The 244,100-nt window shown below is 44.6% G+C and overlaps 21 protein-coding genes and 1 long non-coding RNA gene across 28 annotated transcripts; 11 read left to right on the plus strand and 11 right to left on the minus strand.

Moving 5' to 3' along the window:
* The first annotated feature begins 4,594 nt into the window (after positions 1–4,594).
* iyd (iodotyrosine deiodinase) lies at positions 4,595–8,258 on the plus strand. The gene is made up of 5 exons (XM_026998614.2): positions 4,595–4,824; positions 5,596–5,790; positions 6,145–6,304; positions 6,591–6,747; positions 6,907–8,258. Exons 1-5 carry the CDS (start codon positions 4,644–4,646, stop codon positions 7,087–7,089), a joined length of 876 nt encoding a protein of 291 aa, XP_026854415.1. The 5' UTR covers positions 4,595–4,643; the 3' UTR covers positions 7,090–8,258.
* A 64-nt stretch (positions 8,259–8,322) lies between these two features.
* selenoi (selenoprotein I) lies at positions 8,323–16,922 on the plus strand. The gene is made up of 10 exons (XM_026998613.2): positions 8,323–8,516; positions 9,879–9,947; positions 10,374–10,482; positions 10,859–10,933; positions 11,924–12,186; positions 12,493–12,601; positions 13,091–13,139; positions 13,442–13,622; positions 13,963–14,145; positions 14,451–16,922. Exons 1-10 carry the CDS (start codon positions 8,460–8,462, stop codon positions 14,556–14,558), a joined length of 1,203 nt encoding a protein of 400 aa, XP_026854414.2. The 5' UTR covers positions 8,323–8,459; the 3' UTR covers positions 14,559–16,922.
* A 521-nt stretch (positions 16,923–17,443) lies between these two features.
* Positions 17,444–25,253, plus strand: dnajc16 (DnaJ (Hsp40) homolog, subfamily C, member 16). Of its 2 annotated transcripts, none has more exons than XM_026998609.2 (15): positions 17,444–17,852; positions 18,125–18,297; positions 18,410–18,476; positions 18,599–18,929; positions 19,242–19,426; positions 19,682–19,786; positions 19,871–20,029; positions 20,121–20,251; positions 20,603–20,780; positions 21,274–21,456; positions 21,786–21,862; positions 21,952–22,032; positions 22,127–22,216; positions 22,297–22,467; positions 22,855–25,253. In XM_026998609.2, the coding sequence occupies exons 2-15, from the start codon at positions 18,134–18,136 to the stop codon at positions 23,303–23,305; spliced, it is 2,373 nt and encodes a 790-aa protein (XP_026854410.2). In that variant the 5' UTR covers positions 17,444–17,852; positions 18,125–18,133; the 3' UTR covers positions 23,306–25,253. The 2 variants fall into 2 exon arrangements, with proteins under 2 accessions (XP_026854410.2, XP_026854411.2); XM_026998610.2 differs by having other exon boundaries at positions 17,444–17,583.
* A 1,364-nt stretch (positions 25,254–26,617) lies between these two features.
* Positions 26,618–29,547, minus strand: agmat (agmatine ureohydrolase (agmatinase)). The gene is made up of 7 exons (XM_026998608.2): positions 29,134–29,547; positions 28,699–28,901; positions 28,318–28,366; positions 27,785–27,980; positions 27,404–27,583; positions 27,084–27,168; positions 26,618–26,792 (listed from the first exon to the last, which is right to left on the minus strand). Exons 1-7 carry the CDS (start codon positions 29,298–29,300, stop codon positions 26,716–26,718), a joined length of 957 nt encoding a protein of 318 aa, XP_026854409.2. The 5' UTR covers positions 29,301–29,547; the 3' UTR covers positions 26,618–26,715.
* A 553-nt stretch (positions 29,548–30,100) lies between these two features.
* On the minus strand, positions 30,101–34,536 carry pink1 (PTEN induced kinase 1). The gene is made up of 8 exons (XM_026998688.2): positions 34,090–34,536; positions 33,536–33,808; positions 33,248–33,351; positions 32,964–33,146; positions 32,678–32,841; positions 32,281–32,408; positions 31,042–31,272; positions 30,101–30,694 (listed from the first exon to the last, which is right to left on the minus strand). The coding sequence occupies exons 1-8, from the start codon at positions 34,444–34,446 to the stop codon at positions 30,419–30,421; spliced, it is 1,716 nt and encodes a 571-aa protein (XP_026854489.2). The 5' UTR covers positions 34,447–34,536; the 3' UTR covers positions 30,101–30,418.
* Positions 34,537–34,575: 39 nt separating this feature from the next.
* cdaa (cytidine deaminase a) lies at positions 34,576–37,047 on the minus strand. Its single transcript, XM_026998689.2, has 4 exons — positions 36,855–37,047; positions 35,945–36,056; positions 35,799–35,856; positions 34,576–35,094 (listed from the first exon to the last, which is right to left on the minus strand). The coding sequence occupies exons 1-4, from the start codon at positions 36,985–36,987 to the stop codon at positions 34,957–34,959; spliced, it is 441 nt and encodes a 146-aa protein (XP_026854490.1). The 5' UTR covers positions 36,988–37,047; the 3' UTR covers positions 34,576–34,956.
* A 190-nt stretch (positions 37,048–37,237) lies between these two features.
* On the minus strand, positions 37,238–40,634 carry LOC113570338 (trypsin I-P1). The gene is made up of 6 exons (XM_026998687.2): positions 40,441–40,634; positions 40,038–40,108; positions 39,506–39,656; positions 38,921–39,062; positions 38,200–38,457; positions 37,238–37,814 (listed from the first exon to the last, which is right to left on the minus strand). The coding sequence occupies exons 2-6, from the start codon at positions 40,087–40,089 to the stop codon at positions 37,659–37,661; spliced, it is 759 nt and encodes a 252-aa protein (XP_026854488.2). The 5' UTR covers positions 40,090–40,108; positions 40,441–40,634; the 3' UTR covers positions 37,238–37,658.
* Positions 40,635–42,415: 1,781 nt separating this feature from the next.
* On the plus strand, positions 42,416–49,883 carry LOC113570342 (trypsin-3). Its single transcript, XM_026998693.2, has 5 exons — positions 42,416–42,470; positions 45,065–45,218; positions 46,069–46,210; positions 47,465–47,728; positions 49,719–49,883. Exons 1-5 carry the CDS (start codon positions 42,416–42,418, stop codon positions 49,881–49,883), a joined length of 780 nt encoding a protein of 259 aa, XP_026854494.1.
* LOC113570343 lies at positions 47,581–55,525 on the minus strand. 2 transcript variants are annotated; one of them, XR_004775530.1, is made up of 3 exons: positions 55,417–55,525; positions 54,950–55,000; positions 47,581–47,658 (listed from the first exon to the last, which is right to left on the minus strand). It is a non-coding gene; the product is annotated as an uncharacterized LOC113570343 (long non-coding RNA). The 2 variants fall into 2 exon arrangements; XR_003409893.2 differs by having other exon boundaries at positions 54,950–55,044.
* A 20,079-nt stretch (positions 55,526–75,604) lies between these two features.
* fam43b (family with sequence similarity 43 member B) lies at positions 75,605–77,855 on the minus strand. Of its 2 annotated transcripts, XM_026998685.2 has the most exons (2): positions 76,691–77,855; positions 75,605–76,581 (listed from the first exon to the last, which is right to left on the minus strand). In XM_026998685.2, the coding sequence occupies exons 1-2, from the start codon at positions 77,639–77,641 to the stop codon at positions 76,447–76,449; spliced, it is 1,086 nt and encodes a 361-aa protein (XP_026854486.1). In that variant the 5' UTR covers positions 77,642–77,855; the 3' UTR covers positions 75,605–76,446. The 2 variants fall into 2 exon arrangements, with proteins under 2 accessions (XP_026854486.1, XP_026854487.1); XM_026998686.2 differs by having other exon boundaries at positions 76,488–77,855.
* Positions 77,856–86,059: 8,204 nt separating this feature from the next.
* On the plus strand, positions 86,060–88,297 carry mul1b (mitochondrial E3 ubiquitin protein ligase 1b). The gene is made up of 4 exons (XM_026998768.2): positions 86,060–86,612; positions 86,704–86,791; positions 87,000–87,120; positions 87,386–88,297. Exons 1-4 carry the CDS (start codon positions 86,493–86,495, stop codon positions 88,113–88,115), a joined length of 1,059 nt encoding a protein of 352 aa, XP_026854569.2. The 5' UTR covers positions 86,060–86,492; the 3' UTR covers positions 88,116–88,297.
* Positions 88,298–90,461: 2,164 nt separating this feature from the next.
* Positions 90,462–93,048, plus strand: camk2n1b (calcium/calmodulin-dependent protein kinase II inhibitor 1b). Its single transcript, XM_026998769.2, has 2 exons — positions 90,462–91,386; positions 91,885–93,048. The coding sequence occupies exons 1-2, from the start codon at positions 91,221–91,223 to the stop codon at positions 91,953–91,955; spliced, it is 237 nt and encodes a 78-aa protein (XP_026854570.1). The 5' UTR covers positions 90,462–91,220; the 3' UTR covers positions 91,956–93,048.
* A 14,485-nt stretch (positions 93,049–107,533) lies between these two features.
* On the minus strand, positions 107,534–134,599 carry vwa5b1 (von Willebrand factor A domain containing 5B1). Its single transcript, XM_035521212.1, has 22 exons — positions 134,383–134,599; positions 132,102–132,292; positions 130,603–130,764; positions 130,062–130,278; positions 129,689–129,843; positions 129,104–129,235; positions 124,354–124,478; positions 123,068–123,244; positions 121,654–121,764; positions 120,995–121,197; positions 119,828–119,939; positions 119,332–119,517; positions 118,615–118,816; positions 117,974–118,173; positions 116,429–116,627; positions 115,684–115,977; positions 115,125–115,262; positions 114,790–114,942; positions 112,157–112,228; positions 111,687–111,756; positions 110,744–110,867; positions 107,534–109,841 (listed from the first exon to the last, which is right to left on the minus strand). The coding sequence occupies exons 2-22, from the start codon at positions 132,238–132,240 to the stop codon at positions 109,167–109,169; spliced, it is 3,846 nt and encodes a 1,281-aa protein (XP_035377105.1). The 5' UTR covers positions 132,241–132,292; positions 134,383–134,599; the 3' UTR covers positions 107,534–109,166.
* A 1,971-nt stretch (positions 134,600–136,570) lies between these two features.
* zgc:193690 (ATP-dependent RNA helicase DDX19A) lies at positions 136,571–141,797 on the plus strand. 2 transcript variants are annotated; one of them, XM_026998785.2, is made up of 12 exons: positions 136,571–136,736; positions 137,271–137,325; positions 137,429–137,479; positions 137,834–137,969; positions 138,215–138,307; positions 138,531–138,633; positions 139,018–139,132; positions 139,264–139,441; positions 139,643–139,880; positions 140,017–140,179; positions 140,421–140,612; positions 140,735–141,797. In XM_026998785.2, the coding sequence occupies exons 1-12, from the start codon at positions 136,680–136,682 to the stop codon at positions 140,794–140,796; spliced, it is 1,443 nt and encodes a 480-aa protein (XP_026854586.2). In that variant the 5' UTR covers positions 136,571–136,679; the 3' UTR covers positions 140,797–141,797. The 2 variants fall into 2 exon arrangements, with proteins under 2 accessions (XP_026854586.2, XP_026854587.2); XM_026998786.2 differs by lacking the exon at positions 136,571–136,736 and adding an exon at positions 136,751–137,019.
* Positions 141,798–141,875: 78 nt separating this feature from the next.
* On the minus strand, positions 141,876–143,776 carry ubxn10 (UBX domain protein 10). 2 transcript variants are annotated; one of them, XM_026998787.2, is made up of 2 exons: positions 143,679–143,776; positions 141,876–143,351 (listed from the first exon to the last, which is right to left on the minus strand). In XM_026998787.2, exons 1-2 carry the CDS (start codon positions 143,683–143,685, stop codon positions 142,561–142,563), a joined length of 798 nt encoding a protein of 265 aa, XP_026854588.2. In that variant the 5' UTR covers positions 143,686–143,776; the 3' UTR covers positions 141,876–142,560. The 2 variants fall into 2 exon arrangements, with proteins under 2 accessions (XP_026854588.2, XP_026854589.2); XM_026998788.2 differs by lacking the exon at positions 143,679–143,776 and adding an exon at positions 143,472–143,661.
* Positions 143,777–143,960: 184 nt separating this feature from the next.
* cptp (ceramide-1-phosphate transfer protein) lies at positions 143,961–145,624 on the minus strand. Its single transcript, XM_026998694.2, has 2 exons — positions 145,324–145,624; positions 143,961–145,086 (listed from the first exon to the last, which is right to left on the minus strand). The coding sequence occupies exons 1-2, from the start codon at positions 145,434–145,436 to the stop codon at positions 144,564–144,566; spliced, it is 636 nt and encodes a 211-aa protein (XP_026854495.2). The 5' UTR covers positions 145,437–145,624; the 3' UTR covers positions 143,961–144,563.
* Positions 145,625–145,760: 136 nt separating this feature from the next.
* Positions 145,761–153,876, plus strand: ints11 (integrator complex subunit 11). Its single transcript, XM_026998733.2, has 17 exons — positions 145,761–146,102; positions 146,184–146,281; positions 146,498–146,571; positions 146,666–146,894; positions 147,094–147,192; positions 147,331–147,365; positions 147,467–147,605; positions 147,691–147,755; positions 148,062–148,251; positions 148,681–148,764; positions 149,065–149,154; positions 149,426–149,588; positions 149,950–150,060; positions 151,483–151,544; positions 151,771–151,913; positions 153,089–153,218; positions 153,734–153,876. Exons 1-17 carry the CDS (start codon positions 146,075–146,077, stop codon positions 153,794–153,796), a joined length of 1,803 nt encoding a protein of 600 aa, XP_026854534.2. The 5' UTR covers positions 145,761–146,074; the 3' UTR covers positions 153,797–153,876.
* Positions 153,877–154,014: 138 nt separating this feature from the next.
* On the minus strand, positions 154,015–156,056 carry LOC113570362 (P2Y purinoceptor 2). The gene is made up of 2 exons (XM_026998734.2): positions 155,784–156,056; positions 154,015–155,413 (listed from the first exon to the last, which is right to left on the minus strand). The coding sequence occupies exon 2, from the start codon at positions 155,365–155,367 to the stop codon at positions 154,411–154,413; it is 957 nt and encodes a 318-aa protein (XP_026854535.2). The 5' UTR covers positions 155,368–155,413; positions 155,784–156,056; the 3' UTR covers positions 154,015–154,410.
* A 7,422-nt stretch (positions 156,057–163,478) lies between these two features.
* Positions 163,479–212,281, plus strand: acap3a (ArfGAP with coiled-coil, ankyrin repeat and PH domains 3a). 2 transcript variants are annotated; one of them, XM_026998653.2, is made up of 26 exons: positions 163,479–163,641; positions 183,229–183,286; positions 186,544–186,663; positions 187,454–187,507; positions 191,844–191,902; positions 192,259–192,442; positions 193,515–193,559; positions 193,673–193,768; positions 194,048–194,122; positions 195,903–195,914; positions 201,332–201,444; positions 201,927–201,978; positions 202,562–202,662; positions 202,862–202,973; positions 203,134–203,342; positions 204,347–204,416; positions 204,675–204,769; positions 205,017–205,234; positions 205,323–205,424; positions 206,226–206,327; positions 206,521–206,741; positions 207,356–207,465; positions 207,571–207,681; positions 207,853–207,914; positions 211,963–212,065; positions 212,161–212,281. In XM_026998653.2, the coding sequence occupies exons 1-26, from the start codon at positions 163,595–163,597 to the stop codon at positions 212,165–212,167; spliced, it is 2,538 nt and encodes an 845-aa protein (XP_026854454.2). In that variant the 5' UTR covers positions 163,479–163,594; the 3' UTR covers positions 212,168–212,281. The 2 variants fall into 2 exon arrangements, with proteins under 2 accessions (XP_026854454.2, XP_026854455.2); XM_026998654.2 differs by having other exon boundaries at positions 206,235–206,327.
* Positions 212,282–213,633: 1,352 nt separating this feature from the next.
* Positions 213,634–217,722, plus strand: ube2j2 (ubiquitin-conjugating enzyme E2, J2 (UBC6 homolog, yeast)). The gene is given in 7 exon segments (XM_035521656.1): positions 213,634–213,798; positions 214,424–214,577; positions 214,692–214,745; positions 214,834–214,936; positions 215,140–215,278; positions 215,460–215,540; positions 215,705–217,722. Coding segments are annotated over 7 exon segments (924 nt in total). The 5' UTR covers positions 213,634–213,690; the 3' UTR covers positions 215,990–217,722.
* Positions 217,723–219,395: 1,673 nt separating this feature from the next.
* On the plus strand, positions 219,396–228,840 carry hipk1a (homeodomain interacting protein kinase 1a). The gene is given in 20 exon segments (XM_035521532.1): positions 219,396–219,653; positions 220,307–221,040; positions 221,318–221,691; positions 222,079–222,202; positions 222,893–223,012; positions 223,124–223,210; positions 223,495–223,676; positions 223,877–224,039; positions 224,158–224,362; positions 224,723–224,841; positions 226,017–226,174; positions 226,435–226,590; positions 226,842–226,982; positions 227,096–227,283; positions 227,370–227,500; positions 228,342–228,419; positions 228,421–228,450; positions 228,452–228,589; positions 228,592–228,659; positions 228,661–228,840. Coding segments are annotated over 19 exon segments (3,297 nt in total). The 5' UTR covers positions 219,396–219,653; positions 220,307–220,308; the 3' UTR covers positions 228,764–228,840.
* Positions 228,841–231,907: 3,067 nt separating this feature from the next.
* On the minus strand, positions 231,908–241,120 carry march9 (membrane-associated ring finger (C3HC4) 9). Its single transcript, XM_026998659.2, is given in 5 exon segments — positions 231,908–233,024; positions 233,671–233,725; positions 233,727–233,864; positions 234,452–234,607; positions 239,463–241,120. Coding segments are annotated over 5 exon segments (1,023 nt in total). The 5' UTR covers positions 239,802–241,120; the 3' UTR covers positions 231,908–232,689.
* Positions 241,121–244,100: the final 2,980 nt, after the last annotated feature.

Consider the following 244,100-nt stretch of genomic DNA (forward strand, 5'->3'; position numbering starts at 1 on the left):
TAAAAAGTAATTGATGAAATCATCAGCTTTTAAACTAGGGGTGAGAACTTTAAGTTTCAGTGGATAATTTTGTATTCTAAAAAAAAAACTACTGAATCTGCCACTCGATGGACATTTTTTTACTATACGTTTCCTTTTTGATGTGAATGTTTTCGTCACAGTACTAATAAGTATTAAATAAAAATCATTGAAGATAGCAATGTTCAAAGAAAAATCAAAGAATATGATTTCAGAATAATCTCAGTGAATATCAGTGAGAAAGTTTCTCTTCTCTTTTTCCAACTCTATCATTCTATCTCTCATAGTCAAACACACACACACACACACACACACACACACACACACACACACACAGAAAGAGATATAGATTAAATCTTTCTCTGGTACTTTGTTATTGAGATTGGAGGGCATGAAATTGTACGCTGGAATGCTTAGATGTGACATGTGATGCTGAAATGCATGCAGGCAGAAATTCGTCTCCCTCTTCAAATAGGATTAGGTATTGTAATAAATATCTTTAGCCACTGAGACTGCAATGTAATTACCATTAATGAGGGACTGAAATCTGTTGATAGCAAACACACTCATAGCCAAGTTCAAGATTTATTGAGAAACTGTTCGGAAAATTGAAGAAAGACGAGAATCTCACACTCATGCTTAATTAATAATTATAGTAATATAGAGATAAACTGAATGCTGTCATACATAAAGATACATTTTCCAGCATTGTATCTATCTATTATTGCATTATTAATGCAGCATTATAAAGCCTACACAGACCTTCACTGACCCTCATTTCTGGACACTATTAACTATTATTCAGTTTAACTTATGATCCACACATATTATTTCCATTTGAAATCAGTAAAACAAATAAGAAAATCACACCTGAACCTACACATCTGGGCTCTGCTAAAACAGCTTTTTTTTCTTATTTTTTCTTTGCTTTATGATTAATGGTCTATCTAATAATTAGGTAAGTGTCAGTCATAATCGTTATCCCTCAATTATGACACTGTCATAGTTGTTATACTGTATATTATATAGTTGTTATACTGTATATTATAGGCTTATACATAAATCAGTAATTAGACTAATTCCATAATGTCGCTCTGTTTACAGCAGGGAATTTCTAGTCTACCTGTTGTGCTGGGGCACACACAGAATTAAGAGGGTACAGCCCGTCCCACCTGTTCCGCCAGTCAGTCACAGGGGCAGGATTGTGCATGTGCTTTGTTAATAAGACCCACTCCGCCCGGTTCTGCTGCTCCTTTCACACTTTCTCTGTTTTTCACTCCTTTTCCCTGCTCATTTTCAGAGTACTGTCTCACTTCTGCCATGAGAAAATGTTTTTTTTCAATGTTTTAATCATTTATTTATTTTTCCTTTTATTTACATTTTTAAAATTAATGTAAAATTTCATTTGAATGTTGTCCCCCATGTACATCTGAAATAATTCATTTGAGACACAAAACTACATGTGAACTATGTGATTTTGTTTCTGCATCATCAGTTAATGCTAGCTAGATAACACAAACTTGCAAAAAGTTCACTGGGTATATTTTTCATTTCGCAAGCTTGTGCTATCTAGTTAGCAGTGTGCTAGCATAAACAATGCCTTTGCTAACTTAAGTAGCAAATGCATTTGCTTTAGTGTTTTTGGTAGGTTAAATGTGGTTAGCCTTAAAAATGTATGCATTATCATTACCTTGTGATCCTGTTGTATCAAACTTCCATTTTTATCAAACTAAAGAAGGCCATGGCCAAACAGCTGTTGTGTTGGAGAGGTGCAATATCTATGGTAAGTTTCAGTCCTAGCACTATACTGTTATACTCAAGGCCACACAATTTGGAATATCAGACCTAACATTAGACTGAATCACATTTTATCTTACTGTTTCTATTGGAGACTTTATGGCTGATTCCTCTCCATTATCTTGTGGTGTCTTGCAGGGTCCATTCCTGGGGCCCCTGTAATTCTCCTTAAATTTTCTGCTCTTGGGACAGATTATAAACATTTATATTTAAATTCAACATTGCATATTACTTTACTTCTCATTCAAATCTAGGGCACTCTAGAGGTCATCTAGGCTCCTTGTCTGTCTTAATGCTATTAGCAACTGGATGGCAGAACATTTCTTACAGCTTAATTCTGATAAGACGGAGGTGCTAACTGCTGTTCCAGATAAGGTTGCTCCCATAATTAAACAAAATACTTTTCTCTGCCTCCCACTACAATTTGCATAATTTAGGGGTTTTATTTCAACAGTCCATTTCATTTGACAGCCATGTTACGTAGCTGAGCCAATCTTGTTTTTTTCGGTTTAAGAAATATTAATACATTGAGATCTGAAGTTTCACAGGAAGAACACGTGATGCTTATGCATGCCTTTATCCCATCTCATATTGACTACTTTAATGAACTTTTCTCCTCAGTTAGTATGTCTTAGTAAATACATTCTACTTTACTATGAGTTCCCTGAAATTAAAGTCTCATAATGGCCCAAACCTTCATTGGTCAGGACTTGAAGAACTTCAGTCACTACTTCAGTCATTGAAAAATAACACCTTTCTGGGCATGAGCTAATGCAGAGGCAGAAAGAAAACTCCAAAGAAGACCAACACATCCTCATATGCAGTAGGGAAACTATGGAAACAGTCACTATATAGTTTACTCCAAAGATACAGGGCTATGCCCCACGGCACTGCTCGACACTTGCTGAATTACTTTGTGGAGTTTGACACCATTCTCCTCACTGTGATTATCTCACCAAGCCACACGACACTTCAGTAACGCCGAGCTAAAACAAAGCAGCAAACGAGCGATAAAGCGGATCAGAATAACAGAACAAAGCATCTTATCCAGAAATCCAGAGATAGGATCCCCTGAAGTTACCCAAGAGGAAGGAAACCTACAAAGCCATTCAACATTGAGCCCTATATGGTGCAGAACACCCAAGGCTCCATGGTGCAGCTGCTCAACCAGGGAAGTCCATTACGTGAAGTCCACGAATGCTGTGAGAATAGTACATTAAAGGTGTCTCCGGAGAAATATATGTGCGCTGTCAGTGCATATTCTCCGAGACTGCTTCAAGAGAGAGAACATTACCATCACAAGAAACAAACTGTCTCTTGTTACCAGAAAGAGGAAAAGAGAAAAAATTCTCAAACTCAGATTTAACATTTTATGTGACAATGTCACGAAGGTTCGGCCTCTCCGCAGGGGAACCAAGCCCGCTCACAGTGAAACACAAGGGAAACGCCTGCCTCATTCCCAATCACTTGCCTACTAACCCTGTTCTTTGTCTCTCCGCTCACCTACTTCAACCCGCAGGTCGGCAGGGAGGACGCTGCGCATTAATAGCTTACCGTGAGAGGAGTTACCAAGCCAGACCAAGCCAAGCAAAGCATTCGTCTTTCTTGAGTTTCATTTTCGTTGCCAGACTTTTGTGCATTCACCCATGGAGAATAAAGAGCACTTTCTGGAACCTCACCTCTTGCGCCCTCTGTGCCGCCACAGTCACAGACAAAATGTCTTGTATAGCGTTTTATATTTATATTTGTAAGTGTTAGGTTTCTTTCTTTGTGTTGTTATGTTTTGTCTTAAGCAGACAATGCATTTTTTAACACTTAAAGGATGAGCTTAGAAAGATCTTAAAAATCTTTAGCACGATTAGCATAATTTCTCTATTAGATTTAGTTCTCTATTAGATTCTCATTTAGTTGTGAGAAATCTACTACTTTATGCCAGGCTTTCTATAGTTTAATAAATAAAGTTTAGATAACGTTTGTCTTTTTAATACATTTATTCTGCATTTCTGCCAATCTGTTCTATTCACCACTTCTGCAAAAAGATGTAAAAATGTATTACCGTTATTCAGAGCACATTATAAATAAGTGTAAAATACACAAAAGATATGTGAGTGTACAGAATTAGGCCAAATAATCATGACTTAGAGCCTGATCTCACCACAACAGAGGACATGCTAAAACAGGAACTGGATGAAATAGTATCTGTATCCAGAGATATAAATAACTAGTTATACTCAGCGGTGACTTATACAAAATGGTTTGATGTTTATGTGCAGTGACTGACTTATGTACCTAGAGAGGGTGTGGATCTAGGATTTTGCAGATTCGGGGCTCAAACGTCCATTTTCAATACAGAAAGGCTAAGTGTGTGTTGTACATTCGTGCGTAATTCATTGTTCATTGGGACATATTTTACCAGTCATGCCTTGGTTTCTGATGTATTTGCAGCCTTATGGAAGAAGCAGGAGACATATAATTGGATATACTTTATAAATTGTTCACTAAAGCACTTTACGTTCAAGCAAAAATGTCTAGACTAGTAAATAAGCAGACATAACACACAGAGCTGAATTAATTTCACTTTTACTGTCCATATGCCTACCACTGGAATTAGGGGCCAAATTCTGACAATACATTACTACAATTAGCCTGACTAAGTACGACTAAGCTGTGCAACCTGTGTGAGAGTTTAAATATTAACAACAAAAAAAGGGTCCACCAATGTAACCGGATCTTTCGACAAGGTCCAATAAACCTCACTGCTTTTGACATTCCAGACTACGTGGTAAAGTCCTGCACAAGCACTTGAAGTTCAGTTACTTTACGCCGTCATGGCGCTGATTTCGTCCTTTACTCCTTTGCTCATAGCGATTCTGTGCGTGGTTATCGCTTTTCTTTTCAAAAGATACAAAACTACGGAGTCAAATAAGGCCACCAAACCAAGAGGAGAATCCAGACCGTGGGTGGACGAGGACCTCCAGGATGACACAGAAATGAACAGTAAAGACAACGGTACACACCGCCCCCGCAGCCATACTAACAATTCAGTTCATATTTATAACCTTTTTATAAACCCCGTGATGTCTGCTCATTTTCTTCGTCGTTTTATTACCCGCCAGAACCAAGAGAGAACATTGTGTTGCTTTGGCCTAGTCGCTATGGGTAGGCGCGTTGATTGTTAACAGTGTTATCGATATCAGTTAATAGGTGGCGTTTATGGTATCAATAGCAAGTGGGAACACATGTCTATGCCATATCTGCGCAAATTACTCCCCTGTGCCACGACCCACTGCGTCTAGAGAGGTTAGCGACGCTGGCGTGATCGTACTTAAGTCATCATATGCAACTGCAGGACAGAATATACAGCACAGGAAAATCATTCAGTTTCTAGTACGAAAGTAATTTTGATTCCATGAAAATGGTCTTACATCGTAAAGCGTTTATTCATGCTAATTTTCAGATGTCACAGCGACTGCTCAACTAATATCTTGGCGTTTTATATGTGATGGAAGCATGAGATGTTTGTGCAAATTTTAAGGGTTGTGCGTTCATGTGTATGTGATTGTATGAGCTTTACAGTAGAGAGACTTCATTTCTGCATATTGTGGGAGAGAACATATTCAGTTCTGATCGTTATTGTGTTAGTTAGTTGTAATACCCGTGGTAAATTAATAGCACTTATGAACCTCTGCCGTAACTGTCCATGATGGTAGTTTGCATCTTTGCAACGTATTCCTAATTCACGGTCATGATTGGCTAAATTCTGTCTCTTCTTTATTGCAGAGAGTGATGACTGGGTAGTTGAAGGGACAGAGAACCTAACCCACGTTCCCTACACACCTCGCCGTTTCACTGAGGAAGAGATGCTGCAACGCTCTCAAGAGTTCTTCACCCTCCTAAACCAGCGGCGATCCGTCCGCTTCATCAGCCGGGAACCCGTCCCCAGAGAGGTGATCAACGACGTCATACGCACAGCAGGTAGGGGACTTCAGAGCACTCAGTCATAGGAGACTGATTTTCTGCTGACGTCAGGCAAGTTTGACTAATGTTATTAGCGTAGTTTTGATTAGGACTTGGTGATGTAAAGGTGATTTAGTAACTTTAAGGTAACCTTAAAGATCCAGTTTAAAGCATTGCTTGATGTCTTTTCGGTCAGTGCCAAATCGTACTGAAGACACTGAATTTCAGTATGTCCCTGACAAAGTCAGTTTGTTGATGTAAAATTCTTTGTGTACATAATATGTAGCTGGTCTGTGCATTTATGTGTGTGTGTGTGTGTGTGTGTGTGTGTGTGTGTGTGTGTGTGTGTGTGTGTGTGTGTGTGTGTGTGAGGTACGGCACCAAGTGGTGCTCACACTGAACCCTGGACGTTCGTGGTGGTGTCTGATGAGGAGACCAAACACAACATCCGAAACATTGTGGAGGAAGAGGAAGAGATCAACTACAAACAGAGGATGGGAGACAAATGGGTCCAAGACCTAAAGAAACTCCGGTGAGAGCTGTGTTTGTGTGCGTGTGTGTATTGGTGTGTGTGTGTGTGTGTGTATTTTGTCTGTGTTTTTGTGTTTCTGTGGAGGTGGGTGTATATCAGTACCAAGCTACATACTAAGCGTGCATAACAGTAGCACCCTCTTGTGATTAAATTTTGTCATTTCCAGCACTGGCTTAACACCAGTACCATATGAACATTACTTTGGACATAAAATGTTGATTGAAAAAATTCAAACCTCAGACGAGGTCTTAAAAATGAGCTTATTTGATGTCTTTGTCTTGTATAGGACAAACTGGGTGAAGGAGTATCTGGACATGGCCCCGTATCTGATTCTCATCTTCAAGCAAACATATGGAATTCTGCCAAACGGAAAGAAGAAGACGCATTACTACAACGAGATTAGTGTGTCTATTTCATGTGGACTCCTTCTTGCTGCTCTGCAGGTGTGGATAGTGGATAATTAACCTCATACATTGGTGTACTAACTGACCCACACCTGTTGTATATATAGCTGAAAACTTTCAGCTATATGTGTGTGCAGTGATTGCCTTTTGTGCAGTGTCGTGATTCTGTGACACTTTTCTTACCTAATTCTTTGCCAGAACGTGGGACTGGTTACTGTCACATCCACACCTCTGAACTGTGGCCCACAGCTCAGACTCCTCCTCCGTCGGCCAACCAATGAGAAGCTGCTCATGCTGCTTCCTGTTGGCTACCCAGCGCCTGATGCCACAGTACCCGATCTCACACGCAAGGAACTTGATGACATCATGGTGTTTGTCTGACATCATTCAGTTCATAAATGACACCTGTATGTTGTCCTACCAAATAAAAACCTCCTATTTACCCTACCTTATTCCACAACAGGAGTAAAGTCACAGTAGTAAAAGGCTTCTCAAAACACAAGACAGTGGGTGAGTTTGCAAATTTCTGAATGAGATGGCATAATGGCATTCTTTGACAAGGCCCGTTTAAGTACAGCGGGACAGGCAGTCAGAATGCTTTAAATTTCCTGAAATTTTGCATAATCCATTTCATGTTCTTTTCATCTTTCTTATATGCTGTAACTTTTTTGTCAATTTGGTATGAATGTTGTGTGGTACAGTTATGGAATAGGGCTACAGTATTGTACAGTTTAGTGTTTCATATCCTGTGTATGTCGTCAAGCCATGTGTGAGAGACAATGCAGCACATTGATAACAAACATGAGAATCATTTTTAACCACATCAACGCATCATGCAGTGCCACATTTGTTCTGCACCTCATTTGTCCCCAGAGTATAATAATTTGTCACCAGAGAATAATCAGTGAATAAATACTGTATGGTGTACAGAAGGATAAAGCACAAAGCAGGTAACGTGATTTACACTGTCTCCTGGTTGCAAGAAGGACACTGTGATAATAAATATGCAGTGTTGATTTTGGTTTTATGGGAAAATAACAGGCACGCTAACTGTTTGGTAAATTGCTGGTTCATTGGGAGAAGGGTCTGGAATGGATGTGACTGGTCTGGGCTGCTAGTTTATTGGGGCAACAGCAGTGGAGGGTAGTGTTCAGGCTGGAAACAAAAGTCCTGGAAGAATATTTAACTTTATCTCCAGACCACGTATAGGGGAAAGAGATAGATCTTAAATAAGGTGTTGGGTACTTTTGGTTCAGCTTTAAGATAATTTCCAAGTTATGGCAACAAGTGTGGAGGACAGGATAGGTTAGTGATGATCCATTATCTATGGGTTCCAATAGCAGACTCAGAAAATTATTTGTATAAATTATTAGTTTTATAAAGTTTCACAGCATCAAAAACCAGGGAAAAAATCTCTTTTATTCTGACATAAGCCTTGGTCACCATTTTCTGCAGTGGTTACAAAAACTCATTCAGAAATAGATTTTTGTGTCACTTTTGCTTACTTACTTTTGCATTAAAATATATCCTTGTTATTTTGTATACTTTAATTTGTAGCTTCTTTGACTTATTGATTGATGACTCTTATAGCCTAGTCTGACGCTTTTATTTTGAAAAGGTCTTTCTTGCCCGCTTCATGACTGGATACCGGATCCACATCGCTGCTTATGCGAGACACTGCGGATCCTCAGGTCCGACGCGGGTGAATATATAGTTAGGACTGAACCTGAACGTACGGTACTGTGGTCAAAATGGTTCTGTACTGCTATGTCACCCACGACCAGCTTTCGGGGTTTGATAAATATAAGGTGAGACAACACTTGTAAATCCAACGCACAAATCCTGAACCTAGTCATTGCTGACTATGTGCTAATCATGGGTCCTCACTGACAGGGAGAAGGATAGCTGCCTTTGTTCATTTTCAAAAATCAACTTTGCTAATTTAGTGTTATCACATTTTCATCTTTCTCGTTACTGTGTACTGTGAGTCGGCTTGACGCGTGGTTTTAACGTCTTTTGGCCAAGCAAGCTGAAAGCAAATAGGATAGAAAAGGTTACTGTGCCTCTGAATAAGCAGCTAGCTGATAGCAATACCGGGTGGTAAAGCTGACTAGCTCTCCCTAGCAAGGCTACCAATATTGATGAGATTTTTTTATTTGAATTCGATTAAAACTGAGAGCTCGTATTTGAGGTTAAGTTTCGACCTAATCGCAGTCATGTTCATGCAAGAATTTAATTTAATTTAATTTTCCAATTGCAAGTCGGAAAGGTTATAGTTTCTAGCTAGGTGGCTAGCTACCGCTAGCGGTACTTCACACCCACACAGCTAATATATCAGCACTAGAAAATGTCCTAAGTGTCTGGCAGCACGCCTTGGGGTTTTTTTTTTTTCGATATATCTTCTGCCGACATGATTTGCACAAATGCGTCTCCTGTCATTCAAAGCGGAGTTAAAAACACCGCAACATATTAGTACTGCTGATGGGCAGAGGATGACGGATAGCGTTTCCTCAGCTGAGCATGTGGAGCCTGAAACTTGTGACCGGATAACCAAAGTCATGGTTTCGTTGCTTTAGTAATTTGTTTTAATACAGACGGTGGATCTGTTACGTGCGTTCATCTAATTAGGGTCCTGTTCTGACTGTTTGTATTTCCCCATTAAATGTATTGACAACCTGACTCACTGGGCAAATAAATACACATTTGGCAGAATTTATGAGCACTGCAGCGGGAGAGCTCCGATTTGTTTGTAACTTTTTTTTTTTGTTTTGTTTTTTTTAATTTAGCGGACAAAAGCTGTCATGTGAATCCCAAACAGATTAGAGTGATGGCTTACTATACAATAAAATAAAAACGTATCTTTGCCGGCTAATGGTATTGTCTTAATACTAGTGTCTTACCACTCTTGACATTTTGTCTAATATTCTTTCTTGCTCATGTACACATCATATGGAGTCCCCTAGGAATGTGCCCTTAACAAAACCTTGCTGATAAGTTAGTGGAAAAATATATTTATAGAGAAAGTTTATAAAGCATGCAGGTTATATAAAGGTCATGTGTTTGGAGTGTGACTTACACATTCCTGCTCTCTCTCTCTCTCTCTCTCTCTCTCTCTCTCTCTCTCTCTCTCTCTCTCTCTCTCTCTCTCTCTCTCTCTCTTATGATTACAGTACAGTGCAGTGGACACCAATCCCCTCTCTGTCTATATAATGCACCCCTTCTGGAATTCAATGGTGAAGGTGAGAAAGACATTGGTAATATCATATTAACCTATAATCACAGGTCTGGGACCAGTTTTAAAATGTTTCAACTATGTTTGGGTTGATGTGTGGGACAGGGGGATGCTGTCCTGTGTCTGTGAAGATATAAGTAATAGAAAAGTAATAGACTAAATGCAGGCTTCACGTTTTTCATCAATATGTGCGTCCAGAAGTTATGTGCAAGCACACAGGTGAATACATCCCTATATTAAAGATCTTGTTCAGAGTTTACATCTAAACATGCATCATTAAAGAGTTTCCATTTAGATCCTCTTACTTAAAAGACCTCAGCTCATACACTGCTCACAATCGCTCTCTCTCGCTCTCTCTCTCTCTCTCTCTCTCTCTCTCTCTCTCTCTCTCTCTCTCTCTCTCTCTCTCTCTCCTTCTCTCTCTTTTTATCAGATCTTACCCACTTGGTTGGCTCCTAACCTCATAACCTTTACCGGGTTCATGTTCCTGGTTCTCAATTTTGCCATCTTATCCTTCTATGATTACGACTTCTACGCTGCAGGTAAGGCGGATAAATGTGTGTGTGTGACGGAGGTGGTTACAGACTACTGGTTATCCTGGCCGTCTGTGTTTATACAGTGAATGTTCAGACTGGCGAGAAGGGTAAAGTCCTTGTCGTATCTGTCTTTCTAACTCCGGCTGGCTTATGGCTCTGTCTTGTCACTTTCGTTTTCTCTTTTTTGACATTCTCGTTGAGGCAGTGAGGCATGTTCATAATACCTAATATTCCTTTCCACCTTATTAACACTCGCGCACACAGTCTTTGAAATCCAGTTTTAGAGCACAACCTGTTCAGTCACCCCTTTTTCACATGCTTGTGTAAGATTTCAATAGTTAACTCTTACTACATTTTGAGCCTGTGTGTGTGTTCGTCCTAGCTGAGGGACATGCTCACGTGCCCAGTTTGGTTTGGATAGCGGCCGGCCTCTTCAACTTTCTGGCATACACATTAGGTAAGTGCGTGCGTGCACACGCGCACATATGAGAAGGCACATTGTTCTTTTTTAAAATGTCACTGAAAAATAACCCAGTAGATGGCTGGTTCAGTCATGCATTGTACTTTCCTTGTGTCTCTGTGTACTACTGCACTTGTAAAGACTACAGGTACTCAAAAGTGTATTAACTGAAGAAGAAAAAATGATTTTTTTTTAAGTTGGTTTGAGTGCATATGTGTAGGTTATACATATAGCGTGTTCCTCAAAAACCTAAACATCCAAGAAACATTAGAAGTATTAAAATGTTTGTATACTAAACTAGAGAGTTTAACAACGTGTCAATAGATAAACATGGAAAAACCAGTCACCATCATGCTGTTGCCCTCGGCTCATCCGTCCTAACTGAGAATGGTTTCGGCGCGGTCCTAATATGAGCGTTCTCGATTGACAGCCTGCTGCAACGCTCAAGAAGAGCTGAAAATCTTAAGTAACACAATGATACATGTGCAGACCTGCTGATGGGGATATAGTAATGCTGTGAGTTTGGCCAAGGCTTTTGCTTGCTATAGAGTTTTCACCCACTAGGATGTTTGCTCAGACACAAAGCGGCTGGTGGGAGCGCAGTGTGTGGTAAGGCCGTCAGACTGAGGAGAGTAAAGCCTATGCAAACTATTCGACGTAAGGGCCGCCCGTTTTGTATCAGAAGTGCTGAAAATCGTGTGAAATAAATTTGCAGGATCAGCTTTGTAGCTTTACTTTGTATATTGTGGGTCCCTGAAGAGCAAGAATAACCCTAATTAAAAGAAAACAGATTTAAGCATATATACTCTCAGGAGGTTTATTTTCTTACACTATTGCTGGAGCCAGTAGAGGGATACATACGTATATTGCTAAATATGATATTAAGGCATGGTGTTCTTTTGCCCACAATGGTCATTACGTATTAGTGTATGCATTATATTGAAAACTGCTCAGGGTTGGTCACTTTCCTCTCCTGTGCGCGTGCAGATGGCGTGGATGGCAAGCAGGCGCGGCGCACGCACTCCAGCACACCACTCGGCGAGCTCTTCGACCACGGGCTGGACAGCTGGGCGTGCGTCTTCTTCGTCTGCTCTATGTACTCGGTGTTTGGGCGGGGCGCCAGCGGCGTGGGCGTGCTCACGCTCTACTGGCTGCTCTGGGTCGTCCTCTTCTCCTTCATCCTCTCGCACTGGGAGAAATACAACACTGGCGTGCTGTTCCTGCCCTGGGGCTACGACCTCAGCCAAGTGGTGAGGTCACAGTCCGGGGCTCCCGGTGCACACGTGGAAACGTGCTGGGTTGTGAAATGGCGGGGGTGTGGCTGGGATGATTCAGTAATAGTGGGTTTAAGGATTACTAACTCATGGGAGTCATAGGCGAAGAATTTTGGTCTTTCATGTCTACTCAAATTAGTATTTATTTTATTTTATTTTTATTTTTTTTAATTTTCACCCTGTGTCTGTCTGTCTGTGTGTGTGTGTGTGTGTGTGTGTGTGTGTGTGTGTGTGTGTGTGTGTGTGTGCGCGCGTGCGCGCGCATGTGCATTTCTCTCTCAGACTATTTCTATTGTGTATATAATAACAGCTGTGGTTGGTGTGGAGACGTGGTATGAGCCAGTGATATGGAACATTCACTACAGAGACATCTTTATCGTTATGATCTTGGGTGAGGAAGCTGCACACTCATTTACATGCTGCATTCTCATTGGTGCTTAGCAAGTCTCCTCATGGCTGTGGAGTCCTGTCATCTCCTGGAGATGTAGCATCAGTTCTGTAACAATTCGGCCATTAGCATTCACGTCTTTCTGTATTTCTTCAGCACAGTAAAAATGAGCATCGTAAAAGGGAGAGGGTATGTCTCTTCCTTACGTTTCTTTGGGAACTGATTTGCAACAACATTTTTGAATCTGGAGTTCGTTTAGTTACACCAGAGTTAAATTACCCTTTCTGTGCCACACTGAGGAATGTAGCTGTCATTCTTGAGCTGCCTGTTTAAGTTTGTTAACTGACTGGTTTGAAGATTTGAGAACTTGCAATATGCACTTTATCTGATCCTAACTCCCAATATAAACTTCAATGTCACAGCTTGCCTGGGAAACGACTGTATGTGCAGACTAGTGACTGACTGTGCGTGTTTCTTCTGCTTGTCTTGTAGGCTGTTTATTCACTGTAACATTACCAATGAGCCTCTACAACATCGTCAAGTAAGTTTAGTCATGCTTTCCTACTTTGCACGCAGCAGTGCACTGAAATGTGGACCTGACAGATTAGTCTTATACTTCGATCATGATCTTCTACTTCACTGGCTGTGTGTTTTCAGCAAGCAAGGAGATCGGTCGTCAAACCAAATGAAAAATGTATGCTTCTAGTTGTTTGTTGTTGGGTTTTTTTTTTTCCCCACTTTATGTACTGGAAATTGACTGGTCAGTTTCTACATAGCTACGGTGGGGTGGGGTGGGGGGGTGGGGGGTGGATGTACAGCGGGTGACGGTGTCGTCTGTGGCAGGGCGTACCGCGCGGGCTCCTTGAAGCACAGCTCCATGTACGAGGCCCTGCTGCCTTTCTTCTCGCCCGTGCTACTCTTTGTCCTGGCCACACTGTGGGCCTGCCTCTCTCCCGGCGATGTCCTGGGGCGCCAGCCGCGCCTCTTCTACCTGATGGTTGGCACAGCCTTCGCCAACGTCACGGTGAGTGCACGCGCCGCCCATGCGTTGCGCCGTCACAGTATCACCTTGCTGCGGCAGACCGCCCCGTATTGCAGCACAACGCCGGACTGCGTGAAACGGCCTGAGATGTTCGCTGCGATTCGTTTCACGGATCATTTGCATGTTGTAACCTTTTGTGATGTTGGCGCACTGTGATGATGAGTTAACAAGGGCTGCATTGTTCAGCCCCAGCACACAAACATACATGTTTACACACGCACCGTTGTCCTCTGGTAACGGCTGAAGTCATTACACACACAAAATGGTTCTGTCGCATTGTGAATTGTGAAATGACTGACACTCTCTCTCTCTCTCTCACCAGTGTAAGCTAATCGTGTGTCAGATGAGTAACACGCGTTGCCAGGCGCTGAGCTGGCTTCTGTTGCCCATGGCAGCGGTTGTGCTGCTCGTGTGCTCCGGGGTGGCACAGCAGAGCGAGACCCTGGTGCTGTACGCGTGGACGGCCGTCGTCGTCCTCTCACATGTCCACTATGGCGTCTCCGTGGTAAGTGCTCGAGCGCAGGGCCGGCGGTTCCTCTCCTCGGGAGCCTCTTCACGCTGCGGCCAGCACTCTGCTTTCAATAAGGCCGTAGATTAAGATTAAGCTGTAGATTAAAATCGTGCTCGAAAGAGACGTGATTGTGGCGTGCTCCCAGAAATGTGGCGCGATGAGTCGAACTGCTGGCTTGGCACAACTTCTCAGAGCCCAGATGTCAGGTATTCGTGCAGCGAGACTCGTTTGAGACTCGCTTGTGGAGCCCCGGCTGTCAACCGCATCTCGATCGTTCTCTCGCTCTCCCCTGTGCGCAGGTGAAGCAGCTGAGCGACCACTTCAACATCTACGCCTTCTCCCTGACGAAGCCGCGCTCAGAATGACAGGGCGAGGAGAAGATCGCCCTGGCGGCTGCGGAGGTCTAAGACGCCTCGGCGCCCTCCGCAACGAGCTGACACGGAAACCCATCACCACGGAGACGCATCTCATACCAGGAAAAAGAGACCCACTGAGCGAATTAACCTTCCAAGTCTGAGCACAGACATGCGGCGGAACGGCAGAAGCCTGCGAACTGAGCCAGCTGCTGCCGCTGGGGGTCTGGTCCTGCTTCTCACCTGTGCAGCTGTGTAACAGGGGCTGATTGGCTGCAGGCTGTTTTGGCTGTCTGCCGTCCGAAGCTGAGGAGATTCGCTTGTTTCCTACGGAAATGTGCTTTCAGTGGAGATACGGGGAGCTTTGAATTATTAACACACTCACTTACTTACTTACCCTTATACACACACACGCATAACACGCATAGGTATGCTCAGTGACATGTAGCAAACCACATTTCAAATACACATTCACACATTTACTAGGAATACAACACAGATTAATGAATGTCTAGTGCATTGTTTGCCTCGAGCAGTTGCAGTTTTATTTGGGTTATTTCTTGCTTCATTTATTCAGTTTGGAAAAAGTTTAAGGAAAAAACAAACATGTTTTTATATCCAGTGAAATTTGTGGCATTACTGAATGAAAACGCTTATAAGTTGTGACGGTGGACTTGAGACGTACAGCTTAAATGATGGATTTTATTTTCTTGAAATCTGGGTTTGATTCTGTTTTTATGGGAACTGTCCTCCACTGCTTTGCCTACAGCTCTACAAACCTCTGTAAAAAACAAAACAAAAAAAACCAATCGGAACTCACTTGAAATTTTCAGAACCCTGCCAGGAACTGTAATGAAGGAGTTGTGAACCTCGCGCAAGGCCTAAGCCATGATCCTGAATGCCTGACAGAAGGTTGTGGGTTTTATGTGTCCTGGTATTACCACTGTAATCCTCAAGGCTCATCTCCTTATTCATTTAATTTCTGTTTTACCTGGGTGATGGTGTCAGCCTGCCGATTTTGGTACCATTTTTTTTTTTTTTTTGTTCGTTCGTGTCCTTTCTCTTTCGTTTCACAAGTGAGCTTTTATTGAGTTTATTTGCTCTCGAATGAAGAGTGCGCTTCAAAGCCTGACCAGGAGAGGGCGCACTTGGAGTGAGCGAGTGTCACCTCGCTCCGTTCGCTAAACACGATAAAAGCGCTAGTCTCTGGATACTGCCTGCTCGGAGCCCTCCCGCATCATTCTTCTTGGATTTTTTTGTATTTAATATTGTGTGTGTTTTGGGGGGGGAGGGGTTCCCTCCAATTTGGTGGTAAGTGGTTACGTTACAAAAGTGGAATGTTTAATTAGAACTATCAGTGTGTGTGTGTGTGTGTGTGTGTGTGTGTGTGTGTGTGTGTGTGTGTGTGTGTGTGTGTGTGTGTGTGTGTGTGTGTGTGTGTGAGAGTGAGAGAGAGTGAGTGAGTGAGTGAGTGCGCCTATACATGCCTGAGGCTGCCATGGGTTCAAGAGCAGTTTTAAATCCATTGGTTTATAGGCAAGTGTGTCATTTTTTGAGGTCATGTATTATACATGGTAGTGAATTCAAATGAAGCAGAGACTCTTGAGAACCTCCAGTGGAAGATAAACATAGGATATCGCTGCTCACTGGCCTGAAATATGCACATACAAAAAGGCTGGTAATCTCTTCCCCCTTATAACATGCACTCTGATTCAAGCTCAGTAGTTCATGGTTAAAGTAACATTTCTGTTGTGTAATGTGTAAACAGTCAGGTAATAAAAATATTTTCTCACAACCTCTGTGTGAGGTCAGTATCTAGTATTTATTGTAATATACATTTTCTTAAAACCATTGTCACTGTTTTTGATTGACTGAAGTGGTGCTGAAATGTCAAGAGTAGCAATGCAATGGCTACTCACTCAAGGGCCCTGCTCCTTTTTGAGGTGAGCTTTGCGAATAACCAGATAGAGCTCGATTATACTGTAGTACTCAAGTTATCCATAAGGTATGGTTATTGTATACCTTGATGTAGGACGGTGATGCTTTGAGCGCTGCTTCTTGTAACTGATCATCTCTGATTTGAGCTGTACAGTTCCACCTCTGCATGGGGACCAGGTGGCGATTGTATGGTTGTCTTGGGTTTCTGGATAGTCCCTTATAAATGTGACCTTTCGTTAACTGAAATGGGGAATATGAAGACCAACCTCTTTTTTTTTTAAAGCTATTAAAAGGACTAAGTAATGGGATACCTTTGTCAATGTATTTGTGTAATGCATTAGTAGACTATGAAATTGTTTTTTTGTTTGTTTGTTTGTGTTTGTTTGTTTGTTTTGTGAAATTGACTACGAACCACTAACTAATCTGATAATGCTGATGTTCTGTACTATACTCAATATTAAACAGTCCTGTTAAACTGTATCCAGAAACATAGTTGTTATTATACAAATGTTTTTCCATATTAGGGTAGAAATGGACAACTGTAGAATACTTTGTCCAAATTTTTTTCTGAAGAGGATAAATTATTTTTGTTGAACAATCTTCTCATTATCAAGAGAAAATGACAGTGGGTGTAGTGTTAATACATTTACATGCGTTTTGGCACTTTATTCTTAAACGTTTTTTTTATTATTTAAATGTGTTATTTTTGGAACATCTAATAGTGTAACTAAGGGAAATAATGCTGAAGATCAGATACTGCACTTGATATCTAAATATATAAAATATATATGAAGAGGGATGACCACTCTTATGGCGAATAGTTTTATTATAACTAAGATAGTGTAGAGCTACATTTTTAAAATATACGTCATTTCAACCGTATAAACTTTTTCCACCGACGGCTGCCGAAGCTCTTATTTTGAAATCCCGATGCGCTCACTATCTTGCTGTGTCGCTGTCTCACAGACGCTCGCGACGGCGTCTCACTGGGGAGGGCGGCGCGAAGACGCGAACGCGTCTCGAGCACCTCTCGCGCATCTCTCGCGCAAGCAGGCTCGGCGAATAACACCAGTGACCAAGTGCGAAAGGCTTTGACAGCGTCGCTATAACAGACGGTTGATTTAAAATTGTCCACTGTCGGGTGCGTTTTAAACGAGTGGATTACTTTGCGCCTCTGTCGTAGATATAACGGTGTGAATCTGCAGTAGTTAACCTAGCCGTCATAGCTGAGTCGTTAGCTAGCTGGCTAACCTAGCTAGCGAGCTGCCTCGTATCGTTCCAGGAGCTGCACACACTGATGTTTGCTTGACCCTAGGAAGCGATATAGTCTTTTATGTAATTAACAAACAAGGTCACATATTAAACTCGGACGATGGAAGTTCGGTTTTTGTTCCGGTGAGATTGACTAACGTGAGTGGGTATTCAACAAATTCTTCCTGCTGTTGTCCAGTTAAGATTACCTGGCGTTTCATAGGGAACCACTTGGCTGGCTAACCCACTGATCTGTGTTCCCTAACTGCAGACACGCGTTTGTCGCTGTTCATGTTTGGAAACGTTCTGTGATTTAATCTGTATTTTTAGTGGTGGTGCATAAATGACACAATTCAATTTTTCATTATTGTTATTATTAATCCGGAATAATGCAGCTCCGTCTAATTGTGGTAGCTTCTGTCTTCTTCCAGCCAAGAGTCATGGCTAAAACGACGGTGCTTTACTCTGTGGTGATCCTGTGCGTACTTCTTGCTGGAGCGCTGAGCAGCACTGCAGAATTTGACCCCTATACGATTCTTGGCATCACTAGAAGTGCAAATCAGGCTGAAATCAAAAAAGCATATAAACGTCTTGCCAAAGAATGGTAAGAGAGCCTTTTGCTTTTTTTTTCTCTCTCTCTCTCAGCAACAAAAGGGTGTCCATTACTCCTCTGTCTGTGATTGCGTTCAGTCACTGTTCCCTGTCCTTGCTACCAGGCATCCAGACAAAAACAAGAAACCCGAAGCAGAAGACATGTTTATCAGGATTACCGAGTCATATGAGGTAATGCCAACGAATGTACTTGCCTTGGGTGCACTTCCTTGCACACAAACTCTCACATGGTCCCTCACGGTGTGAGGCGGAGCAGTCAAAGAAGTGCTGACCCATCCTGCCCCTTTGCACAGATATTGTCGAGCGAGGAGAAGAGGGCAAACTACGACCGCTACAGGCAGATGGACAGTGCGCAGCCTTACGACCGTGGCCCGCACGCCTTTCGCCGCTTCCACGACGGCTTCTACTTCGACGAGTCCTTCTTCAGCTTCCCCTTTGGCGGCAAGGGCACCCGCGACGCTGCTGATGGCAGGCACGTGCTGCACTTCAGCCAGTACGTCAACGACATCACACCCGACAGCTTCCGCAAGCCCTACTTGATCAAGATCACATCTGACTGGTGCTTCAGCTGTGTCCACGTCGACCCCGTGTGGCGAGAGGCCGTGCAGGAGCTGGAGCCACTGGGTGAGGGTCAGCTGCGTCGGGTCGCGTTACGTAAAAGACCAGGGTTAAGCGGAAGGTCAGCTGATCGGCAGTGACCACCGTAGTCCAGATCATTCGACAGATCGAGTCTGTAATGGAGACCCCCCCCCCCACTCCCCGGTCCTGCCTTGCAGAAGTACACGCTAGACCCATGACTGGGAACGTTACTGTTACGTGTTAACTATCTGTTATGTGGAACGTTAAAAGCTTCCCACTTCGTGGGATTTTCAACCACACACCTCCCCGTCCAATTTGCACACCGATATTCTTTCTCCTTGTCCTTGTCGTGCGTAGGTGTGGGAATTGGGGTGGTGGATGTCAGTTATGAGAGACGCCTAGCCAATCACCTTGGCGCACACCGCACTCCCTCAATACTGGGGGTCGTCAATGGGAAAGTGACTTTCTTCCACTATGCTGTGGCAAAGGAGCACCTTGTGCAGTTTGTGGAGGACCTACTCCCCCAGAGGCTGGTTGAGAAGGTGACCGCAAGACTGCTTCCCTGGTGATCTCTGTATCTCCATTTTCTTGTGATGTTTGTTTTGCTGAATACATCTATAGTCATAATCAAAAATAGTCAAACGATTTGTTCCACCTTATGCGTCTGCCTAACATATAACATCTGCAGTCATTAATAAAATTATTATGTTTAATTGCAGTGAGTCTGTGACGAGTTTGATCTTGTTTACGAGCTGTGTTTCAACCTGGGCACTAAGGAGTTTGGTTTGCCTTCTCAGGTCACTGACCGGAACGACCGCGACTTCCTAAACAGCTGGCACCAGGTCAACAAGCCACACGTCCTGCTGTTCGACCAAGTGCCGGCGGTCCCTCTCCTCTACAAGGTACGCGTGACCTCCGCGGCTGACACTCCATTCGCGTGATATCTAGTCTAAGCCTAAAAGAACCTCCGCGCTGTTCCTCCGTAGCTCACGGCGTTTGCCTATAAGGACTATGTACAGTTTGGCTACGTGGACCAGGGCCTTTCCGAGACCGCCGACTTGCTCAGGCGGTACAACATCAACACATATGCGCCGACCATGCTCGTCTTCAAAGAGGACGTGGTCAAACCGGCCGACATCATACAGGTAGGCACGCAGCGCCCCTGCCTACAGGGAGACGTGCCTTGGAACGTCGCGTTCCTCTTTGTTGGACTTTTTTTTTGGTCTCCCCAAACAGTCTAAAGGGATGAAAAAGCAGATCATTGATGAGTTCATCTCCAACAACAAGTTCCTCCTCGCTCCTCGCCTGGTGAATCAGAAGGTCTTCGACGAGCTCTGTCCTGTCAAACAGTTCCATCGACGCAGAAAGTAAGGCACCTGGAGACGTGTGGTCAGTTCCCACGTGTCTTGCATGCGTTGGTTCCTGCCTCTGACGCTGTGCACGTTTCTACACATACAGTAACATTTCTTTGAGTACCAAAATAAGCTTTGAGGTCTGTGCTGACCGTGAATGACTGAATGTCTCTTAAGGCAGTGAAAAACAAACTTGGGCAAAAAAAAAGGGTTTGTGTATTGTTCAGCTTCATTTAAGGGGGCTTTTTAATCTTGGGGTGTTCTGAGGGAAATTCTCTTGAGAAGGAGGACGGTTATATCTTCAGGAGTTCGTATGTGCGTGGGTTTGTCGTCCTCTGGCCTACAGCGCAAGCGTCTTCTTCACAGATACTGCGTCCTTCTCATCACGGGCGAAGAGGACGCCTTTGTCCCGGGAAACGAAGCCTTCCTGTCCCTAGCCGCCGGCAACACCAGAGAGGTCGTGCGCTTCACCTACGTATATCAGAGGCAGCAGCCACCCCTGTGCGCCGCCCTGCTGGTGGGCAGGGACGGTGCACCGCCGCAGGTACACCAACCACGTCCCGAGTAGGAAAATCGGAGGGAAAACGGGGTAGTCTACCTTTGTGAACAGACATGGTCCTGAGAAAAGAATACGCTTTTAATGAAAATGACCTTTACAAAAACTAGAATTTAAGTCATATATAAAAGAATTTAATGTTTGGGCTTCTATGACTCAAAGTTATTTTATATAGTGCTTTTTGCAACAGATGTTGTCACAAAGCAGCTTTACAAATGTTAGAGGCTAAGACCCCAGTGTGTGCGTGTGTGTGTGCGTGTGTGTGTGCGTGTGTGTGTGCGTGTGTGTGTGCGTGTGTGTGTGCGTGTGTGTGTGCGTGTGTGTGTGCGTGTGCGTGTGTGTGTGCGTGTGCGTGTGCGTGTGCGTGTGCGTGTGCGTGTGCGTGTGCGTGTGTGTGTGCGTGTGTGTGTGCGTGTGTGTGTGCGTGTGTGTGTGCGTGTGCGTGTGTGTGTGCGTGTGTGTATGCGTGTGTGTATGGTAGGTGGTGATTCTGGAGCGTCGCAGCGAGGCTGGTAAGGTGGTATTCAAACCCGTGCCAGGCGGCTGGAACGGCAGCGAGGAGGACAAACACCGGCTGCTGGAGGAGCTGGAGCGTCTGCAAAAGGACCCGTCCATCCTCACGCACGACGCCACGCTGCCGGAGCTCAACAACGAGTTCGCCTCCGTCAGTCCCATCCGCCTGCCCCCACTCTCTGCCCCCCGCAGGAACCCCTCGCTAACGAGCTTGCTTGAAATGGCAAATTAGTCCTGGCCCATTTCACATTCCCCCAGGACAACTGTGCTATTAGCAGCGCTTCCATGAGAGGGTTTCTCTGGAATGGGTTGCGATTATCGTTCTTTGTGACATCCATTACGCAGAGTATCAGTGAAACAGCTCTGCTGAAAACAGTCTACCATGATTAATGTAATTGTGTTGATTGTATATATGACAGGCAAATTATGGTTGGTTTGTATTAAATCTTTAACTCGAAATGTGCCCTTTTGTCTTTCTAGATGTTTTTAATTAGATGGATTCATACAGCGTATGACTACCTGTCCGAAATAGTCGATGATCTTCTTCATAATAATTGGCAAGTGAACAAATGTGTGTTTTCTGTTTGCTTAAGGAAAGAAAGCCGGATTTGTTCTTGATGGAGATGTTGACTGTTCGTGTTTGCAGGCGTGAAATGATGCCCCTCCTGTCTCTGATTTTCTCCGCCCTCTTCATCCTCTTCGGCACGGTGGTCATTCAGGCCTTCAGGTGCAGCGTTCTGTCCACTTTAAACTCCCCATCTGACCTTTGAGCCAGCCACTCAGACATTTCCAGAACATGCCTGTTTTCCGTCTGGTTTCAGTGACTCCGGAGAGGAGAAGCAAGCAAAGCCGAAGGCGAAAGAGCCGTCAAAGGCGGAGAACGGGGCCCCGGGCGCCCCCAGCACCTCCAGGTAGCACCGAAATGCTCAGGTGCTCCCCGGTAAGCTGTCTCGAGACATCTAGCCCCATAACCCGTGTTGTTTCTGAGCAGCCGCCTGCCGAAGAAGAATTTTGTGGAGGTGACGGAGCTGACGGACATCACCTACACGAGTAACCTGGTGAAGCTCAGGCCAGGCCACATCAACGTGGTGCTGGTGCTTACTGACGCCACCAAAAATGTTCTGCTCAGCAAGTTCGCCAAGGAGGTCTACTCCTTCACCGGGTCAGTCTACCTAGAGTTTGCCGCACGTCCGCAACGGGTGTGTGAAAGAGCAAGGGAGTGCGAGTGTTGGTGTCTCATCAGTGCGACGCAGTGTCATGAACGTCTTCAATGAAGCACGAGGGAGACTTTTGTCACCTTAGGGCTTTCACTCTGGTGATATCAAACTTGTGAACACACTTACAAAAACCTGACTCACAGGCCTGAGTTTCCCAAAAATGTTGAATTTCAGAGTGGTCATTTTCCAGCCCTTCACAGGTTTTGTGGTAAATGATTGGGAGTGAGAGTCCACCCCCCACCCCCTGGCTGCGTCTCATCCACAGCCACCTGCCTTTGCTATGAATCGGCTTTTCCTGGTTCTGACATGGCACTTTTGTGTCCCCTCTCCAGGAGCCTGACTCTGCACTTTTCGTTCCTGAACGCGGCCAAGCACGGCGAGTGGATGTCCGCGCTGCTGGAGCACGCACAGGACGCCATGCGCATCGACGCAGAGGAGGAGGAGGGCGGGGCCGGGGCCGGGCGCAAGGCGGACTACACGGGCTATGTGCTGGCGCTCAATGGCCACAAGAAGTACCTGTGCCTCTTCAAGCCCGTCTACACGGGCGATGACACGGATGGCAAGCCGGAGGAGGACGCCGCCGGCGCCACAAGGCCCAGGTCGGCCTCCAGAGACGAGCACCAGCACAGGAGGGTCGCGGCCCGCTCGCGCTCCACCATCCTCCAGGTGCACCACAAGCTGGACCGGCTGGGCCTGTGGATGGAGAGGTTGATGGAGGGCACCCTGCCCCGCTACTACGTCCCGGCCTGGCCCGGTCTGGACAAGATCACGGTCAACAAGTAGGGACGCCGAGATGCTAACGCGCTACCGCTGACATTGCTGCCGGAGGGGGGACGTGGCGTCGGGGGGGTCGCGGAGGAAGCGTGCCGTCGTGATGGACACCGTTTGGTCCTACAGCGACAACACTTCCTCGACACTCCCAATGTGCTAGCTTCAGCCACCAGACTTTTGAGTGGCGTGGCCGGATGGCCAATGGGGCGACCTCAGAGAGTCCGGAGTACTTGGTTCAGCGCCGATGCTGTAAGCAAGCCAAGCGAAACAGCAGTTTCATACGCATACTGTGCTCCAGCTACTGTGTGCTGCACGTCCCTGCTTTTCCCAATCTAGATCTTTTAAAGGTACATTAAGTAGAGTGGGGCATTAATAGACAAAATATTATGTTAAATAAATATTAGACAGTAGTTGTTGGTGTGGATTGTTGTATGGTTATTAGAAGTAATGGTTCACTGTGGTAAGAAAAAGCATTTCTTTACTGTAGCTGTCCAAGGCACTGGAGAATGCACTTATTCCATTGTTGTTATGAGCTGGAAAGTCCGTCATTGGCGACTTACCGGCTAAATGCGACAATATTACTTGGTGTACCTTTAACAGCTTGTGTCAGCTAGGCTCCGCGGTGAAAGTGAGCACTTCAATCAGACTAACGCATCTCTCTGCTTAATGGGATCCCTTGCACGCACCCTACAATCATAGTTTGCTGTTGAAACAATGAACGTGTAAAATGTAGCATGAACCCGAAACACTAAGCATAGTAGGAACTGCGTCCACGGTGTACACTTAAAGGTCATAAATGTCATTTAGTATTTTTTAATATTTATACTGATGTTAAATACGTCTGCAGTACACATTCTGTCCTGGGATTCACAAGGCGTCGTCTTGCCTGTGCAATAATACAGCTTCGCCTTTTTTACAGTTTCACTTTTGTTGCTCTTTCTAAAAAAGTTTTGTAACATTTCAACAACTTTTTTTTTTTTTTTTTTTGAAAGTACCGCGATCCCAGCTGTCGCTGCCACTCGCGGCCAGCAGAGCCGAAATCTGATTGGGTCAAAAAATTCAGCTTGGAATCAAACAGATGTAGACTAAAAGCAGAACTGAATATAGCATCACCCTGCCATGTCTGACCAGTGATTCTGGCTCCCCCTTTGCGTTCATGTAACTCACTAAAATGCATATCAGCAGAAAGGGCTCGTCACTTGGTCTACCTTTACTCACTGTACCTTTACTCATTCGTCATATTCAGATTTCCATCCATTCAACAGCCATAAACCCGGTCGGCAGAAAAAGCTGATTTTTTTTTTTTAACAGATTTCAGAATAGCAGTTGAAAAGTGAACAGCTGCAAACTCCTTCAGGTTTTTCCACTTTCTTTTTAGGGTGCAAGTAGGAATCGGTTATTTTATTTCATGGTCCACACATCAGGTGAAGGGCCTCGTACTTAATACTTGACAGGCGGTTTAAGCGCAGTTTTGAAGACGTAACTGTTCCGAGTGAATGCATTTAGGGTTTTGCTTAATAGGATGAGATGGCTCAAGTTCAGTCAGTCTTCCACCACGGATACATTTTTCCAGTGCCGGATCCAAACAGGCTACCAGATGTCAGCAGAGAAGTTCAGAATCTTTATCATGATGTTCAGTGACACATTACTAATGTGTTATTAATATGATAAACTACGGTTTCCGTGCTGCTGTATTGTAATTAAAGCAATTTATGTTGTGATTTATCGTGTATTTAAAGAACGTTTCACTTAAACATTGTACATTGCAACATAGGTTTAGAAAAAAACCTAACAAATATGTATGGTCCATGTATATGTCTGCTTGATATTAATATATTTAACACTATATCATAATTATGTGGCCAGTTTTATTTATTGCACTTTGTCAATAAATGACAAATTTCTGAACTGAAACATGTCTATTACAATATAATTAAATGGTTTATTTCCATATCTTTGATACTGTTGAAAGTGTCTTTCCTTCCATATTAAAAATGACTATTATGAAAATTGCAATTTCCCATGAAGAACAAAATTTTTTGTTGGTTTTCATTAGTAGCTTTGTGCCCATAATAAGACTCCCTGAATATGTGTTAAACTCATACGGCATGATGACAATGTGGTGTCAAATCCGCCCGCAACAGATTAGCAAAAATATTTATACAAATGTTTTCTTAGCAATGTAGCTACTACCAAAGGGCTTACTAACAAGTCTTACCACTTGGGAGTACTCTTTGCCCTGTTCCTGGGGCAGTTATTTCCGATCGTACGAGACCTGTCTCCCATCTACGTGAATGGAGATAGCCAAGTAATATTTTTAAACACATGGATGAAATCCATGTTAAAATCTAAATAAAACAGCATGCAGAATATGCAGTCTTTGATTCAAGTAAGACCCCAAAAAGGTATTTTAAAGTTGTTTCATCTACAGTTGTGACCAAAAGGTTTGTGACTGTCAAATTTTGGTTTTTACAAAGTTTACTGTTTTTATATCCTTTGTCAGATATTTATATGGTATAGTGATGTACAATTAGAAGCATTTTATAAGGTTTTTTATTTTACTTTTTATTGACAAATACATCCAGTTTAAGCATAATTTTGTCTAAGAACACTGCCATGAATAACAATGGTATCATATCCTCCAAGAGCAACTTCTCCCAATGATCCAGGAGCAATTTGGTGATGAACAATGTTTTTTTCCAGCATGACAGAGCACTGTGACACAAGGCGAAAGTCATAACCAATTGGCTCGGTGAACAAAACATTGAAATTTTGGGTTTATGGCCAGGAAACTCCCCAGATATCAAGCCTATTGAGAATCTGGTCAATCCTCAAAAAGAGGGTGGACAAACAAAAATAGAAACTGTTATCCAGCATGCCAAGGCGAATTGCAGATGTCTTATAAAATAAGGGTCAAAACTGTAAATATTAAGTCTTTGCCTAAACTGGATGTATTTGTCAATAAAATGTTTTTAAAAATTATGAAATGCTTATAATTCACTATACCATATAAACATCTGACAAAAATAGCAATAAACCTTTTCTGTGTGAAAACCAAAATTTGTGTCAATCTCAAAACTTTTAGCCACGATTCTACTACGCATGCGAAAATATCAACAACAAAGCGCAAAAGTTTGACTATGCCTAACACGTCTGCGTGGACAGTGTGACAGAGACCGTCACTTGGGAGTGTGCCAGGAAACTGGCTCTTTGGTCTGGTGGTCAGAGCGTGTGCAGCTATGTTCGAGGCCGTTTCACATTGCTCTGACGTATACTTTCACAGCACCTCATTTCTTAAAAGCAAAAACCACTCAAACACTTGGATTTTTCTTCCATTTTTGTTTTGTGGCTGTATTTCACTCTCCTATAACATCAGAGATGAAACCAAGGTTTGATCCTTAACACAAACATCTTACATTAGTTCAGTTATAGTATTTTATCTTCGGAAGGACACACAGCATTTCAAATAGGAGATTTGCTGCAAGCAGAGCGGTGTTGCCTGAAAAACAGTAAAAAGGATCAATAAAGTAACAAGTCATCCAAAACAAAAGCTCTGGCGTACATTTATATGCGAAATTAGTGTTTGATTTAATTCTTCTATGATTTATAAGTCAGTTTTGATTTCTGAGAAGAGGCTTACAAGCGTGAAAGTGTCATAATTACACATTTCTTACCATTTGTATGTGAAAAATTGCTTTTTGGTTGAATTGTTACATTTCTAAAAAACACCGATTTTTAAAAAAGGTACTTTTGTCAGCATATGTTTGGGTTTGTATCAAATCTGAATTACCCGTAGCATCATAAGGTGGGGAAACTTCCACCAGGTCACAGCCCACGATATTTAGACCTCTGCAACCGCGGATGATCTCCACGCCCTGCGCAAAGGTTAAGCTACCGTCCATAAAGCACTTCCACATCTAATATCTGCAACATTATGTCTGTGTGTGCAAAAGCAGAGTCTTCCCTATACTGATGATCAACCTTGTGGCAGAGCGTTGTCTACCCTCAGTGAACTTATTACGTGCTTTGCATTGTTTTACTACTTAGGTGAGTAGTAAAGTAGGCAAGTAACACAAGAACTGTCAAAGCGGTCATAAAGCGCGATCCCACCTGAATGGTTGTGAGGCCCGCAATCTCGGGCGTGCCCGTCCCTGGGGCGAACGCAGGATCCAGGGCATCTATGTCGAAGCTGAGGTACACGGGTCCCGCGCCAAGCTGTTCGCGCACCTCAGCCATGAGGGGGACCAGGGACTTGTGCCAACACTCGTCCGCCTGCACCACACGGAAGCCCTGCATGCAGCACACCACGCCAACCACTGCTCATACCACACCATGCCGCCTTCCAGACATGAACTCCTCAAATTGGACGTGAAATGCACCTGATCCTTGCCTACAAGTGGGCCAAAACTAAAGCGCTTCGCTGTCCACTGAAGCGCCGAACATGAATTCGGGGCCTGGCTACTCAAAAAACTTCGGTTTCAGAGGGGAGACCTGAGCTCTGCTCCATGCGTAGGCATCAGGAGAGTAGCTGCTGCCTCGTAGGCCGATCTGGACCACCCTGCTGCAGTCGAGCAGGCCTTCCTCCACACAGCGACGGAATGGCGTCCCATGGCCGATCTTCTCCCCCAAGATCACATCGCCCGTGTCCGAATGGGCGTCCACGTGGACCAGACCCACGGGACCGTGTCTGCGGCGGATCATGCACGTTTTTTAACACCTCGAGAAAGCGTAGTCTAATTTTCACTCTGATTCTGATACTAAGAGGCAGGATAAGAAAGCTTATTGAATTACAAAACGTCTTTTAATTAAGCTATTAATTAAGGCTCTGTCCTCTTTAATGTTTTAATGTTTTGAAAAACCTAATGAAAAAAAAAATCATTTACATTCTATTTCCTCACATGGCAGCTGATATGCATAAAACAAAAACAGAAAAAAACACTGCATATTCATAAGCATGTTGTTTCATATGCATGCTACATTTTTTACTGAGCATGGAGGAGAGTCCTTGTGGCTGGAGTCCTTACCTTTCTGCGACTGCCTGTAGAATTGGGTATGCAATTGTGTGATCACCCCCTATCAATGGCAAAGGTGTTTTTCAGACAAAGTCCAGTAAACCATATAGTCATTTCAAAGGCAATCATTTATTGTAGTTATTCATTGCAAGAGAACACGTGTAAGGGCCATGTAAGTTCAGTCAGACTTTGACTGACATGGCTGTGATTTGTTTAGTATGTAAATTCTCTGCAGAAAGTTTGGATGCCTGTATGTCTTCTAGGCTCACAAGGTCAATAACCCTTGAGGCAGCTTTATTAGAGTTTTAAATAGAACAAATGTTTTACAGTATGTGATGTGTGAAAGAATATTGGATCTTATTCTGCTTATCTGCTCAAGTTCGTTTGACTCACCCATCGTTAGAGGTATACAGCCAGTTTTCAGGATTTTGCGGTATGCCTCCCGGATCCTTTTGCAAGTGTCTTTGAGGTCGTACAAATTAACGTTGACATCACCGATGTCGGCAACCATGAGGGACTCGTAGGGGGCTGCTCTGGTACCGCCGTTGTAGGGTCTCAGCATAGCCGATTCGGCCCGGATCTGCCGAGGACCAAATCTGGCACCCGAGGTTGAATTATTACCGTAGTTTCACGAACATTTTTTTTTTTTTTGAAGTTAAGCAGTATATCACTATTTAACGATTCCATCGCAATCAATGAATACGTTGAAATATTCCAAGTAATTTATTTCAAGATGCATACGTGTGTTGCATGACAGATTTGCTTATTATTGAACTTTGTGCAGACTCATCCATGTTGGCTAAGTGAATGTGGCATGCATTTGCAAACCTTGCCCCAGGACGATTAGAAGTGCCCGTGTCAATAGGAACTCCAATAAACGCGGCATCCAGACCCTCGGCTGTTTCTTGAAAAGGAAGCTTGGCCATGGTCGCGATTCCAGACACTCGTGCGACAAACTCCGCACTTGGCGGTACGTTATAACTTTTCCCGGACATTTTTTTCCAGCTAATTATTTCCAGCTAATTATTTCGATTTTCTATCCGTATCTGCAACGCGAATCGTCACGCACACTAAGTCAAATGACGAAATCCCCTGAAAACTCGCAATCACGCCTTGCTGTGCTGCGGAACGTTTCGCAGCCCTTAATAACCCGTCCAGTCTTGCGAAATATTTCCCCCCACCCTCCCAAGCTGATTTACTTGAACTACTTGACTTCAGCAGCTGCTCAGCAAGAGAAGTTGGTCACGCCTCGGCCTGCAGACTTTGGCGTGACATGCCCCCTAGCATGGTCCGCCCCTGCCATGACACGCCCCCTACCACGCCCCGCCCCTTGTCCAATCGCTGTCCCGAGGCCATGATTCGCCCCCTCTCAGGTGACGTCTACCGTCATACCTTGCCTATATGTGAAATAACATTCGCCGCGCATTAGTATTCTATGTAATTATCGAGCTTGGCTATTTTCAAAGTAATCTTCATTGGGGCTAATCCTGGTAGTGTAAAATAATACAGTTAGCAAGACTTCTAGATTAAAGGCTAATGAGGAACTTTAAACTATACCTGAAGTTTGAATGGTGAGGTTTGTTCAACACTTACGCAAGCATAAATACCAGTGGTGATTGTCAACGGTCAGCCATTATATACACAGCTGATTTTGATTATAAATATATTGATAAGCATGACACTTGAGGACACTATATTACACTATCCACAGTGTATATTACATCGCAGACAAATAAGCCTCCATTGATCTCTGTCCAGATAAATCAGGTCCAGATAAAACAGCCAGACAACACTGCAACTTCAAAAGGGAAGCATTTATTGCCTACACCATATAAAGAGCAAGAACACAGTTTTAACACTGTTAGTATATATTTAGGTGTATCTTTACAATTAATTAGATACAGCTTTATTTTAAAGAGGAGAAGGGAAAAAGGATAAAGTGCTTTTACTTCAATACAGTCAAGAAAAACAAACACCAGCTCTACTGCTTCTGCAGTGCATGCTAGAAAAACTAGTTTCTATACTACTTATATCTTATTTCTAAAAAATATATCTCTTGTAGGTATGAAGAACAGATAAAACAGCCTGAGGATTCTCACAGGAAAGTGCGCTCTTACACAATAGTGCTCTGCAATAGCTCTCGCCCATATATTAGGTAGTTCACAGCCACACGGAGCTCCTCCAGGTCCAGGTTGGCGAGGAACCCTCTCTGGAGTTCAGCCTCCATGAAGCTGCCTGTGGGCCCACAGCCCTTCAGCAACGCCACGGCAGACTGGCACAGCAGCCAGTCAGCCATCCTGCCCGTGTTGAAGGGGTCGAGGTCAGCCAGGGCCTTTCCACCCCACAAGCCGAGATGCAGGATGTTGGCAGTCACACGGGCACTGGGCCTCTACAGGGAACCAGAGCGGAGAAGAATCGCTGAATTAAAGACTTAGTTAAAAGACTTAATTAAAGAATCGCTGAATTAAAGAAGGCAAGCGAGTAAACACCAGGTCCTGTACACCATGTTCCCAGTATTTGGCACAGTCTCTTATGCAGAGTAACTTCTCAACTGGGAAGGCATATACATTTTAATCAGCATGCATGCTCCATGGGAACCGAAGCCACAACCTTGGTGTTATTAACAACATGCTCTACCAGGGGAGTGATGCACTTGCCCAAAATGTACTACAGGATGTCGGGTGTGCGTACCACAACAAAGGAGGCATAAGGACCGTAATGAGGAAGCGTGCGTACCTTCTCGGGGTTCCTGCGTAGGAGCAGCCTCACCACGAGCCGTGTGTGGTCGGGGATGCTGGCAGGAAGCCTGGGGAGCTGCCACTCCTGGTAGCTACAGCTCTCCAGCCTGGCAGGGCCATAGAAGGGGTTGGTCTGGCCGAAGATCTCGTAGGCCACAGCCCCAACGGCCCACGCGTCGGCCCTGCTGTAGTCAATCTCCACACCGGGGCCCGACGTGGCTGTGGCTACCTGCATACATTTCCATTTGCTATAGTGTGTAGGTTACTCGACAGCCCATGTACTAGACAAATATTATGAAACATGCACAAGATGATGATACTGTAACAAAATGTCAGATACAGATCACAAATGCGATGATGATCTAAAGCACAAGCTGAAAGCAATGCCCTTATAGCTAAATTCCATCTAAGGAAAGCATTGTGAAGGACCCCACCCATCCCAACAATAGACTCTTCTCTCTGTTGAGGTCAGGGAGGCGCTTTCGCTCCCTGAAGACCAAGACAGAGAGACTGAAGAGGAGCTTCTTCCCACAGGCCACCACCACCACCATGTAACATAACTGTATAACTGTATAACTGTATAACTGTGTGTGTGTGTGTGTGTATATATATATATATATATATATATATATATATATATATATATATATATATATATATATATATATATATATTCAATTACCTTGTAACACAACTGTAAATATGTTATGTTATTCTACAAAATGGATCTGTACATTCTGTACATATATACACAACCATATACATTGTACATTGCGTATATAATCATAATATACATATATTGTACATGCATTGTTAATATATTTTGTACATACATAGAATATATATATATATATTTTTGCATATTATTGCATATTGCAGTTATACTGTGTATGACTATGTATGTGACAAATAAACCAAACTTGAAACTTGAAACTTGCATTACTTCTCTTGGATCACTGTTACATCCACGATTTAAATTAGATGGTAAAAAACGTGGCCATTTTAAATGTTTTTTTTAAAAATCAAATTGCGTCCACCATGAGAAAAACTTTTAAAATCTGTAATAAAAGATTGTTTATAAGGCTGGATTTTGGGACACAGAATAAACCTGGTGTTTCACAAACATGTCACTAACAATGATTAAATACTCAGTAGTCTCAATAGTCTAGGAGTAGACTAAATATCTGTAGAAAACCGCTGAGGTATGTGGCTTTAAAAGCGGAACGGGGTGCGTTACCTCTGGTGCCATAAGGCAGGTGTTTCCCCCCTTGTTCACATATTCGTTGGTGAAGGGCAGTGTCAGGCCTAAGTTCTCCTCAGCCAGGCAGCAGCCAAAGTCTGTGAGGACAAGCCTGGGGCACCCGGCTTAAGACCAAGAACGACAGACCCAGAAATGATTAGGATGTGCTGTGTTCATAAAGCACTTCTGAGCGATGGTGCTAATCTAGGACAAGATTCCTCCCAAGTGTGTGTCGCTTATGGCCACAAAGAAAACCGTTTCATACGTCAACAATTCTGAGATGCAGGTCGATGTAAAATTTCTACTGCAGAAACACAAGCAAGGTTCACCAGTGTTAAACACATCGCATGTCCACATGAGACGAAGTGTGCGTGCGAGTCCTGTTGCGCTCAACCTGATTCGAACTCCAGGAGGACGTTGTCTGATTTGAGGTCTCTGTGTGCGACGCCCTGTCTGCACAGGTGGTCCACAGCCTCCAGCAGCTGTAGGAGCATCATGGAAGCCTGCCTGTGGTCCGGAGCACACATTCCCAGGTACTGGCGTAGGGTGCATGGGTATCTGCAGCACAACACACACGCCTCAGCCACAAGAACATAGAAGCCCTGGGCGTCTACCACCTCCAACACTTTTCGCGGCCATGTCGGCCTTGTGTGTGGAGAACTGCCACGTCAGTTCCTTACTTCTTCATAACCAGGAAGAGGGTGCGGTTGTTGCCCATGCCGGCGGGGCTGTGCCTAGGCGGCAGGACAGCCGGGTAGTCCTCCTCGGCGCCGGGGAGCAGAGGCACGTTGGCCGTAAAAGCCCGGTATACTCGGATCACGTTGGGGTGAGCCGTCACTCGCTTGGTCACGCGCCCAAAACAACTGCAAAGAGAGCACAGATTGCTAAGCCCTTCAAGAGCACGGCCTTCGACCGGTCCATAACGAGACCAGCGAGCTGGGACGGAAGGCTTAAATGGACTCACCCGCTCAGGACAACCTCTCCCTTTTCCTTCTGCAAGGCCCGAGGGTCTGCAGGCACCAGCTCATGGCACATGGCTTTAAGGATGGCCTCACTAGACGAACCTGCCTGAAATGCAGATGCAGTAAAGGGTTGAGCAACAGACTGGTGTTATTCTGAGACCCAATAGCACCACACCGGCTGCAGATAATCCTGATTTCTCAGTCACACGTGACAAAACCTTGACCCAAAAGACAACACAATTCTCTCTTGCATTAGAGTTACCAATATTCATAGAGCCTTTGCAACCCACCCCGATATTCCACATCATTTTCAACGCCAGCGGGTAGCAAGCTGTGCTGGAGAGGCTTCGCAGTGCTGAGACATTCTTCTCTTCTCCGTTTTGTTTCAGATCCACCAGCGAACATCGGCTGCTCTCCCTGAGAGGTGTGAAACGGACTGCAGCCTCATACACCGCAGCATTGCAGCCTTTTCCCAGCATGGCCCCAATCACATAGTCCTCCAGTTTATAACCTGAGGCGAATTGTTTTAAAGGGCTCTGAAACGTCTTCTTCCTGAACAGCGCCTTCATGGACAGATGTCCGAGGAAACAGTAATGAGCAAATGAAATAATGAATTTAACGAACTACACAAATCAAAGAAGTTATAGGTGTAAAATTATCACTACCAGTGTCAGCCATTTTCCTTTAACTTAGATATTTCTTCATATAACATATATAGCGTTATAGAATGTAGTAGCGATAAAAACAATTAACTAGGCTTACTGTTAACAGTTACAAATAATTTGTGCAAAGGAGAAATGCTTTGCAAATACTCCACTAAGTTAGTGAACTAACCTAACTTTACCTGAATTTCCTGGCACGTTGCTGCATTCCTTCGATCGTCGTCTAGCTGTTGTTCGATCAAACCTAAACCAACACCGAAGGCCAAAAAAAAGGCCCTGTTTCTCGGCGAAGCACCTCCGAGAATTCTCCTGAAACTACCTGACTGAAGCTGGGCAGCGAGATCGCGGACAGACGTCCGATAATATCGGTACCGAGCAGGCAGGAAGGTCTGAGGCCAAACGCCGCGGCTCGGTTGGCCGACCCATAGTCGCTCGCCTCGGAACTTCGCTGCTACTCGGCTGGCCGGTTTTAGGACACCCAGCTTAAAAAGAGACCTACCCAACTCCAGACCCCGGCTGAGAGCATGCTTAACTGACATTGTTTACCGAGCTGTAAAATGTCCTGTTATAAAACGACGCTCACTCGCACTAAACCCAGACAGCCGCAACCCAAGGACAATGTTTATGTAACTCCGATTGGCTGCCGCAGGACACATCACGTGACACCCGTGCTTACGATGTGCTTTGTTTTTATACATTTCATATTAAAAGTGCCACAACACCGGATTAAACAATAAAGCAGGAGGCAGAGCAAATATTAAAAAAAATAAAAGTTAATGTCAATAAACAAAGACTCGTTCTATAATAATAGTTTCTTCATTTGCTAGTAGGTCCAACACTTAGTTTTACAGTTTTTACCTGAGCACATCAAAACATCCCAGCCAACATATAGAACTATAACTATGTGATATATGTTATATGACTATGTTATGTCCAACTATTCCTCGTAATGCATGACAGAATATGAAAGTCATTTTTAATTCTCACCGCATTTGTACAAAACAATAAACCATTGTTTTTCCTTTCTTCATATCTGTGTTTACCGGACTTTAATTTCTATTCTTAACAGGAATCACTCCTTCTTTCAGGTTCTGAGGACCAAAGGACTCTGGAAGCAGATCCTCCACCATCCTCTTCACGAATGACCCTTCCAGCTTCGTCATATAAACTTCCCAGTCCAAGCCAAACTGCAACAGAAAGACCCCGTAAGAGTCACAAAGTGATCAGTGTTTCCAACTTTCTAACTGTTACTGTTCAGCTGAGCAAAACCTCTTGGCCCATTTATAATTTTAGTGTTTGGCATGTGCCTTATACAATTTGCATATCAGTCAGCATGACAATATCCTCCTTGGGCACTGAATCCATGACTGCATTATTAGCATTACTGCATTACATGTGCTACCAGGTAAGCTAGAGGAGCATTTCTGTTTGGTATTAATACATGCCAGCGGTGGCAGAGATGGTGTCAACAGTACATTTAATTAATGGCGATGTGCATGCTGTTCTTGAGGACAGTATGGACCCTGATATCCATTGAAAAAAAGTCTGAAGGGCACAGTTTATCTGAACATCTTTGGTGTCCAGTTCAAGGTCATCAGGTTCATGGCTACAGTGCATTCACACTCAGAGTCAGTAGTCTTCACAGTCCACTGAGCTCAACCCGAGTGAGCATGTTTAGCATAGAGTGGAAGGGATTATTCACCTGTGCAGCTGTCAAGTTTGAAGCAATTGCACATTTAGTCATTTCCACATGGTGCAACATTTCGACACGCAAGCAGCATCTTGCACATACATGTTCTTACATGTTGTCGCACACACAGTCACACAGACGCGCGCGCGCACACACACACACACACACGCACACACGTTTATTAAAATAAAATGAACTAACCTCTCTCATGAATTGTCTGCAGCCTCCACATGGTGAGATATATTGATACTCCATGTCACTATAAGAAAAGAGGTCTACACATGAATACAGGGTATTACTAGTGATTACCAATCACTTATTTATTGATAAATTGAATGAGTTAAAACCTGGCTATAGCAATGGCCTTGAATTTTCTGTGGCCCTCTGACACAGCTTTGGAGATAGCATTCCTTTCAGCACAGATGCCAAGATTATAGCAGGCATTATCCACATTACATCCTGTATAAAACACAAGCTTAAACAATCACAAAGAAAACCACAGTTACACAAACTGTATTGTTCTATTGTATTTTATCTTTTGTTTTTCTTCAGAGATATGAGAACATCGTATTTTAAAGTTGTGATCTTTGGTATGTTAACATGTAACACAGGAGTTTAAAAATACCACCGGTACCCTGTCTATTGCATAACATATTTGATTGCAGAATTTTTAAGGGTGAATTTAAGAGCACTTTGTAACCCATATCACTAGCAGTGTATTGTCTTGTAAGTTTTTGTCTGTTTGGCTTGGCAGTTCATCCCTTAAAAGGTGTTCTTCAAAACTGAAGTACAATAAAATATCTGAGTTTAAAAATGTTATCCAGTGAGACATTCTTATATGTGCCTGTATCCGAATTGCCACAGAATCTCACTAATAGCCAGCAACATTTGTTTTATTCGACCCTTTTGACTGTGCCTGGTTGTGTTTTCTCAGCTGTACTCCCACACCCAGTGTATGTCCTACTCACTTGAAAAAGCATTTCAGAGAATTAATTAAGAAAGTGCTGTTAGATATTAACAACAAATCATATAAACCGGAACTGAATGTTCAAATATTCCCTTCAAAAAACACAAAATGTTACCAATTAACAAGTTCTTCTGAAAATGTTAAATCTTCGTGGAGGTATTGCTTCAGAACCGAAACTTTGTTGTGTTAAATTTGCCCCACACTGTAGAGTTTTCATCATGGCTGCCTGAGCCTGTATTCGTGGAGATCATCCACGGTGAATGAGTCTCCCGAGCTGAAAGTCTCCTTACCAGTAAAGACAGTTCCATCACTTGTAAGTAGAGCTGCTCCTACTCTGAAATTGCTGTATGGACTGTAGGCAAATGTTTTAGCTTCCATAGCTCTTGAAATTAGATCTTCTACATTGAAGCTGGGTTCAGCCATTACAATGATGTCCAGAAAACGTCCCACACACTCCAGGCACGGTCTAAAGTCGCAAGTGTCTGTGATGTGTGTCTGAGTGTGTGTGTGTCTGTAAGCAAGAGTGTGAGGGGTGTGGCTGCCTGACTAACGTAATGATTACAGGAATTTCTTAGAATATATTTCAACATGGCTTGTGTACCATTATACATTGGGATTAGGTTAAAAACATTGCTTTAAAAAAAAAACAACTTCAGCATACCGCACAGAAATTATTTGTTTATTTTTTTTTAATGAGAAATTACACCATACAAACTAAAAACAATTTTACACTCAAAAGTGGTAAAAGTAGTGAAAGTGGAAATAGGTCCTTTTCACCGTTGCAAGCATCTTCTCGAAAACCAAAACGGATTGCATACAGCGGAGAAGAATGGAGCAAAAACAGATTGGAAGTATTAGGAAGTACTGTGACAGCAGCTGTAACAAGCTAATCATACAAACACACACCAGACGTTTGGACTCACTAAGTATATTTGTTGCACTGAGATCATTCTAAGCGTCTTCTAAAATGTTGTTGGGACCCACTGCAGTGACCAAGAGTCAAACGAAGTGTGGGTTTATCGTTTGTGTCGGTTCCACCCTGCTTCTCTGCAGAACCGATGCTCCCTACCTTCACCCGGGGGGCTTTCTGAGGATTAGGGGTCGTTGGCGCTAATAATACTGTTGATCCACCTCACGTAGTTCCTCACTTTGGTGTAGACACCAGGGTAGTAGGGGTTGGCACAGCCTATTCCCCAGGACACGATGCCCTCCACCGTGCTGTTGCACACGAGCGGTCCGCCTGAGTCACCCTGCAATAACAAGCGGCACGAAGGACAGATTGAGGCAATTAAAAAATGTTTTTCTAGATGCAAATTATGACAATGGACCACACATCCAATGCAGATTAGGAAATGTGCCTCGAAGTTTTGCATATTGCCTTTAGAAAATCTGCACTGTCCTCAAGTGTTGTTTGACCCAGTTTGTAATAGTGCTGCTCTTCCAAAGCTAGCGTGCTGATCATTTCAAGTACAGACTTGCTATGTTTCAAATACTGTGCCGTACACCCTGCTATTTGGAAGAACCAGAAGGTTGTAGCTCTGCCCCTGTTGTGCATATTGCATATTACAGGCATATATGTCTTTATGTCTTTGCTGAAATGAAGGAGGCTGGAATCTGGACTGTGGCGGCCATCACCTGGCAGGAGTCTTTGCCACCGTAGCGTGAGCCGGCACACATCATGTTGTCGTTGACCCTGGAGCCGTAGTATTGCCAGCAGTTGGCGATGTAGTCCACGTCTACGGCACGCAGCACAGGCGACAGGTAGAAGGTGTAGATGGTGGTGACGCCCCAGCCGCTCACGGTGCAGACGGCGCTACCGCTCAGCGGGGGCACGTCCACGTCTTGGAGAGGAGCAGGCTGGACATATGCGTTCAGCACGGCCATCCGGCTGAGCTGTGAGACACAACCACAGGCCACATAAAGTCTACGGACATGAGGAAACATCAGCACAGGCAGGGGTGCAGGAGGAGAGTAGGACTCCAAAAGAATACGCTTGTTAGTTTTTTTTAAACAGGAAGAAGTTCTAGGCCAGATGGAATGCCTTTAATGGTCGTTTCTACATGTATCCGTGTACGGAACAACGAAAAGTTTCCCTTTGCATAGGCCCCAGGTTTGTGAGCTGGGGTCAGAGTACAGGGGCAGCCATTGTACGGCGTCCCTTTTGTGATAAAGGTCACAAAAGAGGCTGCATGGCAGAGCCGTGATTCCAGACCACAACCTTGTGATGGATAGCACAACGTCCCAGCCGCTATTCTACCTCCGGCCCAGTTCTGTACTTTTGAAAATTGGGGATTTGGAAGAACCCCTGTGAGAAACTATTATGATTATGAGTGAATTTGCTCTTTTGGTGCCTTACCTTGAGGAGCATGATGTCATTGTTGTATGTTTTGGGGTTGTAGGTTGGGTAGTATATAATTTTTGAAACGTTGAACACTTGCTCAGAGCCGTCCGAAGAGACCAAGTTATGTGCGCTCAAAACCACCTGAATGACACTGCTCCTGTACAGCGGAGAGTGTATCAAGTTGCAATGGTCAATGAAAAAAAACAACATCTTTCTTTTCTTTTTAAAAAACATTGTTTTATTCAACGTTTTCTCACTGATTATCAAGGAATTAAAATAAATTTGACTTATTATCAAGTAAATTTCCACTGGTTTTGATTCCTTTTTGCACTTATGTGCAGTTCCCAGTGTAACTGTTGACCTCTTGCATGTGATCTCTGTGTACAACTTTCAGGAGGGTAACATGACACCTTCTTTCAGAAAACTCAGTGTTTTGATGACCACTTTGTTGCCCTAAAATCTCAATAAATTAACAGACAAGCAGTAAACATTACCTGTGGAATGTATAGAAACATATGTTTTGGTATCTCGCAAATTTCATATCAAGTATATATTGCCTTGTCAATTAAGTGTGTATTGCTCCATTGGTGCTGTACTTACGGTCTCCAGCAGTGGGCAGCAGACATCACCCATTGCTGGTGAATGAGTGTGCCTCCACAATAATGCATTCTGTCATACTGTAGGGAGGCCTGATACTTGATGGAGTGAGGCATGACCTCCTGGCCTCCAATGATCCTTTCTGGCACTGTATCTAAGCATCATATAGAGACTTGACGATACAGAGTGTGATATAATTCATATAATATTCTTTACTACGAAGCACTCACAACAAAAGCTATGTTCACAAAGCTGAAAATCTTAACCGCATGCCATAATGTAAATAGAAGCACTTATTTTGCACTTTAGTACCCAGCAAAGGTGTGCCAGTTGCAGTGTGTGACACATTTGGTAGGCATGCTTCATCTGAAAGGCTTTAGAAGTATACATTGCGATGCTTTAGAAGCATATATTATTCTGATAAAAGGATTCCTGCCACCTTGGTCCCAGATGGAGTTTACACTGGAAAAAAAAAAAAAAGCAGAGAGGCTGGGTGTGTGTGGCTGGACTGTTTGGCTTCATGCGAATCACATACCTGGAAGCATGACCATAAGGAGGAGAAGCACTGAGCCCCAGACCTGAGCCATACCGTCTCAGCACCTACCACTGGAGACATGAGCGCAATAAAAGCCAAAACTCATAAGACAAGGGAGACCGTCTCCACAAGATTTACCAAGGCAGTCACATAATGGTCCATCTGCATCTCGCATGTTCCAGCGACACTTAACGATTTATCGTGTGTGCCGTTTATCTGAAAGGTTCCGTCGTGCCCAGTACAGCCCAATTACTGCGAGTGACGTAGGATATAAAATCTCAAATCTACCATGTGTCCCCTCATGTCCAAACCTAATGTCTTTTTCTGGCTCGAGCAACGCGATCTATGAAACTCGGAAGTCGCAAAACACTTTGAAAGATTTAACTTGTGCACAATGACTCACCATAGATGGGCACGTATCGAGGTGTTGAGATGAGCGCGGTTCAGAATAAGGGTGTCTCTCTGAGGGCTTTTATAACGCGGCCGCACCCAGTTATGAAATACCTTTGTTGCCATGTCGGTTCGTCTGGGACTGGAGCAGGGTCCCAGCACGTAGACTGACCCAGTATGAGACAAAGCCAAGCGGTCCCTCTGAGCTTTGGGCTCTCCCACACTGCTACCTGTGGGCTGAGGATCTGCAGGTGTTGAGTTACGGCATTAAAACAATCGGTCTCAGGGGCAGGAAGTAAAGTTGTTAAGATATTGCAAAAAAGCAGTATGTCCTTTGCGCCCTGTATTTACTTTTTGAATCCAATCTTCTTTTTTTAGATTCAAGAGTCTGTTTTAGAATGTAGTTTTTTTGCCTGTTTGTATCTTCTGGGTAACCTTCCACAGCTTAATATTCTTTGTCTAATATACCAACTCAATTCTTCAGTTAACCTGTGCATTATCTCAGTCAGATCTGTTGTAAACACATTTAAATAGTGTACAGAGGCCTTTTTTTTTTATAGCTAAAGCTCAGCTCTTGCCTTGTGGATCCAGACCAGGGCCTATGTGTGGTGATCCAGGGCTTAATATTAAGCCTTATTAACAATACAGATATGCGGCATCCCTGGAGCTGACAGACATCCTTCTCAGGGCTAATCTGCATTTTATCATTAGCCAGGATTTTCGATGGCTTCTGAAAACTACACAGTAAAATGACCACATAAAGCGTTACATCGTCTACAACAAAGTGGAATACTATTACAATAAGACCAATAACTCATTGCATTTTGGTGTTACATGATATAGTGCATGCTTTCTTATAGATATGTACTTATTTACATGGATTCAATTGTATTTCTCACAAGATTAGAGGTTATGTCTCATTAAAAATAATATCTTCTAACAGACTAACAGCAGTTTAGTTTAGCAGTGATTGATGATAATCATTACCATAGACTGAATGGTATCTCTGTCATGGAAAAAAAGAATAACTGCGCAGTGCATGAACGTCTCAACACTACTCAGTGCTTTAGGAAACAGCCCGTTGACTCGTGTGCCAAATGTAAGAGTACCAGCAGTTCGACTTCACTTCTCTTATAAGAATTTGCTCTGTTAAAAATGTTCCGCACGATCACTGGCCTTGCGTGCACAGTCACCGTGAACCCTGCTCCCTCATCTTGGAAAGTGCAGGCCGCTGGTCAGGGCTTTGGAGGGGAGGCACCTCAGAGAGTGTGCTTAGCAAGCCACAGGGTTCAGCATGCAGATGAGAGGAGGTGCTGATTCAATGCCTGTACAGGAGCTCACGAGCAACGTGACAGGTCAGCTGGAAAAAAAAAGAAAAGAAAAAAAGCTTGCAGTCAGCACCCAGGGGAATGCACTGCGGTCAGGAGAGCTGGGGGGGGTTTTCTGTGGTGAGAAAGGATCGCTTGCTAGAAAAGAAGGGAGGCCAATGTGTCAGAGTAAAATGGGAGACTGAGCTGCCCCTGGACATCGGGGCTTGGGACAAATTGTCCTTGAAAGCGAGGAAGTTAAGCATTAGCTGAGAGCAGCTCCAATTTAATGGCAGCCAGAGCTAGAACGCACCTGATGTAAAGTCATCTATTCACATCTCATTTTTAAAAAATGGTCTAAGGTCTATGAAAATATGATCTTATGTAGTCTATGAAGAAGGCAGAGTCAGCCTATATCTGGTAATCACACCACATCCCAAGCGATGAAGAAGAAGGGTGTGATGATTGGTCTGAATCAGAAGTCCACAGGCGGTCTTAAGCATGCTCTATTTCAATTATATATTGTTCCTATCCTCAGTCGTCATGGTGGCCATGGGAACGGAAATCGGAACTGGGAAACCCGAGAGTACTGGAGACAGCCTTCCCTTATGTCAGAGTATGGTGTGGCAAAGTGCTTCTCACTACAACCTGTTGTGGAGCTCTCTGTCTCTCTGCCCAAGCATGGATATTCTTGCACTCATCCTGTGTGTGATCCTGGAACTCCTCGCTGTCACCTGTAAGTAAAGCAGTGGAGCACTGAACTTCACTTTTTAAAGATTCTTCAGTGTGAAGTTATAATTTCGGCATGGCTTGCACTTTTGTAATGTACTTAGACTCATCTGAGGCTGAATGAAAGGAAAAAGACTGATGAGTGCAGTCTCTACCTGAACTGGGGTCCGGGGACTGCTAGGACTCTTCAAAGCAGCTACAGAAATTTCCCTGTAAAATTACATTTTACATGATGGATAAAAGAATTCAGACAAAGCTATGCTTTTTCTGGTTTATTGACCACTGAGTGTAATAATGTAATACCCCATTGATTTTTAAAAGATGAATGGTTTCACCCAAGCACCTATACGTTTAATTCCAAATATGCAAATGAATACCAAATATGGTGAGGAGATTTGCAAGTGAACAAACAAACAGAGGTTTGAGGGATTGACATCCTTGCCTGGCTGTTTGGTTCAAATCTGGGAATAGTTGTTTTTTTTGTTGTTTTTTTTTGTCACTGTGAGATAAACACTGACCGAATCAGTTCCTTTTGATCTGCAGGAACAGGTATTAAAACACATACTCCATGCACCTCCAGTGATGTAAAAGTAGAGAGCTGGATCCAATAAAGAAGAAACAGAGCCAGATTTTGAGCGAGAGGTTGTATGACAGGGGTATTACTGGTGTCTTTCTTCCTTTCTCCGCATATCTTATCCCTTGCTTGTTTCTGAGTTTCTGTGAAGTTTCTTTAAAGCACAGGGTGACATTTTGTCAGGCATGCTGATGCTAAAACGTATTATGCAAAAGAATGAGCTGGAATTGAATTAGCTGTAACTGAATTAGACTTTCCACTGACAAATGGAGCTTTTCAGTGGCCATGGATAAATACACAAGTGCATCAAGGTCATTTTCAATAAAAAGGACCATCTCCTTAGAGACCAAAAATAAAACTAAGGAAACGCAGTCAGTGGGGACTCAGTCAGGGCAACCCATGAAATGATCCATTATTTATCAGGGCGTTAACTGTACATTTGCATGCAACATTATGTAAACATTATAGAATAAATGCAAATAATAATTAGTACAATATCAATGTTTACTACAAAGCTATTCATATCGTGTGACATGGTTAGAGGAACACAGATTTGGATTCCAAATCTGTCCTTGCTGTTTGACTCCCGGAAAACTTTTTAACATGTTTCAGTGTGATAAGGAATTCATAATACATAGAAACACTTCAAAATGGAGCACTCTGGGCAGACACTGGGCTGAATCATAACTGGATGTTCCCCAACATCCTCACTATCACTGAACCTTTGTAGCACCACTGGGACAGCTAGGGCAGATAAACCAGCAAAAAGCAGCCAAAACGTCTTTTAACCTGCATAGTACTGGACAATTAATTTACAAAATGTATAGCCTAACCTTATTTTACCACCAGTGGCATACTTACCAGAGTCTAATTTACAAGTCTGAGAAGAAACACAGAATCTCCTACCAGCTATATATTTCTGGCTCTGTATCATATTAGCCCTTCTGTTCTTGTGTTATTCTGTAGCTCACACGTAAACGTTAAGAGATTCAGTAGGAAGACAGGAAGGACATGGATATCACAGCACTGAACATCAAAGATGCCAGTGTTGAACTGTCTCTTAAAACATCCATTCATGTCCAAGTGGACTAAAATAAACATAAAATAATGGTTTACTTCAACACCAGAGACCATACGCTCTCTTTGAGACGTGACTTTTAGTATTAAACACACACACACACCACACACGATTGGCAGATCATGAATCTCGTGATAAATTGTATCACATAAGGGGCATCAATCTGGCTCGCGCATTTTCCACACGGCAAGCATAGCACACGCGACATCACAGCCAGATATCGTTCAGATTCCCATAACCGGAGCACGCTCAGAGCGCATAGTTACCCAACACCTCCAGGGCAGGGAAGGTAAGGCAGCACCGAAGTCTTAATAGTCACGGCACAGCTTCATGTATCGTTTTCTTTCCTAACGGGATTCCTATTCACCGCGCGCACAGTTCAAGCAGGGCCACGTCTCTGTGGAGGTGACAAGGTGGGAAAATCACACCGCACACTCCGGGCGCATTGTTTGACACCAAGACCCGATTGGTGTTGGGTTTGCCCTACTGGCAAAGTTAGCCACCAGGACAGAACATGAGACCGTTCTATTACACCACCACTCCCTTTCAGGCTCACTGGGGTATTATGCATGAGTAATACATGCTATTATATGCACCCCCCCCCACAAACACACACACGCACTAGAAAACGTGAGGAAGGTGAAATGAAATCCAAACAGCTAAAGCGGGATGCCAGACCACAAATGGAACTGTTCGCCTACTCCAAATGATAAAAGTGATAGTGTATATCTTTTGGGTTTTGTATATATATATATATATATATATATATATATATATATATATATATATATATATCTATATATATATATATATCTTTTGGGTTTTGTGTATGTATATATATATATATATATATATATATATATATATATATATATATATATATATATATATATATATAGCTTTGATGATGGCAGCTGAACACGGCAGATCATGTTCTCCAACCTCCCAGGTCAGCAGCAGGGGCGCATTATAGGTGGCTACAGTCCTGCGCCATACTCCATCACGTACCTGGTGTCCATCCAGACCACAGTGGGACAGCACTTTTGCGGAGGCACTTTGATTAGCAAGTCCTGGGTGCTGACCGCAGCACACTGCAATATAGGGTAAGGCCTTTTGCAGGTCTGATTTAGGCTTGCTTATATCAATTTGCCAGCTAACCATTCTATAGTTGTTTTGTTGTTATGAAGTATGGTGCTTCTATTCATGTATGCAACTATTTCAGACAGTAGTTGTTATCTGCAGAAGGTGTATATGCAGATATGGCACAATTTGTTTAAATCACTAAGTCCAAACCTATACACACACACACACACACACACACACACACACACACACACACACACACACACACACACTCAAACAAGATAAACAGTGACAAAGGAATGCTGTAAAGTCAAAGGTCAATACTGACAAACAAGTGCTCATGCTGGGATATTTTACAAAGGGTGTCAAGGTTAAAACATCAAGCGTCTTGGAACAAAAGTGTCTTGGAACAAAAGTGTCTTGGAACAAAAAATGGAATGTGATCTTGGTCAGCCATAGGAATCACCCAGTGGGAAGTGTTGTGTCTTGAGAGTTATGCTGAAACTAGAAGGTTAACACAAGTTAACAGGTAAAGGAGGGTAATGACAACCTGTTAGCATCATGCAGTCCCCACCAAATATCTACTCAAATCTCACCCCTGAAACAGCAGAAAACTGCACCTGTGCACTACTGTTTGATTGACCTAGGAACCTTACATTTCAGATTTACCTAGGAACTTTACAGTGGCACTTAAAATGCATTACAGATAATATTACCTGTTTCTTTGTACTATAATTGCATCAAAAGGTTCTAAGCTTCTACATAAGATCTATTAACACTTTTTATTTAATATCTACAACCACTCAGTGGCCATGTATAGAACGTTGTCCTTCCCTGGATGATTGTGTTCATCCCGTGTGCTGTGTCTAGGACTGGAAATATGAGGATCGTAGCTGGAGACTACTCCGTGGGCATATACGAAGGGACAGAACAGTACCGCATGCCACGGCTATTAATAACTTACCCCCAGTACAACCGAACCACCAACAACGCTGACATCATGCTCATTAAGGCAAGTGGAAATGCACTGTCATCTTTGTTAAGGTAAACGAAGGTTGGTTAAGGTCTGTTGCGTTGATTAAGTAAGCGACAGTTGCTAATGTGCCCAAGTTCAGTACCGATTTGGGCTGTGTTCTGTTGTGGGATAATTCATGTAATCATTAGTGGCAATTAGCTGTCATTGAACCTTTTACAAATTGTGCATACAAAACACATGCAAATAGTTCTGTCAAACCGCTTGACATCAATGGCTTTTTGTGAAGGAGTCCCAGGACAACCTAACAAAGAATGTCCTCTAATCTCTCATTATGTTTATGGCATTGTTAAAAAACATTAAAGTGCTGCAGTTCAAAAAGGCACTGCTTTGAAACAGCGGATTTCAGTGAATAATAATTAAAAAGCACTCAAAAGCAGAAAATGCAATTCCATAAGCTAAAGTGGGAAATGCAAACGTTGTTATGACAGGATTTTGGTAAACTGAACAGCTATGAAGGAACCACTCTCATCACTCCAGAGTCTGTTCTGGTTTCTGAAAGCCAGCGCTGTATTGACTTTGAGGTTCAAAAGATTGAAACCCTTTCGAGCATTTAAGCTGGAGGTTTTTCAGTTCACACAATATTAGCACAATGACATCTCAGCAAGTCATTGATTTTGTAAGAAAATACACCTGTCCAAATAAAATTAATTAAATGGAAAAACAAGAACAATCCCACTTGATTTTGGAGGAAATGATAATCTTTTTTCACCGTGAAATCATTAGCCTGACTATGTGCTGATGGAGGCCCAGCTCTTTAGAATTTCCCTTGTTACTCACTCCTGCCTTGCAATTCAGGCTGGGATTTTTTTTTGACAAATTAGCATCAATCTATGAACTGTTTGGAACACCTGGTTGCAGTTACCCTCACTTCACATAGCCTACAGTGACCTTTTGTTTCCCCTCAACAAAGGTATGGTAGTGAGTGTGTATTGTCTAGAAAATACAACACAACCTCTGATGTGTGTCTTTATTGTTATTATTTAGATGAAGATTAGAACACCTTTTAGAAACCATTCATGTAGAAATAAGGATAATTCTGTTTCACAAACATTTCGCTCATAACTATATGTGACTTATTTACTGGAAACTACTGGCAACCCAAAAGAAGCGGACCCATTGGTGGAAGCTGTCAGGCTTCTGGGCCTTTAAAGTTTCTCTTTAGACTAGTTGGGTTATACTTATACCAAACGAACCGTTTGTTCAGTGCTGCTGGTTCTGTCTCCTGTGCAGCTCCAAGCCCCGGTGATTCTGAACAGCTACGTGTCCATCGCTCCTCTGCCCCTGCAGGGGGCAGACACAACAGAGGGCCACGTGTGTAGGGTATCTGGCTGGGGCTTCACCACTCCCTCCGGGGGGATCCCTTCGACACTCCTCACAGTCACGCTGCCCATCGTCTCCAGTACCGCGTGCAACAGCACGAGCTCCTACAACGGCAACATCACAGACAGTATGATCTGTGCCGGCTACGCCGCCGGAGGGAAGGATGCATGCAGTGTAAGCTATACGTTTCTGTAATATTTTCCCGGTCCTGATTATGGTTGACAATTTAAAACACGTGCAAGTTTGGTTTCTGAAATTCCAGAATCGCTTTGATCATTTCAGAACATACTGTGGGGGAAAAAATACTTTGAAAGGTTTAGTGGTTCCAAAACCTGCTCCTGAAAAGCCCTCACAGGATTACACATTAGTAACAATGTGTATGATGTAGTATGTGCAGTGGTGCATGAGTGTAGCCATATTAGGTTTGGTCTTTTAACCGCCTGCCAGTTGAAACTCATTCTTAAGCATCAGAACACGAGAGGGAGTGTGTTAATACGAAACACCAACCATAATGTTATTTGAAAAGGGTCCGGACGCAGATCTAATCTGTGAGTCCTTTCTCTGCCGTGGAAACTACCTGGGTGTGAGAGAGGATTTGGCGTCGTTATCATTATTGCCATCCACTGTTTTGAGGTGGCAGTGAGAATTCACTGAATGCTATCAGCACTGCGATTTTGTGCACGCCACATTAAGCTGGACTTAAAGCTGCAGTTTCAGGGATCTTATCAGACTGCTACATGTCAGACTGCACAAGATGATGCCGGTAAAATCTTGGCAGAATTCTATATTTGACTATGCGATATTGTGTGATTTTAAAGTCAGACTGTGTGATGAAGATTCTTTAAGTAATATGTGTGCGATTAAAGGAAATCAACCGGCATACTCCAGACACCAGCAGAACATGGGGTCACGAAAACAAATGCAAGCCCTCGACATACTGGCAGTGTTATGCCTTGAGAATCTCCCTTAATCAGAGGAAAGCATTTCTGAGAAAAAAAAAATTACACTACATAGTTAAGACAATAAAGTGTGAAGGTCTTGTATTTCAGTGCAATTTGAATGCCACTATGCTTTCTGTACTCTTGAAAAATCCTCACCGAGTAAATCATAAACTTTTAAAGAAATCTAACATGTCCAGCTTTGATCTTGATCTCTGCTTATTCCCACTATTGCCAACTGTTTACCACAGATGGAGACAAAAAGGTTCTCCATCCAGGCCACAGGGAGCTCCAGCAAACCTGTGCAGCTTATAGTTCTGTTCAACGTCCAGCACAATTGATCTGGAAGATCACATCTCCTTATTGCCTGGCTCAGGTGTGGAAGAAGCGAGAACAAATATGTGGACTGGATAGGACCGGACTAAAGAAATGTGGAACAGACAGCACCAGGTGTTTGCATGCTCTGAGTATGTGCTAATTCAGAAAGGGCTTGCATATAAAGGCTGACATTCCTAGTAAAAGACACAGGAATTAAGCCTAGTGTTGTACCAAATTGCATGGCCTGTGGTGTATACTAGAAGAACCTTTTAGTCTTGGTTTAGGCTAAATCTGGTTTTGGGAAGCAGACAATCAAATCTGAGGCATTACAGCATGATAATATGAACACAGCCTGAGGGTTTGCCGAAACCTTGGCTTTATTAAAGGGGATTGCCTTAAGAGCAACCAATACATCTATGCACCTTGTGGTCTCTGATGTAACCTTTCAAACACATAAAAGCAAAAACTCGAGGCAGTAGTGTAACGACTTTCAAGTGCTCTGCCCAGCTGCGCTCCGGATGCTGCTTTGGTCCTTCTTTCCAGCAGGAAGCATGAGCCTTCTGCAGCATAGGCCGTTTCTTTGGAATGGCACACTGGCATGGCTAGGGCAAATCATTGTGGTATTATTTTACGCTCTTGTTGGAAACCTCTGTGGCAATGATAAATGTATAAACTTCTTATGGAAGTGTCTAGAGAAGAATCTTTCCTAGATGTCAAACCGATATTGTTCTCCTTTCTCCACAAACAGCTGCACTAACTCAATACAAGTCTTTAGGGAAACTAAATAGTGTTTAATCCTGTGTGGATCAAATCTAAGGTAACTGTTTAATAACTGATTATTATTGTGCCGTAATATCATTGCTTCAGTTTATTGTGCAGGAATTTTAATAGTCTATTCTGCTGTGCAGGGTGACTCAGGGGGACCACTGGTGTGTGATGGCCGTGTCTATGGTATTGTCTCCTGGGGCACTAGCTGTGCGGATCCTCGGTATCCCGGAGTTTACACTGCTGTGTCAAAGTTCCGCAGCTGGATAGATAGCAGTATATCTGGCTTCTATGGAAACTGCCTCTAGAATTAAACTGCAGTGTTACTTCAACCCAGCCTTGAACTTGAAGCCATGTTGAGACACTTCAACACATGCCAAATTCAATATGGTTGTTGTGTTACATTAAAAATGTTAAATGTAACTTGCACTGTGTTTGGGTAGAAGCTGGAAGTTTTAGATGGCTGATTATGATTCATTTTCTTTCTGAGTGTTAATTGGTTCATATGGCTTTTTTGTATGTTCATTCAAAAATAGGTGCCATATTACTGTATCTCTTTTAAAGTTTCACTGTGACACAGTAAATAAATTTAATGTGTTTGCGCTGTATCATGGGACCTAGATCATCACCTAGATCATCACAACTCTAGTTCCGAAGGTTGCAATAATCTTTAACAATTCAGTAGCAATTCTATTCTACAAATCATCTCAGAGAGAATGAAAATGGCAAATTTCAAGTGAATACATTCTGTAGAGTGATTTTGGGTCTAAAGTTCATTTTCAAAGCAATGGTGTAGGAGTTATTCACAAGACCACAGCTGAGCAGACCAATTGTACATCTTGTTTTGTTTAATAAACTGCTATACCTCTAAATACTGTGACAATTTATTTCTCTTCTTTTAAACTATAATGTCAAGTTCCATGTGTTTGTGGAAATCAAATATTCACTCAAGATACAGTCACATAGATATTAAAATTAAAAAGTGCTGGAATAATCATTTAAGGGAAAAAAGTAAAAAAAAAAATGAAGTTGTTATTGGACTACAAAGCTGGTACCTTTGGACCTTTACAGAGGTATTCTGGGTACGGCTTCTTGACAGTCACAACACCGTTAGAGTGACTCCACAAAGGAGTGCCAGTCGAAATCTAAACAGCCTCGGGCACACCCGATAGGACTGCTTCAGGTGTATCAGCATGACTGAGATTAAAGATGGCCTAGATCAGGAACTATCACTTTACACAACCGGGGACTATTGTGTTCTTCAGCTTAGAGGTGTGTCCCCATCACAATGGATGTGACGGTCTTACCGCTACGGGTTGAACGTTTGCATAAAGAGCCATTTTCATCATCAGTCAGCACCATACATTACAAGAAGAATAAAAAGGCATTTTGTATAGCATATTAATCTCTGTTGCATAGCTGAACTCTCAATTAAGTAGTTTAGTAGGTTTTATCATGCTGGCTCTTGCATAGTATTGATTCGGTGAAGCTAAGTATTCACCATGCCAGCAGTTCCAGGAGATCGGACTGTCACTAGAAAGACAAAGCCTGCCATATAGCACTGGGGTGAAACTGGGCTGCCATCTGAATCTAGGCCAGCTTGATCCATCGCTCCATCTATTTTTGAGCCTAGACTTGTTTACGTAGAACAACCTGGAAACCTGCAGAACATCACAGTGGCCCTGAGTACCTATTAAAAGGCTTTGTAACTTAAATGTGTCACCAAATGCTTGGTTTTATGGTTTTATGCATTTTATGCGTGTGTTCTGGCATGGCAGACTGGATTATATGACAGCATATGATAGAGAATGTGGTGTAAATTAAGTGCAATATAGAGCATCTGTGCACACTCCTATTATGCTGCTCTCTGTATAGTCTACATTTCCATGTGGAAATTCATCTAAAGTCACAAGGGGGCATTTTACCCATCAGGCCAATGAGATTTGGCACGTGCCGCGAGTGGCTATATTCAGATGCTTTCTAACATCAGCAGGGCTACAACACTGCAGGCACCAAACAATACAATACATATATTTTTAAAAACCTTCCAGGAAATTCAGTGTGTGCCCCAGGGTCTCTGCAGTCACTCCCTTGGAAAAGTCAACTGGCATGTCTGTATTCTCTTATAAATGCCTCTTCACAGCAGCTCCCCGACAGGTCGGCATTTCGGGAAGACCTTCAGTGAAAAAAAGGAAAAAAAACCAAAACAAAACAAAACAGGCTCTTTTGTTATTTCCCTTTTGAGCATGGCAGCAATTATTGGGACGTGGCCCGCTATCTCCACTTCACGTCTGTCGGGCCTGTGGCGCGTCTCCACGAGACCATGATGAGTCAGGCATGGGTGAGCAGCAGGTAGAGGGTGCACTGACCCTGGTGATGCTGTGAGCAGCTGCCTGTTCCATGGCTGAGAGCCATTGGCTACAGGCAGCTGAGACTAGGGCACTATCCAAAGTGACCCACCTATTTTTCACCACCACCATCCTAGTGTTGTTTACTGTGCACTACTGGTGCCAATGGGCTTTTACACCTTACACAGTACATTGCAAAGAGGGAGCCAGTTGGGACCCAGCCCTCAAGGCTGTGCTCTTCTATAGAATCTTGCTAGTGTAATGTAATCTCTTTCAGGTCTGTTTTCAGCTTTATTCACTGTGCCAGCTCATTGGTGCACATTTTTAGTCTTTCATTTTCCTTTTATTACAAGTTGTTTTAAGTGCAAATACTTGTGGAACAGACGAGCAGAATGTTTTGTTCCAGAGTCAAAGGTTGCCAAAATAGCGCAATACACAAAACAGGTTAATAACCTGGCATTAATAACCTGCTGTTCACTGGCAATACTGAGACACAACTGCCAGGCCATGAACAACGCACAGTGAATGGTCCCACCATAATACATTCAGGTGGCACCAACCACACAAAGCAAGTTGTCCTAATTCTGCACCCACCACTTAATGACTCACTGGCACCCCATATCACCACAGCTCATTTATGGCTCTAGAATCCTTCATCAATAATCCTTCATCAGTATTGGTGTCATCAATTGTCACATATGCCCCAACAGAGGGCAATGATGACTTGAAGAGACAGCTTTTATGATGAGCTGACTGATATCATCCAGTCAGTGTCAAAGCATGAGTTGCTTGTTCTTGGTGATATTGACGCCAGTCCAGGGCCATGGGTAGCTAGTGTTAAAGCCATCATCTGCCCATTTGGTGTAAGCACAACAAATGACAATTCGGACCATCAGCTCTTGGTTTTTTCTGTCAAAGTTCTTGATGGCAACTGGATCGTGGTTCCGGACCACGATGCCTCGGATGCCCTAAATGTAAGACTTACTATCTGTCACTTGCTATCAAGGTGAAAGAAGGGAAAGAGCAGTAAAATCTGAATGCAGGTTTGGCCAAAGCCCAAAGCCACACAACCGGCCCAGATGGTTTTCCACCAGAAATCAACCTTTCAGTGTGACATCATTAGCTCTTCCTCGTGGTTACATGTTGCTTGCGAGACTCCAGTCAGTGCTGGTAGACAAGCGGCAAACTCAGCAACAAGGATTTCTGGAAGGCGGGATGACCTGTGCTGGATGCTATTCTTGCCCTTCAGCTCCTGTCCACCATGAGCTTGGCAGGTTGCTACAAGTCACTTATACTGTAAGAAGGCAGCATTTCCACGATCAAGCACTATGGCTGGCACTGCGCAGTAGTGCTTGTGTTCTAACATAACTATTGACCTTCATTAAGGAATAGTGTCACACTAATACAGTGTTACGTATACCACCAAGATTACACCAATGATGTTGCATTGGTGGGTACTTCAGAAGCGAACTTGGCAGTATCCTTTAAGTTCGAGGTGCCTTAACTGGGCCTGAACATGTCATGGCCAGAAAACAAGTTGCAGAACTTGGGTACCGATGCAATTACAGAGGCATAGCTGTGCGAGGAAAACAGACGGAACCTGAGCAGCATACAGAGCTCAGATGGCAGATACACACCTAGCGTTACACACGGAATTGGTTTGGCTGCCTCTGACATGCGATTACTCCAAATGCTTTGGTGTTAGCAGCAGGTTAGGCCCAGCACAAAGTGGCGTGTGTCATGCACAAGGCCTATCCTGCTCTATGGCGCTGATATATCAACACTGCCACTATTGGACACTCAAAGTGCTTGCAAGCTTTCCACATGTATTGTTGGCTCCAAAGTTTGTGTGCTTGCTGGATTCGTATACAACTGCTGAAGCCCCAGCTGGACCGTCTATGGTGCTGGACTTCGGCACCCCTCCCACCGCAGCGTGCTTTGATCATGTGCCTTGCCTTGATAGTAACACTCCAGCGCATGAAGATCTGGCCTGCACTGTCGCAAGTTGTAATAAAAGGCATGGCTCCATCAGTTGGAAGAGGCTACATGGGAGGTCATGGTTCAACATCAGCCATTCTTCGCGAGCGCAATCTTGATACGAGTCGTCGTCATAGCACGCGCTTTATGAAAAAGGTGCGGCGGACCTCTGTTGCCCAGGTGATTTGATGGATGGATGGATAACAGAGTGATGCCCTAGCGAACCAGATGCTACCATTAATGTGTTACATCAGTCAAGACTCTAAGTTAAAAAGAACAAGGTCCGCGCTTCAAATGGAGTACTCCGTGCTCCCGATGACGGCTTCAAATGTGCGCAGCCAGTCAGCTTTTGAAAGGCATTAGCTGTGAGACACAGGTCATTTATCTTTCATCCTCATTGAGAGAAGCAGCCATGTTTGGCTAAATTGAGATGGATAGCACTCGGGCCGCGGCTTGGCGGTTTAAACGCTCTACCTGCACAAGCTCAGACTTACATTAAAAACCCACTGACATTTCTAAGAATTCTAAAACACTGAAGGGTAAGAAAAAAATAAATGATGGCACGCTCTCTGTGAGAAGGCATACCGGACTGCAGATAATCTAAAGCCTTGTCCTTCTCTGTAATTACATCTGCTCGTAGAAAATTCATGCACTCCATCTCTTTTGTTTGGTTTAGCTCAAGGGGGCAATATACTGTTAGAGTATTACTGGAGTGCACGCTATAAAGCACATTCATTTTGGTTAAGCAATAGAATTTTTTTTCGTCATGTTTTTGTTATCTGTTTTCCCCCCTTTTATCCTGTGTTTAATGTTTTGTCAAACCAAAAGTGAAAGCTGGTATTATTTAGTAGGCTTACAGTGCAACATTTCACATTCTTCTTAATTAGCGCAGATATTATTTAAAGTCGCTTGGATTATTTTAACCATGTCATGCTCATGGTTATGTCAGTTTATGTACTTTTGCCAGTTAAAACACAAAAACATACATCATATCAAATAAAAACATCAAATTTGAAATCTATAAGGTTTACATATTTTAAATGTCTTACCTTTATAGAACTTCTTTGCATACGCACCGGATTGAAGTAGGCTAGATCAGGCTTTGAGAACAGAAGGACACCAGAACGTTACATAAAGCAGAGGGCTGCGATTTTCAGCGTGAGGGAGAAATGAAAAGGTAATTACTCTCCCTGCTCGTTATTCACTCCCTCTTATAACAGCTATATTTTACTTTTCAACTTCCAGCATACAACGAGGAACAACTCATCAACAGCAGACCTTTCAAAAAGGCTACCGTAGCAGAAGTGCCGAGGCCTGGTTTGGGGCTCGAATAATCTATATTTAATAGTAGCCATTAGGCTGGAAGCCTGTAAGTGCAAAGACAAACCCTAATGAGATATTATTTATTCCAACATGGAGTTTCCTTCACCCCATCCTGTCTCTCTGTGCTCCTGTGTTTGTTCTTTTTGGAGCAAAGTCAGTTCACCTTTGAGAGACGTTTACCTTTCAAGCTTACCTTCAGAGAAGTGGCGTTGTGTTCGGGTCTCCTAACGGTATGCATCTTTGCTTAGTGTGTTGTTAACTAAAGGCTGTTTAAGAGCTGTCAGAGCTGGATGTGTGACATAACTTCCTCTGCTTCTGTCCCCTGTTCGATGAATGCTGCTGCAGACAGGCACAGTCATAAATACGCCTACGTGTTTGTCCACGAGAACAACGAGAACATTTACATGGGCAAAGTATTCAGTTCTCTGATGTCCTCATTACAGCAAAGCTCAGAAACTGCACACTGCAGTTATAATGGGTGAATTTGGAGGACATACAAATTACCTTTTTTCCACAGGGGACTATTGGACCAAGTCATTATTTAGGTATAGCCTCCCATATCAACAGTATTAGCATAATCTAGCTCTACAATGCTGGTGTCATATTGCGTTTTTACAAAATGCAATGATTTGCACCTTTCTAAAGCACTGCAATATTTTTTAAAATATAACTTAAAGGTGAATTGCTAAGTGTATCTTGGTTTCATATTTATATGATGGTCTACCTGATGATGTCAGCGTCCCTACAATATCACAGGTCAGACAGAGTTCCTGATGGGGAGGATGGTGTTAAGAGTGGTTTCTGGCTGTTTGCACACTGTAGTATTTACAGCACTTCATTGTTATCTATCCAGGTGCTGTGCTAAGCAATCTCTCTGCTCTAGCGACCCCAGCATTCGCATCATTCATCACGGTGAAGGAGGGATACACATTGTGATAAACGCATGCACGACAGGTCGTGCACAATCAAAAATGGGAATGGCAAGCTTTTCACGTTGCATTAAGAGACGGTCTCATCCCGATTCAGAATATAGAACAGGAGCACATCCATCAGCTGTCGGCTGATTAAATAAAGCCACCGAATGGAGGAGTGCGTGGGGATTCGAGTCTGAGCACCGGGTGGGTGGCGTCTCTTGCCTTTAGCTTCTCTCTGCATGGATGAGTCAGTCTGTCTGCACCTCAAACAGGCACGGCGCACATTTTAAACATGCCTCCATGAGGAACATTAGCTCCACACACTCCTCAGATGTTAAGGCAGACGCATTAAAATTCAATACCTGCAAAAGAAAATCTTTGAGGGTATACATGCTTTTCTTGGAGAGGGAAGGGGGCTTGTTTGCTCGCTGTGTTTACCACAGTGCAAAGCCCAAACATGCACTGAAGTAACACTTTCTGCTGGATAATGGAATTATTCTGCTTTTCTCTTCAATTCATCCCTTTAAACGTTCATTGTGTTTTTGCTTGGTCTCCCTTTCTCCAGTAACACCGTGGACTTGTGGATGGACATTAAAGGTCACGTTGGCACAGCCCACTGAGGCCAGAGACCCATCTTTGCTGTACACTGCCACTTCTGCATTACGATGGTTCCGCTTCTGTAGATATCCAGGAACCCATGTGACTGCCTCACTGTCCCACGAAAAGACGTGAGGTTCCAGGGCGCTGTGGAGGGAGAGCCATGCAGAATGCTGCCATCATACTGACTCCCAGCCAGTGATTAACTCTGAACGTGGAGTAGGACAAGCTTAGGTTTGGATCGATAAGCAGGAAGCGTGATGTAGTACTGCAAGACACAGGGCTAATAGGGATAGAAGAAAATCTCCCGGTCATTCCTAAAGGGTGATGTGAGCTTCAGGCCAGAGGTGAACACCTGGGGAATAATTCTGCCTGTCTGCTTTGCTTGCTGGAATGGCTGGAACAGATTTAGCATTGCAATCTTTCTTCAACGCCACCTGCATCCTCAGATGTAGTCAGGGGTCACAGCATTATGTTTTGTGCATAATGTGAATATTTGAGTATATGATGCAATGTTGTTGCAACACTCCATTTCTAATAAATGAAATTATTGAACTGAAATGAGTTCAACTGAGTAAATCATAAATGCAGTCATGCCAGAAAAACGACAAAGGGAGAATTTGAGTATATATAATTTTTTTCCTTCATTTTCTGTCCTTTTTATAGCACTAATGACCTTGGTACTATGCTGAATGGATGCCAGTGTTTGGTGATTTTGCACATCCCACCGCACTGGTTTAATGGAGGAATTCCAAGAATGGTCTGAGCCCAAGGCTGAAGTAGACAGGTGTGAAACAGGCTGATTGCATATTTCAACCTCACTGCATAAGGCTGAATACACTGAAAATACGAAGCTAAGTAGGATACGAAAAGCAGTCAGAACTGAGCCATGCGCAAAGTTTAATGGTTTTTAATTGCGAATCAATGCCTTGTCTTTTATTCATTAAAACTATCACATTAACTTGCCATGTAGGAGTATAATTGTAATCAAGCACAAAAAACAACAAGTAATCTTCAGCTCTCATTACCTGTATGAATTACTTACATAGACAGGCCTAATTCCAGGGCAGCTAATCTAATCTAATTGTTTATGCATTAATCTTTGTGGATTCCATTTGCCCAGTGAGTGGAGTTTAGGATTACTTCAGCTAACAGACTTGCTCACGTGTGACTTACATTTTTACATATGAATGCATAATTTTTTTGGTCTTATTGCATTACTTTTTATTATTCATCAAGTGATCCTGCCACAATTTTTTGAATTGGAAATTTCTTGCGCAGCACTCACAACATGTGAATGGACGTGTATAGCTGCAGACGTTATATGTCAGACCAATTGTAAATTGTTAGAAATTCATTTGAGTAAGGTGTGGGTCATAAGAATCTCCCACTACTGTCTTACATGTATTGGTCATGCTGCCTTTTGCATGCAGGCCTTTTTTAAGTTTAAACAGCTGTTGTAATGTGCAATTTATCAGACCCACATTCCTGATTACAGCCAGTATTGGTGAATCATCTCAGAGAGAAGAATGGAAACGGTATCAAAGAGAACAGATATTGTTAGATCAACTCATTTCCCGGCTCCCCGGTGCCGTGCATGTCAGTCAGTACCAGAGCCTAATGAACAGAAGCAAGCTCCCATGTGTTTTCTCACCCACTCCTGCTCCAGGCTAACTTTGTTCAAAAGTGCTAGAGAGACCCATTGAGCTTATGTGTGTGGGTAATGTCCAGGAGGTTGAAAAGGGCTTAGTTCAAGTTGCCTCAAAACTAAAACTAAAAGCTGTTGTACATGAAGAACTTCTTGATCTGAATTCCAGGTGCTCTGTGTGCCAGTCAAGATCAGTGTGGTTGCCATCATTTCTGACTGAGGACACTGTCCTCAATGAGTAGATGGGAAGAAAATATAACTAATCTAATAGAAGTATAAATATTAGGGTTGGTAAGATGTTTGTAACCAGTTCTAAAGTCACTGTTCTGAGGCATTTCTCTAAAGTCTTGTAACTGTTCTTAACCAGGCCATAAAAATGAAACAGTAGGTTCTGCAGCTCTGTCCACTGGAAATTACAACCTCCCAGCCAAACAAAAAGTGCTTCATCCAGCTCAGCTAGTGACAAGCTTATTTATCTGCCGCCCTGGCAACCAAGCAAACATTTTTTTTAATCTGGAGAACTGTGGGTGGGCCTGACTAGGGCTGTGTGGATGGCATACTGTCTGCCGACAAATACAAACTTAAATGGGGTGTACTGGTTTGGAGTTTGAGAAGCATTGGCTAGAAATATTTGGTGAAGTACTTTAATTGATTACAATTCAATTGATTCTCTCTGCTCAAAGTAAAATATCTTTGCAAACCGTGTATTTATTTTGCAGTATTGTGTACCTTCATAGCCAGAATATACTGCACTTGGACTCTGAGACATCATAAACATGCTATCTGACATATTGAAATTGCTTTTCTTTAGATGATTACTTCCATCAGGAAACATGTCTAAATACATTGATCTGGCAACCTGAGGTTTTAGGAAGAGTCTAGCAGCCTACTGCAAGAAAATGCACTTGTGCGATACATCTCGGTGTACCCTGATAATGGCATACTTCTGACTACCGTCAAGCTTTTCCTTCAGGGTTTTCCCTTTGGACTGTGATGGCCTATGCTTTCACCTCACCCCCCTTTCTTTAGGATGGCTTTCAATTTCGAGTTAAATTGCCTTGCTGAAGATAAAGCCACATCTCGGTCTGTTCCCTGCACCTGCCTGCCATTGCAGTTACCATTTATCAACCAGCCCTGAAACTACATTCACGACCCACCGCAGAAAGGCCGGGTCTGGACGTGACAGCCTTTTCTCCAACTGCTCCCCTCGCACAGTTGTACAGAGAGTGGTCTTCATTCTACTCGAGGGGCCACTCTGATGCTTTTGCTATGCTTTCAGTGACAGCAATATGACAAAATGTCACTTCCCCAGTTACAAAAAGAGGTTAGGAATTGTTCAATTTGCTGAAGCTCCTGTTTTGGGACTATAAAAATCTTCCGGCCGGAGTACACAAACGGTGACACTGGACCTGTTTAATTGACGCAACAGCGATTTGTAATTGAAACAACGTGGATCTAAAGAACATATTGTCAGCTGGATGAAATCCACCTTTTTAAAGTCCCGGTTAGATCCTGCATTCAGATTGCTCATTTTCTTCCTGTGGGTTTCTAATGAGTAATGGCAGGTGGTGAAGCACCACATAATGAAACTGTATTTCATTGCCACAGTGATGAAGTGGGAAATTTAAGGTTGCATGGGTTAAGAACAATTTGATTGGAGGAATTACACAAAAGACTGAAAGATTAGTATCACAAGATGGCTAGCATAAGATCGCAATTTTGAATGGCTCGTGACTACAAGGTCTTGTTACACAAGCATACATTTGTTTAAGCTTTGAAATATTTGCTATGACAACCCACAGTTTATCCTCTATCAGTAAACAAAAAAAAATTGAAGTTCTTGAAGGCTTGTAGTGCTTTTCACAACCCCTTTAAAAGTAGATGCGGGGTGAGGTGTACTTCTCAGTAGGACTCTATTCTAAAGCTCAGTGTGTTGGACACCTCAGAGAGAAGGTCCTCTATTTCTAAAGATCCTTCAAAGTTATCGTGGTTTTTGAAAGTTACATGGCAGTATGAACGTCTTTGTCTGAGTACATGACACTAGTTTGCCCCCATCTCCCTGGAATCTAATAGGCTTTGCTCTCGTGCTTACCACCCGAAGCTTTGCAGTAAATCTATAATTAACTTCAACCTAGTGGAGTGAGAATGTACAAACCCTAAATTGCTCATTGCCAAGTTGTAATATAAATTTGCTGTCTTAAGCGTTCACTTAAGCACTGTTTGGAGACTGCGCTGCACATAGCTGGTCTAGAGATGTGCGACTTAGAAATGTTCTCATTATATCCTACCTCTAACGAATGCATGCCTAGCTAAAACACCTAACAGGCTTGATATGAATTAAATTTTCAATATTTATGAGGTCACTGGGCATACCACTGCAAAATAAACGGTCAGATATTAGTTGCTAAATTTGTAATATTTGGTGTCTTAAATCATTAATGTGAAAGAGAAAATGAAACAGTTATTTATCACAGATATAATTGCTAAGCAGGATGTTTCAAGCATGGTGTGTTCCTTACTCAAGCGATATTTGAATACTTAATGCCATTAAGTATTATTCTGTGCTTTCATCTGCATCTTGAACCAGCATATTTTATCAGCATAAACTATTTTCAATAAAGGTGGCACCTTTTCCTTTTCTTGTATGTCTCGCTTTATTATTTTATTATTTATTAGTTTTATTATTTACTCCGGCCTACACCTATTGAAGGACCTTCCTGAGCCACACTCAGTGGTACATCACTGGTAGAAAGTGGAAGTAGTTCTCCATATTTGGGCAACAGTATTTTTCAAAATAGTTTTTTTTTTTTTTATCTGCAAACAGTCTATTTATTTTATCAAGGTTCACATGCATCTTTAATTCTTATTCCATCAAATTTCCATCTAATTCCATCACATTTTAATGCTTCACTTAAAGGGCCCATATTCTACATTTTTCTTTTTTTCCCCTTGGTGTCCACTTACAGCATTTGTGTGGCTTTATGTTCCAAAGGCATCCATAATTCATTTTTTTACAGGACCATTTTACAATGTCTCTTTATCCCTTAGAAATAAACCGGTTGTTTATGTTACTGGGCCTTTAAGAGAAACAAGAAAAATAAGCTCTGTTCTGATTGGCTGTCGTGCATTATTCACACCTGAAAGCTGCATTGTAAGTGGGCATGGCTAAAGCTCTGTAGGCTGAATAGGCGGAGACATGTAAATGAATTTGTTCTTGTACCATCAGAGAAAGTGATTTCAAAATTGATTTCATTTTTAATTTCATATATGGACTGTTCTTTGGGAGTGAACGGTGTGTTTTGAACCTAACGACATTTCCATATTATTTCAAAACTCTTTATTTCAATAATGCGAGAGAAGCTCATTTTTCCATGGTAGGGGGCCACTATCCACTTTTTTATACCTAGAAACATAATCGTGGTCGAGGATGAGGGTGTTATTCATATTAGAATGCATACCAAGCGAGCAACCCATTATCGTGTATGATATCCATCGTACACCCAGGATTCTAAGTTAGGCTTCTTGCTGCTACATCTAATCATTATTCGAAGTCAGACGCAGTAACTTAGACAGATGGCTAAACCCCCCTGTGCCCATGCCTTACACAAGCTCGGCTATGATAACACAGAGTAATAAACAACCTCTGTCCATCTCTCGCCATCCGAGTGCACGAGCCCATATGAATTCCGCTTAGTCACAACTGCCTTGCTTTGTTTTTATTTTCGGTTAACAGTTTGGGAGAGCTAAGTTGGTCGCCGAAGCCACATATGTGATTTAAATAATGCAGTGAAAGAGTTTCCGATAGTGCCTCTATTTCTGGTTGTTGAGAAAATGACAGACAGCATGTGAAATGGTGAGGAATTGAGCTATCCTATATTAAGTACTAGGATTTGTTTCTATTTCATTTATCTGTTACATTATGTTTGGCAATTAAGAATGATTGTAATTTTGAATGCATTCTGCAGATGTCCAAAATGCTGTAAACGTGCCTCCTCACCCCCTTCAGTGGGCAATACATTGTGTATTCAACATGGCAGCTAGTCACCATCTCTAGGGCAAGATGGAAAAACAAGGTCAGACAGTTAAAGGCTGTGTGAACAACATGATTAGTGCTTATACTAAATTCACATGGGAAATGGGTTATTTCATGGACATGGTTCCTCAAAATTACAAATTTCATAGATTTTAGAAGACAAATACTACATTTCATGGCATATTTGAAATAATACTTAACTGTCTAAGCTAGCTGGCTACTTAGCTAAGAGTAACTCGGCAGAATAGTTTTCCATACTAAGCTAATATCCTAACTTAATGTAGTATGCACTGAGCACCAAGAGATGGTGTCAGGCTTCATTCTCATTCTGTCATTGTTTTTATATTGCGTGTATAAAAGCCTCATTTGGGGGGGGGTGCTAATTTTTTACAATCTAGGGCCACAAAGGCATCTTTAGTGTCGAACCCATGGAAAAGTGGTAGAATATTATCTGTACCTTCAAATGACACGTTTACTTAAAAATGTAAGCAGCACTCAGATTTTGCTGTCTCTGGATGTAAATCTGGCAGTCTATCAGACGCATGCAGCCTGCTGTCTCACGAGTCGTGAACAGAGTGTGGGCGTAATGGAGGTATGATTCTTTGTCTGCGTGGTGCACCCTTATTCCCCTCATGCTGCCGTCTTGTTAGGGCCACACGGTTGTTATTGGCCTCTCCCACCGAGACGCTCCGATATCCACCAAACTAAATCAGCACAACAAACGAACACATTTTCTTTCTTTTCTTTTGAGTTTTCTTTTGAAAGTCATTACAAATGATTCGGCTCAAATTTAAGCACAATCAAATTTCTGAAATATAATCAACACTTTTATTGATTTGATTTATTTACATTTCTGTTTATTTATATCACATTAAGCCTTAAATCTACTGCACAATTTTTAAAAATAAATTTAAAGGTGGCTTTAGGCATGGCATCATTTAAATATCATCACCTCTATATGCAGATCAGTTAATGCAGCATTTCCCCATGCAGTCCTGCTGTGGCTGCCAGACCCCACACATTTTCCCTCTAACTAAGCTCCGAGTGCACCTGTACCAGGTATTCAGTGCTTTTAATGGCTTGGTTCAGCTGTGCTGGGAACTGTAGGGCACTTGGCTGCTGTCTGTGTCACGCAGACAGCAGCCACAGGGCGTAGCACTTTAAAGCACTCCCCTTCATATGTCACGTCGTCTGCCACTTCCAACTGTTCCCACTGGGCTCACTAACATTGGGCCTGCCATGCTGGCGACACAGGCTGGCGACACAGACTGGCGACACAGGCTGCCGTTACAGGCTGGCGACACAGGCTGCCGTTACAGGCTGGCGACACAGGCTGGCGACACAGGCTGCCGACACAGGCTGCCGTTACAGGCTGGCGACACAGGCTGGCGACACAGGCTGGCGACACAGGCTGCCGTTACAGGCTGGCGACACAGGCTGCCGTTACAGGCTGGCGACACAGGCTGGCGACACAGACTGCCGTTACAGGCTGGCGACACAGGCTGCCGACACAGGCTGCCGTTACAGGCTGGCGACACAGGCTGCCGTTACAGGCTGGCGACACAGGCTGCCGTTACAGGCTGGCGACACAGGCTGGCGACACCACAATTTGCGGCAGAGAGGCAGAGAAGGACTGGAAGATTGCTGTGTGGCACATGGGCTTGTGTAAGTGAAGCAGTGCTGATGAGAGATGAGAGATGATTGTGATGCAGCTAGAATGAAAAATTGTGGATGAGGGAACGGTGTTTGTAAGAGAATTCTCTTTGGTGCACTGTAAATTCTGTCCGTGCACACACACACACACACACACACACACACACACACACACACACACACACACACACACACACACACATATACACACGGTGAGCTGAGCTCAGTCTCCAAAGTATCTTAGGAATTTAATTATTGACAGTGATTGAATTAAGTAACTGCACTGTAATAATCATACAATCAGATAAGTGTCAGACCACGAACACCAGTAATCCCATGGTCCTCAAGAAGACAAATTTTTGCATGAAGTTAACAGGTATTGCTTTGCTCTGCTTTTTGTAGGGTATCTGATATTTAGTCTTTTTTAGTCTATGAAAATATAGCCATGCATAAAAAGATAGATAGATATACTTTACTGATTCCCAAGGGGAAATTTGATTGTAGCTATAGTAACCATTGAACAAAGGGATACAAATATAACAGACCAACTACTAGTTCATCTTGACGTAGTGCAAAGAGGATATCATGCCAATGCAAAAATGAACACACAAATCATGGTACTTGGGATAAATTATGGTGGTAATATCAGATAAAGCACTATGAATTAAGCGGGTGTGTGTATAAGTTGTAGCCAAGGGGAAAAAGTAGACAGAGCAAAATGTCAAAAAATAAAAAATGTAATGGTCTCTTTTTTTTCTTGATGTGTAGATGATGTCAGTAAATTTAGTCCTCTTAAACATTAAGCTTTCTGAAAGGCCATGCATATTATGGAGGCATTGTGGAGCCATTGGCAGCCAACAGATGTAGAAAAGTGCTTCCTACAACAGCATGGTGGAAAATGCCATTTGCTAAAGGGTGCTGCAATGTCATGGATGGGATCGGGAGAATTATTCAGACAGATCTCCAGTTCAGCTAGAATTCCCTGCTGTCCTTGTCTAGTGAGTCCTTGATCGATCTAATCTTCTTAAGATGCTTATTTATGTGTTTACCCTCCCCTGGTACCCCTGGTCCCCCAGTAGGCTACGGTATAGGGTAGAATACTGGTCACTATAGTCTGATATAATGAACCCATCAGCCTGCTGCATTGATGACTATGGCCTCTACTGTTCAGGGAGTCGGTCTGAAGATACATCCCGAGGTCCTCAGAGGACTGCACCATCTTCATATCCTCTCACATTCTCTCTGAGACAGACCTCAAAGGCTTCCTAAATCTACCATCAGTTCCTCCATCATGATGATGTTACACCGCAGGTGATTTCTTACACTACACAGTCCTCCAAAAGTGTCTTCTCTTCTGCCGTAATTTATATCCACTGTCAGTGGTCCACTGCCACTGTCTATTACCAGCTGGCACTGTACTGGAAGTCTAATGTTTAGAGGGTGTAAAGAAAAAGTGACAGAGCAGATCTCTGAGGTGCCCTGGTATTGCACACTGCTGTCTCCGGCACGCAATTCTGAAGACCCACAAGCTGTGGCCTGTTGGTCAGACAGTTCATGATACAGGAAAAAGCAGGGCTGTAAAGGGACATTGTATTGAGCTGATTCTCCAATTGTAGAGGCAGGATGGAGTCACTGTAAAAATAAAGGCACATAATCCTGTCAATGACACCGAATTTGTCCAGGTTAGGCAGGCTCTGTGGAACATGTAGATCTAGGTGCGCGTGGTAGGCAAACTGCAGGCGGTCCAGATGGTCAGGACCAGTCCCACTAGGAAGTCTTTCAGTACTGGGGCACTTTGTGCAGCCCCAGGGAGAACAGATACTGTAGAACGCCACAGAGCTGGCAGGACTTCAGTGCCCTGGGATGATTCCATCAGCCCCACTGCTGTCACAGCCTAATTTGATCTGTAAAGCAACCTTAAAAAAAAATTATTGTTGCATGTGTATAGTTTACCTAATTCTTTATGTCATAAAAGTTTCAGGGGGACGTATTTCGGGGATTTGAATTGATTTAAAACATTAGCCCTGTCCAAATTCCCCTCTGTGCTGGGTTTGCAGAATGTTTCAAGCATGGCATATAGTTAATAATTTCAAGATTATTCAAAACTGTTCAAAACAGTTACATTTCAGTTCAAAACCCAACAGAATTCTGATCACCGTGGATGTAAATATGCTGCATTTTGACGGACAAATGAAAATATACTGTCATAGAGCACCCCCACCCCCACGAGTCACGTGGTATGGCCTGCCGCATGGGGTCACATTTGTTTGTAGCCACACCCTCCGTGATGGCACACACCTGCACGGGGTTTTGATGTTAAGTGTTTGTCTTGCATTCAGGCAAACATTACATATACACTTGAAATATGTAGGACAGATTATTCTGATTTTATTATTCTGATTATTCTGAAGTTTGCTCAGTTTTTTTTGTTTGCTGCCTTGTAACCATCGATACAAAAGTGGTCAAACTTGCATTGAAATGTGTATGTATATAGCGAAAGTATAGATGTAGTTGTCACGGAAGAGATTTTCCCATTACTGCAGTACATGTCCTGCTGAAATTCCTGGCTGTCATTCATCGGTGTGGTGTTGATGAAAATCTGTTGCCAAATGCAGTGGACAGGATGCATGGACCAGACCAGCAGTAGCCTTCCGTAGACACCCCCTGAAGGATATTGCAGCTTTTGTGGCTTGTCTCTTTGTCATATATAATTTTACATTATACAGTAAACATGGTTATTCCGAGTCTCCGATACAGTAAAAAAAAAATTACTCATTTACGTTCATTTATTGTAAATTTAACAGACGCACTCATGACCTATTATGAGATGTAAGCCAACAGATCAAAGTTTCTTTAGCCAGCTAGAAATATTTGTGGATGCAAAAATAGAGGAAAATGAAATCACAGAGTATATCTATTTTGCAATGTTACCAGTCGTTTGTACTTTGAAGTTCATTGTACATGGAGTGACAAAGCAGTCTTTTGGGATGAGCTGTGGCATCACGAGCCGCTTTGAAAAATGGTGTTTCGCTGGTTGAAGTGCATTTTGTAGCAAAGGTTAACTGATGTGCTGAGGTGCGTGTCTCAAAAGCATGCTGCATGCAGCGTTTTGAAGAAGTGAGACAAGCGTGAAACCGACTGCAAAAAACTGCAATAAGATTCTCACAATGATAGAGTGCTGCTTCCCAAATAATAAACCACACAGAGAATAACAGATGTATTCACCATACTGAGAGCAAGAAGCAGGCAAGTCCCAAACGGAGGGTAATGCCAAATCCCAGTAACGTTGCAACTCTGTGTGATCACGTCTGGCCTCTTTTGCATAACCGCAGCAGATTTTTGGAGGCTTTTCAAGCTTCATTCTCAGAGATTGATGGGGAAAAGATTTTAATCGTGCAACTTAGCACTTCACTCACAGAGCTACAGGCTTGCCCACTCGTCTCCAGAGATGGGTAATAATGCATTCCATTTACTACATTACTTTTACTAAAGTAAGTTTTTCAACAAATTTCACTTTTAGGGCTGTTTTAAAAGAGGGTTTGGCTACTTTAGATTTTTCATGTTCTTATGGGTTTATGTTTTTATTGTTTTGTTGTATGTATTCACCTAGTTGCCCAACCAGGTACTTGGGGCTTTTATTTTGAATTCAGACATGCTTCAGGACATCCAGGGGCCTCTCTGGCCATCATGAGGTTTTGTCCATTCATGTCTGCAGCTGGATGCTACTGACCAAAGCCATCTCCAGGTTCCATCTGATTCAGAAATATCAGGATCTTATTTCCTTATGCCAATCCAGAGCAATCATCAAAGAAGCCATAACAATGTGTCATAATCAAATAAAATAGCTTCAAATGTTATTTACATGATTAAAAGTACCTTTGATGAGGACATAGTGCATCATTTGAAGTCGGCAACAATGTGTTTTATCACAAATAATTTGAAGAGAAGTTTCATAGTTACAGATTTGGCGTTTCTATGGGTTGTCTATATCGGGCTGTTTTGATTACACTGGATTTTGTTCCATGCAAAATATAAATTTGAAACATTTTGTTAGATTTGTTACATTTATAGATTTGAAAGATTTTGTTCCATGCAAAATAAACCTGTTTCTTATGTAGTTTTGCATGCTGAATCCAAATATGTTTTCAGAATGTCTGTAACCTGTAGATTTTTTTGTTCCAATAATTAGCATCCAGCAGACTATCCAGTGCAACCTGTCATATGCCCAGCAAATGGTCAGTTACACTGAGCAATTACACTTACATATCACTATGTACAAGGTGGGAAAGCAATTCTGAGTAAAGTGGAGCCCCTCTATATTGCTGGACACTAAAGAGGGATGTTCCTGAGGCCAAATATATGCAAAAATCATACACATTTTAATACTAAGTTTGCAAATATTGTAAGCATAATAACAGCCTTATTTATGAATAAGTAACATGTACTTATTGTAAAATGTAATTGCTCTGTCACTTAAAAACCATACCTGAGTGTAAACATTTGCATTCTGCATAAAAGATACTATAAGATCCACCTATTTTGTTGTCCAGTGTTATTAACAGATCTAATAAAGTAACTAGGTTACTTTCAGTAATCTTTTTACTAGACCTTTCTTACTTTTATTTAAGTAAGAATTTAAATGACTACGTTTACTTCTACTTGAGTAATTATTATTTTAATGTGACAATGCATTTAGTTGAGTAGCTCTTGGCTACTCTACCCACCTTGTATCTCTCAAAAATGTTCTCAATAATGTTCTCAGTAATATCTTGGCTTCAGGCTTACGGCCAGATTTCTGTTGAGCATTAAAAAATAACAGAAAATGACAGAAAGCTGTGTGGTATGTTTCTTATTCACGCAATACCCAGTCTGGACCAAATACAGACCAAATACTAATAATGTACTAATGCTTATTTAATTTTAGATACAGTATGAAATAACACCTTTGCAACTGGATGGACAGACGTAACTTAGGATACACTGAAGTTTCTTTCTCTGTTTCCAACAATTCCAATATCATGTTATAAAGGTAATAAAGTTATCTGTTAAAAAAATGGAATAGCTACATTTATGGGTCAGAGGACAGATGACTTAGCATGGCGCTATTCATTTTAAACCTGTCTGCACCATTCACTGATCTATGTTGAAAACTTGTTCTACACTCTCTTCTAAGAAGGCTTGCTCAAATGAAGACTGTCCAGTTTCATTATGATGTCCTTGCGGATCCTGAATAAACGCAGTCCTCCCTTGCTCGGGTGAGCTGAAGTGTTCTGATGTGCAACTGAGTTGCCAATCACTGTGGTCTTGGACTGTGACCAAGCAGAATGCCATCCCTTAAGCTCAGGAGAATTCACATGCATCAAGCAGGGGGAAATATGCCAAGACTAGCGAACAAAAGATTACTTATGACTGCAGAAAGGTTCATACTGTCCTTCTGAGATATAACTTAACATGTACTTAAAATTGGATAGGTGTACTGGGGAAAAATATTTGAAAAGAGGAAAAGATGAAACATTTTTTAAACTGTCAACAAGCATTAAAAATCTGCATGTCTGAGGTGTGCAAACGTGCACACATACACAAATGCTAGTGATACTTGCGGTATATTAAATAGACTAAAAAGGAGAACGTTTTTTGCCATGCATTTAGTCTCTATGGTGTGTTTTTTTGTTTTAAGTCCTTCATGTGTGTGTGTGTGTGTGAATTGAACAAAAGGTGATTAGTTTCAGGACATTTCATTGTTCCTACTGCAATAAGGACCACCAACCAAACAGATAGAGGAGTGATTGCCTCTGCCTTCCTAAGACAATACATCCACAGAGGTTTCTGGGAGCAACATTTCACACTCAGACAGGTCGTGTTTCTCCACTACAAAAGGTAGCGTGCACACTAAAATTACTCACAAAGAAAATTGTTTCAAGGCAGTGCACAAAGAGGGGAATTAAAACGCAACCACAACAGTTAGCAAATGGAGAATGAGAGAGAGAGAGAGAGAGAGAGAGAGAGAGAGAGAGAGAGAGAAGCCCAGGATGACCTTAGAAGAGTATCTTTTTTTCAATTGCATCTCCTCTCACTTGCAGTGCCAAACGGTGCCCACAGGAGGACAAACACATTGTGAGCCTTAATCCAGTATATTTCTGTGTAATACAGTAATAAGGAGTAGTAAGCGGTAGTAAGTTTAGAAAGGTCAGAGCTTATTGGCAAGTTTTCTTCCACTGTTGTTTGTTTATTTAGCCCCTCCCCAGGTTTAGTTGTAATTGGTGTACAGTTTCTCCCATTTCGTACAACAGCGCCACCAATATGGGAGGGTGATCAGATGAAGGGAAAAGGCTGTGGACCTGATGGAGTCATCCCCGGAGCACTGGAGTCCCGAGTCCAGCCGGGTCTACGGCCTTTTACTGGGTCTTTTCTCTCCTCCCCTTTCTCACCATTTCTGTTTCTGTGCCTATTTGAGGTCCAACCCATCCAGCACTGCTCAACATTGCACTGTTGCACTGAGTGCTCATAGAGTGTTACGTTTCAGCAGGAACAGGCAAGAGGCAGAATGCAAATGCAGGTGGTTTAATAAGTGAGGGTAACAAAATACGGTGGGTAAAATAAACCGAGACAAGGGGAAACACTGAGACTAGAATAATACACAAACGGAAACGCGAGGGCGACGACAATAACGGCGCACGTAACCGAGACACAACAGAACAACCTAACTTGCCAAAATAACGGACAACCTAGGGAACAAAACACAGGGCTTAAATAACCAGAACAATCAGGTAATGAACAGATACAGGTGAACATGGGAACAGCTAAAACTAAAACAAGGAGTGGAATAGAGGAACAGACAGGGAGAAAACAAAATCAAGGAACGGAACGGGGAAGTAAAGGAAAACAGACATGACCGGGAAACCACAGAAACAGTGACGCCAGGAGGGTGTCCATTCGTGACATAGAGATGTCTGCCCAGGTGGTGTATCACATGGGAATGGCATAAATACTTCTGTCCTGTTCTTTTTGCATCTTTGTACAGATGAGTCACAAATCTGCTACACCAACTAGGCGTTTTTTTTTTGTGTGTGTTTTTTTTTTACAGCAATTATGCTACCTTAGAATTCTCTAATTACATTTTTTTTTCTCATGTAATGAAAATGCCTCATATAATGATTGTTTTTTAAAGCACTGGAACCCAGACCCTTTGGCTTTATTCGTTTGGCTTTACCTCAGAACCACCGAGAAACGACTACCCGCTCTTATCGTTTATGATTTCTGATGTCGCAATACGACAGCACATACACAAAAAAAGAATGCTAGAACAGATAGAAGATAAGAGGATGGGATTTTGGATTGGATTTTGGATTCGCAATGCTTAGTGTTTCTATTTATATTGAGATGATTTATAGAAAATAGCACTAATGCATAGATTTATGTCTGTCCAGGTCTAGATTTAGGCGTATGATGCTGCATAATTCCTTGTTGAGTGCGCTGACATTTAGATGACATCACCGTCGGGGTCAGTAAATGAGAGGCAAAGTTTGGCGCATTTAGAACTCGCGGTTTCACACAGTTCCGGTTTATAGGCGGTGTTGTAACGATGAGAATTGCGTCAGCGGAATGGCGGTCCAGCTGGACGTGCACGGGTGGGAAAGGGTTGCAGATACAAAATTGTTACGGCGCCGTATACTGTGACAGACTCTGATCATTCTGTTAGCATTTGATGAGCCACGCTTCAGATTTGATTTTATTGCGGTGCCGTGATGTGTTTCGCCGGTCATAATAGCCCGGTAGGTCATTCGAAAATCAAATTGCCACTTTTAAATTGGACACTAAATAAAAACGGATCACGGCCGCTGCTGCAGCAGAAGGCAAGCGGCACTGACGCACCTTGCACTCTCGACACGTAACGACAGAGGTATTAGCACTGGCAAGATACACAGTTCACTTATTGACCTTAGTGAACCGGTTTTGTCATTCACTTGTTATGGACATGCACCAATGGGAATTAAGTGGGATGGATATTTGACTAACAACAAACAACACGCAGGTCTCTTATGCAAGCTGTAAAGTCACTGAAAGAAAAACAAACAAAAAAAAACACCAAACGTTTCATGTCCCGGGTACTTTAGGGCGACATTTTCCAGTAAGTTCAGTAATCGTCCTGATCATTCGAAAGCACTGAAGGCGTCAACCGATGAGACCGTCTGAGGGCGCACCAATACGCGCCAACACGGAGCCTGAGTGCGTCTGTGTGGGCATTCCTGCAGAAAGGTCTTGAAATACCCAGTATCTTAAAGCAGCTTCGACTCAGAGGTGAGACTCAAACGCGGTCCCTGTGGGTGGCCTGCTTTTGCAAAATAACGCTGTGTAGTGCTACTCACAGCGGTGGCTCTGTGAGCAGAGACGCGCTGAAATCACAAGGGAGACGAATGATGGCGCGATTTATGATGGCGTTGCATAATTGCAGAAACGCACATCTGTTCAGCGGTAACTGTTCAGCGGGGACTACAGTTTTTACAGATTTATTCAGTTATATTATTTCCATAAATATTGCATTTATTTCAAAGGTACTGTACCTACAATCGTGGATAGAATCAGATAAAACGGTATAGATTAATCCTAAATATAAAACAATAAAAACCAAACTAGCTCTGATGGATTGATTCTAAATGCTGTTTGATCAGAATAAGGGTTGAAAGTATGCTTGAGGATGTTATATATGTTTTATATGGTTATGTCATAGTTATCTATATTGTTATTTTAACAACTTGTATTGTTATTACACGATATGTTGTTTAAAAAAGAAATAGAGATTTTCATGAAAATACATATTTTATAGTAAAAAGATCTCGATCCTGTTGTTTTCTTGAACATAGTGTTGTAACTGTTGCTGCCAAGAAAAACAGAACAGCATCCATGTTTTTTAATTTCGAGACATTTTGTGCTAAAAACAATTTTCGTTTTTATTATGGAACTTTTATTGGCGTGAAACCTCTCCTGTTACTACAAGTGAGACACACTGTAAATTATACGTACTGTGGTTTGTGTTTACAAAATTGCATTTCACTTCCCAACATGTCCTTCTCGATGACCTCTAACCTCAACTCAACTCATTATGTGTTTATTAAGATGGCAAAGGCCAGCATATTGAACAAACTCACCAGGAAGGCTGGACAGGTCATTGGGAGCTGTAGTACAGGAGAGGGTGGCTCTGTTGCTGTTAATCATGGATTCTTCCCCTCATTTCCTTCAGGGCTCACAGTTCCAACCGTGGAACATCTTCAGCTACAGGCTGGTCCGGGCGCACTGCAGCAGGGAGTTGTAGAGGTGGTTATCCATCGGCGCCGCTATCAGACCCTTTAGATCATCCAGCTTGTGTCAGAGACGTTTCTAGCACAATTCTTGGAACGTTGTATAGCCACATGAAACACTTCTAAATTCAGACTGTTATTTGTTTGGTACTTCAGGCTACTTTTGTGGCCTTGTAGGGTTTAGTGTCCTCTGTCCTTGATGGGACATCTATGCTGCTGTGACAAATTCATTTGCCTGTGGATCATTTAAAAACTCTATTTAAGACTAGTTTTTATTGTCAACTAAGGGGTGGAATATATTATATACACTGTAGCAAATCACCTTTTTTTACGAATTGTATTGTGGCGGCACTGAGCAGCTATTACCCTTTCAGTGAAGGAAACACACCAAAAGCGAGGTTCTGAAAAGCAGCATATTTCAGATCAATGTACTGTGCTACAGGCCTGCAGTATCGTTTTTAGGAATGTGGTCTCAGGAGCAGTTTCTCTTACTTGGTGTCAAGCACAATACCCTGACCTTTCAGTAGTCTACAGAATAGAACATCGAATGATCATCTTTACTGTACTAGTCTGTGAAGCCACTGAGATATAATATTTTAATAATGAGAGTCAACATTGTCTGACCCTCTTTGGGTACCTAGAACAGCATGTTGGTCGTGGAAATCGTGCTGTATTCACCAGAATAGTGCAAGAACACCATTGAATGGTACTGTGGAATACAAATGGAAGCCTCTCCCACATCCAGCACATACCAAACACAAACACATGAAAGTGGCTGGAGTCTTGCCCCACGCCTGAGCTCCATGTGCTCAGACTCATTGATCAGCCGTGGCCAGCCTGCAGCACACTCTGTTCCCATCTTGGCTTTCAGTAGAGCTCATTAACACTTTCCCCAAACCCTTCGAGTGCTGCTTCACCTCTCTGCACCCTGTTATCCTGGTCCTCACAGAGCAGGTGACAGAAGCACACACACACACACACACACACACACACACACACACACACACACACACACACACACACACTCACACACACACACACACACACACACACATACACACACACACTCCCACTCACTCACACTGACACACACACACGCACAAACACATACACGCTCACACTTCTCTGAACTGATGAGGACATTCTTACACCCTCCCCTGCCTGTCTCTGGCACGTACAGAATTCTGTCCTTCTCTGAGAAATTACCCCCCCCACACACAAACACCCCCTCGGTATCTTGCAGGAAACATCCGCGCTCCTGTTACTCGTGTATGCCGTACACCCCGGCAGGATGCTTGCCTGACGTGTGCCAAATGATTCGATTCACGTGGTGTTCATGGAGTCCCTGCAGGACTCTGCATCAAACACTTCTTGGCTCAGGCCACTGTGATGAAAAGCGCCTTTTCCCTTCCGCGGTGGACCTTGTCTCTGCCGTCTGGACCTCGTTCATTTGGAGATGTGTACAGCAGGCTACTTTTTGGTTTGTCTGATGTGGTTAGCCAGCTAACTGCTCATGTTCACATGAGTCAGCGTGCTCCATGCAGAGCAACTGTAGACATGAATTCAGCTCATAAATAAATCCTGCAGCTAAAGATGTTCTTGTCTTGTTGAAAAAGTTGATTATTACTAATTTAAATGCAAGGCTAGTTAATGTTGTACTTTTTTTATTTTTTATTTTTTTACCATGCATAGGTCTCTGAGGTTGCACCAGCCTCGGTGTTCAGAGCTGCAGTTTTCTCAAGGTGATTATTTGACATGTATATTGACAGACCTGCTGGTTCTCCCCAAAGACCAATTCGTCTAGATCTCAACTATGACATCGTGGAGTTGTAAATAAGGCTTCTAGTGATGCGAGGGCCGTACAACACTGGGCTCAGTGAGGCTACAAAGACTGACACAGCAGCCTCGAGCCTGCAGGCTCGGCAAAGGTTTATGGCCACTTCCTGTACATTTCAATCAGCTGATTTACTGCTGAGGATGGGGACAGCACCAACCAGGGAGAAGCCGAGGGCCACCACCCACAAACCGTATCAACCCGCGCTGGCATTTGTGCAAGGACTGTTCGTCTTTTAAGATGGTGCGCAAAAGAAAGCAGCAGCTGCTTCTAGAGAAATCTAGCTGCTTCTAGAGAGTTTATTATTTATTTTCTTCAGAGATGTACGCATATGCACACACATGCGCGCGCACACATACACAGTCACTTTTTATTTACTGAGATTTAAAAAAATGCAAAATAAGCCTTTAATGAGAAAAGTACAATATTTATTTTCATATAATAATGCACCATTTAATGCTGTTGGCATATCAGAGTTCCCGTTATGCCAACAGCATACTGACACGTGACACTGCTGGAAACTGCAGATGTGCAGAACATTAGCACAAAGCAACTGTTTGATCAGTAAAAACATGTAAACTGTAGGCTATGAGTCATATCACTGTTTTTATGTGGCGTTTGAAAATACAAGAAATGCATCACCTATAAACACAGTAAAGCTCATTTACCTTTTATCACAGCCCAGATTTTTTTTTCATACAGAAATGTATATCATGTCGAAATACAGACTACACCCATGTTTTCCTTATATTGGTCCCAGTCGTGTCAGAAGTGCAAACCAGAGACTGCAGAACTGGAAAGCTTTTAACAACCCCGTACAATAAGTGGCCCAGGCAGTGTCTCCACTATTCAGATGGGCTGTAACGAGGGGCAGCTGTAAACCCGTCGCGTTGATGGCTGATATCCTAAATCATGGGTTAATTCATTAGTGCCGCTGCAGGCCCCTCCTGCTGCCGGCAAGCCCATCGGAGCCCCACCATGCAGGCAGAGTGCAGTCACACAGCATAGTCACATATGCCAGGGAGTGTGGGAAGGTAGAAAATCACACGTACTACACAAATGCTCTCTTTCCTAATCATCCAGTCCAATCAAATTTGGGATGGTCTGGTTTTACGTATTTGCGGTGAGACAATACAACGGGTCAAAGGTCTTCATTTCTTCAATTAACTTTGAAGTCAGAGCAGAGTTTGGAAAGAATACGAGAAAAAACTTTGGCACCGTCCACCCTGGCTGCCAGCAGGTCGCTCGTTAGCGCAGGGCATCTTCCTGTGCTGTGGCTGAGGCATGTCCTGGAAGCGCTCTTCGACCGGCAGAATCTGAACCGGCAGACAGGGATCCCACTCCTGAACCTGACACACGGGGATAGCTCCGGAGGGACGGCTCCTGTTGAGCAGATGGAGAGGTTGGAGTGAAGAGAGAGAAGAGGAGCACAAGACATACGCCATCCAGTGTTAGTACAGGCTCAGACTAGTGTGCTGACTGTCATGTGCACCTCATCTCGGATGGTGATGGAGAACTCGTCCAGGCCGTGAACTATGCACCTCAGCTCTGGCTCGGCGGGCCTCTCAGGAACGGGATCTGGTGCTTCTGCACTGATCTGTTTTTCCTCCTTTTTGCCTTCCTCCTCTCCTCCCTCCTCCTCCTCTTCTTCCTCCTCCTCTTCCTCGTCTTCCTCGGTGATGGAGGAGAGGTGGGCGGCGTTGCTGAGCCCGTCGGCGAGGGGCTGGTAGTGGCAGTGGCCTTTGAGCAGCCTGCGCAGGGGGACGAGCGGCACGACGTCGTCGCCCAGCAGCTGCTGCTGCCGATGGCGAAAGTCGCTCTGCCGCTTGAGCCTCTTGAACTCGCTGAAGGCAGACGCTGAGTTCTGGCGCAGGCTGAGGGCGATGGTGCGCACCTTCTCTGCCTTGGCCAGCAGCGCAGCGTGGCAGCGCAGGACCACGGCTTTGTGCTTGACCTGGTGCCGATACACCCAGGCCAGGATCTTCGGCCGGGAAGGGTCTGCCGCGCAGTACGTGATGCGGCTGATTGTGTAGAGGTGGGCGGGGCGCCTGCGCCCGCCCTCTCCTGACCCCGCCCCCATACGGATGCCGTGGGGCCCCACGGTCAGCCTCATCTTGGCGCTGTGCTCCCCATAGTTGCTGGACGCCCAGAGCTTGGCCACAGCCTCCAGTGTGCAGCCCTCGCCCTTGGCCACAACGGTCACCACGCTGCCCAGGTAGCGCACGCTGTGGGCAGGCTCCTCGCGGTTCAGCTCCACCTTGCATCGCCTGCTCTGGAAGACGGCGGCCAGGCATCGGAGGGGCCTCTCAGGGAGCAGGTCGGGGCACGAGCGCAGCAGTGAAGACAGCAATGAGTGGCAGGCAAGGCCCGGCCCCAGGCTCTTGGCCCTGTTCTTGGACTCATCCCCAGCCAACACAAACTTTCTCCTCTTCCAGGGCAGCATGGTACGACCAAAGAGCGGGGGGTGCCCCCTCCGCCCTTGAGGTGCGAGCGAGAGCTGGGGTGGTCTGGGTGGGGGTCCTTCCAGAGCAGGCGTGTGTGCGTATGTGTTCTCATTCGAGGTTGAGCGAAGTTGCTTGGTCACACGCTGGAGAGAGACTGAGAGTACTGAGGCTCAGCTGCTCTGCTCCAAAGCCTTGCTCTCTCTCCATCGCTCCTCCTCCTTCTCCTCCCCCTCTCCTTCTGTCTGCATCACAGAGAAAGAGGAGAGAGAGAGCGAGAGAGAGAGAGAGAGAGTGTTGATCAGGACTGGGCTTCCAGCCCGATCTCTCGGCATCGTTCTCTTAATTCTCTTACTGCCCCTCCTCCACTGCTCCACTGCCGCCCCCCCCAAACACAAATAACACCACACAGCCCACCACCCTCGGATGGCGGTGCATCTCTTTAACCCTGAGGTGCTGATGAAAGAACAGGTAATCATGCTCTTACACTGGGAAGGAGTCTGACAAGTGGGGTGTAAAGTCAACAGGAACAGTTCTGAGTCACAGAAAGCAGCAGCTCATGGTTTCATTTTTTATATCGAACACAATAGATCAAATGTGATGAACGAATAAGGTTATATTTAGGAGAAGTAAAAACGTCTCATTTGTTCCTTTGTTCAGTTTAAATCACTTGCAGGTATTCTACCATAGTTTGTTTATTCAGATTACATAGACATGGAAATGGATACAGCTGATTGTCCTACAGAATGTCCAACTGTAAATCCACATACACGACACCCTGTATAACAACTGAAGCACTAGCCAGAACGTGTTCTGTGTAACTCGGGAACTCCTTTTCCCGACTCTTCCCGGACTGGTGAGCCTGATACAACAGCGGACGGGGACACTTCCGGAACGGAGCGACGCTTCCGTCAGCTGTGGCGATTGAGCTGGAGGACAGAGGCAGTAGACATGTGGTCTCCATCTGATGGAGTGTTTCCCATTTCCCGCTAGTGATTACATATCAGTTATAGGGTGGAAAGAGCTCTCGCAGGTATTGATAGTAGTGATTGCTGACACATAGATGTATTTACACGATGGGAATCAGATTAAACTGTTAATGTTTTTGTGGCATATAGATTGAAGTAGGTAAGCTGTTTATAGAGTATAGCTTAACAGACACAGGTAAATGATCCATGAAAGGATAAAGGCAACCACCTACATTTGTTATGATTTAAATCATGCAAATTATTTTTTAAAAGCTAGAAGTTAGCTTCTTCTAAGAGAAGCTAACTTCGTGCTTTTATATAGCGGTTCTTTGGCTATATTCATCAGGTCAGTTCAAGTACGGCCGGGAAGGTCTGCAGCTTTCAGTGACGACCATCACATCCAGTGCCTTAAACAGTGGGGAACGTTTCTATCCAGCTTTAAAGAGCCACACCACATCTTCGGAAGTGACCCTGGAGGTAGTCGAAATGGCTTATTAGGTGGGGCTGCACTGTAGGGGATCCAAAATAAATGTTTGTTTAGTGGTTATAGTGGCATGGCTGCTGTCCATCCATGTTTTGGACACGGGAATAGGGAACCTGAGTGTTCCTCATCCAGCATTACTGAGCAGAGCCGTGACTCGGATCCAGGGAAGATTAACAGCGAGAGTGCACGAGGGCAAGACTGGCTGGCCTTTACGAAGACGGATCAATGTGGCTCGTATCGACTCCGCCGCCTCCGAGGTTAACAGCGCCAAGCGGGGATTGGCGAATGGAAGAAGGAAATTAGGAAACGTCCGCGGAAATATCGACCTCGGGCCACGTTAGCTCTCCGCATACGGCCGCGTCGGTGCCCGAGGAGTGGCGCAGTGTGGTGGCGCGCAGCGTGTCGGAGCGAGTAGCGCCACGGCGTGCGATCTGTTCGGTGACGCAGAAAAACGGATCAGCCAGTTTTGATGCATTATTAAAACGGGCTGCGTGGCTTTTCGTCTGCGTATGAAAGCCTCGGGTGTAAGGGAATTGATTAACTGGGACTTTTTACTAATGAGGACGGAAGAAAGCGAGATAGAGTTAGCTGAGCTGTTTTCTCTAACTGAAGCAGCACAGAGGCCTTTAGCGCTGACAATCAGCCTGTGTAAATAATGAGATGTTCCGTAGCCTTTGAGGGCCCGTTTTAAATAAGGCGAACATGGTTATGAAGATCACAGTGTCTGAGTTGGAAATGTAACGGGGACGGGGTGGGGTGGAGTAGTGTTATACGAGATCTCACCGCATAGTGAAGAAAGTCCCTGTATCGGTTGTAAGTATAAGCACAGCTTCAGCAATCTGTCACACTTTATTTCGTTGGAGACTTGGAACTGTTTGTGCCTCCCCGAGTAATTAAAAGTGTCCCTGCGGCATGATAAAAAACAGCCGCTACACAGCACAGTGCAATGGCGTGTGTTTCTCCTGCTCATTAGACGAGTGGAACAGAACGGGCAATCGCACATATACAGCTAAGCTCTGGGAGCCGAACGGAGCGGTGAATGCTCCCTGTTGTTACTGCCCCGACCCCCCGCTCCGCACTCTTTTGGGAACTTGCAAGGGTGCCAGCAAATGTTGTTCTTTTTTGGCCTTTTTTTTTTTTTGCCTGATCCCATTTGGCACCTTTTGCATAAGAAGGCCATGGCATAGAACTTTATGGAGTAAAACCAGTTGGTTTTTTTTAATCTAAACCTCTGAAAAGGAGTTATAATAAAGGACTGGAACAGGCGCTGACGTGGGGGGGTCGCTAAGGGTGATTTACAGGTAATAAAGCCTAGTCTCCGCTCGCTTGAAAGAAGTGTCTTGACCAATGAAAGCGGACGTCCTGCTTCTTTCGCTGCTGAGCAGCAAGTCTATGTCAACTACGGTTACCTGCGCGCTGCGGCTAAGCAAACACGTCGTGAATAGCAAGCAGCCGTTCAGCTAGGCTTTCTCTGTCCTCTATTTATCATGAAAAGCAAGACAGCTTTTTCGCTAATGTAAGTACGTGCGCGCTTCTTTGTTTTGTGACCCATTTCATTCAAACAGTGCCCTCGCTGTCGTAAAGGAACTGTTCCTTGTTCATTTTTCCTCGCATTCATTCGTTTGTCAGATGATATATTGCACAATTATTGCACAATTACTACTTATGTAACTAACTCTTAAGCTTTCTCTGCGATCAGCAGTCCTCTCCGACGGACGGCCAAAACACGCAGGCACCGTCTTCCTAATAAGTCCTGCTTTATGTACAGCCCTGGCTTAGATATAAGTGATTCGCCCTTATTTGCATATGCATCGTGTCGTGTCCTATATGCAAATATGGTTTGCCACTAAAGTTTCTGAAGAGCGGAAATGAGAATCAGCACGATGCAAGCCGTTGCCAGGTAACTCCCGTTCATTTTTGTCTGGTAATCCTCGGAGACACCACTCCAGATGCAATAGGACCCTCAGTAGATGGCATTTTAATATCCTTAAGTACTAGGGACGGCTTTTAATAAATGCGTCCATTTCTATCTGGAAATGTATAGGGTGATTTTAAAAATCGAAGGTCTTGAAACGTGCATGAGGGTTTTTCAGACAACGTAAGGAATTACATAAGAAAGCACGTAGAGCATTAAACATCACATTGTGTCCTAAACTACCATTCGTGCATTTTACCTAATTCTGGCCTTAATGCTTAAAGGAGCAATAAGACATGTGAGCTGCATTTTATAGAAAAGTGTAAAACAATAAATATAAATAACTTTCATAAATATTGTTTGCTATTTTTTGGTGGTAAAAATGAAATTACCTCTTTAACTGAAGTAACTGAAGTTCACGCAAATATTTTCTCTGATTAGACATGATGCAACCACAATCCAGACACAGTAAGTGAACATTGTGCTTGCCAGGCAAATACCCTGGTCAAAGTCATTGCACAATATGGATCACATCTAACTGATCATTTTACCACATCAGCTTCCAAGAGAGTTCCAACCAATGGAAATATGAGTTCAGAAACTAGCTACGTAATCGCACTTTATAAGCAGCCTGTTCTAGCATGTCTTGTACATACACTTCATGCTATGTTGTTGTGCCTCACGCTGTGGGTGTTGTGATCCAACGTTTGTTGAATTTACGAAGACGCGCTTACGAATAAGAGTCCTAATGCACTTGCCAGTAAACCTGAAGATGAATTCTGACCTTTCCTTCCCGATCTGCTTGGTATTTGAATACACATTCAAAGTATGACTTGGACTTATGGACCAAGCCTTAATATTGTACTACGATGAAGGACAGGAGAATGCCTGTGTGTCTGAAAAGTCAGTACTTTTCTTTTGGAGAGTCATGCTAGATTTGCTGAAAATATGAAGATCCATTTTGTGCATGGCAGAGGTTTAGGCAAACACAGAAATCTTCTTGCAGGGATAAAAGCATGCTTGGCTACAAATGGAGGGGGGTTCGGATGATTAAGTTGATGACGTTAATCGCTCTCCTTAAAATAATTTTTAACAGCACTCTGTCAGGACCATCTGCATAATAGCACCATTAAACCTAAATGGGGAAAAGGCAAACAGAGGGCCACATCATTTTGAACTGAGTTATGATGTCTGACACGCTGCCATATTATACAAACATCCAAGCCCACCCAAATCTGTTTATGCATCCGCAGGTAAACATGCTCCATCTGGAAAATATTGGGAGAAACATTTGTGTGTGTGTGTTTATTGAGGCTTCAAGATGTGCTCCGTCCACTGCTGATGGGCACGTTCACACATGGAGGCTGAGGTCAGCCTTCTGTTGTTTTCCAAAACCCTTTCCATGTCCTTATTAATCTGATGCCACTGGAAAGCCCAAACCATCAATCATGTTGCTAAACGTCAGAGCCTGATTCATTGCTCTTACTGTATATTTCTGGAGGAAAACACATTTATGACCTGCTCTTAGTTCTGATAGGCTGGTGAAAACCTGATTACAGTAACAAGTTCCAGCGTAAATGCATAAGTCCAGCATATTTTATGTATGATTAACGATTCTCTATAATTAGTAATAAAACCATGTTTTATATGTGTGAATAAAACGCACTTAGATGAACAGCTGTCTTTTTTCCTTGGCACGCAAGTATGCATACGTTGTATTTAACAACCGATATGTCACATATTAATGTTACATGTTTTTACCATTCAGTCAGTGTTGCATAGAGAAGGTGCTGTGAATTAGCATATTCTTCTAGCAGCAATTGTTATGTCTAGATGGCACATAAATAAAGCTACCTGCTCTGCATACCTCAGCAGTCTACCTCCCCAGCTTAGCTTCCTTAACCCTCATCAGTCATCTTTCCTGTTTTGACATCACTGTGGAATAGCATCAGAAATAAATCTGCATATTAAAAACATTTGACTGATTCATCGCTCCTATTACATCGCAACCTGCCATAAAACTGACCAGGTAAAGGGGCATCCTTCTAATCCCCTTCAGTTATTAAAAAAACAAAACCTCTGGTTTCCGACAAGTCTGCAAACGGAGTCCCGCTGTGCTGCAGTGCCTCGCTCACACGTGGATCATCTGCGAAAGACACCCTGTGCTGCAGTATGCCCTCGGGGCCTTCTATACAACCCAAGGCCGACCCGCGCTGCTTATATGAGAGTGTCTGGCAAGCAAGCAGGGGTCACACAGAGTGCCCGTCTGCTGCTGTGCTACAGCGTGCCTGCTGAGTGAGGATTTATTGGCCCTTCATCTCACTGCTTGAGTCTGTTACCTGCAGCATGCAGTGTTGCTGTGAAGCTGCACATGACCTGTGGACAAGCAAGCCATCGCAGGCCGTGAACTTGCAAACTGGCCGTCAGGTGCGATTCTTCATATAGTAGCCGGCTGTTTTAACCAGCAGGGTTTTATGGGCTGCATCTGAGGCCATGTGCCTCAGAAGGTTTGTGGCAGTGTGGAAATGTGACTCAAGACTACCATCTGGAGTAGACATAGGATTTCTGCGCACAGAAATGATAAGCCTTTAATAAGGCTCAGTAAGGACACGAGATCAGAAGAAGACACATGGCTTATTATACCTAAACAAAGAGGGAGCTTAAGGTAGGTGAGATGGCTTATCATAAAGGAGATTACTTAAAACCCTACATACAGGAAAATAACACTTCTGTAAATGATTTTATCTTCCCCATTACATTCTTCAGTCTTTCTTTAAAACAAAAAGACTTAATTGGTGGACTCACACTGAAGTGGAGTTAAAGCCACGTCTCCAAGTATGAGAAACCAGAGCAAAACGGCCAACCTGGAACTAGCACCAGCTGGACCTGGGTAACTATTCCTCAAAGAGAAAACCAAAAGTCCAAAAGCAAGGTTAGAACCACTGCTCTTGGGGTGAGCAAGCTGATGCATTGCTGGAGCAACAGAGTAGCCACAAGGAACACTACAGTTGACCAAAATTGGCTTTCCCAACTGAAGCCACCCCCCTCCTTAGGTGGTTAGGGAAAGAAGACAGGAAAGACAGAAGAATCCTAAGCGCTGGATATGACTTCCTCAAGGAAACAGGAAGACGTCATTTCATGGTAGCATCTTCATTTACTGGTGGTTTATTCATTTTAGCAGTGCATCATTCATTAATCTCAACACCGTCACCACTGTTCAACATTTCGCCACTGCTGAACTGCATTAAGTCAATAAAATGTACAGTACAAATTGAAGGTTTCATATTTCGCAAACACATTACATACACATTAACACAATAGAAAATAAAACACTATCAAATTAAGCAAACATAACAAACATGCATGCAGCCAAAGGGGGAATGAGTTTTGTGTTGATATATGTGAGTACTGCCATTTTTGAGTTGAAATGCAGCATCTAAACGTGTCTCTCAGGAACCCAATCTTCAGTTCCCATGTACATAACAAAAATAAAATAAAATTGAAAAATCACAAATTATAAAAATATATCATATTATGTTCTGGATCTTTGTCACTGACCACTCCTATCCTAACAGCTTTGTTGGGTAGCTATTATTTCCAAACAAATTTTGGACCAGTGCACCAATTTGAAGCAATAGCTGGTTAGGCCTCTCATGCGTTATCATCAGGATTAAGATCGAGAGGTGAGAGAGAAAAAGACAGCCAAGTGGCAGCTCTTGAGGTCTCTACCTAAAATACCAGCCTCGGCTTTCACCAGAACACTAAACATAGACCAAACACCAGGAATCCTGCAAGCTGCTGTTAAGTAGAGAGAACAAATGTGGCTAATTGTTCCTGATTTCCGAGGTGTCTCCCTCTGGTGGCCAAAGATGAATTAGCAGAATGCCCTAAGCACTGCGCTGCACACTTACAAAAAGATCACCTTTAGTAGACTTTCATTGAGCGTCAAACATTAATAAAAGCAGTGGAGAGAAACATAGTACAAGAGCTACTTTTAAGTACCGTTTTGAGTTTTAATTAGTTTTTGGAGAACTTTAGCTCCACTACAATTTGAAAGCATGGAATTGAATTTTTTTTTTTTTTTTAAACAGTGGGGTTCATTGCAATGTTAAATGGCAATAGAAGGAAATGACATAGTATGTCACAAGTTAAACTTTTAATATAGAAGTATTTTGTGTTTTTGTTTACTTGTAATTCTAATTTATTTTGTATTTACTTCATAGTTATGTAATATTAATGGCTACAAGACCTTACCAGTTAATTCTGTGCTGTTGGAGTATGTTTTATCAGAATCATTATATTCTGTAGATCTGGGGGGAACAAAAGGTGTATATTTGGTACTCCTATTTGAGGAAAGTGAGGTTGCGGCAGGATTTAGCCTTGAGGAATCCAATGAGGTTTGACAGGATTGACAGGATGCATGGAAAGCTGTCAGTGATCTGCATGATGAAGTTCCAGACACATATATGTTATACTGCTGTAAGTTCAAGCTCAAATGACACCCATCATTTTGCACAAGCTGCAAAATGTCAGAAAAGTAAAAAATAAAAGCTTTTTAATTGGTTAATTAAAGCTCTTCACTTCATTATTAGCTCCTTTGTTGCCTTTAGGCTAAACATACATTATGGAAGGCTAAAATGAGGAAAATGGGTTTGCTACTCTGAGGGCAACATCGTGTAATAGAGGATTAATCCTTTAGACTGTATCTACATATAAGGCAGATGTTTACTTTGACATTTTAGTAAATGTTAGTATGAGTGGAATACGTTATGAATTTAACTCATGTCTTAATGTTTGGCTTCCACTAACATCACTGTTATTTCTACTTATACTACTTCAGCGAAGGATTTGCGTACGTCTTCTCTCAACCGTGTATAATAGGCTAACAATAAATTCATGAGTAACTATAGCAAGTCTACACGGTACATGATATTAGCTAAACGACAATACACCAAAGATTCATCCCTGAGCAGTGACTGCGAGAAACCTGCCAATTCCCCTACGCTAGGTGGCGGCATGCGTACATGTTACTTAGTTTGCAACTAACTGAAATCCCACAGAATAAATAGTTTGGTGGAAATGGAGTTGCTTACTTTCTCCCATTTACGTTAGTGTTTGTTAACTGGCTGCCTATATTGGTTTAAAAATAGAGAAACAGGTGTCGCATTGCTTAGTATTTTTCTTCTGTAGACGTCGAGTTTCTGTTGAAGGAAACTATATTTTGAAAACATCACCAAGATGCTAGCTAGCGCTTAGCTACGTTATCGTTAGTTCCTAAAACAACTCCAGATAGGGTTAGCTAAGCAAGCAAAAACCAAAAGGGTGTTATCTATGCTTTGTATTCATTAGAGTAATGTTAGCACAGTACATGTTGTAAAAAAACAAACAAACAAACAAACTACCGTCATCCTACCAACTACCGTGTACTCAGTTATACCAACGTTTGTTAAGGAGATTCCGCTTTTTAGATAAACCGAAACTGAAGAATGGACGCGAGTGGGAAACCGTCCACCGGACAGATACTGCTGCTGGCGACGAGCTCGGCCCTTACAGCTGTCTTCTATTCCATGTACAGAAGGAAGGCAGGCCATGTTGCCAGACTGAAAGTAAGTAAAGATCGCTTTGCACCTTATTTGAACCAACTGCCCACATTTTTATTAAAAAAAAAAACCGCTTTCTTTAAAAAATAATAAACAGGAAGCCAAGAAAATATCATTAGATCAAGATCTGAAAAACATCCTTGCTGATGCTCCAGGGAAATGTATTCCATATGCTGTTATTGAAGGTATGACACAAGGTTTGCTATACGTGCAAGAATTGTTTGTGCTAGAAATGCTAGAATTACTAGCATGTTGTGCTCAAATATTTTTACTCAAATTACTCAAATATCTTTTTACTCTCCAATGTTCATCTGCTTGGACAAACGCAGTGTAAGGATAAACTGTTAATCATTTATTGTTGGAAATAATTTTCAAGATATGAATGTTCTGTAGGAGTTGTGCGATCTGTGAAAGAAACTTTGAACAGTCAGTTTGTGGACAACTGCAAAGGAGTCATTGAGAGACTGACACTAAAAGAAAAGAAAATGGTCTGGAATCGGACAACTCATCTATGGTATACTTTTTTATATATATATATATTTATACTTTATAGATAATATACTTTTATAAATATTTATTTATTTACTTTTCTGTGCTTAGGATGTAGTGTTTATCGTATAATTATTTAGAGTTTGTCCATGATTTTAAATGTAATGACACCAGCATGAAACAGACTGTTATGAAAAAAATGAAACAACTATGATGGCCAAGGATCCACTTGAACCTTCTTTTGCAATGTTTCTCTTGGGATACCGAATAAATATTTGGAACTGCTTCAGGAATGACTGTGAAAAGGTCATCCATCAACGCACCAACACCGTGCCCTTTGACCTGGCCCCGCATGACGACAACATCAGTGCGACGGTGCGTGTTGTCCGCCCCCTGGACGCGGCCGAGCTAGACCTGGAAACAACCTATGAGAACTTTCACCCCAGCACAAACTCCCTGGGCAATGTAATTAGCCACTTCATAAGCGGCGAGCGGCTGCGAGGCGTCCAGGAGACGGAGGAAATGCTGCGTCTGGGTGCCAGCCTGACGGGTGTGGGCGAGCTCGTGCTCGATAACAGCCTGGTGCGCCTGCAGCCGCCCAAGCAGGGCCTGCGCTACTTCCTGAGCCGCGTGGACTACAACACGCTGCTGGCGAGGCAAGAGAGCAGCCTTCATGTGTGGCGCGCCCTCACGTTGCTGCTGGGTCTGGCCACGTGTGCCACACTCCTCTATGCGCTGTGGAGGCACTGGGCCTGGCGCCGACGCCAGCGTAAGGAGCGCGACGAGCTGAAGGAGTTCGCCGAGCGACTGCGGAGGCGCGCGCGGGAGCTTAGCCTGGATGAGGCAGCTGTGCCAGCCAGCGCGTGCGCCATCTGTCTGACACGTGAGCGCGCCTGCGTGTTCCTCGAGTGCGGCCATGTGTGCACATGTGAGCGGTGCTATCATACGCTTCCCCAGCCAAAGAAATGCCCCATATGCAGGGCGAGTATAGACAGGGTGGTGCCTCTTTACAACAGCTAACCACATGTAGGCTTTTAATCCTTTTAGATGTTTTCATGTCTTTGCGAGCTTTGAAGACATTCTGAAGAATTTTAAGCAGTGAAAATACAAAAATGTTTATCTAGCCTGTTGGCTAAGCAGGGAAAACAAATAGTTCTGGTTTGTGGCTGATTGTCATCATCAGTAAAGCTTACCAAAATGCAGTTTACGTGAGCTTCTGGGTTTGTGATTTCATAATTAACCTCATGGGGCAATTTTATAGTCCCCTTAAAATATTAAATAGAATTGAGCATATTTATGTATTACAGATTACAAATGAATGTATCCCATGTGGTGAAGCTCTTCCTACATCTCCTACATAAAAGCTTTAAATTCATACTTCTATGCAGTTCTTAAATAAAAACACCTTGCAGATATTTATTTTTCACAAATTAATTTCTTCCCCTAAATTAGCCATTATTTAGATCTTTGCTGCATTCTGAACAACAGAAAATGTTTTCTAAAATGTTTTCTAATCAAAAAATGTAAAAATATATATATTGAATCAGTTTGTTTGTGTATGCCTTCATTCATACAAAACTGTTCAGGTTCTAAAATAGTAAACTTTCAACATATTTACAGCATACAACAAAATAATTGGGGTGGTTAAGCTGGATAGCCTAACTATGGAGCAATTGTCATGGTTATAGTGTTTTCTGTTTATTATTATTATTATTATTATTATTATTATTATTAATAAGTAGTTTTCCAAAATCAGAATTGTGCAAAGAAGAGCACAGTACAGTCTTTGAGTCAACATCATCTTAAATTTTCTCTGCTTTTGTGAAAAGCAGAGAAAGTGACTAAATGACTTTGAAATTGCTTAATTATAACTTGTTGCTTCTTGATAGTAGTGTGATTGGGTCACAAGCCATAACAGCAGAAACCAGCCTTGGCTGGATTTATAGTAACCAGTAGAGGGAGCTCTCCACCTACTTATTTTTTAGGTTTTTTTAATCTTCTATGGATATGGATTTTACCTTAACCACAACAAGTGTAGGATTAGCTATGAGCATGAAGCCCCAAAATTTAGAGAGCCAGGGGCCAAAGTGCATGCACAAACACAATCTGCACAATGCACACACCGAATGCTTCACCAGCCAGCTAACCCCTGCCAGGGGCCAAATTGGGCTAGCAGAGACTAGGCAAACATGGGCCACTAAAGAAAATAACAGTAGTATTAAGCACTGTAGAGGGATTGTAGTGGGGTGTGCGATCATTCAGAATGCCTTTTCTCTGTGGTGCTGCCGTCGCCGTGAACATCATCTTGACGTCATCTCGACATCGCGGCCAGCTGAAATGCAGGGTCAGGTCTTTGCTGCACTGAAGTGACCCACTCTGGCCAGACCTCTCTTGCAGACTCCCCGATACAAGCAGCTGTTGACATTGCCTGAGACAGTCCCCTTTTCCACCATCGACGCAGCAGCCTCTCATTTCCTTCCTTCCCAAAAGCCGGTCCATTTGGGAGCGGGAAGCCTTAAGTGGCAGACCCGTGCAAAAAATTGCACCGGCGTGTCCGGCCTCGGCTCCTACTGGAGTCCAGAGTCTCCCCAGTTCCGAGCTTCTCCCTTGGTCTCTCCGTCGAGCCCTGCGACGCTCCCGCCACCCCTGGCCATCTCTGCTGCCGCGCACCTCTCCGTCCACCGTCGTCCAGCCTCTAACAACTTCCAGCGGTCTCCGCTCGTCTCTTTTCTCGAACCTCTGGCAGCTCCGCCTCCACCGCTCTGGTGCCGCCTCGCTGTCAGCCTGCTCGTGTGCCCCACGTCTTGCGTTAGCACGCCACGGTCTCTCCGGTAGACCGATCACCTGCCCGGCTTTCTCGTCGCACCGTCACCTTCAGTGTCTCGGTGAATGTTGAAGAGAGGGTTGTTTCCTCCAGCACAGGGGCTGGCTCACAGCAGAGACCCCGTCACTGCACTGCCGGCACGTCATCGCCACTTTGCCTTCTCTCGCTGCGTGTTTCTTCCTCCCGCTTGCTGTTCTCGGTTTTGCTGGCACAGCAGGGGCAGCAGTCGGTGTGGTGGGACGGTTGCGTGGAGGACGGCGCAAGCTTGCTTGGCTTCTCTTGGAGTCAGTTTCTCCCCTTTAACCAATAGCGACTGGAGAGCAGGCACAAAGGAGCTGCAGTGTCAGGCCTCAGGTTCTTGCTGATAAAGTTCTCTTAGCATCTATGTAACGTCTTCCAGCTCATGCTGGACCCCGCTTCTGACAACAGTGCACCTACCTGGCAAAGAACCGTGCACTGAGGCAGAAGACATAATTTGGAGATTTATCAGTAAGTGCATAAACTGAATATTGACCACAATAACTGCCCATTTGGCACGGGCCTCTGTGAGACACAGCCACACCCTCTCCCCTTAGGGCCGAGGCCCAGAATGTTCCCAGAGGCACGGAGCGCAGAGAATGTACATTCCCAGCCTATACAAATGCACATATTCCGCACTCCCGGATTATAACTAAAGACGCTTACGAGTTTCCACATTTACACAGTAATACAAGACTTAGCATATTTATGTCTGAGTAGGCTAACTAGAATTTAATTGTAGTTTTGCGATTAATAAGAATTGAGGTTCTTCCTTTAAGATACGGTGATTAAACGTTTCACTTAAACTCAAGTTCCAGGGTACTTAAGTGTTTTGTCTTGTATCTCGTAAAATGCTAGAAACACAAGATCAATGTCAGCAATAATATTTATGTAACGTGGGACGCCCCTGGAAAGCAGGGAATAAAATATGCATTGCAAAGTGAAACGGGGAGAGCTGCCGGGTGCACCAGGAAAACTCTGCGCGCGTGACGTGTTCCCGTTCGCCGAGGGATTTGTGCTTTGCGCCACTCTTCTGTTTTGCAGTTTCGCACTAGGCTACATCAGCTTTTTCGTATGCCTTTCGAATTGTCCGAAACTACGTCGTCGGCTGTGCCGCCGTTGTATAAGCCTCTCTGCAGGAGACGTCTTTAAGTTGGCTTGCAGGCTAAGTAAAATTCTGTTGGTCCGTTTGATATTTTCGGATCCTTAAAGCAGCGCCGTGCTGATTCACGTCGTCCATCTGCCTTCGTTAGTTATAGATTTATTATAGGCGAAGAGATATCATGTCGCAAGTGTTGCCTTACGACGAAAACATAACGCATTACGGTAATGATGGCGACAAGGAACAATTATCGCTCACCTGCAGACTTCATAATACCAATAACTTCTTTGGTACTACACAAACCAAAAGGGCACCAAAACTTGGACAGATCGGAAGAAGCAAACGAGGTGAGAGGACTCTAATCATTTTTAAAATTCTGATTATATATTGAAGTATATATGGAAATGTATTTGTTGTTTACAGTCATGGTTTCGGTGTTTACCTGTGAAACAAATGCCTTCAAAATGCAGGTGCGAGCCTGTCATGTGGTGATGTAACGCCAAATGCGCGTTGCGCTTTTTTGTGTCTCTCTACTGGTACGCCTCGTACTTTTTCCAAACACGTTTGTTCGTCTGCCGGTGTGTATGTTGTCATGTCGTGGCATAGGTTTGATTAATTGTACAACGCAAGCGCACATGGATATTCAAGCGGTATCGTGGGTCGGTAATGATGGGTTTGTAGTGGGCTAACTGTCAGTAACAGGGCGCAGGTTGTCCGTAGGCCTGTGTGAGCAGCCAGGTGTGTCCTCTGTACTGCCCAAGCACGACCACACCTGGGTGACCTCGCCGGCTGTCAGGAGGAGTTCAGTCCGCGCTCTGATCCATGTCTTCTCTCCCTTTTTCCAGTTGTCATAGAAGATGACAGAATTGACGAAGTGCTCCAAAACACAGCAGAAAAGTCGCCGACGAAAGTGTAAAAGTCAAGGACGTTGTTTTTTGTTTTTTTTTAGGCAGAGGCGAGGTGTTGAAATACTAACATCTGCAAAAAAAAGGCACTTTGCAGTGCCTCTCGGTATGGGTTGAATTTCGTAGAACGGTACACAAGGAGCGCACTGTTTCAGGCTCCCGGATGGGAGAGCCGAGATCTGCGTTTTCCCTTGAGGGCATGTTTTTTTGATAACTTTTTTTTTTTTCCTTCTAATGAGCTGCGATCAGTTCTATATTGTTATTCTTGTGTTTTGATCTTTAGTAGTAAAGGTACTGTTGTATTGTGAGGAATGCATTGATATTACAAGCACAACGCACCGTTTACTGGTACCCGTCATCTTTCACTTTTTCCCTCAGACAAGACACGATGTTTCTCTGTATCTTGCAACACTGCATTTTTTTTTGTGCACAATGGAACTGTGAATGTGTTTTTCTTGTGAAAGAAATATGATTGATCTTCTCGAGTACTTATTTTGCAGCAATGAGAGACTGAGAAAATGTTTTTATAGACTGACAAACAAAAGCCTACCTTTTTTAAAATAACAAACCTGCTTTTTGTTAATGTTGCTTATTGGCATTTTTGTTGCTACAAACTGCCTGCTCTGCCTAAGGTAAATAGCTTATTTTTGTATGAAGAAGCCCCCCCACCCCCACCCCCCCAAAAAAACAAAACAAAACAAAAAAAACTGTTTGGCTGGGCCGTCACTGTACTCCTAGCACTTTTTTTAAATGTGGCTTTTATTTTCTGCTGTAAGGATATGATCACGTTTGTGCCAAATATCAGAAAAGAATGCCAGTCAGGCCATGCCGCTGTCCTGGCTGTGCTGTGGAAAGCCTGGCACTTCTGGCTGTCTTCAGGGCTTTTCTAACTGCTTTTGCATGCGACAGGCTAAAGTGCCTCGCTGCGTGGCTACAGAACTGGTGTATTTACTGTGTTCCCATTGTTTGCAATTTTTTGGAATGACAGACCTCAAACTATCTTGGATATTACATATATGTTGCACTTCTTTTCACTGTTAAACAGGGCTATATTGATAAAGTATGACCATTAAAATGTGAATATATAAATATATATATCAAAAATGTATTAGCATTGTTCATTTCACAACTGCTGTGGCATGAGAACAGAGATTTATAGCTGGACATCATTTCTCTTTTTCTCTTCACAGGCATGTCATGCACCTTTTTAACAGACTCTCCTTTGGTCTCTGTAACTGATTTCACCTCATCGCCAAGCCGTTTGTTATCAGTAATGCAGCTGATTCCCACCGGATCAGTTTCACCCACGTAAAACGTTCTGAATTAACACTCTCAAATGTGCCCGTATCTCTGCAAGATTCTGAAGCAAATATCATTTTGTAAACTAAGTGTTAAATGATATTAATTTAATATTTTGAAAATTCCGTTGATGAATTATGGCTAGACTACAGTTAGGCAAAGGTACAGGATCCTGATGTTCTGAGGTTCAGAACTGAGTGTCCCATTATGGACATGGGCTTATGTTTACCCTGCTGCAACACACCTGTCGGAGCATTTTCAGGACTAGAGGATTAATTTAAATTGATTCATATATGCTAAAGCAGTCAACTAACAGGATTGTCATATAGTCCTCAGGGCTGAGATTGCGAATGAATGGTGTGATGCTAAGCAGTCGTTAGCTACCAGTCATTACAAATAACACTATCTCAGGGGAGGGAGTGCTGTTTGGTGAAATGGGGTCATGAACTTCTCATAATTCCTTACATGTGAGTTAGGAAGTACCAGTCAGGACTGTACCTGTACCCTGTGAGGGTTTCATATATTGTGAACCTTCTGTGCAGTTCAGCACAGTCATGTGGAATTCAACACAATCCTGTGGTGTTAGCGCACTCTTGTGACGTTCAGCACACTCCTGTGAGTTTTCAGGCTGTTAAGCAGCAGGTAGAAGTTGTGGAAGTATTTAGAGTTTCCTATGAACAATATCATTCATAGTGCCTGCACTGAACCCAAGAAGTGCCTTCTGGTGATCCAGACAGATATCTCACTGATCTTGATACTTGATCAGGAGGTTTCTTTCTTTCTTTGGGTAAATTGACTGGAGCTAGTGGTTGAACTTATAACTTACTTGGATGAACTTTCTATAAACTCATCAGAAAGTGCCTCAGACAATTCCAGGCTCGTTCGGATAAAAAGCAGTGGAAAAGTTGGGAGAAAGTTTCTCTGAAATAGTAGCGAGATTTCATAAGTATATGCTGAACTATTCACTCAGTGCAAGCTCATGAGACCATGGTGCATTCCGCCTCACCCACACATTTCTGCCTTATTCAATCGAATTATTTTTTCTTTTTTTGCTTGTTCAGCTCTGTTGACTTTGATGTTTTGCTATACATGAATACTGGGTTTTAGAAACTGCTGCTGAGACAATTTGGAGTTTTCAAGCTCACATGCATCTTCAGAAGGATGTCCACCATTGTGAATCTTGTAGTGTTAACCTTTTGTCAAATGGTACAGCAGCAGATCCGTTTTGCTGCTGAAACAATTTACAGTATCTTCTGCAGCATGTATACAAATTAGTGTCTAAGATATAATTTTTTTAAAAACTATTAGATTTCAGGTTTTAGTCACATATTGGAGTTAGTAAACCATATGCAGAATTCTATGTACCGTCCACAGTTTTTTTGTTTGTTTGGTTGTTTTTGTTTTTTTTAAGTACTAAACAGCATATTTTGCCGGCGTCTGCTAGAAACAGACGAAGCTAGGATGCCCGGATCGGTGGGCCGGCGAGCATGGTTGTGTGTGTGTGTGTGTGTGTGTGTGTGTGTGTGTGTGTCTGCATCCACTTGCTGCTAATTCCCTCCGCTCACTTGAAAGTGAGCGGCGCTGGAGTTCACTGCCATGGCAACAGATGCGCTACGCTTGGAAGCGCGCCAGCTCCGCGTAGCGCCCCTCACCTTGCGAACCGCACACGGGCTTAGCATCAAAGCACCGCACTCAATTATTCAGCACTTAACGCGGCAGCCTTTCCGACGGGTGTTACAACTCCGTGATTGTGCTCTTAAGAAGGTTGTCAAGGTTTTGCGCCGGTAAAGGGCTCGGGTGAAATGACTGTTTGCGTCTTGTGTTGCGCCATGTGTTTGTGTTGGAGCGCCATAAATGTTTCTCCACCTGTAGGCATAAAAGCACAGAGGAGTCACTCATACACTTTCAGATTTATTCTGGAGGTTAGTTTAGTAGCCTATAAAACTTATATTATTAGCTGTAAACTTGCTTCTACGTAGCTTCATCGCACGCAGACTCATTTGTGCAGTTTGTGTGTGTGTTTACGCTTTGCAACACGCCCTTGTTTAATTGTAACGGACGAAATTTCAGCCTTGTTTGCCCACACAAAACACCGTGTGCGAAACTGCAAAAGAGAACACTTTATTTATCTTCAGGAGAGTGTTCATCTGAAATAAAAGTCTGACGGTGGTTGCTATGGAAACATCTGTACCGTGAAGGGAAGTTGTCCTAGTTCTCCCGCCGATGGTGCGGGCTGCAGGTCTCCGTAGGAGGCACTTCAACATCCCACTTCCAGTCATTAATTCGTCGTGATATCGTTCCAACAACATTATAATTTCTAGTGCGCGATAACTGAAGAGCCGACAATATCACTTTCTCCATTTCGGATCTGTTGGTGTGCTGTTGAATGCACGCCGCCCACGTCGTGGTTCCGAGCAGGCGCTTCCGCGGGTTCCCTTTGCGAGTGCTGTACAGCTATATTACCGGTGAAACAAAGCCCTTCTGAAGTGCGCACTCATGTCATGAAATGTCCCATTGCATCAGCGCTCAAATATGAAATCCTTACACAAAAGTGACTAATGAAGAGTGTAATTGAGTGATACAGCCACGGTCATGTGAACAGTTTTTTTTTTTTCTTAAGCAGAAAACAGTCCAAATCTCTACTGATCGATCAGAGACATCAACCAAGTCATCCAATCAATTCTCAGCTCACCAAATAAAATAATGAGTATTGCCAACTCCAGACACCCCCCCCCCCCCCCCCAACCTCCAATGACCATAATAAATAGTAAACTGTCCTGAATGGTAACTTTCTACATGCTGTTTCCACACTCAGCCAGAATCTCCAGCCATGGTGGTGTCTTCAGCTGGCCGGCCGAGCCTTGGATGTATCACTATTTACTGTACATACAAAAAGATGTGAAGGACTCGTACTGCTCTAAAGTATACTTGAGCTCACAAAAAAGTGAAGGAATTATGATCAACGGGGGCGATATTTGTTCCTGTGAGCGAGGTCAAAGCAAAAGCTTTGACACCTAAATATAGACTACTGGTGTGTGAGTTGCTTTGGAAACTGGTATGGGTTCATCATGAACATATCAAATCATGACCACTTCAGTACACATTTGTGTGTGTGTGTTCTCTACACAGAGAGAGCCAAAAAAAAAACAAAAAAAACCACACAGAATCAAATACAGACCAACAAATATTTTCTCATACATAAACATAAGGCTTAGTTACAATGATCCAGGTGTTTGCAATAGTTCTCTCTGTGAGTTTGGCTGCATTGAGAAGGACCTGATGGTAACCTTTGGTCTGAAACCATCTCCTATGGGTGAAGGAAGGAAAGAAAAAGCCTCACAGAGGTCTTTGAATAATGAATACCTAAAGACTAGAGTCATTTACCAGGATGGGTTTTTTAATTAGGCACCATCAGAGAGAAAGTTATCATTTAGCTTCACACTCTCTTTTTATCTGTATTTTATAAAAATTAATTACACAGAAGCCACATTGACTTCAAGCTGCAAGATTTTTTTTTTCTCCAAAGAATATGATAATACACAGAGAGCAGTAAAAGGGGCAGAAGAGATTGACTTTAGTCCAGCTTGATATTATTCATGCCTGCGGTATGTAACTGCTTCTGTCTCAAATAACTTGGATTAGTTTTTCAATTATTCAAGAATGCTAATAAATCCAGTTAATGAGCCTGTTAGAATATTCAAATGTAATTATAGAAAACTGTTGTCATGAATGCATTTAAATCTGCCATGCTGAGAATTTCAAAAGACGTTTATTCACTTGTATCAATAGTAATGAATTCCATATATAATAAGCAAATGCATTTTGCATGTATGTAGACTGCACATTTGCGCTGGTGGGACTCGGGAGCCAGAATTGACCTGAGCAGAATTCATCTGCGGCTGTAACACGTGCTTCGTGCACGAGTCTTCCTGCACGAGCAGTATAAGATGTAGCGGGCCTTTTGGACGCAGCAGGCTATTGTTAGTCCTGTCATCCTGTCTCCACCAGCCCTTGCCTCTGCGCGACTCTGTTTGCACGTGTCCGTCGTTGCGAGAGACGCGAGTAATCCCGCAGAACTGAACGGAACGTGGATTGGCCAGAACTGGACTCATTGTCGCTCTCTGCTGCGGAGCGTCGGTCTTTCAGAGGGGTTGCACCTTACGGCAAACAGCTGAGCACAGTCGAGGTCAAAAAGCAGAGATTAGTGGCACAGAAAATGTCTGGAAGCAATTGCAAATATGCAGTGCAGAGGCAGATCTGATGTACAAATAACTATTTGTTTACTGCAGAGATTCTGTATATTTAATCCATACATTTTTTACATCTTTTTTTTTACCTTAATTGAAAGCAAAAATCATGGAAAGTTATAAAGAATAAAATTTACATTAATTACTGTTGAAAGAAAGTTTCCAATCACTGTGACAACATTTGAAAGAGAGCAAACAAATTTAATTCATTAACCTGATTAAGGTTTTTAAGATGTCTTGAGTTGATATCTTTCATTCATTTGGCAAATGCTTAGTGGGTAAGAGAGGCAAAACTGTCAGCCAGGGTAATAGGATGTTTTTGTGATGAGAAAAATGAATCACGGTGTCGTGTGAAATACGTCTCATTCCAAAAGAGTCCAAGTGAGAGGCTTCTTCTCCCTGTGCTACCTGTCGCAGCTAGTTGGAGATGACAGATGACAGACATGGGCGTGTGAATGTTTGTAGTGTGAACTGACAGTCCCAGACAAAGCTGGGATGGCACATGGCAACACACTCTTGGCATGATAACTGTGTGCTAGGGCAGCAGTAATCGACCTGCCAGGACTGTTGCCATGGAAACCTCCCAGCTGCCCTCACTCATGTAGGATCCACCACCAAGGTGAAGAAGAGTATTTCACAGAGGAGTACAATGAGACTCCACATCCTACACAGATCCCGTTATGAGTGAAAGAGCATGTGTCCGGAAATACAGGGTAAAGAGATTATATAGTTGCTGTGGGTAACTGCAATCAATGTGCTATACTTTTCTAATCTCTTTCTGGATTATGGTTGTATGCCCTGTAGGACGCATGAAATCAGGGCCATCTAACCTTCAGCCATCTCTTCAAATAACTACTACTGATGCAAAGTAATTACCGAGTTTCACTCATATGAATATATTATTTAATGGCCTTATGAATGCCAGGAGTATGTACAACAGAGACAATCACAGAGGCCAGAAATTATTTTAAATGAAAAATAAGAGTGTCAGAAGATTCATTTCAAGGATTCATTTAATTAACTGGAGGCATGAATTGGAATTCACTCTTTACAGGAGAGTCTATCATGATTGATGTAAAGCATTTTACGCTTGAAAAGGTTTAAGAGTTGTGGTGTAGATGAACTATGGAGCAGCTGTTCCTATCTGCCCATATGGATCAGGACTCAATTGCTAATGTTACATCATTTTAACTACGCAGACAGAGAAGATATGGAACAGAGTAAATACTCTACATGCCTTTTGTTAACCTTATCCCTATTCTACAAAGGATATTCAGTGCAGAATAGCAATTGAGGGGATGGTTTAGTGAGAGATGTTAGGTGTATAGACCAAGCTAAGTGTCTAAGCATATAGAGGTTACCTGGTGAAATGCACAGTTATGCTATGGGTTAGTAGATGCTGGGTTTGAGCCCATATGAAATGTACTTTAATGGCAAAACAGGTCACTTTTAGGAGAACTGAAAAAAAGTAAAATAAAATAAAATGCCAGGATTGAGTGTTTCATTTTGGTCCTCTTTGTTATTTGGTCCTCTTTGTTATTTATTTTGGTCCTCAGTGAAGGGAATAGAAATTTCAAAGGGGTATCAAGGGTTGGCAGGTCAGGTAAATCTGGTACACATGCTATTGCTTTCTTCACATCCTCTAACCCGCACATTCGTGTGGGGATTCTTCTGACCACTGCTTTTATACTAATTTTTACTGCACACCACAAACAAAATCTGAATGTCTACTAGCCAGTTTTATACTTGGCACCACAAAAGGAATGTTAGTGATGTTAAAATGTCTTAAAATGAAGAAATATACATCCCAGTTGTTTCAGAAAAGGTCAGATGTGGGTGGATATTGAATTTGCATGGATGGAGTTTTCATCATATTCCTCACTGGGTATTTTGGTATTATGAATTTTAGTTAGATCAATCCATACACTCCTATTCTGCTTTTTATATCTGAAAATAATGCTGGTTCAGAGTTGAGGAACTAGCTGAATTAAGACACTGTTGGAGTGAATGTTTTAAAAAACAGAATGAGACATATTTGGCATGGCTTTGTATTTCCTGCTCTACTGAATCCATGATCTGTAACAGTGAACCTGGTGACCAGTGACCACCAGTGAACCTGGTGGCCAGTAACCAGTGGAATGGCCCTGTGGAGGAGCTCTATAAGAAGATTAATTTACCACCAGCAAGGCCAATCATAAACGTAATCTGATAACATCCAAAGATCCGTCCCAGTGCTGTTATATGTTAAAAAGTATTAGCAACACAATATTTCTTCATAATAAACTACTTCTCTCTAATCTGCAGCCTGAATGCTTGTCATTGTATCATTTTCCTGTTCTATATATCATGCACGCTGCTACAACAATACAATTGTACTGCTGAATTAGTTATAGTCTCTCAAATGACACGGAATCCATGGCTTCTTCAATATCATCCCGACGTGCTGCCAGGACAGCTCCGCCCACACGTCACCAAGCAGCGGCGATACTCGATCCTCCTGCCATAGCAGCAGCAAAGCCCGGCGCGCTCATCTGCGCGTCCGTCATGATTAATTTACGGCCGCTCGCTACTGGCGGGCAGCGCCCAGTTCACCCGGTGCTTTGTCTTTAATTCAAGGGAACAGCTCCGTGGCAGCACCAGGGGGACGAGGGGACCGCAGCCCACTCCCATCGAAAGTGCACGAACAACGCTTTGTTCGGCTGAACCGGGATTTGAAACTGGGGGGCGGGGATCTTATATTGGTGTATATGGCAGATCTGTAGTGTCAACAGTTTCACAGTTTTAACCAAAAGGGGAGAGACAGCTGAAGTTGTACTGACTGGAGTGCAGAACAGGCCATCACCTCTTTCGGTGTACAGCCCACAGACGCATTTTGAAGATCCCCACAGGAATTAACCTGCGCTCATAATCAATAGTCTGGGATCGGTCCAACTCAGTCTCTCAATCCGAGTAAACCACACAGATCTGCGACCTGACCAATACAGTAAAGTGACCTAACATAACAAGCACTTCCATCTTCTATTTCATCTTCATTCCTCTAGAAATAATGAACAGAAGATGATACATTTTTTACTTTAAAGATCTGAAGATTGTTTACTGTAAAAAATGGGGTTTTTTAAATTTTTTTTAAAAAGCTCGGTCATATGCAAAAGTACTTGAAAACACTGTGAGGATTCTAAATAAAGAACTGTGAGAAACAGAATCAGTAACCAGAAACTTCCAAAGAAAAGACTATTGAACTTCAGAGAACTAACACACAAGATGGTTACCTAGAAACGCAATCAAAATTTCAGTGGCATGGACTTCTGTTTGGTTGATGGAGGAGCAAGACACATAGTTGTTAGGACTTCGGGGAAGTGACTTTTTTTAGTATCTACAATCCACATTCGTTTGTTTCATGATTATTGTTTTATTTTACTGAAAGATTATTGCTATTGCACCCTTCCAGATAGCTGTACCGGGGCTTAAATATGCTGTCTACTCAACAGTCTGAGCTAAACCAAGACAGTTAACCCAAAGGCCTGTCTAATGGACCCATAGATGCTGCAACTATTGCACAGGTTAATATCACCATCTAAATCAACCCAGGAGTATTACATCAAGATGGGCATAGAAAAACATAAACACAACAATCCACCATTTCATTGCGTGTTCCACCATTTCACTGCGTGTTGTACTGTGTATGACTATGTATGTGACAAATAAACCAAACTTGAACTATAAACCCACCAAATGCTCACTTCTCTAAAAGAAAAGTAAGAAAAAAATGATAGCACTTCTCCACCAATTCCCTAACAAACTAGAAACTGGAGAGAAAGGTAAATGAAAATAAAATATACTTTTAAAACACACTAAACATAAATGACAATAAATGGGACCAGTATTCTTCATAGCTGTCTTTAAGGAGATATGAAATAACAGCTATCAGTAATACTCATGGCTCCAGTTAAGAACTAAGAACAAACTACTATCATAAGGTCATAATGAAGAACCTACAACAAACAGTTTTAAGTAAAAACTTCATGTGGCCCTATGAAAGAACCTACGAAGATGCATCTAGCATGAACACACGAAGACTGGCACACATGAACTACAATATAATGAAGAGCCAATCACATCATCTGCACTGGGGGACGAGCTCATAAAGGTGTGAAATTGGTCAAAAGAAAAGCAACATATCGCTCCTCTCACAGGAAGTAACCAGCAAAACAAAACCAGCAAAGCAGAAACACTGTTTATATGAAAAAGTCTGTGTTTAGGTATGCTCATCGATCACTATATCCACGACCTAAGCCTGGACATAACCCTTGTCTATTCACAAGGCTTTGTTATTACCAGGATAAAGTCTTTGAAGCTAGGACAAAGGAGAAAATTGAGACATTTTTGCCAAATTCACTGCTGAAATCTCTAAAAAAAAACAAAAACAAGATGAAGTTGCATCTTTTATGGTATTTTTGCATTTTTAATTTTTTTGGATGCTTTACCTTAATCCTCAGCCTGCTTTTACATCATCATCTTTGTCAGTGCTAGTACTAGTACTAACTAGTACTAACTATTCAAAAAATCTATTTTGTGTGGCACACATGATATGGCGACTAAGTAATCTGCCTTGATATGTAACCCGTAGTTAATCGAAATTTGCCACTGGGATGTGGGACAATCACCAGCTGGGGCATAAACAATTTAAATTCTATAGTGAGACATAACACACATGGTCAGCTATGTGATCTGAACATCGAGGTTGCTTTTTCTCAATAAGTTGAACTGTTGGTCACAGTAGACTGAGGAGGATCTTTAAATCTTGAAGGACTAAAATGTTGGTACATAAGGCAATAATGTTTAGATACAGTAAAGTTGTGTCTGGCACTCTTGGCTGATACTATATTATCACAGAAATCTCACCAGATATTATAAAATATTAATAGCAAGTTTTAGCAATATGCTCTCAGATGGGATTATGGCGGTTTCCTATTTCAAATTCACCTGACCTGGAATCACATAAATTGATAATTAGGGGTGATTTCAGTGATTGTCCTAATCCAGTAATTGACCATTCATATGCAGTAAAAAGAGCAACAGCAACTAAAGTTCCCAAAATTGTAATAAAAAATATGGCTTGCTAGTTATTCTTGTGTTATTTTCATCATTTATGTCCGTGGGGGAAGGTAATGTCTCTTCTACAGCCGACCTCTGACAGACGTCTCTGGGTAACGTTAGGTTTAAGTCGTGTGCCATGACATCAGAGGGTCCTAGATGCATGGGTAAAAAAAAACCCAACATTTGTCTTTGCTTTGTCTTAATTGGGCCATCTGTAGTCGTGTCATCAAGATGCCATTCAAGTGTGTTACGAGTATATAATTAGGGGTGCCAGGCACAAAATACGTGGCTTTTTTTCAATTCCCAAAGACTGCATCCTCTGCTGTTGGTTGACTTTTTATGTTATGAGGAGGAGAATGTGACCTCAACCAGCAAGATATGTATAGCGCATTTTACGGAGGAATCATTTGAGAATCACTTCCTTTTTAGAAGGGATTTGCCAAACCCTCTTGCTCAAACCTAAAACTGTCCCCTCCATATTTTCAAATGATTTGTTGGCTTTTGGCCTGGTAAACAAATTAAGTGAGAAGGGAGGTGGGGCTAAAAGGCCATTGGTGTCGCACTTTAAAGTTCCCTCCAAAGTTTCGGTTACATCGGATTAGATTATTTATTAAAAGATAACATCTGACCCATGAATCGCAAATACGTATTGTTTGTCATATATACTGAATGGCCACTTTGTGAGAGACACCTGTCCTTTCATGCCTGGAGTTTCCCTGTATGGAAATTAGACATGTGACACCAAAGTGCACCATAAAATCAGGTAAGTTTTCCAAGGTTCAGTGTCCGTGTGAATCCACAAGTCTGTGTGAGTCCGTTAGAATGGGAAAGTCACATGAGCTGAGCATCTCTGAACGGGGCATGGTCATCAGTGCTAGACCAGCCGGGGCCAGTATTTTAAAAACCGCCAAACTTGTGGTGGTTTTCTCATGCAATGATGTTGAGAGAATGGTGTGATCGAGACAGGGGATCCTGTGAACATAAACAATTGGTCAACGAAAGGGTCAACTAAAGGGGTCAGGGGAGGACGTCGGGACACAGTCAAACAAACTGCAGCCAAATGAACATGTTCAAACACACAACTCATCATTCCTTAGCATGGACTGGCTATAACAGCACATGACCGGTTTGAGTGCCACTGCTGTCTAAGAGAAACAGAAAGGCAAGACTCCACTGAGTAGAAACTGGATCTGCCACTTTTTTCAATGTGGTGTTTAAGTAGCTTCGCATTCTAAGAATTAGATCACTCTTTATTGATTTGTCCACAGTGTTTAACACAATCCAGCCATGTGTTTTAGTAAAGAAACTCAAGGATAATTTTAAGTTTAAACTTTTTAACAGGTAGAACCTAAAGGGTAAGGGTAAATAGCCATTTTTCAGAACTAGGTCATCCATCAGCTCAACACAGGGCTACAGATTCTCTCCTCTGTTGTATATTCTTAATATAGATGACTGTCGCAGTAGCTCAGTAAATAGACATGGTGAAGTTTGCAGATGACACCATCATTGTAGGTCTCCTAACCAAGGATGAAAAGGGAATTGATTCTGTCATAGACGATCTTATCAAACATTTTTAACACATCAATTTAGCCAAAACTAAGGACATGTTTATGGATTTCAGACTAAAACCCAATGCTCAGGGCAAAACTGTTATCAAAGAAATTCGAGATTGAGTGGGTTAATGAATATAAATATCTAGGTACAATAACTGACAATAAAATTGCCATCTGAACACCAGCCTGATTCTTTGTATTAAAAAGGCCCCCAGCGTTTGTTTTAATTCAACATTGACAAGACTTTTATAAAGCCCTCTTTTTAGTGATTTTCTGATTTTATGCTGGTTTCAGTGGTCTATTTTCAATGAACAGCAAAAAACCTTTTTTCCTTAGAACACCTGTGGCATTTAACGGTTAAGCAGGACACGGGACGGAAAGCTATTAGTGAAGATCAGTCTTGTTGTTGCTTTGGAAAGCCGAACTACAAAGCCAGAACATTCTAAAGACCACCAAGAAATTCATACATATGCTATTAAAAACAGATTCTCAAGCATGAAAGAAGAGCCTTCCTCCGCTTTAATTGTAAAAAAAACCCAAAAAACAAGGATCGTGATGTCACCGCATTGCCATGGTGACTTAGTCTTTCAGGCAATCCTTAAGGATCTTTTGGGTTCAAATAAAAAAAGAGTCTGAAGGAGGCAGCAGGGCAGCCGCCCAATTATGCCACACTACGGCTGTCATCGCCAGGTGTGCGGAGGTGGGTGGGGGCTTTATTTGACACATTCCTGCGAGGCTACGTGTGTAATCAGACCTTTCTCTCCTTATTCTAATTAGGTTAAGCAAGGTCAGTCATCTTTATCACACCTCTCTAGAGCTTATGCACACTGTCTGAGTTCCAAATGGCTGCCTTTAAGAAATATGCCTGTTAGAAGCCGCTATGCGATGCTTGGGGCAATGGTTGCAGTACTGTGTGGGTTTAGTGTTTTGCCTGTTCCACACTTGATTCAACTCCTCAGTTAATTATACCCATGTGTCCACATCAGAGGTGTCAGAGTCTGGTCCTGTAGGACCACAGCGCTACAGCATTTTTACCCATTCTAACCCTCCCAATAGGCTGATCATTTGTGAGCTGGTTCAAGAGTGTCAGAACAGAGATGCTGCTTTATTGTAGCCATCTAGAACTGGAGTTCACAGTCCTTGCACACTACATGTTGTTTAGTAGTGAGCCATTCTAGACACTAGTACCTCTGCAATTGATATTCAGCCACAGTTCACAGTTCAGTGAGGGATTGAAGCGAACTACACACACCAGAAACCTGATCCTCTATGTGCCGATGTTTATGGTAACAGCTTAAGCTAAATGCATTAAGAATCAACTGAAATGCCTTTTCCACATCTTTTTCTTTCTTTCTATCTTTCTGTCCACATGTTCTTTATTACAGTCTGTTACAGTTCATTACAGTCAAAATCACATCCCCGACCATGACGGGGAAATCCAGACGGCTGCGCGTTATGGGTGGTTAAAGGCAATTAGTCACAGCTCGCTGTCAGACGAGCCTTGAAGGAGACTCCGCCGGCTCCTCCAGAGCCTCTTCAGAATAAACACCAGTTATCTGTATCGTTTATCCATATCATCTTTAACACTCTGTTTAAAAGATGCCCCTCCAAGTCTCTTCTGTATTAGTTCCCTGTAGGCACTTTGTGAGAGGTGTTCTTCACAACGTTGCCAGTTACCATAGAAACAAAAGTTCTTACTTTGTTCTAACCATAGCACATAATTTTTTAAAGTAACCATAGCACAAGTTGTTTAGCCCCATAATCACCATCATAAACATTGGTTTTAAGTTATATGTTTAGACTAGATGTTGCCAGACAGTTAAACTTCTCATCAGATTAATATACCAGTTAATATAGACGCGGCACACCTCTTTATGAAGTGCAAAAGCTCTTGATTGATTTAACAATGTGAGGTATTTCCAGATACTTGAAACACTTGCACTTACACAACAAAAGTGTATTTATGATGTGAAAATGCTGAAATATTTTCTTTAATAACTTTGTTACTTTTATGTGCGATCCAGTGTTACGGGCTAACATACATAACACAATCTAAACTCAAAGCAGAATAGGATGTAACACTATTCCACCATTAATGACACTTGCCATGGTACATTCACTCATCTACAAAAACCTGTATTATCTATTATCTAGCCACTGTATTATCTATTTTATTTCAGATGCACTGTTGACTGGAATATTCACACAGTATCATGAAATACAATTTAACTAGTACAGTGACCAGTCTAAATTTGTTAATGCTGTTTGCAGATATGCATTATACTACTGCTGGTGTATTGCCTCATCCAGTCTCCTGAGAATGCTCTTATCCTAGAAGCTTCTCCGAGGAGCTGTTGAGAACGAACACTTTGGAAGTGCTTTGTGGTGCAGGATCTTGCAAACCAGTTCTGGTGCAGGAATGCTGTTGTAGCTTCTCTTGATTCCTCAGTCAGGAACACACACACACTTACTGTCTCATCATGCACCATCAAATCTTGTCATCCTAACCAGCGTTTTAAGTCTCACTTTTTGCCCAAGGACACACCCCCTCACCTACAATAATGGAGAGTTTTAAGCGATGCGGTTGCTGTGATCAGTGCTTAAAACGGTGACCTATATGCAGATGAGTCACTATATGGATCTTTTCCATGGCTGCACTGAGACATAAGCAAAGCCTTGCCAGCAAATCAGGTTATCTGCATGCCTGACAGGATACTACTGGGCCACAAAGGCTTATCCACGGCTCGTGGACCTGCCGCTCATGACATCACTGCACACCACGTGTGCCACTGACTTTCTTTCCAGAGGAGGGGTTACCAGGGGCAGCTGGGAAGGTAAGCAGTAAACCCTTCACCGAATGCAGGACATCACCTGGGACATCACCTGGTCCACTTGTACTGCCAAAAAAAAAAAAAGAAAGACAAAAAACACCCAGACTCCCATCATCTTGCGATTTCCAATGTGTGGTGCAGCATCTGCTGGTTACAAAAAGTATTGCTTTTGGTCCCCATTTTAATACTAAGTGAGGCAGGGTGTGGAGGCTGTCTGCCAGCAAAATAACACATGGTAAACGAAACATGTTTGTCAGTGCACAATATGCATTTTGATGATTGAGGTCCTGAACACTGACACTGTTCAGTACTGTTAACATGTCCTAGTAACCCCATGCAGTACTGTTCTACATGTCCTCAGATGCAGGATAACCTTCAAAGCCCCAGGTATCCACCCACTGATAATTATATTCTAGTAATTCCATTAACCATTTACTGTGTTAATATTTACAGAGTTCCAGTGAACTATTTTTCTTTCTTGTAAACTTGCTGAAGCTGCTTCCCTTCTCTGCCCACAGCGACAGAGCAGCACTCCGAGAAATTAACACAGACACACACACACTAGTCAGCAGCAAGACTTTATTACATGCAGTTACACACTCCATCATTGCACTAGCAGCGCTACAGAGAGCCGATGGGTGTTCAACGGCCACTTTAGAAAGACAACTGACCTCAAAATGGATTCCACTTTCCACACGAAGAGTCGACATCTACACTTACAAGCATGTATTTTACACGTCGGCGGTAGTCTCGCGAGCCAGGCACTCTGGTCCTCGCGGGCAGAGCACGCGGGGTTGGGCACGCAGCAGGAATAGCTCCTGCAGCCCTGCTCCTTGCAAGCAGACCCAGCGATAAATCCAAGCTACACAGCAGCAGTACCTGAGTGATAGATACGGTTACAATCTCATACAGAAAAAGAAACCACAGTTGTTCAAAAAGTAATTTATGCAGATCGACAGCTTAGCGGAGAAACAAACAAACAAACCAAAAAAAACAACAACCTAGTTCCATTTTTTAGCTTGATTTTTTTAGGACTTGCCAACCTTTGCTTAGATTTGAGAATGAATAGAACTACGAGAAAGTTCCAGAACAACAGATTCACCGATATCAAACACACTGCCAAAAAAGCAACAACAAATAAAAGAACTAAACCTTACGTGGCGTTAAAACCGTAACGGTTCAGTGACGTTCAACTGGGTCAGGCACTTAAGACAAGAGAGCACTTTGACCAAAAGAAAGTGTCATCTCAGCAATAATCTGACATCTTGTTAAATTTCACACAGACAAGCAAATGAAGAATGCAAAGTAAATTTGGCGCTTCTTCTTAGGACAGTGACCATATCAGTCCAGTCGTTTGATCTTCCAGCACTAAGAAGATCAAGAAATACAATACAATGGATCCACATAAAGTGGACCACTATTGACAAACAGAGACATGTAGAGGCTTACTTCAGCGGATGAAATTCGCCTCTCTCACCACAGCAGCCACGCAGTTCACAAAATAATCACCTTGGAGACAAACACGGACGTTTTGACAATTGTTCCAGCTCACTTCTGCCCGCAACACAAGAGCACATTAACACATGTAAACATGCTTCAGCATCTATGACCCCAGCTGTGCCGTCATAAATAGGAAATCGCCTTTTTTTGGTTTTTGTTTTTGTTTTTTCCACGTCGGAGAAGGTGTCATCGACTTGTTTGCATATAACCTTCGCTATGAATAATTTACTGTCAAATTGTCACCTGATTTTTGTGTTGCAGGGCATCAGGTTAAACCTGAAGTGCAATCAGTGTCTGGTGACAGAGCTCAATGAGACTGCAGAGCCATTCAAAGAAGACAGCACAGCTTCGTAAGCCTTTTGGAAATAATGAGCTACTGATAGGAAAATAAATATTTGTGGTTTATGGAACCATAAACAAAGAAGCCAAAAGAAAAGTGAGAAATGCAATAACACTATGATCTGAGCAGCTGTAGAATTCGTCGAAGTTTTTATCAACTCCATTCAGCCTTTCAGAGACGAAAGGCGAACAAAAGGTTTGCATGGGGGAGCCTTAATGCACGTGAAAATCAAATATGTGATATTTTTACGCTCTGCAGCTGCGCAGCATATCGACCCAAGTACATGAAAATTGCGGCAGAAGGATGTCATCCATCAGCATGGCGTACCGGCCTGTTGCGCGTGGGGCCTTCATAGTCAGACACTACTGGGATTGTAACACAACATATTGAGTTGCAGGTTCTCATCCCAGTGTCTGAGGATAATGAAGAGCTGGTTTGCTGCTGCCTTTACTGCCGCCAGGTCTCGGCCCTCTGGGATCACCTGCCGGTCGAGCCACAGGCTCGCCTTGGCCGCTATCAGCTCCCACTCGATGAAGTAGCTGGCTGAGTTGTTCTCCAGCCAGGCCAGGGCCACGGCTGTAGCCCACACCATGCCCTCGGGCTCCTGGACAGCCCTCTGCGCACCCCCAGGCGAGGCCGATGGGGGCGTGTCCAACTCGGAGCCCCGACCGCTGTCGTACGGGCCGCTGCCGAGCGAGACAGGCACCTCGCACGATGCGGAGGCGAGGGCCCCCGAAAGAGAAGAGGTGCTCTCGGTTCGGGGGCTTTGGGACGGGTGGGTGGAGCTCGGGCTGCAGGGCCACGCCTCCTCCGACTCGAAGCTGAGGTCGGGGTCTCTGGGCGGAGGAGAAGTGCTGTGGTGCACCTCCAGGCTATCGCTCCTCCTGCTGCTGGTGTGGGAGATGTGGGTGAGGCTCACTCTGTGACTGGAGAAAGGGGACGTCCATTTCAGCTTGTCCATGGGGACGTTTATTGCCTCGCACAAAGCGGCGTCCAGCGTGAACGCGCCGCAGGACAGCTGGAGGGACACCTGCAACACACCCATGAGCACGAGCTAGTTTTCACCAAGTTACCAAGTCACCAATCCCACACGCAATCAATTAAATATCCATGGTTCAAGGAGTTAAATCCAGAAACACAAGTCAATTTTTATGATTACTTCATTCTCTAAAACAGTACAAAATGATGTGGAAACAGAACTACAGCTCTAAGTGCAATTAAGAATGTAAACAGTATTATCACTTTGAACCCAATGGATGTATGTACACAACCTAGTAACTTCAGTGACCTTCTCTTACAGGTATAGCAGACCTATTGATTTTGCTATTCCTCACTATCAGTAACACAGGAGAATATCCTTAAATGAACTGCACTGGACTGTTCCTGACATCAATAGATCCTCTCATTTAATTAGCTTTATGACCCGTGGGATGTCAACCGTAGCCTGTTTAATGTCATGAGCTTTATTATTTTTGAGTAGGTTCAGGCTGAATATTGACTGGCTATTTATAAGGTATGAATCAGCTGGAATTACTGCACCTCACTCTGTAATGTTTTTATTCACATGTAGCCGAAGATAAGCATTTATGGGTCATATAACAGTCAAATCCACTAAGACAATGGCACTTTTTAAAATCAAACCTCTCAGAGGAAGAATGCTGATCTGGGAACAGTATTCGCCTGTTATACCAAGATGAAAACAATTTTAGGACAGGACAGACCAGATCAGCATTACCAGATAAGTTACCCAAACAGTTGGCAAAACTATTCCGAGATAAGTGAATAATTCACTGATCTAATTTCTACCTATTGTTATTACTGATCAATGAAACACAGTGCTGGAACCAGACAAAACGCAGCAACCTATTGGATGTCATTAGGAAATGTACTACGCCAACATGACGTGGGAGCAGGAGGAAGCATGCTACAAACCAGAGGGATGTAGTCCCTGCTGTCATTATCGCCGTCTCCCAGGGAGTCCCCACTTCTGCCGGGAGTACGGCACATGAAACCTCGCGCGGCCTTGGTAAGCAGACGCGTCCTGGTGAGGCTCAACCTGGAGCAGGAGAGAGACAAATGTCCTAGAGCTGGCCACGGCTGCGCACCCGCAGTTTTACATACAAGGGCCAGCGGGGTGGGACGTGCCTGGTAACGTCATATTTTTTCTGAAGGTTACATAAATATATAGCATGCTTCCTGATTACCTTCCTCACCAGCTAAAGAAGAGGCTTGCTGCTCAAACTGAGAGCATCTTATACACTTAAGGGCAGAAGCCATTAAGAAAGCCAGTATCGAAAATAAGTGACCAATGGATGTGGGACTCTCAAGTAGCTATAGACAGTGTGCATGGTCAGAACAATCCATAAGCACCCTGACCATTAGATCTGGCTGCACCCCCAACCTGCTGTGCCATGAGCAAACAAGCCAAAATGCAAATGCACCTGATCCAAACACCAAACAGTACAACGCAAGCGCATTGTGGAAGAAATGATCTGAATTCAGTAGATGGCAGTGTCTCTCTGGTAACAACGGTTGTCATGTTATTTTCGCCTGCATCCCTGGTCATTTTGCATATCTTATGAAAAACACAAGGCAACCAATGAGACAACAACCAAATTACTGCAAAATTTGAAAGTAGTAGTAGTTGTAATAGTAGTAGTAACTGTATACTACGGCAGCTCATTCTTGAGGGTTTTTCTAGTACACTTGCATTTCGTTTGTTTGACAAATGAGTGAGAAATGCAGCTGGGTAGAGAAGAGGAGATGTCTCTACAGCTCCCTCTGCTTCTCTTCCACTCTGGCTTGCTCCATCTAGGTTTTTCCATTTTAGCGCTTCTCTTTTTATGATCTTCGTCTTTCTCTCTCTCATTCCCACCTGGCAGAGAAGAGGCCTTCCACTGATCTCTGTGATTGGTCTGAGGTCGCCGATGGACTCCTCTGAGACACTGAAAGAGACAGCAAATACACCTGGTTAGCCTTCCACTTTTCCCACATCTTTAACTCTCTCTCTGACACACGCGCGCACACACACACACACACACACACACACACACACACACACACAATATGTAGGGCAAAGGACATGTCACTCACTACTTACCGTTATTCAAGGACACTGCAGCCTTAGCAAAAAGGATTTTAAGCAGCTAAGATAAGCAAAACTCTGCATTGGGGCTGTGTGAGTGTGTTTGTGTGTGTGTGTGTGTGTGTGTGTGTGTGTGTGTACAAGTGCAAAATGGAGTTTGCAAGAATACTATACGTGGTGTGGCTGGAATTCTTTCTCGAGGAAAGTGAATTCACAAGGTGAAAAGCAGGGCCAGATCACTTAATCGTCTAGTCATTCACCTTCTGGGAAGCTGAATCTTTCCCATGCAGCTGGAGAAGCATCTGTGTTGCAGTGGGAAGTGTCGTCTTCATCTGGTCAAAAGAACACAGATTGGGCCTCTTTGAATGTTTAATATCACTCATTATAGGGCCAAATATTGATAGCTTTTCAAACATAAGCTTGACAAAGAAGAAATGCATAATCACAGATTTTTGAGAAGTGGTACAAAACATGATGAAATATTGAAAAAAAAAAAAACTATGCTCATGACAAATCACACAGTATGTATATATTCAACAAATACTAAGCTATAGCGACATGTTTTGATATCAAAATGTACCTATTAGCTTGCTGTTACTATTTTTTAACACCATCAAACACCAAAGATTTCACCTGTGTCTGTTATAATACAGGATAAAGGATACAGTCTATGAGTAAATGACTTTTGTTAGTCATTCTGGAGAGTACTGTATTCTACAATATTCTAGTTCAATGGTATGATGGACTCTAACCTACTGTATATATTCTATGAGTAAATGACAAAGCACTTTCGTAAGTCGCTCTGGATAAGAACATCTGCTAAATGCCGTAAATGTAAATGCGTTTGTGTAACGCCCGACTTCCTCGACAGGGACGAACATTTAACAACATAAACGACAGCGGCACTCATGTATTACAAACGATAAACATGAACAAGAAACGATGTTAAACAAACACGTTACATTTAGACATTACGTCTACAACGACCAACCACGCCGCGCACCCTGACGCGAGTTTAAATACACACAGACGAAACGAGGCGCAGGCGTGCGCAGGCGTGGCCACAAACGAAGGTCCTCCTACTGCACGTGGCTGGCCGAACCACGTGCCTCGCGGGAGGCGAGCGTTCCCTGACAGTTTCCCACATGCAGTAAATGAAAAAGTAAATTGGAATTGACACGTCTGATCCTGGTGGCAAAAGACTGGACTCGTAATTATTTAAAACTTTGAATTATCCAGTTAAAACAAAAATAAGTGATGTTATTTTTATAACCATTTTATTCAAGATTGATATTAATGTTTTACCAAGATCTATTGTTACTCTTCCCAAAGGTCAACATGGAGCCATCAGCTGTTAGAGGGAATTTGGCTGACAGTTTTTCTTGCTGGGTAATTGGATTTGGTTTTTCGTTGAAGCTGATGGGTTATTTAGATGTGGGGGTAACTGTAGAACTACCACCTATCAGGCTGATGGTGGTAGTTGTTGATTTGGCTGCAGGGGCTAGTTTTGGTTGAGGGGTAATAAGCTGTGAAGTAGATGTGTTGAGAGGTATTTGGCTGTGAGGGGGTAATTCTTTTTTTTGGGGGGGGGGGGCAATTTGCTGTGGGGTAGTTGAGGGTAAGGGGTTATTTATCCATTAGGGTAATTGAAAGCTGTTAGGCAGATAAGAGGTGCTTGGCTGATTGGAATCATTTTGGTTGAGGGGTGTTTAGCTTTGGGGTATCTGAGGGATATTTGCCTGTTGGGGTAGATCACTTGGCTGTTCATGGATATTTTCATTAAGGGGCAGTTAGCTGTGGGGTAGTTGAACTTGAAGGGTTCTTTAGCTGTCAGCATAGTTGTGGTTGAGGGCTATTGGGCTGATGGAGATAGTCGCTGATAAAGGGCATCTGGACATGGATGGGTATTTTGTTTTAGGGGTAATTGTGGGGTAGTTGTGGTTCTGAAAGTTTATTTAGATGTGGGGTAGTTATAGTTCAGTTTTATCGCTATGCTTCCTTTGGTACTGTCTGTTCCACTTCTCTGATCCTCCACTGAGAGAACCTAGCCATGCTGCACTGAAACACACAACAGCACTAGTGTATCTTACAAATCTACACAATGCACTAAAAACTAAGAAGAACAGAGTTCTGCTTAGATGTTTTCAGTGTCTGTGCTTGAATATCTTATCATAATAGTCTGTACTATTAGTCTGCACTATTAGTCTGTGCTGTACTAGTCTGTACTATTCTACAGGGAAGCTGGTCTGTGTTCCCTTAGCCTTGTGTTCCTTCATCTCTATCAACAGTGTTGATATATGATGGTTGTGACACAGGAAATATTAACATTAAGATTTAAAATATTCAAAAACTATAAAACAGACCAGAGCCAGACTGACACTGCAAAAGTGAAATATGGCACGGGGGCCTTCACAGTGAGAGCTGTCCTTGATATTGCCTAATTGTATTACATTTTAATGAATGTCTTACAGTGTTGACAAAACGTTGATAAACTCATTAAGTGCCAGGAAGTTGATATAATAATGACTATAATTGAGGAGGATAATTGCATTAAATACATTATATTATTTACCCTTCATAACACTTAAAATTAAAAATACGTAAATGAATAAACCTGATAGCAGTTACAATTGCTGGACATGTTTTGCCCTATGTCTCAAGAATCAGTAGAATACTAGCTACATTAGTAATAGGTTAACAAACATACTGAATTAATAGATATATCAAATGTATCTGTTTGTTTTGGTTTTTTTGAAGATTTACAGTGGATGCTAACATGGTAAAATCCTGTAGCGATCAGTCAACATTAAGGATCATTCCCTGCTTTGGATGAGACGTCTTGACAGAGGAATGTCCTTTGCCATCACAGCTTATCCTCATTCCGTATCGTTACCGTAACACTGCGTGGTCTTCCGAGGTGGGTGTGTTTCCACATCTCCCTCGGCCATGCAGCCAGACTGCGAGCGGCCCAGACCCACGGAATAGCCGCGGGTCTTCCTGCTTCCTGAGCGTGAACTCGAATGAGAGCCTCTCTTCAGCTCTTCCCCTAAGAATGAACCCAGGAATGCTATTAGCATCGGATTCTATTATCTCCACAAGTCACGGTTCACATCCGGCTGGTAATGTGGGAGGCAGTTGCTACTCTTGCCAATGGCCGCTTTCTTTGACGTGAGAAAGCATATTGGCGGTAAGTGCAATGCTGGCAGTCAAAACAGAGGAGTGACTCACCAGTGTGGAGATACTCGATGGAGGTGGGTAAATATTCGTTGCTGTCCAGATCAATGGGCACAAAGGCTGTGTATTTGCTCAGAATGTTGCAGGCTTTGCTGGTTTGAATGGCATACAGCTGATACCGCCTGCCAGAACCTAAGAAAAATAACCATGGCACAGATTCTCAGATGTAAAGGGACAAATTGGCCAGACACGGATAATGACTAATCTTACAAGTCTGTGATGTGCAGACACGCTGAAATTTGCACTTGAGCTGAGTTTACTCATTCACCTACGAATCATTAATTCACTCCCGCCACGATACGGCAGGCTCAGTGCAACACTCTCTACCATGTCAGTGTCGCTGCTCTTTGGAGAAAGGTCATCAAATAACATCCAGTGGGCCTGAGGTCAGAAACTGACCAATGATGAACAGGGTGGAAGGTGGCTGATGAGTTCTCCATGGTAACAGATGAGCTACACTTCATAACTGCACACCTATAAAATGCCAGTGTGCGTTCCAGGTGTTTAACAAACTACGTGTTGAGAATGTAGAGAGCAAAGGCCCATCACCTACCATGCTCAATCTCACACTCCTTGCCAGCCATCTGCTCAAAGTCACGAATGATCGACCTCGCGGCCAGGTGATGGAAGGTCTCATTCCACAGGTCCTCGTGGACCTTCTCCTCCCGCTCACGGCCCTTCTGGTAGGGCTCGATGTCAAAGGTCACCTCCCACTTCACAGGCTTGCCGCCTAGCAGGCCTGTCACCACCACCTTGCAGGCCCTCTCCTCACAACTGGTCGCCCTGCCGCCCAGCTCTCGCGACTCCTGTGGTGCCTCCGCCTCACAGAGCTGGTGGCCGTAGCCTTCTGCTGGTAGAAGCGACCGCGGTGTGAGCATGTGTTCAGGATGCCGGCGGCACGTGGAACAACTGCGGGGTGGCATGCAATTTTCTCCTGACCATCAGCGTCACTATATGTTATGTAACCCATCAATGCGAGTGACTGTTAGCTGGATAGCTGATGTGAGCGCCACCTTCTGATATGTCCTCTTTTAAATAATATAATTATTTTAAATAGTAAATTTTCTAATAATCATTGATTGCAACTTCTATATAACTACTGATTTCCCTTGGAATATCCAATAATCATTCCTGTCCATGATTAAGTGATTACATCAGCGAATTAATAAAACTGAATTCACCAGCTAATATCTTTGCACAAATCCACTGCTGCATCCACTGACCCACACAGCTCCTTTATTGTGAAGTATATACACATCCATATATGACTGAACCGAGGCTATGGGCAGTTGACTCACCTGCTTCTCCCATGCTGCCCAAGGAATGGCTGTCGGTGGATGACCTGGACCCGTCCTCTGCGCTGGGGCCATAGACGGGGCCGACAGGTGGGGCTGGATCCGATTTGGTCTCCCCGTGGGACCCATCCTGCTGTGGGGGCCTGGGTCCTATCAAACCCCGCCCCCTGGAGGACGCAGCACACAGATTGGCCAGCTGGGGCTGTGAGAGGCACAGAGGTGATACTGCAGTGGTTTTCCTCTGGTGTATGTGGAGTATGACGCCTCCGTTTTGAGTGCGAGGTGCAGTGCAGTATACGATGGTCATTCAGGGGTTCGAGGTCGTCTGTCTGCGTTTGTTTGATTGCATTTAGGCGCCGTTTCGATTCATTTGACGTCTTAAGTGCACCATTAAAGTCATTATTTTCTTGTAGAAATCAAAGCCTGCTGTTCTCCTTCGTTTAACGTCACCATAAATTATATAGCAAGCCATAAGAACCCCATATTCTAGGATGAATATTACCACGGTGAATGTAATTCTTTTGATTATTCTACATGTACTGAATTTCACTCTTCGTGGGGTGTTATATACATTGCACTAAAAGCTCAAATGCAAACTATGAGGGAACATGTCCTGAATATTCGAGTCCATTTCTGAAATGTGGTTAGTGCAGACACTGCCTGAAACACACTCTGGGTCATTAGGAGACACGCACATGCAGCCATGCATGCACACACACACACACACCTAATTTTTCTGGAGAAATCTCCTAGGACATTGCCACAATTTCCATGCATTGCATGAGCGTGGGCCCTCATTAGGGAGGCGGCAGAGAAGAAAGATAGCATCCCTCCTTGTGTTTATTGTTGCATTCTGATTCCACTTTTGGGTCAGGCATATGTTTTGTCACCTCATTATCTTTTCTCTGCTACAGCAATTTCGACATTGGTGCGTCTTTCTGTGACAACCAATAACATTTTTTTTCCCTGTCAGTGGAACCAGAGGAGACTTTGGATTACTGAGAATATGCCCATGCATTGCAGAATGCCATTAACAGAGTCTTTCTGGAACTCTGTATGTGTTTGGGAAGTAAATTACTTTGGGGAATTTCGTTTTTCTTACAGAACTGATCAGGGAATTGGATATTAAGTAAATGGACAACTCTGTGTTTATATGTGACAGAATGGAGAATCAATGAAAAAAGAAAATGAGATCAAACAGCTGTAATTAAACTGTCAAATACATTTTGCTATTATTATAACAGATGGTTTTGGCTAAATTGTCCCGAGAAAAGTTTTCATGAATAACCTTTTAAACAGAAATCTGAAGCAGTGGGTTAGCTCACACAGGCACTTAGAAACACTGGACAGGATCTTATTTGTTGGTTTTTTTTGGTTGTTGTTTTTAGGTTATAAAATTAAATGGAAATTGATTACAAGCTTAAGCACCCACTTGCTACCCCTCTGTCACATTGCTGATTTTTATAAGTTATTTGTTACCCCAAAATACAGCCCGCAATATAACCCAAGCCACCTATTTCTACATGTTTTGAAGTCCGGCTTACTAACCTGGTAGTTCACTTTCCACTGGACACCATGGTCAGAGTTTGTGTGTGTGATGAGTTCCTGCACCTTGGCTCTTCTGAGGGGGTTTTTCCCCAGCGCTGAGCTCGGGTCACTGGGTGTGTAAACCTTCCTCTGGGGATTATAGTCTTCAATCTGATTGGTGCTGTATGCACGTCGTCTGGGAGAAGTGCTCATATCTCCCCCTGTGAAAATATTCCATTATCAACCACTGTGCCATAAATGAATGCAATTCAGGGGGAACTTCTCTCTCTCTCTCTCTCTCTCTCTCTCTCTCTCTCTCTCTCTCTCTCTCCTCTCTCTCTCTCTCTCTCTCTCTCTCTCTCTCTCTCTCTCTCTCTCTCTCTCCACCCAGTACACCATTCTAAAACAAATTTGATAAGAATCAGCCTTTTGTTTTAAAGAAGACACTCAGTTTTCACCTTGAGGACCAACAGCCAGTACCATTTTTAAAGATACTCAAGCACTCAACTGAGATAACAGAATGCTTCAGAACACTTAAGATCTGGTTTCTCCTTGAGCCAAATAATATAAAAATGATCAAACTATTCAGGTATCCATGAGGCCTCGATTGGGAAGTGCTCTTCTGAGTGTTCCTGAAGTTATAGGTCGTTATGGATTGTTACCAATGCTGTCGTGCTCCACTGCAGCAGGGCTGCCCTCAGACATGGCGTTCGGGTAAGTATCAAACGCTGCGGTAGCAGGCGTGTCCCTGGGCGGGGCCTGCCCTTCACAGCCACTCCTCCCAAGCTCCTCCTCCTGAGAGTGGTAGAACACAGAGCTGGAGGACTCGTTCGAGCGCATCATACTGTAACGGCGCCGCTTGTCCTGGTAAGTCAGATGAGAGAGGGAAAAAAGGGTAGCTTATTGTTCCTGTTTGTTAAATAAAGTACAACAAGAATGCTCCCAAGAGAAGGGAAAATTCGAAACAGAGAGGCTGCTTGATAATACAAATAAATGCTTTCTAGAAGCAGAAGTTTCAATCCAAGTCCTGGGGTTTCAGCTCATGTTGTTAGCTTTAAAACAGAATTAATTTTGTCAGAGTTGGGGAAACACTGTGGGGTTTGGTCTCCCCTATTCATTATGAAAGCATATGTTTGTTGTTTTGTTGGGTTGTTTTTGGGTTAGAGCATGGATAATGTTTTAGAACCATTCTTTGACTGTTCCTTCTGAAATCAATATGAAATATAAAACTAAAAAGTCTGAAATGTTCCTTCTGGAGCTTTATTTTAGGAAATCCAAAAAGAACCCTTTTGTTATTCTGTTATTCTCATTCTGCAGCATGAAAGCACAAGCACAGGATCAAGATGTGCTTTTATTGTACCCTGATAGGGTGTACTCACGGATTTAGGATTGGGATGGTAGCGAGTCGTGTCACAGACAACACTGTACCCCATCAGCCGGTCACCAGGAAACAGATACGTTGTTCCCACTGGAGACAGCAACACCTCTTTCGTCTCAGGATAAAACCATTCGATGGAGATGTCACTCAGAACAGGGGCCATGGACTTCCTCAAGCACTTAATCATCTGTGAAATTCCCCAAAAGAAACATTGTCTCCAGATGTTTTTGCAAGGCATTTCTACTACGCTCACACATTACTAGTGTAATAATTTGTTAAAAAATCAAACATAGTCTCTGCGAAACCCAGGGAAGAAAAATCAGCATAGTCTGGTTTGACCAATCATTCTAATTTACATTTTAACTCGACCAAAATGATCATTTACTAATACTTGCGGGCAGCCCACACTTTACATGTAGGCTGTAATTACACGGCCGTGACATTCAGAAAAGCTGGCTGTTACAGCGGAGGGCAAACACGTCGGCGTGAACGAAAACCTTGGGCTGCAATCTCTCTCCGTCTGCCAGGAACTCAGCACAGCCCCTGGAAACGGCGGCCAGGCTGCTGCCAAGACGCCTGCACGCCTGGCCCATGCCGAACACGTAGCACCTGGAGAGCATGCAAACACAGGTGTGAGTGTACACACATATGTACAAAAACACACAACACACACACAAACATTTTATATCAAGGTGAACGCCAGGGCAATGGCAAACATGAAAAAAAAAAAATCACCACGCGACATCACAATATTCATTTCAACGTTTTCACCTTTCCGAGTTTGACAGCCGGAGCACTTTCGTGATGTCAGAAAGATAATTACTTTTTTTTTTCCTGTTTTTCAAGACCAAGATAAAACAGTTCTGCTCTTTTTTATAATTGGCAATCTCATTAGACTTGGTTAAAATTTTGAGGTTCAGGGCCGTCTCTGCGTTCTCCGCTTGGTCTTAGCCATGAGCGTCTGTGGGGCAGGAGTGCAGATTCCATGCCAGTGTTGCCTGAGGACCGTCCAACACACTGGAGGTCTGGGCAGACTCCATGTGGGCCTAATGAGATCACTGACTGGCAAGCACCCTTTAAAAGGACAAATTTCCCAAATCATCTTGATTCATCTTGCTAACAAACGTGTGCAAACGGACAGATTCACCACCGGTTCCCGTCTAAAAAAAACAGTCTAAAGTCTCTTTGATTTTGACTTTGAAAACCTGTACTGTATTGAATTCTTTAGACACAAGCAATAATGTGTAACAACTTTGAGAGGATTCGGAAGATAAACGAAAGCGCCAGTAACGAGTGGCTCTGTGGGCGAGAGATCAATTCCACCATTAGGTGGAGAAGTCTTAGAGTGTGCTCTGCCCAACATCACATCACCACCTAAACGCGCAAGAGGCGTGCCTTGTAGCTCCACTTGAAATGAGACACCCACCCTTTTGGGTTTACAGGTGATCATTTGCAACGTCTTTATTCCAATTGCTTTTTTCTCCGAGATAACTGACATTCTCCGACGGTCAAAAAGGTGGTGACATCATCACGGAACACTGACAGCCCCCCCCCCCCCATGCACAGCTGAGATGAACAAAATATTAAATATTAATAATCCACTACAAGAGGTACTAGTGTTTATGGGCAAGTAACAATGCCCAACTAGAGAGCCGCCCCCATACCTGGTGAACGGGGCGTGACTGCGGACCAGAGCGATGACCTTCCCCGTGTTGCTGACCGCTCCGTCAGTGAGGAGGAAGAGTTGGCGAGGGTGGCCGCGCTGCCCAGGCTGCCTCAGCACCCAGTCCAGCGGGGCCAGGATGTTGGTGCCACCCATGTCTGCTCGGATCGTCTTCACATGGTTGCACGCGGTTGCAAGACTTTCCTGTGTCACAGGGAACGCCACAGGGAACACGTTTCAGTGGCGGGAGTCGGCAGGGTTCAGATCCGTCGGTTCAGGATCAGCTCAGGGGAAAAATGTCACCGTGAGGTGAATGAAATAATTCTATGTTAATAGACGCTGCTCAGAAGGCCATATCAAATGAATGTCACTAATGTGCTTAATTTTATGTTGATTCAATGAATCAAAAGTAATTGACTTTAGCCTTGAAATTAAATGCAAAACCTCTCTATTGCCTCTGCAACTGAAAGCATTTTCAGTAACAGAAAGACATCTTCTGCATGAATAAACGGCATGTTCTCTTGACAAAAAGTAACAGGCCCTTATTGTGGTCAAAGTGAAAATACAGAAATCACATGGACGTAAGTGGTGAGCGATATTACGACTAATTAAATTACAACTAATTACGACTAATTAAAAGGGTACATGGTTGCAATTCACCTCGTTGTAGTTCTGACTGGTAGGGAACAGCGGTTTGAAAGTCGTGCCAAAGCCAACGATGTTGAACATGCAGGCAGGGAAAAGGCTTTTCAGGATCACCAACATGGCATCCTGGCAACACAAACGTGCACTGATTGGTCATCGGGCACGAAAGGAGCCAGGAAGTGGACAGAGAAGTGCCCGAGAAAAGGCGAGGGGGCGGTGCCAGCCCAACACTAGGCCCAACACTAGGCCCAGACAGGAGCCTCTCTTCATTCCATGACACATCAGAAATATTACAGAATATTTCATATATTTAAGTGGGTAGCCTGAGCAAAAGCCACAGAACGAAGGTAGGCCTATAACAGTGTGCAGCTACTCCAGTACATGATGAGTTTTTAATCACTGGATTGTAGCAATATACAAATAATAGGTATAGTATGTGGAACTGTATTTAAATAATGACAAATTGTAGGTATGCCCACAATGCACAAACAGAAGTTCTAAATTATTAAAAATTATCCTTTAAACTTATTCCTCTCTTTCCCTTTCTACCTATCTGAAGAGATAAACTGGGATGACAGCCGATTCTTCGGGGATGGAGTCATCTTCAAAGCCACACGTGCTCGGGGAGGGATGTCATCCTTGGGGTGACCTGCACCTTTAAGTCTGGCACAAGACGCAGTGGCAAAGGAACGTCCTCGGTCAAATCCAGGATGAGTCATCACCGCCTCGTGCGTCACACATGCCGATCTCGCGCAAGTGGCTCGTGCTCCGCATTTAACATTTGCTCCAGGTTCACGCCACAGCCGTGCCGTGCGCTACCACAGGATCACTCGCGCAGCGTGCAGGGTGCAGAGACCGAGGGCATCCAATATTTCACAGAGTGGCTTTTCACGGCAGACCACTTTAATGGCCTGGTTGCGGCGCGCGCCCGGTGCATTGAAGCAAAATGACAATCAGAATGAAAGGACCCAGATTCCTATCGCCGATATATCAGTTCCGTAGACACAAGGAAATTCAACAGACCTTCATCCTGGTGGCTATTGTTGTTGGGTCAATAGCGCAAAGTCTGGTGAATCTTGAATATGAAGCAGGGTTGAAAGCATCACCTGTATTTCCACATGAAGCAACCTTTTGCTTGCTCTTTGGTTGAGAACATAACCCCCGCCCTGTTGTCTGCTTTCTACTTCTGTCTTTCTCGCTTACTTTTTAATACAGCTCTTACATCTCATCCTTTTCAGAACACGTTTTAACATGTTTTCACAAGTAATCGTCATGTTTCCCAGGTGTCTGCGATCCAACAGCCATGTTTTTATAACGAGACCTGCTGTTAGCTCATTTCTCTGTTTATCATTGTTCTTTTTTTTTAGTAATGTCCATCCCTTCTCAACATTTCCAGGACCCCTGGGATCCACGCACATGTCTGCCTCACCTTAACGCGACTGATGTTGACCCCGCTCATGCTCCCGCTGCGGTCGATGAGGAAGACGAACTCTCCCTGGACCTTCGTCAGGTCAGAGGTCATGGACTGCAGGTCGGGGCAGAAGTTCAGCATGACCACGGGGTTGTGGAGGATGTCCTTGTGGAGCCTCTTGTGGATAATGTCCACCTGCACAGGACGAGCAAGAGAGAGTGACGGACCATCCTCACCCCCTCTGAGCCTGAAACGTTAGCTTGGCAATGTCATGGTATCCATTTCTTGGTTTTTGTCTCTCTTTAGAGGCTCTCCTAATATTGGTCAACGCTCTTAATGTGAAAGAATGCTGTGAGATTCTCATCGGGACTAACCTATTTGATAATTCAATTCTTCCAAGAGAATAAGTGGCAGTTACCCTTTCAAGAGATTACATTCTTTATCCGTATGTTGCATTTACATGCTTATGTATTGTAACACTGCCGGAACCAGCATGGCTAATGCAGTAATGAAATTGGACTCAGTGAACATGGGCATTCAACAGTCTCCATTATTAAAGGGTCCTGAATCCCTGCAAATTCATCTCCACAACTTCAGATCTTTTGTGCGTATCCTTTTTTCACTGTTTGCTGTCTCTCCTTGAGTACTTAACAATCTTAAATCGGAGAAGGTGCTCAACACTCCATTCTACCGCCCCATTGGCAGACAACATCGGCGAAGTCCTCAGGAGGTTTCCATAGAAACCCCTTTATTGCCAACCTTTTTTTTTTGGACAGCTGAACGTGCGCAGCTTCCTGTTACTTAAGGATCTAATTGCACCTGCTTTTGTGCCAGTCTGGTGTGGACTTCCACGTGCTGCCTTGCCAGCCACAGGAAGTGTGCCCTAAATGCCAAACTGCACCAAAAGAAGAGTGCCTTCCTCATATTCCCTTCCTTTGTTTATGCGGCAGAAATGGTTCGAGGTGAAACTTTCTTCAAAAGTCTAAGAGGGTAATGAATGCATCAAATAAAACAAACAACCGGCATCCCATTATCGGCTTACTGCGTCAAATAATCATTGGCTCATTTCAGAAGTTTTTCTACTTTGCACTTTCTTGTTACACTACTGGTCAGTGGTCGCAGGTGCCAACTGTACGTGCGACTGGTTCAGACCAACTATGTCATTGCATTTTATGGAGCAGCTGTTTGGTAAACTGTCTCTCCATCTGTTTGTCTCTTCATCAGCTCTCCTTCTCTGGTCATCACTACTCTACCCTCATCTCTCTCTCCCCGCTGCCCCTATCTGTGCGCTCTGTGTCTCTTACTTTCTTTTCATTGCTGGAGTCCTTTTTGGTGGCCCTGATGTAGTCGCTCCTCCCCATCAGGTGTTCGTCGTACTCTTCCCGCGTCATGTCTCCGTCCTCGATCAGCACGTGGGGCAGATGGAGCTCTGGAGACGGAAAACAGGAGACCGGCATTAAAAGCAGGATTCTCCACAAACCATTTAGTGACTTGTTCTGAGATTTTTAAAAAACACACCAGAAAGTGTTCTGATACTAGAGGCAAATGCTTCTTCAACAAAACTCTATGGTATTTGGCAGATGCTCTTATACGGAGTGACAAATATTTATGGAAATCAAACCTACGACCTTGGTGTAGTCAGCAATTTTGCTCTACCTGCTCTGACAAAATCTGATATAAACAAACTGATTACATTAGGATATGTGTAATTTGTAATTCAATTACAGTAATTCAGTTGCTGCAGGTACGGGACTGAGGAAGACCTTCTGGAGGCCCTCAGGAATTTTTGTCCAAACCGATGTCATCACACTGCTTCTTCCTACCATGTAATTCTGATCATATTCACAAAGTAGACTGGTGTTTCGAACATAGCACTACAAATTGGCTGAATCAAAAGGCTGCTGTTGTTACAGGCTGCAGGAGCTGCATTTCTTACGATGATAAAGGTGTTCGGGTATAAAAGAGAAGATGATGTGGTTACAGTGTCCACGTGCTCTAAAGAAATCAGTTCAAATGAGTCCTAGAGTGTTCAGTGAAAGCTAGTGTCATGGAAGTGCAGTTAGGACACAACATTAGATCCTTACACTTGATCTCCCTAAAGGTACAGTGAATACAGCTCTATAGCACCTCATCGTGTCTAGTGCCAAACATTTGAAATTTGATGATAGAAAATTAACTTTCTATAGGCTATAATCACAGAAATGTCTAATTTTAAGAAAACTAGATTATAAAGTATTTTTAGCATTTCAAATACCGATTCCAAACCTATCTTGACACAAATTATATCCATTTTTACTCTAATCCAGTACATATTACATAAGTTTTTTCAAAATACAGCTTATCAAAATACTGGCTATCTCTGGATTCGTTACATAAAGGCTAAGGTCACGCTAAGCCTGTGGTTCCTGGTCCTGGCCCTGGGTGAACCTGATGCATTAAATGATGGTTTTTCCTTTTCTACCACACGTGACTGCACCCTTGTACTTTCATCCAGGCCTTTGTGAGATGGTTTTGTTGAGGTAGAGTGGTGCATGTCGGAGGTCGTGGCACTCAGACATTTTGTTGCTCTTTATTTGCCTCATGGCTTTCTTGGTGCGAGCTCATAAATAGCCTGTGGCTGTATACCCCTCCTCCCTTTGTAGAAAAGAGATTCATTTGTTAGCTCAAAACTGCCATGCATCTTTATTTCAAATATCATTCTCAAGGTGCAATTGTATTGAGTACGATGGTGCTGAACTCTCTTTGATAGTTAAGAGAACCTTAAAGATTTCGTGAAACTCTTTAACAGTTCTATTTGATCTTCATATCGCCATAAGGTTTGAAAGCTAACACTCATGCGGTGCTTTATGGGGAGCAGTAACGCTCCTCGCACATGTGGAGGCGTGGGGAGCAGTAACGCTCCTCACACGTGTGGTTGTGCGGGGAGCAGTAATGCTCCTCACACGTGTGGTTGTGCGGGGAGCAGTAACGCTCCTCGCACATGTGGAGGCGTGGGGAGCAGTAATGCTCCTCACATGTGTGGTTGTGCGGGGAGCAGTAACGCACCTCACACGTGTGGATGTGTGGGGAGCAGTAACGCACCTCACACGTGTGGATGTGCGGGGAGCAGTAACGCTCCTCGTATGTGTGGATGTGCTGGGAGCTGTAACGCTTCTTGCACTTGTGGATGTGTGGGGAGCAGTAACGCACCTCACACGTGTGGATGTGTGGGGAGCAGTAACGCACCTCACACGTGTGGATGTGTGGGGAGCAGTAACGCACCTCACACGTGTGGTTGTGCGGGGAGCAGTAACGCTCCTCGTATGTGTGGATGTGCTGGGAGCTGTAACGCTCCTCACACGTGTGGATGTGTGGGGAGCAGTAACGCACCTCACACGTGTGGATGTGTGGGGAGCAGTAACGCACCTCACACGTGTGGTTGTGCGGGGAGCAGTAACGCTCCTCGTATGTGTGGATGTGCTGGGAGCTGTAACGCTCCTTACACGTGTGAATGTGCGGGGAGCAGTAACGCTCCTTACACGTGTGAATGTGTGGGGAGCAGTAACGCTCCTCACACGTGTGGATGTGTGGGGAGCAGTAACGCACCTCACACGTGTGGATGTGTGGGGAGCAGTAATGCACCTCACACGTGTGGATGTGTGGGGAGCAGTAACGCACCTCACACGTGTGGTTGTGTGGGGAGCAGTAACGCTCCTCGTATGTGTGAATGTGCGGGGAGCAGTAACGCTCCTTACACGTGTGAATGTGTGGGGAGCAGTAACGCTCCTTACACGTGTGGATGTGTGGGGAGCAGTAACACTCCTCACACGTGTGGATGTGTGGGGAGCAGTAACGCACCTCACACGTGTGGATGTGTGGGGAGCAGTAACGCACCTCACACGTGTGGTTGTGTGGGGAGCAGTAACGCTCCTCGTATGTGTGGATGTGCTGGGAGCTGTAACGCTCCTTACACGTGTGAATGTGCGGGGAGCAGTAACGCTCCTCGTATGTGTGGATGTGCTGGGAGCTGTAACGCTCCTTACACGTGTGGATGTGTGGGGAGCAGTAACGCACCTCACACGTGTGGATGTGTGGGGAGCAGTAACGCTCCTCATATGTGTGGATGTGCTGGGAGCTGTAACGCTTCTCGCACGTGTGGATGTGCTGGGAGCTGTAACGCTCCTTACACGTGTGGATGTGTGGGGAGCAGTAACACTCCTCGCACATGTGGATGTGCGGGGAGCAATAAGCAGATTGCTTTCGGCTGCCCCCTGCATGCCGCAGGCAAGCAAACTCATTAAGCAGCGGTAGACTCAGTTTGGATTGTTTCATGCTTGGTCTAGAAAAGAATGGCTAATTGGAGAATCTGCAACAGACTTCTTTTTCAGCAGTCTTCCCTGCATCTGTATTTTTATAATTTTACAATTAAAATCCATCCAATCTGCTGTTGCACAGGTTGGATTTTATTTTGAAAAATGCCCCAAAATGGTAGAAATTGTGGAGATAAAAACAAAAATTTTATTTGATCATTTGTTACCAGTCGGTTAGAATTGTGCAAATTGCTCAAAGAAGCATACATTTTAATCATATAATAAATAATCTATTTCCGGAATGTCACTGGTGTGAAATCAATAGAAGAGGCCTGGATGTCAGTGGCCCGACAGCCCCGTGCAGCACAGCCTTTCCCCCGGTAGGTGATCACGTTGAGACCGCCATGTCATTTTTCCAATTCAGCCATCTTATAGTGGAGGCTGGTCAGCTGGTGGTAGGTTTGTGGGGCGTGTGTGTGTGTGTGTGGGGGGGGGGGGGGTTGCTCCAGATAGGTGCCTTAATGAGCGAGTGATTCAGCTTCCCCTCACGGAAAGAAATGACGAACAGTTAGCACTGGGGGAGGAGAATGCAGTAGAGAGAAGAGGAACGTGAGCAAACCTCCCCAAAAATGCCAACACGGCAGCCTCCAGCAGGGAGGTGGTGGAGGAGCACTGGAGCAGGGAATATGGTGTTTTAATAGATTCTGATCTAATGAACAGACCATACTCAGCAGGGCTGTAAAAATGCTAATCGAAGGTGAAGCCTTTAGGCTCTAAGTAGTTGGAGTTTGTGTGTGTGTGTGTATGGAGTGATGCCACACAGATGTTCAGTAACTTCAGAGCGTGAGGAGATGCACTAGGCAGAAAGCAGCCCAGTAGCAAATTGATTCACGCTGACATAAAACTGGCCTGTGAACACTCATGTGCAATGTGCACGTGAGCGTGAGCGTGAGCGCACCACCGCATCAGCCCAGGGAGTTCACCAGTGTCTTCATTCCTGAAGTATCTCCAAATACATGCAGGGCCTCCCAACTGGAGACTGTATTAAGGAGCAAGAACAGAGTACCAAGGGGGGTTTTAGCAAGCTGAAGAGGTGTGAGTTCTAAAGAAGAGTGAGTTCTTAAGAAGAGTGAGTTCTAAAGAGGAGTGAGTTTTAAAGAAGTGTGAGTAATAAGAAGAGTGTGTTCTAAAGAGGAGTGAGTTCTAAAGAGGAGTTCTAAAATCAACACCTGCTCTCGGTACAGCCAGATTTCAAATTTAAGCTCCTTAACTTCACTCTGCTGTTATAGTGAAATTTTTTTTTTTAAAAGTACAGCAAGTGTCTCATAAAATTAAGCAAGTACCATGGATAGAGCCGCAAAACACACACAGGAGTATTAAAACAGTCCTTCACTACTGATTACATAATTAGGCTACTGCAATATCAGACACACTGTAAAATGCAAGGGTAATTGTATCCAGGCAATATGAAGGCATGCATAAAAACCCAGCAGAAATGTGCAGTCCTTCACATGCACTCATAGATTACTTCACTTAGGAGTGTGTCACAAGTGGGTGCTGAAGTTTGGTATATGGACAACAGCGTGTGTCTCTCCTTTTCAGAGCCCTGACTAAACTACACGTGCTTGGCCCGGGATGCCCACAACGTAGCTCTCAATCAGTCTGCACAATCCCGTCACCAACTGCAAGTCAAATTCAAATATGATCCACACTTGTGTGTGCGTGTGTGTGATGCATGCGTATGGTGCATGTGTGTGGTACACACCACTGGGGTAGATAAGGATTTCCACAGGGCAGTCATAGGTGTACTTGTCTGCCAGGGTGACCAGGATGCTGGTGGCGGAGCAGGCTGATGGGTCCGCGTCGGCCCGGATGGCGTGGGAGGGGCTCTCCACACCTGCACGCAAGTGCACACACAGTACTCTGTATTGGCTGCAGCAGGGCCCACAACTGCAGCACCAGCCATACCAATTCACAGAGTTTAAAGATCAACTCTTTACCATGAAGGCTGAATCTCTGAGTGGACAATCAATAGCGTAATTACTTGGCTCGAGTTCTGAGCATCAGATTGGGATATTTCCAGAGTACAGCCACATCTCAGAAACCATAAAAGCCTTATTGATTGAAAGCAGTTGACACACTTTAAAATATTCCATTGTTCATTCGAAAATACGCATTTCGCAGCCATGCCACATAATCAATAAGTAGGACAAGGCAACAGTGTTGCCTTTTGACATTGAATTATATTCCACATAGTGTGATCCACTCTTTCTAGTGAGTTTCTGTGTGTGTGTGTGTGTCTCTGTCTACCATAAGACTCATCTCATGACTCTGACTTTGGCGCACTGACCAGCCAGTAGATACGGCCCTCTGATCTCCAGCTGGAAGTTGAACTCATAGTCGATGGAGTTGATGGACTCCTCCTCCAGAAGCCTGGCCAGACACAGCTGGCTGGTGGAGAGAGTCTGCTCGTGTGAGCCTGGAGCACAATGGTGTCTGTCTCTACTGATCCAATTAAAAAAAAAGCAAAAAAAAAAGCACACATCTCATCTCATACAGCCTCTGCTCCTGACTATAATGTAACTACTGCATGCGTTAATACCATTGAAAAGGATCTATTGATATCATATTGATAGTATATTGATAATATATTAACAGCTAAGAACTGATGGATGCACAAATGTTGCTAAAATGTCTAGTGACAAAATCCTTAGGAGTCCTACCTCCTGCTTGTAGGGGAGAAGGCCTGCTCCTCTTTGACGGAGCACTGGACCCTGGGTGTGCAAACGGGCGGCGTGGTGACCCGGATGCCACCGTTTGAGAGGGTGGACAGCTCGGAGGAGGTGCTGACCAACACGTTCACGGTCTCCAGAGGGGGGATGAGCCCCAGGTTCACCACCAGGACCACGCACTCCAAGTCCTCGTCAAGCAACACGAGACCTGTGGTGCAATCACAGAGCTGTCCAGTGGAGACGAGGGGCTACGGCACACAGATCATAAAGCATCACCTCGTCCTTATCCCTACAACGGTCTTCATTAGGTCAAAAGAATCAGCTCATCCCTGTCCCTAGTATGGCATGCATTGGGTCACTAAGGCAAAACCTCATTCGCAATTCCTGCTCTGAGCAATCCAGGCTGCAGAGGCTTTGTCATTTTGTCTCTGTTTGTTTTTTTTTCTTTTAACCGTGCTGGGGGAAACATTCTGGAGGAGGTCGAAACACGGGGTCTGAAGGGGACAGATGTAAGGGAAACATGGTGGCTCACCGCCGCCACCCTGCTGGTCTCCGTTGGCCGCTGCGTCACTGTCAACGTAGCAGTCATCAATTTTCGCCTTGTCTTTGATCTGCACGGTGATTATCTGGCTGGAGATCATCGCCTCGAAGCCCACCACAACAGAGCCCTCCTCCAGAGGGTAAATAAAGATACCTCCAGAAAAGGAAACAGAATGAACAGACATGTGAAAGGCAAGAAAGACCTCAGCACACATACCTCGTGTGCATGGAAATACATTCACCTACACATCTGCATCAATAGCAGGATGTAATTAAAAATGTGAAGGAATGATCCTTGAAAGTGATTCAGGGTCGATCGTGAACCTTTTTCTCATGAAAATGTTATTTTGCCTGTTATTACAGCATTCGACAAAGGGGCTATTGATTCTGCAGTCACTGCTACCTGGATCCTTTTAGCCAATCCTGCACCACAGTTTCATTCTGAGTGCCCTGCCCGCTTTGTTTTATAATGAGGGTTATTAAGCTGTGAAGGTTCTTCAGAGATGCATGCCTGTTTTCTAAAAGTGCCACTTTATGGCCGGATTAAGTTAAGCTATCGGTTTCCAGGCACGGTACACACACAGCGTTCGCAAGTGCGCCGGCATCCTCTTGAGCTCCTCTTTGTCTAAGCCATAGTGCTGCGCTACCACTTGGGGCTTGGAAGAAAATTCGCATGCTGATAAGGCTTCTGACGCACATCTGCCAAAATTGCTTTTGTGGCTAGAGGTAACATTTCGACTCGTACGCTTGGCATTAGAGGGGGGAAAAATAGACGTATCTCATAAAAGATGTATGGAATTGCTGTGCGTGTGCCCCTTGAGATCTAGAGCCATATTAATCCACCCACTCCAGTGCCTTCCCCAGTGTGCATCACGGACCAGCGCTAAAATACAGCCACATGTCACGAGACTAAGGTCTCCCCGTGTCAGTCCTTAGAGTATTGCTCATGCCCAGGCCTGTCATTTATGTGTATTTTAAAGTGACTTCACGTCATTGAGATAATTAAGCAAAAATCTAAAAAGAAAGAACCTCATGGTCAGAACATCAAGACTATAACAATATACTCTTCCCACAAAATCATGTATTCCCATGACACCATTCCCATTAATAATGATCTTATCTTGTTTAAGGAAACAATCTTTTGATATTTATCATGATCTAAAATAAAAATAACGTAATCGCATAATGCATGTAACAAAGACAGTAATTCAGATATTATATGACAATACATTATGCAAAAAGACTACTATAAAGTGATTAAGATCTTATGAGATTTCAATAGAAATATGACAGGGGTTCTTAAATTGAGTGCAATGGACCCTGTGGTGTTTCTGTGACGCCTAAGAAGTTGTGTGGCACATCTACAACCACAGCTGGACCAGTGAACCCCTGATATAGGGGTACAGGTGGAATCGACATCATGCTGTGAACTCTGATCGGCTCTGCGATGCCGCACGGAGCTGCATGGCTTATCCTGAGACGGCATCTCACCTTCGACGGGGTGGTCCTCTATGTTTTCATACGTTAGCGAGGCGGTCATGGCCAGTGTGTAGCCCCGGACACAGGAAGTAATGTCAGAGGCACTGAGCGGGAGGGCACTGCGCTTGGCCTTGTTGATGAGGCCTGGCATGGCTGCAGATGGGCGGGTCCTCACGCACACTCAAAACCGCTGTGGGTGGAGCCTCGGAAAAGCACATGAGTATGAGCCAATCACATCCATTTCTGATGTTGACTCGCATGTTACAGCGATCTTTGATTTTGCATAATCTCAAAGAAGTCTATGCAACAACCAAATCGATACTTAATAACGTAAGCAGTTCAGACACAGTCAAAGCTGACTTTGAAACAAATATACATGGTCTTTTTCACTTAGTCTATTGATTACGTTGTCACGTTGCCTTAAAATATATTAAAAACATAAACTGCGGAGCAAATTTGACTGTGACTGTTAAAAACTGCCCTGCAAGTTTCAAACACAAAGTGCGAATACCAGAATTCACCAATACATTGCACCGAACATTCAGCGGGGACATCTAAGATTCATAAGCGCACTCAAAGCACACGGAACAGTTTCATTTCTTAGTAAGTTGATTTGCAATCGCTATTGAAAAGGCCAGAATCGCTGATAGCATTTAGCAGTTAATAAACGTATGAGACGGTAAAGAACAAAGCTGCTTAAAGTATTCCACCATGTTGCTTAAACATACGTTCTGCTGTATTTATTACACGTTTATGTAAAGAATGCTGATGGAGGAACACATTAAAGCCACGTTTTTCTTATTCTTTCATCATTCATTACAAACAGTGACGCGAAATCCAGTCATGCTGGGAGATTTCTGTCGCCTCACACACACACGCGCATGCACAGAGCAAACTTCTAAAAAACAGCACCATCAAAGCAAATCTAATTTTCTTGCGCATCAAAGGAGCTACATCGCACACTGAAGCACAGAGGGAGATGAAACGGAGGAGTTTGGCGTCATTACATTGTCCACTGTTTCAGACACTGTTAAGTATTTAAGTTATAAGGCGCAAACCATTTAGTTGACGAGAACTTCGTTCACCAGCCTTTTGAATGCACAAGAAATTCGTTTTTGTCATTAGAATTTCCCGCTTACAAATGTCTCTAAAATATCTTCTCAAACGTATGCATGAAATCACTTTGGAATTACTTGAATCCGAAACGGTCGTACGAATCTATCTTTGCACGTCCTGTGAGAAAAGCCTTTCAGAGAACTAAGATGTCTATAGCTGACCACTCTCCCAGGACAAGAAAACACATTACATCCGAAGATTAAACATTTCTGTGACCACGGTCACGAAGCAACAACATATTTATCCAGCCCCAGTTTCCACGCAGCCGTGACTCACAGACAGAGGACACAATATTGCAATCCGCTCTTCCCCGACCCAGACCAAGACTGCCCTCGTGTGTCCGAGGAACAGCGGGCATTTTCCTTAAACCCCTCCGAGCTAAACGGTGGTCGCATAATCACGTCGTACGGTATGTTAAGAAAAACGATACTGCGATTAGGAAGAGCGGACAAAACCAGCAGTGGTGCATGCACAAGCACACGCCAGCTAATTTATTTTAGCCCTGTTGTCGGGACGAAGGTGGGCAGAGCAGATGGCCATACCGAATTCAATTAAAGCCTCATCTCACAGGATATTGAGCCCCCCCCCCCCCCCCCCCCCCCCCCGCCCCTCATGTTTAAATCTGTCGCTTATATTTCAGTTACGTCCGACCAGGCTTTTCTGAACGAGCTCTGCGCAGGGAGGGGAGGAGAGGAGCACGAGCAATGCTCTCCTCCGCTCCCGTGAGGTTCGGCTGGCTGGACGATCGCCCACGGCCGGGAATGAGAGGCTAATGAACGTCCATCGTAAACACCTCCGTAAAACACCTCCTGCCGTTCATGCCAATACGAGACCGGGAGGCGCCACGGAGGTGGCCACTTGTTGACGCGCGCAACGCCACGGATCGACCGCACGCTGCGTCCCCTTAACACCGACTTCAACGTGTCTACTTTTGTGTCCTTAATTGCACTGCGCTTCGTTAACTAATTAACTGAATGTAGCTCTCGGTGTAGGAATTCTGCGCAAAGAGAGGATCGGTTTGTGCTCCCGGATCACTGGGCTATTTTGTTTGCCTTTATGCTGTACTTCCCTGCACTTTCATATCGAAAGCCAAAACGCATGCAAGCCTCAATGAAGAAACGACTGCACCACAAACATCAGTAACTAGACACTAGAATTCGGATAGCCGCAGTCTTACCTCACATTTGGGTCAGTCAGGCAGATGACGGTAGCCTCTGTTCTTGCACTTGCAACGTTTTTAAGGAGTGGTTTTCCAAGCAGTCTCTCCTTTCTCTCTCTTTCCCGACCTGCTTGTCAGTGGTGTCTGGGTGAATGTCGTAGCCAAACCATCAGCTGTTACAGGTGGCTGAAACTCCAAACGACAGACCGCTGGCTCTTGCAGACAGGCAAGGCAACTGAGAGAAAGGAAGAGATGGAGACAGAGTGGGTATGTGCGCGCGCCTGTGCGTGTGTGAGCAGCAGCTGTGTGCACATCACTGCAGCCAGTCAGCACAGCAACATGTGGTTATAAAAAGTAGCTGGCAGCCTCGCTCCGTGCTGTGGCCGGAGTTGGGGGGGGGGGGGGGGGGGGGGGGGGGGGGCTGATAGAGAGGAGGAGGATGCACGGCTCATTCAACAGCTTAGCGTCCCCTCGCCCCCGCTGCTCGGCACCGCCCACTGCCCTGCTATCTCCACCACCCCCACCCCGACACAACCCTCCCCTGACCGCGGCGAACGAAAAGGGAGGATACCCATGTGTTCTGTTTTACTCTGTGGCTCCGAGTCTGAACGAAATGTGGCAGCATTTCGCTGGAGGGGAGCACAGCTGGAGGGGTTCACATTTGGCCTCCAACGACATTTGTCCGATCTCCACCTCTTTCTCTCCGTATATCTTTCCTTCTCTCTCTCTTTCTCTTTTTCTCTTCCTCTCTTTCTCTCTCACTCTTCATTTTTGTGACTGTGTCACGTCTGTCTCCTTTTGCTGAGGACGTAACCATGACGATCAGTATGGAGCCTCTAGAGCATCATAAAGACAACAGGTTGGTGTGTGTGTGCGTTTGTGCGCACGTCTGTGTGTGTGTGTGTGTGTGTGTGTGTGTGTGTGTGTAGTAGGAAGATGTTTGGCTTATCTCAGCTTTCACAATTAAATTCAATTTCTCTCTCTTATCCTGCTTCTCTTTCTCTCGCAATCCCTCTGGACTCTGTGTAAAACTTCTTTATGTAGCATTAAGATTCTCACCATTATAGAACCTTCAATAAATGTCTTTACTGGACATGAGATTATTATTGGAATTTCAACACTGCTCTCCTGCAATGATAAGACGACTTTCCTCTTTCTAGAAATGAGAGATTCTGATTATATGATTTAATGCAGGACACCCCTCAAAGCCAAATTCTAAGACACCACCTCTAAGCCACATGAAACAGAGTTTCTCTCTTTCAGGGAGCAGGTGAATAATGTTAGTCACTCTCTCAGTATACTAACCTGGTTAAGGATAAAGCACAGAAAATGTTTTTATTCTTCAACAAGTGTGGTTACAGCATGGAGCTCTATGGAAACTAGGAGGTCTATGGAAACTGTAAAAAATGTTTCAGTCATAATTAGTATATGAATGGTAGTAAAAAGCAGATCTATAAAGTGGCACTGCTTGGGTTGTTAATGTTTTGAAGTTCTCAAGCTTGAATCTTAATTGGAACTTTTGCCAGACATACACACATTCCAATAAATTGGAATATAAGCATAATGCACCAATACAAAATTTAACAATTTAACAGCTGTGAAATCTGTTAAGGAAATTGTTACAGTGAAGTCAAACATGATAAAAGATTCTGAAAAACTACAAAATCTTTAGTTATTTAGTCTTTTTTACTTCTATATGCTATGTTTTGAAATATCACAACACGGTTAGATTGCTGACATAGGATTCTGGGTGTTTTAGGGCGTGACACTGAAAGCATCATATGTTTTGGAATTTGGATCACAGGTCTTGATAAGCAGTTTAATTCAGAATAGAAACTGTACGAAATGGGTTTATTTTTGGTTGGGCACAGGCCAACGTCTGTCCGCTCGCCATTTCGTTCTGCCGTCAAAACCAATGACAGAGCTCTAGATGTGAGAGCCTTGTTTGGCGTGTTTTTACCTATCTGTTTGTAGATTATCAAATAAAAACTCATAAACATTGCTCTAAGCCAACATATGTGGGCGTGAAATGTCATTTAAGTTATTAGAAAGTTACACATCCTTTTTAAAATGATTTTTAAAAGCATGATTGGAAGGGACACTCTCCTCACTTGACCTGCTGAAGATATCTTGGCAGCCGCTAGGTGGCGCTGGTGTGCCGTTATTTTGACAGACAGTTTGGATTTCCAAGCTCGCACCGGTTTACTGAAGAGCCGAACACATGCTCAGTAGACCGCGGAGCTAGATAGCAGTGCAAAGCCTTCCGAAAAGTAACGCAGACAGTTCGCAAAGCTGCAATATTTTAATACGAAGATATGGCTACCGACTCGTGGGCTCTGGCCGTGGACGAACAAGAAACTGCCTCTAAGTCGGTAGGCTGGTAACATTGCTCCATCATTTTTAGCCGCAGCGTCCGAGCATGACACCTGCCTGGACGGTGGTAGCCAGGGCGCTAGCCAAGCAGGCGGGCTAACTGCGCACTTGTTACAAACAAGCTCGAAAAATACCTTGTTTAGGTTAGCCGTCTGTCTAGCTAGCGAATACTTCCACAGAAAAGAAAAAAAAAGACAAAAGCAAACGATATGCTCAGCTGCAGCGGTTGCCTCTTAGCACCGTGGGATTCATGGGGAACTTTTTGGACGGTCCGGACCTCTAGTAAGTTATTTATCTAGCTGGCTCGCTAGCTAGCTAGCTAACTAACTCACTCACTTTGAAAACTAGCTGGGAATGTGCTGGAATGTTAACCATGTATTTTTAAGGCTAGCCTCGGATTTTGCTAGCCAGGTTGCCAGCTTCTCTTCTGGACTGGTTCCGCCCTGTGCGTCCAGTTTGTATCCATGATGACCCAGCAGGATACCAGTACAGAGTGGCGTGCTTTAATAAGGCTTTAATTCTCCTTCAAACAGATCGCAGCGATGCGCATTAGAAACAGACTGTTCGGTTCAAGAGCTGAGACGAATGGTACACAATCGGGTTTCGTATATTGCACGCACATTATGAATATGTTAATGATTCCCTTCTTCAGTATGAGTTAAATATTAATTGTCGGTTCTTTCTTGTTCAGGAACAACAAAACCTGGAGAAGATGGTGACAAATTTGATGAAGAAGAAAAAGGTGTGTCCACCGATACTCAGACGCTTACTATCGCAAGGAGGTGATCTTCATGGTTGCCTCATGGGCTGAGTACATCAGTCATTGTGAAAGTGGTTTTGCATCAAAGATTTTTTTTTTTTTTATCAACAGCAAAAATATAAACAAACTGTTCAGACTTCAGACCATTAAAAGCTGTTAACATATAGAAGTGGCCGAAAATGTTCTTATAATTCAACCATGTGTCTATCTGAAAATAGAGGATTTAAACTATTTTCTTTTGGTGTTTTAGAAATTTAATTATAGGGCTACCACTCTGTCAGTATTAATCTGCATGGCTTTAATAAAGTTTCATGGCTTTGTGTTCTTGTGTTCCAGAGGACAGGGCCACACAGTCACTGCTTAATAAGTTGATCAGGTGCAGTCTTGTCAACAACACGAACCAAGTGGAGGTTCTCCAGAGAGACCCGAATTCTCCACTCTACTCAGTCAAGACATTCGAAGAGCTGCGACTGTAAGTACTGATACGAGCCTGTGGGCCTGAGTCTGGATAATGCTGCTGCTCCTGTCTGCCCTTTATCCATCCCATCACGCTGCATCAAGTCGTGCCAAGTTTCTTAACGTGTATAGCATGGCTGGCTCCAAGAAATGTAACTTGCATGAACGTCCTTAGGCCGCTTGAGTCTCTGAGATCATACTCGCCAGCCAATCAACGTGCAGTCGGAGCCCCTCATAATCACATTTTCACTGTCATTACAGGAAACCTCAGCTCCTGCAAGGGGTCTATGGAATGGGCTTCAACAGACCCTCCAAAATCCAAGAAAACGCATTGCCTATGATGCTGGCAGAACCGTGAGTGCATAGAGCTTCTCAGTACAACAGTGAACAGAGATCTGGCTAGCATGGCATCTTTATGATGCAGTTAAACACCTCGTTCCCTCCTTGTTGGGACCGGATTCCCGAAAGCATTTGGGCCTTCGAATCCATACTCACTTTGTCCTCTTTACGCTGTGGCGATCTTTGTGTTGCATCTGATGCTCTTGTCCTGGCTGGTGTGCGTTCTCTCCGGTTGTAGGCCCCAGAACCTGATTGCCCAGTCCCAGTCTGGCACGGGTAAAACCGCCGCCTTCGTGCTGGCAATGCTCAGCCATGTCGACCCAGCAAACAAGTGGACCCAGGTGAGGAGCAGCATTGAGAATTACATGGAGTGGACCTTGATTAGTGGCCCAAATGGCAGTAAATGCCAGAACAGTTCTTACCAGGAGAAAATGACTGCCTTGCATGGTAACGCTGATTCCAGTTCAGTTCATACAATAGTCCCAGGTGAAACCGAGCCTCGGAAATTTGCATACAGATAATTAGCTTCAATGAACTGATTTTATGCTGGTTGTATAATTAAGGCTTGGCTCCTCTCCCAGATAGCCGGGGGGGGGGGGGGGGGGGGGGGGGGCTAGGTAATGTTCTGGCATAAACCAGACTAATGCGGTATGGCAGCATTCATGTTGCACTATAAAAAAAATAAATAACCAGTACATACTGGTGCTGTGATTCTGCCCTTACAGTGCCTGTGTATCTCTCCCACCTATGAGCTTGCCGTGCAGACGGGCAAGGTCGTGGAGCAGATGGGCAAGTTCTACCCTGAAGTAAAACTGGCATACGCCATTCGGGGCAACAGAAGTAAGGGATGGGCCCCACAAGCACCATATGCCTCACCTGGGTCTCCCGCCTCCGTGTGGTCACTGTGTTAAATGAACGCACTGCTTTCAGCGCAGGCTCTGATTAGTTTGTGTAACTTTCCCTTGCCTCAGTGGAGAGGGGCAACAAGATCCAGCAACAGGTAGTGATTGGCACGCCCGGGACCGTGTTCGACTGGCTCCTCAAGCTCAAGCTGATGGACCCCAAGAAGATCCGCGTGTTCGTGCTGGACGAGGCCGACGTCATGATCGCCACGCAGGGCCATCAGGACCAGAGCATCCGCATCCAAAGGTAAGAGGTCCCGCCTTTAGGGCAACGGGTCTGGGTGGGGTATTCTCGTCAAGCACTGCATCTTAAACACTGGCTTTCTTACGTTGTTACCTATCAGAAGACGCTAAAAATGAAGGGGCTTTTGGGAACACCCCATCAAGACGCACGTGTTCGCGTGTTAGTTATGTTGATGGAGTCACCCAGTATGCTCTCGATTGGCAGGATACTGCCCAGGGACTGTCAGATGCTGCTCTTCTCCGCCACCTTCGAAGACACTGTGTGGAAGTTCGCTGGGAGGATCGTTCCTGATCCCAACGTTATCAAACTGAAGAGGGAGGAAGAGACCTTGGACACCATAAAGCAGTATTACGTGCTCTGCCACAATAAAGAAGACAAGTTTTGTGCGCTCTGTAACATCTACGGGGTGATCACCATTGCACAAGCCATGATCTTCTGCCATGTGAGGCTACTTTTAGTTTTCAGTAATATGGATCTATAGTTGTACTAATGTGGTTATCTAACCAACAGTTATTTGCATCATTTATTTACCAGATTAAGGACAGTCACTCATGTGCTTTGCTGTCCTTCCCACACAGACCAGAAAGATAGCAGCCTGGCTGGCTGGGCAGATGTCCAAAGAAGGCCACCAGGTGGCGCTCCTCAGTGGAGAAATGACAGTTGAGCAAAGAGCAGCTGTCATCCAGCGTTTCAGAGAAGGCAAGGAGAAAGTGCTGATAACCACTAATGTGTGCGCCCGAGGCGAGTATTCACTATGCTATGACTTACTGTTCCTGACAGCATTTTTAACAACATTCTTTGGTGACAGGTGAAAAGTAAAATTTGCATCAGATATTTGTTTCATATGTTTGAAGATTTGCACTGATTCAGTGCTCCACAGGCATTTTATAATGTGTGTTAGTGTAGTGTCTAAATCATTGCTTAAATTTTCGAATGCCCCATAGTCATGGTGCTTATCAGGACTGCAACTTTGCATCAGCAGGCATTGACGTGGAGCAAGTTTCTGTGGTGATCAACTTTGACCTGCCCCTGGACAAAGAAGGGAACCCTGACAACAAGACCTACCTTCACAGGATCGGCAGGACAGGCCGTTTTGGCAAGCGAGGGCTGGCCATCAACATGGTGGACGGCGAGTACAGCATGGGCGTTCTCAAAGCAATCGAGAAGCACTTCAGTAAGACCCCTCACTCTCACCATAAACACCATTTCAGCCTCAAGAGAAATGTTTCACAGAAATTCAAATCTTTTTTTTTTGTTGTTGTTGCCAAGTCTTTATGTTAATGATCTTTTTTTCAGATAAGAAAATAGTGAAGCTGGATACAGATGATCTTGATGAAATAGAAAAAATTGCCAACTGAAGTGATGAAGAGGCCCAGTTACACTCCACCACGGTTTATATAGTTGCCTCCTCAAACAACCATCAGCATCTTTTAAGGTTCTGTTTTTATTTTGGAGTAAATGTATGTTTACATCACATGGAATTAGGCTACCTAACCTTTAAACTTAACTGGTTACTTAACCAGAAAAGTTTTAAACTTGATCACAAATTTGGCCAAACAGACTTGATTCTTAGCTGATTAGTTGACAAGTTTAAGTTTTGTGTATGGTTGACATACCATTTGTTTTCATTAATGGGTCAATGAGTGTTGCAATTGTAGTATATTGACCTTGCTCACTCAACTAGGCATTTGGTGGTTGAGCAGTTCTTGTTGTTGGTTGTTTGTTTTGCTGGACTAGTTGAATGTCACTGTAGCAATGTTTTGTAATGTGTTGCTCTGTGAAATAAGATTACCAGTTTGGTTTCGAACACTTATGCCTGGAGTAACATCCATAAGATGTCATAAGTAGGGAAATTATAAACAAGAACAAGGAAAAATGTGCCTGAATTCCCTTTAAGGAATAAATTCTGATGTGCTGCAGAGATTTAATCTCCTGGGATGTCAAAAACATGAAGACAATTTAAATAGATGTGTTTAAGGCATTTTTGCTGTTGTAATTAAGAGCAAATTAAGGTTTGAGTTCTATTTTTTGTTTCTTAAGACATTAGCACGCATGGTCATAAGCAAGAGGTCCATCGCTTACACTGAATAAAACAGTATACAAATGGCTTAGAATTGCTAGAAAACAATTCACATTTGTGTGATTTATTAGAAGGAAAAGACTAAATGTTTTGCTGTTATGTTCTTTATGCTACTTTTGATTGTTTAAGAATGCAGTGTTTTGGATATGAGTGAACTGACGACAGTAATTAACAGTAACATTAATGGTAATTTAATTAACAGTAGCACTTTTTCCCTCATCTGCTGCATTTATAATTTTAAAACTCTTTATTTATATGCAATAAAAAATCCAAACTATCTGCACAGTTCTCAAGGGATTTACTTAATTGTATTTGCATGGAATCAATGTTATTGTAATATTTACAAACAAGTTGGCTCTCAGATTTATTTTAAAATGTCATCACTCATACTCTGGCACAAGAAATTTTAATGAGTTGCTAATATACTCATGTATTCAATATATCTGTCATATGTTTAAAAAAAAGGTATTAAACATTATCCATCTTCTATTGTTGGGAGGACAGTAAGGGAATAGTATGATCAGCCACTGACCACTTGGCTACAGGACAAAAAACCTTGCATTCTAATCTTTTGTAACAAACATGCTGCATTAAAGAAGCCATAAGTCATTTTTCCAATGATTCTTAACATTATGAAACAGCGATTGTGTCAGTTGTAGTAGCTTGATACTAAACCTACTTTAAACATGGCTGCTTCCATGTGGGGGTCCTGCTCTATGGAGCATAAACTGGTTCATTTGAGGATTTGTAAAGCAATCTGATTCTACATCTTGTGAGCTGCACTTCAGGGGGAAAAATCACTTTCATAAATAACGCTTTCTTTTTGGTGTAAAAATGACATATTGCTCCTTTAAACTATATCCTTAAACAGGTCCTGAGCTAAAGATGAATGTTAACTGGCGGCTCCACTGATTGATCTAATATATAGTAAAAGTCTACTGAAAGAATGATTACAAATCATGTTTACTTGTTCACATTGTTGCTCTAATTATTATTAAATAATTGGTTAAAACTGATCATTTTAAAGACATCTATGGGGGTTTTACCAATTGTTCGTAGTACTGTCTTCGAGGCTTATGCATAAAACCGACTTACTGAAGATGCCACACTGAGACAGAGTCATGGTTAGATCCTTAAAGGTCCGCCGAGGGACTTCCATGGTCTCGATTACAGCGTGCTCATAATGCAGTCCGGATTTGGCTTCCGCTGCAGCTACGACAGCATAAAGCATGTCCGTAGGATGGAAAAGACATTTAAACCTTTGACCGCACGGAATTCGAACAGCCAGCAGCAGATCCGTGTCACGTTTGCCCGCTACACCCCCCTCAGCCCCTGCGTGCCCAGGAATCACCCACAGAGGGTTAGCTGCCACAGGACCGCACAGCACCTCGGGTCCATCCATCTCCGGGTAGCCTGCGTTTGCGGTCTGAGGACAGAGACGGGAGGAGATGAGCTGCTCTCGCCAGAGCCGAAGGTTACTGTCAGATAGACTTGGCTTTGGGGTTTCGTCCTCCGTATCTCTGGCGGACAGATTTCCTGCTGGCCTTTTCTCGATGGAGGGGAGTACTTTGTATTTGTTGAGGGAGAGTGCTGGAACATCTGGAGGAATATCTGGAGGGCTCTGAAAGATTTCCGTCAGTATGTCTGTGCTCGGCTTGCTGTTCCGATGGAGGACGGGTCGGGAACGAGCTGTCGTGTTGAGCCTGTCGGACGGAGGAGGGTGCGGGGAAAACGCGCAGTTCTGACAGACAGATTCATCCACGTTCTGCACATGAGACCCTGATCTCGTACGTCCTTTAGAGGATTTGGGTCTTGTCACATGCATGTTTCCCGCTATGAACAGTACACCCAAATAAAACTGTAAGAAAACACTGACGTATCCTATAAGTTACATTCATAAAAAAATAAGAGAATTTTTTCGATAATCATGACTGTAGAGATATCTGTACCCACACATGCTGGTCTTTATGCTCGTCAGTTCAGTTACCTGTCACTTATCTTCGCTAATCTATCAACAGCCAACTTAGTTGACCAAGATGGCTAATATTAGCATTAAGTTAGCATTAACAGATAGCAGGTTGCTAGTAGAAAACTAAATTTCAAAAGAGTGTAAGGGATGACCCACTCCCACACTAAATATTCCAAGCATAAAAACATTACCTTGCATTTTATTCAGCCAGTTACGTTATATGGTTGAGGAAATTACCTACGCATGGCTACATTTTCCCTTGCGTCATTCAAGTTGCTAACAACATTTCCTTGGCAACGTCTCAGCGTAACTGGTGGAGCTGTATGCAGCGCCAGGCTTGTAAACATATAATTTCCTCGATTTAAACCATAGACTATTTCGGCAACAAGAACGTTAATAAACCACAATTAGATAAATGGCATGTGTGGGATTTTTGTATTTTGAACACAAAACTGAGCTCAAAAAATGTTAAATTATTTTAAATTTTATATATTTATTTCATTCATCCTTTAGTCTGTGAACGTTGAACATCACAAATCACAACAGCATTACAACTGCAAAAAGCCTATAACTCTAAGATCAGGTTTCGAAGTTATATTTAAAATTATTCTAAACGAATTGTAGTGCAAATACTACAAAAATACAAGGTAACTGAAATTAAAGTGATACAATAAAATAAAATCATCCTTAATATTTACAATATGTAAAACATGTATGTATGTATGTATGTATGTATATGAACATTATATAATTTAATTCCATTCAGTAGTCCCCTTTAAATCAATAATACATATACTATATAAACCCTAACCATTTGCCAGTGTAGACTAATTTGAAAAGATATATGTAGGCCTGCTACTCATTCTGGCCTAATTTATTACACAAACTAACATTAAGCAGCTATGGAGCATGTCACGGTACAGAACTGCATCCTACATCAATCAGTTCTCTTTGGCTTCACGGATGGGAAGTAGCAAATGCATACAAAAGTCAAGGACTGTGATTTCTGGAAGCTCTGTTAGACTGGGAAGCTTTGGGGAAAATGTTGCCCAATAGAGATGAAACAGATAATCCATCTAGGGTAACTCCAGCAGCTTGTTCTTTGCATATAGGTCTTCTGTGATTTGATGCACTTCTGAGATGAGGGGTGTGGCTTCTCCCAACATGGCAACCACCTGCTGTTGGCTGCCTGCATTCATCACCTCAAAGAATGCATCGCGTCCGGGAAGGGTGCGGAACGCCAATCTAGCAGCTGTCTGGATGAACCACGAATGATACTGGGCCAAGGACTCATTATAGGCCTCGGAGCACATGATGGAGGTCTTGCTGTCCTCCGTGCTGGTGCGCAGGCTTTCCAGGAAGAGCTGGAGCCATCGCAGGGCGCGATGCAGCCGTAAGAGGGTGCGACAGCCCGACTCTGGGTGGCTGCCACTTTGGGTGAAGTCCACCAGTTTATTGTTCAGCTCAAATTTCACCATGGATTGGACAGTAAGGTAATGAGCCCCATTCTCACCCATCAGGAAGGTCTCCATTATTTGAATTTTGCTGACTGCATCCTTGGAGATGAAAGAGAACAGACTACCCAAGCTATTCATGAAACTGGGGGTATAAAGAAGAGTTTGAATTAATGTGATATGAAACAGAAAAACAGAATAAAAGCCCAGAGGAGCTTGCTCAATCTTCTCAAGAACATTCACAATATAATAGATATATGACAAACTCTGGATGGTCTATAAACTATTAAAAAAAAAACATCTTAAACTATAACAACATTGCAATGACTTTGAGTAATCCAGCAATCAAGCAGTAAACCAAGATTTTTTGAATGCCTCATACCTCACAAGCTCTCGCCATCCCGCTATATAATACTTGATGTAAATCTCCTTGTTTTCGCTAAGACAAGACTTATATGTGTCCACCACATTCTGAAGATTGAAAGAACCTGCCATTTCTAGATATCCTAGTTACCAATGTACGATTATTAATACGAAAAGACCAAAGACAAAAGCACAATTTTATACTTAACGGGTCACACTTGAAGAAGATGACAAAAAACAAGGAAAACGCATACTAATGTACTAACTAGCTACTAGATAATAATTCTGTACAAATCATCACCGGCTTTACTGCTCAATGTAGCCCATTATTTCTTCCGGATATTTAAGAACCTGTCTCAACTTCCACAGATTAAAGCATCACGTGCTAAGCATAGCGCTGCACGATTGGATGCACGTTGCCAAAGCAACGTCTTGGCCAACCGGGTTGTGGCGCCGAGGTCGCAGAGTCTGTACATCACGTCCGCTAAACATTATTTTTCGTATATATTATGTGGTGATAAATACGTTGCTATTTTATCAGCGTTATTAGCTACTAATAACTAGATCACATCGGGGCATGGTGTAACTAAATAGTTGCATTTTCTGAATGGGTTTGAGGTTACGTTGTCAATGTAGCTAGCTAGTTTGCTAATTGTGAGCTAACTATACCAATAAGTCAACAAGGGAAAGTTAGCTTAGCTTTCCTTAGCCAGCTACATAGACTGTATAGCTAAAAGAAGTTCCAGAATAAAGATTTATTTAATAACAAGATGCCGGATATAAAAGTAACCCCGTTAGGTAAGGAGAGTTTGAATTTTATCTGGTCTTACATAAATGGTTCTCTGATATAGCTATAAAAAGTTCTGCCTCTTCTCGCAGGCGCAGGACAAGACGTTGGGCGCAGCTGCATCCTTGTTTCTATAGGAGGCAAAAACATAATGCTCGACTGTGGGATGCACATGGGCTATAATGACGATGTAAGTTATTCTGGCATCTCGGTACTGGTCATTTTCCGGTACGTTTGTGGGGGGGGGGGGGGGGGGGGGTTTTTCTGTTAATTTTTTTTCCGCGACGTGCTTGATATGTTTTGTAGAGTGCTAAAACGATTCGGGCTTATATCACATCCAGTGCTGGCAGAAGAGTTGTATTTGAATAGTCTGAATGGTTATTATATTCTTGTTTTTTCATATTAGAGGCGCTTTCCGGACTTTTCCTACATCACCCAGAATGGCCGTCTCACAGATTATTTGGACTGCGTTATCATCAGGTTTGTTTTATAGTTGTAGTAAAATCAGTATTCTCCTGTATAGGTCCAGTGATCGCCTCCCTCCTCTGATCGCCTCCCTGTTCCTATTTTACAGCCATTTCCATTTGGATCACTGTGGTGCTCTTCCCTATATGAGTGAGATGGTGGGCTATGATGGGCCCATCTACATGACCCATCCCACGAAGGCCATCTGCCCCATCCTACTAGAGGACTTCCGGAAGATCACTGTCGACAAAAAAGGCGAAACCAACTTCTTCACCTCGCAGATGATCAAAGACTGCATGAAGAAGGTGGTTCCACTGAATCTTCACCAAACTGTTCAGGTAAGAGCCGACAAACGCAATGTGAATTAACCTTATTCAAATTCTTATAACAATACCCCATCCATATGCATAGGGAGTTTTCTTAATCTATGTTATTTGAAATATAAAACGTATCTAGGCAAAAGTGCAGGTTTATTAGTTTGTTCTATTTTTACTTCGTTTTTCCTCTGTTGTATTATTTTGATTTATTTTAATGTAGGTGGACGATGAGCTGGAGATCAAAGCCTACTACGCAGGTCATGTGCTGGGGGCAGCCATGGTGCAAATTAAAGTCGGCTCAGAGTCTGTCGTCTACACGGTGAGTGTTACACCTCTCGTCACGTTCCCACCTTGTAACGCCCTGTTTGTTTTACTGGATGAGTCTGGAAACTACATTGTGTAGTAAGATGCTTATTGAAAGGAAATTATTAACAACATATAACATTTATTTATACAGGGTGATTATAACATGACACCAGACAGACACTTAGGGTGAGTTGTTGTTTTTTTTTCTTCTTCTTCTTCTTCTATCCGTTGTTTACTAAAAAAACTTTAAGTGTATGTCTGCTGTTACGAACTGTGTTTGTCTCTAGTGCGGCATGGATTGACAAATGCCGTCCAGATATCCTGATCACTGAGTCCACGTATGCCACCACCATCCGAGACTCCAAGCGCTGCAGGGAGAGAGACTTCCTAAAGAAAGTCCACGAAAGCATCGAGAGAGGAGGGAAGGTGAGGGAGTGAGCGTCGCTGCTGAACATCCCAGCTTCATGTCCAGCTTGCGTAGTGAGTGCCGTCTGTGTTTTATTGCTCATAGGTGCTCATTCCGGTTTTTGCTTTGGGCAGAGCACAGGAGCTTTGCATCCTTTTGGAGACATTCTGGTGAGTTCTGAGATGCTCTGTGCTTGCATCCCATGCTGGTAGCCTTGTAGAATCTTCAGAGCATAGTATTTAGAAATTTTCTGTGGACAATAACCATGCGGTCTAATTTTGAGTTCAGATCAGTTTATCGTGTTATGGTATTTTATAAGACACAGTGACCAGTAAATAATGAGCTGAAGTTTTTGTGGCTCATCAGTGGAGGGTTGAGGATTTTCTTGTGCCGTCTAAGCATCAGCCCTCCTGTAGGAATATGTATGGTAAACAAAGGCATTGTTTACATATCAAGATATTTGTGGTCTTGGCCAGGGAGAGGATGAATCTGAAAGCCCCCATATACTTCTCCACCGGCCTGACCGAGAAGGCGAATCACTACTACAAACTGTTCATTACCTGGACCAACCAAAAGATCCGCAAAACCTTTGTCCAGAGGAACATGTTTGAGTTCAAGCACATCAAGGCTTTTGACCGCTCCTACGCAGACAATCCCGGGCCGATGGTATGCATCAATGTTTTGTTTGATTGTTCGGTTATAATAAATGTTAACTCCATTTGATGAATCATACGGTTTTATCGTATATTTAGAATCCAGTGACGTGTTTCAGCTAAACAGCCAAAGTCATAACAATATTTAACGGATAAAAAAAAAATGCCAGTGTTTTTACTATTGTAGTTGCAGTGAAGAGAGGTGGTGTTTTAATTTTGTTTAGTGTATGTATGTATATATGGATGGTTCCATATTTACACAGTGCATTACCAGTATCTGTATTTGCTTTAGGAAGTACAGATTCCTGTATCTAATTTATACAGGCTTCCATTTTTAGTGCAATTACATAAGTATGTTTACTAATGGCAGCAACAGTCTTGCTGCTGCTGTGCTACGTTGCTCGTTTGGGAATTATATGTGGGACTTTTGTGTATTTTTTAGGTGGTGTTTGCCACACCAGGGATGTTGCATGCTGGGCAGTCTTTACAGATATTCAAGAAATGGGCTGGCAATGAAAAGAACATGGTAAGGGGGCTGTAATACGTGTACATATGTATATACATAGATTATTACAGTGGGATGTAATTAAGCACATCTGTAGGCGCTGGAGTCTTTAGCAGTGACTTGAGCATATGTTGAGTACCTAAAGAAATCTACTTTATTGGGTAGTATTTCACATGTTTCTGCTGGCTCTTTGTGGCATCTGTGCTGTTTAGTATTGCTCAGAATTAATAAGTCGTTCTCAACTTATGTCTTCAGAAGCTCAGTTTGTGTAAAATTGCTTAAAGATGACACGTGTGGTGTTTTTGTACATTTTCTTTGCAGGTCATTATGCCAGGGTATTGTGTGCAGGGCACAGTGGGACACAAGATTTTGAACGGTCAGAAGAAGTTGGAGATGGAGGGTAGAGCCACGGTAATTCATGAGTACTGCCACTAGAGGGCAGCAGAGACTTCTGCATCGTACTGATGTTTGAATTTTGGCTGGGGGTTTGTGGGTTTGATGCCCTGCAAAGTCACTGGGACTTGCTGCACAGAATTTAAGATTTCTTTAAGGTTGATTGATGGTGTGTGTGCATCTGTGATCATAGCCTTGTGTGTGTGTGTGTGTGTGTGTGTGTGTGTGTGTGTGTGTGTGTGTGTGTGCGCGCGTGTGCGTGTGCGTGTGTGTGCGTGCGTCTTCACAGTTGGAGGTGAAGCTGCAGGTTGAGTACATGTCCTTCAGTGCCCACGCAGATGCCAAAGGCATCATGCAGCTCATCCGGATGGCAGAACCGCACAACATCCTGCTCGTGCATGGAGAGGCCAAAAAGATGGCCTTTCTCAAGGACAAGATCGAGCAGGAGTTCAGTGAGTGTGCAGCACAGCAGGCCCGAGTTTACACAGTTTTTACATCAGTTATTGGGCCGGAGAGCAACCGTGTGCTCTGCACAGCCGTGTGTGTGCAAGTGCGTCCGTGTGCGATTAATGCCCCAAGTGCACTGATAAAATGCCACTAGTGCCCTGAAGTGTGGTCATTCAGGCTCGACCACTTGGATATCCTCAATCTTACATTATTAACAACCATGAGAAAGTCGGTTCTGATATGGTCTGTATTTATGCAAGGTGGTTCTGGTATGGACTGTCTTTATCTAAGTCAGTTCTGGTATGGACTGTATTTATTTAAGGTGGTTCTGGTATGGACTGGGCTTCTCTGCCTTTCTCCCCACAGACATCAGCTGCTACATGCCTGCTAATGGAGAGACCACCACAGTGACGACCAACCCGAGTGTCCCAGTGGACATCTCACTCAACCTGCTGAAGAGGGAGATGGCTCTTGGGGGTGTGTCATTAACACTGCACGAGTTCGTCTAGCTGACTGCTAAGCTAGACGTCCAGCCGGACACCTGTAGCTAAGCTAATGCACTCCCACAACCCAGCACTGATTAGACTAGCGAGTACACGCCCGCAACCCAGCACTGATTAGACTAGCGAGTACACGCCCGCAACCCAACACTGATTAGACTAGCGAGTGCACGCCCGCAACCCAACACTGATTAGACTAGCGAGTGCACGCCCGCAACCCAACACTGATTAGACTAGCGAGTGCACGCCCGCAACCCAACACTGATTAGACTAGCGAGTGCACGCCCGCAACCCAGCACTGATTAGACTAGCGAGTGCACGCCCGCAACCCAGCACTGATTAGACTAGCGAGTGCACGCCCGCAACCCAGCACTGATTAGACTAGCGAGTGCACGCCCGCAACCCAGCACTGATTAGACTAGCGAGTGCACGCCCGCAACCCAACACTGATTAGACTAGCGAGTGCACGCCCGCAACCCAGCACTGATTAGACTAGCGAGTGCACGCCCGCAACCCAGCACTGATTAGACTAGCGAGTGCACGCCCGCAACCCAACACTGATTAGACTAGCGAGTGCACGCCCGCAACCCAGCACTGATTAGACTAGCGAGTGCACGCCCGCAACCCAACACTGATTAGACTAGCGAGTGCACGCCCGCAACCCAACACTGATTAGACTAGCGAGTGCACGCCCGCAACCCAGCACTGATTAGACTAGCGAGTGCACGCCCGCAACCCAGCACTGATTAGACTAGCGAGTGCACGCCCGCAACCCAACACTGATTAGACTAGCGAGTGCACGCCCGCAACCCAACACTGATTAGACTAGCGAGTGCACGCCCGCAACCCAACACTGATTAGACTAGCGAGTGCACGCCCGCAACCCAACACTGATTAGACTAGCGAGTGCACGCCCGCAACCCAACACTGATTAGACTAGCGAGTGCACGCCCGCAACCCAACACTGATTAGACTAGCGAGTGCACGCCCGCAACCCAACACTGATTAGACTAGCGAGTGCACGCCCGCAACCCAACACTGATTAGACTAGCGAGTGCACGCCCGCAACCCAACACTGATTAGACTAGCGAGTGCACGCCCGCAACCCAACACTGATAGACTAGCGAGTACACTTGCTCAACCCAATACCCATAGCCCAATACCCATAACTTACCTAATACACTTACCCCAGTATAGACAATCAAATAGTACACTTACTCAACCCCACACCCATAATTGACCTTGTCATTTACTCAACACATGAAAAGGCCTGACAAGCAATAAGCATATATATATTTTTAGTTGCGCTGTACTGTACAGTACAGTGTGTGTTGCCGTGTGCGTATTGGGACCCCTGGGCTCACTGGTAATAAGCCATGCTGCTGTTCTTCTTGACCAGGTCCCCTACCAGACCCCAAGAGGCCTCGCACCATGCACGGGACACTGATCATGAAGGACAACGTGAGTTAACCTGCCAGAAGTGCAGAAGCGATGATTACCAAAACGAATCGATGTGATGGCCCATGGCCTCGTTTACGCTTCGGCTACAGGTATTATGTGGCTTCTTTAACCTTTTATTCCGTGTGTGTGTGTGTGTGTGTGTGTGTGTGTGTGTGTGTGTGTGTGTGTGTGTGTGTGTGTGTGTGTGTGTGTGTGTGTGTGTGTGTGTGTGTCTGTGTGTTTGCAGAGTCTGAGGCTGGTGTCTCCAGAGCAGGCCCTAAAGGAGTTGGGTCTGTCTGAACACCAGCTACGCTTCACCTGCCGAGTGCACCTCCAGGACCCCCACAGTGACACAGACACGCTCAGCCGAATCTACAGCCACCTTAAGAGGTCTCGTGAGCACGCGCGCACACACACACACCCACACACTCTCTCACCCACACACACCCACCCACCCACACACACCCCTGTATCTACAGCCACCTCAAGAGGTCTCATGCACTCACACTCACACACAAAAGATGAACGATATCTGACTTTGTATTCCTCACTTCCTCTCAGTGTGTATATGTTGATGGGTTATTTTTTGTCAAAGTTTTTAAATGCTTAACCCGCGTCACTTCGACCATAGCTCACAAGACTTGTACACTGCATCCATGACAGCAGACCACTCAATTCCGTGCTGTGTCTGACCGTACTGGCTGGCTGTCGAGAGTTTTCCTCAGCGTTTGGCCATGGTGAGGAAGTGGCTGCTTCCTTAACCACAAGTGATTTGTCTGGTGCTTTTAGGGCTACTTTCTCCCTGACGAAACTTCGTTTAGTTTTTGTCGTGATTGAAGTTTGAAGTTACTTCTCTGAAACGTTGAACTCCTTCCGTTTTGAAAATCACAGCAAACTGCAGCACTTATGAAAGAGCAGCGGTGAAGTTTAAAAAACAAAACAAAACAACCTTTACCGAGCCTCAGGGCCTCTAGCCAGAACCAGCCCGGGTCCTGCTCCACACCCAGGTGTGATAGATGTGCGGTTAGAGAACAGCCATGAGTGGCCATGTGTAGTTTGCGTTAGCAAGCTGGGCTTTTAAAAAAGTGGCTGGTCAGTGGCATACAGACGCAGTTCCTCTGACCTGCATCAGTCTCACAGAGGCATTCAGTGTAACCTCCCTCATCTCCCTTCCTTACGCCTGCTCTCATGGGTGCTGTCACTCGCTTTAACTGTCACTCATTCATATTCTGGCGCTGTCTCCCTCCCTCTCGGATAGAGCCTTTCTTTTGTACACACCATGCTGGGGATTACTGTACACATGCACAGTGTGCTGGTTAAACTGCCACACTGTAAACGTTTCCGCAGCGCCGGGTAGGCTGGTGGTGGGTTGTTTTTTTGTTTTTTTTTTTGTTTTTCTCTCATCAGTAAATCAAAACTGCAGTGGCTAACAGGCCTAGAATGACTCATTTCCTCCTGCGCGTAGTGATGGGTCCCAGTTCTGTAAATGTCAGGCCAAAACACTGTGTTGTGTGCATTTCTTTTTGTTTGTCTGTCCCTTGTCCCTCAACTCTCCCACCCCCAAGTGTCCTCAAAGGCTACGCCGTCCAGCACCTTCCCGACAGCACCGTGATGGTGGAGTCCATAGTTCTGAAGGTGTCCTCGTCCGCCGAGGAGCCCGATCTCAAAGTGGTCCTGCTCTCCTGGTGCTTTCAGGTAGGGCCACGGCGCGATGTCACGTACATCGCGACCTCCTTCGTCCACCGAATGGCCGACGCGCCTGGCAGAGTTCGGGAGGGGCAGTGCTTAGATTTGTTCTAAAGAGTCATGCAAGTGGGACGCCTTTCGGCTCGGTGACCTCACAAGCGAGAATGTGTGCTGGAATCGTGGGTGTTTGAACACCTCTGTTACACCTTGAGTTTCCATGCCTGTACACATCAAAGGCACAGGCTGCACGCAAGCTACAGCCGTTGCTTGCAAACACTCACCATTTTAAAACTGTTTAAACGGCTTCAGTTAGCAAACAGCTTCCATGAATAAACAAAAAGTGTGGGTAGATGGTCTTTATTTATTATGATTATTTAATTCGTTTGATTTATACATATATACTGTCATGTTTGCTGTTATTACGGCCCTGTGGTATAATTTCAAAATGAAAGCTTGAGAACCCGTGTGACGTTTTCCCGGCACCGGGGCCTTAAACGTGATGCGTTGTGCTTGTGTGTCCGTAGGATGAGGAGCTGGGGAGTTTCCTGTCCACGCTGCTGAAGAAAGGCCTCCCTTCAGCACTGTGACTCATCTCCCAGTCCCCTGTTCTCTACTACTGTCCTTTTAAAAACAGTCAATAAACTTTTTGTAGAAAAACGTCTCCAGCCAAGTTGCATAGGGGTCAAGTGAGAATATATAGTGACCGTATTCTATATGTATACACGATTACTTTGTGTCATGTAATAGGATTATTAACTACATAGTATCTACTGCGCGTGCGTGTACATGTTTATGGTCATGGCTTCTTTTACTACCATTACTGATAACAACAAAGACTGGAGCAGCACTGCAGGATGGTAACCATGGAAACAGCGCAGTGATGCACATTCCCCCATGCTGACACTGCTGCACAGAGCTTCCTGCGTCCCTACATATTACAACCTTACAGCCCTTACAGTACATAAACACTGATTATGCAGTTAAACGATTACCTCTTCACACGCTCGGTCTGCAGCTACAGCGCCTAACTGACCATGTTTGCACGAATGTCTGTTTTGGACCAGACGAGCATGAGCTCATCATGCAGTTCTTTCCTGGTTTATAATTTCAGCTTTCGAGATTTCTCGAGCAGTCAAAGATTATGTATTTGTTTTTGATGCTTGGCGGCTGCGGCTCAAATCCTGAAAATGATTACCAAATCCTAGAAGCGGTCGGAGATGGTGTAGATGCCCCTTTTCCCCTTTGGCTTCAGCCACCTGAGGCTCCACTTGCAGCGACCCGTAGCAAAGTAGTAGAGCACGGGGTCGAGCAGGCTGTTGAGGCTGACCAGTGCCATGGTGACGCGGCGCGCATCGTAGATGGCATCGGCAGCGTGGCAGTCGCGGATGACCCGCGTGCGCCGCAGAAGGTGGAGCAGGTATACCAGGTGGTAGGGCAGGAAGCAGAGCACGGTAATGGCCAGGATGGCATAGATGGTGCGCAGGGCGGCCCGCGCCGTGGCCGTGCGGATGCGGGCGATGCGACGGGCAGCCAGTGGGTAGCACACCAGGATGATGGCGCAGGGCACCAGGGCGCCAAACACCAGGCTGAAGCCGCTGTACGCGGCCAGGCTGTTCTCCCACTCTCCCGTTGCGAAGCTCTCCAGACAGCGGCGGGGCGAGCCCAGCCCCACTCCCGTGTCCACGGGCAACGTCAGCATGAAGGCCAGGCCTGTCGTGCCGCACACGACCCACACACCGGCGGTGGCGACCGCCCAGCAGCACGTGCCACGCAGGCGCAGGTAGGTGTGCGGTTTCACGGTGGCCAGGTAACGGTCCACGCACACGCACGTCATGAAGCAGATGCTGATGTAGACATTGGAGAAAAAGATGGTGCCCATCACCCGGCACGCCACCTCGCCGAAGATCCAGTCGTTGCCGTTCAGGTGGTAGTGCACCCGGAACGGCAGCACGCACAGGAAGACGGTGTCAGCCACCGCCAGGCTGATGATGTAGGCGCTGGAGGACGACTTCTCCTTCATCTTGAAGACGTAGACATAGAGGGCGCCCAGGTTGCCGGGGAGACCGAGCACCATCACCAGGCAGTAGGTGATGGGGAAGAGGTAGAACTGGAAGTCGGCCGTCGACTCGCCGCACTCGCTGTAGTTGGAGGCGTTCATCACGGGAGCTTAAAGTGACTTTCTTGACTTCCTTCTACAGTTCTTACTATGAAGTGGAAAGAGCTTTCATCACATGTATGACCACAGCTATACTTGTTTTTCTCCCTAGTGCCTCCTGCTAAATCTCAAGTCATCGAGTATGTCATTGTAATGATTAGATATTGACTGTAAATATCTTTTCAATTGTTTGTCTACTCTGTAAATGCAACCACTGGCTCTGGTGAGATAAGCTCTAGTCAGAAATGTGCAGAAAGAAATTGCTTTACACTCACACTAGTGAATTTGTATGTTAGGAGATGAATGCTACAAGTAACTATTACAAAACATGTTTATTCAAGCACTATGCCTTAAAATATAACGGGTTTTTTTGTTTGTTTGTTTTTTTTTTAAAGCATAAGTAATGAAAGTTGACTTACAAGGCCTTTGAGATTCAGTGAAAATTGATCCGAAAGCGATCGAGGCAACACGAAACAAATTTTCAAGTGTCCTTTTGTCTGCCTGAAGCCACTGATGGAAAACATTTCTCTAAACTGTATGCTTCGCTCTGAACATAAAAAGACACACACAGGAAATCATCAGAGAGTTGTTCCCCCACGCTACCCCAGCCGTGTTTGTGTAGTACGAGGAAGCACAAGTCTGGCAGCAGGTGTTGATCAGGTGACTCACGAGCACATAGGATCTGTGTAGCTATTTTTCAAGCTATTTTTCATTGATGCCCATTTCAGATGAGTCTTTTCAGCTGATCTGGGAGCAGTTTCCCATGTCCGAGGCCCAATCGGCACCGGGGGACCCCACCTCCTCCCATCGCCAACTTCCTCGAAGTGCTTTGAACATGCACCCGAGGAGGACGGCCACATCCACTTTCTTCTGCAATCGTCTGTTTTTACCATCGCGCACATGCAGAAGACTTATGACCTCACGTCCGCGACCTCGCACAGGAAAGCGCTTTCGGCTGTGTGTTTGTTTGTTGACAGTGTCCGGGGAGAATGGACCCGAGCTCGTCTGCAGCACGTTACCCTGTGCAAGCTTGCGTTTTTCAGACCTCGCACACCTCGCGGCGAGAGCCGTCTGGTCCATGTGACGTGCCAAAGCGCGCTCGCTGTGGAGCGAAATGGAATGCGCCCACCAAGAGGCAAACACCCAAGTGTGGGATTCCCAGCATGAATTTATTTCAATTCTGGCTAGTGGCTAAACAGATGTGGAATCAGCTCCCCACTGAGTTACCGTACTGTACACATAACCATTCCTCTGAGACGTAGAGAAGTCCCCAAGTCTCTCCACGCAATCTTCCCTTGTTCCCTTGCTCCCTCGTTCCCTTGTTAACTGAGTCCCTTGTTAAAGCATTGTTAATTATAAAACCCCTTCTGTATTCACTCCGCACAGATATTTCTCCCTCTCTTTAAGTGATCTTAGCCGAGAAACTATAACAGCATGAAACAAAGGTGCATTCCAAAAGAACTGGGCTTCTCGTTCTGCTCTGTCCACAAAAAAGTTCTCTGCCATTCTGGAAATGTGAACTTTTCTAACGTGCGCTGTTTTGGAGCCCCTCCGGCTGTACTGACTCTGCTCCTGACACATTCTTGGCTGTATCCTCTGCAGTGCCTGCAGAAGCTGTGACATCATACCGGGCCCGTCGAAGGGCTCGTCGAAGGGCTCACACAGTTTAGGCATTTGCCATTATGACCAGAAAGGTTTGCATTTTAAGTGCGCTTTTGTGGTCAGGCTCGCTCTAAAACGATTAACAGAGAATGAAGGTCAAACTCATAATTACCATGTTGTGGTGGTGTTCTTAGGCATCGATGGCCCACTTTGGACCACAGAAGTCAGAACATCATATGCATGCTAAAGCGAACCGCAATCCGCCTGCTCCCCTGGTCTCAAATGGCCCTAGAGCAAAATGCTTCGTGTAAACCTTGACTGTGTCAAACTCTGGTATGGCTACAGCTGTACGTGGGGGGGATGATGTCTGGTGTCTTGTCTTTTTCCTTCTGTTCCAATCTCCATACACCGCACTGGCATCCGTCACATCTTATCGGTGTTTAGTTGTTTCAAACAGCACGTTCTCTAGGCCCCCACCCCACCCCCGTGCACGCCTCACATTTTAAATTGAAGCCGCTGGAAACGACATTTCCCTGAGAAAAGCAGGGCGGTGCCTGGACAAGAACCGTCTAGGCGAAGAGCAGGAGCGCGTGAGTTCGGGTTGACGCAAAGACCTGGTGGCTTTCTCTGTACCTCGCTGTAGCTGTTAGAATGGACCATGGAAGGAAAGTGGATGAACATTTCAGCCTGTTGTTCGTATCTCCTGTAGTTCACAGGCTCAACAGCAGGGTGCAGAGTGTGTCAGAGAAGCTGTCGGCATGTGGTCGGCAGACAGCACTGGCATCAACCACCAGTGATCGCTGAGCTGGAAGTAAAGTTTAAAACATCAGGCACACTCTTGCATTGAACTCAGCCCTGTGCTACTAAGGCTGTCTCCAATAAATTCATTTTTTTTAGTTCTATAATGTGTTTATCCACAATCCGGCCAAGCAGATAATATGAAAGTGCATTTTTAATGGCTGGGTTTCACCACATAAACCACATAATCTAATTTTCTAAAGTAGAGTGCAAGCAGCCCCACGCTTACAGGACATGTGTGCATTTACCATCTTAGTCACCACTGCTGGGGATACTTTCTAAACTTACTAAACTCTTAGTCGTGGGAGTGGACAGCTAGAGGGTGTGGGTGGGGGGCTTTAGAGGTGCAGAGGGGGGGGGGGTTAGAGTTGGGGTGGGGGCTAGAACGGTGGTCGCGGGCTAGAGAGGGATTTTTTATGTGTGTGTGTGTGTGGGGGGGGGGGGGGGGGGGTAGAGGAGGAGATGGCCAAGCAGATCAAAAGTAAGTCATCCTCCGCAAGACTCGCATCACATCTCCCGCCAGACCAATTCACCACCCCACACTGCAGCACTGCACGTGCCTGCCATAAGAGGGAGATAAACACCCAGTTCTGAGCTCACACACACACACACACACACACACACACACAGCGAATCTGCAGAGACCTTTTTATCCAACTGACATTCACCATTCATGCTCTGCGGGATGTGAGTCACAGCTGAAACTGACGGTCCGATTGCAGCTCAGAATCGCCACTGCCGATCGTTGGACGGTGATGTGCTGCCGTCGTTTGCTGGCGATTACGTTTCGCCACGTGGTCTGCGCACGAACACGTAGGGCGTCCGTGACTTCTGCTCGCCAGCGGCCCCTCGGCGTGGTTCCGCAGCCACCTCGTGTGAAAAGGCTGCGTCGGAATCTCTCACTCCGTCGGATCAAAGCCTTACCCCCTACTCTCACGATCTGTCACTTTCACTTTTTTTCAAACTCGGGGCTGCTGACTCTTCGGTTTTCACAACTTCGAGAGAGAGAGAGAGAGAGAGAGAGAGAGAGAGAGAGAGAGAGAGAGAGAGAGAGAGAGAGAGAGAGAAAAAGAGAGTGAGACAGACAGAAAAGAGATGAGGGAGGCTGAAGCTTTGATCCGGCCAAGAGAGAGGAAACGATGGATGAGAGAGGTGGGAGACCGAGAAAACACAGTGGATTTGAGTAGGGCTAATTTTAGACACCCCCCCCCCCCCCCCCCCTACACAGTGGAGGAGGTTTATGTAAGAAATGCAGTAGTGGGAATGAAGACAGGGGTAGACAACACAGCTCCTCAGCAGGAGTGACGGGCGCCGATTCTGGATCCGGCTGAGCCTCGGGACCCCACGGCGTCTTCAAAACCTCCAGTCCGGTCGTGCCGAGAACTGGATGCTGTTTCATGGGCAATGACATTCCATATCCCACTCCAGCAGGAGAGGGATGGTAGACATCGTCTTGCAGAAGACATAACGAAAGAAGACGTATCCGTGCCAGAGGTATTATATTTGTACAAAGGTGATATTTAAGCATATACGTCAACAGTGTCACAGGACCTGTTTACTGCTTTGAAGCACTTTGGCCAAGCAGTTACATTTTAATTTCAACCCACGTTTTCTAAAGGGCTATACATCAGCCTTTGGGAAGCTTTCACGTTCATTCACTTTAATTGCGTTGCCCCACCAGTGTCTTTCTCCAGCAAGGTGGTGCCAAGTTTGACCTGAATCTGAAGTCGACTTTAAGTAGCCAGCATTTTATTTCGATGAAGGGTGGAAATATAGAGAGGAACTTAACGTTATGTCAGTAACAGAGTTTAGCCATAGCAGCTTACGCACAGCAGGAAGGCAGTGCTTCATTCATAGCCCCCGAGTGTTCCAAACTTCCTGTGTAAAGGGCTTTTCATTCTTATCTTGTGACCTCACTCTATGCTCATCCCCCCCGCCCCCCACCCGGCTTGGCCAAGAAAACTGGGCCTCGTCTCAGTACCTCTGCCACTCCTCTACCGCACAGAAAGTCCGAATGAGATCACCACTGAACGGAAGGGTAGCCTCCCTACGCAGGGTTCCTCTGAACAATAGCACACTTTGACAGAGGGAAGCAAACGCTCCCCACCACACACACACACACACACACCTTGGATTCTTCCATTTCCTGTGAATTAATAATGTCTACTATTTCTGGCATCTGGCAGGAAATGCAAGCACTTGAAATACTCTCAGTTCATGCTGCCTAATCAGCGTAATGTGGGAAATAGAGCTAGTTCAATAAACTTGCATTACCCTCATTAAAGGTCCTTACACTTTAATTATGTTTTTGAGTTTAGCACAGACAACGATCTGGTTCACAAATAAAGAACTGTTTGCTTATCTTGGCAATTCTGTAAATGCCATAGCAGGAATTAGAACACCAAAGCATATTATCTGGTCGTGCACAAAGACTTGGCCCTAGTGAAAGAAGACAGGTCGTGGAGCCGATCGTTAGGGCGCAGCTCCTGCGGAAAGATCTGAATGCTGCAAAGCCTCGAGGTTCCTGGTCTAGACGTGCGCATTAACACGCAGGTGAGGTTAACGTGAAGCACCACAGTAACTCAGTATAATCCAACTCCGCATTTTAAGATGGGCTAGTGATGGAAAGTAGGAAATCTTAAAGAATGGACAAACCAAATTCTAAGGAGAAAAGGTACATTTGCAGTTACATGTAGGTCAGCTATAAATTTTAAACTCTTTGTTACTTTTAACTCCAGGAGAATTTCCCTTTGGTGTTTTCATATTTCTGTTTCATAGTTCTGATAGTATTTTGTGTTGCTCAGAAACTCCCTGAAAACTGGAATAAACCAACGTGGTTATTGCCGTGATTGGTTAGCTCATATCTGGATTGGGAGTTCTGTTAGTTGATGCCAAAGCTGACTTACAGAGGTTGTTCTTTCTTTCTTTAACTCTTTCACCTTATGCAATACAGATGTTTGTAATCTTGCTGTGTTCTAGTTACAAGAGTTCGCACCAGTTCTCACGTGTCTTTAGAAAACAGTCAGTGACTCAGAAACTTCCCAGACTCACATGTTAACAACTCTGGAGAAAAGGAGAATTTGTTCATTTCAGTTTTTATTCCCCATTGAGTACAGAAAGACCAGATGAGAAGTCACATTTGGTCAAACACTAGCTTCATCCAGAGTCAGCTCAGCATATGTCTTGAACAATTCAAACCAACAATTGAACAGTCACTGGGGTTGAACTGAATTCTTTCAAGGTAGAACAGAATCAGAAAATAACCATGTTAGAGGCAATTGATGGCTGGTGTTTTGATTAGAGGTGAAGCATCATTAGATGCAGGTCCTTATTAGATGAGGATTTTGTATTCTGTACATGATTGTATTTTGTACTCTATATTCAAGCATTAAAATCTTGTTTAAAAAAAAAACTGAAACACCGTGTTTTGACAAAGCAAAAAGTCTTGTTGAAGAAAGGGGAAAATCTGACTGGGTCTGTGTTTTTTATACTTGCTCTGTGAGTTCATTCGCACATGACAGTGAACTCTTCAGTGTTTAATTAATATCTAGAGTGTTAAAATGCCCAGATACACAAAAGAACACTGGACAAGTTCATTTAGCACTGGTACCTTTGCATACAGCATTATCACTGATCTGAGAGCGGATTTAAGATAACCTCTTCAGAGATGTTTTTACCTAGATACAGTAGTGACATACTCTATTTCTGACAGGGTTGGGCTGTGACCAGAAAGGAACTGTAGATCAAGTTCTCCAAATATCAAATGCCAGGCTTCCTAAAAACCAATAGAACCAGAGAAAGCGAAAAGAACAAAAGACTTTATTTCATAGTTTTCATTGTCAATTTGTCACGCCATAAACATTTGTTTGTATTGGTTTTGTAATTCCATTCTGAAATCTGGCCAGATAAAATACATGCACAAGATATAACTGTAAACTGTAATGTCCAAATAGTGGACATGGGAAGGTAACTTGCCATTGACAGCAATTGGAAAGTAGCTGTGGGATTACTGTGTCAAACCTGTAGATCTGTAAGTAGATCTAAAGAGCCTCTTCCAGTGAGCAATGATCAGACTGTGATGGACCATTAATCACATTATCAATTATTATCAATTTATAATCACATTAATTATCATCAATTAATTATCAATACTGGAAGCTATCATTGGATTTAATGCCCTTAACTAGGTCTCTCCATGCAAGTAGACCAGATAGCAACATGAATGGACAAGATGTCAGTGTTGATTCAAAGATAATCGATACTATATCTTAGGACACAAAATCTTACTTAAGAGAAACAAAAATGCTATCTATTTATAAATATATTAGTTTACCTGTATTTTAATAATCTGGACATAAATCTTTGTTGATGTTGGACATAGTAAGAGTTCTATTGCAGAACATGTGTAGACAAAGGAACACAGTAAATTCCCAGTGTCATGGAGTTCAGTGTCATTAAAGGACCTATTTTGTTTATGGCATGCATTTACTTTAATGGTAGGTCATCCGGTCACATGACCCCAAGGTCACCTCCGTCTAGTCATCAAAAGTATTTTAAATGGCCTTTTAAACACTCCATTACGAGTTTCTCCCTGACCTATCTATCAGTCACATGCACATTGCTGCTCTAATTAGGACTATAAATTATGAGGACCTGTATTCATCAAGCTTCTATGGGGTATACAAACTGATCTGGTATCAGTTCCTATGCTATGATGTTCATTAGTATACAAGTGAAAAATAATCCTCAATTAGAAACAGGACTCAGTGAAACTGAATACATGCCTCATTATCACCAAATGTAGACAAATTAAAGGGGAATTTTGTTAACACACAAATGAGTAAAAATATTTAGTAAACATTTACCATACATTATTTGGTCCCCCCAACACACACACACACACACACACACACACAGAGAGAGAGAGAGAGAGACACACACACACACACACACACACACACACACACACACACACACACACACACACACACACACACACACACACACACACACACACACGCCATTTCTTCTTCAGGGGTGTGTATGCGATGCTGCTAAGTCATATAGGGATCATCATAAAAGCCTAAATTTGCCGTGTACCTGAAAAGTAATGTAGATTGTGTATTAAACACTAATGTTATTCTTGGCATCTTTATGATCACTGTAGTACACCAGTGGATTCAGTTGTATACCACATGATGGATAATGTAGGCACTGGCTAAGGTGGAGGAACACGATTTAAGGTGGAGAAACACAAGTTATTTCCATTGTTTTGTAACTACATCTATAGCTAACTTTTACCTCAGTAACCAAAAAAATAATTTGGCTCTTTTTTTTCAAATAGGTTTCATAACAAACACATAAACAAAGAGACATCCTTATGGGGTCCATCCAAATGCTCCCACATTGTTAGTCTTATTATTTTCCTATCATCCTCAGAAGTGCATGCTTCTTATACAGTGGCCCTCTATCATTAATGTAATGCATTTCCATTTTTGCTTATTGTATTACAGTAACTAAATAATGCTAGTAATGCCTACCTAAACCTAGCCCTAATCCTAAATCCAATTTCAGTAAACGGAGTTTCCTCACAATGTGAAACTTCTGGTGTTTTTCTCTTCCAGACATTCAACAATTTGACGACGGTTCCTAACTCTCACATTTGCAGCGGACTGAAAACTGCCCGGTACTGCTTCTTGCTGGTAGCACTCCCCTTCAGTGGACGAGTGGCTGCGCACACAGGATTGCTCCTATACGTTTTGAGTCGCTCTCTGTCTCTCTCTGCGATGAAATTTTCGCTTTAAACTAGAGTGCCAAATTCACCCCCAAAATGACGGTGGATTTTGAAGATTGCATCAAAGACTCACCCCGATTTAGGTAGGTTTTAAATCAGATATTCTGACTTCATTAGTCTTTTAGTCTGACCTCGTTCGGTCTCAGGAGGGCATCAGGATTAAGCCGTTTTTTAATAGCCTAAATACTGTCAGTGACTGAACATCGATAACATCTGCTTTATTAAGGCTGCTGGCCACAGACAATTTTAGGGTCGCCGCTGTTGCGTTTAATTCGGTCACATTCCCATTAACGTGGGCAGCCCGCCTAAGATAAACCCTTGAGGGATATTCTGTGTTCATCTGTGTGTGCAAAATCCTGCCGTTATAAGGTAGCACGACTGAGTGTTGCTTTAATGTTGAATTGTTATATTCTGTGCAGTCTCATCGTTAAATGTCTCTTGTGGAACAAATGAATGGCTGCTCGTGACTGGTAGCGCTGGGATGAGGGTCTGCATCCCCCCAGATCGCTGGAGCAACCAGTGGTCCGTTATACTACATTACACCCGAATGGATAAACATATATAGCCTATATACATCTTTAAATCGCGATCATCACATATATTCATGTGTTTTTGGTCTGACTGCCATCTCTAGACCCTCTGAAAGTAAAACCTTTCCTGACAGAACGGTCGCTTTTCATCAGGAAATAAACATTTCATGCAGGTTTGTGACAGTCTTTAGTACGCTGTTGTTCAGCTGTCAGGGTGTTAATGGCATGGCATGACTGCAAGTCTTCGAGTGGGTTGGGTTATTGCACTGGTAGAGTGAAGTAGCACCCAACTAGAGCTTATGATGCAGTTAATGACAGCTCACACCAGGTGGCTAAATGACAGGGAACACTGACAGCAGTGAACTACAGGCCGGTGGGAAGATTGTCCTCACTCCACTTCACTCACCAAGAGCAATAACGCGATGACAGTTTATCTCCTTTTTGAGCTGGGCTTTGAGATCATTTCTGATTTACCCTTTTAGTTCTAACACAGCAGGTGGCCCACTCAGAATACCTTGGGCAGCATTCTGTGGAGAACATATGAGTGTTTCCTTTTGTGTAAATGCGGTGGAACACTTGGCCAGAATGGCATGCCGAGTTTAGTCTGCTGGGAGCCCAGTCTCTGAAGGAGCCAGGCAGTGTTAAAAGGTAGGATTTTACACAGCAGCGCGTCCCCGTGAGATGGAGTTCTTCACTTTTGTGGCAGATCTTCTGTGAGGGCTGGAAATTCCTTTGATGTGTTTGGTTTTGAAGCGATGTAAATGTTCTCTAGCAGGATGCCACGCATTCCTGGTTTTAAAATGATGGCCTCGCTTGCTCTGCAGACGTTAGGGGGGAACCACGTCTCGCATGGCCGCTTGTGAGGAAGTGCCCCCTGCTTTGATGCACACGCATGGCACGAATGCAGAAGTGAGTGGGCACTTCTCGCGTGAGCGCCGCGCCCCGCCGGGCATCCCTGCAGCATGGAGGAGCATGGGACGGGGGGCGGAGGGATGAGAGCCACCGCCGAGCTGCACCCGCCGTGCCGCGGAGGTTAGATAAATAGAGAAGGCATTCCTTTGCTCCCACATCCCCTTCATACAACCAGCTCCCATTGCTCACCACACTCACGTGCGCCTGTGGGTGTTTTTGTGTGTGTGTGTGTGTGTGTGTGTGTGTGTGTGTGTGTGTGTGTGTGTGCGTGCGCACCCCGTGCACACGAAAGAGACACAGGCCGGGTCGGCAGGCCAGTGAGCTGCCGTGAGAGTGTGTGAGAGCAGGCGGCAGATACGATCTCTGCTTCAAATCAAAGACTTTCAGTCTCCCTAGCAGTACCTTAATGGCTGCCATCTGGCTTTGTTTCCCGGGACTGTCCAGTGCTGAGTGAAAGGTATTTACAAAAAACCTCCTCGTGTTTATGTGCAAAAGGACAGCACTGAGAGGAGACATGCTTCTTCTGTGTCCACTCGTCCGTTTTTGTCTCTTAGTTCCATTTCAAATCCCCTCTTATCTACATCTTTTTTTTTTGTTGTTTGCGCTTCGGAACAGCGGATTAATAGTTTGCAGTTGATTTGGTTTCAGGCCTGGAAAGAAGATGATGTGAATTCAGAGTCAACGCCTGAATTCTATGTACAGCATTGTATTATTTATTTAGTCTGGACGGCGAGCCGTTCTCGACGAGGCTCATAACTTCAGTTTGTGTAGTCCCTTAACATAGTTGAGAAAGATCCCAGGCTGGATCTGGCAGAGGGAGTTACTTGAGAGGAGCCAGCTGCATTAGTGGCTCCTTTGTGGAGGTGAAAGGAACGGAACTGTTATATAACATCACAGAGGGTGGTGTTGAGGGTGGGTGTGTGAGTGGGGGGGGTAGGGTGGAGCTGGTTCTTAGGCTGAGCGTGAGGGGTCATTATGGGATGCTTTGGGCTCTTTCTCATTCTCATGATGCGTTTAACGGCTGCTGCACGGAGGCTTTCATGCACCCGAGGTTTTGACACCTGCCGTGTTCCTCCTCGTACAGCCTCGGCGCAGGTTTTCATCAGTGCCACCCGGACCTGTTCGGCCTTCGCCGGCCGCTGGCACGAGCATGCTGGGCCTGCTCAGTCTTGCACGGTCAGGCCATTGCCAGGTGGACTGGCCTTTTTTCGACTTAGGCTGAGGATCTTTATTGGTTAATCACATTGTGACTGTAGGGTTGAAATTCTTCTAATGTTGGTCTACATATGTCAGTATGCTTGCAAGTGTAACAACTCCACTGTATCTCCTCATGTACTCTCACAGGTCATAAATCTTGGGCTATGAGATATGACATTTGTGGCAGATTGGAGCCACCTTGCAGTTCATCCCCCACTGTGACTTGGACAACACATTCCCTTGACTGGAATAGGAAATTACAATTTGGATACATCGCAAGTCTGGGTTTCAATTCTATGAGTGTTCCATGAGTCACATGGTGTCCTTTAGAAAGCAACAGCTCCTGACCTGTAACGGGATTTGAAATACAGGGGTTGCTAATGGTGACGAACTCAGGGAAAGAAAACTAACAGAAAATCTGGCACCAAAATCCTGTCAGTACACAGTGTCCAAAGATACTGCCACGTGCACCACTCTGTGGTCTTGTCCTGGCTATTTTTGAATCATGTGACGATGAGCTTAAATCGTAGCTTTATTTGTAGTACCAATGACCACTGAAACCGATGCTTACTGTCAGCATGCAGTCCGAGAGCTCATCCGTGCTGGAATCCTTATATAATACGACTTATGATTCCAGAGATGTGAAGTTCGTCAAGCTGAAAATTCCACTGATCCAAGAGGCTCATGTTCAGCCAGTAATTCTGTAATGTAGTGTGCCATCATTTCTGTTCACCGCGACCCTTGGGACTCTGACATACTCCAGCTTGCTTGCTCACGAGTGGCGCTCGGTTTTGCCATACCTACGCCACCGCTGGCCTTCTGACGCCTCACTAGCTCAAATCGCCAGGGCCAGGTGGCTTGCAGCCTTGAGCCTTGACCTTCGGTGATGTGGACCCCAAAAAAAAAAAAAACTCCCACTCCTGCAGCAGCTGCCGGATGTGGGGAACGCCGCGGGGAGGCTGTTCGACTCTTGACTGGCCGATCTGGGAGCCAGAGGGGACTGGGGAACACAAAGGAAGGACTCGTGAGAAAACCCAGGACTCTGCGGCCCCTTTGAGCCAGTGCGGCTTTTCCTCGTGACACAGAGTCATCTGACTGGCCCTGGCGTTGGATTCAGAGCCCTGAGCAATCCATAGATGAGTCATGACAGTCTCCTGAGTTTAAGATACCAGCTGGCAGAACCGTTAGTCTGATACAGCCCAGGGTCCTGCCTCTGATATGAGCACAGTGTGAGCTCTGCACCATCTGCTGACTGGTTTTGACTCAGCATATGATGAAAATAAGTTTCTAAACCCTTAATGAATTCATTGTAATATCACTTCCAAGACTCAGTTACAACTGCAAACTTCAGTTACATCTGCTGTGTATCGTTTAATGTCAAACTAAATTATTTATCTATTACTTTATTATAATTGGAAAATGTATCGTCTCTCAGATACCTTAGATCCTACTCCCACAGCCCATACTATAACTTTCAGGATTCTTTAAATATTATTGTTAGTTTTGCTAGATTGGCATGGTTCAGAGAACTGCAGAGGAACACGTGAAACCATTCAGAAAGGAACAACGCATTTTCATGTGTGAATGGTCTGCTCCCTTCTGAGACTGTCCTCGATGATGTCCTGTTGTGGCCACCGTAGTATGGGAGCAGCTTCCTGTGTTGTGTTCCTTGTAGCTTTCTGGCGTCCTCCTCTTCTGAATTTGTGACCTCAGGACTCTGTCCTCCCCTGCACAGAGTCATACGCTGCACTAAGGAGGTTAATGACTCTCACCAGCGTCACCAACACACTCCAGCTCTTATCTGGAAAACTTCAGTCCCTCTGGTGCACTTGACTTGTTTTTGGTCTGCATTAAAGTTGGTAGAGCTAATGTAATGTAGTGTAGGAGACTTTTAAGAGAAATTTATCAAGAATATTTATGCAGTTATGCAGAAGTATCTGTTCCCAACCCAGACCACAGTCATACCCTTTACATTTAATTCAGCCCATTAAACTTTAAGTAAGACTTTAAGTAAGTAAGACCTTAGGATCTTCTTCTCAACTGATTAAGGGTGTCGCCAAACTGGCCTGCCTCACGAGCCGACCACGGAAGACGCCCACAAACAACTGGGATTAAAGTTAGCAATGGGATTAAAGTCAGAAATGGGATTAAAAACAGCAACGTGTCAATTAAAGCCAAAGTGTAGGTGCATTGTCTCCTGTCTCTGGGCCTGGGCTCACAGTGTCAAGGTGGACACCCGAGAACCTACCAAGGTGGGCACCCATGGTCGCTCTGTATTCTCCAGGGATGCACAGTATATCATTTGTTAATCATTATCATGATACTGGCCTTCACAATATTGATATCCATACTGCGATATGCAAATGAGCCTTCTAACATCCCGAACCTTCTCAGACATTCCAGAGGAGAGTCTGAGAAGGTTCTGATGAATCAGCATTCATGTGTGGGATTTTTATCCATATCCTCCATCCCTAATGCCTTTCACTTTACCCATTTAATTCATCTTTCAGTGAAATGACAAAGGCTTGTAAAACAACAGGTGCGCAACTTTACCGGTGTTATCCACAGTTGCTCGTCTTCTCTTTAGGGAGATGCAGTTCCTTTGCCAGCATGGCCTCAGATCCAGCCAGGGTCCCTTTGAAATGATCCATCGCAGCTGCCGAAGGATCCCTCCGATGTAATTACCGCACAGGTTCGGCATTGACGAGTGAATACAGGCCGAGAGGACTGAGGTAGAGCAGCCCGGCTCAAAGAAAGACTCCCTGCTCTTCCTCTTTATCAGGGAATTCTGGGCATTTCTGACGGGCATTTCCAAATCTCTTTTCCGCGTGGGCAAAGTGGACCCGGAACCATGCAGTTGGTGCGTTGGCTGTTGCTTGTGGTCTGTCAATCCCTAATATAGTCATGGAATTTTAAGGGTTCTGGAAAGTATCTAGACATTGCCACGGTCGCACAACAGAAAGCGGTAGCGAATGAGAAATGCGATACGGAGCGCAGAGAGCGCCATGCGAACCCCTAAATGATCGGGATGGGATGATGTCATCCCTTTGTTGCGTGGGCTCTGTGTGAAGCCTGCCTGTCTTTCCTGTCCCTGGGTGCCTGAATGGAGCTGCCTCCATCTGCACAGCCTGCTAATTTACCTCCACACAACACCCAGAAACACGACAAAGAACCACAGGGAGGAACGCCAACACACAAACTGGAGCCTGGAAGCCTTCATTAAGCGTGTGTGTGTGTGTGTGTGTGTGTGTGTGTGTGTGTGTGTGAGGTTTATTAATTAAAAGGTAGTTGAAGCCTCAGGTTCAGCTATGATGCTGCTCTCCAAGGGCTCTTTTGCACAGAGTCACTACAAATCCGGCTTTTATAGTTCAGGCTTAGCTGGTTCACGTTGCTGTGACTCAGAAGTCAGAGGAACTGGATTGCCAAGAAAAATTTGCTTCCATTCTGACAGGCTTGTAGTTCTTTTTTTTTTTATCTTCAAAGTTAAAACAGTAGGTATTGAAGCTTTCGTCGTAACAGCTCGGACCCCATCTGATCTCAGCTGGACAGACCCATTGGGTTCCTGTGGATGGCGATTACCTTTTTTTAAGGTATTAAAGTGGCAACACAAAACGTTATTTGATATAATTTACAATATGACAACCCCCCCCACACACACACACACACACACACACTTTCCTTCCGCCGCTCTATTTCAGTGTATGGGTATATTATACTCAAGCCTCCTACTGCTTGTCAGACTTACTAACTGCAGTACATTCCCTGAAATGGTGGTGGGCACATGTGCCCTGGACTGTGTTCAACTCTGCAACAATGCCATCAGTGTTCATGACAGGGACCCCCGCACCCGTGACGGCACTGAGGTCTCTCTCCTTACCACCGTTCACCACAAGCGGCATGCGACGTCCATAACAGAGCGAGCAGAGAGCTAAACGCAGCGCCTCTGGGGTCCTCCTGCCACTGCGTGCTGGGGGGGGGGGGAGACGAAGGCAGTGGGCGTGGCCAGGGAAGGACAAGCAGGCGGGGAGGGAGCGTTAAGCTCCGCCTCTGGCCCGCGCCCTCGCGTCGTGGCAGGCTGCCATAAGTGCCTCGCGGGCCAGACGTGGTTCTGCTGCCTCTGGGGATGGTGTGAGTCAGCTTGCTGGTAAACACTCAGGTTCGCGGCAGAACCGTTCCTGGGGACCGCAAACGAGGCTTCGCCCTGCACTCTCACACCCCCACTACAGCTGATGTCAGTGGTCAGCTTTTTAAACTAGGTGCATTAAAAAATAGTGTAAAAATAGTTTTCTTTCCCCGGAGTTCGTGGTGGCGTGGCGGCACCTCGGTGGGGAAGCGGGGAAAAATGGAAGCGGATGCGCCGCAGACCGTGGTCCCCCCGCTGAGCGCCTGTCTCTGCACTCTGTCTGTCTCCGAACCTCCTGGAAATGCCCCGGACTAAACGCTTCCCAGCAGTGCCAGGCTCATAGACGGAGCCTCCCTCAATACGCCATCGCTAAGGCTTCGTAATGAACCGGTGCTGTTTACTCAGAGTGAGGAAGACGAGAGCCCGACTGCGTTTAGAACTCGCCGCCTTTATTCGGGAGTCCCCTACACACACACACACACACACACACACACACACACACACACACAGACAGCTTAGTGGGACGGTGTCATGCAGCTCGGCTGTTGCCCAGGTGCCTGCCTCTGGTTCCAGGATGTTTGCCGACTCATGTTTGTAGCCTGCCGCTCTGCAGCCCGCGTCTGGTTCTGATTTGGGCGCGGCCCTGCTCGGTCTCGTCATCTCCCAGCAAGCTCCGGGTCACAGACAGGAAACTCGCGGTGCTGACCGCGGCCTGCTAAAACATTCACAGGGCCAGAAGGGAGGAGTGGGGTGTGTGTGCGTGTGTGCAAATGACCTCACAACATGCTGGATCTCACCCAGGACTGAGTCAGCTCTGTTCCCTGCTCATCTGCACTGTATAGAAATGAATCACGTCACACAGAAGAGAATAACAATTACCAGACTCTAAACAGCACTTGTTACTTAACATGACTAACCGGCGGCGACATAACGGGGCGTACGAAGGCGGCGAGCCCTTTCTTCTGTAACCTCGGCGAGTTTACCCACGGTGCCCCTGACGGGCCACGGTAACGCTCTCAGTTTAATGGGCCTCTCTCCTGGCGGTGTGCCAGCCTCTCTCCCCTGGCCCCCGTAGTGGTACGGCCTCCCGAGGCCCGGCAATCCGCGCTGCCAGCCACCGAGCCGTGGCCCAGGATTTTTTGGCTCAGCAGTTTGCACGCGGCGGGCCGGGCCTCCGCCGGGACCCGCAGCCCTTCTTGAAAAGCCATCATTCACCCTCCAGCTGCTTTATCACTTGGCGTTAGGATGGCGTTACTGCTCAGTGCACATTCCCCGGCCAACATGGGCAGTAGGACAGGCAATGGATCGAACGGCTTCTGGCCAACAGACAGATCAAGGCTATCAGCTAATGTTCGCATCCCTTACTTGGTGGTAACACAAATGCGCTTGGAGGGCACAAATACAATGGTATGGTGTAATGGGTAACAATCCTCCTGCCCCTATCTGGCCTCTGCGCTAAACCCCTAAGAGTGCTTGAGCAAGACTCCTAACTCTGCATGTGCCTACTTCTGTGACATGATTGATCATTCTAAGTTGCCCTGAGTGTCTGTTAAATGTAAATGCTTTATGTGCAGCAGGAAGCTGGTTGTTGTTATCCGGACCTTATCTGTCTCCCTGTCCAGTGGGAGTTGAGTGGGATTATCAACATCCTGGCGGTGCACGATGACGTGAAGAGAGCATGAGTGAAAGCCCCGCTGAGGAAACACCTGGATGGGACCTATAGCTCCTCCCACTCTCTTTCTTTGTCTCACTATTTTTGTTCATTATTGTTGTTCTTGAAGGTCTTTTGTAATCGGTGGTCACGCGTCTGGTTTTATGGACCATGTTTTTAAATGGACAACCAGTAACCCCACCCCACCCGCCTCCCGCTTCCATTCAGGGAGCATGTTTTAAATTAATTCCGGAACAAAAATAATTGGAGAAGAGCTACTGCATGACTGTGGAGTGTTTTGGACAGCCATGTTACTGTCTGAGGGCCGTTTCTCTCGGTCTTTGGCAGTAAGGGGGAGAGACCCTGGGTCTGGTATGATTTAGCTTAGCTACGTGAGCTACGAGTGCAAGCCCACAAAAACGCGGGCGTTTCCCCGAGACTAGCGCTTCCGGAAGTCAAGAGAGAAAGGGTGTGGGGTTGGGGCGGGTGGGGGGGGGGGGGTTCTTACACTTTCCAATTCTGCGTTTTCTCCGTACACAATGCGATATCGGAACAAGCATCCAGGGGTGGCCGCTGGCGTTGTGAGGGCCTTTTTCCCCCATTCAGCTTGGAGGACAGAAGCACAGGGGAGTCCCGGCTCTGAGCCTCTCTGCTCCGCCTGTGCCCGAGGACAATGAAGTATTGTGTGGGGTCGTTCCCATAGCCAGTGTGTCTGTGTGTGTGTGTGTGTGTGTGAGTGTGTGTGTGTGTGTGTGTGTGTGTGCGTGTGTGTATGCATGTGTGAGTGTGTTTATGCATAGCTCCCTTGTTTCCCCACTGACATTTTCGCACGCTGCAGTCACGACGGACCACCCGGCGCTTATGTGAACCTCCTCTGCAAGCCAGGACACCTCGATGGCTGTACCTTCGCCGTGTGCCCCCCCAAGTCTGGCAGGCCGTAGCAGTAAGCCCCCAGTAGCAACCTCTACGCCAGCCACTCATAACGTCGACATCTTCCTCTGTTCATTCCCATTTTTGACATATTGCTGCAGCGCCAAAAAACTAGTGAACACTTCAAAAACATTCTTGATGTTACTATCAATTCTGTAATAGACTGGTGGTATCTAAAAAATGATATTAGGGTATCAGTAAGAGACGGTTGCCATTAATCACCACATTGTTATGCAGGGAATGTGCGCTAACTGCACTCATTGTGGAGTGACTCAATAGCTGGCACTGAACGCCATGAAAGCACTACCCTGGCTGGGTGGTGGCATGAAACGGTTAATACCCCCGCTCGTCCGTGGAAGCCTTTGTTGGAACTCGGTGCTCCATGTCTGAAGTGTGTGTTCCCCAGGGTCTGTGGGCTAATGGCACATGCCCTTCACAGACCCTCCGTGGAGGAGGAAGGCTTCCCTTAGACTGGTCCTACAGACCAGCAAACAGAGACCCACACAGTGTCTGCAAGAGCAAGAATTTAATCTTAATCTCTTACCCAAGATCAACAAACGGTCAAGGAATCCTTAAATTCCTCTGAAGAGTAAGGAACCTGGGATTTTTTTTTTTGGTGTGTGTTGCGACAGAGATGTGTGAGGTTTTACCACTGGCCAAACCCAGCTACGATGCCATCTGTTTCTCCGCCTGTCTCCCCTCACACGCCTCGTCTGTGTGTGTTCACGCAAACTGTCCAGAGCTAATGAGGACAGCGCATTACACTAATTAGGCATCTGCTGGGGAATATTAAAGTAGCCTGTCATTGGATGGAAACAGTGCTCAGATTTCTCCTTTACTTTATGCCGACACAGGTTCGTGTTTAGTTGGGGTTTTTTTGTTTCTTTTTTCAGATATTAGCTTGTAGTTTGTCGTCGACATAACGTTTCATTCCTCTTTTGTTTTTATTGCTATTTTATGGATCTGATCTGGGTGCAGGAGGCAAGATTAGGTTGTACACTAGTTGCTCTGCGCCTAAAGTTCTCCGGGTGTTTTAACGCGGTCGTGTGTGAGTTTCCACCCGCAGACAGTGGAAGGTGATACAATCCGCAGGGTGATTTGATCCCAGGGGAGCGAGGCGTCTCCTACACACAGCTTTTGTCCAGCTGCGTGCTATTCCGAGGTGCGGGAAGAACACTCCGGCTGCGTGGTTTTGAGGTTTTGAGCAGCGGCTGGTGTCTGGGCCTGCGTCTCCCGGCGAAGCTGCTGCGGAGACAGGAGGGGAGCAGCCCCCCCCACCTCATTTAGCCCACAGTGCCACAAGATTTTCCCTGCAACACCCTGGCATGATGACCACTTTCCTCATGAGTAATGTCAACACTCGGACCGATGGGAATTCTGATAGCGAGACAAAGAATGTCTGACCATGCCTAACTAATTGTAGGGAGAAAAACACTCCTGAAGGATAAAAAAAAAAACAGAAGTTGCAAGAGAAAACAAAACAAAGAGCAAAATCTAAAGTCTGTCTGGAGACGAGCAGGGAAGTGCAGACAACTGTAATTCCAAAGCTGGAGGGTGGGTGAGCTGTTGGGTCCGAAGACAAGAGCGAGCATTTGGCAGGGGTTCCCTCTCATTCTCAGTGAAGCATATGCGTGTGTTACGGACACGTGTGCTGGAAAGCTCCGCCTTCCCCTCTAGAGCCCACGAGAGAGGAACGAAACCACCAAAAGCTAAGTAAGCAATCGAAGCAACAAGGCTTCATGCTTGATAGCATGCATTATTCATTTCTTTCTTAATTAATTTATTCATTTCACTCATATGCGCACTCATATGCACGCTCATGCACACTAATATGTGTGCTCATATGTGCACTCGTGCACACTAGGATGAGCACTAATATGCGTGCTCAGAGGAGCACTCATGCACACTCAGATGTGCACATTGATATGCACAAGTGGCCTGAGTGAATCCGTAATATACACTCAGGGCACCTCATATGAATTTATCAGCCATTCATTTGCTGAGGTGCTGCATCAAGTGTCCCAGATGCTTTGATAAACGTGTGGCTTAGACACAGAATGACAGCAGTTATTTTTAGAATTCTACGCAGGCAGAATAAAAGCACGGGTGGTATTGTTTATAACTTAAGAACTGCCCTCAAACTGAAACATATTGCCTTCTTCTGGCACATTTGCTATAAGATGAATTTTACTGTTATCAGATTTCCATACGAACTTTTAATACAAGTCGCTTTGCCCACAATACATGCGCTGTTTGTATCTGGTGGTGGGCTCGTGGTCTGTCATGAGACTTCTGCTGTGGCAAATTGCTCTTTGGTGAGACTCCAGTTAACAGACGTCTTTGCATAACTGCAGCGCCGGAAGGCCAGGAGGCACCCGGCGTGTTCCCTGGGCGTGCTGTTCTCCTGTTAGCTATCTGGGCCTTAAAGTACCGGAGTCCATATTTTTAAAATCCGTTGCAGAGACACAGGGGCAAGAGTTTGTTGTATCTGGCAAACATCAGGAAAAAAGAGCGGGAAAAAACGCTCAAGGCTGACCCCGCCTCCCTTGAGACCGGAGGGAGATACAGAGAGAGAGAAAGAGAGAGTGTGTATGTGATTGCGCGTGTGTGTGTGAGGGGGAGGTTTGGGGCGACTGTAGCCTCCTGCTGTCAGCATCTCTAAGTGGTGTCGGGCAGTCTGATCTCGGGCGCGATGAGGCGGGGCAGGGCCAGCTGCTCTCTCAGAGGTCAGAGGTTAGCATCGGAAGGGTCACACTTAGCCTTTGGCTCCATTGGACTCAGCCAAACTGAGTGTGACTAATGGAGTCATTAGCAACCCTGTGGGTGCTGACTGGGTTTCTTGTGAATCATACTGGCATATGATGCATTGCAGAGCAGACAGTGTAGTTGCAGTGAAATGTAACTTTTATTGGTGTGCTCTGGATAAAATATCTAAAAAATATGTCTCTAAATATAGTATTATAGCACAGCGTTTCACTGTAACTACGTTACTGTAGCAGGGTTGGTCAACAGCCTCTTTTGAATAATGCAACATTTCCTCGGCAGCCCGTGCTAACTTTATCTTAAAAATAAACGTGTGACCGGAGAAAATAAAGCAGCACCGTTTTCATTTTGCTGGAAATTCTCACAGTGCTGAAGGTAAAAGACGGCCTCCGAGAAGCACACCCCCGCGTAACGGATCAGGCCGTCGATGGATCGTTCCAACCCAGCATTATCGGCTGGAGCAGCACGGCCTGGCGGCGGATGACAGGAAGGAAGTGATTTTCACACTCGCTTCTGCTCCAAAGTTGCATGGAGTGCTGCGAAACCAGTACAGTCCTTAGTCCATTTCAAAATTTAAAATCACTAAAGTCCACTCGAGGAAGGCAAAAGGATACTTTAAGTCCTGGCTGTGAGTACGCTGAGCTCCAAGTCGGAGCGGCAAAGCCGTGGACTTGTGCGTAAGAGAAACCGTGACCGCGACAGCAAACCCGAAGCTAGAGGAGGTGGGGGGCTCTGTTGGCCCCCACCTCAGCAGCCGGCCCTGGCTGGAGGGGGAGGGAGCATTCCTCCAGTGACGGGCGCTAGCCCAGCCGGATGCTCTGCAGGATTCCGGCCTGAGAGCTTCGCAAGCCATGGGAGCCGCTCGTCGGGGCGTGACCGAGTGCCGTCTGGCCCCTGGGACCAGAGAGAGCTTTTGGCTTTCCACGCTGTGTGTGTGTGTGTGTGTGTGTGTGTGTGTGTGTGTGTGTGTGTGTGTGTGTGTGTGTGTGTGAATTAGAACACCGCAAAGATGCTGGTGACTCCTGGACAGCAGTACAAATGAAGAAAACTCTAAAATGGTCGTGTAGCTTTTAAAGACACCGGAACACAACTCTGGGGCTTTTATTACCTGCCTCCAAAGTGGATTCTAGTCCACATCTTTTGTATTTGCTGTATGCAAGGTGTGTGTTTCATTTCTTGAGAACTGAGATAAGGTGATTTAAGTTTGAGCGTCCCCAGAAAAGAAAGCTTCGCTGTCTCGCTCTTTCTGAACTCTCACTGACCACATGAGAATGCATGTGCTTTGACCGGTGTCCAGAATGGCCGTTAGACAGCAGTAATAACTTACCGTGATTTACAGCGTCTCTGAGCATGCTGGGACTTAATGGCTGCCTCTCGCACAGCAAGCATGCTGTTCCTCCTTTGAAAGGAAAGGCTGTCCAACGGACACATTCTCAGCTGTCCTGCCGGACCAGTGTCCTGCCGGGCTGCGCAACACTGCACAGCTGGCCAAAATTCACCACCCAAGGCTGTCAACGGTTTTGGCGGGCAGATTTAACCGGGGAGAGCGTGGGCGGGGTGTGGGAGTAGAGTGGGCGGGGTGTGGGTGGGGTGAAGGCGGAGCTGTGTGGCGAGGGGTGGGGAAACGAGGCAGACAAGAGCAGACGAAATTTCCAGCGTCTCGCCGGACGCTGTTCCGGCCGCGAAGCGTGTTGACTTTGGAGGGGTCAGCGCTCGCTCAGGTGAAGAAAGCACCTTGCAAGCCAAAAAAGAGATGGAGAAGACAGCACTACCCCACTCACACACACACACTACCCCACTCACACACACACACACTTTCCTTTTAGCTTCCCCACCTAGTTGCTGTTGTGTTGTGTTGTGTTTCAGGGCCGTGATGAAGGAGTGCCCCCCCACCACACACACACACACACACACACACACACACACACACACACACACACAAAGGTTTCGCCTTTTTAGACCTCCGTGCTGAAGTTAGCTCCAATCTGATGGCTAGAAGACTCTCTGAAAACACTGTAGCATTACAGGGCCTGCTGGATGAACTGGTTGAGTGGTCCCAGTTCACTCCGGCTGTGGGAGGGAGTCGTGCACGTGTGGAGAAGCCATGCTGGCCCCAGCTTGGATGCTTTGGTCCAAATGCGGCCCAAATGTATCAATCAGACCACAGTTACAATGCCAACAATGAGATCTGTTCACTGTTTCTAATTTATCACATCTGAAATGTTGACAAGAAGCCATATCCTTTCGACATACCTGTCTGTACTGGCCTGGTCTAAAGTTTGTTCGCTCAGAAACAGAGCTTTTATGATTCTGAAATGCAGAATTATGGCATGAATTTTATGGCACTAAATTCCTAACTCATGAACATAGGATCACACATTTGAAACCAGTAAGTAGATTTCAGTGCTGGGCCAGGATGAAGGAACTGTCCATAAAAGAGCCTTCATTCCAAGCAAACCTCTGAACTGGGTCAAGGATGTGATGCAGAGGATTAAAGGCGCTTACTCCAGCTGGGAAGCTTAGCACCTTTTCCTCAAAGGGAATTCAGCAAAATGAGCTGTCAGTAATTTAGCCGTGTACAAGTGAAACAAGTCAAACGCCTCTTAAAATAAAGCATGGTGGATATTCACATTAATCAAATGTGTGTGTGTGTGTGTGTGTGTGTGTGTGTATATATATATATAATTTCACACGTATATAGTATATGATGAAAGAAAGGACATCAAGCAGCAAAAATCAAAAGAGGCTGTGGAGAATCGAATGTGTAAATTGATATATTTAAATATCAGGACAGAGGTCAGTATATTGGTTTATGTATCGATGTTGCGATGTCGAGCAGAACTGCTGCGTAGTCATAATTACACTATGGCAAGCTGCCGTGCTTGGCCGGGGTCAGCTGCAGTTGGCGTAGTGCAACGTCGTCAGAGCATGAGCGATTAATCCTGGCATAAGCCGGCGCGTCTGCTCTGGGGACGCTACCGGAGGCGTGGACGCTCGGTGCGATGCTGGCTCTCGCTGACGGACTGAGCAGCATTTGGGAGGAGACCCGAGACCGTGGTGTCCCGGGCCCGGGACCGCCCAGAAACGTCCCTCTGTGAGGGCGCTTCATAAAGGAGCGCCGTGGAGGCCGAGCTTCAAAGAGCAGCCTAGAGCCGCCTTGCCGGCGTTCTGGAAGCCGTCCCTTCGTGTCCGCCCTGATACCTCAGGGGGACGTTACGCCAAAAACAGCCCAAACGAGACTGCAAAAGAGTGCCTGAAAAAACGGCCCAGAGAGCCGCTGCCTCTCCCCCACCACAGAACCCTCTCCTGGTACCACTCCGACAAGCTCCTGAACCGTGGCTCCAGTTAGCCTTTCCGGTGGTATCGCGTCTCAGGAGAGGATGTGACGTTGAGTCCGTTCGAGAATGGGGAAGTCTAGACCTTCGCATCCCCTCAAATCAGCTGGACCTTACTCATATTTTAATCGAAGTGACACACGGGATACGTATTTTCTTTAAGATATAAAATGTTGAATTTTCCAGCACTGGAGGCCTGCAGAGGTACTGGGTGTAGAGGAGAATAAACTCATGTGGAAAGCGGAGTAACACGCCAGTCATTTTGGACTTAATGTCATGCCTGGCACATTAATGTGTTTCCATTTCAAGCATAGCCTCTGCATAAATGTAATGGCACTTAGGAGAACTACAGGGTTTAGACATGAACGTGTTAGGTGTGACTGTGTTTCCATGCAGTTTTTATATCTTAGACATTTCCTTAGTGTTCTCTGTGGTTGCTTGAGGTGTCAGAAAGGCAAAACACACCCCCTTTCCCTAAAAGTGTGTTTGATGGAGCTGGAGGAAGTCTGTGTACTTTACGACTGGCACCCGGCTGGGTAGGGCAGTGCCCGTCTTAACTGGTCCTTCCTGGCAAAAACGTACGGGTCAGAACGTGGGTTTACACGCACGACACCAATACCACAGCCAAGTCCCGTAGCTGCCAAATTCTGCCCACTGGTCTGTTCTCAGCTGTTTCTTTGTTCTAAACCCAGACTGCCAGACTGGCAACTGCAACCAGAACAAGACAGCGTAGAGGCATGAGGTAATGTTTGCTTTGTCCTCCGATAGCCCTACCAGACTGACAAACGGAACGTCGGTACCTTGACGCTGGAATGCAAGAGTCTTGGATAGCAATACGAGTGTCTCTTAGGATTTGTAGTGAAGTGTTTGATTGTATTTACCTGAGGCTTTTGCATAGTAATATTATGGTCATTGTTAAACCAACGAAGACACTTTGGAATAGCTTCTGGTTACGGGTTCTGCCCAAGGGCGTGGTGACGGCAGCCGTCAGCTGGGATTGATCCCGTTACAAAATTCCTGGGCTCACTGCTAGATCCTGGGCTCCCCCCTCTCCAGTGTCTACGCGGCAGCGTGCGTCCCCACCCCGGGGTGCGCTCGAGCCCAGAAGTGCGCTGTGGTTGCCCGTGGCAATAGTCCGCTTTAATAGTCCCCTTTCATCTGAATCCAACAATTAGTGTTGAGCCAATTTAGCAATTGGTGGTTTCAAAATCAAAATCCATTTAGGCAGCACGATTGCTCACCTTTGTAGTTCCTTTGAGTTGTATGCTGTGAAGCAACCTGCGCTTTCCTTTATATGATGTCTTATTAAACATCAGTGAGTCTCTGGGCGATACGATGGCTATCCAGTGACTGTCATGGCGGTATTGTGGGGAGGGCTCTCTGTTCACAGCAGTGGCAGTACATCAGGACAGACGGGGCCCGCGCTGCCGGCAGCAGGGAGAGGGGTCAGCCCCGCCTCCCGTGCAGCGGTCGTCATGGTTACAGGGGACCGCTTCGGCAGGAGGTCAGGGGGGCGCGTGCGTTTCCTGGTAGCCTCGTGGGCGACGAAACGCACTCGGCAGAGGAAGGCGGACGGAAAAAAAGACAAGACGGAAAAGCAAAGAAAGTAGACAGTGGCAGAGGGACTGGCGGGATGGAGGGAGGAGGTGAGAGTCTGGGGTCAGAGAGGGAGCAGCTGAAGCCCCGTGTCCGGGGCATCACACACACCCATTCCAACCTGGCAACCTCTGCGTCCAGTTTGATCGGCTAGGTTCTGGTGTAGTTGTTTTGTTTTTGTTTTTTTTCATACTCAGGCCTTTCATATTGGGCATGTTGGCAGTTATATTTCATACTTTCAAATACATTTGACAAAAAGTTCATACGCATTTGTCTTCAAAGATGTAGAATGCTGTTATCGTTCTAAAAAACGTGGCTCCGTGTTGCGTGGTGTTGGTGTTGGGTTGGGGAGGGTTGGGGTTGCATTAGAAAGTGTTTGTTGGGGTTGATTGGGTTGTGTTGGGGAGGGTTGGGGTTGTGTTGGGCAGTGTTGGGATTGTGTTGGGTAGGGCTGGGGTTGTGTTGGGCAGTGTTGGGGTTGTGTTGGGTAGGGCTGGGGTTGTGTTGGGGAGGGTTGGGGTTGTGTTGGGTAGGGCTGGGGTTGTGTTGGGGAGGGTTGGGGTTGTGTTGGGGTTGTGTTGGGTAGGGCTGGGGTTGTGTTGGGCAGTGTTGGGTAGGGCTGGGGTTGTGTTGGGTAGGGCTGGGGTTGTGTTGGGCAGTGTTGGGGTTGTGTTGGGTAGGGCTGGGGTTGTGTTGGGGTTGTGTTGGTTAGGGCTGGGGCTGCTGTGCAATGCTGGATATAGGACAGGCATCAGGGAGAGGAAGTCATTTACATACAGCCAAGAGGGCTATCACAGCTCGGGGGTGTGTGTGTGTGTGTGTGTGTGTGTGTGTGTGTGTGAGTGCGTGCGTGCGTGCGTGCGTGCGCGCGCGTGTGTGTGTGTGTGTGTGTGTGCGTGCGTGCGTGCGTGCGTGTGTGCGTGCGTGCGTGCGTGTGTGTGTGTGCGTGCTTGTGTGTGTGTGTGTGTGTGTGTGTGTGTGTGTGTGTGTGTGTGTGTGTGTGTGTGTGAGAGAGTAGCTCTCCATCTCTCAGTCTACATCTGATTTGCATCACTCTAGAGCAGGATCTTATCATTCCGTTCATCCTGCGATTTCTTCCATGACAACGACCCAGGGATATCACAGCTGTGTTCCAAAAGTGGGGCATGTCCACCAGCTTGGAGGGTGGGGGCTGGCGTACGCACTCCATCATTTCACATTTCTAAACAAACACCTTCACGTCCACGTTCTTTAGAAACAGTCGCTCACACTCATCGCGCAGACGCTCATAGACGCAGGTGTGGAGGCTCCCCCAAGGCTGTGGGTGTGGTCGTCTGGCCTTTGTTGGCTATTGAGCTGATTTAGCCATGCACTGTGGTTAGCCTCTCTCTCTCGCTCTCTCTCTCTCTCTCTCTCTCTCTCTCTCTCTCTCTTCCTCTGTCAAATTACCGAGGACCGCCATCCTCCATTCCATCACTCATCAACACTCCGGTGAAAAATACGCGTGCTCGTGTGTGCAATTCGCGCACACACACATACATGCGCGCACCGACTGTCTCACAGCGGGTGTGTTTCTCAGCTGTTTCTTAGACCCATTCAGTGTCAGAAATACCGACAGATTTAGGCCATGCTGCCATTTGAAGAATAAAGGAGACTCCATCCTTCTCCAGGGAGAACTTTGTGAGCTCTGATATCCCACGTTACTCCTGCCTCCGAATCAGCACTATACACGATTTCTTGGGCCGGTGTCTTTGACATGAGAGGTCTTAACATCTAGAAAATGCCCAGGGCAGTGCCTGCATTGCATAACGTGCTGGCGTGCATGGTATGTTTTTAACTTCAGACCGTTAGCTTTATGCCCTCATCTTCCAGAGAGTAACCAGGGCAGGAAACGCGAGCTGAGGCAGGAGTCAAATCCTTTAAAGTTTAAATCCACGTATGAAGAACTTCAACTTCCACATCAGCTGGCTCCCTCCCTGTGCTCACTCCTTTTCTCAACTAATAAAGCCAGTCCATCTCCCTCTCAAATCACCATACAAGTCAAGTTCCGTCCAATCCAGCCAATCATACGCAGATCATTGCAAACCACTTTAGTGCTTGGCAATAAGTGTGTACTAGAGTTTAGCTATTTCCCCAAGGAAGCCACTGCTCTTCGTTCTCTATAGTTGGCATTGTAACCAGAAGGTTGTTACGACTCTGTGCCCTCTTAACATCTCCAGCTGACAACCTGTATACAGCCAAGACACAAGAACCAACTTGCACACACTTTTCTGTGGAGATAATAGACCTTTAAACTCAGGGAGTTTCAGAGAAAATGTCCTTTGTTTGCCAACGACACGTTAATATCCGTCAGCAGCATCCTTATGCACTGTGGGCGTGGCTTAAGCACTCGGACTGTTGTAGATTTGGTTTCATTCTGCCATCTGAAAGCTTTCAGTGAGCTGTTTGTATGTTAAATAGATTGAACTCAGACTCTAAGAATGAGATATGAAGGTTTGGATCAATTCAGGGAAAGATATAATCAGTTTTGAGAAATTGATGCCATAAATCAATATCATTACACAAAACAAACCCCAGCAAAGCAAACCCACATATTTTGAAGTTTGAACATTTGCAGAAATAACAGACCGACTGCGTTATGCTTTGTTTTCCAGGGCGAACATCGATGAGGTGGAAACTGAAGTAGTGGAGATCGAAGCTAAGTTAGACAAGGTAAACTGAGACCCCTCCCTCAATCTCACTCAGCCCCGCCCTCAGCCCCGCCTTCAACTCCTCCCCCAGCTGGTCTCTTAGCTCCTCGTCTCGGCCCCTCCCTCAGATTGTCCCGGCTCCTCCCTCTGCTTTATGCTACAGCACAACATGATAACAGGGCAGCTGGTTAAAAATGGCTTTTCTTCTCACCCGTACTGATGAGACGCTGGGCATTTGCACTACAGGAGTCTCATTTCACGGTCAAGCACTAAAATCATCTGCCGCCGCCGCAGGGTCAGGTGGTCATTTCCTGGCCCACCAAAGGGCGGGTCTTTGGGAACAGAACTGTGGTGGGAAATGTTTTCCCACTTTACTGTTTTCTCTTTAAAAGTATACAAGGTTCTTAGGTCACAGTGGCGGTTGTTGCTCAACGTGTGTGTGGTGGACAGGGAGGATGATTTCATGGACATTCTGACTATAACCCTGTTTAACTGAAGTGCAACTGTTTTACTAGCTGAAAAATGTAAGCAAATTCACCAAAATACACATGGTCCTATTCTTCTTTTGCTTTATAGCCATTGAATCAACTTAGAATCGCACTCAATCAATTTCGAATCACAGTGATTTATATATATATATATATATATATATATATGGGGGGGGGGGGGGTGTTTTAAATGATCCTATAGAGAGTATGGAAAAGAGACTGTCCATTATAACACAGTAGTCTGACTACTGTTTGTCTGCAATCAAGAGAGCAGATGCCCGGCTAATGCCCGTGATGTCACTGGCCCATCTGGTCCCAATCACTTTGAGTGACAGCTGTCAGATTGGATTACTGCTCCCCTCCTTTTGCATACATTGTGGTTTACAAAATCTCAGTAGTTTGAGGTTTGCGGGACCACCTAGCAGCTAGACCCCAGTGGGCTGGCCCACAGCTAGTACTAACTAATCCCAGTTTAACATTAGCTAGCAAGCAATGAGTGATACCAGAGACATTTGGTCATGCATGGTCCTCTGCTGTGTTTGTTTGCAAACTAGCCCACCTGTGGGTCATTTGGACAAGAAATACCAGGCTAGCTAGCTATGTAACATTAAAGGTCATTCACATTTTACCGTGCCAACGATTTCTCAGACACTGCAAGCATTTTTATTTCCTCAGTGACAGTGTTAGAAAGATTACACCATGCTTCTGTCTCCCCTACGTCTTCAGTCTGTTCGTCTGAAATGTGATCATTTGTTCTTTGGACCGTAATGATTTGCGCTGAGGCAGTGAACAGTGGTCGGGCCTAAATAGCCCAGTAATTTGTCCCATTTACCTCATTGGTATTTTTGAGAGCCGGTTTTAGGTCTCGTGTTGGACCTCGTGGATTGTTGTTGTTTTGGCCTTAGAGTTCTCTTCCCAGATGCAGTAGGTGGCTTATGTACTTACAGGACAAGTAGACAGTTAGATCACGCAGAGCAGGACAGCGGGGCGTCCTGAGACGGTTACCGTCCCTCCCCTCCTGCAACCGCGGCAACGGTATGAACTGGAAGCTTTCTCAAAAATGCTTAGTGTCGTATCCATAGCGAAATGGTCTGAGCGGTTACGGCAGGCGCAAACTAGTCAATACTATCAATACTAGGCTAAGAGGCGAGTTAGAGGTTTGTGATGGTAGCGTAGGTTTACTTTCTCGTGCATAAATGCGGCGATGTTGCACGTTGTTAGGCTTCGGGGGGAGGGGGGGACTCTTTCAGGGACGTTGTGTGTTTGCTCACACAGTTTGGGGTTTTGGAACCGAAGTGTGAGAAGGAACAGGAATGGACGTTCCCTGGCTGGGAGTGCAGCCACATTGCCTATTGCCCTGGTGCCTTGGTGTGAGTGAGGGAGAGGGAGGGAGAGGGAGGGAGAGGGAGAGGGAGGGAGAGGGAGAGAGAGGGAGGGAGAGGGAGGGAGAGGGAGGGAGAGGGAGAGAGAGGGAGAGAGAGGGAGAGGGAGGGAGAGGGAGAGAGAGGGAGGGAGAGAGAGAGAGAGGGGGAGTGGGAGAGAGAGAGAGAGAGCGGGAGGGATAGGGAGAGAGCTGGAGGGAGAGGGAGGGAGAGGGAGGGAGAGGGAGAGGGAGAGAGAGGGAGGGAGAGGGAGAGAGAGGGAGAGAGAGGGAGGGAGAGGGAGAGAGAGGGAAGGAGAGGGAGAGGGAGGGAGAGGGAGAGAGAGGGAGGGAGAGGGAGAGGGAGGGAGAGGGAGAGAGAGGGAGGGAGAGAGAGGGAGAGAGAGGGAGAGAGAGGGAGGGAGAGGGAGAGAGAGGGAGGGAGAGGGAGAGGGAGGGAGAGAGAGGGAGGGAGAGGGAGAGGGAGAGAGAGGGAGGGAGAGAGAGAATGAATCCACACAGGCCAAACAAAAGGGAAGGAATGGGAGAAATAAGCTAAATAAATCACAACACTCCACTTCTGCTCTGAGTTAGATGTATAACAATGTAAGCCACAGTGTGATGACTCCAGAGTCAGATGACTGTGTTCTTGTGCAGTCTCACACATGCAAGCCATCTGAGAATGCACTTCTCTCTCTCTCTCTCTCTCTCTCTCTCTCTCTCTCTCTCTCTCTCTCTCTCTCTCTCTCTCTCTCTCTCTCTCTCACACACTCACACACACACACACACACTCTATCTCTCTCTCTCTCTCTCTCTCTCTCTCTCTCTCTCTCTCTCTCACACACACACACACACACACACACACACACACACACACAGGACCTAGAGTAATAATTGAAGGCTTAAAGCAAACATGTGACCACATGGGATGTCCCTGTGCAAATGCTTACTGATCTGTCCCACATGGGGAAAGTGAGAAGTGCTCGCTATAGACTTTGTGTGTGATCTTAATTGGCACATTAGTGAGATGAAAGTGCATTTGTCGTGTCTGTGTGTGTGTGTGTGGGGGGGGGTGTTGTAACGTGTTTCTGTCCGTGCAGGGGGATCATTGTGGGTATTACTGTGATTCAGGGTTTAGGAAGAGTGTGTGCTCCCTCTGACGTTAGATTGTGTGATTTGAATCACTGAGTTTTATTGAGGCATGAATGTGGTAGCTGATAGAACCAAAAAGCCAGAGCACAGAAGTCGAGATTGATCGATGGAAAAGATCATCTTCGCTGACGTATCAGCATGCAAAATAAATCACAGGGTGAGTGAATTATTCTGTCTCTCCTGCTCGCTCTGTCTGTCTGTGTCTCTGTCTCTCTCTCTCTCTCTCTCTCTCTCTCTCTCTCTCTCCCTCTCTCTCTCTCTCTCTCTTTCTGCCCCTAGCTGGTGAAGCTGTGCAGTGGGATGATTGAAGCAGGGAAGGCATATGTCAGTGCCAACAAGCTCTTCGTCAACGGCATCCGAGACCTGTCGCAACAGTGCAAGGAGGACGGAATGATATCGGTGAGTGTGTGTGTGTGTGTGTGTGTTTGGTAACACTGAGTACACATATTCCTCGACTGTATCAAATACAACTTTTTAAGCCTCCTCACCCCCCTGTTTTCACTAGTAGTGTTGTTAAAACTGCTCATTCCCACACTTTAATTAGCCAGGTCTTTAGGCAATGAGAAACAGGCCCGAGATGCTGCACACAGCCAAGATCCTCCTCTCTCTCTCTCTCTCTCTCTCTCTCTCTCTCTCTCTGTCTCTATGCGCAGTAGGGGCAGACTGCTTGCCGCCACCTGTAATCAGTATTAAGAGTTATGTTGGCTCACATATTTGGCTAATACTGAGGATCTTGCTTTTTCCATCGTACAAACGTAGACGCAACAGTGCAATGTCATCTCACCAGACCCTGCTGTGTGCACTCCGTGGACTCTGTCTTCTGACAGCAGATATGTCTGATCAGACATGTTTATCGGTGACATCGTAGACACACGTGTCGCTAGACGTGTAATTAACATTCAGTAATAAAGGTCTCGTATAAGCCATGACGATGGCCAGTGATGAGTGGCACTGTGAACTGCAGTGAGGCTGCGGTTTCATGCTACATTACCTCTACACGACCTCTACACGACATCTACATGACCTAAAGCTGTGTCCTAGCATGCCGATCCCTCAGAAATGTGTTTCCTCAATAATGAAGTGCCTTTGATATGCACATATGTCCGCGAGAAGAACGATGGTCATTGTTTCCCGTTTTTAAGATGCTTTGGGGTAGTAACTGTTCTCCTCTCTTCCTGTTTGGTTCCAGGAATGTTTGGAGAAGTGTGGAGAGAGTCTGCAGGAAATAGTGAACTACCACATGGTACGTCCCCCACTCACCCTTCCTTTCCCATCAACCGTGACCATGGCGACGGCCCCCATACTGTTATCACATCCTGAAGCGCTGACACCGTCGAGCCCCTGGACGCCCACACAAACAGGGTGGGCTTGGGTCGGGGAAGGTTCTGGAAAAATCTGGCATAGATTATTTTTCTGAAAATCTCTTCTGTTGATCGGGTTCTTCGGTGGCCCAAAGAGCGAACAGTCACTTTTTGCGCTGGGTGGGTCTAAGAGAGCAAGGTCTGTTAGCGGTGTTGAGATCAGGCAGCGCTTTCTGGGAAGCTGAAATGCCCAGATCCAATACCCTTTTGCGCCGTAGCCATTTCACGTAGTGCTTAGAGGGTTATTGATCATGTGCGGATCACCGATGGTGTCACTAATAGCTGGCTGGGGTTTCCTCACTAAGGTCTAGAGGCCATCCTCTAGGACAGTGATGATGTCAGTTTCCTGCCCTGGTCGTGTTTGTGTTTTGTTGATGACTGATGGTTGTGCAGGTCACACACACACACACACACACACACACACACACACACACACACGCACGCACACAGTTATGAAGTGGTTCACAGAGCAAAGGAGCTGAAGACAGCATAAAAGACAGGGTGGCTGGGGACACAGAGGGACACAGTATCAGAAAGGAGGTTAAAGGCTCAAGTCATCATGGGAGAAGTAGCTTTGGTCAACCCTGCCACTGTCCTTCTGTTGTACAGGATGTGTGCGTGTGTGCGTATGTGCGCACGCGTGTGTGTGTGTGTGTGTGTGTGTGTGTGTGTGTGTGTGTGTGTGTGTGTGTGAGAGAGAGAGAGAGCGAGAGAGAGAGAGAGAGGAAGAGAGAGAGAGCGAGGGAGAGAGAGAGAGAGAGCGAGGGAGAGAAAGAGAGAGAGAGAGAGAGAGAGAGGGCTTCTGAACGTGTGTGGAGCCAGACTATGGAGAGATGAATGTAGCTGTCAGTCATAGGCAGTAAATACACATTGTGGTTGCTGTTACAGGAGCTAATAGTAGTCATCTATAATGTATGCTTGAAACGACTAATATTCACTCAATCTTTTAGGCTTGTTAACTACAAACACTTTTACTCAAGTATAGTATGGAAAATAACATTAACTTGTGCATTATTAATTTGTATTTAAGTAACCTATTGATATGTGGCTAGTACATATGAGGTGGAAGATAAAATTGCCAGTGAGGACTTCCTGTTTATTGCGAAGTGTAAAGTATAAGTACAGTGCTAAGTATATTTTAATAGTGACTTGTTACTTTAAGGGTAACTGCTGCTGTCAACACCTTGGTTTCCATTCCTTCGTGTCCTCGTGCACACATACACACACACACACACACACTCACCCACAAACATCCAAGCGGTATGAGTAGACACCGGGTGTGTGACCTTTCCTAGGGGCGGCTCACGTACGTTACACGGCGACTCAAACTTGAGCTGGAAATACGCTGAATGCGAGAATGCAGTAGACCTGGGATTCTGTGTCCGAGACGTCTTTGGAGAGGCCGGCGAGAGAAGCGAGGAGACTCACTTGGTCGCTGAGCGCCGAGCAGGCCGTTCCTCCTGGCAGTTAATCATGGATGGTGCCGCGGTACAGAACAGCCGTCACTGAAGGCTCTGAAACGTTGATTACACCACGGGATGATGGTAAAGCTTCCTTAATGTCCTGGAATGTTCTCTGTTTCCATGTCAGAATGGGAAAAATAGAATTTGAATTATTTTCCTGATTTATTGAGAGGAAGACAGGAAGGAAGGAACAAAGAAGACTGGAAAATGGCACATAGCAGGCAGATGGAGAGGTGAAGGGCAGGGGAATCGAGGGAGAATCCACTCTGGGTTCTCCCAGGGATTTATGGGAGTTTTACACTTCCAGAAAAGCAGTTGTCACAATCAAGAGATTATCCATGGGAATACTGGCATGGAGAGGACCAGTCTTGGTCTTACAGATCAGCAGGAGACAACAGAAAGTACCAGAGCTTTCCACATTTCCTGTTGAAACTGTTGGGCGGAGGAGAGAGGAATTGTGAGAGACATCACCGTTTCCACGCCTCCACACATGAGGAAAACCTCAGGCAGCTGACTGTCAGGTGACAGCAGCATCACTTGATCTCACCCCTAATAAAAGGGAGCACGTGGTCCCAAGCCCGTCTCTGTAGTGTACCGCTGCGGTTTACATTGGGTCTTCTCTGACTCAACACAGCCGACTCAACACGTCCGCTAATTATCAAATCCTTCTTTACTTTAAAATGGCTTAGAGAGGGGAAAGAACCGAGCACTGCCCTCATGAAACTGACTCAGTTCCACAATAAAACAACGTCATTACAACGCTGCCATACAATTACACTACCCCGTTTCCAAACGGCCTCTGTCTGTTTTTGAATGAGGTGCTTGTGGTGTATCAGTGTGTGTGTGTGTGTGTGTGTGTGTGTGTGTGTGTGTGTGTGTGTGTGTGTGTGTGTGTGTAGGTATGTGTGTGTGTGTGTGTGTGTGTGTGTGTGTGTGTGTGTGCATGTGCGTATGTGTGCGTAGTTTGTGTGTGTGTGTGTGTGTGTGTGTGTGTGTGTGTGTGTGTGTGTGTGTGTGTGTGTGTGTGCATGTGCGTATGTGTGCGTAGTTTGTGTGTGTGTGTGTGTGTGTGTGTCACACTTCACAAGGCTAAATGCTCATTTGGCACACAACAGTTGATTAAAAGCCAGTCTGGCAGACTTTAGGCCACACATGGGGAAGCCCCTGCTAGTCGCCATGCTGAGAAAGGCCGTGTGGACAGAGAGTGGTCACCTCACACCTTCTAGAACCGTTTACATGCACGACACTCTACCGCACCAACACAGTGCATGTGTGTGTGTGTGTGTGTGTGTGTGTGTGTGTGAGTGAGTGTGTGTGCACGCGTGTGTGTTTGACTCAGGCAACCCCATAGTTGCTATCTGAGTGCCTCCCTGGTCTTGGATGTGATGAGAGCAGAACATGAAGAACAAAAAACTTCTCTTCTACCCTCACCCTCTGGGGAACGTGTTTACATTTATTTTGGACAATAAAATGGCCCACACTCTGAACAAGCATTCAGTTTATCCACACACCTGGGGAATTACCCCACAGAAAGGCTCGGCCTGCTTTGGGGTTGTGAACATCTGTTGATGAGATTTAGCCAGTACTGATGCAATGGATCAAGCACGTTTTGGGTCATGTTAGCAGTGTGTGAAAGCTCTAACCCTCACTGTGGCAGACATTTTGGGTCACGTTAGCAGTGTTTGGAACCTCTGATTCTCACTGTGGCACACGTTTTGGGTCACGTTTGCAGTGTGTGAAAGCTCCGATTCTCACTGTGGCACACGTTTCTTTGTGAATTAGCTGTAGGTGAGTCCAAGCCTTTCAAAATGCCTGTGCACAGTCTGCACTAATTAGGATTCTTAGTGGCGTCTATGCATGCCTTTATCATATAATTGCTATGAGTATCTTTAACTTCGTGAACGTCTTTAGATTCTGCCCATACGCTGACCTCCTGTCCACCAAGTCCCTGGGATGCTCTGTTCCCTGTGTGTGTGTGCACAGCAGTGTCTGATGACTGATAGTGTTGCTGCCTGTAGCACAATTACAGATGCAGATGGTCACACTGTCTCAGTGATGGATCGAGCCTTTTCCCAGGGATTTAGGTCATAAAACACTTCCAGAGGTGGGATAAAACACATCCAATCAAGGGATTATCCATGGGAATATTGGCATGAAGAGTTGGGGCCACTGCAGCGCTCGCTCTCTCTCTCTCTCTCTCTCTCTCTCTCTCTCTCTCTCTCTCTCTCTCTCTCTCTCTCTCCTCATCATGTCTTTGTCTTGTTTCTGCCATCTGTACCTCTCTTTTGTCCCCAATCTCTCCATCACTCTCTCCCCTCTTCTCCTCCCTCCCTGTGTAACCGACTGACCTATTTTAGCTGCCGTCGCTGCATTTTGCATGGCGCGTGGACCTGCATTTGAATGAGAGGACCATACCGTGCAGTCACGAGGGCGCGCTTTCCGATTTGCACCGTTATGAGCGCGACGATGAAAGCAGTGTGCGAGCTCCCTCTATGGGTGAAAACGGGCGTTTACATGCGGATCTAACAATGACAATGTTCCCAGTCATTAGCAAATATGTATTAATTAATATGTATTAATTATTAACCATTAACCATTAATGATGCACAAAAGATTATTTACACATTATTTACAATGTGCACATTTTGAAATTGCAATGACTTTTAAATGAGCACATATTATGGATTGCTTAGTTTTGTCTTCAAAGTAACAATTAGACCGTATTAGATCGTATTAGTCATTGTGTGCATTTCAGATCCTGTTTGACCAGGCTCAGAGATCTGTGAAGCAGCAGCTGCACAACTTTGTCAAAGAGTGAGTAAGACCGTGCATTCCCCAGCCCTGTCACACTCCTCCCCGCGCAGAGCGGTGAGACACACACAGCAGAGTGTTTACGACACATCCTCAGGTGTTTAGCGCAGAATGAGGAAAAGAAATTTGCTGTAGCCTGCAGGAATTGCATACACATGCACAGAGAGACAGAGAGAGAGAGAGAGAGAGAGAGAGAGAGAGAGAGAGAGAGAGAGAGCGAGGACAGATTTCTCGTTACAGGGCATTCCACAAGGTGATGAAAAATGACGTGTCTCACAGCAGTAATTAATTCGTGAATGCGCATGGCCGCAAGGTTGCTAACAGTAAAGCTGAGCCAAACCCCTGTCTACGTTCGCCAGGGACGTGCGTAAGTTTAAGGAGACAAAGAAGCACTTTGACAAGGTTCGGGAGGACCTGGAGATCGCCCAGGTGAAGAATGCTCAAGCTCCCAGGAACAAAGCACATGAGGTGGAGGAGGCCACCAGTGCGCTCAGCGTCACACGCAAGTGCTTCCGCCACCTGGCCCTGGACTACGTGCTGCAGGTAACACACACGCGCGCGCCATACACACATGCACCCCCACACACGCATGCACCACACACTCAAACAAACAGAGAGAGAGACTGAAAGAGAGCGAGAGAGAGTACAGATCTCTCATTGGGCATTCTGATGACGCACACACACGAACCAACACACACGCGCGTACACTTCACACAAGGCCCACGCTTTACACAGTGGCCCACACTCCAAACTCTCATATTCAGTCACTGTGTTTTCGCGTGTGTCCACTTCCCATCTGGGCCAGTTCTTCTAGTGATTCTCAACACCATTTCAGCACCGAACACACGTTTTCCAACCGTTCCAGCAGTGCAGTGTTATGGCCATTCTACACGACACCACCTGTTCTTGTAAAGATGCAGACGCTGATTTAGTGCCCCCGTCGGGCAAGAATTGGGCACAAATGTGCGTGCAAACACTGTAGGCAGCACACAGGAGCCCTGCACAGTGTTGGTCCTCACCAGCTAACTGATGCCCTGTAACTGCAGAGTCAGCGAAGGTCTCTGGAGCGCAGGATACCAAGGCTTACAAATCTGCCAGGGACTGAAATCTGGGGCACATTTAGTAAGCAAACACTTTGGAAGCGTGCGCCGATATTTCTCCTGCACTGGCTCCCATGGTAGCTGCCTCTCCTGCATGATAAGGATGTCCTGTGTCATGGAGATGTCAGTTCTATTACACTTTCAGTTCTATTACACTTAAGAAGAGGTCTGATACGATGGCAGCTTTGCCACAGTAGCTGGAATTTGAGTCACTATTTCTTGCACGTGTGTCACCTTATCTTATTGCGGCTTTGGCTGAAGTGTTAACGTGCGTAATGAAGAGGCCGTCGACTCGACTCTCTGGGGCTCCTGCTTGTGAAACACATCAGTGCAGTTCACAGTTTGCTTTGCGGAGCAGTTCACCTAATCATTCCCAAAAGGCCAGTTGTGCACCGGGGCTCCCAGCAAATGACTGTCACCTCACCATTCACAAACTCTCCTACAGGACCCAATCAGGTCACGTGTCTGGCCAGTGGGCCGTTGAATACACTGACACTCTCCTCCCCTCTCTGTAGATCAATGTCCTTCAGGCCAAGAAGAAATTTGAGATCCTGGATGCGGTAAGTCACACGTGGGACATTCTGCTTTGTTCATAATGCCTGACTGGGCGACCCCCCCCCACCCCACCCCAGTAACCGTGTGCATACAAACACCTTTTCCCTCCCCTCCACAGATGCTGTCCTTCATGAATGCCCAGTACACACTCTTCCAGAAGGGCTACCACCTCCTGGACGAGATCGACCCCTACATGAAGAAGCTGGCCGCTGAGGTAAGTGATATCCCCACCCTCCGGGGAGAGTTCGCCATCACTTACCGGTGGCAGCTCTGGCCCGTTCGGACACGACGTTTGTCAGGACCACCGCATTAACTGTAAGGTGCTGCAGGTGATAAAACATTTTGGAGGTTCTTTACTCTGAACGAGGGGTAGAACACTCTCACTTTTACTAAGGCCAAGCCGGGAGGCTGCAGCATTATCCACTGTTTCTTATGCCACGCTCACCAGGGCTGTTCGGGGTTTGGGTTTTTTGGGGTTTTTTTGCATGTGCAGCTGGACCAGCTGGTGATCGACTCAGCGATGGAGAAGCGAGAGATGGAGCACAAACATGCCACCATTCAGCAGCGGGTACGAATCGCACACACGCACGCACACTCCAAGTGCGCGCGCACACACCTGCGAGTACAAAGACACACATATGCACACACATACATGCATGCACATGCACTCACGCATGCACACTGTCCGATGAAAGTTCGCTCCTGTAAATCATGGACTGTTTTCCTCGTGTTCTGTGGAATTTGGCATATGCATCGCATGCGATGTTTTCACTCAGGATGTACACAGACAGAATCTCTTAAGTGTGCGACTGAGCATTGGGAAGCTTAAAGGCTCATTGCCACTATACCTAGAATCTTAAACCCAATAGCTGCCTCAAGTGTTAAGGCAGGAAAAGCCCAAAATTTTACCATCTTCACCCCTGTCATTTGATGTATAAAAAAATAAGCCCTCTGCATTTTTACACTACAGCCCATGACCCGGGATCTCTCATCCCGCAAAGAGGCTGCTGCACTGAGAGAGCAGGCGTTGACTTTCACTGTAAGCGCAAAATCCTGTTTTCGCTACAGCAAAACTAGGCCGCTTGCATGCTTTCAGAGCAGGACGTGCAGGAGGTGCAGGACATGCTGGAGGACCGGGTCAGGCTTTCCTTAGCTGATGCAATCGTCCATGTCAGAACCCGGTTTCTTTTGTGTCATCAGTCACTTGTTTCTTGGCGTCTGTGTGCAGCCCCGAGTCTAATTATACGTGTCCTTATCACGTCTCAGTTTTCTTTCTCTTACAGCTCTGGTAAGTGGTCTTAGATATTTATACATCGTGCTCAGCAACAATCATTTGTAATGAAAATCCCTGTTTAAAGATCGCAGCTGCCCCAGTAAAAGAGAAAAGTGCGCAATATTCCGAAAAGGGAAAATGAACACAATGTGTAGTGTTGCATGTCAGGTTATGTGTTTTTTTGGAGCAGGTAATTACGAGAGGTCCTCTTCTATTGGTCAGTTCATCCTCCTCAGGGCACAGATGCTTTTAAGTTTATTTTTAGTTCCCATATTGTTTCCACTTTTGTTTCACTAAACCAAAAGGAACAGAGAAGATGTGGGGCAGCAAACAGGACCAGGTATGTTTAGCACAAGCTGAAAATAGAACACAGAATTTGGGCTAATAAAGTTTCAAAAGGGACCTTTTTTTGGTCCTGGAGGCCGTAAAATAATTCATCCACGTCGTTTTAGTGGCGCAGGTGCATCACCTCTGAGCCTCCCCTTTCCCCTCGCTATCTGGAAATGTCCGAAGTGTTAACCACCTAACAAACTTGGTATTCAGCTCCAGATGTGTTATTCAAGGCACGCTGTGAATTATTCAATAACTCCAGCGAACCTAGACTGAGAGGTATGTCATTACCGTAAGCGTCTGCACCCTCTGGTGGGCCCTTGTATAAGGACAAAGGGCTATAATATAAAGGATTAACGTGATATTTTTATTTTTAAATAATAATCCCAAACACCACACCAAATTGCTTTTAGTATCAGGGTTGTCTTGTTGGGGAACCCAGGCTGATAACCCATGTGGTCAGTGAAGACGTAAGAAGTCCATGGTCAGCAAGGACAGCGTCTTACCATACTCTCGCTGACCATCTGTCAGGCTGTGGGAGGATGCTTAGCCTCAAAGCTCTCCAGGCAGAAGCTTTGTGCGTGGTTTCGTGACCGTGTGTGTAAATGTGTGTAATATGACCAGAACACACACTGCGCTATGTAACCTACACCTCCTTCTGCTAGATCTAACCTATGCCCCCTGTCTTTTGTCTCCTCGACTCCACTCCACGTGGGACGCTGCCGGGCTGAACATCGCCACCCAGACCCTCCTACAGGTCAGAGTTGTTGGTTTTTTTTAACCCTTTGCTCAGACTTCCTTCTCAGTGAGCTGGTATCAGTGCTCACGTCGTATTCCTGTTTGCATGCGGTGCAGTTGCGGGAACCTCAGGAGAGGTGCACTGTGTTTTGTAACCGCAGCGATTATCTACAGAGGGGATCTAATTGGTTTATTCCAGGAGTAAGAGTTTGTCTCGTGTAATGACCGTCATGCCACTCAGCCACGCCTCCGGGCCCACAGCCAGTGAAGCACAGCAATTATACCGCAGTTGGACCTTTACTGTGTCGCTGTATGTCGGGCCTCTGGTTCCTCCCAGATGTGGGTGGTGGAGGAAAAAACCAAAACAAAAATACAACAAATAATTATATTTGCTCGTTATTAAACATCAGCAGCAGGGAGCAGCGTAAGGCTTTGATTGGCCAGTGCCGGCAGAGTCCCTCTCGGAACGGCGGTCGTGATTCTCCATGAAAGAGGCGTGGGAAGTCAGCTGACGTGTGATTAAGCGGCGTTTTGCTTCATCATCATGCCTACTGGGTTTCTCCAGATGTGTATTCATAGGGCAAGACACGGCTAACCTCAGCCCAGATCTCATGATAATACCATTGCAAATGGACTCGGTGCTCGGAGCCTGAAGCGAACTTCGTTTTGTTTATTGGGAGCGTATGCCTGTTCATTCATGCAGAACAAAATGAGCCCTACTGGTAAGCTACAAGTGTTCTATTAGTGGTGGCTGTAGCATGTTGCTAAATTCAGCACCAAAAACCTGTTCGCGTGCTAATTTCTAAGTGAAAAAGGGAGCTTATCCTGACGGCCGTTAACAGTAAATGGCATTGGGTTATTCATGTAACCCTTTTAAACATTTTATTGAACATTGAAAGTATTTGAATACATTTATAGTACAGTATATTAAAGTACAGTGTTGTATGAGGGCTTCAACTCCCCTCAAATCCAAAGTTCAGTCTTAGATTCTGTAATCCAGTAGTTATTTTATGTTATAAAACAGGAAGTCAAATCACAAAAGTTACTACAGACTTTTGTTGTGATGGTGTTTGTGGGAATAGTGTAAAATTCATGTTGCCAAGTAGAGCACTCCTGGGGTTTCCTCTGTATGGTTTTGACAACAACAACAAAAAAAAACAATCCACAGAGCAATGGTACTCACCATCCCATAGCCCAGGGACTGCAGATTTGCCCCTGTCTGACTAGTAACACAAAAAACGACTGAAAGGAGATATTTGAGTAGCTAGCTATTTGAAATAGACTTTGAAACCTGCAATGGCTGAGTTTATGAATACAAAATCCTGAAAATGAGGAATGCACTCAGTTGCTTTCCATTTCAAATTTGGAAAGAGTACTCACTGCTATGTAAACGCTACAGAGTGTTTTGCGACACTAAGGCAGGACACATTCACTTCTTTGCTTAAATGCCAGAAGGTCTGTTGGCATTTTGTGGCCTTTAATAAGGAAGCTGGAAGTCTTTGTGCTGAGTTGTTAGTGGCGCCTTTTTTTAGGCTGAAAGAAGTGCAGCAAATCTTATGTGGTGACAGGCAGTGCATCTAAGAAAAATGCTAAACCCAAGAAGATGTAAGAAGACCCAAAAAAGGCTCTGTGCAGGAGTGTTGGAGATGCTTAGAGCTTCTGCCCCTTGCTGTTAGGGACTGTTCACTCACGTGGTTCAGTAGTGATGTCAGCACTACTGTTGTATGTATGAGTGCGTGTGTGTCTTTGTGTGAACACCTGTCAGCCTGTCTGTTTGTCCCAGCTTTCTTGTATGCTGTGGGTTTGGTGCCACAGCCCAAAGCACGAGGTCACGACAGAGTTCAGAGGTCATGTGATGGGGAACTGCCCCTGCTGCTCGGGGCATTTGAGGCTTTTAAAGCGCTGTGCCGCCCTGCAGACTGAGGGGCTTTTAGTCCGGGCGCACACGCTACGTGGAAGGAAGGAACAGAGGACAGAGTGGCACAGAACGAACCGAAAAAGCTTTAATGGCATCCTTCCGCAAGGGTCCAGCGAAAGAAGTGCTACATCTGCTTGGAAAGTACAAAATGATCTTTCCAACCTCTGTGCAAAAATACCAAGGAAGAACACCTTCCGACTGGTGCGTGGAAGTCAGGAGGCACATTAGAAAGTTCCAGAGTGTAGCTGGTGTGGACTTCTGACAAACATTTGTGATGCTGGCCAGCTTGTTTCCTCACTCTCACACTCCCTCCGCACTCCCAATTTAAAAAATTACCTTTTGCAGTTAGTAGCCTTTTCCGCTTCACAAAATAACAAAAAGCTTTTTAAACTACGACGGCGTGTCAAACCGTGTTTCCTATTTTACATTTACATTACTCTACAGATGGCAGATGCATAAACGAGTTCGTCTTAGATAAGAGCCGGAAGCTGAAAGCTGGTACCCAGCTAGGCCATCTCCAAGCGTAACTTAACCGGAGAGACGAGCAACGCAAATCTGCCTCTTCCCTGAAGTGTGACGGAATAACAGAGACTAAAACCTAGAGGACACTGGCCTTCTGGTAGCTCGGAGAGCTGCTCTAATTCCAATCTAATCTAATGTGTCGGCGGCTCTTCGGCTGCGAATGAGACGCCGGACAGCTGCGCGGTAACGAGCGCACGGAGCGGAGCGAAGCGCGAGGCGACAGGCGCGCGCTCGCTGAAGGAAGCTGCACGAGCACGCGCGGGCGCCGCCGTGCCAGCCTTCAGGGTTCGGAGCCGCGCGACCGAGACTTGTCCAGCGGCCGGGCAGAGAGCGTCCGTCCGCGCTCCGCGACGACGATGAGCGTCTGATCCGTTTGTGGTTTATCCTGTTGCTCGTTTGAATAGATTCTACATGTAATGCTTTTGAAATACTTAAAAAGCCTGAACATGAAGATATTCGGCAGGTTGGACTTCGCTTTGGTGGGTGAATGTTTATTTCTAAACGTTTTCATTAAAAAAAAAAAAAAAAAGGCATTTTAAACATTGTGTCAGTGCATCGCGAGAGATTTAATATCTCGTTTCTTGAACCTTCTATATCTATTTGAGCTTAAAAAGCAAGAAAGTGCTAGACTAGTCCAAGACATGTGAAAGGTTTTGAAATGCTTTGTACGATAACGCCGTTCCATTCGATGCGATCTGATTAATTCGTCTCACGGTCTCGCTGAATATTGTGAAATTTGATTTGGGTTTGTTCTTAATTATTTGCAACCTACATGCATTATAAGATTTTCTAAAGGAAAGTAATGGCTTTAATATTACAGTACTTTACTCCTACTGGTCTAAATGCATGACCTATTTGGAGAATAAAACTCACATAAGATATTCCAAATTTTAAATTGACCTTAAGATGAGACGTTTGTTCTTGATGTCATATTCTCTCTCTCTCTCTCTCTCTCTCTCTCTCTCTCTCTCTCTCTCTCTCTCTCTCTCTCTCTCTCTCTCTCTCTCTCTCTCTCTCAATCTATCTATAGATTGATATACTTATATATCTTTTTATTTTGGGGCAAATTTAAGTGCTTAAGACTGGCTATATTTGTTTGAATTCTGTTTTCTGATTTATATTTATCTGTGTGGTAAAATATCTTTTTATTTTGGGGCAAATTTAAGTGCTTAAGACTGGCTATATTTGTTTGAATTCTGTTTTCTGATTCATATTTATCTGTGTGGTAAACATTTAGAAGGGAAAAGGAAATTCTGCTGTATTATAGAATAGAGTGAAGAGTTTATTTTCGGAACTGTCGTGACTCTCGATCTCTGTCGACCTCTGGCTGTTGGTGTAGTCGACCTCTGGCTGTAGGTGTAGTCGACTTCTGGCTGTTGGTGTAGTCAGCCTGATGCATCGTGTAGGGAGAAAAACATCCCAGATTTTCTTCATGCAAAATGATCAAAAAGGGATTCTTATCAAAGGAAATAGTTTTTCCTGATAATAATGAAAAGTGCTCCCAGTATGGTATTTACAAAAGTCTCTGTATTGTACAACAGCTTTTCTACAGTTAATTATGATATGGTTACACACAATAACAAAATACTGGAAATTTTTAAAAGATGTAATTCTACCTACCAATGTGTCCAATGTGTTAAACATCCAAGTATTTATTTTTTTATTATTTTGGGACAGGCAGGAAAGTGCGTCAAATAGCACTTGGGTGTCATTATAATCACAGTCAAGCTTTTTGTTTCTTGAGGGTTTGGGTGTATGATTAACTGCATGATCAAACGTGTTTAAGAGGAGGTGACACTCCTTATATTGTCACTCAGAGAATAACCAGCATTGAAGTATTTTGCCATGTGACGTATGACTCAGGCTATGGGTGCAAAATAGTGTTCACAGATATATGTGATGTGATTTCTTTTCTATTAGTGCGATTATCCAACACTGTAACACTATATGTCTTGGTTCTTCTTACTCTATAAAGACATACAGTTGTTGATAAAGGGTTCACTTAATATCGTAGTGTGGCTTCCTTTGTCATAATGTAGTTGAATATGTACAGAATTCTGAGAATTTGTATGTGAGAACATTGATATAGGGTAATCTATCTTGGGTAAAGTTGTAATTTTGTTTATTGTTTATTATGCCGATTGTTTATTATTTATTTAGGTAAAAATGCTGACATTTATAGACTGCTCTCACTTTTGCAGTGTGATACAGTTTTTCAATATTGTGTGACATTTTTGGTCACGTTTTCCAGGGATAGCACAGGCTAATCAGTGTTTAAGTGATAACATAAAATCGGATCGTGTTACACTTAGCTTAGACCGCATTATTCTCTAGTCTAAACACTGGAACCCTAATGTTACGGTGTTAATTGATCCCTGACCTGTGCGATCACTCTTAACTGACCGAAGCTTCTGTCCCAACAGTGATCTAGATCTTGTACTGAGGATTTTAGCTGTATTGTCCATCTCGTAGTTCCAAAGTAAGAGGTTGTCATGCTTAAAATGGGATGTGAATTGAGCCGGAAGGGTGATTATAGCATAAGTACTCAAGTGTGAAATGCTGAAGGTAGTTTTGGTCATCGGTTAAACCCCATTCATACGATTATGTAATCCATTGTGTCACAATCAAAATGTGGCAGGATTTCTCAAGGGTAGGATGAGTCACTCCTCACAAATCATGTGTGTGTATGAGTGTATGTGAGAGAGTAAAAGTTTACTGTTTGTTGGAAAGTGAACGTGTTTGTCTCCGTGTGTGTGTGTGTGTGTGTGTGTGTGCGTGCGCACAAGGGAGTCAGACAGAAAGAATGTTAATTTATGCATGAGCTCCACTTTACTGGTCTCATTTATAAGTGGAACGATGATGCAACATACTGGCTGCTTCCACAAAGCAGAGATCATCGCTATTCCTTGAAATGTGGAGGATTATGAAGACAATGCTGCACAGGTGACTAGTGCTGGCCGTGGTTCTTGACGGGCTTTGCTCCCTCTCTCTGACAGGACTTTGCCTACGATGACTCTAAGGTGGAGTTCAATGTAGATGCCCCCAATGGAGTGGTGATGGAGGGCTATCTGTTCAAGAGAGCCAGCAATGCCTTCAAAACGTGGAACAGGTGAGCAGGGCTGGATTCTAAGTGCCATGATCTCCACAGGCACCCAGTTACTGACATGGAGAGAAACCAGTGTAGCTACCAGGTGAATCCTAGCTGTGGTAAACGAATCCGTTCTCCTACCACATTCCTAAAAAGGCTTGTTCAATTATTATTGGAATCTCCTCTGCACAGTGTGTCCTCTCCGAACATTTGGCACGCCGTGGTTTGACAATGATTTTGGTTGGTGAATTAAATGTGTTAGAGCAAGACTGACCACTCTACGTTAGCACTGACGTGGGCATCACTCTGTTATGCTTGGCATCAACCAGCACTGCTGGCATCAATTTTATGCCTCATTCCTCTTGGGAAAGACCACTTCACACAGGCTCTTAACTACGCCTTAAAGGCATAAGGAAGTAACAGCATCTAAGCTTCATCAGCCCACGTTTCCCACTCAGAGCATGTCCATCTAACACCCATCCGTCATTCATATCTTTGCCCAGACGGTGGTTCTCCATCCAGAACAGTCAGCTGGTGTATCAGAAGAAGCTAAAGGCAAGTATTCCTCGTCTTCTTCAGGCTGCCCCACCTCCCACGCCCCCAGCAGCACTCACAGTGAAAGGTTAAGTGCTCCAGCCACACAATAGCAAATAGCTTCTCTTAAAAGCAGAGTAGAGTCCGCCTGGCTGAAGTGTTTAGCATTAAATAGCGTCTGTGGATCCAAACGGTGCACCCGAGAGACCGAGTGTTCCCTTAAATGGCCACCCTGTGGCGTATTTTGTCCCAGCATTAGCTAGGTGAGGGCTGGCTCATTTCTACTGAAATGAAAGCCTTAGATAGAAGGTGCCTACACCTAATACAGAAACCCTGAATATTAAACGTAAGACTATGTGTATAACCATGGCATTGTAAAACTTTACAGACTTTGATTGGATGTGTTGGGAGTAGTGTATTGCTAGAGCTTCCGGGAGGCTAGACTGAGGACCTGTTTTTAAAAAGCGTGCTCCAGCGTGACCAGAGTGGTCAGAGGTTGCAGACAAAATGAGAATGTTGTCCGCGACCTTGTCACTTGGTTACCGAATTCACCTTACTCTAGTAAGTGTAAAAAGGATTGGAGAAACTTTTGTGTGTCCTCTAGGACTCTCTGACCGTGGTGGTAGAGGACCTGAGACTGTGTTCTGTCAAGCCGTGTGAGGACATTGAGAGGAGGTTCTGCTTCGACGTAGTGTCCCCTACCAAGTGAGTCGTGCTCAGCACCACCCAACCCCACCCAGCACTTATGTCACCCAGCCTGCAGGGTCCTGCTGGGATTGCACTAGGGCTACTATCACGCTGCATGGCCTGATGATGTTGTGTGTTGTGTTCCATGGCCTTGATGATGTGTGTTGCACCGTGTTCCGTTGCCTGATGACATTGTGTTGAATTGTGTGTCTGGCAGGAGCTGCATGCTACAAGCTGAGTCCGAGAAGCTCCGACAGTCCTGGATCCAGGCTGTGCAGGCCAGCATTGCCTCAGCCTACAGAGAAAGTCCAGATAACTACTACATCGAGGTTAGCGCTTACAGCGCCAGCTCCCGACTCCTGTGTGCAGGAATTGTAACTTGTTTTACGGCGATTTCCACGTCGTTGACCATCTAGCCACCATACAGCTAGTTTCGGACCTCCCCCGTAATCCTCCGGTCATTAACCCCGGTAACCCCCCTCCCCCCAGCGCCTGGACCGCACGGCCTCACCCTCCACCAGCAGCATCGACTCGGCGAGCGAGCCACGCGAGCGCAGTGCCAGGCCCGACAGCGTGCCACAGCGGGTGCAGGGGTTGCCGGGCAACGAACTGTGCTGCGACTGTGGCCAGGCAGACCCGCGCTGGGCCAGCATCAACCTGGGCATCCTACTGTGCATCGAGTGCTCGGGCATCCACAGGTACTACCTCCCAAACGAGAGACTGACTTGTTTTCAACGTGCCGGATTTCCACCCATTTTTTTGGTTTGAGTAACAGATGCGGCCAATCAGCCGTGTACCGCACCCTGTTAAGAAACTTATTCAAGTAACAAATCCTACAGACCTGAGGCGGCCACGTGGACACTCGGCGCTTATTCTAAATGTGGCCGATGTATTTTTGAACTTTAACTGCATCATCAATATTAGTTCATCAGTATTTGCCGCCTCACAGTGCAGACCGGATCATACGGACCACTTATGTATCCGCGCTCCTCCTTGGTTCGGGCTCTTTAATATTCATAACCAGTCCGGAGGCCACTTTTCTCTCACTGAGCTCCCTCAAACTGCTTTTTCCCCGCCCATTCCAACACGGTTGCCCGGATACGCGGTAGGCATGTGCGCATTGCGCGGTGATGTGGGAGCATAGGCAGTTTCTCGGGAAGGCGTACAAATCTGTCCATTCAGACCCCTGAACCCTCCCCACCCTACTCAGGCGAAAGCAGCCCATATTGTTGTTGCTGAATGAAGGAAAGAGAGAGTGCCTCTCACACAGAGATTTAGTTTGTCCCCTTCGAGTGAAATGTTGTCTTTTTTTCTGGCAAAGGAGGTCCGTCCATACTTCATATGTAACGCAGAGGTTCGAGCAGGACGCGGGACGAGTTGCAGAAACAAGAACATACGTCTATTTGCACATGTAACATAACATTTAGCACGCAGGCTAACGGGATCAAACCCCGACAGCACAAACGCGTAAACGATAGACTTTTACACATGTATGCTAACGACACAACGAGGTGTAGGTGTGAGACACAGGGAGGGCGTGGCCACTACGACAAACGTGCACACACACACACACACACACACACACACACACACACACGCGGATGTGTTTCGGGGGAGGGGCCGTGTCGTGACACCATCTCAAGGTTTATGTCGTTCTGTTTTTCTTTTTGAACGTGTAAACCTTTTTTTTTTCTCCGTGCAGGAGTTTGGGGGTGCACTGCTCAAAGGTCCGCTCTCTAACTCTGGACTCGTGGGAACCCGAGCTACTGAAGGTGTGTTTTTCAGCGCTAACAAAACAAAACAAACAAACAAAAAAAACACACCCTCATCTGCTTTTCCTCTAAGGCACAATAGCACACTTACTGGCCCATTTTATTCCTTCTCTTGTGCACAAGACGCTCATTTACAGCCTAGAGGGCGCCAACTTTCTCTGTATCCGGGTCAACAGCAAAATGACGGACTGACTGCAGAGGCCATAACTTCTGTAGATACTGTAGTTACTGACTTGCTCCTCTTCCCTTGGGATGCAGCTGATGTGTGAGCTGGGGAACGGCGTCATCAACCACATCTACGAGGGAACGTGTGAGGAGCAGGGCCTGAAGAAACCAGGTCCCAATAGTCCAAGGTGAGTGCACCTTCTCATGCTCCATACAGGGAGCAGGTTCAGAACGAACAATTGGTACATTTTGTATTAACATTACTGTTAATCGGGTTTGAAAAGAGTAAATCTTGACTAGCAGCAAATCCAAAACTTCCAATGCTTAACAAAGTACTTTTTACCCTTATTTTTACCCTTGGTAATCTAGGCATTCAGATTAATTTGGTTAGTTCGTTTCCAGCATGGTTTTACTTTTGAACTCGCTTCAAAACAGGCAAGAGAAGGAGGCCTGGATCAAGGCCAAGTACGTGGAGAAGAAGTTCCTGAAGAAGATGGCAACCGGGGAGGCACTAGCGAATGGCGACAGGAAGCCAGAGAGCCACTGGAGCGCCAAGAAATGCCAGCGGCACAATAGCGCCATCACCGCGCCCAAAGGCCAGAGGAAGTGCAGGCAGGAGGCCGTCTTGGCCTCCAACACCACCCTCTCCTCAGGTAACGCCGCTCACCGCCATGCAGACGATTACACCCCGCAGATGGATTACTGCTAGGAGTTTCAACCCTTCCCTTCCCACCCCTTCAGCCGCCGCTGCCCTGGAGAGAAAGTTCCGGCGAGACTCGCTGTTCTGCCCAGATGAGCTGGACTCTCTCTTCTCGTACTTTGACACTGGCTCAGGGCCCCGCAGTAAGTACCACTCACCGCCCCGTGCTGGAGCAGAGGATGGTGCGTCTCTGCTTCACTAAAGCACAACTCAAAGTCCTCTTAATAAAGGACAGGTCAATCAACAGGGATGCCGTCCCAGAACAGCGTTTTAGCCTCTGTGTGGGAGCCCGTGATGCAGAAAGCTAATAATTTGCTGTCTCGTTGATTAGAGGTTAACTGCACAGCGGGACTGTTCTGAGACGGAGTGGGAGGTTGAGCAGACACGGCAATGAACGCGTTGGTTTGGCCTGATTCACATTTGCCCTACATTAGGGTTCTGTCTTCTGACAGTTAACACCGGGTCCAGTTTGTTTGCTCTTGGTAAACTTGGCGTGGTCCCAGCACGGGCCATCGAGCATACGGTGAGAGTGTTCAGGCTAGGACCAAGCTCTTGAACACAGGTCAAGCTTAGTTCTCTGCTAATATCGCAGGGGTTTTTCATTGGTGGTTTTTCGCCATCGGCGTAACGCAAATAGAGGCTGCTGTTAACCGTCTGAAATTGCCACATTTTCTGCAGCATCCTAACATTCAAAACTTCTTGCCTGTAATTCAGAAACAACTGAAAAATTATTTTTATTTTGAGCTTCCCAAGACTTATAGACACATATGCTAATGATTAAAAGTTTACAGTTTCTCTTGTTCGTTTCTGACTCGCGAGTGAGACATAATTACTCGATTGTAACAATATGTTTTTGGCATCGCTGGTGATGACCGAGGGTTAATGTTAGTGAGGGTGTTAGCAGGACTGTGGTGGGTAACGTGTCCGTGCTTGGGCCCTCACTGGCCCCACAGGTCTCAGCAGCGACAGTGGCCTTGGTGGCAGCACGGATGGCAGCACAGATGTCCTGCTCTTCGGCCCCGTGGTGGACAGCGTGACTGAGGAAGGTGAGTCATCCACGGCCGGCTCACCCAAACAACTGCACGCCACTGCTGACTGTTAATCCTAGAGCCACAACCCTAAATGAGTGCTAGTTTTGGATCAATGGCTCTGTGTGTGTGTGTGTGTGTGTGTGTGTGTGTGTGTGTGTGTGTGTGTGTGTGTGTGTGTGTGTGTGTGTGTGTGTGTGTGTGTGTGTAGAGTGTGAGGTGTCGGAGGACTCAAGTGGCGAGGCCGAGCTGGAGCCGGAGGCGTCAGACCCTGAAGATGGGCGCGAGCTCCACCCGGGGTCGCTGCTCTACAAGGCGTGCCGTGCACGCAACCTGCCCGCCATGGCTGAAGCGCTTGCACTCGGCGCCGACGTCAACTCCGCCAATGAGGAGGACGAGGGAAAGAGCCCACTCATCCAGGCTGTGACGGGAGTGAGTGTGGAACCTTCTCCCTGAGTGCCACGCAGAGTTGCTTGGGAATGGCTTACCTGCGTGCACGCACTGGAAAAATCGGATGTTCCCAGTTTTCTAAACAGCAAAGTTATACAGCAAAAAGAAGCACAGTCATGTAAACAAACAAACAAAATTGCTTTTAAGGGAATCCTAATGGAGCCAGTTCAGTCCAGCTTTTCACTAGAAAAGTCCTTTGTGGTCATTCATGAAGTCAAACTGAAGCAGTCCTACATATATTCATTGGACAACTCTCACTTCCTGATGGTCTTCATCTTTATATATTTTACTTTATATATTGTTTATCCACAGAAACAACACTATGGCTATAATGAGTACATGTAGGCAATAGAAACACAAGTGGGCAAAGCAACATTTTATTTAATGTTTGTTTCTCTGTGCAAAATTCTCAAGTCCCACATATTTCATGTTATATGTTTTCTCTGAATCTGCCAGCTTATATTTTACTCTTTATGTGAAGTCATATGTGAGTGATTTGTGCTGTACTTTATGTTAAACAAACTATAATACCAAAAATACCATGAATCTAAATATTTGTGCTCCATAATGACAAAGTTTACTACATGTTCACTCAGGGCTCTTTGATAGCTTGTGAGTTTCTCCTGCAAAACGGCGCCGACGTCAACCAAAGAGACTCGAGAGGAAGAGGACCTCTGCACCATGCCACGTACTTAGGACATACAGGGTGCGTGAAAGCACCACACACACACACACACACACACACACACACACACACACAGACTTTGCTGAGGTTTAGAACAAGCATGTGACCATGTACTGTGTTTTCCAGGCAGGTGTGCTTGTTCCTGAAGCGAGGAGCCACACAGACGGGTGGCGATGATGAAGGCCAGGACCCTCTCAGCATAGCAGTGCAGGCTGCCAACGCCGACATCGTCACCCTGTGAGTGCTGAACATGTCAAATGTTCTCTGGTCTCTACTGTCCGTCCTCTCTCTCTCTCTCTCTCTCTCTCTCTCTCTCTCTCTCTCTCTCTCTCTCTCTCTCTCTCTCTCACGCTCCCTCTCTGTCTCACCTCACGCGCTCTCCTCCTCTGTCTCTCCCTTTCTCCCCAGGCTGCGTCTGGCTCGGATGAACGAGGAGATGAGGGAGTCGGAGGGGCCGTTCGGACAGCCAGGTCAATACCCGAGCAGCAGTCCCACAGAGCAGCAGTACAAGAAATGCATCCAGGAGTTCATTTGCCTAAATATAGCTGAGTGCTAGTTGTCGTAGTCTAGCACCCTCTTTCCCTCTTAGCCACCTTTCACACACCCTCTCTCTCACACACTCCCCACCCCCACATTATACAGCACTATAGGGGGTGGATATATTCAGCAAGCCCCAAAGGGGTTGGGTGGGTGGATGGGTGGGAGCAGGTGGGGGTTATAGAATGGAAATCTTGTTTTACAGTGCTGCTGCATTTACATGTACGTTTCCTCCCATTGACCTGGCATATGGTTCGATTTGGTTTTGATGTAGTGCAGATCGGGGGTTCGGTTTGGGCAGGACCAGAGATTTCCTCCCTTGCTCTTTCAGTAGTAGAGTAGAAAAGCTAGTATAGTAGCTTTTCTGCTTTCAGGAAAAGCTACTATAAAGCCTGCCGTGGCATGTTCCAGAACCGGCCAGCTTTGCCAGAAATGATCGCTTTGTCACAGACTGTATCCTACACATTCCAACGCAGAGTAAGGTCAAGGCAACAGTGGCATTATCCATTGCTCTAAGGTGCTATCAGACCTACCAGTTGAAGTCTAGTGGGTTTTAACAAGTCCAAGTGTCCCATGAGGGGATCTGAGGATGCCAAAAGTTGGGTAAAAATGCAGTAAAATGTAGTGACGATCTCTGTACTGGACCCACAACAGAATGGGACCAATTTCTCATCCTGGTGCAGTCCCAAACCTTTCTACCTGTTGCTTGCTACTCTGTCTTATATGATATCTTCTATTTTATGGCAGAGGATACTAATACCATGTCTCTTAAAGGGATAGTGTGACCAAATATGCTAACAGCTAAGCTAAGCTACTAGTGAAGGAGACCGAATGGTGCCAGTTAGCGTGTTGTTAGCATGTCGTCATTTATTCTGTCAGTAGCCCAGCTACCCCACAGTTGTTCTTAAAACTGTCTCTTTTCTAGACCTAGTTAGTCCTAAACCTCAGACAACGTTACACTCAAGGCAGCTTGTTTGCCTGCTTTGTACTGCAGTGGCATGAGCTTTTGTACAGATTGCAACGGATGCAGTCAGGGACTGGGCCTTGGGGGACTCTGCCATGTCAAACGCATGAATCTTGGGGAATTGGGGTAATATAACTGTGATGTACCATATACTATAATCATGAACACTAAAACTTTGTTGAGACCTACTGAGTATTTTAAAGAAATTATAATAGCGTAAACATGAAAGAAACTGTTATGCACTTTTTCCCCTGGTTTGTTTTAGATGGTAACCTGAGGTAGGAAATGTTTTAAACAGGATTTTGATATCAAATGATGCCCAGAGCTACCATGCAATGATGATTTGAGTACAGATAATCTGTATTTTTTTGTATTGTTTTAACAAAACGGTATTTTTTTAACTAAACGTGTGGCAAGATATTATTGTCTGAAGCGCCAGGCTCACCCAAGTAATCTGTTAAAAAGGCATTTCAGCACTGCTAAGTATCCAAAGGAATCACACCACCACACACAGGCAGGAAAAAAGTCTTTTCCAGATTCAAAAACAATGCTCAATGAAATCAGTGATTTTTAAAATCAAGTCTGTAGTGTACGTTCGTGTACTGTATAAATATTTTAGTTGCATATTTGTAGTACTAGGATGTAAAATGCTCAGCCTGATTTTAATTGGTTTTATATTCTCTATAGTGCATGGGTTGCTGTTGCCATGGACTCTTTTGCTGCTTTTTTTTGCTTCAACTCTACCTACATCTATGTATATGAATATTAATTTGTTGTATAATTTTTCACATAGCACGCAAGACTAAATCTTGAAGCTCTTGGTTACATGAATGACCCGGTCCGTCATCAGTGGTCTTTGAATAGATTTCCTAAATTCCTAAATAACATTTCCTAAATTCACTGTGGGATATCCTTCGTATCATTAATTTACCTGAATATGTAATGCAGTAACTGCTTGTGTAATTTCACCATGAATCTGCACAGAAGTGTATAGTGCATGACACTGTGAGTGAACTAGTATGATGGATGATGTCAGATACAGACCCTTGCTAATGCTGGGAGCTTTAAATGTGGCCCATAGCTCCCATGGTTGTTGTGTAACTGGATTGGATCAGTGAGAAATTCTGCCCTGTTCTTTCTGTAATAACTTATCTAATTTCCACTCCAGATCATACAGGATAATTTACTGTCACCTCAAACCCAGATTGTGGGCAATCAGAAAATGCGATCAAATTTTAATCCGTTACAATCCGGAATTATTTGGGATCATCGGGCCCACTTTCCCTTACACTAAGCACTACAGTTCCATTCGGCTGATGCTCAGTAGGCTCAGTTGAAGGATCTGTGTTCATCAAGATATGCCTAGCATGTCCAGCTAACCTGTTATGCATTGCCCCCGAGCTGTTGAAGAGCCATAGCTGCCCTTGAAACTGACCAGAGAGCCTGTCTTTGTCTTTCTGGCAAGGTTACTTTTTGTAGCACTTATGCATAATTATACATTTGATTTTCCGCTGGACCCTCACTCACAGGAGACAAAGAGTAGTATTAGCATAAATACTTCAGTTAGCTCCATTTTACATAAGCACTGAGAAAAAAAAAGAGAGGTATGGAAAGGTATGGTGAATAAAAAAAGAGAAGATTTTAACAATCTGTTCGCCAGTCAAGACATTTTTGAGGCTTCTGCTGTAGATAGCAATTAACTGATGCTCTTAACACTTCCGCTGCTTGCTGACGGATGTACTGCTGGTGCCATTCTTATCCCATTGATTTTGTCTAACTGTGATCTTGTAAAATATGATATTGTATGAAATCATGTAACTCTTGCGTATTAGTCCGTAAACTAAACCACTGCTACCTGTTCTGTTTGACTCTGCTTTCTTTGTTATTATTTTCTGTTGTCTTCCTAAAACACACCATTTTAAAAGATGAAAATAAAGGAAAGATGTGACTGAACTGCTAACCACCTTTTCTGGCTTTTCTTCCTCACTTTCTGTTTTCTTTTTCTGGCTAACCCTGCTGCATTTGTGGATATGACTAACTGTATTAACTCAAGTTTCCCAACCACAGAAACTTTGTATGCAAATGAGCTATGAAGAACACATATTACATAATACATTGCAAATTATCGTTACTGAAAACACAAGTTTTGGTTAATGTACTTTTAAAAAAGGACTACTTATTGAAAAAGGACTACTTTTATATAAAATATTAATTGTATTTATGTATTGCACTAATGCAGTTATAAGGTGCAAAATAACCATTTAGAATATACCACTGCGAATCAGTAAGTTTCTAAAAAACAACCGGTATAATATTCTGTATTTCAGTGGTACGCAACATGGTTTGCAGAAAGAATAAGCTTTCTTAATTCTTTCAGTCTTGTTGTAGAGACTGAGTAAACTAGTGACCATAAGCCTTACTGTTTTGTTTCACTTTGAAGTCGATTTTTATGTCTGCCTGGGACTAAGCTGAAACAGTCTCCTTCCTACAGAAGCCTGAGAAAAGCACACAGCCTGGCAATGAGCTCAGTTCAGTTCATTGTTCCCACCCCAGGTTGCTGTTGGCAACCAGAATGTGAGGCACAAATATTCTGATTACAGAGGTGTCCAGGTACTTAATGCCTTAATACCAGTTTTTATACAGTCTGCTGCTCCTCTTCATGAAGCATGGCCATCGTGTGTTTTTCCAAGGCCAAACATGTGTTGCGTGTATTAACTCATAATAAAATGTTCCGCTCTCGTTAACATACATTTTAGTAACATTTATAATACAATTATAATTATAACATAACCTAAAACTCAACCTCAACTAAGAAAATTAGTCTATGGCATTTATGGCCTTATGCAACTCAAAAAGTAGAGTCTTTCCCTAGTTTGTGATCATGATGGCAGTACAGAAATATTGCCAGCTTTGTATTTGCAGACGGCCTGTCCGTCTACAGCACCGAATTACTGAGAAGCAGAGTAGGGCTTGCTTGATGCATTTTAAACAAGTAGTTGCGTTCTCTCCTGTTCCAGGTGACACCACCTACCTGGACATCTTCCGCGAGTTTTCCCACATGGCATCTCACAATCCCGAAAAGCTAAAGCGGAGAAGCCTTCACTTCCGCCACTCCTTCAGGTAGTCCCATGATGCCCTGCTGTCTGCTCCCACTTCCGACAGTGGCCATTGCTTTCAGAACTAACACGTTATTCCGTTTGCCTTTTCTCATGCAGAGTTTGATAGATGCACCCTTGTGGACCAGAAAGTGCATAAGGAATTTGGAATGGACACTGTGTAGGCTAGAATGTTTACAGATATGTGTGTGTGTGTGTGTATATATATATATATATATATATATATATATATATATATATATATATATATATATATATATATATATATATATATATATATATCCCCCTTCCAATGCAGTGTGCCTGGCATGCAACTATTAGAGAATTCGGTGGCCATACAAGAGATTGTAGCACTCTCCATGCAGCATAGAAGTGTCAGCAAAGAGGCCGGAGAACAAACAAGCCGATGCCAGTGACGTAAACAATACATAGACATGAACTGTGCTTCTATTATAAATGTTTTAAAAGAATGTCTGTATAGCTTTAATGGTTTTATTGGGGGTCAGCTGGTCTTATCCTCCATTTGTTTTCTTTTTTCTTACCTATATAACCTTTCTTCTTTTTTGTACTTTAATATCTTTTAGACTAAGCCACTTTCAGACAATAGCTAATGTCCTTATCACTACACTTACTATACTGGATTCTTCCAGGATTTTATGGCTGCATGTCTATAAAATAGTATGTACACAACAAAGAAATCTCATCTTATCTTTTGTTTCAGTAAAGTTGCATATTTTCTTATATTAGAAATGATCATTTTTTCTTACTATATTGTTCATTGATGACTATGCTGGTATAGTCTTACATTTGTCTTTTTTCTATTTGTACAGTTACTATAAATCATTGCCACTCGAATACAGATAATGTACATGTACAGTGCTTTTTAGATGCAAAATGTTAATATATCATGAAATGGTGGTATATAAAAATATATATAAATAAATAAGTGCCCCTCGGTGTCTTTTTTTGTTGCTTGAACTGAAAACATTCCACTGGTATTCCACTGGTATTATACTGGTATTATACTGGTATTTCACTCGATATGGTTCTGGCATATTCTAGTCTTTACTGTTTGCTTGAATGAATTCCTCTTACAACTATCATTTCACCCACAGAAATTTTGCTCCCTGTTTCTTTGTTTGTTATTGACAACATTCTGTGAAAATGTATGAACTATTGTGTGAAACTATCAGGATGGAAAGACTTGGAACCACTATGTCAACAATAATACTACAGCTGAGGTTTCTTATACTGTACATTTGATGCAATAACAACTACATTTTCTTAGTTATCTGGCTGCTTTACATTGTTGCAGCAAACTATGTAAAAGAGTGGATATAATGTAATGTAGCCAGCGAGTGTATTTAAGTGCATGTAGGCTATACAGGTACCACAGCGTTACAATTCTATTAATATATTTTTTAAATAGTACCGATATTAGGAGATTGTCTCGCTAATGCCTAAATGCTCGATAATCTTATAGAGGTTACCTTACTTTTATTTTGAAAAATGGAACTAAACACGCGGGTGAGCTTTTATTTTCGTTAAGTATAATCACTTCCTTGTTGGGAGGGGGCCATATTGGAATGGGGCACAGATGACAATTTCATTTAGCTAAAAGGTAAATTTATGTTGCTTTTTCAAGTTTTTTTTCAGCGTTTTCAGTCGGAAAGAAAAACTACACCACAACATCAGACAGTCTGGGTCCCGCTTGATAGCTTTTCGGGTGTTAAAGAGGTAAGACGCAGTCGTGCAGTAACATGCTGGGTGCCTGTCTTTGGTTGCTAAGGAGCTAGTTAGCATGTTTATGTGTTGTGTTGGTGCAGACGGATCTGTTCGCCCCGAGAATGGGGATTACTTTGGATGCCTTTAGTAATAACCGTCCACGCCGTTACTGCATAAGATGTAAAACACGTCTTTACCTAGTTACCGCTTTACCTTCAAAATAACTTTCCATGCCTTTTATTTACCATTCAGCGGATAAGTTAATAGACAATGTAGGGTAGTCGTGAACTTGTAGCTAGATAACGCTAGCTATCTTGGTAAGGAGAGGTGTGTTCGTCTCCCATAGCATGGTGTGACGGGTTTATTTCTTTTTCTCCCAGGTCTCATTATTTAAATACGGTGTCTAAATAAAAGTCCATATTCCAGTCTAAAAATTAGGAAATGTGGTGTCTTTAAGCAGCAGGATAAATTTAGTCCGTTAGCTGGCTAGTTCTTTGCTTAGTATCTGATTACTTGGTTACCGCTGAATGTCAGACAGTGGTAACCAAGTGCCCGTCACGTGACTGTCTCTTGTTTTAAAACTGTTAGGTTCATCTCGAGTAACATTTGTCTGCGTTTTGAAATTTGGTGGTTTCAGATGAGCAGCAACATAAATAAGAGGGCACCAACAACAGCAACGCAAAGATTAAAGCAGGACTATCTGCGCATAAAGAAAGACCCAGTCCATACATAAGTGGCAGAGCCTCATCCCCTCAAATATATGGAATGGTAAAAAACATTTCTTCTCAGAAACCCATTCAAACCGAATGTGACCTACATGATACAGTACATTTTGAAAATGTCACATTGATGCCTGTTTCCACCACAGATTTGCTGTTATGTAATTGCAGGTTTTAATTTTTGGTGCTTTCAATTCAGGCACTATCTGGTCCGTGGACCTGAGAAAACTCCATATGAAGGTGATTTTTTTTTTTTTTCCCCTATCTAAAATAATTTATTTATTGAACAATTTTATCTAAGTTAGCCTTCTTTTTAATCTTTTTGTAGGGGGTTATTATCATGGCAAGCTCATATTCCCCAGAGAATTTCCTTTCAAACCGCCAAGTATATACATGATAACACCCAATGGCAGATTTAAATGTAACACAAGGTAGGAAAAAACCCTGCTCTTTCACACTACACATATTAACACGGTGTAGAATAGCATTTATACAATATAATGCCATCAAATTAACAGTTACTCTTTTTTTCTCTGATTTATCCATTTGGTGGATTACACAGTGAACACAGTGAACAATTATACAATGATATATTTTTACTTGCTAATGAGTTTTCTTTTGTTTTCTCTTTTAGATTATGCCTCTCCATCACAGATTTTCATCCGGACACCTGGAACCCTGCATGGTCAGTGTCCACCATCCTGACAGGACTTTTGAGCTTCATGGTTGAAAAAGGTCCCACCCTTGGTAGTATTGAAACCTCAGATTTTACTGTGAGTATGAAGCTGGTTAAGTGATAGTTCATGCTTGAATCAACAGAGAAGTGGCACAAAGAAACTTTTTTTAAAAATAGTGCCTAGATCCAGACATTTTGCATCAGTCTTAATGTGCACCTGTGCGTGAGGTTCAGATTATTTCAACTTTCAATCCCGTTATGAACTGTATTGTCCACAGAAACGACAGCTTGCTTCCCAAAGTCTGGCCTTCAACATTAAAGACAAAGTTTTCTGTGAGCTGTTTCCAGATGTCGTTGACGTAAGTAAGCAAGCAGTGATGCATGCAGCAGCGTCGTCCTGGGATGCCGAAATGAATCCATAGAAACATAATACCAGGCAACTTCAACAATATTGTGCAAGGAGTCTTCAGCAAGCTGTTCTCCCGGGTGTTCCCTGAGCTACGTCCTGTGTCTTTATAAACAGGAGATCAAGCAGAAGCAACGACTACAGGAGGAGCTAAGTGCCCGGTCTCAAGCTCTGCCCCTTCCTGATGTTGTGCCAGATGGCGACACCCACCACATCCAGAATGGGCATGCAGCCCTAAACGGGCACCTGCCCCCAGAAGCTGCCCCACCCCCTGACCTCCAGCAGGTCAACCGCAACCACGGACTCCTGGGAGGAGCACTGGCTAACTTGTTTGTCATTGTTGGCTTTGCCGCGTTCGCATACACGGTTAAATACGTGCTGCGGAGCATTGCACAGGAATGAGAGATGGCCCCAAACCCACCCTCCTCCCCTCCTAGATAAAAAAGAGAAGTAAAAACTGGAGTGAAAATAAACAGAGGCACATAGGAATGAACTGCTCTTATGACCAAAATAAGGAGGTAATTTCTTATTTTGCCCAAATAAAAAAACAAACAAACAAATGTGGCTTATGGAATGAGTAAGTAACTCGACAGAGAGCCATGTCATACCCTCGGGTCAGTCATACAGTCGCTGTACGGGGGGTGGTCTCGCCAAGGCCAGTTCCCTAAGTGTTTAGAGGTAAAGAAATTGTGTATAAGAATTCTGCCTATACCCAGTCCACCATTATAAAAGGTTATGTTTTTGTTTTAAAGAAGCAAGTATGTGGCCATGACTTGAATCTCAACAGACAGTTGAACCATATTAATTAAATCAACTATTTAATTCTGCCTACTGTTTGTTGGCAAGATTTCCAAAAGGTTTCACAGGGTGCACAGAAGGCACTCCTAAGAATTTTTGTGTGGAGAAAAAAAAGGAATTGCAGGGATATTAACTAAAATTTTGCTCTTAAATGCATAATGTAGTTGTGATCTGAAGACCTGCAATGTTTTAGCATTTTCACATTTTAATAAGAGTGAGTAGATTATAACCAGGCTCTACATTGCTTAAGGTTCTACAGCTGCATCTCTTCCACCGTCATAGCCATTCACACATTCTGCAGCTGATCTGATATGGTAAATCTCATGCCCACTATGGTGCTTCTCTTAAATGTTACATGAGGTTTTTTTTAATTATTCAAGTAGATTTAAAACATCACCAAACCGGCCTCCGATTCCACCTATAAAGGAAGACAAAAGTGGTTTCAAAAGCAAGTGTTCTACCAAATCATGTTACTGCTCAAATGTGATCCACAAATGGTGAATCAGGTTGTTGCCTAGTATTCCAGTAGCCGATAAAGATTCCACTCTACCGTAGTTCAAAACGAAATTCCGTTGAATCCAAACTTCATTGTGTAATTCTTTATAATAGTAGCTGAGATTTTTCAGGTGTCTTTCTATCAGGCTTTTCCTGTATAAACTCATTCTATAAGACCAAGACTATGGTTTCTTATATGGTTCTTGTATGTGTAATTGTGGGAAAATTCAATTCAATTTTGCAGCACAGAATACTTAAGCAGACAGAGAACTCTTCTTGGCTTTTAAAGGGTTGTGACTTGTGCAATATTCAACACGTTTAAATAAATGGTTCATTCTTTTCCTAGATGTAACCTCTTGATTATTCGTGACATTATGGAAATTTCTTATTTCCTGTAGTATCTTTTACCTGTAGTTTCCATTTTGGCAGTGTGCTCTGCGTAGTGTATGGATATGGACCTGAAAGCACTGAGCAGTGTTTCCCTGAACTACAATGACATTACATTTATCTTAAATTCTATATCACAAAAGAGACACGCTACACTTTTGGCTTGATAACTTGCCAAGATCTGTCTATGTACAAACTTGAGTCCATCATTCATTGGCTGATATATTAGTGTCATACATGTATACATGCAGACTCAAGCAAGGAGTTTGTAATGGTGGTACAACTGTGTTCAGGTCATTTGAGACTTTTTATTGATAATAGCATTGTGTTCAAGACCCAGTAGTTTTTTGCACCTCTATGAACATAATTGAATAATATGCCTCATAAGGGAATTAAGAGAATTAAGATAATCATGTGTTTACATTTGGAATAAATTACATTCTGATAATACCTTTGCTCCTGTGTCATAAACATTTTCTTTAATAGACAGTTGGTGGTCCTATGCCAGTTTCACTAATTAAATCACTCAGCCATGGTTTAGTTAACGCTGTGTCAGTTTCTGTTCTGTTAGTACAAGGTTGAAGCTGCTGTAAATGATTTTGAAGTTGTTACCAACTTCCGGTGGACTTGGCCACTGCATCTGTTGTAGTGATGGACATAAATCTGGAAAATTACAGACTTGGCTGATTAAAAAGCTAACAAAAAAAAGGATACCAGAGATGATTTATAAGCCGTCACCTTAAAAAGGCACATTTAAAGAGTGGATCCAGTGCTCCAGCTTGCACGGAGGAGGCTGGAACATGTTCCTAATGGGGAACTGCAACATGGATGCTCAAGAAATCTGAATGCCAGACAGAAAAAGAACACCAAAACAACCCAAGCCGTGTCTTAGAAGTTTTGTCTGTCAGTCATTAAAATATCAGTTCACAGAAAGATGGATGAAACATGTTTTACTTTGATGAACTTTTTACCTTGGAGTACTTTGTTTGGTGTGAGAAGCTGTAAATGTGTCCAGTCCTTAAAGCATTATTCTGATTTTTCTTGTCCCCTCCATCATTTTCATGCTCTCCTTGTAAGGGCTGTGAAGATGCTCAGCAGAAAATGAGCTGCTCAGCTGCAGAAGAGCACTTCAGCCTACATTTCAAGCCCATTCAAATTTGAACTCCTACACTGTCTTCTCATGTCCATTTCTTTTTGAATGTCAGTTAGGACATCGAGGAAATCTGTATTTTGATATCTATAAATTACTTAATTCTTTCCTTGTAAATATCACTGACGATTTAGTGGATTTTTTTCATGCAAAACAATATAAAATGTAAATAAATATGATAATTATGGCCACAATATAGTGACTGCAATTAAACATAAGGACTATGTCCATCTAGGTATATTCTTACATATTTATCAGTGCAGTCTTCAGACTGAGGGCATGTCGCTTATATTGACAAAATATAAGTAACTGCAAAATCTTTAAATAGCACAATACGTTAGCACAGTCAAAGATTAATTAACCACACTAAGTCCAATACTAAGAGACTGGTAGAGTGGATGAGCCACAGAGCAGGACACAGCACTATTTTTGCTTCAGCCAGTGCTAACTTGATGCAGTCTTGCTACTTGGGGATTTTGCAGGCTTTGGCTTCTTGGGTGTGTGATGAGGATTTTGCTTAAATTAAACTCCTCATAAACACGTATGACCAACCTGTGCCTATGCTCTACCAGGACCTCATCGCGTACTTCTCTTTCAGTAACTCGGAGCCTGTGTTTTTTTTGTTTTGCTATTTCTGACATGATTGGGCAACATTTTCCTTTTAATGTATATGTGGAATCCACAAAAACTATACCCACTTAAGCGTGCTTCATCATAAACAAGCAGACACTGCAGTTTGGATTATTTCTGGGGAAACAGGAAAATATAGTATCTTTAATTCGCTGCATAACAGTTTACATTAATTACTAATCATTCGTATGTGTTGACAGTTGCAATAAACAGATTAAGAAAACATTCTGAAGGATAACATGCACGACACAACTAACTACACTAATGACTACGAAGCTGCCTTTCCAGAAAGACCTGTGAGGACCCCCCACCCCACCCCACCCCCCATTTGTGGCTAGTTGAGTTACTATGGACACTGTTGGGCACCACAGCTGTCTGCTAGCTAGCTACATATTTCACTTCGTCTAAGCCCAGCTTTCTTTATTTCTTTAATAATGCTGCCGTGTCCGTATTATAACAGAAATAATGCAGCTTCACTGGGCAGATCATCCATAAAAGTTACTCTATATGGATTTTATGAGTAGTATGCGAATTTTGTTTAAAAAGACGATGAGGCCTAACGGGAAAGGCTAAAGTGTCAAGTCGGACTTGAATTCAACGACTCAGGTAACATTGGGCTCTCTAGCAAGGTTAGCTAACAGACAAGCTGTCTATTTGAGATGGTTAACTTAGCTAGTTCACACATTACTTATGCATATCTCTTTCGGTAACAAAAGACTCCAATTTTCATGGCGATGTAGTACGTTAGTTAGCTAATAGCTGTGTAACTGCCAACTATTTGCTGTAGCTGCAATTAACGTTATTATCTAGCATTGGCTCGCTAATGCTAGGGTAGATTTCTGCGTTGTGGGTTGATGCTAACTACGATGGTATCGGATTGCTCTAAAAGAGCTGTGACAGCTGCGTGTCAGTCCTCGGTCGCTGAACTGTCTTCATGTCTAAGCACGGATACCTGTCGATAATGGGATCATTTGGGGGAGAATGAAGTGTGAACTAGCTAGGATAATTAGCTAGGTACCTGTCCGCCAACGATGTGGCAAATTTAAAATACTGCAGTTCTTTCGTATAAAGGGAAGCTTAAAATTGTGTGACATGTGACCTTTTATCTTGGCTGCTGGCTAGCTATTGTAATTAAGTTGAATTTCAGCTTGGACACCTTTATAGTAATTGATGGTTGTTATGGCACATCACATTCAGCCTCAAAGAACAAACAGTCCCTCTCATTTGGTTATTAATCCTGTTTTCATCTTTCCCTAAAGGAATGGCATCGCAGCTCCAGGCATTCTCTTCTCCTTCAGTTTCGTCCAGTGGGATCTCCCGCTCCAAGAAGGTCAAATTAGAGAATCCTGCGTGGGGCGAGAGCAGCTACTACCTGCGGAGCCCTGGCCCCCGGATTCGGGCAGGAACACCCTGGCCTTCGGATTCAGGGTTTAACTCGACCTATGGCTCACCTGGCCTGGTCTTTTCCCCCACTGGAGGCTCGGGCGAGCAGACAGTGGTCCGCGCTGCTGATAGCTCTGGCAGCATCCCGGGACCTTCATCGTCGTCTTCCTCTTCTTCGTCCTCATCCAGCCGGCGGGGTGAAGATGAGGCATCGGCCTCGCGGCATGCTGACACCTATCAGAAGCGGGGCAGCCTGAAGAGGAAGAGAGAAGAGGCAGACAGCAGTGATAGTGTACAGATCCTGGAAGAGCTCTCCGCCCCTGGGTTGTCCAAGCGCGTGGCCAGGGGAGGGGCAACTACCTCTGCCGCTCAGTCCATTGCACACTCCGCCTCAACCGCCAAGAGCAGCAACTCCCATAGCGAGGGCGACTACCAGCTGGTGCAGCATGAGATCCTCTGCTCCATCTCCAACAGCTACGAGGTTCTGGAGTTCCTTGGCCGTGGAACATTTGGCCAGGTCGCCAAGTGCTGGAAGCGGGGAACCAATGAAATAGTTGCCATCAAGATCCTGAAAAATCATCCGTCCTATGCTCGACAAGGCCAAATCGAGGTGTTGTGCCTGCTTTAATTGAGCTTTTGATATGGCCTAGAATCAGATGTAGCCCTGATTCTGTCATTGTTTGTTTCAGTTTTTACAACATATGATCTGTTGGTTTTAAATGTGCTAACTCGCACTGTGGAATTTGTATACAGCCAGGGTAGCACAAAAATACTTGTATTTGATATCAGCACACTAGTTCTAATTTTCAAGGCATCAGTAGGAACTAGTTCAGGTAACACATACGTCTTAACGCGTATTCCATCTTCCCTCCTTTGCTCCTCCTCAGGTGAGCATCCTGAGCCGGCTGAGCACGGAGAATGCAGACGAGTTCAACTTCGTGCGCTCGTACGAGTGCTTCCAGCACAAGAACCACACGTGCCTGGTGTTCGAGATGCTGGAGCAGAACCTCTACGACTTCCTCAAGCACAGCAAGTTCAGCCCACTGCTGCTGAAATGCATCCGGCCTGTGCTGCAACAGGTCGCCACGGCGCTCATGAAACTGAAGAGCCTGGGCCTGATCCATGCCGACCTCAAGCCCGAGAACATCATGCTGGTGGACCCCGTCAGGCAGCCGTACCGCGTCAAGGTCATCGACTTCGGCTCGGCTAGCCACGTCTCCAAGGCCGTGTGCTCCACTTACCTGCAGTCCAGATACTACCGGTGAGGGACACGTGCTGAGGCGTGTTAGAAATAAGTACGCACTCGTTGCACTCTGGTGTGCTTGAGAGTAGAGCTGCATGTTGTGGACAGTTGTGATGACCCTGCTACACAATAAAAGCCTAAAATAAGCCTAAGCAGAACATCATTGTAGTGTCAGTGTGTTTTTTTCACATGGTTCCATGTTACACTAGAATAGTGGATGTGTAATGTAAAGTTTTGTCTAGGAACAAAAAAAACCCTGAACTTATCAACAAAATGCTATTTAAACCTTTTAAATTTTCATTAATGAATTCAGCAATCTTTGTGTTAAAGCGATATCCTCTGAATCACCACAAACTACAGAATCAGCCGAGGCTGATTTAATGATTTCATGTGTTTTTGGTCCAGAGCACCTGAGATCATCCTGGGTCTCCCATTCTGTGAGGCCATCGATATGTGGTCCCTGGGCTGCGTCATTGCCGAGCTGTTCCTGGGCTGGCCCCTGTATCCCGGAGCCTCTGAATATGATCAGGTAAGCACACGGTCCTTTGCGCTGTGCCTTGTCTTTTTCACTCTTCTGTCCAATCTTGGTCTGATTTTACCGTCTGTTTTTCCACTTTCTTTTCAGACTTCTCACTGCGTAACGAAGACATAAATCTTATTTTTGAGAAGAGTGACGTAGTGTTACTAACAGCAATTGGCTGTTCTACTTCTAACTATGCAGCTTGTTAAGGAGTCCATAATGGCTAGCAATGAAGAGATTGAATTTTTTTGTGAATTTACAAAACAATTAATCAAATGTGATGTGACTGATTTAGGGGCCCTTTATAACTGAGATTTATTTGCTGGTTTTAATTGGTAATCTAATATATCTCTTTGCAATAGTCCTAGCAACACCGCTGGCACTGGGAAGAAATCCTGGCTTGCATGGCTGCAGTAGTTTAAGATGGCACCATGCAGAGCTTTCAGCGCACAGGACTTTCTGGGGCAAGGCTTTTTAGGAAACCCGTACAGCATCAGCGGTGCAGACCTGTAGTGGTTTCGTGGCTGTAGTGACGTGTGTGGTTTGACCTTTTAGCTGCTGTCTTGGCTCGCTCATTTTTAGGATTGATATAAATGAGTTTCTATGGATTGGTTTTTTTTATATATACGTGCACTTTGAAAATGGAAGGATGAACGCAAAATAAAGTTGTAATCCTCTTGTTGTGTGGTGTCTCTGCAGATCCGTTACATCTCCCAGACACAGGGCCTACCAGCAGAGTACCTGCTAAGTGCAGGGACCAAGACCAGCCGCTTTTTCCACAGGGGCCCCGACTCCAGCTACCCCCTGTGGAGACTCAAGGTTCGCCCGTCTTCAAATGCCAAATGTTTGTTTCATAAGGGACGTAACTTAATGACTTCATGTAACTTAATGGTGGAGCTGAATGGTTTGTTTTTTCTTTCCTTTTTCCAGACGCCTTCGGAGCATGAGGCGGAGCTTGGTGTCAAGTCCAAAGAAGCTCGGAAATACATTTTCAACTGCCTTGATGACATGATGCAGGTTATTTGGAATTTTGTGCACGTAACCATACGTTTTTCTTTAGTGTTGCAATCTGAAATTGAAGAAAATGACAAACGGCTCCCGCAGCTCACGTTATAGAGCAGGTAGAGCAAGGTGCTAGCTGAAAGGTCGAGTGTTCGTGCTGTCATAATGAGTAGCGCATGTAAGTCGCTCTGCAGAACAGCATCTGTGAAAGGCAGAGCAGTGCAAACTTGCTGCATCTTGCGTGCTTCGGTGCCCTCTGCTGGTGAATAATATGACTCACCCATGGGTCTCTCGCGCAGGTCAATATGACCAGTCTGGAAGGCACCGACGTCTTGGCAGAGAAGGCCGACCGGCGGGAGTTCATCGACCTGCTGAAGAAGATGCTCACGCTAGACGCTGACAAAAGGATCACGCCAGTGAAGACCCTGAACCACCCGTTTCTGACCATGACCCACCTCCTCCACTTCCCTCACAGTGCACAGTGAGTTGCTCCAGGCCTTCCAATCTACATGTCAGTGTTTCAAAAACATTTTAAGCAACACCGTGTTAATTTAGAAATCCAAATAGCATCAGAGTTTCTCTGCTAGTACTGTAACTTGCCCCCTGCCCGTGTCTCTCTCTCTCTCTCTCTCTCTCTCTCTCTCTCTCTCTCTCTCTCTCTCTCTCTCTCTCTCTCTGCAGTGTGAAATCTTGCTTCCAGAACATGGAGATCTGCAAGCGCCGGTGTGCAGGCTTCGATGGCAGCAAGAGTCTGTTTGCCAACGGGGGTGGGTCTGGGGGCGGGGCCAGCACGGCTGCCAACCTCACCGTCACCTTCAGCAGCCAGCTCGGCCAGCACAGCCAGGTGGGGCTACCGGCACAAGCCACCCACCCCCCCAAAAAAAACCCACTTCTAGCGACATCAAAGTCATCCTTGTTTCAGGGCATCATGGGCTTAACTGTCAAATAATCGTTCCCGGCAGATGACGCCCTCTGGTGGCCAGTCCCTGTCTCTGAGCAGCAGCGTCCCTCTGCTCAACTACCAGCCGGGTCTGTACCAGCAGGCCACCATCAACATCCCGGGCCTGACCCCGCAGAGCGTGCCATTGCAGGCCCGGCCCACCCAGCTCTGCACGCAGGCCGAACCCTTTCAGCAGACCCTCATCGTCTGTCCCCCGACTTTACAAGGTGAGGCCGCAGGCCCTGAACGCAGGCCCTGAACGCAGCCCTCCTAGCAGACTACAACTCCCCTGGCTTAAGTGGACAAAACCGCACACAGCGACAGAAATAGCACCTTTATCGCTTTTGATATAAGTAGGAGTTCCCATTAAATCCCGTGCGACAGAATAGCTGAGACTTTACTGTCGTCTCCTCCTTTTGAATGGGGACAACCTGAGTTTGTGACCTCATGATAAATGAGAAGTGCATGTGTATGACGGTTTTTTCACGTGTTGAACTGAATAACGGCCTTTAACAGCCTTTTTGGTGCTGGTGGGAATGACTATGCCGTTGTGCGATTAACAGATTAGGACTGTTTACCTTGTACAGGGCTTCAGCCTTCCAGTAAACACTCAGGCTACCCAGTGAGGATGGACAGCTCCGTTCCCATGGTCCCCCAGAACCACTCCACCCAGTCGCTGCACATCCAGCCCGGCATGCTGACGCAGGTATGACTCTGTGTGTGTGTGTGTGTGTGTGTGTGTGTGTGTGTGTGTGTGTGTGTGTGTGTGTGTGTGTGTGTGTTGGCATACATTGTGTGGAATACACAACAGTGTTTTGGCATTGATTTTTTTATTTTTTTTCCCCATCCATTCAGTTCTCTCTACTCCCTGTATGCAGCGTTCCAACTCCTCCTCCTCCTCCCGTAGAGTGGATTCTCCCTTTGCAGTGTGTTATAATGCCTCTGACCCCTCCCCCTTCCACACACCCCTCCGGCTCCTGCACACCGCTGACGGTCGCTGCCCTGCTCCCTCGTGGGGCAGGAGTGGCCCCGCTGTACCCCGTGCCCCTGGGCAAAGCGCAGCCATTCTGGTAAAGCCATGCCAGGGCTCCTGCAAGCCGCGCCCCCACTTCCCACCCAACCCTGTCCCCCCGGCCCCACTGAAGCCTTCTAGCTCCTCCAACCTGCACTTTTGCTTCAGCGCACACACACACACACACACACACACACACAAACACACAAACATACCCCATTCAACCCCCCAGCACAGAGTACCCAGCAGTACAGCACAGCGCTGGGCCTTCGTCAGGGCAAGAGTGCTCACTTGGAATCTTCTTTGAATCTTATCCTCTTTTAGGTCTGTTTTCCCACCTGCAATGGTCTAATGAACCAGTTTGTTGTGTTTTAGGAGTCGTTGGAGTCGTTTCCTAGCTAGAGTGGCCACTATCATTGTTTGAATATCATTTGTCTTTCTCTGGTGGTGGTTGACGTAGATCCCTTTCCGTCAACGTTTAACAGCTTTACGGCCGTTCGTTGTGCATTTCAGTTGCTCGACGGCCAGGTTAACACTGTTCATGTGCATACGGCAGTGCAGCTGCTTCCAGCCTCTTTCATGGTTGTGTTTGCAGCTTCTGGACACACTTTTACTATAGAACAGCCACAGAGCAGCCAGACTGATACAAGTGTCTGTCTCCATGTTGCACGATGCGTCAGTCCCCTCAGACCCCTACTTCACATAGAATAACTACAGGTGTTCAGAAAGAAAGACGGATGGAAAATAGATTTTTCGACATCGTTTGAACGGTTTGGCTAATGAGTACATTTTGCTGTGTGTGTGTGTGTGTGTGTGTGTGTGTGTGTGTGTGTGTGTGTGTGTGTGTGTGTGTGTGTGCATGCGTATAGCAGGGCTGGCCTGCGGGCACACAGCAGATCCTCATACCGTCCACATGGCAGCAGATGCCAGGCATGGCCATCCATGGCAGCGGACAGCCTGTGGTCACTCACTCCCCCGTGGGCTCGCTGCTGTCCGATGCCTCAGGCCAGTCCAGCGCCAGCTGGAGGTTAGCATCTGTCTCTTTCTCACTCACACACACACACACACACACACACCTTCTGTTCTCTTTAGTTGAAAAACCTGCTACATCTTCAAACCCTGGACTCATCTTCTTAACACTGCCAGCCCTCAGTGGCATAAGTGTTCTATTATTTATAATGCCTGCCAGGTCTGACTGTCGTTCTTATGCTGTGTGCTAATGAGTTCAGGTCTAGTCATGTGCCAGCAGTGGCGGCGCTTGTGTATAACGTAGCTGTCCTCCATCAGGGGGCGCCATAGCAGCCAGTGTGATGTCACACAGCAGGGGTCTGCCCAGGGATGCCACATGACCTCTCAGGCCCTGAATATGGGCACAGCCAGTAGCCGGACCCAGCAAGGCGGGATCAAGAGGTCAAAAGGTCGCCACGCAGAGAGTCGAGCTAGGTACTCCCTGCCTCTTATTGCACTTTTTATTGGTTAGTGTTCAGGCTACAATTCAACACTAATTCAATGCAAGGGTACCCTAGAACTGGAACTGAGACCCACTGGTCTAGTATGTGGGTCTGCCTAGTGGGTACAACTGTACAACTGTAATAAGTGCTGAATGGCTCTTTGGCATCACAATTTGGTGATAGGCTGTGTGTTCACTCGAGTGTGCGGTGTGTGTTGAGTGTTGACGTGCCCCTTTGTCCCAGGCCTGTTTCCTCCGCCATGCAAGGCATCGGCGACCCGTCACAGCCCATCATCATCTCTGACACACCCAGCCCAGCTGTCAGCATCATCACCATCCCCAGCGACTCAGAGGACGAGGATGACGCCAAGGTCCCGCCCACCAGGTGCCCTTGCCGTGACTTTTTAAGGCCGTTATGAAATCCTTCCTAACAGTTTCCCTGCCGTTGCACATCTCGTGGTTTAACCCTTCCTCCTCGTCCTTGGCCCCACCTCCCAGCTGCGGCGTGAGCCAGCGGGCGAACGTCATCAGCTGCGTGACCGTGCAGGACTCGGACTCGTCTACGTGCAGCCCGCTCAGCCCCAAGCGTCTGCCCACTTTCGTGGAGGGTGCCGCCGACCTGCCCAAGTCACTGGCCGTGGTCATGCCTTCGGTGAAGGCCTCGCCCTGGGAGGGCATGCCACCGGGTGAGTCCTCAGCCCACCCGGACCACCAACACCACCTCCGTCGTCAGGTCACTGTTGATCATCTTTTTTTTGCTTTGACCTTTCAGAGCAAAGCGGCACGACCTCGGGGCGGGTGAAGAGGAGCTCGGCTGTCCCCGCCGCCAGAGCAGCCCTGCGTGGGGCTGAGCGGCATCCCAGAGCGGCGTCCTCCAAGTCTCAGCCTCTCAACCTGAGCCAGGTAGAGCCGCAGCAGAACTGCTCCTAGAGCCACACTAACACGCTTCAGTCTGTGCCATAGAAATCTTCCCTTCATTCTGCTCTATTTATCATGCTCATTTTGTCATTTTCCAGTGAGCATCATGTGTACTTTATACCTTATATTTCTTACTTACTTAATCTTTTCCAGTTAAGTGGGTATTTTGAGTATGCCATAAGGTGTAGATGGGCCTCCAGCATCCTAAAGCACTGACCCTGGCCGGTCGATTGATTTGCTGGTACGCTGTGCGTGTTGGCCAGCATTCGCTCGCAGCCTGTGTTGAGTCCAGCGTTTGTGCATTAAGGGCCCGATGAGTTTCAGCGTTTAAAGGGAGCTAAGTGGGCCAGCAAGCAAGCCCGCCTGTCTGCAGGTGACGTAGGCCACAGGCTCCAGCAGCAGGTCCAGCATACGGCTCCCCTCCAGCGGGTTTGCTTATTAGTTAATGGCACCTGTGAACAGACCGCAGGCTTGTTTTTTGGCTTCAGTTTCGTTCACGGTCGTCTTAGTTATTTTTTGGACGCACGTGTTTCTGATTAATGAAGTCTTTTGTAGGGCTGAGAAAAGATCGGTATGTATTCCACACTTTAAAATTCAAATTCTTATGTGTTGTCTTGTTTTGTACATTGTTGTATGTCAGTAGACAATGTTGTTCTCATCTTATAAATTTGTAAAAAGTAAATAAATAAATAAATCACATCCTATAACGTTCCAACAGTCGCATGTTAGGCAGTAGTTCACCTGGGTGCTGGGAATATTGATGCGCCTATCGATATCTTGGTGCCATTTTTTTAATGTATTTTTTTTGCCTTGGCTCCTCCCGCAGGTCCCGCAGTCTGTGATGTCATCCCACGATAGGTCAGGAAGCGGCTCCCTTCGTCGCCAGCCCTCCTACCCCCCGGCAGGGATCCACCCACTCGTACAGGCTGCACGAGGGCCTCACTCTTTAGCTCCGCCCCCGACCTGTACCCGTACCCGGCATCGGCCGCCCTGGCCTCCGTCTCTCAGGCGGGGGACCAGATGCACAATTCCGCGGCCTCCTCCTCCTCCTCCACGTCCGGGCGGCAGCGCGCCCCGCCGGCCCCTACTCAGCCTCGCTGAGCCTGCTGCAAAAGAGCAGCGCCATGGGCCTGATGGGCCAGACCTACCGCCGTCTACCAGCAGCAGCAACTCCCTGGCCAGCCCTACACCGGCCCGCGGCCTACTCGCTCGGCCAGAGGAAAAGCCAACCAGTACCCTTACCTGTGAGAGAAGAGGAACACGACAGACAGGAGGGATTCCGACATTGAACATCAGCTCGATTATTGAACTTGATTATTGTAGTTTCTGGGCTTGTTCTTTGTTTTAACGCCTTTTTAATATTCATTTTTGTTTTTAAATGGTGTTTATTTTACATACAGCCTAGGAAACTTAAATGTATCTCTCATGCAATGTGTGAATAATGTGTTTAACAAGTTGATTGTCGTATTTTGAATTCAATGGGAGGTGTAACTGTATAAAAAAATGGTTCTTTGGCACTTACTGGCAGTATGTGTTCAGAAAACATCTCACATCCAACATCAAGCTCTTATTTAACTCCTATAGGATCTTAACTTCTGACTTTGAATCTTGGTTTCATTTAAAGGGATATTCTGGGCTAATTGGAGCTAATTCTACAACTGTAGTAGTGAACTGTATTACTACAGAGGAATCTTTTTGGGATTCTGTGTGTTTTAAAATAGGCAAAACAATATTTGAAACATTCACAGCGCTAACAATTAGTATGATAAATTCGTGTTTCAACAGAAATATGAAACACATTTTAGGACTTGCAGATGTTTTATTTGCGTTAAAAACTATTTGTAGATTATGTTGTGAACTATGCCCTAATTCGTTGTTTGAGATGGGACCAGTCTGTGATCATCTGTAACCAACACAGCAGCAGAACCAGCCTGGAACTTCTGCTGTTTTTCCTCTGCATTTAAAATGCATAAACAGCTAAAATGTTGTGCATACAGCTTTAGTAAGAGATCCACACAACAGTTTAAGCCAGAGTCTTTTTTTTGGGGGGGGGGGGGGGGGGGTCTGTGTTAAGTCCCAGTTTGTTACCGCAGTATTAGAAATTGTTGCATATAGCCAGAATAATCCTCTTTAACAAATTGATTTTTCTTCCTTTTAACTGCCTTTTGTCTGTGTATTCATTGTTGATATGGCTTTTATTTACAAATGCCCTTGACTATATTTCCTGTTAAGTTTTAATGTGTATTTTGTGTGTTTCATTAAGTTATGTTACTTTCCTTTTCCAGATTTAAGTCTGGGTTCATTCATGGATATCGTGCTGATAAATGCATGTTTATGTAGAGTCATAGGGTGCTACATAGCCAAATGCTTTAGGCTATGCCAGGCAAATTGTTAAGGAAGACGAATGCATGAAGAGGAGTTTGTGAAAAGACCACGTCTGTGAGCAAGGCGACGCCTCCCCCTCCGATCACCGCCGTTGTCGTCACCAGTGGGGTTAGGCCTTCCGCAGACATCCTGAACTCATTTCTACAGTTCAACATTCACTCCTCAAACCAATACTGGTTCTCTGAGGGGGGTGGGGGGGGGGGGGGGGGGGTCTGAAAATATGTTGACCACTTAGAAGGCTGGCACATGGCGTTAGAGTGGTGAAGCTTTTCATTCAGTCATGTGCAGCAGAAGCACGAGCTATGTAGATCACACTGTGGCTAATGCAGTAGCCCATTTAGATAAAGATGTTTCCACTCCAGTGGACCCGTGCCTAGTGCGCCACAGTCCACCTTGCGTTTCAAGCTCAGTTCGGGTTGTTTCACGAATCCGCCTGGCATGTAGAGCCAGGCTGGCTGTTCATAGGCCTGTTGGTAGTGGAGGCCTGCTCTAAGGACCAGAGGAGGAATCTGATCTTAGATCAGTGCTCCTATGCTCCTCAGCCTTCATGGATACCCAGCCTATACATGTAGTTCTGAATGCAGTCTGTCTTTCTTTGTTCGTTTTTAGATGAAATCAGACTTTGGTGCAATTCTGGTTGTTCCTGCTATTCTAATACGGTGTGGAGTAGATTGTAAAGCAGATCAAATCACAGCTGCTCTTGGTGAACTTACTGCATACGCACAATAAAAGTTTTTGGTGTACAGTGACCCATCTTGCATTTTGTGTGCTTTAGCATGTGCTGTAGCCCTTTTTCTAGAAAATAAGTGCTCTTGATAATTAATTAGTATTTAATGCTAAGTTATTAAATCTTAATTGTAATAAAATGCTGTAACAGGTTTTGCGAGTTGCGCAGAGCTCTGTTGAAGACTTAGTCCAGAGTGACATTGAGAGAGCTGCTGCAGCACTAGGTGAACGCCCATGGCTGTCTCCCATAGCCCCACCCACCCCCAACCTGTTTCTCCAGCAGCCTCGGCAACAGCGGGCCAATGACAGCTGGCCGCCTGAAGGACAGTCACACCCCCACCAGAGAATCCACTCATCGAGCTTTCAAACACAGGGCTGTTACATTTGTGTCAGTGGGTGTGTTGTTTGGCACGCCTGTCTTGGTGTTCTTTCAGCTAATACAATGGCAGTGTGCAGCAATTTAAATATTAGTTGGTGTCACATTAGTGGAGAGAAATGAGGTGTCTTAGGGAATCCAATCGGGTAACAAAAGGTTGCACATTATCTGTTACTGATGGATGTGAAGATATCACACATATATTTAATGAAAAACATTGCAAGAGCCAGTCTTCATAAAAATCACCTTAGTGAAAATGAGTCTGCTAATTTATGAAAGCGACTGCACCCAGCCCTGTACCGAGATCTACTATTTGGCAATTCACTCTAATACACCTGTTCAAATATTCAGACACTTTGGAAGGTCTTACTGAGCCTACTGAGGTGTTTCAGGCCAAGGGTGGGACTAACCTGTACAGGGCAGCAGATCTCCAGGAAAAAAGGTGTCACCTGCGGCACATCGGCCATGAAAACACATAATCACTTCAGAAGCTGAGTTCACCATATTTAAATGCTTGTGCTTTTGCTGAAATGACAGAAAAAAATGCTTTGCTCAGTTAGCCTGAGAAGGACAACCTCTGACACTAATAGCTAGGACTGTGACTATTACTTCTGCACTCACAGCTGGGCCAGTCAGAGCTTACTGATCCATTTACATTCGGCCAGATGTTTTCCTGAAATAAAACAAAAAACAATTACTTAATCTGACTACATGGTTTCTGGACAGATTGTATGACAAGCACAGGACAGTATGTCCTCAGTTCTACTACGTTGAACTGGCATTTGCCCCACAGCTCTTGGGGGACCTGATTATGTCTATTAGTGATCAGAAAGCAGCAGGGGTTTAGAAGTCACAGTTTATGTGGTGTGATTACGTACCTCACAAACACCAAATGAATAGCAGTGTTTATTAAAACGAGCACCATTCTGAATAAAACAGACTCATCGTGTCCGCACGTCGAGGCATTAAACTTTACCCTCATGCAAAGTTCACTGTAAAATGTACAGGTATCTTTATTGCAGAGATCAAATCTTTTTAATATTGTTTTAACTCACTTTGTAATCCTATGTTTTCCTTATCGCACCCTACCCCTCATTATATTTGTGTCAAATGAATTAATCGGTATATTGTAAAGAATGACTTGTTCCCTGGTTGTTGTAATATTGTTACTGTTTGGTTATGACTGGTTTTTCTGCTTGTCAGAAGCATTCGTAAACATCACCGTGTCAGTCCTTTTGAAGTCATTATATATGTAATACAGCAGTTTCAGTCAGTAAATCACACCCCCTTTAGAAAATGAAACATAGTAAAAACCATACTGGTAGAAACCATACTGGTAGAAACCATACTGGTAGACAACACCAGAGAAGGAACGAAATAGAAATGCAGTCGTGTGTTAGATCACAAGAGAAAAAGTTTTTTCTTTGTTTTCCCATTTCTGTTTATGAACCATGTAATTCCAATGTTTATTAATGCATGTCAGCATGTTGAAGTTCTCCCTTCTGGGTTATGACAAACGTACGCGTTTTGCTCGTCTCGGCACGCCATCCGCTGAGACGTGACGCAGCTCCCGCTCCGCGCACAGTTTGGTAAGTCTTTGCTCCGCGCAGTTGTCATTCCCCGACGGACCGCTAAAGCGTTCGGTTTTCGACACGCGTGAGCTCTCGTGGAGTCTGGCCGGCACGTCTCATACCGTCGTGACCCGCATCACCACCTCGCGGTTGGCAGCGGTGCCGAGGCGACCGTCGCTGGGCCGGATCTGGCTCAGGATGTGCAGTATGGTGTAGCCGCAGTGGTGGTTGAGGAGTGTCCTGAGCCTCCGGACCCGCTGGCCTCCCCTGCCACCGCCGGCCAAAGCGTGGGGGTTGGCGCGCGAGCCGCGGGCCCCTGCCTTGCTGCTGGTGCTGATCGGGTCTCCCAAGTCCTTAGCCTTCTCGTAGTTCAACACTTTCCATTGCTGATTGACCGCTTGCCAGCGTTTAAAAATCCTGTATACTGAGGAGCCCTCGTGGATGATAAGGCCTGGGAGAAAATAAGGATTAGGTGAGATAATGATCTCTGCACGTACAATATAGTCATCTTGCAGGAGTAAGAATGAATGTGAAACAGAGAAAAAAATGGAAAACAGCCGGAAGAGAGATTTTCACACAATTTACTAGTGCAACTATTTGAGCTGTATTTTTAGTGCTGGATTGTAAAATGGTAACCATGCATTAAAAACCTTATTTTCCTAATCATAATACCTAGTTGTATGTACCATCATACTTGTTTCAATTATAATATACCCCACCTTCTTTATTGATTATCTATTGGAAAATCGGTTTAATAAGCAATGGTAGAAATATGTTTCCTTGGACAAGTAAACAAAAAACATGCACATTATTGTGAATAGCAAGGAAAATAAATATTGCTAAATTCAGAAAAAACTAAATGGCCCAGCAGGAACTGTAATGACAGTAATAACATAGTTTGAGAATCTATGACATTCCTCACAAACCGTAAAATGTACTTCACTTACCCATTGTCCCAGTGATAACATGCACGTGACTGTATTTTGGCCACAGTAATCACAGCACAAGTCATCAGAAACAGACACCAACCCCATCACCCCACCCCAACCCCCTCACCCCACCCCACCCCACTCCACCCCGACTAAGGTACCTCTCACCTATGCACACAATGTCCAAGAAGCCGTACATTCCGTAGCAGATCTGGAAGAGCAGGGTCCTGCCGCTGCCACTTGCCGAGGGACCTGAGCGAGGACCACACCAGCCAGGAGATGCTGGCGATGAGGAAGAGCGAGCCAAGCACGATGGCCGCGATCTGCACCTTCTCGATCACCGTCAGCGAGATGGCCTGCCACTGGCACGGAAAAGCAGCGGGGGGTCAGGCCATACCCACCCAGCCGAATCACAGGGTGACACATCCGCGCAGCAAATTGGGGGGGGGATTCGAGTTGAAACCACGGGTTAAACTGTTGCTAATTAACAATTGAATATCACTGCTGGTAATATTATGGCACGTGATAGTGTATTGACTGTCACAGTGTGTTGCCATTTCCAAAGTTGAATGGCATTCGTATTAATGCAGGAAATTGTGGGTGACCTGAGGCTTAATATTGCCTCATGTTCCTAATTGCAGGGCTTGTGGGTCCAAGCCAAAGGAACATAAACCCTTTCTCATTTCCCCGGCTACCATTTACACAGCAAATCCACGTTTAACCACATACATGAAAAGAACAAGGACAAACGAACACGTAGCTAAAAGTAGCGAGAAACAGCAATCCATCATGCAGAAACAGAAAGATCCTTCGGAGAACATCCTTTATAAATGTGCACCCCTACAAGATGGATTATCCCAAGAGGAAGTTTTTTTTTTTTTGTTTTGTTTTGTTTTTTAAAGGAAGGAGGTTTTTTTTTTTCCTGAGGGTGAGTCATGCTGTTTCTTACCTGCAAGGGGTTCTTAGTGCTGATAGCTAGCACTTGGTATTTGAAGTAACAGAGCTCACAGCTCCAGGAGCCCCTCTCACTGATCCAGCGTATCAGGCAGGGCTGATGCGTGCAGCGCACTGAGCCATCACAGCGGCACGGGCTCAAGAGCTCCCCCTAATGGACAGATCAAATACAGAAACATTATATGATAGTTATTTCATGGAGAACCTTATTAGTAGCAGTCCGGCTTCACAAACATTTTAATGAAGATTTTATTTGGGTATTTAGTTAGTATTTATACCAAGTAAGTATTTATACCATTTAAAACTAGACAGAGAAGTACAGAATCTACAATATCTGCTAGCAAGATATTGTTGGGCTGGAATAGATGTAGAGGAATGCTTAGAGAGTAGATGTTTCCAATAAATGCTGATGTTAAACCACTTCCCTTCCATCCAAATCCCAACTTCAATGATTATGAATTAAAGGTCAGCATAAAATCTCAATTTATTGCACACATTGCAGCAGTATGCTGTTACGCCTTTGAGGCGCTGTGCGAGATTGTGGCTTCCTGCTTTAGCCTGGGGGTAAGCGCATCTGTTCCCATTCAGAGGCAGTCAAGTAAGACCAGCTACTCATGCTTAGTGGCGAGCCTCAAGTCTGTGAGCATCAGCTGACAGACGCACACCCAGGCGAGAGCTACTGCTTGCAAAGATATTCTGAGCCAAGTGTTCGCCAACATTAAAACGCTAGGACTTTCGACAAAAAAAAAAACTAAAAAAAAAAAAAAACTGCACCGCAGTAAGTTTACGTCCTTTCTTAGATTTAATGTAGTGTCCTATATTTTGCCTCTCGTGGGGACTCTATGACCTTTCGGAATAAGCAGATGCAGTCTGGGTCGGCAATGCGAATAGGTTTATGTAAAAGAGATATTACGCATTCGGGCGCCGGGCGGCGACGGTAAATCGCCAAAGCTTCGACGCCGTGTGACGCGCGGCCGTGCGCGCGGTCTGACGGCTGTTCGGCGGGTCGCGGGTGCGTCGCGAAGAGCACGCGGGTTAATGAGGGGGGGGGGGGGGGGGGCTCTGTCTCCTCGCCACAAAGACAGCCGATTAATACACGCCTGGAGTGCACCTACGGATAGACGGACGCAGTCCTACTGCGCCTCGGTGCAGAATCCTACAGCCCCCTGCTTTGCAAAGCCTACCGTTTTTGTTTTTGTTTTTAATTATTATTATTTATCTTCTTGGATTTTTTTTTCTTGGTCTCTTGGTAGAAACTGCACTGACATCGAGAGGTATGGAACATTCTCTCCTGTGCAGGCCCGAGCAGAGACTCGCCGTGCCATCACCGTCCATTATACGCCACAATAAAAGCTAGCCAGTAAATGCAAGGCGGGGCGAACAGTTTGAATGCACCTTTCATCTTCAAAACAGAGCAGAAGAAAAAGACACGAGCCAGTTCTCAGCACTCGGCGTGGCCTTTTATTGAATCCACTGCACTGCCTTTCATTGTGAGCATATAATTTCTAATATAAACTATACAACATATCCGAACGATTCTGGTACTCCCGGTATTTCTTGAAATTTTGCTCTTTTCAGCTCGCCTTTTCAGATATTTAAGATGTCTGCTGTTCACTTTTGTACTAAGGAAATCGCATTTAAGACTTTCACTGTTTAGATGACCATTGCCTGCTTCAACTAATTAGTTGATTGAATCCAAGGAAACCAACTGACCAACCAGCATGCCTAAAAACCAAGGTATATGTAAAAAGCTTCAATCGGCTACAAAAGCAGACGGGTTGGTCAATGCAATTAACCAGCACAGCCACTCAGGACATTCCCTCAGAGGTGCTTCATAAGATCCGAGTGAAATGGATGAAACGGATCCGCGTATGTGAGTGGGTGTGTAGGACACAACTCGAAAATAACCAAAGCCTGAAAGGCTTATTGATCCCACGCCTCATAGTGATGTAATCATAAAACACTCTGCTGACTCTACCAGAAAGCGAGCAAGGGGCAGAACTACGTAAAATGTGCTCCAGGAGCACGTAGCGCTCGTCTCAGCGCTTACATACACAGGGAATGTCAAGAAAGTATTTACAAGGCTCAATACAAATGCCGCCGTAAGAGGAAATGCATGAGGTGAAAAATGAATGGATACGCATTGGGTGCGGATGGAGTTGGGAAGTAAAGGCAGGGAAATCGATGTGATCTTTTGACGACGACCACAAGCCAAAAGAAAAAGGCAAATGGGCGGAGGACGTACGGCAGAGCTGCAAACAAACTCCTGCTGCTCACAAGAACGAAAGAGAGAAAGCAATCTGTGGCCATTAATGGCATTGATCTGTTAAATGTGCAACATCGCCCTGAACCCTGACGCACCGGGAGTCGAGTGTTGTGACAGAAATGCAAAATGCCCTAAAGATTGAAATTCGCTAGCGTTTTTTAAATTTTTTTAAACTTTTTGGCTCCAAACTGCAGGTGTGTTCGTGTGCACCTCATTTTAAGCTGATATAAGTGGGAACACTGGTAGAAAGGAACTGGAAATGAAATCAGATCAGCCCAAGAAGGGACTGCTCGTATACCATCGAGCCAGATCGTGAGAATATAAGATCTCCGTAAGGGTTTAACAAGCTCTTCTTACTCTTTCACATTCCCAGTGGCGATACTCTCGCTAATTAGCCCGCGTTTTTTTCTACCAAAACTCACAGTGTTTTGATAAACATTCTGTTGTTTACGAGCGCGCTGAATCATCGTGGTATACTTGCTCTCTTAGCTGATTTTGGCTCTACCTGTGTGGCTGGGCGGTATTCAAGTGGTGGGTTCATATTTTAGGGAGGTAGTAGCCGCTGTCAGGAGGGGTGAAATGACCTATACAGTCCTCACCTCTGACACCCAAAAAAACAAGAAAAAAAACACAAACCTGTACGCTGCTGTTTTATTAAAGAGAGGTCACCAGAAAGGTTTGTGTATACACTCCATACCTGCTTTGGACTTAAAGGGTTTTGTAAAGACTCCCTCTCTGCTTCCCACATTGCTATTATGTTCCCTTTTACTATATCACATCAATATAATGTTTTTTTTTAAATATTAACATTTTAAACAATCTTATACAGCATATATTTCAAGTTAACTGTAATAAAACCAGCCTCCCATTTACACAAAGTGTGAACATGCATCAAGGGGTATTTCTCTTCAGCTTACTTTCTATAGGCCTTGACAGATATGACAGCTAGTTAATGAGGACTGATGGCCCATCCCATCCCATCCGCTGGCTAATCATGTTTATACAGATAATTGTGGGACACTGGAGAGACACGATTCTCACCTGCTGTGACTTATCTGGATAACTCAATAACTGTTCAGCAGTGATCAAACATGGAGATTATGGTTGTGGAAGCTGCTATATAAACCTTCGTAATCAAGGACATCAGACCCGAGGCCGAAATTAAATTTTGCAAAGATGAAAAAGTGCCACGTCCTAAACAGAGCATGTCCGGTCTAATGTTTTTTAAAGATTGTTCTTCGGGGTTTCTTTGTTCTCTCTATCTTTGTATACAAATACCAAAGATGCTTGGAAGGTGTGATTACCTTTCTTCTGCTTCAAACTGGATTTTAATTTGATCTGACGACTAAGTCACCAGAAGTGTCTTAATCTGTATTGGTTCACCACCAGATTCTTAGCAAAAGAGCGGTCTGCGGTGAACATACAGTGTCTGGCTTTACGGGCGCCTCCATGTTTGTTCTTCCATGGCTGTGCTGCAACCCCAAAAAACAGCCACGGTGCTGTCTGTAGCACTGCGAACCATTCGCCAGGGCATTCAAAGGCAGGGGCTGGCTGTCTGCCTCCTTGTAAGGATGCTCCATTGGTCGGCAGCGTAACCTGGTGGGAATGCGAGTCCACCTATATAGACGCGAATACAATGATCTGAATACCAGCCCAAATGACTTTCACATTTTGTACTTATATGATACATTTTTTGTTGTTTTTTTTTTTTACTGTGGAGCTGAACACTTGTGTGGTGAAGGTCTGACCTAGAGCAATAACTCGAGTCTCCTCCCTACAGCAGAACTTGCGAACACAGCTGCTCATCCCCCAGAGCAGGAAGGCTGACAGCAGTTCAACGGTGCAACATGTACGGACTATTTTATCACCCAGGAATTATGGCTACACACAGGGAAGGAATACGGCATCTGTAGCATGGTGCTTCAGTTCATCATGACTTCCTTACAGGTCTCTTGTCTCTTGTCTTCTAGTTTAGAAAGCAGACAATCAGTAATTATAAGAAGCACCAAGAAGATAGATGTATGAAGGCCCCAGTATAAAGCAAGTGTTTCTGGATTTAATGTGTGGACATCCACATTTAATGTCCAACCTATTAGATTCAACAGCCCCATTAACAGTGTGTGTGAATTTGGAGGTGTTTATGGCGTTATGATGAATCAGCTCAAATAAAATTATGGATTTTTAAGCTTCTAATTATGAGGTCCATAAAAGATCATGTGCTGTTCAACAGTGGTATGCAAGCACCGATACTTCCATGTCAGGAACCCATTTTTGATTCCGTACTCCAGTGTCAGCATAATGTGCAACTATAATTAAAGAGAAGAAAAACGTAATTAAAATGACCCTCAGAAATAAGGCTGTGTGATACGACTCCGCGTTCCCTGTCACATGACCGCTTTAGCTCTGGTCGTCGCCGACGGGATACTGACATAAAAAGGTGTCGGGTAGGTTAACTGACGGACACCAGTCTTGCCCCAGCAGACCGGGCAAAGACGTGTTTGGCCAAAGAACACGGCCAACTCGAATAGGCTGACGGCCCAACCTATAAACAAAGGATTCGGTTTTATTACATGCGGGCCTGTATGTCCCGTCTTTGTCTGACTCATCGAAGCAGAGCACCAGGGAAAAGACACTATGAGCAGGCGCTTGAATAATAGAATTTATAAAATAAAGCATTTGAACTTGGGATGGGATAAACAGAGACGAGGCAATGGCTTTCGGTCAGAAATACTCAGCCTACCTGCTCAGGTCCTTGGAAACAGATCCGACATTGGGGCGTTCGCATGCCGCTTCCCGCACTGCTTGTCAGGGAGACGGAGTCCAGGCCCGCCTGTAGCCTGGGGTCTTTCTCCTCGAAGGCCAGGCTTCTCGGCCTGGGATCGCTTCCGTAGTATTCCTCTTCGTCGTCCCGGCTAGAGCAGTCGGCAAAGGCTGGCCATCCGCAGCCGCCCATAGCGAGCCCTCGCATGGCAGATCGTCTGTTTGGGTCTACGTCTGTATCGGGCTGTCTAGAACCGGATCGCATGAAAACCAGTACCTTCAGTTCGTTGAGAAACATGCGGATCCGGTTCTTGAACATCTTTGACTACATGTGTATATGGTGTGCCAGACGTGAAATCAGACCGATGAATGATTGTAGCGAAAGACTATCGTGGTTGTTGTTGTTAATCCGGTATTGTTTTGGTAGTTATCTAGTCGTCCCTTGCAGGTATATTATTGTTGTTACAATTAGCCTACATGCTATTCATAAGGGCACTATACGCTTCTGCAGGCACAGCTGTGGGAGATCACAGTAATATGACCGAAAATGATCGAGACTACGTTACGTTGCCTTTTTATTTTCTGTCTAATGCCATGTGTTTCTGTTAGTGCGGATGAGCAATTTTCTTCCCGTGAATCGACCGACGCTCTTTTAAAATGTTCTGTCTAAACGCGCGTCCAACGCCAGTCAGTGTGGCCGCCTACGACGGGCTTAACGACAACGCCAATTTTAAAGGGTCTCTTAAAGTCTCTGTCCCATGTTATTACTGTAAATAGCCGTCAATCCGTCGCCTCGGGATTAAAGAGAAGGAAATTATATCCGGCTATCAAGAGTAGAAGCCCGAACGAGCGAGCAGGCGAAGGATCGGAAACAGAGCGTACAAAATGGATTTTTAAAAAACGAAAACACCACTTTAACATCACGGCAACAGAGTCATGTCTTTTCCGTAGTATAATTCAAAACGGCATGGAAAATAGACGAAGCGTAACTCGAATTCATACAGTCTCTTATAACTGTTCATCGGTGGCATCGCAATTACTTGATCATGCCGAATATTTCAGATCATTCCTTGGCCGTATTTCCATCGATGCATACGGACATATTTTGACGCCACCGTCCATCCGACGACCACCACCGGACTCAGGATACATGGAGCTGGCATTTTAGGAACCACGGGAGAATTGGGCAAAGCGCGTTAAAAATCCCCGCATCTTGTTTCAGTTTTATGTCCATCACCCTTTCCAGCGACCCGATGATTCAGTTGTAATGCTCAAAAAAAAATAAAAAATTTTTTTAAATAGATGGAGCCCGTAGGAATATAAAATAAAGGACACACACATCGGAGTCGCAGCGATTCTCTTATAGGTGAGGTCTGATGACTGTACATCCAAAACTAATGCTGCTGATAAAATCAACGTAGGCTAGTGAGGGTGCTCCCTTCGCCTTCTCCGTCGAAATGGACGTCTTACCGACTGAATCAAACACAGCCCTGGGGTACAAGGCGTGTCAGTGCCCCGGTGAGATTTATTCTCTAGCGCGAATTTTTCTTTCACCCCCGTTATTCAGCCGTAACCGTGAAAGCGAAACTCCGCCGAATTTCGTGCGTTTTTTTGTTTTGTTTTGTTTTTTTTGTTTTTTTTGACAGGCGTCTCTGTCCAAGGTGCTGATCTCTCGTGACGCTCCGACCACGTGTAAACGGCACGCGGGAAATACAACTGCTCGTCCGCAAACTGGAGCATGCAGAAGGATCTCGATCACGCGCATTCGGTAGAATGATGGTGGTTGAACCATTAGTTCAATTCAACCTGAAATTTGAAGACATTGATTATTGATTGCCCATGCACCGAATGACTCCCGTCATAATGCCAAAACAAAAGTTCGATGTGAATGGATTTTTCACACTCACCAATTGCATATATTGAATAGGCTATAACACATGGTAAGATAACTGCATTTCTTGCAAAGTACAAAATCGATGTTGGTCTGCTTAAAAATGTTTAAAAGGCGGAGAGGACGAAACTTTCAGTTTATTGTTCATAGAGCTGCAAGCAGCAATTATGGGTTTTAAAATTACCACTAAAGTCATCCAGTACAATGTTACAGGAAATTATTAAACCTGTGTCTAGATATATTGTTTGACCATTTCTAAGCTTCTGTAATACCTACTAAAATCTAAAAAGGTTAACAGCATTATTTTTATATTTGTATCTTACCTAACATGGCAGTTCCTTATTATATAAAAGGTATGTGCAATTTTTTAAGTTAGTTGACAGAGGGTCCAGGGGCCAGCACTGTGGTGATTAGAGGCAAGACAAACGCTGAGAGGAGCGATATTTATTTAGAGAAAACCCATAATCATTACCATAGGGACGGTCCAGAGTTGAAAAGACGGGATTCTGCTAAATAAATGGAACCAGAATGCATAGTTAACAAACTAAAGAACATGGTGGCTAACCACAAAACAAAGAACATGGAGAATCACTAAAGTTTAAAGCAGGGCAAGAATATGAAAAACAAAATCTTAAAGGCAGTAGATGAAACATCTAACATAGAACAATGCTTATAACATCAAACATAGCACATGAGTCATTGTATGTCTGACATAAAACAATGACCACAAACAAGACAGAAAAAAACGGCTTAAATATACAAGATACTAAAGACACGGAGGGGCGGGCGGGGCGGGGGGGGAGGGGAGGGATTACACATGGGAGGGTCAACAAAGCAATCACTGGTGGGAGGCGTGGCTAAGGCAGGCCACAAAACCAAAACAAAGAAAGCACATGGCTAGACGAACCAAAGAAAGACAGTGCGGCTTACTGTGAGAATCATTACTATATTATCCATAACTTTATAGTTTAAAACTTTATAGCCTTTAAAATGCCTTTTGTGGTTAATGACATAGTACATGAAAAAAATGCTCACGATTTTAGCATGCATCATATTACTACTGGACAAATTATTTGAGAGCATGAACTGTCCAGGAAAAAAAAATGCTCCCCAAAATACATATATAATAAGAATGTCTGTCTGTGCCTCATTTGTGTGAGACCAAATGCGTCCAAAGTGGGACAGCAAGAGCCCAATCAGTTTTCTCTCATCACACTGCCTTGGTCAAAGTCCCCATACTAAAAGCCGTCTTCTCTCATTTTCTACTTGTCTTATCTGCAAAAATAAGACTTCCAGCTATTCTTCCAACCAAAACTTCGCTATGTAGAGGAATCAGGTGAGCTTTGACATATAGGGAGAAAAACAAAAGTCCAAGGAAATCATGACATTTTCTCATTCTTGAGAGTAACTGGTGTCAACATGTACAGTAACCAGTACATGACCAATCAGAGCACAGGCTAGACATACCTCTTCCGTACTAACACCAAGGAAACCCATTCCGGCAGCTCATATACCCTTCATAAAAGGGACAGGTGCATGTTGGGTAGTCCATCCCTTCAGACTGCCAACATGCTCTGTGTTCATTTGTGCATGCAACATGCAAGCAGTCATGCTCATTACTTACGCTGCTATTGACCCGTTGGTCTTGGTGCATTGGCACAGAGATTACTCTTCCTGTTTGTTTGCCCTGCATTGCATGCAGAATTTCAATCAGCCAAAGTGTTGTCCTCCCTGTTCCCCATCCTGCAAGGTCAGCAGATCCAATCACCATGGAGGACAACTAGAACCAGTACCCACCGTCCCAACAGTATCATAGTGCTGAGATGGCTCTATATATGAGAGAGAGAAATCTAATGTCTTTGCTATGGGGATCTTTGCTTTTGCCATCTAAAGCTTTGGTGGGGGGGTTTGTGGGGCACAGGCCATGTGCATCAGATTAGAGTAAATCGGCATAGCAAATAATAGTTAATAATTACCATTTCAAATGCTGCTAAATGTGAATAATGAAATTGCCACAAAAACAAACAATGAAAAGAACGGCTGGCATAATTAACATGTATTAATGTCCAAGCACAACAAACAAGATATTTTGACCATATCTTTATACTATTTATTCCTAGAGCCTCCTTCAACGCCTTCAATTTCCTAACACCCTCATTCACGATTTTGAAGTTGCGAGATGGAACTTACACATTAGCTTTGTCTGAGGCATCTTTTCAGAGACTGTACAGCTCATCTGCTCTTTTGTAGTCTTGACAGGTGGGCAGCCTTGTCAGAGTGGCCTTCTGCAACTAATCCAAGGCCCTCCAAACAGCATATGGGCCCACCTGCGAGGGTAAGGTCTGGCAAAAAGCCTGAGCCCGAGGCCAAGCCACTTCTCTGGAAAGGCACCTATTGGTGGATATATCCATGCTGCTGCAGAGCAGAAATTTCCAGAAAGCACAGATGCCTTACTATGCACTTTTTTTTTTTTTCAAAACACCAAATGGAGTGTGAGGGGAAACCAAGCCACATAAGGGTGAGTTCCCATTCATAGGACAGTGGTTCACTTAGGGTAGACCCTCAGTATGAAAATTCTGCAGATTACAGAAGAGCCCAAAAAATGCGCCACTTACCAGGCACAGGTGGAAAGGTTATACGAGTTCCTCTACATGTGATCAAATCCCCATCTTTGCACATCCAGGAACTAAGTAAGCTGGCATCCTGTTCTCATACCTTGGTCATGTT

This window comes from Electrophorus electricus, chromosome 22, assembly GCF_013358815.1.
Source record: "Electrophorus electricus isolate fEleEle1 chromosome 22, fEleEle1.pri, whole genome shotgun sequence".
NCBI lineage: Eukaryota > Metazoa > Chordata > Actinopteri > Gymnotiformes > Gymnotidae > Electrophorus > Electrophorus electricus.

Excerpts from the sequence above, each read along its gene's own strand:
- iyd (XM_026998614.2), top strand. The coding sequence starts at position 4,644 with ATGGCGCTGATTTCGTCCTTTACTCCTTTGCTCATAGCGATTCTGTGC. Across the intron at positions 5,791-6,144 it reads CGACGTCATACGCACAGCAG|GTACGGCACCAAGTGGTGCT; the intron begins GTAGGGGACTTC and ends TGTGTGTGTGAG. Across the intron at positions 6,748-6,906 it reads TCCTTCTTGCTGCTCTGCAG|AACGTGGGACTGGTTACTGT; the intron begins GTGTGGATAGTG and ends ATTCTTTGCCAG.
- dnajc16 (XM_026998609.2), top strand. The coding sequence starts at position 18,134 with ATGGCTAAAACGACGGTGCTTTACTCTGTGGTGATCCTGTGCGTACTT. Across the intron at positions 20,252-20,602 it reads CAGTTCCATCGACGCAGAAA|ATACTGCGTCCTTCTCATCA; the intron begins GTAAGGCACCTG and ends TCTTCTTCACAG. Across the intron at positions 22,217-22,296 it reads GGCGCCCCCAGCACCTCCAG|CCGCCTGCCGAAGAAGAATT; the intron begins GTAGCACCGAAA and ends GTTTCTGAGCAG.
- agmat (XM_026998608.2), bottom strand. The coding sequence starts at position 29,300 with ATGTCCGGGAAAAGTTATAACGTACCGCCAAGTGCGGAGTTTGTCGCA. Across the intron at positions 28,367-28,698 it reads CTGTATACCTCTAACGATGG|GGGGTGATCACACAATTGCA; the intron begins GTGAGTCAAACG and ends TGCCATTGATAG. Across the intron at positions 27,169-27,403 it reads CGGGCCTCACAACCATTCAG|GGCGTGGAGATCATCCGCGG; the intron begins GTGGGATCGCGC and ends ACCTTTGCGCAG.
- pink1 (XM_026998688.2), bottom strand. The coding sequence starts at position 34,446 with ATGTCAGTTAAGCATGCTCTCAGCCGGGGTCTGGAGTTGGGTAGGTCT. Across the intron at positions 33,147-33,247 it reads GGAGAGGTTGTCCTGAGCGG|TTGTTTTGGGCGCGTGACCA; the intron begins GTGAGTCCATTT and ends CTCTCTTTGCAG. Across the intron at positions 30,695-31,041 it reads TACGCAGGAACCCCGAGAAG|AGGCCCAGTGCCCGTGTGAC; the intron begins GTACGCACGCTT and ends GGTTCCCTGTAG.
- cdaa (XM_026998689.2), bottom strand. The coding sequence starts at position 36,987 with ATGGCTGAACCCAGCTTCAATGTAGAAGATCTAATTTCAAGAGCTATG. Across the intron at positions 36,057-36,854 it reads TGATGGAACTGTCTTTACTG|GATGTAATGTGGATAATGCC; the intron begins GTAAGGAGACTT and ends TGTTTTATACAG. Across the intron at positions 35,857-35,944 it reads AAGGCCATTGCTATAGCCAG|TGACATGGAGTATCAATATA; the intron begins GTTTTAACTCAT and ends CTTTTCTTATAG.
- LOC113570338 (XM_026998687.2), bottom strand. The coding sequence starts at position 40,089 with ATGGCTCAGGTCTGGGGCTCAGTGCTTCTCCTCCTTATGGTCATGCTT. Across the intron at positions 39,063-39,505 it reads GCTGCCCACTGCTGGAGACC|GAGCAGTGTCATTCAGGTGG; the intron begins GTAAGTACAGCA and ends TCCGCTGTACAG. Across the intron at positions 38,458-38,920 it reads ATGACATCATGCTCCTCAAG|CTCAGCCGGATGGCCGTGCT; the intron begins GTAAGGCACCAA and ends TGTGTCTCACAG.
- LOC113570342 (XM_026998693.2), top strand. The coding sequence starts at position 42,416 with ATGGATATTCTTGCACTCATCCTGTGTGTGATCCTGGAACTCCTCGCT. Across the intron at positions 46,211-47,464 it reads CTGACATCATGCTCATTAAG|CTCCAAGCCCCGGTGATTCT; the intron begins GCAAGTGGAAAT and ends TCTCCTGTGCAG. Across the intron at positions 47,729-49,718 it reads GAGGGAAGGATGCATGCAGT|GGTGACTCAGGGGGACCACT; the intron begins GTAAGCTATACG and ends TCTGCTGTGCAG.
- fam43b (XM_026998685.2), bottom strand. The coding sequence starts at position 77,641 with ATGCTGCCCTGGAAGAGGAGAAAGTTTGTGTTGGCTGGGGATGAGTCC. Across the intron at positions 76,582-76,690 it reads CCATCACCATCCGAGATGAG|GAGCCGTCCCTCCGGAGCTA; the intron begins GTGCACATGACA and ends TCTGCTCAACAG.
- mul1b (XM_026998768.2), top strand. The coding sequence starts at position 86,493 with ATGGACGCGAGTGGGAAACCGTCCACCGGACAGATACTGCTGCTGGCG. Across the intron at positions 86,792-86,999 it reads TCCATATGCTGTTATTGAAG|GAGTTGTGCGATCTGTGAAA; the intron begins GTATGACACAAG and ends AATGTTCTGTAG. Across the intron at positions 87,121-87,385 it reads AATCGGACAACTCATCTATG|GAATGACTGTGAAAAGGTCA; the intron begins GTATACTTTTTT and ends GAACTGCTTCAG.
- camk2n1b (XM_026998769.2), top strand. The coding sequence starts at position 91,221 with ATGTCGCAAGTGTTGCCTTACGACGAAAACATAACGCATTACGGTAAT. Across the intron at positions 91,387-91,884 it reads GATCGGAAGAAGCAAACGAG|TTGTCATAGAAGATGACAGA; the intron begins GTGAGAGGACTC and ends CCCTTTTTCCAG.
- vwa5b1 (XM_035521212.1), bottom strand. The coding sequence starts at position 132,240 with ATGCCAGGCCTCATCAACAAGGCCAAGCGCAGTGCCCTCCCGCTCAGT. Across the intron at positions 130,279-130,602 it reads AGACCAGCAGGGTGGCGGCG|GTCTCGTGTTGCTTGACGAG; the intron begins GTGAGCCACCAT and ends ATTGCACCACAG. Across the intron at positions 114,943-115,124 it reads CATCGAGTATCTCCACACTG|GGGAAGAGCTGAAGAGAGGC; the intron begins GTGAGTCACTCC and ends GTTCATTCTTAG.
- zgc:193690 (XM_026998785.2), top strand. The coding sequence starts at position 136,680 with ATGGCTACCGACTCGTGGGCTCTGGCCGTGGACGAACAAGAAACTGCC. Across the intron at positions 136,737-137,270 it reads AAGAAACTGCCTCTAAGTCG|ATCGCAGCGATGCGCATTAG; the intron begins GTAGGCTGGTAA and ends TCCTTCAAACAG. Across the intron at positions 139,442-139,642 it reads CAGAGCATCCGCATCCAAAG|GATACTGCCCAGGGACTGTC; the intron begins GTAAGAGGTCCC and ends CTCGATTGGCAG.
- cptp (XM_026998694.2), bottom strand. The coding sequence starts at position 145,436 with ATGGCAGGTTCTTTCAATCTTCAGAATGTGGTGGACACATATAAGTCT. Across the intron at positions 145,087-145,323 it reads GGATGGCGAGAGCTTGTGAG|TTTCATGAATAGCTTGGGTA; the intron begins GTATGAGGCATT and ends TTATACCCCCAG.
- ints11 (XM_026998733.2), top strand. The coding sequence starts at position 146,075 with ATGCCGGATATAAAAGTAACCCCGTTAG. Across the intron at positions 148,252-148,680 it reads CAGACAATCCCGGGCCGATG|GTGGTGTTTGCCACACCAGG; the intron begins GTATGCATCAAT and ends TGTATTTTTTAG. Across the intron at positions 150,061-151,482 it reads GAGGGAGATGGCTCTTGGGG|GTCCCCTACCAGACCCCAAG; the intron begins GTGTGTCATTAA and ends CTTCTTGACCAG.
- LOC113570362 (XM_026998734.2), bottom strand. The coding sequence starts at position 155,367 with ATGAACGCCTCCAACTACAGCGAGTGCGGCGAGTCGACGGCCGACTTC.
- acap3a (XM_026998653.2), top strand. The coding sequence starts at position 163,595 with ATGACGGTGGATTTTGAAGATTGCATCAAAGACTCACCCCGATTTAG. Across the intron at positions 204,770-205,016 it reads CCAGGTCCCAATAGTCCAAG|GCAAGAGAAGGAGGCCTGGA; the intron begins GTGAGTGCACCT and ends GCTTCAAAACAG. Across the intron at positions 205,425-206,225 it reads CACTGGCTCAGGGCCCCGCA|GCCCCACAGGTCTCAGCAGC; the intron begins GTAAGTACCACT and ends GGGCCCTCACTG.